Source organism: Ornithorhynchus anatinus, chromosome 8 (genome assembly GCF_004115215.2).
Source record: "Ornithorhynchus anatinus isolate Pmale09 chromosome 8, mOrnAna1.pri.v4, whole genome shotgun sequence".
NCBI classification, from domain to species: Eukaryota; Metazoa; Chordata; class Mammalia; order Monotremata; family Ornithorhynchidae; genus Ornithorhynchus; species Ornithorhynchus anatinus.
In genome coordinates this window covers 4088810-4377167 of record NC_041735.1, presented here as the reverse complement: position 1 = coordinate 4377167, position 288358 = coordinate 4088810, and the positions used below count along the sequence as shown (strand labels likewise).

The 288358-nt window shown below is 43.2% G+C and overlaps 2 protein-coding genes and 1 non-coding gene across 7 annotated transcripts in view; 1 reads left to right on the top strand and 2 right to left on the bottom strand.

Annotated features, from left to right (window-relative positions):
• Positions 1-113947, bottom strand: part of PRTG (protogenin) — a 116838-nt gene extending 2891 nt beyond the window's left edge. Inside the window, exons 1-18 of the mRNA XM_029070155.2 lie at positions 113840-113947; positions 108398-108700; positions 66971-67115; positions 64995-65128; positions 64317-64454; positions 62954-63112; positions 61785-61944; positions 61010-61257; positions 58447-58611; positions 56246-56551; positions 53716-53904; positions 14742-14837; positions 14125-14311; positions 13230-13357; positions 11655-11825; positions 5603-5785; positions 3996-4116; positions 971-1136 (exon numbers count right to left, since the gene is read on the bottom strand). Coding sequence (XP_028925988.1) covers positions 971-1136; positions 3996-4116; positions 5603-5785; positions 11655-11825; positions 13230-13357; positions 14125-14311; positions 14742-14837; positions 53716-53904; positions 56246-56551; positions 58447-58611; positions 61010-61257; positions 61785-61944; positions 62954-63112; positions 64317-64454; positions 64995-65128; positions 66971-67115; positions 108398-108700; positions 113840-113882 — 3042 coding nt within the window. The 5' untranslated portion in view covers positions 113883-113947. The remainder of the gene's footprint in view (positions 1-970; positions 1137-3995; positions 4117-5602; positions 5786-11654; positions 11826-13229; positions 13358-14124; positions 14312-14741; positions 14838-53715; positions 53905-56245; positions 56552-58446; positions 58612-61009; positions 61258-61784; positions 61945-62953; positions 63113-64316; positions 64455-64994; positions 65129-66970; positions 67116-108397; positions 108701-113839) is intronic.
• Positions 113948-150153: 36206 nt separating this feature from the next.
• On the bottom strand, positions 150154-268854 carry NEDD4 (NEDD4 E3 ubiquitin protein ligase). Of its 5 annotated transcripts, XM_029070543.2 has the most exons (29): positions 268670-268854; positions 256414-256487; positions 251698-251776; positions 251568-251606; positions 236314-236367; positions 200378-200428; positions 197073-197134; positions 189582-189684; positions 183752-183918; positions 181889-182006; positions 181524-181691; positions 180235-180300; positions 179194-179313; positions 172193-172399; positions 170805-170882; positions 170523-170577; positions 170369-170427; positions 168875-168940; positions 164165-164394; positions 163786-163907; positions 163613-163683; positions 159249-159344; positions 158735-158808; positions 157289-157349; positions 154307-154366; positions 154115-154222; positions 153488-153584; positions 152116-152188; positions 150154-152022 (listed from the first exon to the last, which is right to left on the bottom strand). In XM_029070543.2, the coding sequence occupies exons 1-29, from the start codon at positions 268712-268714 to the stop codon at positions 151920-151922; spliced, it is 2706 nt and encodes a 901-aa protein (XP_028926376.1). In that variant the 5' UTR covers positions 268715-268854; the 3' UTR covers positions 150154-151919. The 5 variants fall into 5 exon arrangements, with proteins under 5 accessions (XP_028926376.1, XP_007667436.1, XP_028926378.1 ...); XM_007669246.3 differs by lacking the exons at positions 236314-236367; positions 251568-251606; positions 251698-251776; positions 256414-256487; positions 268670-268854 and adding an exon at positions 222056-223924; XM_029070545.1 differs by lacking the exons at positions 236314-236367; positions 251568-251606; positions 251698-251776; positions 256414-256487; positions 268670-268854 and adding an exon at positions 204255-204273.
• Positions 218596-218732, top strand: LOC114814055. Its single transcript, XR_003761797.1, has one exon. It is a non-coding gene; the product is annotated as a small nucleolar RNA SNORA7 (small nucleolar RNA).
• Positions 268855-288358: the final 19504 nt, after the last annotated feature.

The following is a 288358-nucleotide window of genomic DNA, read 5'->3' as shown; positions in this document are numbered from 1 at the left end:
TTCTGCATGGTTTCTGCTAGGGGCAAGCCAGAAATACCATCCACTTTCCTCCCTTTTACTTCTCTGGGTCACCTAGGCCATCAGGTCAATGTCCAAATGGTCGCTGGGGTAGTCTGACCCTGTAAGGCTGTACATTTTCAACCACTCATTCCCAATTTCCAGGAGGGCATAAGAGGGCGGAGCCCAGTCAGTTGGGATTGGAGGTTTAAAGAATGGAAGTTTCCTCTTTCAATCTTTCTCCCTGGCCTTCCGGTCAGGACTCCATACAGTCCTTTGCCTTAAGGGGCCATGCAGCTTCTGGGGAGCAGGGCCCTGGAGAATTGTCATTGTTGGGATGTCGGGGGAGGGGGTCTGGTGGGCCCGTCGGGCTCAGGCATGCGACTTGGGATGGTGCAAAGGGCGGGATGGTGCAAAAGGCTGGAGTCCCACTGGTCCCCGGGGCCTGGAACTCTGGACAAATGTCCCCATTGCCTCACCCCTCACGCCAGCCCCCAGGAAAGAGATGCTGACCCCCTACACCAGTCCCCAGGAAGGAGATGCTCACCTCCTATGCCAGTCCTCAGGAAGGTGACCTTCCTTTTCTAACAAAGGCCTTTTTTCACTCCTGAGAATCAGTCCCTTAGAGGGATTCGCATCTGGGGAATGCCTGTCTCTTTATTCATTCATTCAATCATATTTATTGAGCGCTTACTGTGTGCAGAGCATTATACTAAGCGCTTGGAAAGTACAATTCAGCAGTAGAGACAATCCTTGCCCACTGTAAGGCCTGGAGGGCGTGGGGAGACAGTCATCAAAACAAGTAAACAGGCATTGATATAAACAGAATTATACATATATACACATCAAAACAAGTAAACAGGCATCAATATAAATAAATAGAATTATATATATAGACACATTTAATATGTAAGCAGAAAGGGAAGCAATATGTGCTTGCAACACAGCCAACTGAACTCTACGCTCACAGTACCTTTGTGTCAACAAAGCTGTTTTGCACAATCATTGGAATTAAGGACTCTTCATTCTCTGCGATCCCTTCCAGGCTCTTTCCCAACTCGTTCCCACTGGTCAGTGAGGAACTGGTGTGAGATAACTGGTCAGTCACTGGCTGCGCAGTTTTAGAAGCAGATGCTTTCCTAAGAAATGCATAAATCAAAGAGAGAAGCCTTTATCACTGCGTGGAAGAAAAATGCAAACTCTCCAAGTGCTTTATTTTCATTCCTGAAGTCGGTTTCTCTAGCAACTCCAGCGTGTTGTGCAAATGGCAGTGAGTTATGAGGCCCGGCTGCTGAGCCACTATCGATTGCCAATTCTCAGGAAGCCACTTAGCCTCTCTACGGACTCGTGTTTGACCTCTACCTGTCTCCCAGGGATGTCGGGGACATTAACTTAATTTTAGGAGCTCCTGAGAAAGGCATTCTCATTCTATCCATCCGATTTTGTAATTTGTGCAGAAACATCTGTTCTCCTGTATTCAAGCCTGTTTCTCCCATCACTGTGTTTCAGTGTCTTCAGAACCTTTCTTCTTACTTCTAAAGCCATTTGATTCAGCTGCTCGGTTTAAATGATGGTAGCTGTCTAAAACAGTCCATGATTATTCACCTTGCACAAGATTCAGGCGGCACTATCACCCCATGCATGATTAATAAATTTGGGGATATATTTGATTTGTGAATTCACAGTCAGAGAGCTTCCATCACCAAATCTTAGAGAAGGAGAGCAAAAAAGGGAAAAAAAACCACATCCTCAAAATGAATAGCTAAGAGGATGTCTCACGCACACAAATTTGCTTTCCAGGCAGCTCTGCACAGCTTGTATATCAAAAGCTTAGACAAACTGCTAAAGTCTCAAATCTTAATAGAATGTCTCTCAACTTAAAATACATCTATAATTCTTATTCTGTTTGTTTGACTAGAACAGGCCTGGAATGTTGGTGGTACGGTATATAATCTTTGCAATCATTAGAGAAGTTTAGATTCAATCTTGGAAAGATGAAAGACCATCTCGCAAACTAAGCAGACTCCAGATTTCCCCTGTGCTTCAGGCTCACGTTTCAAGTTGCGCCGCCTCAGCCGAATGAGATGCCAGAAGATGGCCGCATGCTTTCACAACCATTTTGCCTTAAAAGCAGCAGAATCATTCATTTAGTACTGTCAGCTCCACTCTAAAGGGGGTCTCTTCACATCCCCGGCATTGATGTTTGCACATCAAATCCCCAAATATTTGCACCCAAATGTCCAAACACCCTGGACTGAACAAGTTGGAACCCCTCTGTACGCTGGCAGTTAGTTTTGGGTAGCTGCAGCAGCTGGCATCTTCCCGCTCTGCCCCACGGGCTGAAATGTTTCCGGAAATTAGCCCAATCACCAGAACATCAAGGAAATCCCGAAGAGGCATTTAGTGTGGCCCCCTCAAAGAACAGGTTAGGGCATGGTGAGATCGGATTACACACTCTGCACAGATGGCCCTCGCTGTGCCAACTCAGCCACCTTGGGCAAGTCAATTAACTTCTCTATGCCTCAGTTACCTCATCTAGAAAATGGGGATTAAGACTGTGAACCCTACATGGAACGTGGACTGTGTCCAACCTGATTAGCCTGCCTCTACCCCAGCGCTTAGTACAGTGCCTGGCACATAGTAAGCACTTGACAGATGTCATTTAAAAACAAAAAAGTGCCCTTCTGGCATCTCAGAAAAGGAAGGAAACTGAAGGAAACAGGAGATCCTTAAAGGGGGAACAGAATTGTAATTCAAAATAATTACTTCTAACACAATACTTATAAACATAATTTATATGTTTATATTAATGTCTGACTCCCCCTCTAGACTGTAAACTTCTTGTGGTCAAAGGAACATGTCTATGAACTCTGCTGTATTATATTCTGCCAAGCGCTTAGTACAGTGCTCTGTACACAATAAGTAATAATAATAATAATAACGATATCTGTTAAGTGCTTTCTACTTGCCAAGCACTGTTCTATGCCCTGGGATTGACACAAGGTAATCAGGTTGTGCCACTTGGGGCTCACAATCTTAATCCCCATTTTACAGATGAGGTAACTGAGGCACAGAGAAGTTAAGTGACTTGCCCAAAGTCACACAGCTGACAAGTAGCAGAGCAGGGATTCGAACCCACGACCTCTGACTCCCAAGCCCCTGCTCTTTCCACCGAGCCACGCTGCTTCTCAATAAATACCACTGATTGACTGAATGAAACATCTCCCATAGAAGGTGAATGCACTGGCAATTAACTCATTAAGCTTTCCGGGGAAACTCCATAAAGAAATAGAGTTTATGTAATCCCGCTTGCTGTACAAGAAAGAGAAGTAGTGTGGCCTAGTGGACAGAGCACGGGCCTGGGAGTCAGAGGACCTGGGTTCTACTTCCAACTTTACCAGTTGCCTATGTGACCTTAGTAAAGTCACTTCACTTCTCTGTGCCTCAGTTACCTCATCTGGCAAATGGGGATTAAGACTGAGGGCCCTATGTGGGACTGGGATTGTGTCTAACCCAATTATGTTGTATCTACCCCAGCGCTTGGCACATAGTAAGGCTTAAAAGGATGATCTAGATTCCCTCAAACTCATCAGTCGGATGAGGGTAACACTCTTATCATAAAATGGGGCCTTGGTCTGTTTTTTGGTTATTTTAAATGGTATTTGTCAAGCACTTACCAGGTACTGTACTAAGCACTGGGCTAGATACAAGCTAATCAGGTTGGACACAGTCCATGTCCCACATGAGGCTCACAGTCTTAATCCCCATTTTCCAGATGAGGTCACTGAGGCCCAGAGAAGTGAAATGACTTGCCTAAGGTCACACGGCAGACAAGTGGCGGAGGCGACATTAAAACCCAGGTTCTTCTTACTCCCAGGCCCTTGCCCTATCCACTAGGCTACGTTGCTGTTTTCCAAAAGAAGCTGGTTCTTTCTTGACTGTGACAACTCTGTTGTGTACTAACCCTTTCAAGACACCTGGGGATCTTGAAAACTTACCTGGCTTTGCTGCGGTAAATCAAGATGAGGATGCAGATCAGTATACAAGTCAAGGCTATGCATACGCCGACAATAATGCCGGTCATCGATTTCTGGTCCAGATGGTAATATCCCGAATAAGCTGCAGGGGAAAAGCACACGTTACACACAGCTTTCCTGGAATTCAGATGGGAATTAACAGTGGATAATAACAATAATAATTTGTTAAGCACTTATTATATGCTAGGCACTGTATTAAGCCCTGGCGTGGATACAAGCAAATTAGGTTGGATAAAGTCCCTGTCCCACGTGGGACTCACAGTTTCAAGCCCCATTTTACAGATGAGGTATCTGAGGCCAGAAGTAAAGTGACTTGCCCAGGATCACACAGCAGTCAAGTGGAAGAGCCAGCATTAGAACCCTTGACCTTCTGACTCCCAAGCCCAAGCTCTACCCACTTCACCATGCTGCTTCTCTAACATCAGTATAGCAAATAATTCCACCTGACCTTTTATCTTTTTTTTTGTTATACAAACCCTTGTACATTTCCTGATTAAAAAGGCCTTGGCGATTACTTGGCTCAAATTAAGAAAAAAAAATATGTTCAGGTGAGGCAGGGTGGCCTAGAGGACAGAGCCCAAAATTGAGAGTCGGAAAACTCAGGTTCAAATTCCCATTCAGCCACTGATCTGCTGTGTGACCCTGGATAAGGCACATAACCTCTCTGAACCTAAGTTCCTTTACCTAGACAATGTGACTGAGATAGCTGCATTCCCCACCTTCGAAATTGTGTGCACTAGTACTTCAGTGCTTTGGCATATATAAATTATTTAATATAATAATAGCAATGATGGTAATAATGATAATAATAGTCATAACAATTCCTATCAACAAGTACATCTGCTGATATAACAACCCTATTATCCTATTACATTCAGTAATTATTGAAAACATTTGTGCCTCTCTGGAATAAACCACCAATTTCCTAGAGATTCCTGTTGTCAAGTTTTACCCAATTTAGCACATTGAAATCCCACACGATGTGAAAGCCTCTCACACATATCTGAGGTAAAGAACCACTTTTCTTGGCCTTTACAAACATTGGCTATGGCTTGATTTGAAGGTGGAATATTGTACAAAAAGACCCCCTTTGAAACACCGCAGGACTGAACTCTCCGAGCGCAAGAATTTGGTCATTTTGATCCAGGATTCCATTTCAGGGGTAAAATCCTCTCCTTTGGTCCGTTCTCTTGTTCCGAGCCGACTGATCTCAGACACCGAGATGTGTTGTCTACTCTAGCCCAGGCTCTGGTGCTACTCTGGGCTGAGGATAGCAAGCAACATAGGAAGGAACCCCAGACCTGGTTGCATTGACTTGTTGGAGAGGAGGCAGTGTAAAGCCCAGTGAGCAGTGTGGCCTCACGGATCGGGAGGCAAAATTTCATTCGTTCAATCGTATTTATTGAGCACCTACTGTGTGCATAAGACTGTACTAAGTGCTTGGGGGAGTACAATTTAAAAACACAGACACATTCCCTGCCCACAACCAGCTTACGGTCTAGAGGGGGAGTCAGACATTAATATAAATAAATTACAAATCCTACAGAAGTGAACTACATGGTACTGACCTTTGGCATCTGCAGAATCTAAGCGCTTAGGCCTCTGATTTGACTCAGAAGTTTCCTTGGGAAGAACTGCCAGCTCCATAGCATTGGAAAAGGGTCCTTCTCCCACTTCATTGGAGGCAGAGATCTTGATAATGTAGACGTTTCCCGCCACCAGGTTTTCCAGCAAAGCCATTGTTATTGCACCTACAAACACATCAATAACCAGGTAAGCAAACACCTGTTTTTGTATTAGTTCTGAATTTTGGGGCACCCCCATCTGCTTTCTAAATCTCAGGAATAGAAGAGCACATTTTGTTATCCTCTCCTTTATCAACTAGGTATTTCTTATTCTTTAGGAGAGATGATGTCACATAGATGTAGGATACCCAAAGCCTTGGAGGTAGGCTCAAAATGGATGCCTAAGACATCACAGCGACACAGAAACTTCAAGCATTCATTGAGAGCACAGAACAACTCTTCGCTGCCATTCTCATTACGCCTGTTGGCCCGGCTGTTATGGAGACCACCACTGAACCTCCAGTTTGGTTTCTTTAATGGTACTTGTTAAGCACTTACTAGGTACCACACACTGTACTAAGCACTGGGGTAGATACAAGATAATCGGGTTGGATACAGTCTCACCCAGGGCTCACAGTCTTAATCCCCATTCTACAGATGAGGTAACTGAGGCACAGACAAGTGAAGTGACTTGCCCAAGGTCACCCAGCAGACAAGGGGTAGAGCCAGGGTTAGAAGCCAGGTCCTTCTGACTCCCAGGCCCAGGTTGTATCCACTAGGCCATGCTGCTTGGCACATAGTAAGCACAGAAAGCACATAGTAAGCAAACACCACCATCATCAAGAATTCCTCTGACTTAACCAGGAGGAATGTTTTCATTTATTCAATCGTATTTATTGAGGGCTTACTGTGTACAGAGCACTGTACTAAGCACTTGGGAAAGTACAACAGTAAACAGTGACATTCTCTGCCCACAACGAGTTTACAATCTAGACGGGAGGAGACAGATATCAATACAAAGACATAAAATACCTAAGTGTTGTGGGGCTGGGAGGGGGAAGAGCAAAGGAAGCAAGTCAGAGTGATGGAGAAGGGAGTGGGAGATGAGGAAAAGTAGGGCTTAGTCCGGGAAAGCCTTTGGGAGGAGATGGGCCTTCAATAAGGCTTTGAAGCGGGGAGAGTCATTGTCTGGCAGATTTGAGAAGGGAGGGCGTTGCAGGCCAGAGGCAGGACGTGGGCTAGGTGTCGGTGGCAAGACAGGCGATATGGAGGCATAGTGAGAAGACTAGCACTAGAGGAGAAAAGTGTGCGGGCTAGGGTGTAAAAGGAGAGAAGAAGGTGAGGTAGGAAGGGGCAATCTGGGCAGCCACACAGCAGCATTTTAACAGCTAAAAAGAGTAGGCACTTAGGGAGCTCACTTCAAGGACACAGCAGGTTTAGCTGCCTTTGTTGTGAAAGGGGGGCGTTTAAAGGAGTCAGTCAATTGTATTTGTGGAGCGCTTACTGTGTGCAGAGCACTGTACTAAGCACTTGGGAGAATACAATATAATAATGAACAGACATTCCCTGTCCACAACGAGTTTACAGTCTGTGGGGGCAGGAGGGAGATTGGAGAGGTGATGGGAAGATAGGGAGAAGGGGGAGGAATCAACCTGGAGAGGTTACAGAGATGCGCATGGCATGACTTGAAGTTCCAGGGGACAAAGACATGGAACTTGGGGTGGCAAATACATAGGTTTGTTCACTACACTAAAACAGAGGGTTTCTGTTTTGACTTTTTGATGTTTTAGCCTTTAGATAGAGTGACCTATTTGAGAAAGCATCTCACCCTCATTTTCAAACAGCCAGGTTTCTTCTGGAGTCCCACTTAAAGGAGTCCCACTTAAAGAGCACAGGCTCTTTCCACTATTCATTCATTCATTCAATAGTATTTATTGAGCGCTTACTATGTGCAGAGCACTGTACTAAGCGCTTGGGATGAACAGGTCGGCAACAGATAGAGACAGTCCCTGCCGTTTGACGGGCTTACGGTCTAATCGGGGGAGACGGACAGACGAGAACAATGGCACTAAACAGCGTCAAGGGGAAGAACATCTCGTAAAAACCGATGGCAACTAAATAGAATCAAGACGATGTACAATTCATTAACAAAATAAATAGGGTAACGAAAATATATACAGTTGAGCGGACGAGTACAGTGCTGTGGGGAGGGGAAGGGAGAGGTGGAGGAGCAGAGGGAAAAGGGGAAAGTGAGGCTTTAGCTGCGGAGAGGTAAAGGGGGGATGGCAGAGGGAGTAGAGGGGGAAGAGGAGCTCAGTCTGGGAAGGCCTCTTGGAGGAGGTGATTTTTAAGTAAGGTTTTGAAGAGGGAAAGAGAATCAGTTTGGCGGAGGTGAGGAGGGAGGGCGTTCCGGGACCGCGGGAGGACGTGACCCAGGGGTCGACGGCGGGATAGGCGAGACCGAGGGACGGTGAGGAGGTGGGCGGCAGAGGAGCGGAGCGTGTGGGGTGGGCGGTAGAAAGAGAGAAGGGAGGAGAGGTAGGAAGGGGCAAGGTGATGGAGAGCCTCGAAGCCTAGAGTGAGGAGTTTTTGTTTGGAGCGGAGGTCGATAGGCAACCACTGGAGTTGTTTAAGAAGGGGAGTGACATGCCCGGATCGTTTCTGCAGGAAGATGAGCCGGGCAGCGGAGTGAAGAATAGACCGGAGCGGGGCGAGAGAGGAGGAAGGGAGGTCAGAGAGAAGGCTGACACAGTAGTCTAGCCGGGATATAACGAGAGCCCGTAACAGTAAGGTAGCCCTCTGGGTGGAGAGGAAAGGGCGGATCTTGGCGATATTGTAGAGGTGAAACCGGCAGGTCTTGGTAACGGATAGGATGTGTGGGGTGAACGAGAGGGACGAGTCAAGGATGACACCGAGATTGCGGGCCTGCGGGACGGGAAGGATGGTCGTGCCATCCACGGTGACGGAGAAGTCTGGGAGCGGACCGGGCTTGGGAGGGAAGATGAGGAGCTCAGTCTTGCTCATGTTGAGTTTTAGGTGGCGGGCCGACATCCAGGTGGAGACGTCCCGGAGGCAGGAGGAGATGCGAGCCTGAAGGGAGGGGGAGAGGACAGGGGCGGAGATGTAGATCTGCGTGTCATCTGCGTAGAGATGGTAGTCAAAGCCGTGAGAGCGGATGAGTTCACCGAGGGAGTGAGTGTAAATGGAGAACAGAAGAGGGCCAAGAACTGACCCTTGAGGAACTCCAACAGTTAAAGGATGGGAGGGGGAGGAGGCTCCAGCGTAGCCTAAGCCATGTGAAGGGGAAACTAAAGTAACTGCGAAGGTAAATTACTTTTAGCTGGCGGTAAACCATTACTAAAATATTGCTTTGCCACACAACAGCATACTTCAATGTCCTGGCAGAGATCTGGCTGACTACCGTTGCCCTTTCCTGAAAATGTCTGACTTGCTACCCTCTCCTTTTCCAAGGTTTTAAAGCACAGCTTTCAGCAGGTGCAGGAGAATAGGCAAATCAAGATTCTGACTTGGAATTACAGGAAAAGTGTGGTCAGCCAAAGGTAAATGACTTTCAAAGCTATCACAGTTATTCCATTATCACACATCGAGCCATAAATTTCAAGTGAAATGTGAGGACTCTGTGAGCAAAGGAGCTGTCATATTTCACACCATTAAGGGCGAAAGGTCAGGTTTCAATTTTAAAGATTCCTTCCCACCGGTGCCTCTCAAATCAGTGCCTGAACACTGAACAGTTTGCGCTGATTTACTGCATTGTAGAGAGGGAAAAAGCTGTTACTGCTGATCCACTTGAAGGGAGCCAAGAGGGAGGAAAAAAAGATTCTTCAGATGCGGCATCAATGGTAATTCACAATCATGTTTCTCCAGCACAATTTTACTGTTAAAAACCATCATTATTTAAGGCATCAAAGCAATAGAAACTCAACAAAACAATAGATGCAAAAGTCTTACGTGTTTTTTTATGGTATTTGATAAGTGATAGGTGCCAAGCACTTGAGTAGATACAAGCAAATCAGGTTGGAAACAGTCCCTGTTCCAAACTGGGCTCAGAGTCTTAACCCCCATTTTTACAGATGAGGTAACAGAGGCACAGAGAAGTTAAGTGACTTGTCCAAGGTCACACAGAAGACAAAGGGCGGGGCTGGGATTAGAACTCGGACCCTTCTGACTCTCGAGCCCGTGCTTATTATCATCCAAGTCTGAACCGGGAGCTCTTTTCAAACTTGAAACCGGAGCTTTTTCGACGGTGCAAATGTAGCCGGGTATAAATTAGCAGTGTGTGCTTGCACAGTGAGTGAAAAATTATGTCTAAAATGTTGTTGTTTTACTGTTGCAAGCTCCTTCTCATTATTATCGTTTAATATGCCAATGGTCAACAATAGATAGTCTTTTTCTCTGGAACCCATCTGACTGAGATAATATCTTACAGGACATAAATGCTTATCACGGCTCCAGAAATTCTTCAACGGATGAATTGAATAAAATAGAGGCATTTGTCCTGAAACCCAGCAGTTAGATTCTTGCAAACCCCCGTGTCACCCCAAAATTGTGTTGTTTCAAAAACGGTTTCAATGTCAAATGAAGGGATTAGAGGGAACAGGGTTCTAAAATTACTGAAATGGTACATGACGTCTGTAACACCAAGTGAAATTCAAGTAGGTTGTGGAAGATGAAAGCCTGAAGTGAACTACTGTACTTCACTTATTTCTCTGACATTTCTCTGACACAGCCCAAAGAACCACTATTTTTAAATCTCAAGTCATATTTGAAGGTTAGTAAGTGTATCTTTTCAGATGGATAAAAGAGAAAAAGACATCTTACTAATTAGTGTCTTTACAACACTGATAATGATGATGAGCTGAACTGTTACATGAAAGGTGACCTCTACCAGACCCTTCCATTCACTCTAGCTTCATTGTGATATTGCCACTAGAACAATCAACTTGCCCTGCCTAATTAAAGCCTCTTTTCCCCACCTTGCTCTCCCTTCTGTATCACTCCTGCTCTTGGATCTGTGGCATTTAGGCATTTATGCCTATGCCTTTAGGCATTTGATATTCACTTCACTCCCTACCCCACAGCAGCTCGGCTTAGTGGCAAGAGCCCGGGCTTGGGAGTCAGAGGACATGGGTTCTAATCCCGGCTCCGCCACTTGTCTGCTGTGTGACCATGGGCAAGTCACTTCACTTCTCTGGGCCTCAGTTACCTCCTCTGTAAAATGGGGATTAGACTGTGAGCTCCCATGTGGGACAAACTGATTAACTTGTATCTACCCCAGTGCTTAGAATAGTGCTTGGCACATAGTAAGCCCTTAAATACCACCATCATCATCACTTGAATACATATCTTTAAATTATAGGTTACAAATTAAGTTTCATCCAGCGTGGCCTAGTGGATAGAACCTGGGCCTGGAGTCAGAAGGACCTGAGTTCTAATCCCAGTTCCTCCACATGTCTGCTGTGTGACTCTGGGGAAGTCACTTCACTTCTTTGGGCCTCGGTTACCTCATCTGTAAAATACAGATTAGGGATGTGAGCCTCATGGGAGACAAAGGCTGTGTCCAACTTGATGGGCTTCCATCTTCCCCAGTGCTTAGAACAGTACCTAGCACATAGTAAAAGCTTAACAAATACCACAATTATTATTATTCATATTAATGTCAGTCTCTCCAACTACATTGTAAACTCGTTATGGGCAGGGAATGTATCTGCAAATTCTGCTGTATTGTACTCTCTCAAGCACTCAGTACAGTGTCCTACAAATAGTCCTCAAAAAATACCATTGATTGATTTAATTAATTATGGTATTTGTTAAGCACTTACTATGTGCAGGAACTGTACTCAGCGCTGGGGTTTGGCACAAGCAAATTGGGATGGACCCAGTCCCTGTTCCACGTAGGGCTCACAGTCTCAATCCCCATTTTCCAGATGAGTGAACTGAAGCCCAGAGAAGTGAAGTGACTTGACCAAGGTCACACAACAGACGAGTGGCGGAGCCAGGATTAGAACCCATGACCTTTCTGCCATCTGTGTTTTACCTTCTCGATGAAGGACTTGCCACTCGCCAGCAATCCAAGCCTTCCGAGATGCATACAGAATCGTGTACCGCGTCACGACTGTTTCGGGGCCATCGGGTGGCTTCCAAGACACCAAGGCAGTGTCCTCCTCTATCAAAGTCACCTTCACTCCCACTGGTGGACCTGCAGGGGCTATGAGTACACAGACAAAATACATTGATATTACTAGGTTAAACAAAATCATATGTGTACATAAATTACCGTGGGGGAACTTGAAATAGGTTGGAGAGAAGTTAAATAACTGGCAAATATGATTAAGTGCTTATTTTAACAAATGTCACAATGAACTTTTCATTTCAGTGACATTTAAGGGGGCTCTCGAGAATTCCCATCGGCATCATCAGAATTGGAGTACCTAGAGAGTGTAAATTGATCAATCAATGGTATTTACTTAGTGCTTACTATGTGCAGAGCACTCAATGGAAAGAGCGCGGGCTTGGGAGTCAGAGGCCACGGGTTCTAATCCTGGCTCTGCTGCTAGTCAGCTGTGTGACCTTGGGCAAGTCACTTAACTTCTCTGTGCCTCAGTTACCTCATCTGTCAAATGGGGATTAAAACTGTGAGCCCCACATGGGACAATCTGATTACCTTGTATCCCCCAGCGCTTAGAACAGTGCTTTGCACATAGTAAGCGCTTAATAAATACCACAATTTATTTATTTTATTTTACTAAGGATTTGGGAGAGTACTATACAATAACGCTGACACTCCCTGCTAACGTAGTGCCTTGTCGGTAAATTTTAGTATTTATTTGCATGTTTAAATGTAGCAGTAAACCTCCCATAATTCTAAGATAAATTGAACCTCCCATTACAATAAACTTTCAACCTTTAATACATTAAAAACAAAATCTAGCCCTTGCTCTCAGAATTTCATTAAAACAAGAGTTTGTTTTACAAGCTTCTGAGGGCAACTAGGTTCACCATCTCTATTCCATACGTTTTTCCTCCTCTCCAAACAAAAGCACATACACACTTCTGCCAAGCAGAGATTGTCTGATGTAATTCATTTCCCCACTGAAAGAGGCACATACAAAGGAAACGGAAGGAAAAAACCGGAGAGAAATCCTAAATTCCATATGTGTAGAAAGAGGCCTCATAAAAAGGAATCCTCCCAATAATTTTGACATTTAAGATTCTAGCAGTGGGGCAGGGAGGGGACTGAAGAACAATCGCTGGGCTGGCAGAAGCCTGAACTCCTCAAATCATTTGTTCATTCAGTCATATTTATCGAGCACTTACTGTGTGCAGAGCACTGTACTCAGCGCTTGGGAGAATACAATAAATACACACATTCCCTGCCCACAACAAGTTTCCAGTCTAGAGAGGGGAAGTCAGACATTAATATAAATAATCTAAAGAACCAAACTACGTCTTCCCAGACCAATTTCTGAGAGGAATCGTGGTACTTTGACTTGACTTCCAGAAGTCAGGGAGGTCAGTCCAAAAAAATAAAATCATTTAAATCAAAAAATAGATAGGCAGGTGGCTGATTCAAATGTGGCTGGGAAACAGTGCCCGAGATGGGCTTACTTACCTTCTGGCAGCGTGGAATGATAAACTACAGGACTCCAGGGGCTGGATAGTCGATCCACATGCAGACGCACTGCAAACTCATACTTGGTGTTTGGTTCTAGGCTTTGGACCAACATGTGAGTGTCTGACCTACATGATGGAATAATAAAACTAGTTATTGCTGAGAGGCAGACTTACCAAGTTCAGATAGGCATCATCCTTAACTGATAGGTAAGAAAAGCTAGAGGCTTAGAATCGTGGTTTTCGTTACAACAAGTTCGTTTAAAAAAGGTTACATGAATATAAGTATAAATATAAATAGGTCAGTCTTAAATGGGACACAATAAAGCTGGAGGTTTTAGCTGTTCTGTTCCCAAATGTGAGACTGAAAAATTAATAATTTTCTCCTTTCAGTAACATATTAGGTTAATCTACTTTTTTGACATTTTGTTTTTGTTGAGTACTGTTGGCAAAATAAAAGTGCTACATAGTTCTAAGGAAAGAACTAAAAGTCAAGCAAAAAACCTTTGCTTTACACTAGAACACTCTCTTAGATCTAATATTCCTCCTCCACTTGGGGGAGAAAAAAGAACCAAACCAAAAAAAGAACAAAACAAAGGCAGGACACTGAGTGACTCAAAAATATAACAGGCCAAAGCCAGGTCCTAAAAAGCATCAGAGCAGGGGGAATGGAATGTAGCAAGGAGAGAGGAGACTCCTCCACTCCAGAAAAGGACTATATTCTTGCCCCAACCTAAAGAGAAGATGTGATTCTGGGATGGGCGAGCTTTCGATGAAGAGAACGCATTGCAAGTAAGGGCTCATGAAAGATGGCAGGAAGAGGAAGGGAGGAAGGAAGAAAGGAGGTGGCGGGGGAAAGAAAAAGAAAAACACAACGATTAATTGAAGCTACATACGTTTGAAGGTAGAGAACCAAAGAAGCATTCTGCAGGCCCACGGGATTACAGCGGATGGTGTAGTTAATTATTTGCGCAGAGGTGAATGCAGGCCGCCCCCAGTGCAGGTAGATAGAAGAGGAGGTGTTTGCCTTCGCATAGAGATGGTGTGGAGGTGGTGGTGGAGGGACCATACGATCCCGAACAGCTATTTAAAAAGACAATGAACATTCATACCATCACCATCTCCATAAAGTAGTCTGCCCTTCAACGCTCGTAAAGCCACAAATCCAGGAGCTACGTAATTCGTCACCTATGCCACAGAGAAGTTGAGCACCATGGCTCGAGGTGGGGACGGAACTGGGCCTGGAGCTCAAGTCCCCTGAATGCCAGCCCGATCCGGTGGCAACTCGACCTCGCCAGACACAAGCCCGTGGGAAATCAGTGATTCGCCCCGTCACCTCCGCTGTGGAGCAAAACTGCTCACCCGGTTTCTTTTTTCGGTTACGTGAGGCAACAGCGAGGCTCGAAAAACCTTCCGTAGTTATCAGAGCTTCAGAGAACATTTTTCAGTCAAGAAGAAATCCTTTTAAGATCAGAGATTCTTAGCTGGACCGGTGACTGCCTTAAGTACTTACACACGCATCCTGGAGTACTGACTGTTTGATCAGCTTGGTAACCATCTTCCATGCTGTTGTAGGCCAGCAGCCTCACATGGTACTTCCTTCGGGGATCTAAACCAGAGAGCAACAGTAATAATTAGGGTCCAGGAAAGAGCACCTACAGAAACCTCCAGCGCTTTCAGAATTCTTTAAAGGAGTTGAGCTCTCACACTGGTTTCGATTGAATCCTGGAGTCTGACAGAATTTTTACCGACTCCAGTCCTCATACGCCCTGCCACATTACAGTACTGATTTTTTTTTTTTAATAAACCTATCACTGTCAAACAAAGAAAAAGAGAGAACGGTGAGATGAACAGGAAAGAACTCAGTGATAATTTTCTTTGGAGAAATACGAGCCACTCAGAGACAACGGCGAGGTGAAATACCTGCAAAACAGGCATGTGGAGTTGCCTGGTTGGACAGTTTCCTCAGGCTTTTATGTCTCAGATCATACGATTTAGAACGGTCTGGCTTACAATGGAAGGTTTTTGATCCTGCATAGATCAAATTGAGATCTTAGTCTTTTTTGCAGCGAGCAGCTAGCCAACCATTTATTTCCTTTGTCTTCTGCATTTCTGTAAACCGTATGCTTCTTGAGGGCTGGGATCACATCTACCATGCGCTCGGTACAGTGCTCTGCACATAGTAAACTTTCAATAAATACCACTGTGATTGATAGGCAAGTCTTCATGCTGACAACTGATTAACGAATCAATCGTACTGTGTGCAGAGCACTGTAGAAAAGGCTTAGGTAAATACAATATATCAGAATTCATTTATTCATTCATTCAATCATATTTACTGAGCCCTTACTCTACGCAAAGCACTGTACTAAGCGCTTGGGAGAGTACAATATAACAATAAAGGGACACATTCCTTGCCCACAACGAGCTTACAGAGTTAATAATGATGATGATGGTGATGATAATAATAATAGTATTTAAGCACTTACTATGTGCCAGGCACTGTACTAAACGCTGGGATAGATGCAAGCAAACTGGGTTGGACACAGTCCCTTTGTCCCACGTGGGACTCACAGTCTCAATCCCCATTTTACAGATGAGGTTACTGAGTCACAGAAAAGTTATATGACTTGCTCAAGGTCATACAGCAGACAAGTGGCGGAGCCGGGATTAGAACCCATGACCTTCCTACTCTCAGGCCCCGGCTCTAGAGTTGGTAGACATGTTCCCTGCCCACAGCGAGCTTACAGACTACCACAAATGCCTCTCTGCTGATCTCCCCACCTCTGGTTTCTCCCCTCCGCATCCTTCCGACAAACACGAGTTCAAAGCATTTTTACTGAGAAGCGGCATGGCCTCGTGGACAGGGCACAGGCCTAGGAATCAGAAGGTCGTGGGTTCCAATTCCGGCTCCATCACTTGTGTACTGCGTGACCTTGGGCATGTCACACCACTTCTCTGGGCCTCGGTTATCTCCCCTGTAAAATGGGGATTGAGACGGTGAACCCTGCGTGGGACACAGACTGGATCCATCCCCATTTGCTTGTGTCCAACCCCGGGGCTGAGTACAGGGCCTGCACATAGTAAGCGCTTAACGAATATCATTATTATTATTGTTTTCTAAAGTGTTAAGTGGATCACACCACTCACTTCTTCATGGGGCTTTTAGGAGCTACCCTTAGTGTCTAAAGCTGCCGATCAGCAGGCTCGAAACCTACCACCAGATGGTTCCCTCATACCACGCTGACCCCTTTTGACCCACCAGCTTCTGCTCTACCCCCACACTAAACTCCTGTCTTGCCTCTGGACCTTTCATTCATTCATCCATTCAATCGCCTTTACTGAGCGCTTACTGTGCGTAAAACACTGCACTAAGCCCTTGGGAGAGCTCATTACAACAGAAGTCCCAGCTCACAACCAGCTCAGAGTCTAGAGCATCTATGTACAACTTTCCCCATTTTGGAATAACCCACCCACTCTGGTGTACCTAAGCTAACTCTTCCCTTCCTTCTAATATCCATAATAATTAGTGCTTACTATGTGCCAAGCACTGTTCTAAGCACTGCGGTAGATACAAGATAATCAGGTTGGCTTTAATCCCTGTCCCACATTGGGCTCATAGTCTTAATCCCCATTTTACAGATGAGGTAACTGCGATCCAGAAAAGTGAAGTGAGTTGCCCAAGGTCACACATCAGACAGGTGGCAGGGCCTGGATTAGAACCCAAGTCCTTCTGAGTCCCAAGCCTATACTCTATCCACTAGGAGCTTCTCTACTCTTCCTACGTGAGATCTTCCTTAACTACCCCTCTGCTATCTTGGTCACGCTCTCAACTTGTGTCCTTGGAGCTTGAATCCAGTCAGTCAATCAATGGTACTTATCGAGCACTTACTGTGTGTAGAGTATTGTACTAAGCGCTTGGGAGAGTACAATGTAACACAGTTGGTAGACACATTCCCTGCTCACAAAGAACTCCATTTGCAGTTAAGCCCCGTGGAACCAGATCCAGAGGCCAAGTTGTGGATGTAAGCGTTCAGAGTAAGGTTCTGGGTTTGGTAAAATAAATAGTGCACTGAACAAAATAGACACTAATAAACACTACTATGACTCTGGCTACTCACCCTGCCAAATTTCATTTTGCTTCCCTAACCATATTCCTTCAAGTTTCCCACATTATGACATGCTAATAAAAGCAATAGACATTTTAGCTGGAAGCATGCATCTCACATGTTCACTGTGTTACTTTAGGCAAGTCACTTCTCTGTGCCTCAGTTATCTTATCTGTAAATTGGGGATGAATGTGAGTTCCATATGGGACAGGGACTCTGTCCACCCCAGCTCTTCGAACAGTCCTTGGCATATACCCAGTGTTTAACAAGAACCGTAATAATAATAATTTTTAATGCATATTTATAGTACGATGCCGCCATTTAAGTCCTTGGTTCAATTTAATATTCAAGTGGATGTGTAATATATTATTCCACTGAAATGCATTTTTAAACACATTAACTGGGGTGGAGGGGTTCTTGTCCCCAATAATTACAGATTAATTAGAATATTATACTTTGTTACTTCTAAACAATTCTCCTTATTTTAACCCCCAAATTCTGGCCCTGGAATAAACCTATCATAATAAGGATTATTTAATCTGACTGAAACCCATCAATTTAAGTGAAGGGGCCCTAAGTACAGAGAGTTAAAGAAGTTTGAAAGACAGAAACCTTTGTGTTGTCTTATAATTTCCCTCCAACGCATCTCACAAAGTAGGACTTAATAAATGCCACTGTTACCACTACGTTTTGTGCAGTGTGAAAGGGACTGATGATTAGACACTGAATTTGCCATCCCCATTTGCAGCACGTGAAAACAATTTCACCTACATCTTCCAACAGCTGCATCACTTTAGAAAATGAGGGAATGAAATACATGTGTGCATATACATGCAAAGGTCAATCTGGTCTAAAATTCTGAACACATGCAAAACTATGAAGTGTCCAGCTACATAGATCAAAATTATGAAGAAAATAGATTGTCTTTGTTGATCTGTTTGAGTCATATTTTTTTTGCCCACATTAGCCCACGTGAACACACGTACTAAGGCCTTTAAGTGAGTGTCAGTTCCCTCTGCTGGATTGCATTAAGCATCACAATACAAAAACATTTTTAAACCATTTCAAATCAAGGTTTAGTACTGTATGTTTGAGGTTCTTTTGAAAAAAAAAAACCCAATTACATTGCATCTTCAAATGACACCCAAGAATGAAATGATGATACATATCTTTAAACTGGACAGCATTATAGTAATAATTATATTATTTGGTAAGTGCTCACTATGTGTTAGGCACTGTACTACGTGCTGGGGTGGAGATCTAAGCAAATCGAGTTGGACACAGTCCCGGTCCAGAAAAGGGCTCTTTGTCTTCATTCCCTAGGATGAGGGAACTGGGCACCCAGAAAAGTGACTTGCCTAAGGTCACACAGCAGACAATTGGCAGAGCCAGGATAAGAAGCCAGGTCCTTCAGACTCCCAGGGCCATGCTCTTCCCACTAGACCACGGGGAATGTGATTTCCAAGGGCTTTGAAGGTGACAAGAGTTGTGAACTGTTGGAGATGAAGGGGGAGGAAGCTCCAGGCCAGAAGGAGGAAGTGGGCAAGGGGTCGGAGATGAGACTGAGGTTCATTGAGTAGATTAGTTTTAGAGGTGTGAAGTGTCTGCTTTGAATTGGAGATAAGTTTCAGGGGGTGAGCTGACTGGATGCCTTAAACCCCTTGTTAAGGAGTTTCTGTTTGATGTGGAGGTGGATATTTTCACTGAACATATCTAACATTGAATTTATCTTCCCTCCTAAACAAACCTAGTCCTCTTTTTAAGGTTCCCATCTCTGTCAACCAAACCAGCATCCACCCTTGTCCCAGAAACCCACGACCTTGGCGTCCATCTTTCCTATTTCTGTCAACCAAATCACCATCTTCCCCTCTTCCCAGAAACCCAAAATCCTGGTGTCATCCTCAAATCCTTACTGTCTTTCAACATGCCCAGTCAACCAACTGCTAAATCCTGCTAGTTCTCCATAAATCCCAGATTCATCCCTTGCTCTCTTCCCCACCACCACCACCCTGGTTCAAGCTTTCAGCATCTCATGTTTAGAGTGCTCTATCATCCTCCCTCTAGACTGTGAGCTCCTTGAGGGAAAATATCTACCAACTCAGTTGTACTGTCCTCTTCCAAATGTTCTGTACACACTAAGCACTCAATAAACACGATTGATTGCGTGATCTCAATGCCTCCAGCTTCTTTCCTCTTTCAATTTACAGTACATGTCATCGCCCGGATCAAAGTCCTACTACGTTGCCTGGCATCTCTCTCCAATCCTTAAAAATCTCCAATTATTCCCCATTTCCTCTCTTCACTAAGCAAACACCCCTTACCACTGGCTTCAAGACTCTCAGCGTCTTACATATTGGCTCTCTTTCCCTACTACTCCCCAGCTCACTCCTTCTGAGCTCATCTTCTAATTGTATCTTTCTCTTTATTTTCCTGCTTTCAACCACTTACTCTAGCAGTTCTCCCTGCTTGGAATTATTTCCCCCATTACCAGCCCCTACCTCCACTAAATCTAAGTGACCACATCTCTCCTTTCTTGAAGCCCTCTTAAAGTTCCATCTCTTCCAGGAAACATTCCTTGAATAATCCCAAACACCCCAAATTACGTCAGCCACTCTTAATATAATGTATAGACAGTATGTCTTGAACGCTTACACATATAATAATAATAATGGCATTTGTTAAGCGCTTACTATGTGCAAATCACTGTTGTGCTGGAGAGGATACAAACCCATGACCTCTGACTCCCAAGCCCATGCTCTTTCCACTGAGCCACACTGCTTCTCTAATAATAATGATGGCATTTATTAAGTGCTTATTATGTGCAAAGCACTGTTCTAAGCACGGGGGTAGATACAGGGTAATCAGGTTGTCCCATGTAAGGCTCACAGTATTTATCCCCATTTTACAGATGAGGTAACTGAGGCACAGAGAAGTCAAGTGACTTGCCCAAAGTCACACAGCTGACAAGCGGCTGAGCTGGGACTTGAACTCATGACCTCTGACTGCCAAGCCCATGCTCCTTCCACTGAACCATGCTGCTTCTCTAATAATGATGCCATTTATTAAGCGCTTACTATGTGCAAAGCATTGTTCTAAGCACTGGGGAGGATACAAGGTGATCAGGTTGTCCCATGTGGAGCTCACAGTGTTAATCCCCATTTTACAGATGAGGTAACTGAGGCCCAGAGAAGTGAAGTGACTTACCCAAAGGTACACAGCCGACAAGCGGCTGAGCCGGGATTTGAACCCATGACCTCGGACTCCCAAGACCGGGCTCTTTCCACTGAGCCACGCTGCTTCCCATTTCATCCTATCATTTGAACTATTACATGTTATGTCCTTGTTCTAACCTCTGTTCCATAATACATGTAAATAATTTATGATTGTCTCTCCCCCCAGACTTTGCATTTTGCTTCTGGGGGCTCTTAGTATGGGGGCTCTGAACTCAGGTGGGGCTCAATAAGCTGATCAATTGATGGAAACCTGGAGGAAGGCTTTTATGATCTAGAGATTTGCCATTCTCTCGCTCCAGTATATGTATATTGTTTGATATATATATATCAAAAACCTTAGAGGCCTTTGCAAATTACAAGATTTCCATGGCTTCCTAATTATTTTTTTATGATCCTATACGATTCCTTTGACAAAGCACCTGAAGCATATTTATATTTACATGTATTTTTTTAACTGACAAAAGATAGAAAAAAGCAACTACATTCATCTAAATTTTAGATCTCATAAAAGAATTTGCTTGTGTCATCTTTACTCAGGCAGTGCTTTAATTGAATATTTTGTTTGAACTCTTTTTTCCACTCCTTTTTCAAAAGACTCTAGAAGGTTTTGTTTTTGGGGGGGTTTTTTGAGTCGAAGTCCTAACTACCTGCCCTAAATAGGCACTACAGAAGCAATTGAAATTCAACTAGAAATTTCACATACTATTTATTTCTTGATAAATTCCTCCAGTGAAGAGCAGTAATCCCATTCTCTTAGGAACAGAATGATAGATTAGACCCATTTATCTTCCTGCCAAGCACCTTACAAAAATCTCATGGCACTTGTAAGTAGGTCACCAAAATTGGCCATCTTCTCTGTGAAATAAAAAATAGCAGAGGTCTAATGCCTTGCCAAAATGAACAAAACTTGTTTGATGTACTGGTAATCACTACTCAATCTATACAGTTAAATTACCCTTTTCAAAAATATGTTAGTGTTGCCTCATCAAAAATGTTGACATTAATCTTGAACGCTGGCAGTAAAATCCTGCTATTGCATAAGCCGAATAAATACCATTTGGGGAAACGTCCAAAAATCTATTATGAAAATACCACAATATTTAAAATTCAGTACTTGTTTGCACTTGCTATAAAGAAACCAGCTTAAAAGTAATCTTCAATCAATGAAAACTAATTTTTTTATATATAGATGAGAAGCAGCACAGCCTACTGGATAGAGCATGGGCCTGGGAGTCAGAAAGTCATGGATTCTAATCCTAGCTCTGCTGTGTGACCTTGGGCAAGTCACTTCACTTTTCTGTGTATCAGTTCCCTCAACTGCAAAATAGGGATTAAGACTGTGAGCCCAATGTGGGACAGGGACTGTGTCCAGCCTGATTAACTTGTATCTACCCTAGTGCTTAGAACAGTGCCTGGCACACAGAAAGTGCTTAACAAATACCATAATTATTATGATTATTATATGATTAGCCTGAGACTGAATTTGAGTGGCTCTGAGCCATTAGTTTCTTCTGTCACGGCAGCTTCTCCTTCACTCTATTTTAGCCATGGTGCAGAACTTTGCAGAACACCATGAACATTAGAACAGCAGTGTAGGTGGGTTACTGAATTTGTCCTCTACTGGCAGGTCACCAGGAGCGTACCTGTACATGACTGAAACCTCCAACCCCATCTTTCAATTTCCAGCTGCTCTCAACCACTGGATTATATAGCTCCTGAGGTAAATGATCCCAAACCAAAATTACTGCCCATCCTGTCATCTACCAGGTAAGCAGCTCGCTCTGGAATGCTTTAGGTGTTAACATATTGTACTTTCCCTAGTGCTTAGTAGAGTGTTCTGTTTACAGTAAGCGTTCAATAAATACGATTGACTGAACTGAATGAATAAATGGGCTAGATGCCCCTCAAGGGCGCTTCCAATCATGGGACACTATGCTACCCCCTCTCTAATAATAATGTTGGTATTTGTTAAGTGCTTACTACGTGCAGAGCACTGTTCTAAGCGCTGGGGTAGATACAGGGGAATGAGGTTGTCCCACGTGAAGCTCACAGTCTTCACCCCCATTTTACAGATGAGGGAACTGAGGGACAGAGAAGTGAAGTGACTTGCCCACAGTCACATTCCCTCTTTTATGTTACCTAAGCACCTGGATCCGTATCCCCTCCCAACCTCCACAGAATTTACATACATATCCTCCAGTGCTTAGAACAGTGCTTTGCACATAGTAAGCGCTTAACAAATACCATTATTGTTCTACCATATTGCTTCCCCTACCTTTAATTTATTTTGATGTCTATCCAAATACTCTCCCGAGCACATAGTAGAGTGTTCTGCACACAGTCAGCGCTCAACAACTATGACTGAATGAACGACTGAATGCATCGCCTAGAATTCAAGTCGTTAGCTGTCCCGTCTTCCCTGAGGTGGCTTTGCCTCCCAAGGTGGCCTTTCCACTTGGGAATAAATCCTGCCCCCTAGACACTAACTCCCATGCCTGGCATAACCCTACGACATTATCCCAGAAGGGTCTCTTATTATTCAAAGAAACTTACCAAGAGATTGAATCCACTTCCTTCCTAAAATGCCCAAGCATATTTTACAGACGTACACTTTTTTCTGGTATAGGTGGAGTTGTTGGCTATGGCAAATAGGAGAATTTTTGATCAGGAAACATCCTCATTTTTTTTTGCTTTGCTTTGCCTTTGGATGAGCATTCCCCCCCACCCTCATTAAAGCACATATTATCCAATGGAACTCTTGCTCACAGTAATGACATCCATTTCTCTGGCAACAAGCAGCAGAGGCCCCCCACAGAAGCAGGATAATGTAGAAGGAAAAAAAAAGCCGATAATAAGCTCTGAGGTTTTTATATCGTTCTACTCACCAGTAGAGTACATCGGTAAGAGAGAACTGTTTCAACTAAAGCTACCTAAACTGAGCTTCAGAGATAAAGGAGAGAGGGGAAAGGAGGGACGATGGGGGGAGAGAAAGAGAGAGAAAGGGATCATGTCTATCTACTCTGTCGTATTGTATTCTTCCAAGTGTTTAGTTCAGTGCTCTGCACACAGTGACAGATCAATAAATACCACTGATCGATTAGGGAGCAAGGAAAAAAGGGAGGAGGTATCCATATGCAAGCAAGCAGCTGAACAAGTGGAATGGCATCTATCTGGTAGCTGTACCTTTTCCAACCAGGTGATGTCATCACGCACCTTCAACTACAACTCAGACTCAGCAGAAAGGTGGGGAAAACCAGCAGACTAACGAAAAATTAACAAAACTATGATCCCTCTTATTTTCTCATGAAAAATGACAAATTCAGCACTACTATAACACATTTAGAGACAATTTTTAACATAGCCCCTCAAGTGCCCTATCAAGAACTCTGGTTGATTGATATTTTCTCACAGTAAAATTTTTTTTAAAGTATTTTCAGTATTCTTATCCATAAAGGTTGAACCAATTTTGCTCAAAAGGGAAAAAGTATTTAAGAAATCTGTTTCCTCGTACTTTGATTTTTGCCTGTGAGGTTAAAATACCGATCATTAAATATTGGGGGTCGGTATATTTAAAAGGAACTCTCTAGACCACTCTTTTGCTAGAGTGTAATTCAGGGTTAAACCTCCTCAGACTTGGTGGCAAAACATTACCAGTAAAACAGACAGATGAGAACTTGAATTTTACAGACTTCCAGGTAGTGATCCGAACACAACCAACAGTTTCCTGGTGAAGACATCGTATTTACAAAAAAACCTTGCCAGGGCAAAAACAAGGGGGGACTGCAGGTTCTAAAACCTGCCATTGTTTCTTTCAGCTGCTGCATGTTTGTGAAGCTCCAAAGGTCTTGAAAGGAGCCAGACCTAGAGCTAACAGGTCAGGGCTAGATAAAATTAAGAAAGAATCTGAGGTCAGGACCATGAAAGAAATTTTTCCTCGCACAGTGAGTTTACCTCCATCGACCTTTCATTCAGTACTGATAAAGGTTTGAGGATTGCCCCTCCACCCCACTGCAAGCTGACTTGAAAATTATTTTTTTAAATGCTCCTCAAGACTACCAGATAATACTCGACCAAATGCATTTCAATACAGTTTTGATGCTATTGATGCCTATCTACTTATTTTGTTGCCTGTTTCCCCCTTCTAGACTGTAAGCCCGTTGTTGGGTAGGGATTGTCTCTATCTGTTACCTAATTGTGCTTTCCAAGCACTTCGCACAGTGCTCTGCACACAGTAAGCGCTCAATAAATACAACTGAATGAGTGAATTAATTAATTTACCGTCAATGTGGAAATCTTTAGGAAGGACAAGCACTTGGCCCTAACAACAACAAAGCAACAACAAAAATACCCGCCACTAACATGTTGCCTACAGATTAAGCAACTAATTGAAACCGTTTTATAAATCACGAGGACTTCAAAAAGTAGATGTGCGAGACTCTCCGTTACAACTAAAACACGATTTAAGGTTGGCATGCGAATGCGGTTTGTTCTCCCCTCTCTAAGAAACTGAAGCTACTGCTCCCCTCTTACTGAGAAAAGAGCTGTTCATAATTAGAAGAATAAGTTTGAAGGGTAAAACTTAGTGCCCGGCCAAATGTCCATTTGTAATTTCCATCTTTTGTGCTGCAGGGTTTTGTATAACCCACAGGTCCATTGTTCGGCAGCAGACGGCGGAGGTCTCATTGGCCCACCTTTCCAGGGTGACCGCACAGCTCCCATGCCCGCCCCTTCGACACAATAAGCCCAATATAATTATTCGGAGAAGGGGCTGGCTCTGACATCTGGGTCACGGCCTTTGACATAGAATCGGGGGATAGCCGGAGTCTGCTCCAAGCAACAGAGGTCCTGGGGAATTGCTAAAGGGGGATGGGTGGGAAAAGGAAAGCGGGCTGAAATACTATCCTTAAAAATGTCATTTTAAAGCACAGCAATGTAAATAAATACACTTCACAAAGATAGTAGATTTCAAACGTCCTAGGTGAAAACCATACAAGAAACCAAAACACACTCACCTCTCTTCTCAGAAAACTTGTTAGAATTTGGGTTTTTCTTCCCATGGCCCTTTTTGTTATATTTAAAGTTGAAAGGGGCTTAGTGAAAACTCAGTTTCCAAATGATTTTGATAGGACACTCTTCACTTCACAACTACATTCTTCTTCTTAAACTGTTTTTGTTACAACTTGAAAATAATTGGGAGCAAAATTGATTTTCCTTTTCTCTCACCAACAGCAAGTCTATATTAGACATTACCTTTCATATTTTTGTCGAGGTGCTTGTTTGGGTAAAAAGGACATGTATGACAAATGTGAGGCATCCCACTAAACATTCTGTGGCTTTCAGTGGTTTCTGAGGTTTCCCGCTTATTTGCCTAAACCTGACAAAACTTCAGTGTCTTTTGTTCTAACTCCTCCAAAGCCCTGGGGACAAATAACACCTTATACCTCCTTCCAGTAAAAACATCGCCTTCCATTCTTGCCATAGTCTGCACTTAGGTACAACTAAAAAGGAAAATTCCTCATCTTCATTTCCCATAGAAATAGGCAAACATTTAAAAGGTTAGCCTTGAAAACCACTATTAAAAAAAAATAACAGAGGACAAAAGTGCATTAGGAATACAGCTACTAAAATTAGCACGAGAAAGCAATAACTTTTCAGTGCTTTTCCAATCACATTGCATCCAATGAGTGGGTGGCAGAAAAAAATGTTATCACATCTAATACATCCCCGATATTTAAAAGAGTATTTATTTGCAATACTTGTTGAAAATAGGTCCTCAGGATATCTTCAGGCAGTAGAAATGATAACTTCTATTTATTTATTAATATTAATGTCTTCCCCTCTAGACTGTAAGCTCGTTGTGGGCAGGGAATTTGTCTGCTGATTGTTCTATCACACTCTCCCAAGCGCTTCGTACAGTGCTGTGCCCACAGTTAGTGCTCAATAAATACAACTGAATGAATGAATGAATGAATAACTTTCCAGGGGTGGTGAAATGTCCAACTCCAGTCTGGGTTCTGGGGTGATTTAATTTACAAACTACTGGAAAGCTGTTGTGAAAGTGATTCCAGAGGCCTGGAAATAAAGTATTTTTGATCTTTTGTACTCCTCTTTCCTTATGGGAGAACTTTGCTTTTGCTGCTTATCAGTGGAAAGAACATATCTCATTGGTCCTGCTTTGTAAGATGAGCACTGCTCCTAAATCCAACCCCCATAATACAATTACTTTAATGGAATCATGCAGAGAGGGGCCATATTTGGGTACAGAGGATCAAGAGGACAATCCCTTGAACTTTTCAGCTTAATATTAGTGAGAAATCTGTGTGCACGTGTTTTGTAGCTTTGATTTAATTTACAGATCCATATAACATTCACAAATAACTCTAGCACAGAGAAGCTTGTGGCCTAGAGGATAGAGCAGGAACCTGGGAGTCAAGAGAACCTGGTTCTAAGCCCTGCTCTGCCACTTGTCTGCTGTGTGACCTTGGGCAAGTCACTTCACTCCCACTTCCTTCTGCAAAACCCCATCTTGCTCTCTTTATTCATCCCCCCTCCTGGCCCCACAGCACTTAGGTCCATATCTGTTATTTTTAAATTTATATTAACGTCTCCCGCTCTACACTGTAGGCTCGCTGTGGGCAGGGAATGTGTCTGTTTATTGTAATATTGTAATAATAAAAATTATAATGATGGTATTTGTTAAGTGCTTACTATGTGCCAAGCACTGAGAGTGCTGAGGGAGAGACAAGGTAATGAATGAGGTTGTCCCTCATGGGGCTCACAGTCTTCATCCCCATTTTACAAAAGAGGTAACTGAGGCACACACAAGTTAGCTGACTTGTGCGAAGTCATACAGCTGACAAGTAAAAGAGCTGGGTTTAGAACCCACAACCTCTGACTCCAAAGCCCATGCTCTTCCACTGAGTCAAGCCGCTTCTCTATTTTTTCAAACGCTTAGTACAGTGCTCCGCACATAGTAAGCACTCAATACCACTGAATGAATGCACTTCTCTGTGCCTCAGTTATCTTATCTGTAAAATGGGGATGAAGACTGTGAGCCCCACATGAGGCAAGGACTGTGTCCAACTTGATTACCTTGTATCTACTCCAGTGCTTAGAACAGCGCCGGACACATAGTAAGCACTTAACAAATGCCATAAAAAAATGGCTTCTTTCAGAGGCCGCTTCAGCCTGGCTCAAGTGCTGCTCTGACATGTGGAAGGTGGGGAGAAGTTGCAGAGATTCAATCAGGGAGCTGTGAGGCTGCCCTGGGACCAGACCAATAATATTAATGTTGGTATTTATTAATCACTTCCTATGTGCTGAGCACTGTTCTAAGCGCTGGGGTAGATACAGGGTAATCAGGTTGTCCCATGTGAGGCTCATAGTTAATCCCCATTTTACAGATGAGGTAACTGAGGCACAGAGAAGTGAAGTGACTTGCCCACAGTCACACAGCTGACAAGTGGCAGAGGTGGGATTCGAACCCATGACCTCTGACTCCCAAGCCCGGGCTCTTTCCACTAGCCACGCTGCTTCTGTAACAATCTCTCCTAGCAGATACCAGAGATGGGGGTGGAGCCAGAAAGCAGCATAGCCTAATGATAGAGCATGGGCCTGGACAAGTCATTTGGCTTCTCTGTACCTCAGTTCCCTCGTCTGTAAAATGGGGATTAAGACTGTGAGCCCCATGTGGGAGAGGGACCGTGTCCAACCTCATTAGCGTGTACCTACCCCAGTGCCTAGCACAGAGTAAGTGCTTAATAAATACCATAAAAAAAGGAGTGGATTTCCTCTTGGGGATGGAGGACTCTTTGAGCTGCCTTGGTCTCTTCAGTTAGCCCAGGGTTCCCTTGAGCAGGGGGCCCAGGCAGAATCCCAATTTGTCATACTATTTATCCAAATGTCGCTCGCTGGAGGTTGCTAGCATCTGCCTGGCAACATCCTTAAAATAGCCTCAAGAATTGTGGTAAGCGCTTACTATGTGCACTGTTCTAAGCGCTGGGGTAGATACAAGGTAATCAGGTTGTCTCACGTAGGGCTCACAGTCTTCATCCCCATTTTACAGAAGATGTAACTGAGGCACAGAGAAGTTAAGTGATTTGCCCAAAGTCACACAGCTGACAAGTGGCAGAGGCAGGATTAGAACCCATGACCTCTGACTCCCAAGCCCGAGCTCTTTCCACTGAGCCCCACTGCTTCTTCAAGTAGATGTTATAAACCACAAACCGACACACATACACATACCCACATAAACCAATTTACTGTGTAATTACATTACATTACTGACTAAATAGCAAGCTTTCTTGTCCAGATCCCCAGAGTCAACTACAGAATTAACAGGTAGAATTCCCATTCACCCCAACATCATGACAGTAGAAGATAAATGATATGTCTACCAACTCTGTTATACTGTTACACTGAACTCTCCCAAACACTTATTCCAGTGCTCTGCACACAGTCAGTGCTCCAAAATAAGATTGATTGACTGATAAATGGCCCCAAGGTATATTTTCCAAAATGAAGGTTTACTTTCTGGAGAAAATGAAAATCTTTAGACTCTAGATTGTAATTCCATTGTGAATGGGGAATAGGACTACCAACTCTGTCCTTTCCCAAGTACTTTGTACAGTGCTTCTCGCACAGTGAATGCTCAATAAATATGATTGATTGATCTTTCCACCTGGGGAAATTCTTTCACCTCCAGCCTCCAGCCAAATAATGAGGAACTCTTGACTTTTGCTTCAGAGCTTGACCAACATCTGTTTAAGAAGATGCCCCATCTCAACACACACATATATTGAAGGCCCAACATTCAACATCATCTTACAAACAATATGTTTTTACACACTGACAGAGAGAATCTATTCATGACACCCAAACTTCCCCTAAAGCTATGAAATAAATTTCCTTTCGGGACTAACGTTTCTCTGTTGGATTGCCATGATCTTTCCTTGCCATTTTGACCTTTTTGTGAAGCAAAATGAAAACATCATCTATCATCTCCTGTACTGCTGGGACTTTTAAGGAGGTGCACAGTTTCATTACAAAAACATCTGTGGTTTGGTGACCCTCAACCCAAATCCCAACCTTTAGGATTTTTGCTGTTACAAGCATGCTTACAAGATGCAGGTAGACTGCTCAAAAACCTTATGCTTTCTTGGAAAGTAGAAAGTGTGAACTAGTAAATTGGATTGTTAGGTATCAGTTGAATTAATTATAGCAAAATAAGCAATTAATGAGCACACAATATCATAAAACTCCTTTGAACTCTTATTTTAATCACTGTTTATTGCACTGACAAAGATTTTTAATGTTACTGGATTCCAGCTAATGTACTGTACACTATTAAGTGTGCAAAATAAATAGTTATTCATAGCAGATTAGCAACCAACTAAACAGGCTAAATCCAACCTCTATATAAACTTTAAATAATCCAGTTCTTAAACGCAAATTCAAAGTCCATAAAAATAGTTTTAATGCATTTCCTTTTACTTGAACTACAGATATATTGAAATTTCAACCTGTAATGTATACCCCAGCCAAAAGTCACCATAAAGTGCTTTCTGATTACAAAAAAAAAAAATGATGTGCAATAAGAAAGTGTGAAAAACGATGAATTTCAGAAGTTTCTTATTTGGAAAAAACTAGCAGTTTGACTTTAGATAGAATACTGGGAGAATTTGTTGTAAAACAGCATAATAATTCACGGTATCCAGTTCTTGACCTTAGCTGTCCAAAGTGAGGTTAAGCCAAATCCAAAGAAAATTATGAAAGAGACACTAAACTTCTCTGTGCCTCAGTTTACTAATCTTAGATAACCAATATACAAACTGAGACTCACTCTAGGATCTCATATTCATGATTTTCAGTACTGTTAAGTATGAGAAAGCACCACTTTGGCTCATCAATTTTTTTTATGTTTGAGGAGTAATTTTACCTAACAATACCACAACTTACTTGAAACCGGTGCCACCCAAAGATGAACACGATACATAGCAATTGCCCTATTTTTTTTTAAAAAAAGTGATCATCACCCCCGATTTTGTGGATTAAAGTAGGATTCTTAGTATTTCCTGAGCAATTTCCACAATTATTCGACACTTAGTTTCCCGGTCCCTTTTCAGAACATCGCAAATGCTCTTTTCATTCCCCAGTGCCAGTTTAATTTTCTAAAGCGGTCAGTTTTTCGCTCAACGTATTGATGTCTTTTCCAAAATGCTGGTTATTGATTTACTGCCTTTTCAACACAGCAGCCCAAAGAAGAGTAGTTTGACAGGTTTTTAAGGCTTCCTGTAAGCCTCTAGAAATCTTCTCCTCCTTTGATTAACAGTGCAGACTCTGCTTTCTTTACCCCTCACGTGTCATAAGGGGCAAAGACACAGCAGGCCAGCCTTTGAAAGGCAAGGAGTCTGTATGGAAATGGATGTACTGCACATGGAGTCGGGGCCATACAAATATGACTTTAAAGGAAATATGGGCTACAGACATAATACAATTTAAAAGCGTTAAAATATCCCGTGGAGGGGAGAAACATGCTTCAAGGGAAATGCAGCAGCTTCGTAAGCCTGTGTGTCCGTACTCCCGGAAGGCTGCAAAGGTTTGAAATGTGCTTTTCATAGTTGTGGGTCAGAACCCGCATCTGCCACAATTCTTCCTTTGAGACACCAAGGTCAATTTATGAAAGGAATGGGGATAGAGGTTGCTATGAGACAAAAGAAAACCTGCTAAAAATGGTCAAGTCCGGCAATCCAGATGGGAAAAGGTGAAAGTTCAAAAAAGTCACGTTGATTGCTTTTTTCCAAATAGCCTTAGGCCATCTAAGAATTTAGGAATTTCTAAATAATCCCCCAAATCACATGCCTGTCCTTTCCTAATTATCTTGGTGCAACCAAATTCTCTCAGTCTGGAAGTAAGCCATGGACTGTAACACTTCTGGTTCTGTTCTGATTCTGCTAATTCTGTTGTATTGTACTTGTAATTGTGGTACTTATTAAGTACTATGTGCCAGGCTGGAGGGATGCGAGCAAATCAGGTTGGACACGGTCCCTGACCTACATGGGGCTCAGAGTCTTAATCCTCATTTTTCAGATAAGGTAACTGAGGCCCAGAGAAGTGAAGTGACTTGCCTAAGGTCACACATCAGACAAGTGGTAGAGCTGGGACTAGAACCAGGTTCTCTGACTCCCAGGCCCTGGGGCTTTCCATTAAGCTACGCTGCTTTTCTTATGCTTCTCTAATCGTTCCTTACTGGGGAGTTATGTGCAAACTGGGAAAAACTGGTACCATTTGGCTGTGTCCCCACCTCTATAATGAGGTTGGATTTTATGCATTTCCTCAGAGGTACTATACTGAGGGGATTTGGGGTTCTCTAGAGTATCTCAACATTCTACTGAGTTAAATAATGTTGGTATTTGTTAAGTGCTTACTCTGTGCTGAGCACTGTTCTAAGAGCTGGGGTAGATACATGGTCATCAGGTTGTCCTACATGAGGCTCACAGTCTTCATCCCCATTTTACAGATGAGGGAACTGAGGCACAGACAAGTAAAGTGACTTGCCCACAGTCGCACAGTTGACAGGTGGCAGAGCTGGGATTCGAACTCATGACCTCTGGCTCCCAAGCCCGTGCCTTTTCCACTGAGCCAAGTTAAAGCAGCTAAGGTGAGTTTACAGGAAGATTGGAGGAGCAACGTGGCCTAGCTGAAAGAGCATGGGCCTGGCTGACAGAGGACATGGGTTCTAATCCCAGTTTTGCCATGTATCTGCTGTGTGACCTTGGGCAAGTCACAACTTCTCTGTGCCTCAGTTACCTCATCTGTAAAATGGGGATTAAGACTCTGAGCCCCATGTGGGACAGGGACTGTGTCTGACTTGATTACCATGTATCTACCCCAGTGCTTAGAACAGTGCTTGGCACAAAATAATTATTATCATTATTTTGAAGTCCCCTGCAGGTTCTGGAACTACAAAATCTCAAAATATTTTTATATTTATCTATTTTGATGCTATTGATGCCTGTTGATTTGTTTTGTACCATAATAGTAATTATCATTATTTTGAAGTCCCCTGCAGGTTCTGGAACTACAAAATCTTGAAGGATTTTTATATTTATCTATTTTGATGCTACTGATGCCCGTTAATTTGTTTTGCTGTCTGTCTCCCCCTTCTAGACTGTGAGCCCGTTGCTGGGTAGTGATTGTCTCTATCTGTTTCCAAATTGTACTTTCCAAGTGTTTAGTATTGTGGTCTGCACACAGTAAGCACTCAAATATGCCTGAATGAATGAATATCCAGCCTCTGAAGGCCAAAGAAAAATGATTTTCCCGTACCTTGGCCGGCAACAAAGGTTGTGGTGAAGGTGAGCAGAACCAATCTGTGACATTCCCCAACTCGATGCCAATTTCACAGATAAGTGGGCAGTATAGACTTGGGTTTTGTACTCTTTGGGAGTGGGAGTACCACTCTATCAATAGGTACGGGTTCCTAATCATTCTCTCGAGGCCTCTGAATGTCTCAGACACCCCAAGAGATGTGTATGCGAGTTAGGTTGGGGAGGTCAAAACCACTTGTGGAGGTGAAGGGAGGTTGGCATTTCTTGAGGTATCTCATCTAGTATAGGCGCTCTTCAATTATGGAGGCAGCCAGTCCTCTAACTACAAGTGATTCATAGTCAACTACAAGAATATCATACCCAATTAACTAAATGTCACAGGCTCTCTTTTAGCACAGCTGTGTGAACTATAGGTTTGGAGTTGTCTTTTTGAGTGCAGGGGCAAGCTAGGGAACAGTGTTTCCAGAAGTATGAGGGTGGGGAGGAGAGAAGAAAGAGAGAGTGGGGGGAGAGAAAGGAAAGAATGGTCCCAAGCAGAGAAAGGGGAGGAGGGAGGTGGAGGAAGGAGGAGAAAGGGAGAGAGAAAAGGGCAGTGGAAAGAGGAGAGAGGGACAGGAAGATAGAGGAATGATAAAAGATGAAGATAAAAACCAAGAGAATCAAGATAACGAATCTGTTCCATCCCCCTCAGATCCAAGGATGGAGGCAGAGGTGGCCACCTTGGGTCTGGCATATCCCCAGTGAACTGTTCAAATATAGGGTGAAACCTGACAATTTCTAATGGGTGAAGACAAAAAAAAATGCAATTTTTGGAAACATGGAGGAGTAACAAGAATTAATTGCCTGAAAAATATAAAATTAGGGATAGGAGTGAAGGCAAAGGGAGGGTGGGAGGGCCTGCTTCTGTGAAACCAATAATACAAAAGCTTCAAATAAAAATTAAGTCTAGGGAAAAACAAATGTTTAGTGGAAAAATTTCTGTGGTTAATAGGTGAAAATGATAAAATGAAAATATTTTTGAGACTATAAAACTCAAGAAATGTGTGCCTTATCAGTCAAAATACAATTACCGCTCCTCAAAAACAAGATTTCTTGAAAACGAAAGGCACTGGTTTTTCCAGGCAAAGACTTGATTATGTTATCACACTGGTAAAATACTAAATCAAAATTCCTGAAATCCAGAAAAATTACACCACACCTTTAGCGCAAAACTTCCCTTTCCATAACATCTGGCTTTGTGCTAGATAACTGCTTAAAAATAAACTAAAAACAAAATCTTTGGTGCCACTACTCCGAAACTGCAAATGTTTTCTTCTGTCCAGCCAGAAGCCTCTTTCATGTGCTAATGGTGGCCTTTTTTAAACTCTTCCCCTTTGACTTACTTAGACCTTTAAGGACCTCACACATCTAATGGTTCCTCACATTCACCAAGAACAATCAAGAAAGGTCTGGGGGTTGACATGCAGTATGATTAATGGACAATGTTGATTTAATTTCCTATAACAGGAGTTTTCTCTAAGCCTTCTCCAAGGAGATGCTGTTTACAATTCATTCCTTAACTATTTTACTAACGAATTCCCATAAATAATGTCGTGCATAGGTAGTCCATCTTTTTTTTTTTTTTTTTTTTAAAAAAGGCATTTAAGGCTTTAGTCCAAAAAGAAAAAAAACAGGTCTGATAGTCTCTTTTTGAGACAGGTGAAGGGAAAATACCTTCATTTGTTGCTCTCCTAATGTGCTTCTTTTAAGAAATGTACTGGAAGAGCTAACAACAGCTAAATAGTCAAGATGAACAATGAATACACCAGGCTCATAATAACTGACACTCAAACATTCTGTGAATCAATGTTTGATTTTAAAATTAGATAGGAAAAGTAATTTTCACAAAATAATTCTGGAGTTACAGACTATGTAGAGTTTTTATCCCTATGGGGGGGGGGGGGGGGACGCGGGTAATGCAGGTTGACTGATAAGATGCCTATGCCAGAGATTTACAAATAGAATAGACAAACATGAAACCCTACCTTTAGGAAATTGAGACTTCTTTTTCGAACTATGAAATGATTTGGAGAAAGTACATTTGCCTAAGAGATAACTGGAATAATTATATTTTCAAATTCTTAGATTATTTTACATTCTTAGAGATGGCATTACATTATTTTTTAGAGAAATACAAATGATGCTCTTTGGTTCTCCTTATTTTCCAGATGTCAGACTAATCATATATCGACACTGAATTTCATATTCTGCTTCTTTGCTTTTTCTACATGAAAAATTGCATCAGATTTTTCAGCTAGGGGTTTGGCAAGGGAAAGAAATACACCAAAATTGGGATTCAGTCGAATTCTGTTTCACACCAGTTATAGGGCCCTGTTTTTTTTTTTTTTTTTAACTCACATGGGGTGGTATCTCCATTGTTGAAATACCAGTGGTATTCTTTTTCATTTTATGGAATGGTAAAAGGCATTGTCAATTGAAATAATAGAACTTCCTCCTTCCTATTTCTTCCCTCTATCCACACAGGGGGCTTTACTTAACTGCATTTTAGTTTGCCTTTTTAGTTTGGTATCTGAAGGGAATCTGTACTAACAGAGTAATCTTTACCTAGAGCCTAAGTTCACAGGGTTATCTGTTCTCTACAGTGAAATAGAAAATAGATTTTCATTTCTCTTTTTAAAAACAAAGCTAAAAATGGAACCCAGCATTACAGAAAGAGGCCCAGCACACTTGGACATTAGCAAACAAAGGTATTTGTTTTCAGGTAGATGGTTCAACTGGAAAACCCCACACAGCTAGTTTGGAGTCATGATGCCTCTCGACTTGTTTTGCTGTCTGTCTCTCCCTTTCTAAACTGTGAACCTGTTGTTGGGCAGGGATTGTCTCTATCTGTTGCCAGATTGTACTTTCCAAGAGGCTTAGTACAGTGCTCTGTACACAGTAAGCACTCAAAAAATGCTATTGAAAGAATGAATATGAAAACCGACAGGATACCAAAAAAAAAAAAAAGAGTCACCATTCTACTGGGGAGAGAATTATTGCATGGCTGCTAAGGCACTAAAGAACTTCAAAACCCCCAAAATGATGATCATTAAGTTTGAATTTTAGCCAGTTCTCTAACTTTTATTTAAATCTGGGACTTTCTCCACTTTTAAAGGTTACGCATCATTTGTTAAAACAACAAATACCAAACCTGATATGTTGATCGTGGTGATCTTTGATATTGATGATCTTAACAACTTTCAGGATTTTAGAGTTTATTACATGACGCTGCTCAAGGCAGTAAACTGAGAGCCCAGAGAACTTAATCTAAAATGGATAAGAACACTAAACTCTTCCACTGAGAATGAAAACAAGATTTTTGAAGCAGAAACCTGTGTGCAATATTAAACACTGACATTCCCATGTTCAAAGAACCGATGAAATTAAATATGACATCACTAAAGAATACAACAAAGAATTTGTCTTTGAAAGATCTTCTGATATTAAAGAAGTGATAAAAGTAGGGCTTTCAGTTTTACAGAGCAGCGACTGCATAAAAAAACTCAAAAAGTTTTTCTTCTTGGATCATCTGTAAAAATTAGCTATTTCTTTTTACCTAAATTAGAATTATATTACCTCCACCCTTGCTTTTCAGTAGAAACTGGTGTGGAGAAATGACCCATTGCTTGAACATATCTAGGGCTGCAATATTGACATTTACACACTTTTATAATCTTAGATCCCATCCCTCGTGAAAAAAAAAAAAGAAACAAAAAACTCATCCTGGATCTAGGGTTGCCAAACATTCTACCAGCTTTTACAGGTCAAGAACTGACCTGAAGCAGAACTGGTAGCAACACTGAAGCAGTGGTCATCCAAACAGCTTAGTTTTGTGGGATGCAATACCCCAGTAGCTGTTGATAGGTGAGCCGATCTGTTGCTGAATTGTACATTCCAAGCGCTTAGTACAGTGCTCTGCACATAGTAAGCGCTCAATAAATACTATTGAATGAATGGAGAGAGAGAGAATGTGTGTGTGTAGAGGAGGGCCAGAAATAGTGGACAGGTCAAGCAGAGAACATTAAGCAAGGTGAGCAGCATTGTCAGTATCAACTGGATTTATTGCATCCTACTCTGTGCAGAACACTATGCTAGTTCCTTTGAGGGTATATACAAGAAGTAAAAGATGCATCTCCACTCTTTGAGAAGTCCAGTGGAATGTGTTTGTGCAGAGTCAGGTAATGGCTCATAGTGAAGTTTCAAAGAAGCATCACTGCAGGCGATGAGCACATAATCAGGGGTATCTAGGAAACAACAGTGACTGACAAACCAGTCTGGCCCATGGGTTTCAGGAATGGAGCGGTTCTTTTAAAGCAAGTGTTTCATAATAACAGTGGACTCCGAAATCAGAATTGAAAATGCCATGAGGCTAAAGTATCATCCAATGCATTGTTTAGGTGAGACAGGGGAAGAGGGGTTCGTCACATCCCAATTTATTCAAACTCCCCCTCAGTCATGGACAAAGTTAGTTGAATTATCTTTACACTCGAAGGATAGAAAATCAATCAGTAGCATTTACTGAATGCTTACAATACTTTACTAAGGGCTTCTGAGACACAGTAGAGTCAGTAGACATGATCCTTACCCTTAAGGTCCTTATTCATTCATTAGTATAATCTATCTGAGCAAAAATAAATTACAGGTAGGAGGAAGCAAAGGTTTTAAAAATATGCACATAAGTTCTATATATCCTGCATGTACATTTCAGTTTAACCTAAAGGTGGAATAGAAATTTCTGGGAAGTATACGTTTCAATCAATCATATTTATTGAGCACTTCACTTAAGTACTTGGGAAGAGTCCTTGGGAGTCAGAAGATGTGGGTTCTAATTCTGGCTCTGCCACTTGTCTGCTGTGTGACCGTGGGCCAGTCACTTAACTTTTAATCACCTCATCTAGGAAGTGAGCCCCACGTGGGACAACTTGATTACCTTGTATCTACCCCAGAGCTTAGAACAGTACTTGGCAAATAATGACCGCTTAACAAATGCCATTTAAAAAAAAAAAGTAAAAGAGAGAGGGTAGACGCAATCCCTGATCTCAAGAAACTTACAGTTAAGCAGACACAGGTGATTTTTTTTAATGGTACTTGTTCAGGACTTCCTCTGTGCCAAGCACTGTACTAAGCACTGGAGTAGATAACAAGATAATCAGGTTGGACAACAGAGTCCCTGTCCCACATGGGGTTCACAGTCAAAGTAGCAGAGAGAACAGGTATTGAATCTTGATTTTACTGATGCCCAGAAGTCAAGTTGCTTGCCGAAGGTCACACAGCAAAGTAGCAGATCCTGGAATAGAACTTGGGTCCTCTGACTCCTAGGTCCATGCTCTTTCCACTAAGCCATGCTGCTTCTCATTAAATTCAATTTTGTTAATTTAAGGTAAATTAATGAAATAATTTAATTTGTATTGATATAAATTTCAGGGAGGAGGAAGAGTGGTCTGGGGGGTGAGGTGAGTATTCATTCATTCATTCATTCAATAGTATTTATTGAGCGCTTACTATGTGCAGAGCACTGTACTAAGCGCTTGGGATGAACAAGTCGACAACAGATAGAGACAGTCCCTGCCATTTGACGGGCTTACAGTCTAATCGGGGGAGACGGACAGATAAGTACCCTAGTGTCAACTTCTCTGAGCTAGATTATAAACTCCTTAAGGGTAAGGAGCACGTCCTAAGCCCTCAGTAGAGTGCTCTGCACAGAGTAAGAGTTCAATTCCCTCATCTGTAAAATGGGGATTATGTCCCTATGTCCAACCTATTTGCTTGTATCCACCCCAATGCTTAGAACAGTGAGTGCCTGGCACATAGTAAGTGCTTAACACCAAAATTGCTATTAGGGGGTCCACAATTAAGTTTCAGTACAAGGGAGAAGTCGTTAACATCATACAGTGTAGAAATTGTAAGCGCTTTGTGGGAGGAAACATGTTTACCAAATTTGTTGTACAGTGCCCTGCACAAAGTAAGCACTCAAATATAATTCCTTATATTCACAGATGATGCTCCTGACTGTGAAGCAGGTGACTGAAAAGTCCAAAATAGAACCATCACCTCCAAACCAAAGTACAAAGATTGTACTTTATGTTGTTGCTTGGCAGTTCCTACCTTAATAGGTGCAATTTATTATCTTACCTTTCAAAAAAAAGACTGGAGGGAGGCCTCCTGTATCTTATCTAGATTTCAAGGTAAGAATCAGGTCTTAAGGGGTGCAGGTTTTGTCTTTCAGATTATTCAATATAAAAATATTCATTTAATGTAACATGAAAGTAACTCCCCAGTCTTGCAAATGAACATTATTTTAGTCTTGAGTTTGATTTTTTTTTTTCCCAAAACAAATGTGAACTAAACTAGTTGGGTCACTGGGATCAAAAGGTTACAAATAGCTGATGGAATGCCCCAAGACCAGAGCTCATGTTTCACTCTACTTCCGGAACCTTTAGTTTTATCACTGGAAGGAAGGTTCATCACTGATAGCTTCTCTTTTCGGCAAATCCCTTCTTTTAACTGATAAGTAATAGCAGCAGGATAGTTACCCAGAGTCAGGAGAATTGATAGATAAGAAGTTTAGTTTAAGGATGCAATCAGGAAAGGTAAACACTAAACTCACCAGCTGCACATAGAGTTTGTCAATGGCTCTATTTGCCTGGGATATACCTACTGAGTAGTCACCTACTTTGCACTATGAAGCAATGTAAATATCTATCTCCAATAACTACAGGGTATAGACTAATGCAAGCTGAATTGCCATGTAATTGTGGTGGCTTTATTTTGGCCTCCCCACTTTTTTTAACAACTAATCTGTGCTTGTTCTTCAAGGAGTTGGAGTTGTCAGTTTTTCAACAAATGCTTTAAAGCTTTAATATGAAAACTACTGAAAAAGCACAGTAGTCAAATGATGAAAAAAATGAAAACTATCCCAGAAGTGGAGAAATAATGATTTTAAGAGGTCTGCAAAAGGAAAGGGCAATCCATGGCTAATTCCCAAGTGACTTTCTGTCCTCCTGGACTGGTAGCCTGAACCCCAAGAACAGGTCTAGATTCCTGGTCGCATTGGAAGGAAGCTGGGCAGTGGTGTTCGAAGTACGTATCCTGGCCCTGGCCGGAGCCTGAGAAGATTTATATTAATGTTTGTTTCCCCTTCTAAACTGTAAGCTTGTTGTGGGCAGGTAATTTGTCTGTTTACTCCTATATTGCACTCTCCCAAGAACTTAGTGCAGCGCTCTGCACAAAATAAGAGCCCAATAAATACCACTGAATGAAACAACGAGACGGGGCTTGGGTATTTCACCATCACCACCCTCATCAGTGGTATTTATAGAGCACTTACAGTGTGCAGAGCACTTTACTGAATTTGGGAGAGAATAATACAACAGAGTTGGCAGAAACGTCCCCTGCCCACAACCAACGGCTCCTCATTGAGCACCTAAATAAACGGCTCCTCATTGAGCACCTATTGGGTGCAGAGAACTCTACTCGGCACTTGGGAAACATACAACAAATAAAAGCCCATTAGACGGTAAGCTTCTTGTAGGCAGCAAGCATTTTTTGGACTTCTTTTGAATCTCCCAAGAGCTTAGGATAGTTCATTACGTTCAGAAATACCATTATTACTATTATTGACAATCACAGTCCACTCCTGAAAGTGCCAACAGGGAAAAGAAGAGAAGTAAGGGAATCAGGTGAAATAGCCTGGTCATAAGGAGACAGAGATGGAGGGAAGTAGATAGAATGATGCCCTCAGCTTCCCTTGCATAAAGTTTAAACCCAGTAATTGCTCTAATACTTGTCCCAAGGTATTTTGGATTTGCTCTCTTGGTTCACCCCTCCCTCAGCTCCACAGCACTTAGGTGTAGACCTGAAATGTATTAATTTATATTAACGTCTATCCTCCACTCTAGACCATAAACTCGTCGTGGGCAGGGATTGGATCTACTCTGTTCCCAAGTACTTAGTACACGGTAAGGGCTCGTTAGATATGACTGCTTGATTGATGTTGAAAATGAAATATTAAAACCACATGAACCTGATTATTTCCTATAGATATGCTTCAAAGGAGGCAACAGCAGATATGGCATTTTCCAAAGACACAACAGTAGTATGTGAAATTTGAAGGTATAGCAAATTCAGTTCAATTAATGCGCTCTGAGCTTTGAAAAATTTCCTCTTAGCACAGTGTATAGCTTTGATTTTATTAGCTGACCTACCTGCTCGTTAGCAGTTCACATCTTGCACTTCTATTTCTTTGGAGGAAATGCTGTATATAAATTATTATTACTTTAAAAACTGTACTCTGACTTCTGTTACGAAAGTATAAAACTCACCAACAAAGAATCAGTTTTATGTGAAAGGTAGTCACATTCCTCATCTATGGGGAGTTCTAAATTGGTTCACGAATGACTACAGAAGCACTCTGAGCTCCTTGTAGAAATGTGCTATCAGAAAAAGTTGCAATATTTTCAGCCACGACCCGGAAAGATCTCCAATCTTAGGGCTGCGCCTGAATCTGTCCCATCTCAAATATAATTATTAGCCACGATATTGGCTAATTGAGTCTCATTAAAAAGTATAGCCTACTGGAAAGAGTATGGACCTGGGATTCTAATCCCAGCCCAACCACTTACCTATTGTGGAGCCCTAGGTAAGCCACAACTTCTCTGTGTCTACGTTTCCTCATCAGTGAATCAGAGATTCACAGTCTTTTCTCCCTCTTCCTTAGAATGTGAGTCCTGTATGGAACATGGACTGTGTCCAACCTGATTAGCTTCTACCCCAGTGCTTAGTACAGTGCTTGCCCATAATAAACACTTGATAAATGTAATGATAATAATCATTAATATATTGAACCCTAAATTTCACAGCAGCTAAAAAAAATACAAAAAATGAATATCCAAACCCAGCATACCTCAAATGGAAGAAAGCAACAGACACTAAAAGAACACAAAAACATCAACAGCCTAGGTTAAGACTTGGAGACATTTTCTTTCACTTAAGTGCTCAACTAACAGGTAGTGATCACTCTTCACTTTCTGCTTTGGGTGAACATTTGAACCTTGAGTTATCCGCAGAGGAGGATGTTTGTAGAAGGAAGGTTGAGACCTGAAAGCTTATCTCTCAGTAACAATAAAGCAAAACAAAACCCCAAGATAAGAAATAAATTGGCAATTCACATTTATAGAGTTCACGGGACAGTATTTAATTTCCTGTTTGTTAAGTATTTCAGCTTGTAGATAACTGCTCAAACTTTTTATTGGACTACCCTCCACAGTTTTTTGTTGTTGTTGGTTTTTTGACAATAGCTTTTGTTAGGTGTTTACTATGGGCTGGAATAGATACCAGCTAATCAGGTGGGACACAAAAATCCTACCGAGTTAGGGCCCAGTTAATTAAAATAAATGCTCTCCATCACCCAGCTGCATTTGTTACATATCTCTCTCCACTCAGTTTTTCAGCTGACCCATTTCTAGAGCCAGTGTAAAATTCCATTAGCATTATTACTTCAATTTACCACAGGGCAAGATCTTGGGGTGCATACCATACATTTTTTAACCCCTTTATCTAATTCTTCGGGTGCCTTTCTGCAGAGGGTTTTCAAAATTAACAGAAACACTCTTGGGTGTTCACACTTTCTGACTGCATTCTTTCTTTTTTGGGTTTTAGAAGGTCTTAAGTTCATTTCAGATCTAGAAAATGAACAACAATGATCTTTTTTGTTAAAGAGATTGTTTTGAAAACCACCTACTTTGCAGCCCCAAGAAAATAATTAGCAAAATATAGAAGCAATCTAAAATTAAAGGAAACCTTATTTTCTCCACTATTTCTCCAAACTCCCAGCCAGTAGATAACCTGGGTAGATGGCAAAATCCCCCTAGCCATATAAAATTGGCTCTTCTGAATCTTTGAATCAACCATGGCCTTTGTCTTATCCAGAGAACACCCAGTCAGGATCCTATTGACCTTTTGTCTCAGGGACTTCAAAGACACAATTTTGTAACACTATAAAATCTGGTGTTTTATTGTAGTCTGCGCACACAAAATTTCAAGTGAAACTTGAGAAATGCTGTGCCTTGCTTTTAATCTGGGTTAAGAATCCCGACCTGGCAAACGGGCATGGGACTGTGACAGAATAGTGGTAATCGTTATTTCCCCTGCCCGGCATGGTGCAATTCACAGTACTAAGGGCTCGGGAAGTACAAAACAAAGAATGACATTACCTGCTTGCAAGGAGCTTCTACTCAAATGGGGGAAGACAGACAGAAAAGTATTAACTGTACAGTCCCATTTTAAACTTTGCATAGTCGCGAGAGACGTCCTACAACAACTGATGGTTTTGACTGACTGCCATACATTGGCTCAGCTAGATCCCATCAGCAGCTTGACTCTTCTAAACCATGAGGGCATGGGGCATTTCTCAAGCCTGGCAACTCCTTCAGTCTTCTTTTGTTCCTACCGTGGCACTTTCTACAGTGGCTAGAATTAGCCTGGGAGGGTGGCTGTCTCCTTCACACTGAGGTGGGGCAAGTCCACATCCTCACACTGAAATTTTCAGGGTAGTGTTAACTCCAGAAGAGAATATGAACACAGTAGCATTGGCAGAGGCAAAACAATTACAGGAATGGGATATTTGAAGGTTCCCTCTCCCCTAGAATCCTGCCTGATCTTAAGCCCAGGTGTTCTTTTCAGCTTGTTCAGTCCCATTCCAAAAAAAAAAAAATCCAGGAAAAACAATAGGTAAAGTCTGTCATGCTTCCTCTCCTCCCATCCTACAGCTCTCCCTTTCTCTTGCCTGGCTTCTTGAACATTCACAAAGCACACGACAACTGGGCTCCACCATGCATCTACTGTGTGACCTTGGGCAAGTCACTTCACTTTGCCTCAGTTACCTCATCTGTAAAATGGGGATTAAGACTGTGAGCCCCACTTGGGACAACCCGATTACCTAACTGGTTAGCATATTTAATGATACCTTCATCATTACTTGTAGGTTAAATAACTTTTGAAAAGTAAAAGGGCTTCCCTGACTAAGCTTTCTTTATCGCTCTCCTGTTTTGCTTCCTTTCCTCTCTCTCCCTTCTGCGTCGCCCTTACTTGCTCCCTTTATCCATGCCTCGCCAGTCCCACAGCACGTATTTACATACTGCAATTTATTTATATTAATGTCTGTCTCCCCCTCTAGACCTTAAGCTCATTGTGGGAAAGGAATGTGTCTTCTGTATGGGATTGTACTCTCCCAAGAGCTTAGTACTGTTCTATGTACTCGGTAAGCGCTCAAATATGACTGACTGAAAAAAGCAGAATCCAGGTAAATTGACCTGAACAATGAGATATGAACTGGCAGGGAGCAAAGGAGATAGTTAACTAATACTGTAATCACTAAGTGCTAAACGCTGAGATAGAGAAGCAGCGTAGCTCAGTGGAAAGAGCCTGGGCTTTGGAGTCAGAGGTCATGGGTTTGAATGCCGGCTCTGCCACTTGTCAGCTGTGTGACTGTGGGCAAGTCACTTCACTTCTCTGTGCCTCAGTTACCTCATCTGTAAAATGGGGATTAACTGTGAGCCTCATGAGGGACAATCTGATTACCCTGTATCTCCCCCAGTGCTTAGAACAGTGCTCTGCACATAGTAAGTGCTTAACAAATACCAACATTATTATTATAATGTTATCGGATCAGGTACAGTCCCTGTCCTTGAAGCATCTCAAAGTCAATTTTATCCTCCTTTTGTAGATAAGGTAACTGAAGCCCAGGGGCGTTAAGTGATTCGCCCAAGATCACACAGCAAGTCAATAGCAGAGCTGGGACTAGAATGTGATACTACTGACTCCCCATTCCATACTCTTTGCTCTAGATTATGCGGCCTCCCCAAAGAAAACTAAATTACAGAGAAGTCAATTCCAAAAACATACTTTCCTTTCTTAGTTGACATTAAGAAGAGTACACCCGGTTTTCCTACACCCTGGGGTTTGCAGTCTTACAAAATCCCACATGGAGAAGCAGCAAGGCCTAGTGTAAAGAACACAGGCCTGGCTGTCAGAGGACCTGAGTTCTAATCCAGTCACTCATTCATTCACATTTATTGAGTGCTTACTGTGTGCAAAGCACTGTACTAAGCGCTTGGGAGAGTACAATACAACGACAGACACATTCCCCGCCCACAATGAGCTCACAGTCTAGAAGATTCTTCTACTTGTCAGGCCTGGGTGTCAGAGGATCTGAGTTCTAAACCAGGCTCCGCTACTTGTCTGTTGCATGAACTCGGGGCAAGTCATTTAACTTCTCTGTGCCTCAGTTATCTCATCTGTAAAATGGAGATTAAGACTGTGAGCCCCATGTGGGACTGTGTTCAATCTTATGAACTTGTATGTAGCCCAGCACTTAGTAGATAATTTGGCATACAAGTGCTTAACAAATTCCATTAAAAAGAAAAAGACACATACTCCAACCCCCACTGTATAACAGTAACCAAAGAACTTAGCATTTTTGGAGAAACATTTCCTAATTCCTCAACAATATTCCAGGTAAAATCATGTCGTAAAAAGTCACTTTTTGGCAGAACAGAACATACATCCATGAGGCACTTATAATTATGACCCTCTTACTCACACCCTACCCCTCCATATCAAGCAGACCAAATTTTTCCCCATCTCCAAAGCCCTTCAGAAAACACAGCTCCTCCAGGAGGCAAACTTAATCTCCTTACTTTATTACTTTATATTTCCTACCCACCACTTCAGTCCTTCCACGCTTGAGCAATCACATAATCTCCAATAGCTCGGACATATTAGATGATGACAATGATGGTATTTGTTAAGCGCTTACTATGGGCCAAGCACAGTTCTTATCTCATACACTCTGTTGGTTCCTCCCATTTGTAATTACAAAAAGTTGGTATTTGTGAAGCGCTTATTATGGGCAGAGCACTGTTCTTAGTGCTGGGGTAGATACAGGGTAATCAGGTTGTCCCATGTGAGGCTCACAGTCTTAATCCACATTTTAGAGATGAGGTAACTGAGGCACAGAGAAGTTGTGACTTGCCCACAGACACATAGTTGACAAGTGGCAGAGCAGGGATTCGAATCACTCACTCCCTTGGTGAACTCATTCGCTCTCACGGCTTTGACTACCATCTCTACGCAGATGACACGCAGATCTACATCTCCACCCCGTCCTCTCCCCCTCCCTTCGGGCTCGCATCTCCTCCTGCCTCCGGGACGTCTCCACCTGGATGTCGGCCCGCCACCTAAAACTCAACATGAGCGAGACTGAGCTCCTCATCTTCCCTCCCAAACCCGGTCCTCTCCCAGACTTCTCTATCACCGTGGATGACACGACCATCCTTCCCATCTCTCGGGCCCATGATCTCGGTGTCATCCTTGACTCGTCTCTCTCGTTCACCCCACGCATCCTATCCATTACCGAGACCTGCCGGTTTCACTTCTACGATATCGCCAAGATCCGCCCTTTCCTCTCCACCCAGACAGCTACCTTACTGCTGCGGGCTCTCGTTATATCCCGGCTAGACTACCGTGTCAGCCTTCTCTCTGACCTCCCTTCCTCCTCTCTCGCCCCGCTCCGGTCTATTCTTCACTCCGCTGCCCGGCTCATCTTCCCGCAGAAACGATCTGGGCATGTCACTCCCCTTCTTAAACAACTCCAGTGGTTGCCTATCGACCTCCGCTCCAAACAAAAACTCCTCACTCTAGGCTTCGAGGCTCTCCATCACCTTGCCCCTTCCTACCTCTCCTCCCTTCTCTCTTTCTACCACCCAGCCCGCACGCTCCGCTCCTCCGCCGCCCACCTCCTCACCGTCCCTTGGTCTCGCCCATCCCGCCGTCGACCCCCGGGCCACGTCCTCCCGCGGTCCCGGAACGCCCTCCCTCCTCACCTCCGCCAAACTGATTCTCTTCCCCTCTTCAAAACCCTACTTAAAACTCACCTCCTCCAAGAGGCCTTCCCAGACTGAGCTCCTCTTCTCCCTCTACTCCCTCTGCCACCCCCCCTTTACCTCTCCGCAGCTAAACCCTCTTTTTCCCCTTTTCCCTCTGCTCCTCCACCTCTCCCTTCCCATCCCCACAGCACTGTACTCGTCTGCTCAACTGTATATATTTCCATTATCCTATTTATTTTGTTAATGAATTGTACATCACCTCGATTCTATTTAGTTGCCATTGTTTTTACGAGATGTTCTTCCCCTCGACTCTATTTATCGCCATTGTTCTCGTCTGTCCGTCTCCCCCGATTAGACCGTAAGCCCGTCAAACGGCAGGGACTGTCTCTATCTGTTGCCGACTTGTTCATCCCAAGCGCTTAGTACAGTGCTCTGCACATAGTAAGCGCTCAATAAATACTATTGAATGAATGAATGAATGACCTCTGACTCCCAAGCCCGTGCTCTTTCCATTGAGCTTGCTTCCCCTGCTAAATTGTAAACCTCTCGATGACAGGGATCATGAACACCAGTTCTATTATACTCTCAAGTGATCCATTCATTCAAACGTATTTATTGAACGCTTACTGTGTGCAGAGCACTGTACTAAGCGCTTGGGAGAATACAATATAACAGCAAATTCCCTTCCCACAACACGGTGCTCTGCATGCAGCCACCGTTAAGTAAATGATATTGACTGATTGATACTATTATTCGGCATGGATCTTCCTTGTTCTTTTGGAAAGCGGTACCTGTACTTCTCAGGTCTGATTTTAAAGTTCTTGCCAGTCATTGATTATCCACATCAGGATTCTCAGTTCTTAGAGGCTTGATGACGTTCCATCATTCAGTTTCACAATGTCTCTCTTCCCTGGGAATATTTCCCTTGCTCGGCTAGGAAGCTGAACTTTGAAAATCTTCCACCCGTGTAATAGATGGAATACAAAAATTATTCTGAGTTTAATTCATTCTTCTAATTATTATTTGGTTACATAACATTTGTGTGTGCTCCAAAGCAGAGCCCAATTTTCACTCTCTTTTGGTAAATGTGTCGCCTCTAAGACACCCTTGCGCCCTGCGTTCCATTAGAGCTACAAATATTTCGCAGAATTTTAACTCGAGTTAGCCATTTGCAGGAGGCCATAATGGTACCTAATTAAGCCTAAACCCTTTTAAACTAACCAAGTCAAGTATGGCAATGCCACAAACATACATGTAAACCAGGGACTAGTTTTTCTTTTAAGTTTAAACTCCCTTATTTTCAGTAAGCACTTAAAGATCTCTGAAAAAAAACAAAACAGAAGTTACAACAGATTTTCCTTTTCGAGACCTGTATTAAAGAAGGGCCAAATTCTTAAAAGGAGAAACTTCATCTAAAGCATTCCTTTTCCCCAATGGTTGTATTCAATCTCAACAATCCTACAAATTGTTGCTACAATCAGCTTGTACAAACAGACTCAGTACTGCTTGTGGCATTAAAGAACTTTAAATTCAGGACTGAAAACCTTAATGTCTTAGACTAATGTAAATAAAGAGAAAGGGGAGCGAGAGGATACTTGACTCAATTATTTCAATCTTAATAGCCTTTTTTACCTGTGAATTAAAGGGTACTACTCTCTGAGTTTGAATGTGGAGTAATGGGGAAAAGTACCATGTCTGAGAAAGGGCTAAGCATAAGTGAATGTAGAGAAAAAAACTTAACGTCCTACTAAAAATATTTAAAGCACACATTAATATACTTTAGAGCATAAAACCGCTAAATCCTTCTGGTAATTGACTGTTGATTGGTCAGAAACTCCTGATTCATGCATAGGTATTTTTGATATCACCCTTTATTGTTACATTATCAATGGAATTTACTAAGCATTTACTGTGTGCAGAGCACTCATTCATTCATTCTTCTTTATTGAGTGCTTACTGTATGCAAAGCACTATACTATGCGCTTGGAAGAGTAATACAACAGAGTTGTTAGACGCGTCCCCTCCCCTCTACAAGCTTACAGTCTATTATAGTAGATTTGTTGAACACAAACTTCCCCTCTTACCCCACCCCAGGCCATATTGTTATGATTATGGGCTAATATCTGGAATTTCAAAATGACTAAATAAAAAATTAGACTGGACAAAGCATAAGGGTATTTGGGTTATTGCTGCTTTCACATTTCCTGCAACTTGTATCACCATGAATTAACAATTCGGGTCCACTCTCCCATAATGTGTGTTTCCATTACCTGTTAACGGTTTTGTGCATGTGAGCAACATCTGTGAAGGTGTGAATAATGGAACACAAGGTTTGCAAGAACACAACCCCCGTGTTGTAAAACTGACTGTGCTTCTTAGGTCCTCGCAGCAATATGACATTGGCATTATGTGAAACGTCTTCAAATAAACTTGACAGTATCACTGTGGGGGGCTCTACTATATTTTGGAAGTTTTCCATTCAGACATTTTAAGTTTGCCACAAAAATTTCAAACTCTACACCTTATGCTGAGCTTCCAATCTTCTGTCAATACCTAAATTTTATTATGAAAAAAGTAACTACATTTCCACCACTGAAACTTCATTCTCTCATGGGATTAAGAAGAGGGTTGGGTCTAGGAGGGCTTATGTGGTGTTTGGTAAAAGACAATCTCTCTCTCATTACTAACAGTTGTCGTTCTGAAAGTATAATTCCAATTACTCTATACAACTTGATAGTTTGTCAGTCTAGTCCTACAATTACCGTACGTTGATGGAAATGGGGCTTCCCCTTTTTTCTCTTTTCATGATAGCACACTCAAGATGTTGAAAAACTAAACACTGCAAACCTCTGGTACTCTCCCCCTGCTTGTGCCATTGCCCCAGGTGTCATGGGAATTTAAGAGGAATAGTGAGGAGAGTGCTGGTGGAAGCAGGTTGGCATAGTGGATAGAGCACAGGCCTGGGAGTCAGCCAGTCATGGGTTTTAATCCCGCCTCTGACACTTGTATGTTGTGTGACCTCGGACAAGTCACTTCACTTCTTATCTCATCTTCCCTCATCTGATGAGTCCCAAGTGGGACAGGGACTGTGTCCAACCCGATTTGCTCGTGGCTATCCAGCATTTAGAACACTGTCTGGCACAGAGTAAGCCCTTAGCAAGTACCATAATTATTATTACTACTATTCTCCCAATTTGTGGTATGGTTTCTCAGTTCTTGAACCACATCTGTTGTCCCCAATGGGGTTGGTCTGCCATTTGCCTGCTGCGCAATCTTGGGTGTGCCATTGAATTTCTCTGGGCCTCAGTTTCCTCACCTGAAAAATGGGGATTAAATACTCTTCTCCCTCCGTCTTGGACTGTGAGACCCATGATTCCTACGTATCTACCCCAAACCTTAAATATGGTGCTTGGGACAAATACCCCAATTACAATTATTAGTTTTGTTTTTAATGTTTTCTGGGGTGCCATACAATGCCATGGACCTAGGGGTTACAGATCTAGTGGACCACCCCCACCACGCTCGCCCAAAAACTTCAAGTACTCTCTATGCTGCAGAATCATCCAAACAAGTGACACAGGTCCCCAAAGCATTTATTTACATATCCTACATAGCCTTTTACTTAAACATTAACCTGTGTACATAGCTCCTTTCTCCGATTTCATTGGCCTATAAATTATATTTTTGTGTTTGTCTCCCCAGCTAGACTGTCAGCTCCCTGTGGGTAGAGATAACAACTACTAACTACTGAACCCTCCCAAGTGCTCACTACAGTGCTCTGTTCCAAGTAGGCCTTTAATAAGCACGAAGAATTAAGCTCTTACTGCCTCGTTTCTAGTTTATGAATAGATCTGAGGTGACACGTGATGCCCTGGAAACTGGTACTATGGAGATAACAGGGAAGTTCACTGTGGGATAGGAAGAGGGAGGGCGATCCAGGCCAGGGGCAGGACTTGGGCGAGACCCTTTGCCTTCTTTGTGACAACAGCAGCAGGAGAGCAGGCGACAACTCTCCCTACTCTCAGAACCTTATTAAAAGCACATCTCCTGCAAAAGGCCTTCCCCGACTAAGTCCTAACTCTTTTCCTCTTCTCCCATTCCCTTCTATATCACCCGTGCATGTGAATTTGCACCCTTTCTCCACCTCAGTCCCACGACACTTATGTACCTATCCGTAATTTATTTATATTAATGTCTCTCACCCCCTCTGGACTATAAGCTCAGTGTGGGCAGGCAAGATGTCTACCAATGCTGTTAGATCCCAGGCACTTAGTACAGTGCTCTGCACAGAGTAGGCACTCAATAAATACTATTGATTGATTGAAAGGCTAAGAGGGAAGTCTAGGTCCACAGTGCTTCAGAGATTGTGTCTACTCTCCCCATGTAAATCTACTTTGGGTACCAGGAGGCCATCCTCCTTTCATTTATTCATTCATTTGTACTTATTGAGTGCTTACTGTGTGCAAAGTACTAAGCACTTGGGAGAGTACAGAATAACAATAAACAGACACATTACCTGCCCCAAGGAGCTTACAGTCCATAGGGGGAAGACAGACATTAGTATAAATGAATAAGAAATAACAATTGAATTTAATTTAATAATTTAGCAATAATCATAGATAACAAATAAGATAATGAGGGGCTCCCACCCTTTATGGAATACAAAAGCACTGTATTGTACTGTAGCAATATTGCCAAAATGTGACTGACACAGGATGAGGAATCTCCTTTAAATATTCTAGTTGCAAGGATTCATTTGTAGCTCTTTGGACACTTCTACTGTGAAACCATAGTAAGCAAAATAGGAGAATTTTTTTCATAAAAGCAATAGTAATTTCATAAATCACCAAGCATGAACCTACGCATTGGTTTCCGTGTTACTCATTATCTTCTGGGTCTTTTTGGATTCTTGTCTTTCTGTTAGAGTTAAAAAAAAAAAACAAAAAACGCCCTCTACTATCCCAGATGGCTATAACAAATACTTGAGATTATAAATTAGTATTTAGTTTTCCCAATAAGGGATACCTTTTCAGATTTACCAGCCATTCTGGCCATACCCACCCCCCACCACTGTTGACAACAACTGAATTGGCCAGTTTTATCAACTCTGTCATCTTCATTATCATCAAAACCACTTATTAAACATCCACGTGCACTTTTTTCTCTGTTGGACACTGAATAAAGCAAGTTAACCAGACATGGATCCTGCTCTCATGCTATCAGATCAAAGGTGAGATTTAGAAAACTCTCAGCAGGGGGGAGAGCGATGGGCTGATTAGAGTTAGATTTAAGGCAATGTCTCTGGGAGATACAAATAGAGTAGATTACATTAGTCTTCTAAACTCCCATCTGGACTGCTCTTGTCAGTACAGAATGTAGAGCTGAGTGCATACTAGAATAACTTTTTTTTCCTTAAGTTTTCCTAAATCACTGAAACGGCATTTCCACACCAAAGAATCCAGGTGGAATTAATACCTTTAGTGGTGCTATTCATTCAGGTGTTTCTCACAAATGTTAACAGTTCACTTTGGCCAAATAGACAAAAACACAACCTGATGGCATTTTTCAGGTGTTATTCACACTTCCTAATAAATAACCCCTTTTGGCTTTGAAGACAGCAGAGCCAAACAAGTGGCTAAAGGGACTCAGAGTGAGTTATTAGCTTAGTCCGACCCGATCTTAAAAGAAGGGTTACTGATTGCTGCAATGTTCCCATCCGAGATAGAACTGCCAGAGTCACTACTCCGTTGACTTTCGTCATCATGTACCAATTCCTCTTTAGAAGCTTCACATGGAAAATACGACAAAACGATGCACCCTCTATAACTAAACCAAGATACAGAACTTCACTATGCATGTTATTCTGAAGTTATCATAAGAAAGAAGAGATTTAGAAGGCTCTCAACAGGGAAAGCCATTTTAAAAGGTTTTGTGCTTTTTTTTTTTGTATGTGGCATCAAGATCATTTATTTCATAGACAAAGTAGCACAAGGAAATGTAAAATCTAATCATGTCGCACTCGGCACACAGGCTGACCTTCTAGTTTTTTTTTCATTTCTTTGTATATTATCAAACCTATTCAGAAGTATTTTTCCACCCCTGAAAAAAAGAGATCAGCAAAAGCCCTGAGAAAACTAATTAAGAATGCATAGTCAAGAGGTTTGGATGTGCTGGAGTATTTTCCTATGTGTAAAAACAAAAGGGAAAGCAACTATTCACTACTCAACAGCCAGAATTTCTCTAACCTGCTGCCCCTTTGTTTCATTGCTTTCTATTAAACAAGCAGCACTGCCAGATGCTATGACTAGAAATGGTCACAGATGGTCATCTGTCCAGTTAACAGAACAGACTGCTTTTTCAATATCTTTCTCAAATTGTGCCTGGAATACATGCAGTAGAGAGGGAAACCTGGCTGTGGTCAAGGGGCCATCTGACCCAGTTAAAATCCTGGGTCAATTTTCATAACTTGGTCACAATTAAATCCCTTTGGAAAATAAAAGGTTCAAACAACGACAACAAAAAAAAAGGTTGGTCTCCCATCATCTAAGTAAGCACGTTAGTTATTATAGCTATAAATCATTCCTCCGTGCTAGTTTGCAAAAGGCATTAAAAAATAAAAATAAGGACTATAGATGCAATTAAGCCTAACAATAGAGAAGGTCCAAGAAGAAATAACCCAGAGTTGAATGACAGGTTCTGGGCAAATACTGGAGGAAAAAAAATCTAGATATTAACATGAACCACAGACTGAATCTGAGTCAGCAGTGAAGCAGTGCCGCCAAGACAAAAGTTTGATGGCTATGGTGGGAATTTGTCAGAGTGCCTCTTTCTCAGTGTTACAGTTTGTTCTTTTTCTGTGACTAGACAGAAAGGAGAATGAAGATATACACTCACCTAAACCACTAACAGTATAAAGAAGGTCACTGGCATCAAGTAAAATTGGTCCATTTTCCTGCTGCCCTTCTTCTTTGTAGAATAATTTATAGCCATGAATAGCTGCTTTGTCCTCCGACTCTTGCTGCCACCTAACTGTAATCGTTGTACAGTTGAGTGGTTCCAGGTGTAACTCTGGAGATTTGGGGGCTTAAAAAAAATTGGAACACAAAAATACGTTAAGAAATCACAGTTCCAACACAAGAACCTCACTTTCATTGAGCAAAGGTGTCTTACTATTCAATATCCACGTTAAAGGGAATGAAGGGGTTGTTCAGTTGACACTATAAAGTTGGGAAAAGTAACTTTCCCAAAGTGGAGTGAGTAGAAGTTAACACTTCTATCCTTGTGAACATAAAGTGGGAGATTTTTTTTGATTTTTTTAAAAAACAAATTCAAATAGGCAGAGTTAATCAAGTTTGTGTGATGATCAAAAGATAGTATAGTTGAGCAACAACGGTTCCCTCGTCAAATCCTAGAAATTTCTTCAATGCTCTTTAGGACAATCACTGACAGAACCAATACTGCCATTGGTTGATGATGATGATGATGGTATTTGTTAAGCACTTACTATGTGCTAAGCATTGTTCTAAGCGCTGGGGTAGATACAAGGTAATGAGGTTGTCCCACGTGGGGCTCACAGTCTTAATTCCCATTTTACAAATGAGGTAACTGAGGCACAGGGAAGTTACGTGACTTGCCCAAAGTCACACAGCTGATAAGTGGCGGAGCCAGGATTAGAACCCACCGCCTCTGACACCCAAGCCTGTGCTCTTTCCACTAAGGCATGCTGCTTCTCTGACCAGCATCTATTTGGCCACAACTCTGCTTAGTTTGAGGGTTTTTTGTTTTGTCACCAAGCAGCACATAGTGAGGTATTAAGCCTCTTTTACAGATGGGCAAACCAAGGCCCAAAGGTGGGCAAAACTAAAGGTGAAGGATTCTCCTATTCAGAATAGCACCCTCCAAACCATTAAGAACCTAATCAAAACACTGAGTGCATACGTTACAGAAAAGAGACAGGTTCCCTTCAAATTCTTGAGACCTTCTATTTTGAAGCCTATTTTCATGATATTTGCCCAAGACTAAAACCTGAGTTTGTTTCAGAAGTTAACACAAAGAATTTAGGGTTGCAGATTTTCCAAGAGCAGGAAAAACACAAATCAATTTTTTTTAAAAAAGAAACCCAACTTTACAGTTTCAGAGTACTGCTCTTGAAAGCATTCTGAGCTGCTCTAATGAATCAGGCAGTACCTTAACTTCTCGCTTTCAAATAACAGTCAAAACCAACATCAGCAGCATCTTCCCCTTCTGCCTCCTCACTACCCCTTCCTTCCACAAAGTTTTAGTTATTCCACAAAAAAACAGTAGGAAGAGAAGGACACTGTAGGCAACCTGATGGTAATTTTTAAAAATAGTGTTGGGTAAGAACATGAATACGAGAGTGTGAGTGAGCATTTAGTAGAATAAGCAAGAGAAAGAAAGAAAGAGAAAGAAATGGAATTAACATTATTATTGCTGTTGTTACTAAATGGAAGAAGGGAATACAATCATGGAGAATGAAGATTTGCAAGGAGAAAAGAAGGGAAAAGGAAGGCAGGACGGGTTGCAAATAGTAAAACGGGAATCAATCAATGGAATTTATTAAGCGCTTACTATGTGCAGAGCACTGTCCTAAGGACTTGGGAAAGTACAATACAGCAGAGTTAGCAGACATGTTCCCTGCCCATAACAAGCTTTTGGTTTAGAGGAAGAAAACTGTAAGCTTCTTGTGGGCAAGAGATGGGTCTACCAACTCTGTTGATTTGTATTCTCCCAAATGCTTAGTGCAGTGCTCTGCATCCAGTAAGCGCTCAATAAGCCTTCCCTGACTAAACCTTCCTTTCCTCTTCCCCCACTCTCTTCTGCGTCACCCTGACTTGCTCCCCTTTTTCATTCCCCCTCCCAACCCCACAACACTTATGTACATGTCATTTATTCATTTACATTAATATCTGTCTCCTCCTTTAGACTGTAAGCTCACTGTGGGCAGGGAATGTGTCCGTTTATTGTCATCCTGTACTCCTCTAAGCACTTAGTATGGTGCTCTGCACACAGTAAGCGCTCAATAAATTCAACTGAATGAATGAATTAATAAATAAATGCCATTGATGATGATGAAGAGGAAAAGGACAGAGGTGCTCTACTGGCAAATTCTCACAATTACTTTGGTAAATTCCATTGAAAGTGAAGCAGATGTTTCCAACAGAATGCACCTAATTTCAAAATCCCCAAATCAGCAGGCCCAAGGATAATGGAGAAATATTCTAAGCTGTGAGCTCATTGTGGGCAGGGACTGTCGCTGTTTTTTATTGAACTGTGCTTTCCCAAGCCCTTAGTATGAGTGCTCTGCACACAGTTTGTGCTTACTACATACGCCTGAATGAATGAATGAACGATTAGTTGGAAAGAACAACTATTCTTCCTCCCCAAGGCACTTTGAGAAGTTTACCTTTCACACTTGTAGCTTTCGGCGTCCTGTGTGAGGTCCACACAGAAGCTTCTCCCAATCCCACTTGGGTTGCAGCAGTGATGCGGACCAGGTAAATGCTATCGGGTTTCAGGCCTTCCAAGAGGTACTCGTGTGTGCTGCCCGGGACTTCCAAAACTTGGATGGAGTTTTCCGTGCTGATGCGGAAGGACAACCGGTATAGCACAACTTGACCACGACGGTATTTGGCAGGGATTGGAAGCCAAGAGATGAGAATATCTGTGGGACTTCGACTCGTCAAACTAATTTCAGGAGGCCTCAGGGGAACTGAAATACGAAAGTACACGCTAAATGGTCCTCAGGAGCAGGTACGTTAACCAAAAGTAAGTATTTCAGCCCAAAATTAGACATTGCATGGCAGTCGATGGGGGTTTAATACATACGTTGCTACTATGAATACATTTCGATTTACAATTATTTAAAATTCTTCCAAGTGCTTTTATTACGTGGTAATTCAAAATTCCAAGGACTAGATACCCTTTCCCTGTCCCAAACCACATCCCCTGATGGATCAGATAACTTGCCTAACTATGGACTGAGCACTATGAACATCTTGGAAGGAAAGTACTGCATATGTTTCTGATGAAGTCAGGATCATCTTAGCACTTTTATTACTCACATTTCTTTCTCCAGATAATCTCGGAGAAGCAGGTGGCCTTGTGAAAAGAGCACGGGCCAGGGAGTCAGAGGACCTGGGTTCTAATCCCAGCTGTGCCATATGTCTGCAGTGTCACCTTGGGTAAGTCACTTACCTTCTCTGTGCCTCAGTTACATCATCTATAAAATGGGGATTAAAGCTAGGAGCCCCATATAGGACAGGGACTGTGCCCAACCTGATGATCTTGCATCTACCCCAGTGCTTAGAACAGTGCCTGGCACACAGTAAGTGCTTAATAAATGCTATATATAAAAAAATCTGACCTCCGCAAACAATTACAAATATGGGTTTTGGCTAATTAAACAGTGGGTTGACTCGGAGATGAGGAAGCATTCCCCCTGTGCCTACATAGCATCTGCATAAATCTGTGTGTGTGCTGTGTGCCCTTGGGTAATTCACTTAACTTCTCTGGGCCTCAGCTCCTTCATCTGTAAAAGGGGGATTAAGAGTGTGAGTCCCATGTGCGACAGGGACTGTTGTCCAACCTAACTTATAAATATCTCAGTGCTTAGAACTGAGCTTGGCACATAGTAAATGCTTAACAAGTACCATTATTATCATCATCTGTGTATCTGAAGAAGAGGTGGCATGCTCATGACAGCAAATCACTGATGCTTGGCTCGATTGCTCCCTCACAACACGGCTATTTCAGGCATATTGCCAAACTGGAACAAAGTGAGCTGGGAGCACAACCTATAGCAATCCAGTCGCAATTCTCAAGTAAAGAAGCAGAAAGAGGTCAGTGGAGGTTGGCTCTTTCCCCTTTGGGAAGCCTTTGGGAGCTGCAGATTTGAGAATCTGGCTCAGAAAAATAATTCACTGCAGACATAAAAATTATGATGACATTTGCTAAGTACTTAGTACTTGTCAAGCGCTGTTCTGGGATAGATACACATCCCATATGGGGCTCACAGCTTAAATAGGAGGCAGTAGAATTTAATCCTCATATTACAGATGAAGAAACAGAGGCAAAGAGAAGTCATATAGTTCCTTCCCTCAGGAATCTTATACTTAAAAATAATTATTATTATTATGGTATTCGTTAAGCACCTACTATGTGACCGGCACTGTAATAACTGCTGGGATGGCTCCAAGAAAATCAGGCTGGACAGAGTCCCTGTTCCACATGGGCCTCACAGTCTCAATCCTCATTTTACAGGTGAGGTAACTGAGGGCCAGAGAAGTAAAGTGGCTTGACCAAGGTCACACAGCAGACAAATGGTGGAGCCAGTATTAGAACCCATGTCCTTCTGACTCCTAGGCCCATGCTCTATCCGCTACGCCATGCTACTTCTTTGATTATACTTTAATCATGTTTCTTACAAAAAAATGACAAATATATTTATAGCTGTAATCACTTCACAGCAGATTATCCTTTAGCCCCCACTATTTGGCACAATCATTAGAATAGAGTTATATTTGCTCAATTATGGTGTCATTCTGTTTTTCTGAGAGCTTTTAATCTAAACGATTTGTGTAAAACTTTAAATTTTCACTGGCTTACCATCTTCAAGTGTATTCTGAGTTACATGATCAGACATTTGACTGGCTCCCATTGGCATGTATGCTACAATATAAAAGGTGTAGTTGCTGGCAGGCTCTAAATCATCGATAATATAATGAGTTGTGTCATTTCCAATTACGATTTGATACTCTTCATTATTTAAACCTGAATTAAAGCAAGAATTAGGGAAAAAAAAAATCAAACAATTATTTCTCTCAGTTTAGTAAAATAAACTGGTCTTTGCCAGGGGTTTTTCCTTACCCACTTTCTCCCCCACCTTTGGAAAAAAAAAGGCAAAAGCAAACAAAGTTCTTTAGTCTCTATAAGTAACTGTGTCTTGCTACAAATGACTGCAGTTTGGATTTTTGCTGGATAAAATAAACCTGAACACATTCAATCTTATCTAAAACCCATTCAAGATCTAGTCACAACATATAGTGGACAATGTACAGTAACACAACAGACGAGCCTGCTAATAGTCTTATTATTCACGGCAATCTTAAATCTGCTTAAACTCACTATTTTTTCAAACCTAATTACAAGGACTTCTTATTAACCTCTGGGGAATGCGACGGTTCTACTCTATTTAAAAAACAAAACAAGCAAAAAAAAGTTGTCTTGCCAAAGATCTCATTTTGCCCAAGGATTCTATTAAATTTGACTGACATGGGTTTTTCTTTCACTTGTATAAAAGAAAAAGGATTGGCAGAGAATGTACTTCAAAAATGTTTTGTCCCATAATGAGCTTTTTTTAAAAAAAAAATCTTCAGCAATTCTTATTAGAATATGCAAGGCAAGGTATAGAACTAGGGAGTCTTTGTTAGGCTTAATTCCTATAGAGCAAATCTGTAAAGTGGAACAAGTGTACTGAAAGCTACTATGCTTCCCAAACAATTCACAGTAAATGCATGTCAACTTAATCAAAGCTCCCTAAGCACCGAACCCCTCCTCTCCACCGCTGAATTTATAAACAAAACAGAAGGCAAATTCCACTATTAAGTTTTCCCACATTTCTGAATTAACTTGATAGCATTTTAATTAGACAAGATTACGGGCATTTCACAACAGACTAGTTAATGGCTTGTTAATTAGGAATGGCATAGCACGATTTCTGACCTGCTAAACAAGATCCTTGAGCTCAAATTAAAAGGCCTTGTTCTGCTCTTCAATAGGCTGCTAGGCTTCATGTGGAGGCCCTAATGAAACATCCACAATTGAGAGCAAGACTGCCCTTCCACCACAATCAGTATCCCTTTTGTACCATTTCTAAATCACTAACAAGGAATTAACACACTCCAACATGCACTCTCATCAGACCCTCATTCTTCTTGCTAACCTGACCCTTGATTTAAATGTAAAATATTCCTCTTCAGAACACAAAAAAAACACCTGTTAGTTTCTTCAGACAACTTTACCAAATACTGTCTTCTGAGAGGGATTTTATAGCAAGTTTCAGACTGTAATATATAAATGCTGGGTTCACTGCAGAAATCAAACCAGGAATAAGTGCATTCTTTGTTTTTATTTACTCTATCCAATATATTGTGGAAGACAGAGAAATCCTGAGAATTTCTAACTTGTATTTTATTGCTTTATTCCCCTTCAAACATTTCTGACTCTTTCCCCACACTAGAATTTAGAAATGGAAAGAACTATGCTTGTGCAAAGGTGGGCTAGAAGAACATCTAAATTGAATATTTCAGAATATCCTCTACTTAACTTTCTCTTGATTCCACTTCAGAGCTTAGTACTGTACTTGGCACTTAGAGTGAGCACTCAAATAACCACAACTGTTATTACTTTTACAGGCTTAAAATACTTATCAGTTCAGCTCCCAATTTTTTTAGGGAACACAAAAAGCAAATCTATCCTTAATTTTAAAAGTATACAGGAACAAAATCCACAAGAATTTTAAAATGCACATTTTACTAATGTATTCATGAAGATGCTAAAGAGGCTGCATGATCTATCTTACAGCTTGTCATTCTACTATTTTCTTTAAGGAGAATGCTGCTTTTTTTTTTCCTTGGCAACCCAACATTAATTCTCTCAACAATAGTTTGTTATGCAGATAAAGCTGTAACTACATTGGCAAAGTGAAGTGGACTAGTGAGTCATTATCCAGTTAGTTAGATCAATATAGGCAACGAAGCTGGATAATTCCAGAAAACTAGCTGATTTCTTGGTCTAGATTACCTGGATAATTGCCTCTCTTCATAGTTCCATTTCACTTTATTCTTGCGGTGAGTCTAAACCTCAAGCTGAATAAATTCCCTACCTGCTTTAATTGGGAAGCCTCACAAGGCACATGATGATCTGCAGGGATTAAGAAAACTATACTAAACTATACTAATCTCCTAAAGCCATCACATAATGTACAAAGAAAAATATTAATATTTTTGTCATCAGATCAAAGCCACCAGCACATTTTTGAAGACTAACAAGAAATCATAATTAACTTCCAAACTCCTTTCCTTGGGGACCACTCATGTAAAAATGCAATCATTTACCATAAAAGTAAACCATGAGCCTTTAAAGACGATCGTTTGTTCTTTCTGCTCACCTTCTGCCTTCATGTAATGCACCGAATACGCGATGACTTTGTCAGAATTGTAAAGTGGTCGCTCCCAAGCTAAAAGGATGGCCGAACTTGACATAGTTTCAGCATGAACATTACAAGGAGCACTGGGTCTGTCTTCTGACATAACTACAGTCAGCCGGGCTCTGGATAATATAGATCCTTGGCTATTCTCAGCCATACACTGATAAATAGCATCATCTTCAGGAATAATCTGGTTAATCACCAATTTGCTGAGAGACAAAAAATAAAAGATAAGTGAAATGTCGATTCCACGAAGCTTTAGCTAATCGAGGTTTGCTACTAATCAATTCACTTAATCTAAAGGACAAATTTTTATGCGCAAAATTCTGGATCAGTGATTAGCTGTATAAATCAATCACACGTAGATTATTATATCCAACAACAGCCATGATTATTAATCAGAAAGCAACTGCAAGAGTCATGTGATATACAGTTAAAAATTATATCATCTTTTTCAAAATAGGACTAAGATTTCCTCATTCCATTGGAAACGTCTTCAATCAGGAAATCTTTTATACCAGGGTCTGAAATTGATAATTATTTCTAGGTTACTAAAAGTTAAGATAGGTAGTTTGTTTTATTTAAAAGCACTGTAATGTAGCATTAACACCATACACTTGCTTATCTATATTTTATCTTTTTGGGCACTCTTTTCCTGATCTATTCATCCAAACCTAGAAGTATATGATCTGAAGGATAAATATGACATTCATAAAGTAGTAAGAACACATTTTACCTGTTATACATTTTAATTCTCCCATTGGAATGTATCCTCCTCCCATTTTTCAGCCAAGACATTTTAGGAGAGGGAATTCCTTCTGCTTGGCACACAAAGCGGGCAGTGCCGGCCCGAGGCCTTGTTAAACTTTCTGGCCATTCCACAAATGAAGGTGGAGCTAGAAAGATATATAAAAAGAAAAAGAGAGGAAAAAGAGGTAAAATCCAAGGTATTTTCCACAAAGGTTTCTGTGAATTCCTGAATGTGGGATATAAAGTATGACTGAAAGAACGGATTTCACAGTTAGGGGTCTTTGAGAATTCATTTTAGTACTGTTTAATAGTTTATTTCATAGTTTTGAAAAATACATTGTTTTAACTAATGTATTTTAATGTTAAACAAACAGTCATTGCCTGATCTGGTGGGCCTTTTGCAGGGAGACTGTAGTGATTGTGTGAATGACATAGGATCAAGTCCTGAAAAATAAAATCCCCACTGGGAAAGGGACACATTTTTATGACCATCAAGAAAACAAAGCAAAATACGAATTTCTCAAATCACACAACAGGCATAACTAAGAAGCAGCGTGGCTCAGTGGAAAGAGAGCAGGCTTGGGAGACAGAGGTCACGGGTTCTAATCCCAGCTCCACCACTAGTCAGCTGTGTGACCTTGGTCAAGCTGCTTAACTTCTCTGTGCCTCAGTCCCCTCATCAGTCAAATGGGGATTAAAACTGTGAGCCCCACATGGGACAACCTGATCACCTTGTATCCCCCAGCGCTTTGAACAGTGCTTTGCACATAGTAAGCGCTTAACAAAAATAGATAACTATATAACAGCAAATACTAACTTTCAACATTATTTCTGCCCATTCCATTTGCACAGCATTTTATTCCCTCCACTAGAAGGGAATAATAGGCTCACTTTTGGGAAATGTTCTGAGGCTATGATGGTATAATTTAAATTACTACTGCTTAGCCTGCTAGGCCATGCTGCCTATAATTAGATTTTAGCTGAATCCATTAAAGCCCACTTAACAAAATCCATTAGTGGGCGAAGAAGCATTACAGTATTCTATACCAACCAAGTTAAGTGACTCAGTCGAATCAGAAATTCCAGCTGTTGAAACACAAACACGCATGCACGAGGGAAAGATTTTAAATTATTCTAAATGAAAAGGAATCATACCTAGCACAGTTAGGGTTGCCATGGCAACAGTGAAGTTTCTCGTGCCTGGGGTAGTCGCACGACAGACATAAACCCCAGCGTGTTGCATCTTAACATCAGATATCATGAGATTGCCATTTCCAAGAACTCGAGTATTGAAGACATCGATGGATTTGTGATCTATATGAAAGAGCCGATTCAAAGTATAATGAGGTAAAACGGTACAGTAGAGTGATAGTCCAAGGCAGGCTATTAATTAAAATTGCTTTAGCAAAGTACTAAATTCTCTCTCTCAAACTAAACACAAATGAAGGGAAAATTAAACAGTTATTATACTGATGGGTGAGCTGGAAAGATTGATATTATTATTATAAAGGATTTATAACAATATATCTTGGGATATTGATATCAAACAGAAATGGGTTCAGAGCTGACATTTCTTTTCCTCATTTACTACGTATCATATTGATTATTTTCTAGTTGGCTCATGGCGTCTATCAGCCTCCTCACTCCATCAGCCACAGTTTAAAAACAAAGACTTGAACAGAATTATCCCTCTCTTTTATTTTATGGACAAAGGTTGTTGGCTCAGTGGCCTGTCATTCATTCAATTCATTCATTCGATCGATATTTACAGAGCACTTATTGGGTGCAAAGCACAGTACTAAGCACTTGGGAGAGTGCAATATACCCATTAGCATGGATACTGCAATATTTTAAAATTTTTCTTCATGGAATTCTCCAATATTTTAGCAGCCTTCACACACTCTTCTAAATTCATACAGAATGAGAAAGCTCAACTCAGGGACATTGGAGCATTGAGTGGATTAATCTGCTTTCTCACCTCCAGATTGCTATAAAATCCTAACAGACCAACATGGGTCAACTCAATTCTGCATAGTTTAACCACTCAGTTTGGCTGGAACACTGCTAGGGAATTAGGGAACATACTGCTGACAACACAAGCCTGTTTGCATATGGCATAATGCTGTGTTAGAGAAAAGAATTGTTCCCAAACATATGAGTGCATAGTTGGACACAAGTGAATACCAGGGCACAAGTCCTTCCTTAATCAGAACTGCGCAAGAATGTAAGCTTTATGTTACAAGAGAACTGGGCACACTTTAATAGGATAGAAATAAAAATGGCAGACTCTACAAACTCTGACAATAAAATAAAAGATGCCAAACGGGTAGAAGGACCACAGAAATGTTATAAGTGCTAGAAGTAAGCCAAAGTATCTTCTCTACAAATTACAGATGTTTGGGGAACAGAAATACAAACCACACTTTTTTTTATGGAATTAGTGTAACAATAATTTTATAAAATGAGCAAGGACAAATCCTACAAGTAGAAACCGTGTATTGATTTGGGGTAGACCTACCAAGCCGACTCCAAGAAATGATTGGTTTAGGATTTCCCGAGGCCACACACTCCAAAATAACAGTCTGGTGCAGAGAGGTTGTAATATTCTGTGGTCCTGCTATTATGGCTGGTTTGTGGTACGATGGGGACTCCACAGCTTTCAAATCAAAAGGAAGCATGGTTGAAATTTAATAGGTTAAATGTCAAACATCACTACAAGAACACTGCTGAGTCAATTTCAAATATAGCTCAAAAACAAAATGAAAAAAATCAGCTTAGACTGCTTAATTTTCTTAAGAATGTATCCGCCACTTTTAACATGTTGAATAAAGATGTGACACAACTTATGAAGTCCTGGTAGTGCTAAGGAGGAAAAAAAAAGCAAAAAAAAACCAAAAACCTCAAGGCGATATATGCCTCAGCCTAGAAGCAGCATGCCATAGTGGAGAGAGCACAGGCCTGGGAGTCAGGAGGACCTGGGGTCTAATCCCAGCCCCACCACTTGTCAATTGTGTGACCTTGGGCAAGTCACTTCACTTCTCTGTGCCTTAGTTGCCTCATCTCTAAAATGGGGAGCCCCATGTGGGACAGGGACTAGGTCCAACCCAATTTATTTGTATCCATTCCCACACTTAGTGCAGTGCCTGGCACATAGTAAGCGCTTAACAAATACCATAATAATAATAATTATTATTACCTGGAATCACAGTTAGAGTAGCCTCCACACTTTTACGCCTATTGGCTACAGTAGTGGCCACACAGCGATACTTCCCAGCATCCCTCTGGCCTACCCCATAGATCTGCAGGACTCCCGTCGGTAAGGCAGTTACCCTGTAGGGGGAACGAAACAGCTTGTGATCAACTTTTCTCTATTAAAGCCTTCTCACTTTTTTAAAATTTCAAAAGAAAAATCAATTTGAACAGCCAATCCATGGAATGAGAGACTCCAATACGGATTCACATGTTTATCATCTTTGGGACAACTTCAACTCTCTAAAGAGAGCAGAGAATTTTGCAACAATCAGCTCTGAAAGTGCTCTGGATATTAACAACACTGTCGCTAAAAAAACATTCAGTCCACACCCCCCCCACTCCTTAAGAACCTCCGGGGGTTGCCCATCCACCTCTGCATCAAACAGAAACTCTTTACCGTTGGCTTTAAAGCACTCAATCACCTTGGCCCTGCCTACCTCACCTCACTGATCTTTTATGAAAGCCCAGCCTGCACACTTCGCTCCTCTAGCGCCAACTTGCTCACTGTGCCCATGCCTTCTTTGTGGCCTGAAACTCCCTCCTCCTCCATATTCACCAGACCACCCCTCTCTCCCCACCTTTAAAGCCTTATTAAGGTCACATCTCTTTCAAGAGTTCTCCCCCACTTAAACCCTCTATTCCCCAACTCCCTCCCCCCCTTCACCTGGGCATTTGGGCACTTGGTATTCACCCCATCCTCACTACCACATCATTTATGTACATAGCTACAATTTATTTCTATTAATGTCTGTTCCCCCATCCAGACTGTAAACTCTTTAGTTGTAGGGAAGGTAACCCCCAGCTCTGCTGTACTGTACACTTCCAAGCACAATGGTCTGCCCACAGCAAGCACTCAGTAAATATCACTGACTGATCATCGGCTGTTCACTGAAAATTTCCCTAACGAAAAGTCCTATTACAAAAGGTAATAGGCAATTAGATCTTTTTATTGAGCAAGGAACAGGTAACACCCCGGATTAGACATGACCAAGTAGAAGGCCAGGGATCCATTCATTTGATCGTATTTATTGAGCACTTAACTGTGTGGAGAGCACTGTGCTAAGCACATGGGAGAATACAATATAACACTAAACAGACACATTCCCTGCCCATAACAAGCGTGCAGTCTAAGGGGTAGACAGACATTAATACTGCTATCCCTACATTTACATATTCATTCATTCATTAAATTACATTTATTGAGTGCTTAACTGTGTGCAAAGCACTATATTAAGTGCTTGGGAGAGTACAACAATAAACAGACACATTGACTGCCCACAGTGAGCTTACAGTTTAGAGGGAGCCTAAATATGAAATTTTAACCCACTCGGAGGACTCTAGAGTAGCTTTTCTGCCTTACTTAGGCACCTGTCCAGCAGTTCCTTTCTCATTGAATCCTACTGTTACCCTAATACACAGTTCTAGCCTCTTTGGAACAGTTGCTCTTCAGAAACAACATGGCCTAATGACAAGAGCCAGGGCCTGGGAGTCAGAGGACCTGGGTTCTAATCCCAGCTCTGCCCTTTGCCCACTGGGTAACCTTAGTCAAGGCACTTTGCTTTTCTGAGCCTCAGTTTCCTCATCTGTAAAATGGGGATTAAATCCCACTCCCTCCTGGGTCTGAGAGCCCCATATGGGACAAGGACTGTGTTTAACCTGATTATCTTCTGTCTACCCCGGCCCTCAGTACAGTACATGGCACATAAGTGTTTAACAAGTTCCATTAAAAAAAAAATTCCCCAGGCAGCTGGAGGCTAAAGTGTTTGGTCCTAATTGTCTGGAGAATTTGGAGGTTTCCATTGTAGATGGGAAAGTAGCTGTAATCTGTAATAAAATCTTCTTCCTGAACCAAATCTGCTAATTGTTTCATCCAAAGAAATTCCTATTCAATACCAACTTTAAAGAAAAAAGACTCTTTACCTGTCCATAGCCAGGGGTAATGACGTTCGATTCAATTCCCACGTAATGATGGCAGGAGGGTTTGAAGTTATTTTACAAGCGAGTCTGGCAACTCCACCTTCCTGAACTTCAACTGACAGAGGCTGAACTTCAAATGCAGAGAGGGCTGAAACACAAAAGTGAGAAGGATAGGCAAGCTAGCACTTGTAATGGTTATTTGTTAAGCGCTTACTATGTGCCAGGCACTGTACCTGCCAGGTTCTACAACTAATCTACATTAAAAGAGACTCAAAAAACATTAGCAATCAAATCATGAGCCTACTTACCGACTGTTCTTTCTTCCATCCCTTAATAATAATTATTATGGTAGTTCTTAAGCCTTGTGTGCCCGGCACTGTACTAAGACCTCCCCATTTCTGGACTAACACAGGTGGGTTTTCAGAGGCTGGTGTTTCTCCACCTCTAAGGCAGTGACATGACAGTTCCAAACCATGTCCTATTTATATAGACCATTTGTGCCCAATGGAGGCTTTTATTTATTACAGTGAAGTTAGTCCTCTTGTCAAAGACAGGAACTCTAAGTTGGTTATCAGTGCCTTTTGAACATGGAAAAATCAAGTCTACTGCTTTGAATCTTGGAATAGAAAGTGTTTGGGGAAGTTGGGTAGAGGAAGGAAGAGAAAGAGGGAAGGTAGGAAGGAAAAAAAGGAAAGGAGCAGAAGAGGATTGGGAGAAAGAGGAACTAGATGGAATCTCATAAACACAGCTTAACTGAATTAATAATAATAATAATGTTGGTATTTGTTAAGTGCTTACTATGTGCCAAGCACTGTTCTAAGCACTGGGGTAGACACAGGGGAATCAGGTTGTCCCATGTGGGGCTCACAGTCTTACAGTCTCACAGTCCCATTTTACAGATGAGGTAACTGAGGCACAGAGAAGTTAAGTGACTTGCCCAAAGTCACACAGCTGACAAGTGGCCGAGCCGGGATTTGAACCCATGAACTTTGACTCCAAAGCCCGTGCTCTTTCCACTGAGCCACGCTGAATTCTAAACTGGCACAGAACACTCCAAAACTGCAGCTAAAATAAACTTTTTTTCAGGTTTACAAGTTTCCAAAGCAGACAATTTAAAGTGAAATGGTCTGCATATACTGAGAAAAGCCATCTCCTTCGCATCTCCAACCAAGAAGAACCAGTCTTCAATATCCATATTAGACATTGGCCATGTTTTTAGCTTCCTATTAATTTAAGGGAGGGAAGAAGGGAAGGAGACTGTGCGGGAATTGAATGGGGCATCACACCAAATTCCTGGTTGGAATCAAAGCGATGATTTAGTCGCTGTCCTTCAGTCTCAGGGTCGAGCTGCCATTCCCAAATTTCATACTTCTATCCCAGCACGTTCCCTAGCAGAAGCTACATTGGGGTTGGATAGAGGAAAGGGGAAGAGGAGGAAGAAGAGTGAAAGGATAACAGGACAGAATTCTGAGATAACCCCGTATGGTAACTGGGAACCTGAATTGGTGGCAGATGAACTGGAAGAGGTAGCAGAAGGTACCTAAGCTATTTTTACCAACTTTTAACCAGTTAAGATGATTCGTAGGGTATGCCACTCTCAGTTTGCACTGTGAGAAATAATTTACCATTTTACGTGATACAGTTTGTTTTATACTGATTGTACTGGGAATACAGAGGCGCACCCACCATCCATCTACCTCACCCCCAGCATGTAATCTCCCAAGCGCTTAGTACAGTGCTCTGCACACACTAAGGGGCTCAACAGCACTGATGATGACCTATCTCAGTCCCGAGACAGGCTGCCAAAAAACCATTCAGTCAACCAATCGTATGTATTGAGCGCTTACTCTTTGCAGAGCACTATACTAAGTGATGGGAGAGTGTGATTCGACAGTATAAAAGACACGTTCGGCTCCAGAATATTAGGTTTACTACAGATCCTAAAAAATAACTTACAATTGGAGGCATGGCATGATGAAATAAGATAAGGTTGTCCATGGAGTTAACTGAGAAAACTGAGGACCAAAGTACTTAATTGCAGTTAGATTATCCAGTAATTTAGATAAGGAGCCTGAGGCCCAGAGCTATTAAATAGGATAATAAAATGGAATCTAAGACTCCAATTTCCCCATAACAGCCTGTCCTAAAGATCATGCACTTTATACTTTAACTTTACCTCCAAAATAGCATCTTCAACACATCCATATATGTCAAAGAAACTCTATAATCTTAGAACAATTTCAGAAATACATTAGGATCATAAGCTTTAGTCCTTCTTTTATAATTGAACTTAGCTCATGCACCCGAGTTATTCAAAGGCAGAAGGTAAAATAAAGTTGATTTTTGCATTTTAACACTGTCTGAATTAAATATAAAAATATACAATCCAAAAAATCAATTTTTCTCCTCTTCATAAGAGAGGGGCAGAATCTATCCACTTCAAAATTAGAATTATTATACATAATTTCTTCAGGGAAGAAAAATAATTATAGATATTAGCTTTATAAAATTATTGAAATTCAGAGTACAAAATTTCTAATAGCGTATATCATTGTTAAATAGTCTAACAAAAATGGGAACTGAATTATTAACTTTCATTTCTCAGCATATGTTTTATTACTATTTTAAAGATATTCAAGGTAAGTACATTATCCTTCTTTCCCTTCTCCCCCCCCCACCTTTGGGAAATAGCAATTCAAGAGAAGGAGCACTAATATAAAATCAAAATGCTCTTTTCAGGAATAGCTCATTCTGTTACATGACAATTTTTGTAACAATATTGCTAAAGGTCACTGGTCTGTTTCATCTGAAACCAGCTCAGTTTATAAGCTGATTCAGTATTGTCAAATATTTGTCTGCATGTTGTATTTAAATAGCTTAATTTAAATTGCTTCCTTATGCAAATCTTTGCTTTCTTCATAATGCTGATTTTATTTGTGCTAATAAAATGTGATTTTACAAGCTTATTGCTGTCTTGTGAAACCTGACCTCTTTGTAACTTACTTTTTTCCTTCAGCCAGTGCTAATATAAACCTAGGAACCTAAGAAGAAGTCATTAAAGTAGTGCTGTTAAGAGCCAAGAGCTCTATAAAATGGACAGGGAACAAAGTCTCAAGAGACCTGCGTTGTTCTCAAAAACAACCTTGCCGAATGCAATAAACCCAAGTGCTTTTTTTTATTTGAGGCTTCCTCCTCTTCTCTCATTTAATCATTTTGCTCCCACATTTACACTCCAAGGAAAACTATTAACAATTCCAACATGATGGCATAACCCAAATCTTTGCTCTAACCTCTAAAATAAACCTATTAACTTGCATTAATTTACATGTAAGTCTCCTGTAGGAAGGAAGGATGAGGCATCAGGGCCACTGGAGATTATCTGCCTGAAGTGATTGATTAGAGTTCTAGGCCCCGCCTGGTGGATTTCTGTGGGGCACATGGGGTGCAGTGATCTAATAAACAGGTGAAGTGAGGCACATCACAAAGTAATTTTTTTGTTTTTAAATACAGGCATAACCCTTTCAAAATTTAAGTGATTACAGCTGAGTTCCCTAACCATAACCCAGCAGGTGTGGCTCTGCCACTTGTCTGCTGTGTGACCTTGGGTAAGTCACTTCACTTCTCTGAATATGTTACCTCATCTGTAAATTGGAGATTAAGACTGTGAGCCCCATGTGGGACAAGGATTGTGTCCAAACTGATTAGCTTGTATCAAGCCCAGTGCTCACAACAGTGCTTGACAAATATAAGCGCTTAACAAGTACCATCATTATTACCGGTCGCATTTATTGCCGGCTGCTGTTGTGTCTCTGGCGCCCAGGGTAGCCAGCTATTTTTCGGGGTGCCAACTGGGGCTGGCCACCTGGCAATTGCCCTAGTTGTAGTCAAAAACCTTCTTTGCTGAGGGTTGAACCTCAGCAGACCTTCCCCCTATTTGCAGAGCAATGGAGATGTGTTCTTTCCACTGAACTGATAGGTGGGTTCCCTATCTGTGGAATAATAACAACTGTGGTATTTGTTAAGTGCTTACTATGTGCCAAGCACTGTTCTAAGCAACTGCTATTTGAGCATATAATTAAGCATACAGGGTTTCCTATCACTTTTCAAATAGATTCATATTATTTGGGTCAGTGTTTAAGATCTTGAGAATGCATTTTGACCCCTTACATTATTTCCTATGGGAAGTTATACTTTGTTTAATAATTGTGGCATTTGCCAGGCACTGTAATAATGTTGGTATTTGTTAAGCGCTTACTATGTGCCGAGCACTGTTCTAAGCACTGGGGTAGACATAGGGGAATCAGGTTGTCCCACGTGGGGCTCACAGTCTTCATTCTCATTTTACAGATGAGGGAACTGAGGCACAGAGAAGTTAAGTGACTTGCCCACAGTCACACAGCCGACAAGTGGCAGAGCTGGGATTCGAACTCATGAGCCCTGACTCCAAAGCCCGTGCTCTTTCCACTGAGCCACGCTGCTTCTCTACTGTACTAAGCACTTGGGTAGATACAAGGTAATTGGGTTGGAAACAGTCCCTGTCCCACATAGGGCTCACAGTCTTAATCCTCATTTTCTAGATGAGGTAACTGAGGCCCGGTGAAGTTAATAATAATAATGTTGGCATTTGTTAAGTGCCTACTATGTGCAGGGCATTGTTCTAAGTGCTGGGGTAGAGACAGGGTAATCAGGTTGTCCCACATGAGGCTCACAATCTTAATCCCCATTTTACAGATGAGGGAACTGAGGCAGAGAGAAGTTAAGTGACTTGCCCACAGTCACACAGCTGACAAGTGGCAGAGCTGGCATTAGAATCCATGACCTCTGACTCCAAAGCCGGCGCTCTTTCGACTGAGCCAAGGTCATCCAGCAGACAAAGTGTCCGTCAGTATTAGAACCTAGGTCCTTCTGACTCCCAGGCCCATGCTCTATCCACTAAGTCATGTGGCTTCTTTAGTCTAGTGCTCTTTCGCTTAATTCATTCAATAGTATTTATTGAGTGCTTACTATGTGCAGAGCACTGTACTACGCGCTTGGAATGTACAAATCGGCAACAGATAGAGACAGACCCTGCCCAATGACGGGTTTACAGTCTAATCATACCACATTCATGGTAAACTGGGGTGTAAATGAAAATAGTTCTCAATGACAAAGGGAATGAATTACATATTTCTCCATCAAAACATTCCAGATTTATAATCAAAGTTATTGGGGTAGGGGGGAAAAGCTATAAATCTTCCTTAAGCAGCCAAGTAGGATAGAGGGTCAGGTCAGAACCACATTGTTGGGCTCTGCTTAGATAAAAAGACTCCCTACCTAGCAGGAAACCCCGCTCCCATTGACAAGCTGGAATCCTGCCAACAAATGTCAGTAGTTCCCTCTCTATCTGATGGTAAGCATTTTGATAGATATCATTTCTAGGACACCGGCCCTTCAATCAACGTATCAATCCACGCTGTGGTTTACAAACCAAAACAGTTTAAACACAGTTGTTACTTCCTCCAACTGTCAGAAGCCATTACCGGCCTATTGGTTTGGTGTTTACAAGAGCTCTCAGATTGTTGGGCACGGGAGAATGCAACCCAGCATGAAATGAAATGGAGTCACATCTGATTTTGTTGCTTAATCGGTATACCAGTGCATAACCACAAAGGCTAAACAGGTTCCAAGGCCCAAGGTCTCCATAAAACCTGGGACACACAACTCTGCCGGGTAATCAGGGGCCCCTTAAGTACTCGAAGTTATATGTACAATAATAATAATGGTATTTGATAAGCGTTTACTATGTGCCAGGCTCTGTACTAAGTGCTGGGGTAGATAAAAGCTAATCAGTTTGGTCACAGTCCCTGTCCCACACAGGGCTCACAATCTTAATCCCTGTTTTACAGATGAGGTAACGTATTTATTAAGGGCCCACTGTGTGTGAAGCAGTACACTATGAACTGGGGGGGAAAAGTATTTGGGAGAGATATACACACAAGGTCAAAGGCTCACAACCTCGGAATAACAGAGGTCAGTGACAAAAATATCAATCAGTGGTATTTACTGAGTCCTTACTATGTGCAGAACACTGTACTAAGAGCTTGGGAGAGTCGAATACAACAGATTTAGCAGACCTGTTCCTTGCCCATAACGAGTTTACCATCTAGAGTCATTCAATCGTATTTATTGAGCACTTACTATGTGCAGAGCACTGTACTAAGCACTTGGAATGTACAATTCGGCAACAGATAGAGAGAATCCCTGAGAGAAGCAGTGTGGCTCAGGGGAAAGAGACCGGGCTTGGGAACCGGAGGTCGTGGGTTCTAATCGCGGCTCTGCCACTTGCCAGCCATATAACTTTGGGCAAGTCACTTAACTTTTCTGTGCCTCAGTACCCTCATCTGTAAAATGGGGATTAAAGCTGTGCGCCCCACAAGGGACAACCTGATCACCTTGTATCCCCACATAGTAAGTGCTTAAATACCACCATTATTATTATCAAATATAAAAGGCAAGGATGACAACAAATACAATAGCAGCAGGTTTTCAGGCTTCTCAAGGCTCAGATCAATAGTTCCATAAATCACAGGTAAGTCCCAATTACAGTCAATGCTTAGTCCCTGTCTCACATGGGGCTCAGCCTCAATCCCCATTTTATGGATGAGGTAACTGAGGCACAAATAAGCAAAGTGACTGGCCCAATGTCACACAGCAGACAAGTGATGGAGCTGGGATTAGAACCCACTCCTAGGCCCGTGCTCTATCCACTACGCCATGTTGCTTCTACATTCTTATCTTGGATAATAGTTCTAGTGATAGTATATATTAAGAGTTTACTGTATGCAGAGCACTGTACTAAGCATTGGGAAAGAGCACACAAATGGGACTTAGATATGCAACCTAGCCCTAGAAGTATAAACTTTCCACTACTGGTAAATATATTAGAAAACATGAAGCACGTTAAGCACAACCCATAGTCACTTCAGTCATCATCTGCGGTACTTATTGAATGCTTACTGTTTGCAGAGCTCTGTGCTAAGCACTTGGGAGAATACAAGCACTTGGGAAGCAGCATGGCTTAGTGGACAGAGTACGGGTCTGGGAGTCAGAAGGTCATGTGTTTTAATCCCGGCTCTGCCACTTGTCAGTTTTATGGCCTTGGGCAAGTCACTTCACTCCTCTGTGCATCAGTGACCTCATCTATAAAACGGGAACAGAGACTATGGGCCCAACGTGGGTCAGGGACTGCGTCCAACCCGATTTGCTTGTATCTACCCCAGCACTTTGTAGAGTGCCTGGCACATAATGCGTGCTTAACAAAAACCATAATTATTACTATCATTATTATTACAAAAGATTTAGTGTATATGCTCCCTCAGTCAATGGTATTTATTTAGCACTTACTGTGTGCACAGCACTATATTAAGGGCTTTAGAGAGTTGGTAGTTTCCTGCTCACAAGGAGCTTGCAGTTTAGAGAGGGAGACAGACATTAAAATAAATTATGGGTGTGGAGTTGAAGGTGGGGTGGGTATCAAGTGCTCAAAGGGTAGAGTTCCAAATGCATAAACGATGCAGAAGGGAGAGGGAGTAGGGGAAATGAGGGCTTATTTGTGGAAGAGATGTGAATTTAATAAGGCTTTGAAGGTGGGGAAAGTGGTGGTCTGTAATATGAGGAGGAGGGAGGCCCAGACCAGAGGGAGGATACGAGCAAGGGGTCAGTGGCAAGATGGATGAGATCAAGGCAGAGTGAGCAGGTTGGCATTAGGAGTGAAGCAAAGCACACGGGTTAGGTTGTAGAAGGAAATTCACGAGGTAAAATAGGAGGGGGTAAGATGATTAAGTGCTTCAAAGCTGATGGTAAGGAATTTGTTTGATGTGGAAGTGGATGGAGGTTCCTGAGGAGTGGGGAAATGTGATCTGATTTTTTTTTTTTTAGTAAAATGATTCAGTCAACGGGGTGAATTATGGAGTGGAGTGGATAGAGACAGGATGCACGAAGTTCATTGCGGAGGCCGAGGTAGCAGGCGGTGAAATAGTATGAGTGCTTGAATCAGCATAGTAGCAGTTTGGATGGAAAAGGAAGGGTGGATTTTAGCAATGTTGTGAAGTAGAACTGACAGGATTTGGTGACAGACTGAATATGTGGGTTGAAAGAGAGTGGAATCGAGGATAATGTCATGGCTATGGGCTTGTATGACAGGGAGGAGAGTATTGTTGTCTATAGTGCTGGAAAAGATAGGGGAGGGCAAGGTTTGGGTGGGAACATGAGGAGTTCTGTTTTGGACATGTAAGCTTGAGGTTCTGGGGTGGGGAGCATCTTTTACAGGGCACACAACTAGTAACTTCAGTATATTCTAGATAATGATTCCTTTTGATGGGTTTCCATTTTTTCTTTTCTAAAATACATCAAAGTTCAAGGGGTTAATTTTCCCATTTAATAACTTTCCCGTATGGCAAGGGTTTGCATTAATCTTTCTTTAAATAGCATAATGTAAATAGTACTGAATTCAGACTAACTAGGCAGTTAACTAAATCTAAAGTTAATCATTTGCAGCTTAGTGGATACAAGTGAGCAACTGAGTCCCAAGCAAGGCAAGCAAGCGAGCAAATTTCTAAAGAGAAAAAGTACATGGAAGCCAGAGCCAGCATGAAAAACAATACACAGGAAAGGCAGAAATGACATACCAAACATGAAGGTCGGGTAGTCTGAGGGAGTGAATAGATAGATGCAGAGGGGTACAGAAGGATATTGGACAAGGTAACAGATAACAAGTGGGATAGAGGATGAAAGAGGAGAGAGAAAAAGGGAGAGAGAGAGAAAGAGAAAGAGGGAGGGAGAGAAACAGAGGAGGGAGAGACAGCATGGCCTAATGGATAGTGCTCAGGCCTGGGAGCCAAAAGGACTTGGGTTCTAATTCTGATCTGCCACTTGTCTATGTGATCTTGGGCAAATCACATCACTTCTCTGTGCCTCAATTACCTCATCTGCAAAATGTGAGCCCCATGTGGAACATGGACTGTGTCCAACCTGATTAGCTTGTATTTACCACAGTCAAGTACAGTTCCAAGCACAGTCAGCCCATAAAAGATAACATTAAAAAAAAAAAATAAGTCAAAGGGAGGAACAACCCCTGCAGCTTCTACATCTCATTTCAACTGTTCAGAGCCTAGTGTTGGACTTAAAGTATGGACTGTGATTCTCCACCTCCAAAACTGCCTTGAGAGAATCGCTCAACCCTGGCCATGTGGTAAGCTGAGTGGGCAGGAGAGTGGTGGAAGGGACTGTGGTAAGATGGCAGGAAGAAGCAAAACAGAGAAGAACCTAAGAGATGTATGCATAGGAAATGAGTGAGGAAATCTAACGCAAGGACAGATGGAAATAATTGTGGTATTTGTTAAGTGCTTACTATGTGCCAAACACTGTACTAGCGGTCCAATTACCCTCATAAAATTACCACCAGGAGACCCAACCCTCACAGACACCAAGTCAGGCTACTGTAATTTCACAATGTTGCCCGGAAATCTCTACCATCGGCTTCCGAATCTTCCGCTCCCTCCGTTCGGCGGTTAGCTCCCTATGCTGCTAACACTGTCTAAAGAATCATGCTAGTCTGGAAGTGAGATCTGATCATCTCACTTTTTAAAGGCAACTCCAGCTGAGATTTTTTCCTTTTCTCAGCTTATCTATCATCCAGGCAGCAGTGTGTGGTCACAGAAGTGTACAACAAATGCTAATGCATTTATCCAGCAGTTCCCCTTGGCCCCTCCGCTGGCAAAAAAAAGCAGGAAATAGTACAGAAAAGGCCACCAGCAAGCCACATTAACCAGCTTCAAAGCTTTTCAACTTGTGTGGCTCCTATGAATTCAAGGGGGAAAGAAAACGTGTGGCTTTGTCTTTGCCAGGGCTCCTTTCCCTTCAGCAATTTGCCAAGTGATTGCCTTATAGTGTTGGTGCCTAATCCTGCAGATGCCTTTCTTACGGCTTGTTGTCATTCCATAAAGAATTTGTTCTGCTTAATAGCTCAACTGTGCAGCAAGAACATTCTTTGCGATTTTACACTCTGTAGTATTAAGAGAAACAGAAGGAGCAAAACAATAGCTGGAAGAGTAGGATTTTCCCCATCAAGAAGCTACTGTGTCAACTGGAGAGCATCGAAAGTGAAAGTATTTAAACCAAATCACAGCTGTTTTTATTTTCCCATTGGGCTTGTTTTGGATTTTCCAGAATCCTGATACAAGTAGACTTTTAAGAAAGTCCAATCAAATGATGCCCTAACCTCCATTAGGTTCTAAGCAATAGCTAGTTGTTACCGTAATGTGGTGACTGCATCACAGAATTGGAAATTAGTAGTAAAAATGATATTACTTTGTTCCTACTCCCCACTAGATTATGCGGCAGGCTAAGTGCAAGACTACAGGACTGGGAGTTGAAAGAACTGGTTCTAAGCCTCGGTTTCTTCATCGGTAAAATGGGGATGAGACCCGTTCTCCCTCCCTCTTACAAGACTTATGGTATTGGTTAAAAATTATGGTATTTGTTAAGTGCTTACTATGGCTCAGTGGCAAGAGCACAGGCTTAGGAGTCAGAGGTCACAGGTTCTAATCCCAACTGCGCCACCTGTCAGCTGTGTGACTTTAGGCAAGTCACTTAACTTCTCAGTGCCTCAGTTACCTCGTCTGTTAAATGGGAATTAAGGCTATGAGCCTCACGTGGGACAACCTGAAATTCCCTGTATCTATCCCAGCACTTAGAGCAGTATTTAGCACAAAGTAAGCTTTTAAACACCTATATTGTTATAAAAGTAAATCATGTTGGACACAGTCCAACGTGGGGCTCACAGTTTCAGACCCCATTTTTCAGATGAGGTAACTGAGACACAGAGAATTGAAGTGACTTGTCCACGGTCACACAGCAGACAAGTGGCAGGGGAGGGATTAGAACCCATGACCTAACTCCCAGGCCCATGCTCTATCCACTATGCCATGCTGCTCTGAGGATAAGTCCGCTAGGAGACGGGGGTTATGTTCAATCTGATTATTCTGCTTCTTCCCTAGTACTTAGCACAGAGCAAGTGCTTAATATGTACCATCATTATGATGTAATGCACTGAACTAAAAATGTGGAAAAAAAGCAGCTGAAGCACAAACCACATTCCCTGCCCCAAAGTAGTTTATAGTCTAAACAGGGGAAGCAGGAATATTCACAAGCAGTGGAATAAAAAAACAAAAAACTAAACTAAAAGCAAATGTTCAATCAAATATTCATTTTTTCCCCCTTGGGGATCCCATAGGACAGCTGAATGCCTTTGGAAGTTTCTGGATACTTGTGAATGCTTCTCTCCAATGCTCTGCAACTGAAGATCTTCAGGGAGAAGATGAAGGCTTTATCCTACCCAGGTCTTTTCCCTTGGGAGAATACTGCATTCTCCCACGAGTTTAGTACAGTGCTGTGCACCCAGTAAGTGCCCATATCTACCCCAGCACTCAGTACAGTCCCTGGCACATAGTAAGCCCTTAACAAATTAAAAGAGTGCTCAAAATATACCATTGATTGACTGACTTATAGGAAACAGAGAATGGGAATGTTTCCAGAGTTTCCCCCAACCCTTTGCCCCACACAAAGCAGTATTTTGGGAGTCCAGAGTTCAAGAACATGGACACTTTAAATGCCATTCCTTCTCCTCCCTTTAATGTACATATCTCTAAATTACATATTATAAATTATTTATTTATATTAATGTCTGTCTCCCCTTCTAGACTGTAAGCTCCTTGTGGGCAGGGAACCTATCTACCACCTCCGCTGTGTTGTCCTCTGCCAAGCGTTTAGTGTGGTGCTCTGCAGATGGTAAGCACTCAATCAATGCCGCTAATCGATTGATTGATTGATATCTGACCTACCCTCTTTCACTTATCTCCCCTCTCTAGAGGCTTTTTCTGGGAGCTTGTCGGCAAGAGATTTTTGGAGCCATCTGTCTCGGTGTATAGAGCAACTTGGTCAGACTTGTTGCCAGTCACTAGAGAGCTAATAGAAGCTTTGCCTTGAGTGGAAGAAAACAGCATGGAGTAGCAGATAGAGCCCAGACCTGAGAATCAGAAGTTCATGGGTTCTAATCCCGGCTCCGCCACTCATCTGCTGCGTGACCCTGGAGAAGTCACTTCACTTCTCTGTGCCTCAGTTACCTCATCTGTAAAATGGGAATTGAGACTGAGCCCCATGTGGGACTGGAAATGTGTCCAACCCGATTTGCTTGGAGCTACCCCAGCACTTAGAGCTTGGCACAAAGTAAGCCCTTAACAAATACCATAATTATTATTTCTATTCTCCAGATTTGTGGTACAATGCCTGGCATATAGTAAACCTTTAATAAATACCATAATAATAATTATTATTAAGACTGGCCAAGCAGCTGCTACAGAACAAAGCAGGCGCTGTCCCCTTGGGGTCTTTCAGTGAATGGACAGGTGGCTCATTTCAAATCAGGGCAGAGTCCACCCATCATCTTCAACCAACAGTTGGAGCAACTTTATTATACACTGTAGGGGACGGGGGTTTGTGCACAGCATTTTCAGTTTAAATAAATAACAGATATATACATAAGTGCTGTGGGGCTGGGTGCGGGGGAAGAGCAAAGGGAGCAAGCCAGAGCGAAGCAGAAGGGAGTGGAGATGAGAAGTGGGGCTTAGTCTTGAAAGGTCTCTTGTATTCAGAACACACATTTTAAAAAGCGGCAAATCATTAGGGAAGGGAATGTGTCTTTTTTGTTATCTTGCACTCTCCCAAGTACTTCGGACAGTGCTCTGCACACAGTAAGTGCTCTTTGAATGAATGAATAAATGAACTTGGAGCAGGAACTGAACTACCAAAGGCTGGGACTGGTACTTAACCCTCTTCCTCCACTTGCTGCCCTCATGCAGTCAGCTGTCTTTAGTCACTCAGATCCTCACAAGGGTTGTTCATTTGACATGCCCACCCTACAGTAGTTTATTAAATAACACTCTAGTGGGTGTTTCCCTTTAGACTCTAAAAGAAGTTTCAGTAATGATTTAATGAAGCTAAAGGATCACTTTTAAGTTTAGCAGCTTTACTAAACCAGAAAATAAAAAGCAAAGGATTAGCTTACCTCTAGTTATTTAATAGTCAGTGTATGAACTTTTCAGATGTGATTTGATCAGTGAATCATGTAACAGGATAGGGTGGTAGAAAGAAGCTTTCTTGAAATTGGTTACTAAATAAAACTCTCCCTAATCACTAAAATGTAAGAGCTCAAGATATACAGAAGTTGAATATCATAAACCTTCCCAAAAAGAGAGCTGCTAGCTTATCACATAACTCTGAAAGTCAAGGTGGGACAAGAGTTAAAGGCTCTGTGGTAAAGAATGAAGAACGCAATCCCCAAGTGTTAAATTATGATGAAGAATATTAACAAAGACCATTTAACGTGGATAAATCCCAAAGTAAAAGCACATATGTCAATGTTCAATCTGTATAACAACTCCTAAGAGCACTTGAAATGAGATTTATGCAGCCTATTGTTCATGTTCTCCTGGGATTCCTGAGTCTACTGCATTGTCTTCATCTCCGAATAGATCTTTGACTGCGGAAGGCTGACTTTATTGACAATTACAACAAAATATATCCCCTCACCATAAACATTTTCACCTATTCAGATCTAAGTGTGGGCAGGATTACATATTTGTATTTTGATGTCATACCATTTCAGATTTCACTTAATGTAAAGAAACGAAAATAGAACCCACTCTGGGTGTCAGTAACATAAGCTATAGTCAGGCAAAAAAAAATAGCACAAAAAACCCTCTGATATTCTAACCATATGCTGTGTTTCTGGAGAATATAAACACAAGAAGTTAGAGAAAGTCACCGGAGATTTTTCCCTAGAGGATTCTTTATTTATTTTAAACACATGATAACCTTTCAGTCTTATGCTTTTCCACTATCATGTCCTTGGAATTCTTGAATAACCCCCCTAAAACAGGGAAGATCTTAGAAGAGAAAAGCTTTTGGGATTGAAAAAAAAACCCTCAGACCTTTAAATTACTACAATATTATGCCCCTGATAAATATTATTACTGTCAGTTGTCTCCAATGATTGAAAATTAATTCTAGAATGAAACCACTTTCAGTCCACCCTCCCACGATACCAAGTGGCCGCCTCGTACCAGTTCCAGTTCCTCGCCAACCTCAAACTGCTGGAGGAGATGGATGGGTCACGCTCTGGGGCAGTGAAGGACGTTGAAAGTGGCCAGCGGAAAGCAGGCTTTCCAGCTAATTCAACAGGTAGTTGTCAGGGATGTGGTGAAATAAGATTTATCTGTTATCCTGTTTTGGGGTGCTGCCAGCTAATTAAAGCAAAGTGTACTAACCCTCAGAACAAAGGCAAACTTACGCACCCATATACCATGGTTTTATTTGCAGCCTGCTCAGCTAACAGGCCTTTCTTCTGAGGGTGCCTCATCAAAGATTCATTTGTTCACTCATTCAGTCATATTTATTGAGTGCTTACTGTGTGCAGAGCACTGTACTAACCACTTGGGAGAGTATAATACAACAATAAACAGATACAATCCCTGCCTACAACGAGCTTACAGATTGCAGCTCTCACTGGCTCCAGAGCTGAATGTTAATTATATTATAGCACTTGTTATGCACTTATGTTCCAACTACTGTACTAAGCACTGGGATAAATATGAGACCATCGGATTTCGACACAGTCTCAATCCCTCACAGGACAGAGTGTAAGTGGGAGGGAGTAGAATTTAATCCCCATTTAACATGTGAGAACTGAGGCACAGAGAAGTTAAATGACCTTCCCGGGGTCACACATAGCAGACAAGTGACAGAGAGGAGATTAGAATCCAGGTCCTGTAAATCGCAGCCTTATGCTCTTTCCACTGGGCCACACCACTTCTCTGATGAGAGGAAATCTCTACTGTTCAGCAGCATTTGTTGGAGGTTGGACTATCGGCATCCTCCATTCATTTGAGAAGCAGCATGGCGTAGTGGATAAAGCAAGGGCCTGGGAGGCAGAAGGTCATGGGTTCTAATCCCAGCTCCACCACTTAACTGTGTGTGGCCTTGGGCAAGTCACTTCACTTCTCTATGCCTCAGATACCTCATCTATAAAATGGGAAACGAGACTGTGAGCCCTATGCGGGATAGGGACTATGTCCACCCCGATTTGCTTGTATCCATCCTAGTGCTTAGTACATTCCCTGGCATACAGAAAGCACTTAGTAAATACCATAATTATTATTAGTCATTCATTCAATCATATTTAATGAGCATTTGCTGTGTGCAGAGAACTCTACTAAGCATTTGGGCGAGTACAATAAACAGACACATTCTCTGCCCACAACAAGCTTACAGTCTAGAGGAGTCTTGATGGCTTCAAGTGGCCCCTTGATTCTGCTTATAACACCTCGAGGCTTCATCTTGGCAATTTACCTGGGCATTAACAGGACCTAGACTGAATGCATTATGCTAGTTTCAGGACCGCCCAACTTCCCCGTCTCCCCACGGGTGTACATGCAGGTACACACACATCCTCAGTCAAAGTTACATACAAGCAACCTCTAGGGAGGGGAGGCTGAAGGGCTCACTTTAGATCACAGATGTCACCGAAGATCCACTGTGAGCTGGGCCACTCTTGTCTCTCTGAAACACTCCCAAGTTATCTGGAACTCTTGAGAAAATTTTAGAATCTCCCCCACTACCCCAAGTCCTAGGAAGGGGTGTGGGGGACTCAACTAGGAGCTAGGAATCATGGCAGATCCTAGAGACCTCCTTTTGGAGTTGGACTCCTGGGCAACTGCAAACTTGCTGCTGGTGGCTTCCTAGAAACTCTAATTTCCCAGTGCTTGAAGGGAATCAGTGCTTCACTTTGGGCACTTTTGTGCAATGCCCAGATGCCTTAACCCATGCACATATACACGCGTTTAAGAAAATCTATCAGCATGAGATCAGTAGACTACCTTCTTCCTGCTTCCAAACCTAATTTCATTTCTTAAAGGCAAGTCATTTAACTTCTCTGTGCCTCAGTTCCCTCATCTGTAAAATGGGGATTAAGATTGTGAGCCCCACGTGGGACAACCTGATTCCCCTATGTCTACCCCAGCGCTTAGAACAGTGCTCGGCACATAGTAAGCGCTTAACAAATACCAACATTATTATTATTATTAAAGTCATTTAACTTCTCAGGGCCTCAGTTACTCATCTGTGGAAAAAAAAAATGGAGTTTAAATCCTACTCCCTTCTACTTGGGCTATGAGCCCCATCCCATGTGGGACAAGGACTATGTTAAATCTGAATAACTTATATCTACCCAGCTTGGCAAAGGAAGGGCTTAATAAGTACTGTAATTATTTTTACCACTTCCTGCACCCAGTGGGTGACTATTGTTGCTACTGAACCCAATTCTTTCCTTTTTCCCTTATCTCAAGAAATACTGTTTATGAACACCCAAATCTTTCCGGCAACCCCAAGTCCCCAAACTCAAAGGGACCTGATGTGTGGGTCTCCACACTTGGTAATTCTCCTCTCAAATCAGATTTGTACATCCCTTCAGAAAAGAATCTCCACAGACCGTGAAGGAGAAACAACTTGCTCGTACTGAGGCAATGGGAAACTGGCCATGTGCATTTTTTTTTGCATGATCCTAAGGTACTATTAGAGCTTATGGGAGAATTGCCTTCACTAGTAGGGCACGTGGTCCTGTTTGAGCCAACAATATTCCCTATTTGCACTGAACAATCTCTTTTGGTCTTGGTCCACTCAAAAACACTCCTTGACCTGACAACCCAAAAGAGAAAGATATACTTTTCCTGCCAAAATCAAACAGCATATATGGCTGTTTCTGGGCACTCCTTATAATAATAATTATGGTATTTGTTAAGCACTTACTATGTGCCAGGTACTGTACTAAATGCTGGGGTGGATACAAGCAAATCAGGTTGGACACAGTCCTTGTCCTGCATAGGGCTCACAGTCTTATTCCCCATTTTACAGGTGAGGTAGCTGAGGCACAGAGAAGTGAAGTGACTTGCCTAAGGTCACACGGCAGACAAGCAGCAGAGTCGGGATTAGAATCCATGATCTTCTGACTCACAGGCCCGTGCTCTATCCACTATGCCATGCTGCTTCCCTGATAATCTTCTTGGGCAAGCCCTAGATGAATCTGGAGATATGGGATGTGAGGGAGAGGCTGAAAAATAAAAGTTCAACAGCTACTGCGCTTACTACCACAAATTCAAGCCTCCTCTTTATCATGGTGTGACAAGGAAAAAAAACCACACCTAATGCCTAATGGACTAGCTTCATATCCTCTTAAGAGTTTTCTCTGAATTACATGCAGTCTTTTCCTCAGAAAAATAAAAGCAAAAGGGCTTGGACCAAAGCCAGTCAGAAATCCCTCATAATACATTCAATAAGCCAAATCAAAACAATACATAGTTTATAGGAATGAGGTAAAAGAAACTTGTAGGTCATATTTCATCTGCTGCAGAGTGTCATATTCATTCAAACAGAAGAAGGTTAACTGGCGGGATTGGCTTTTTTAATGCCTATTATGTCCAGTGGAGAGAGTCAAACAGCATGATTCTTTCCTTGACAGTTTATAATGAACGTCACTATAGAGATCTGCAGTTAAAAGAAACACGGCATAGCTGAAAAGGTTAGAGGTAAAAACCACTAATACTTTCTTACTCTACACCAAAGGGGAATGTATTTCTTATATGCCCTATCAAGTGAAAATTCAGCATTATTGCATTTGATTCAAGATTTATACTTCAAGGCAATATTCCATTCTATTGTTACCTATTTTTAAGTTTGAGCTTTCCTTAAATTATTCAGTTAGCTTCTAAAAGTAATTTGAAATGACAAAGACATACAAAGTTTTGTAAATCACAACAAAGCTTTAAATAGGTGAGAAGCACAGTGATCTAGTGAATAGTGCCCTGGCCTGGGAGTCAGAAGGACCTGAGTTCTAATCCCAGTTCCACCACCTGTCTGCTGTGGGACTGTGGACTGTGGGCATGTCACTTCACTTCTCTGTGACTCAGTTACCTCGTCGGTAAAATGGGGATTAAGACTGGGAGCCCCACGTGGGACACAGATTGTGTCCAATCTGATTCCCTCTATCTACCCCAATGCTTACAACAGTGCCTGGCACATACTAAACACTTAAATACAATTTTTTTAAAAAAAGGTGGGCCCAATCTTCAGGTCCCAAGCTTTTAGGTCACATTGGAAAGCACAAAGCCAACCTGACCAGGCTAAGAAAGCACTGCACCTCCAGAGAAAATGCAGCCCAGTGTGATTGGGCTTTCTCATATATACAAAGATGTGAGTATGGACTTTGTCCAGGAAGAGGATTACCATTTCAAACCTAAATGCCACAGTTTTATTCAGAAGTGAATGACACCTTTTTGCTAATAAGACTAGAAGCCAATATCCGTAAAACTCAAGACTTCAGAGGTTCATGGGGTGACAAAGTGGGAGTTACAAAATTTTCCTTCAGGAGGGTGCTTAAACCCTCCTTATATCATTTTCCTGGTGCCTTCCAGACACAGCAAGGTAATACTGAATTAAATTAGTAATCCATTACATAGTACAGCACTCTGCATACAGGAAGCGCTCAGTAAATACACTGATTGATTACATATTCTTTGAAGCTCAGTAACTCCAACACCATCAAGCTTCTAAGATGCCCCTAAATAGCAGGATCCTAAATTTAAGGATCACTGGGGCCCCTAAAACACTCCAGGGATTTTCTGGGCCAGGAAGGAACAGAATTATATTTTTAAACATTGACAAAACACAGAATAAAACAGTTCCTTACCCGGTGACATTTCAATCTAAATAGAGAGGTGATGCAGTACAAACAGAAGGATGAGAATTCTTTCTAAAGCGTATAAGGTAGTAATAAAATGAAAACACAGAGAGCATACTTCAAGAAAAATGATTTCACACCTACTGCGATGGTCTCAAAGAGTCATAACGTGATGAAAAGCCACAATTTTCTTCAATAATAAATAAAATGTTTCCTAAATGGGATAGCAATCAAAAGTCAACAAACCTGGAAATCTCAGCTTTAAAGGGGGAGCAATACTCAAGCCCTAAAAAGATTTAGATGTGAGGCTTCCAACAACAGCATTTACTGGGACCATACTGTATAATGGGCACTGTACCAAGTTCTTGGAAACATAATAAAAATAAGGCATCCTCAACAAATTTACAATCTACTCCAATAGTAGAAGTAAAATTATTAGCATTAGGTGTATACACCATGAGCCCAGACAATTTTACTGTCATTATAAATTAATCAAATAATGTCCTCATTTCTCAGCTGCCCAACAGACTGGTGGCTATTCACAAAATCCTCTAACATGGCTGCTAAAAAAGTATACATTTTATAATTACTTCAAAAACATGCTGCTTTCCTCTTTCTGTGCAGAAACAGCCGAAAGAGAAAAATGATAGTCTCTACATGTTTTAATATAGGTTTACATGAAGGAACTATAGGACATGATTGAAATGGTGTATTTTTTATAACATTTGTTCAGCTCCTCCAAAGTGTCAAGCACTGTTCTAAGCGTTTGGGTAGATACAATTTAACATAATTTATCCCATCAAACCCCCTATATTGATAAAATCCCAAATCTCTCTTTAAAGATATGCTGTAAAGAAAAAGATGCAATAGGAGAATTCATCTGAACCAAAAGTAATCCCTTCATCATGTAATGCATCCTTTCCCTTTTAGTAAATGAATAGATATCTAATGCTGATTTCTTCCCTGTCAAGTCCTTGACAGAAGACTGCAAACCTGGACTGTTAATGAATCAATCACCAGCTGCTAGGCCATGGCTCAAATGGTGAGAAGAATGCCTGACCAGAGTTCACTGACCACTGGTCAAGGGAGGACAAAGACCCTGCCTCGAAGAATCACCTCATCTGGGAAACTAGAAGTTGGTTAGTTCCACCAGGAAAGGTTTTGCTAAGGTAAAGTTTTTGAGAGGTCATTTCAGGGGGTTGGCATCTTCCTTTTTTGTGAATTGTACAGTATGAAATAAATCCTAAAGTGGTAAAAGTCAAAAAGGACTGGTTATCAAATATATAATAAAATCTAATTTCCATGCCCAACCATAGGTGTCTTTAGACCCTGGTATTTAACGTAACCTATTTAGCAGTGGAGAGAATACATCCAATTTTAGAAAAAGGACAAAAAAGGAAGGTACTGATGTTCTCTTCTTGTCACTGCACATTTTGTTGGATAGTCGAAATACTCGAATAACTATTTCAGCTCTTTGATCTAAGAGCTATGAGTTTTCCAACTACTTGAACATTTTGAAAAACAAAGAATCCTTTTTTAATAAAGCATGGAAATGAGGCTCCCTTAGCACCAAATATGTGTGCTCTCCATCATGAAAAATGACAGTGCTTTTTTAAAGCCTTTTAATGAAGCTAAAGAAGATTTTAACAATTGTTACTAATTCTTAAAATCTCCAATTTTGGGGTATTCAAATGGCCAGTTACACTACCCTACCTTACTGCTCTAGCAGAAGGGCCAATTTAAGGCATTATGTTGGTTTTCACTCTTGACATGCTGTGGAATTTAATGGTAAATGGAAAATTATAATGCATCTACAATGCACAAACAAGTTATAACTAATCAATGAAATGTTACTTGAAGTTTAGATTATTTCTTATCTGTAAATAATGAAAAATGCTTGCTATACCACAATGTCCATCTGCTAAAATGACAGGTGCCTTACTTACATCTAAATCTTTAAATACTTGAAGATAACTGATTATTAACATATTAGACACTTATTTTATCCAAAGTACAGTCCTACAGCTCTTGGAGTGAATGCTTTCAGGATAGAGGTTTCCTAGATACTAAATTTATTTCAAATATCTCCCTGAAAGAACGCTATCTAGTTCACTAGAGTTTTGTTTAAAGGACTCGAAAGATCTTATTTAAACAGGGATTATAATGAAACAAGTTACAAAATCAACAAAGAGCTGATTCAATAAACCTGATGGTGGAAGTTACATACCATCGGACACCTGCAAATGCCTACATATAGTCAAGAGAGTTTTCTTCAGCAATACGGAGCTGAATAAATGAATCCTGTCACTGCAGTCTTCAAATGAGCTACCACAATGCTCCAGGATGCAAATATAAACAAATGAGAAAACTAAATCAAGAGGCTTGGCACCTCCTTTGAGCAAATTGATCAGATTTAGGATAATTTCAGATAAGGTAGCAGAAAATTTCTACACTCTTACTCAAATCATCCTCTGACTGTGAGCTCCTTGTGGGCAGGAAATGTGTCTTCCAACTCTATTGTAGTGTATCAAACAATGGTATTTATTGAGCACTTCCTGTGTGCAGAGCACTTTACTAAGCACTTGGGAGCATACAACAGAACTCATAGACATGTTTCCGGCCCCCAATGAGCTTACAGTCTAGAGGGGCAAGACACTGATATAAATAATTTATAGATACATACATGAGTGTTGTGGGACAAATACCAAGTGCATTGCTCTCCACATAGTAAGTGCTCAGTAAATACCCGATGGATTGTCTCACACACACTGCTAAATACCTTCAACCTCACACTCCCAGCTGCACCACCACCTCTTCTCCTTCCAGCATCAATCAATTTTATTATGTACTACTGTGTTCGGAGCACCATGCTAAGGTCACAGGAGAGTATGCTAGAAGGCAAGATCCCTGGCCACAAAGATATTTCAGTCTATCTGTACATGGGAAGAAGTGGTCAAATAGTCAATTATGTAAGTGGAGCCTGCTGCCAAGTGGGTGGAGAGAGCACGCACTTGGGAGTCAGAAGGTCACGGGTTCTGATCCCAGCTCCACCACTTGTCTGCTGTGTGGCCTTGGGCAAGTGACCTCTCTTGTCTGTGCCTCAGTTACCTCATTTGTAAAATGGGGATTCAGACTGTGAGCCCCATGTGGGACAATCTGATTACCTTGTATCTACCCCAGTGCTTAGAACAATGCTTGGCACATCCTAAGTGCTTAACAAATACCATAATAATAATAATTGAAGAACCTTATGATATAGAAACCACATAAGGTTAAACATTGCAATTCAATGGGAATTACTGGGTATGAATAGCTCAAAGATACCACCATGAATAACATTTTGATATAAATTCCTATATTATTGTTAGATCCACAACTAGCAAAATGTATTAGCGTCTTGCCACTTACTGTTATTTTATTGCACTACCTGCTGTAAAGTTGCAAAAACAAAGAAACAAAATACAAAATGGTATAATGCAACAAACAGCACAATGCACTGGACACAGTAAGGGCTCAATAAATACCATAAATTAAAGCCTAGGCAGAAGCTGGAAAGCATATTAGCATCACTTCTTCTTGACTGACACCTCATATATTTGCCCTTGAGCATTTCTTCCTAAATCAAATCTTTTTTTTTTAATGGTATTTGTTCATCGCTTCCTATGTGCCAGACACTGTACTAAGCATTGGAGTAGATACAAGCTAATCAGGTTGGATATCGTCCACATCCCCCATGGGGCTCACAGTTTTAATCCCCATTTCACAGATGAGGTCACCGAGGCCCAGAGAAGTGAAGTGACTTGCCCAAGATCACCCAGCAGGTAAGTGGCAGAACTGGGATTAGAACCCAGTTCCTTCTGTGCTCTATCCCAGGTCTGTGCTGTATCCACTACACCACGCTGCTTCTCACGGCCTAGGTTATGTCAACTTGCGGACCTGCATTATAGTAGAATAGACTTCCGCGGAAGAGCCTATTCCTCGTTTCTCCATCGTACTTTATCCAAATGGTGTTTAGTTGGAGCAGACACGGTGTCTGTCTCCCAAAAAATACCTTCCGATTTGCAAAAGGTTGGGGAGATCAATTTATACACTACAATAACAAAAATGAATAAACACTGTGGTAGGAATCGGAAGAATTCATTCCTTATTCTCATAAGGATGGATTCATTTCTAGTAGCCCATTATGGTACAAGGTGGGTTATGCCCTGAAGGAGCCTGAGTTAAGCAGAAACTGCCTTTGCTGTTTAGAAAACTGGGCCAACTGTGGAAGCTTCTCACTGGAGACTATTTCCTTAGAACATTGAAGTATTTGAGGTAATTTCCAGATTTTACCGTTGATATTACTCATCGCTGAATTTTAACATGTTTTTAATTATTTTGATGATTAAATATGTCTATCTTCCCCCTCGCTGATGGAGTCTCTTATGGACCTTTTAATTGATTTTTCATGTAATTGCCCCAGTGCTTACTTCAGTGCTTTACAGATTGTAAACATTGAACAAATGTTAGCTAGAATATTGATGGGAGCCATGACAGACTTTTTCTATGCTGTGTTTTCAAATATAGAGGCAAGAAAACACCACGGGAATTGCCATGGCAAGTCATATATTTAACAATTTTCTACTCGAAAACAGGATGACGTAATGTTGTATTCTGTAATGGGATCCATTTTGTATTAATTGTCCCTCACCCAGAATAGAGGTAAAATTCCCTCCTGTTAATTTATGAGAGGGTTTTTTTTTCCCTCCTACTATGCCTTTCCAGTAATCTTATGCAAGGAAGAAAAAGCAAAAGGTCGCCGTGTGGATTTCGAGGATTCACCATCTGAAAGCTTTTATTCTTCCACAGAGAAAGAAAGTTCTGACCTCTGACACTGGGCTATGGTGCCAAAGAAACCTCTCATAAATGTGTGTCAGTAATGAAGCAGAAATCAATAAATTCATTTAATCCGGTGAACTATTATGTAGTGAAACAATATATTTTAGAGAACCAAATCCTCTTCTATTATTTAAAATCGTTCGTGTTTCTTTGGCATATATACTAATTTTTCTTTTATTGAATAGTTTCAATAAAATTTGAAAGTTGAAAAAATTATTTGATGCAGATCTTTCATACTATAAATACTTCCTCATATTTTCCTTCTTTATAAACATCAATCTATTTAAATCAAAGTATTGTCTGTAAAATCAACTGGAGAACTGAGTTGCTTGGCCCAGATTAATTCTAAAGTGGAAAAAAAAAACACAGGACATGTTTTTATGCACTGAACGGATGGACTAATGGTGTCCATTTTCAACCTTCATTGAAGATCAATGAGAAATCTATCTGTCTGCCATGCACCACTAAGTTGTGTGGATAAACCAATCCGCTTAAAGTAAAAATATCATCTCCATGGGTACTGAAAAATAGGGATGCATCATCTCGGGTTAGTTACAGTATTTATGAAGTGCTTAATTTGTGCCAAAAATTGCACTAAGTGCTGGGGGTGAATACAAGAATACAGTTCAGAAACCATTCCTGTCCCACCAGGGGGCTCATGACATGTGGGAGAGAACAAATAGAAAAAAGTAAAATAACTTGCAGACAGTTAAAATTACAAATATAAAAGATATGGGGAAAAAAAGATAGATGAACACCAGTGTAACTGGGAAAATACTTTATAATTAACTTTCTGTCCTCAGGCAAACTGATTTGTGCTAGAAACAACTCTTCTCCCTCCATCTTAGACTCTGAGCCCCATGTGGGAAAGGGACTGCGTCCCATCTGCTTACACTGAAACAACCCCAGCACTTAGTACAGTGTTTGGCACTGAGTGCTTAACAAATGCTACAATTATTATTGTTATTATTGTTAGTAATTAGAATAATAAAAACTAAAGAACATGCCTAGTTAACAGCAATTTATTGGATGTCACCCATCAGTTTAATGAACAAAATGATGAATGCCAGCCAATAGCTTCATAAGTTCAATATATTCTATTCATAGAGACCATACATAATGCATGGCTCTGCCTCAGGCATGTGTTACTGTTATCATTAAAAGATTTTCCTGAGGTCCCAATGCTTACACTACAATACTAATTTAACCATTTACACTGGTTTAAGTAAATAAATTTGCTCTTAATTACCTCAACACATATCACTAAGACTAACTATAACTAGGTTATTCTTTGTGGGGGCGTTTTGTCTGCCCTCTCCTCTTCATCCAAACTACCACATTGATCCAAACCCTTATCTTGACTACTGCATCAGGCTCCATGTTGACCTCCATGCCTGCTGTCTCTCCCCACTCCAGTCCAAAATTCACCCTGCTGCCCAGATCGTTTGAAACAAAACAGTATTCAGTACATGTCCCCCTAGTCTTCAAGTACTTCCAGTGGTGCCCATCAACTTTCACAACAAATGGAAACTCCTTACCCTTGGTTTCAACGCACTCAGCTTGCCCCCTACTATCTTTCCTGATGTCATACTATAATGTCACAAGCTCACTTTGCTCCACGAATGCCAACCCACTCGCTGCATCTCCATCTCATCTATCCCACCGCCGACCCCTCGCACATGGCCTGCCTCCGATCTGGAACTCCCACTTCCCCTTTCCTATCCGACAGACCTCCCTCTCTCTACCTTCAAAGCCTTGCTGAAATCACATCTCCTCTGAGAGGCTTTCCCAGACTAAGCCCTCTCCCTCTGTGTTACCCTTGCACTTGAGTTTGTACCCTTCTCTTGACTTCCACGACAACCATTTGTAAACTAGAGCCAAGCCCTCACACTCTACTCCTCTGCCGCTAACCTCCTTGCTGTGCCTCGTTCTCTCCTGTCCCGCTGTCGACCCCTGGCCTGGAAAGTCCTCCCTTCTCAGATCCATCAAACTAGCTCTCTTCCCCTCTTCAAAGCCCTGAGAGTTCATCTCCACCAGGAGGCCTTCCCAACTGAGACCTCCCTTTTCCTCTGCTCCTCCTCCCCATCGCTCCAACTCACTCCCTCCCTCTGCTCTACCCCCTTCCCGGACCCACAGAGCTTGTGTATATTTGTACACATTCATTATTTTATTTATTTTATTAATGATGCACATATACCTATAATTCTATTTATCTATTTTGATGCTATTGATGTCTACCTACCTGTTTTGTTGTCTGTCTCCCCCTTCTAGACTGTGAGCCCATTGTTGGGTAGGGGTCGTCTCTATGCACTTGTACTTTGCAAGCACTTCGTACAGTGCTCTGCACCCAGTAAGTGTTCAATAAATATGACTGAACGAACGAATGAATAAACTAGACTTTTCCTCAAGTAGCGAAGCCTTGATCCCCACCCTGGCATCCCGGGAAGATACTAAACTGATATCCTCCGGGCCTGAACACCACTATCAGACAGGCTATGACCCTTCTGTCCGCAAGACGTTTCTATCTCCAGCCTCTCCATAATGAGTGAAACCGCTTCCATGCTGACATTCCAGAGTTCAGCTCTTCTTTTGTCACCGGTCACAGCAATTACTGCCCTAGACAGAGGAGATGGCTTTGAAGAGTAGAAGCTCTGTAAAGCTTAGGTGCAGCAGCCCAGAGCCGACCGGAGAGGACTAAGTTGGACTTTTATACCCAGAGAATAACCGCTGCATCATGGACTATCAATAGCCTTCATGACAACGGGCCTGTTAATTCTGTTCTACTGTCCTCTCCCAAGTGCTCTGCACATACTAAGGTCTCAATAATTGGTGACAATGAAAACAATCATCTGTCTAAGAATAGCACTGATAGAATATGAGATGGTCAGGGACAGAATCAATATTGCAGCAAAAAGTGAAACCGGGCTCTTGGATTAAAGATGGTTCAGAAATAGGCACTGAATTCACCCCACCTTCCAAAGAGGCCTTCCCTCTTCAGAATAATGGCTATCATGACTTGGATTTGCAGTCAATCACAAAATTCAGGCTTCACAAATCTGCCAAGAGGTAGAAATGTCTGATAACAGTAAGATCACCCACACCAACTTGACCAACTCTGTTATACTGTCCTCCCAAAGCACTTAGTAGTGTTCTGCACACAGTAAGTGCCCAATAAAGAGCAGTGCTGTCTAGTGGAAAGTGCACATGCCTAGGAGTCAGAAAACCTGGATTCTAATCCCAGTTCCTCCACTTCTTGACTGGGTGACCTAGGGCAAGTCACTTCACTTGTCTGTGCTTCAGTGTACTCATCTGTAAAATTGGGGTTAAGGCTGTGAGCCCCACAAGGAATACGGACTGTGTCCAACCTGATTGTCTCCTATCTACCCCAGACAGCACTTAGTACAGTGCCTGGCACATAGTAGTGCTTAACAAATATTAAAATGAAACAAAGATAAATACAATTGATTAATTACACCTGAAACATTTTACCATCAGTATGCCGCCCTCCCTACAACAAAGACATATGTGATGAAGGAAAAGAAAAACTGCAATAATGCCAACACAAAATAACCTAATGACAGCTGATGGAATGCTGTAGTTCTTAGCAATGCCCAAACATCAAAGAAAGTCATCAGGTTTCCACAGTATTGGCAAACCTCAATTGAGTGCATTTTGATCAATATGCCAAACACCATTTCATGATCACCAATACCATCTTTCACCTGCCCAACAAAAGAAAACATCCTGCATGCATCCACAATCAAAACAAGGGCAACTCATCCAACTTTGTTATATTGTCCTCTTCCAAGTGCTTAGTACAGTGCTCTGCACACAATACTCAATAGATAGGACTGATTGATCGTAGACCAACAGGGTGGTTCTCAGGAACTCCACCCACTTGCAGAGCATAAGCAGTTCTGAGAGGAATATGTGTTATGTTCCACGTTTACACTGACTACACAACCAATCCTTGAAAAATGACCTCAGAACCACTATGGCAGCTAAGCGTTACATTCCTAGAAAACAGAAACATTCCCAAAGTACTCTCTAGTGATATTACAACAATCCTCTTGGAATTGGAAACTCCAAACACAATCTTCACAAGAGGCATTGGGCTGTAAGTTTGTTATGGGCAGGGAACATGCCTGCTAATTCTGTTGTCTTGTTCTTTCCGATTTGCTTAGTACAATCCTCTAGATGTGAACTCGCTGTGGGCAGGGAATGTGTCTGTTTATTGTTATATTGTATTCTCCCAAGTGCTTAGTGCAGTGCTCTGCATACAGTAATTGCTGGATAAATACAATTGATTGACTGCACATAGTAAGCATTCAATAAATACTGATTGATTGGGCATGGCCAGGCCAAGTCTCCCAGAGTGGCTTGATGCAAATGACTCAGACATTAAAAAAAAAGTCTACTTGCAGCAAAACAAGTCCTGCACCACAATCTCTTGTAGCCCCAGAGTGACTCTTGGCCCAAGTGAGACTTACAGAAACCTACGTGGTGGCAAGCAGATCAAATTAAGGAATGGGCACAACATGTTATTACTATGGTATTTGTTAAGCATTTACTGTGTGCCAGGCACTGTACTAAGCACTGGGGTGGATGCAAGCAACACAGGTTGGACACAGTCCCTGTCCCATATGGGGCTCACAGTCTCAATCCCCATTTTAAGGATGAGAGAACTGGGGCCAAGAGAAGTGAAGTAACTTGCCCAAGGTCACACAGCAGACCAGTGGCGGAGGCAGGATTAGAACTCATGACCTTCTGACTCCCAGGACCATGCTCTAATAATAATGTTGGTATTTGTTAAGCGCTTACTATGTGCAGAGCACTATTCTAAGCGCTGGGGTAGATTCAGGGTCATCAGGTTGTCCCACGTGAGGCTCACAGTTAATCCCCATTTTACAGATGAGGGAACTGAGGCACAGAGAAGTTAAGTGACTTGCCCACAGTCACACAGATGACAAGTGGCAGAGCCGAGAGTCGAACTCATGACCTCTGACTCCAAAGCCCAGGCTCTTTCCACTGAGCCACGCTGCTTCATGCCCACTGAAGAGATGCTACGCAGACCACCATGCTACAAGTGTTATATGGCTGTACTCATTGTAGCGTGGCCTAGCGGAAAGAGCATGAGCCTGGGAGTCAAAAGAACCTGGGTTCTAATCTGCCACGTGCCTGCTGTGTGACCTTGTCACTTCACTTCTCTGTGCCTCAGTTCCCTCATCTGTGAAATGGGGATTAAGACTCTGAGCCCTACATGGGACAGGGACTGTGTCCAACCCGATTACCTCTTATCTACCTCAGCACTTAGTAGAGTGCTTGCCACATAGTAAGCACTCAAATACCACAACTGATTATTATTATTATTAGTGGCTCTGGGTATGCTATCACAGCACCCCTGAAAACTGAACCTGGCTCCTGCCTTGTCACAAAAAATTAAGTCATTCAGAAGTGATCAATCAATAATATTTATTGAGTGCTTAGTATGTGCAGAGCACTGTACTAAGTGCTTGGGAAAGTACAACATGACAAAATTAGCAGATGTGTTCCCTGCCCGTAACGAGCTTACAATCTAGAGGCCAGCACATTTTGATCAATCTTATTTCAAGCTGATGGTATTTATTAATAATAAGAAGAACAGTATTTGTAAAAGTGCCAGGCACTGTACTTACTGAGCACTTCTGTTCCTATTGCCATATGCGCTTCTGTTCATATTATCTTTATTTTCCTGAAGTCAAAGGCTTTCAAAGCATTGACAATCTTCCCAACAGGCAAATAAATGTCACTCGGCCCAACTAATCGAGGAAACTATCTCTGTAATCCCCTTCAATTTTCACATTCAGGCCTTACTAAATATGTTTATGCTTCAGTTCTGCCACCCTCCAGCTAGATTTTGAAAGACACAAGATGCCACGTTCTGTGCTTGTAGTTACCTTTTTTGGACTCCTTCCCTCTGGCTAATCACAGCCTGATTATTTCACTGAAACTGGACCCTCAAACACAGTCACTTTGAAAAACTCACTACCTCAGAGAAATGCCATTCTGTCTTGTGGCAGCTCGGCTATCATTAAGATAAAATCGGAATTCCGGCAATCAGTGCAGTGATGTGAGCAGTGACTTTTAACTCTGAGGTACAGCTAAGAGTCTCTACTTCTTCCAACATTAAATTGGTAATTATAGTGTGCTTTTACATTTGCATCCATTAGACCATCACTAGAAGGAGTTAGTATTCCTTTAATCAGAAGGAATGAGTCTAATTAGGCTGGATATTTTCAGTTTAAAAGTTTAGGAAAAGTAAACAATACCCTTTTCTTTCTGTTAACAATAGCTCCTGAGGAGTTGAGATGATAGTAAACTAAGTTTCATAGTCATAGTCAAACATCCTTGCAGTTCAGGAGCAACTTTTCAGAAAGAGCTGTGGAAGACAGGTCCAAGGAGCACTTTTGTCAGCAAACACATTGATGTAAGATTCTGGACTTTTATTAGATAAGGAGGAAACCACAATCAGTTCAGAATCGGCTCTTAATCAGACTCACCACCCCTGTAGGGCACCCGCGTCAGCTGGGTTCCCTGAACACGGGACAAGGGGTCTTGCTGGGCCATCCGGGGAGAGGCCTCGGCAACAGAACCGGACTGAGCTGGAGAAGCATCCTTGGAAATACAGAAGCAGTGTGGCCTCGTGGATAGAGCATGGGCCGGGGAGTCAGAAGGTTTTGGGATCTAATCCCAGCTCCGCCACTTGTCTGCCATGTGACCCTGGGCAAGTTGCTTCACTTCTCTGGGCCTCAGTTACCTCATCTGGAAAATGGGGGCTAAGAGTGTGAGCCCCATATGGGACACAGACTGTGTCCAACCTGATTAGCTTGTATCTAGAGCATTGAACAATGCCCGGCACACAGTAAGCACTTAACGCACACCATGAAAAACAAAAAATAAAAAATATTTGGAGGTCTTCGAATACCTGAAATTAGAAATACAGCACCATTTTATGTGGCACTTTACCATAGAGAAAATCGACTGAGCAACAAAATTAAACATTATTAAACATGAAAATTCAGAAGAGACTAGCTTCTATTAATCCTTTTCCATTCACCAAACATAAGCTCAACACAAAAAGGTTATGCTTTGATTATTTAAGCCAAGAGCTTCTTTAGTAAAATTATGCTCAGTTTGTCATTCCATAGTTAGAGCAAACTGATTCAGTCCTTCTCTATCAAGTGTCCTAATCCTTCCATGATAACAACCATTAAGTTGGACATATGACACAAATTTCCAGCCATCCCACCCCAACACCAGGGCCACCTGCTTTGAAGACAATTCTTGAGCCCTTCCTCCTCCATCAAGGATGATTAGCCACTTGAATGCAGAAAATAAGTAGCTAATAGCACCCTGCAAATGGATAACGACAAGTAGCTATGATGTTAGCTCGGCTGCTACAATCAACTTCAGGCATAAAACACTCCTATAAAGGCAGTTGTCCTGGACAAAGCAACTGGTCCATGATACCTATAAACCCTGCTAGTTAGCATTTACCTCATATACTTTCATCACTACTACCTAAAAAAAACTTCTATAGTAAATGGGGAAACATTATTGCATTATTCGTTCTTTTTGATGCACTCCACTGACTCAATATTCATAAGCATTGTAAATTGCCCTTAGAAGAGTAAGAGTCAAGGGCATTACCAGCATAAATTGCACTTTTAAGTACCTACTTATCTTAACACACACACACTATGGGCAGCTTCTCTACCTCTGTTTCTCCCACTATGCTCAACTACACAAAAAAAAAAATATGGTCTTAACACACGTGCCCAAAGTTTTGATAGCATGCAGCATTTTCTAACCTCGGGAAATACATTTCTCTTCAAAAATACAGCATTAGAATACAAATAATTTGTATCCCTGGAGATCCTCCACCACTGACTGCATTCAAACAATGAGATCCCATTTGCTCTGGTATTACATCCAGAGAAATACAATGGAAATTTGTTGAATGGTCCAAGTCAAAGGGAGATCCATTCAATGGCATTTTAAGGACATTTATAAAAATGGAGTAAGAAAAGAAATGAAATATAGTGCTATAATTAAAATTTTTGTACGTGAATAACTGACTTTCTCTGTTTCAGTGAAATAGAATTGCACTTACTGTTTCATCTGTAAATAAGATGACATAAAATTAAGTACTGGAATCTACACTTAGATCCATGGGCATTAAGAACTGTATTTACGGTGGTGTTTCATTTTACATCACCACTGAACTCTGGAGCATAATACATTACTCCATTCTGCCTTAGCGTCTCTCTAGCATTTCACTGTCACATATCCCTCACTATGTCTATTGTTCCCATAATTTTTACATGCAATTGTAATTTAAACAAAATTATGGTATTATTGGAGGCAAGTCCAGATAGCTTGACAAAGTCTGGATAACTGAATTTTATGGGCACATGATCTCTGGATCACTAAAGTTTTTACTGATCTGTACTTTATTGGCATCAGTCATAGATATCAAATGTACAGCAAAGGCTCTTAACCGCCAAATGACCTGTACAAATAATTACTATCGATAAGACTTTATTTATATTTGACATTTTAATAATATTTAAAATTAGCCTTTTTTCATTAAAAACAAAACATCTTCCCTATGCAGTTTGAATAACTAAGTGTAAAATCTCACAAGTATTCATTCGTTCAATAGTATTTATTAAGCGCTATGTGCAGAGCACTGTACTAAGCGCTTGGAATGTACAATTCGGCAACAGATAGAGACAAGTACTGAAACTGAATTTTACCTCTTTTCTCTATCAAAATAAAATGAGGTTATCTAGTCAACAGCTGACGATACTCAAAACAAGGGTGCTGAAGTAATAATAAAAATAGCTAGAAGCTCATAATTTCGCTTAATATGATGGGTTTTTAATTACTTTAGGTACCAAATTTATTTATAAAATCACCTTAAGTTTTTGTCCTAAAATTGCATGGTTCAACAAACAAAAGTCAAAAAACAGAGTAAATAGGAGCCTAGCTAAAAAAAAAAAACACAACACACCCCACACTTCAAATGGGCCTGGCTTTTTTAAATGACCTTCTTATAATTTACGCTCTGGGGAACTTGCCACAAAGAGAAATGCTCCGTATGTATTATAGCATATTTTTATGTTACTTCAGCATATGGATAATCCCTGCATCTAAAACCTGAGAGCTACAGACAACACATTCCTAGTTGTAAAACGCCTGGGTCTGATTCAAGGAGATCCAAGTGATGTCTTGAATAATTTTAGGAGCTGAACTATATTCTGCATCAAATTCTTCAACGTGTCTGTTCCGCCGATGTTCCCAAACCTCCCTTTTAGCAAGACCTGAGGAGAAAGCCATGGAAGAATACAAGTTTTTGGCCATGGCCCTGCACAATGATTGAATGATCCAGATGTCACTTCATTAATCTTGCCACTACAAATGCTCCGGCAGTAAAAGTACAAACACGAGGAACGGATAAGCCCTCCAGAAACTGAAACACAAACATTTTAAATTCATTCCTTCTGCTGAAGGAACAATATTTTGGCCTTTAAAGGCTCACCAAAAGTGGTTCCTGAGAACTGGAAGTAGAAGAAGAATGTAAAAAGACAAGGAAGTATTCCGTGGATTACTGTTTGATACTTTTGTTGGGCTGAATCTTTTATTCTTCATAATCTAGGGGACAAGACATCCCAGAGAGAGCTGCATTTGGCTTTAGAACTACAGATGATTGAGTTAATAATTCGGAATAAATATTTTTTCCATCTCCTGCAGCAATTTCAACCACATCTCCTCATCGATTTATCAAGATTTAAACAATGTGTCAACTGTGATTAAAAGAAAAACCATAGTTTTCTTCTAGGATAGCCTCCAGATTTTGTAAAACAACCAAGATGCTACCAGTTCTCAGTAAATATTAAATAGTCTTAATAGGGCAATTAAATGCTTAATTTTGCACATGGTTTCTACATTTCCTACATCTTCATACTGGTAGCCACCTTTTTTCCAACAGTTTTTTGAGCAACAAAATGCCAGAAGTTGTTGATTACTTTTTCACATAGGTGGTGATTACTAGTTATAAAGCCTGGAAGTAATCAATCCCAATTTAACAGCTGGGTTTACTGTTGGAACATAAACACAATGCCAAATAGAAACAAGACCCACTCTAGAAATTTGAAAGGGAGAGAGCAAAGATGAAAAGTTTCCCTATTTCAAAAACTAGAAGAAGAAGAAGAAAAAAATCTGTTATTTCTTTGGCAAAACCTGAACTTAAAACCTTACTTCAAAGATTGACTTTTGCTACTCTTTTAAATTGTTCTGCCTCCCTTCAATAGACCCAGCTGTTAAATTCTGAAGACGTGACAACAAATCTCTGAGCAAACAACTGCAGGGAGTGAGACTTTTCTTTAGAATAATTAGAGCTGCCTGACAAAAGGGGGCCATCACAAATGCCCTCTCAGCAATTCCTCCATGAAGCTGTTCAGAGAACATAAATAAATAAATAACACCAGCATATATGCCTTAAAAGACAGGACCATTCTCTCCTTTAGTGAGCATTGCTAAGAAAAAGCAAAACAAAACAAAAAAGCACCTTTGAAATGCAGAAGGACAGTCTCCAAAAGATTCTACAGGTGAGAGCCAATATATCACCCACCAATTGCAGGAGGAAAAATTTTCCCAGCTCTCAGGAGCTGAAATGTTTTTTGCTTCTAGCGAAGCTTGTAAGACAAGCTTTGCACTAAAGAAGTGCTTAAAACCTTTATTTGCTATTCCATTTACCTGAAGGCCCAGAGTTTAATTTTCAAGTAAAAAGCCAACATCTCTATAAAATAAACTCTTCAATATTTCGTTTAAGCTAAAAACCACTAGAAAAGGAAAAATTTGCTCGCTAGCACACCAAGTGTGCTTGCAGCCCTAAATAATTCCGCAGAACACAAAGCCTTATTTTTCCAAAATTAAGTCTCTTTTTTCAGGATAGCTATTAACAAATTAGTGAAACTGATCTTCCACTAATGCCTGGACCTCACACACTCATTTAAGGGGTCTTGTTGATGTTGGAGTACTGTCAGGAATACTTCGGATTTTCAGGTCGACAATCTGTGTGAAGGAATTGATTATAGTGCTAGTGGTTTGTAACCTGTTCTTGTCTGTGACATAATAATTGTAACAATGATAATGATGCTAACTGTTAAATGCCTACGTGCCAAGAACGACCTAAGTGTTGAGGTATATACAAGATGATCAGATCGATATAGTTCCTGTCCCACATGGTAATCAACTAACAAGGGAGAGGGAGAAAGGGCATCTAATTCCCATTTTAAAGACAAGGAAACTGAGGCATTGAAAAGTTGGATGACTTGCCCAAGATCACATAGCCAGCAAGGAGCAGAGCCAGAATTTGAATCCAGACCTCCTGACTACCAGACCTGGGCTCTTTCCACTAGGCCACACAGTTTCTTGTGCCAGGCAAGTCATCTTCCCAGTGGGCATATTTCCCGGCATCTACAAGCCAATAAACGTCTCCATTGGGATCATCCCAGAATCTTGCCCTATTGCCATGGTGCTATCTTGGAAAGCTACTCAGCGTAAATATTTACCACCCTCGAGTGATTTACTTGTATATCCAATTGAGGTCAGTCAGAGTAGACTTTCCACATCTTTTCAGATCTTACCTAGAAACACCATTTATCCCTCAGCACATCAGGCCTACAGCCAACTCTATTAATGATGAACCTAATTCCACCCTCCTTGGCATTCATGGGCAGCTGTATACTCAGTTAAGCTGGAACACTCTAGTTTTGAATATTTTTTTTTTATCAATCTCCTGTCAGAGTATAAATTTCTTTGGACAAGGGATGATGACAATAATGTGTCACTTCTTTATTCTGCATTTCCCAAGTACATTTCCCAAAGTACTCAGTAAATGATGCTACTGCTTAATACATTTAATTTAAACAGCGGGCTTCATTTTTAAGTTGATCAAAGATATACTTTAAAATAAATCACACAAAAAAGACTATAATGCCTGTCACTGAAACATAGAGAATAACAGCATTCTAAAGGGGAACCTCAGTGCTGAAATCTACTTCCCAATAGTAAATCCAACACTTTAGGAAGAGTATTTACTTGCTTAGTACAGTGTTCTGCAAACAGTATGCGCTCAGTAAATACCACTGAGAGACCGATTTACTGCACTTAAGCAGTATATTAACCAAATTGGCAGCAAAGCCCTAAACATTCTCTTACACCCGCCCAAGGACCTACCTTTCTGCCTGGGTATAATTAGGTAATTAGAAGAATCATCATCAATATTTTTCAATTAATGGTACTTATTGAGGGCTTACTGTGTGCAGAGCACCGTACCAAACGCTTGGGAGAGTATACTATAACAGTAGACACATTCCCTGCCCACAAGGAGCTTTCAGTCTAGAGAAATTTACTGGAATGGAATAGTATTCATTGGGTGCCAATTGAGGGCAAAGCACTAATACTAAATGTTTGTCAAGACACAGTGGGCACATGTTCCCTCCACACAAGCAGCACAATAAGCAACAAGAGCTATGTGCACCTTAAAAACTTGTGATGTTTTACCCCGTTTTAAATAACTTATCGACCCATTTTTAAGAAAAAGATGATGCCTTTTGCCACTGTAAATTTAAAAACCATAAGCTCATGGAATGTGTCACTCATGGTTATACTGTACTCTCCCAAGTGCTTAGTACAGTGCTCTGCACATAGTAAGTGCTCAATAAATCCCACTGATTTAAGCTCTTACTTTTTACCAAGGACTGTACTAAGTGAGCAATGAGGCGGATACAAAGCCATCAGTCAATTGTACTTACTGAGTGCTTATTGTGCCATCGGGTTGGACCCAGTCCCTGTCCCACGTGGGGCTCACAGTCTAAGTGGGTGGGGAAAGAGGTATTTCATCCCCATGTTACAGATGAAGAAACTGAGGCACAGTGAAGTGACTTGTCCGAGGTCACACAGCAGGCAAGTGTCAGGGCCAGAATTCGAACCCAGATCCTCTGACTCTCAGGCCTGCACTCTTTCGATTAAATCACAACAGCTTGTAATTTCATTGCCACCAAATGTGCTGTTCTCTAATAGCGGTAGTAAGTATTGATTGAATGCTCCCTGGGTGCAGTGTATTCGGGAAGAACAATACAAAGACGAGGCAAGAGGATCAGAAAGACAAAGCATAATACTACAAGCTGGCCAAAAACACTTCATTTCATTAAATGTATTTTTTTTCCATCCACTGGAAAAATGTTACTACTTCTCATCAGCAATGTTCAAGCCGGCTCTAAGTCTTCCCCTCCTTCCAACTCAAGACCTCAGTGTCCACCTTTCCGGGCCCTCAATCAGCTTCCTAGTCAATCCCTCTCATTCCCATTTTTGCCGATTACGGAATACTATCTTCCTCCTCTATCTTTACCTAACCTTGTGTATCACTCTAGCTTTGTTGGAAGATGAGAGGTGCTACATCAGCACTTCTATGCAACTTGTATTTTGACTCAAACTTTTTCACCTAACTTTAAAAAGGAAAAAAAAAGCTTCATTCATTCAATCGTATTTACTGAGCGCTTGCTGTTGGCAAAGCACTGTACTGAGCAGTTGATGCATTATTTTTAGTTCTCAGAAAACCCTGAAAGTATTCACACAGTGCTGTCTTACTGCTCGGCCTAAATTTATAACCATTAAAAATCCTCTATTCTTGACATTTTACCTTCACGTGGGGCCTCACAAAGAACACTGCGGTGGAGCGGGGGAAGGACAGGCAACTTTTCCTCCTTCTTTCAGCTCTCCTTACAAGAAAATACCAATTGGGAAAAAAGTTTTTTTTTTCTTTAATTTGGTCAAATGTTACTTTAACCCTATAGTTTCCCCTAAAAGGGGGTGGGGGGGAGATGTCCCTGGGCAAACTAAGTTAGTTGAATTCTTTTGTGCACGGCTGCACAAGAGGAAAGCAAAGCCTGAGGGCCTTTGGGGAGGAGTGAACCCGGTCCTAGCTGCCCTGCTCTGTCTGATGTGCTCATGAGATAAGGCTCCATAGTGACACTTAAGGAAAGGCCTGCTCACATTTGAATTTCTGCATTCCTCAAGAACAATTCATGGCAATCACTAACTTTGCTGAAGAGCTACATGAAAGCTTTGGCCAATGAATGAGGGTCATCTGCTCTTTATCACAAGGGTAAACCTCATCCTGGCCGGTTTCTAACCTTTTAACCCTGTGAATTCTTAATTTGCACATGAATAATGGAATTTTTGCCTAGAGTGCAACCTTCAGCATCTAGTTCCTAAGTTTAGAAACCACGACCCCATCTCCTTGGGCCTTCAAAACCTTAAACTCTTGGGCAGATTAAAGTTTTAGGTTTCCTAAATGCATCCCGAAGCATTTCGCTTCTGAAGGGAAAGATAAGCTTACTGGTGAAAGCTTTGACCAGCCAAAGAAAAAGAACATACTTGCACCCTGCTGCTATCGGTGACTAAGACAGCATTGGCTTCTTTCAAGGAAAGAATGCCCATTTAATGCCTATTCTCTCCCCCATTTAATTTGGATAGCTTCTTCTTCACCCTGACGACAACATAAAGTTATTTGATTTTACAGCAACTGACACCACAACCGGCTAATGAAAGGGGGACCCCATTGAAGTAACTTCAAAAATGGTGACAACTCTACCAAACCTTTGCCTGGTCAATAATCTTTTTTACATAATAGATCACATCGATTTCTGGATTATTCTGATTTCTAATCCTGGATGAATTTGTTGAATAATTCAGTTTAGTCCAGGTTTCAAACGTGATCCAAATGTTCATGTTAAAAGGGCTGGACTATGAGATCAAACAACGGTTGTTGTTTTTCTGCTTTATTACTTAATTGGGTACAACTGCCCCTAATAAAATGATTAAAAGTTTGTGCTTCAGCTCAATATAAGGACATAACTTTCATCGAAAGATCCCAAAGCATTTGCAGGGTGATTACGCCACTTGGCTAGTCGGGCCTCAAAAAAAGTAATCTTTTCACCTTGTTTAATCATCACAAATGAGGAGGGCTTTTTTTTTTTTTAATACCAAGAAAAAATGGGAACATTACAAATAGGCTTACTAAATTATTTCTGTTGAACATCAGGATATTAGAGGACCATTCCAAAATTGCATAACCTCCCCTTCCCCTCAGTCACAGAGAGGGGCCAGGAACCTCATGACCTCACCAATCAATCTTGAGCATTTATTGAATGCAGAGCACTGTACTAAGCACTTGGGAGAGTATATATCCCTGCCCACTACGAGCTTACAGTACAACTCCAGTGAATGGCCACCCAAACCTAATGCCAGATTGACCCACTCCATTAGCCACACTTGATTTAGCCACCTAGTAGGAAATAAAAAAAAGATTCTGGATTACTATCTCTTATTCTAGCCACTAAACACCATTCCCTGGGTGTGGAGAGAGGGATGAGAGGAAGAATGTGATTAGTATCCCCCAGACTTTTTTGGAACCAAAATTAAGAATATACTGATAGAGAAGCAGTATGAGCCCAGGGAAAGAGCCTGGGCCTAGGAATCAGAGGACCGGGGTTCTGATCTCAGCTTTGATACTTGCCTTTGTGACCTTGGGCAAATCACTTTACTTCTGGGTCCCTCAAGCTTGCTCACCTGCAAAATGGAGATTCATACCTGTTCCCCCTCCTCCTTAGACTGAGCCTCATGGGGGACCTGATTGTCTTGTATCTATTCCAGCACTTACAGTGCTTGGCACATAGTAAATGCTTAACCAATACCATATTTAGTTTCACTGTAACACTATGCTCTGGCCAGCTTGTGGAAGTCTAAGCAATTAAAGTGAGCAAGTGGTGTAAAATAGGCTGAGCAGTTTAAATCTGGGCAGTCCCAATTCTAATCCATTTGCCTGTTTTCCTAAAAGCCTACAAAACTCTTGGCTCCTCTCAGTTGAATGGCAATTAATGGTCAGCCTGAGTCTGAAATTAGCAGTTCCTGACTCTCAACACACAAAAGACTCCTCTAGTCCTCACCCGGACGATTGTTCAAGAAATTGCTGTAGTGTACTGAAAGAGTACAATTGAAGGGGATAGAACCTAAAAATTATAACATATTTATACCAAAATTAAATCTGCAGTCTAGGTTCTTAAACCTCTTCCAAAGAAAGCTGTCGGCTATTCAGGGAAGGGTAAACAGGGAAGCAGCGTGGCCTGATGGATAGACCACGGGCCTGGGAGTCAGAAGGACCTGAGTTCTTTATTCAGGTTCCATCCACCTGTCTGCTGTGTGACCATGGGCATACCACTTTACAACTCTGTGCCTCAGATTATCTCATCTGTAAAATGGGGATTAAGACTGTGAGCCCATGTGGGAAAGGGACTGTGTCCAAACCTATTAGCTTCTATCTACCCCAGCGCTTACTACAGTGCCTGACACATAGTAAGTGCTTAACAAGTAGCACAATTATTAAGATTATTAGGGGTTAAAGAGCTAGCGATCCAGCATCTGCTCCCTCCTAGGAGGCTAAGTAAGGTGGTCGTTCTTGAGGATATTCCAGAAATGAAGTCATGGCCCCAACTGCCAATGCTTTAATCAGTCCATCTGATTTAGTGAGTGCTTACCACGTGCAGAGCTTTGAGGAAGATAACCCAGGTTTTCCACATTTTCCATTTGGCTATGTTTATTCATTATCACAAGCAACCCTTAAATAATATGGGTACTAACCTACCAAAGAAAAGTTTTTTAAAATAAAATCACTTCTATCTCCCCTCTCTTATTTCCACAACCACTTAGCTGGGACCTGGAATATGGTGCCTAGAAGTAATCATGGTGCTACACCTAAGCATTATCCTCTTCCCATCTCTGCTCAGGTGGTGAGAGAGTCCTGGTCTCCAAGTTTCTTCTTCATAGTGGTCTAACAAATCCTAAATTAGTTGAACTCCAAAATACAGCACAAAACTCACCATTAAGCAAACAGAAGCATGGAAGCTGCCCAACTTGTGACTCTTAAGAGTGTATGAGTGATTTTTTTTTAAGTGCTTCAGCTGTTATGTTAGTACCCAGATGGTTTAGGGATCAACTGTTATAATGTATAACAATGACCAAATGGCAAATGAGGAAAAATCCGGGTTTTCCAAAGCCTCCAAGGGCTCCTTCCCACCCAGCAGAAAGAGACTAGGAATATTTCAAGGATTCCGCTAGTTTTGCTGATCAAGAATGCCTATCACTAAGAATCTAAATTAAACAATGCTCCCTATTTCAAAGACAGGAGAAATAGGTAAGGCACAAGGATTTAATACTCAGGGATACTCCAGACAACCAAAAATACAATGGGGATGCTCCATTTTATTTGTGAACAGTCACCTTCTTAGTGTTTTCAAGGGGCATGAGATTTTAAACTGTGTTTTATCAAGTTAGCCATACTTTTCAATTCCACCAAAATGTTCATTAAACCATTTGGGGCACTATAAAGTTGCCAACACATCAGAGCATCAATCTTAAAAAGGATCAATCTTAAATCTACATCTTTTCTCATAACTAACCACCATTGAATAAAACAAACATTACATAAAGGGTTTAATATATACTTTTTCCTCTAGAACAGAAAATGATTTTTAGGGTTGAACTGTCAAGAGTGCCCAACATAATATAATGTCGATCAACAGTCATGCACATCTGCAGTAAGCCACTGAGTTACTTACTTGCTAATGTAAGATGAGCTTTTTGACTCAAAATTGCTCCATATTTGTTCAGAGCCAAACACTGGTAAAATCCTTCATCGGACGGTTCTCCCCGTTTTCCTTCCACCTCACTGATGTATAAAGAGCCATTAGATAAAGTGTGGATCCGTTTATTTTCTGAAACTTTTGCTCCATTTTTCAGCCACGTGATTGTAATAGGGACGTCTCCATGTGCCTGGCAGTCTAAAACCACCGGGTCCTTTCTTGTGACAGTTATATCCTGTGGCTCTTTAACAAAGAACAGTTCGCTAAAGCTCCACACTCCTGAAAGGGAAACAAACAAAAAAAGAGTTTGCCAGAGGTATAAGTATGAAATCACTGATTAAAGGTCTGTCAGTTGTGAATATGAGCTTGTAAAGAATATGTCACAGAAATGTAACTGAAACTGAGGTTAAGTAAAACACGAAGTTCTATTTTTCCCCCGCCTCCAGGCGTATCTTAAGAAAAATTAGTCTTAGGCAGTTAACTTTTCCTCATAAGGACGCACACACACAAAAAAAAAACAAGTATTACTTGGGGGTGTAGCCTGAGCGCTCATTCATTTACATTTCTTCTACCCGAAGTAATTCTAATCTGAAGTCTCTGTTGGAAGTGTTTTAGCATCATCAGGAAAACCCCTGAGCACAAGCTGTTTGTTACTTTTACTAGCTTGTCAAAAAGATCTTGAACAGGGTAAGTCGTAAAAGTCTAATTTTACAAGAAATCATTAGCAAAACCCTGACTCTGTGAACAAGGAAGTTTATTTCCCTGTCCCTTGAAGTGTTTTGGAACCCCCTGCATCTATTCCTTTGTGAAGAACATCTATCTTTTGTGACAAATTACACGTTGAGATTTTAATATTTGTTCTTTTAGGGCAACTTTGGCTCTTCAAGACTAGATCGATGAGAGTCATTTCTGCAGTTTGGCGTGGGTATTTAGAAAACCAACAATGCATTCCCAAAAGTTGCTCACTCTGGCTGCCGGTACTCAGTGGGAATGAGGATTCGCAAGCCTTTATTTCAATTTTTCACTACTGCCAACTGTTTCAGAAATGCATCACGAACTGGTAATCTACTAATAGGAGTAAGAGTAATCAACCCATACATGCTTTATTTCAAAATTGGAAGATTATACCCCATAAGCAGCGGGAAAAGGTGGAAAAAAACCAATAAATGCTTAACAAAATCCCGGGGCCTCCATCATTCAGCTCAAATACATCCCAATCCCTGGTTATTGATTAGGACACTTTTTTTTTTAATTTTTTAAATCTGTTTTCCTCTCTGCCCCTCCGATGTGACACTTATAGATCGGCCTCCTCTCCCCACTGCAGGAGCAGCTCATAATTGGGGCCTAAATTCCTCTCAATTGATTTCTTAGTTTCTCATCAATTCAGGTCTCCAGAAACCCCAAATGTAATTCTCCATCCCATGCTCAGGATCTCCCTTAATTTATTCCACCAGCATCCTTAAAAGAGCCCTTAATAACCCCGCGCTATGCAGATGACTCCGGAAGGCTCCCATTGTGTTTCCGATCACACATCTGACTTTGATCCCTTTCTAATGCTAACAGGAATCTGATTGCTTCACCGGAAAAATGAAAGTCAGGCATTTGCAACTTCACACACAAAAAAAGAGATTTTTTTTCCCTCCTTCTCCTCCCTCTCTCCCTCGGAGATTTTGGCTTCTAAGACGTAGGCGGGGGAATGAATGAAGTCTCACCCTTAGGCCAAGTTTTAGCGCTGTAAAAAATTGAATTTCGAGGCATCCTCGCCCCCTGCAAACTCCATCCCGCTTCCAAGTCTGCAAACTGGTCAACCCTTACTAACTGAAACCAATCGAAATCCTCCTCCTCGAAATCAATAGATCCCCTAATGGTATTTACTGAGCTCTTTGGATGGGCAGAGCAGTGTACTGGACGCTTGGGAGATTACGATAGAGTCAGGGGGCATTCTCCTTGCCCTCGAAGCGGTGACGATCGAGAGGATCGGGCTGAGACTTATTCATTCGTATTTATTGAGCGCTTACGGTGTGCGCAGCACTGTACTGGGCGCTTGGGAGAGTCCAAGACAACGATAAACCGACACATGCTCTGCCCACAACGAGCTTAAATCTCCCTGCCCGAGCTTTTAGCAACCAGTCCATCACCCAATCGTATTTACTGAGCACTTACTGCGTGCAGAGCACTGTACTGAGCGCTTAGGAGAGTCCAATACCACAATACACAGACACATGGCCTGCCCACAACGAGTTTAAGTCTCCCTGCCTGAGCTTTTAGCAAACAGTCCATCACCCAACCGTATTTATTGAGCACTAACTCTGTGCGACTGTACTGAGCGCTGGGGAGGGTCCATTACAACAATAAACAGACACATTCCCTGCCCACAACGAGTTTACACCTCCCTGCCCGAGCTTTTAGCAAACCGTCCATCACTTAATGGTATTTACTGAGCACTTACTGCGGGCAGAGCACTGAACTAAACGCTAGGGAGAGTCCACTACAACAATACAGACGCTTCCCCTGCCCACAACGACCTTACACCTTCCTGCCCGAGCTCTGAGCAACCGGTCAGTCCATCACCTAAACGTATTTGCGTGAGGAACACTGTACTAAACGCTTGGGAGAGGACAACGGAACAGAGTGGGCAGACACACGTTCCCTGCCCACAACGAGTTTACAGACCAGAGGGGGGGGGGCAGCCTTTAATCTAAATGATAAGTGGTTTTTAAGCGCTTACAAAGTGCCAGGCACTGTACTAAACGCTGGGTTGGATACCAGCAAATCGAGCTGCCCACGTAGATAAAGCGACTCTACACTGTGAGGTCGTTGTGGGCAGGGACCGTCCCTCCTTATGGCTGTACCCTTCATTCAGTCGGATTTACTGAGCGCTTCCTGGGTGCAGAACACTGTACTAAGCGCTTTGAAAGTCCAATTGGGCCTCAGAGGGAGACAATCCCTCCCCAACGACGGGCTCCCAGCCTAGAAAGGGGGAGACGGACGACAAAACAAGGAGACAGGCATCACTTCAGCGCTTAGAGCAGTGCTGGGCACACAGTAAGAACTTCAACACCAACTTTATTAGGGTTATTACCATCCTCTCCCAGCGTTTAAGTCCAGAGCTCTGCACACAGCCAGCGCTCAGCTTGAAGACGAGGAGCTGGGAGGCCACGAATGATGCCTGTCTCTGCGGCCTAAGTGTAGATCCCGAGCGCTTAGTGCAGTGCTCTGCACCCAGTCGGCCCTCCATTCATCCCATCGGATTGATGGGGCGCTTACTACGTGCAGAGCCCTGTGCTAAGCGCTTGGAAAGCCCCATCGGGCCGCAGAGGGAGACCATCCCTCCCCAACGACGGGCTCCAGGCCTGGAGAGGGGAGACAGGCATCACCCAGCGTTTAGGACAGTGTTGGGCGCCTAATAAGCGCTTAAAATTGCCGACTTGTTCATTCCAAGCGCTTAGTCCAGTGCTCTGCACATAGTAAGCGCTCAATAAATACTATTGAATGAATTAAAAAATACCCTCATCATCCTCCTCATCATCATGGGGGAATGGTCTCTCCATTCCGAGCGCTTAGTCCAGTGCTTCGCACACAGCCAGCGCTCCAACAATAGGAGGGAGAGAAGAAGAGAGGCCGCCGAGGGCGCGGGATAAATAAAACCACGTGCGGCCGACAATGGGCAGCCTGGCTCAGGGAGGAGAGCCCGGGCTGGGCAGTCAGAGGTCATGGGTTCGAATCCCCACCCTGCCCCTTGTCAGCTGTGTGACTGTGGGCAAGTCGCTTCACTTCTCTGGGCCTCAAGTTCCCTCGTCTGGAAAATGGGGGTGAAGACTGGGAGCCTCACGTGGGGCCACCTGATGACCCTGTATCTCCCTCAGCGCTTAGAACAGTGCTCGGGACCTAGTAAGCGCTTAACAAATACCCACATTATTATTCTCGGTCAAATGGCAATGAAGACTGTGAGCCTCAAGTGCGACCACCTGATGACCCTCTATCTCTCCCAACGCTTAGATCAGTGCTTGGCACCTAGTAAGCGCTTAAAATACCCACATTATTATTCTCTGTCAAGACTGTGAGCCTCAAGTGGGACCACCTGATGACCCTGTCTCTCCCCCAGCGCTTAGAACAGTACTCTGCACATACTAAGCGCTTAAATACCCACATTATTACTCAAGTGGGGCCACCCGATGACCCTCTATCTCTCCCAGCGCTTAGACCAGTGCTGGGCCCCTAGTAAGCGTTTAACAAATACCCACATTATTATTGTCTATCAAGACTATGAGCCTCAAGTGGAACCACCTGATGACCCTCTCTCTCTCCCAGAGCTTAGACCAGTGCTGGGCCCCTAGTAAGCGCTTAACAAATACCCACATTATTATTGTCTATCAAGACTATGAGCCTCAAGTGGGACCACCTGATGACCCTGTATCTCCCCCAGCGCTTAGAACAGTGCTCTACACATAGTAAGCGCTGCACAAATACCCACATCATTATTCTCTGTCAAGACTATGATCCTCAAGGGGGACCGCGTGGCTCAGTGGAAAGAGCCCGGGCTTGGGAGTCAGAGGTCATGGGTTCGAATCCCAGCTCGGCCCCTTGTCAGCTGTGTGACGGTGGGCAAGTCACTTCACTTCTCGGTGCCTCAGTGACCTCATCTGGAAAATGGGGATGAAGACTGTGAGCCCCACGTGGGACAACCTGATTCTCCCGTGTCTACCCCGGCGCTTAGAACAGTGCTCGGCACATAGTAAGCGCTTAACAAACACCAACATTATTATCTCCCCCAGCGCTTAGACCAGTGCTGTGCACGTAGTAAGCGCTTAAATACCCACATTATTATTCTCTATCAAGACTGTGAGCCTCAAGTGGCACCACCTGATGACCCTCTCTCTCCCCCAACGCTTAGACCAGTGCTGGGCACGTAGTAAGCGCTTAAATACCCACATTATTATTCTCTATCAAGACTGTGAGCCTCAAGTGGCATCACCTGATGACCCTCTCTCTCCCCCAACGCTTAGACCAGTGCTGGGCACGTAGTAAGCGCTTAAATACCCACATTATTATTCTCTATCAAGACTGTGAGCCTCAAGTGGCACCACCTGATGACCCTCTCTCTCTCTCCCGGCGCTTAGACCAGTGCTGGGCACGTAGTAAGCGCTTCACAAATACCCACATTATTATTCTCTATCAAAACCGTGAGCCTCAAGTGGCCCTCCATCTCTCCCAGCGCTTAGACCAGTGCTCTGCACTTAGTAAGCGCTTAACAAATACCCACATTATTATTCCCTGTGAAGACTACGAGCCTCGAGTGGGACACCTGAGGACCCTCTCTCTCTCTCTCTCCCGGCGCTTAGACCAGGGCTGGGCACCTAGGAAACGCTTCACAAATACCCACATTATGAACGGGGCGGGGGCGGGGGCGGCACCCACCTGGGACAAGGAGGAGGAGATGGAGGAGCGGGGCGGGCGCCATTCAGCGGGTGTGGGGTGTCATGCTCCCCTCCCGTCCCTGCTTCTGCTTCTTCTTCTTCTTCTTCTTCTTCTTCTTCTTCTCCTTCTGCTCCTGCTGCTCGGGGGCCGCTGGATGCTTGCTTGCTTGCTTGCTTGCTTGCTCGCTTGCTTTCCTTCCTTCCCTCCCTCCGTCCGGTCCTTTTTCCGCCCGCCTTCGCCTCCCGCTCGGCTCCGCCCGGGGACGCGCGTGCACGCGGGGGGGGACGCGCGTGCACGCGGGGGAGGCGGGGCCGCGCCGGCGCGTGCACGCGGGGGGGACCCGGTAGGGGGCGCGCGCCCCCGAGGCCGGGGGGGGAGGGGGTCCTACGCTCCCTTTCCCTCCGCTCCCCTCCTCCCGCCCCGGGCCTCATTTGCATATAGTATTCACCGACTTCATTTGCATATATTAATTATCCCCCTATTTGTTTTGCCGATGAGGTGCCCAGCCCCTTCGTGAGAAGCAGCGTGGCTTTGGAGTCATAATAATAATGTTGGCATAATAATAATGTTGGTATTTGTTGAGCGCTTACTATGTGCCAAGCACTGTTCTAAGCGCTGGGGTAGACACAGGGGAATCAGGATGTCCCACGTGGGGCTCACAGTCTTAGTCCCCATCTTACAGATAAGGGAACTGAGGCCCAGAGAAGTGAAGTGACTTGCCCACAGTCACACAGCTGACAAGTGGCAGAGCTGGGATTCGAACTCCTGACCTCTGACTCCAAAGCCCGTGCTTTTTCCACTGAGCCACGCTGCTTCTACTGTTGTTATTTATTGAGCACTTACTATGGGCAGACCACTATGGGCAGGAAAGAGCCCGGGCTTTGGAGTCATAATAATGTTGGTATTTATTGAGCGCTTACTATGGGCAGACCGCTGTTCTAAGCGCGGGGGTATTCAAGGTGATCAGGTTGTCCCCTATGAGGCTCACAGGCTGAATCCCCATTTTACAGATGAGGTCACTGAGGCCCAGTGAAGTGACTTGCCCACAGTCACACGGCTGACAAGTGGCGGTGCCGGGATTCGAACCCATGACCTCTGACTCCCAATCCCGTGCTCTTTCCACTGAGCCACTCTGCTTCATAGGTCATGGGTTCGAATCCCGGCTCTGCCACTTGTCAGCTGTGTGACTCTGGGCAAGTCGCTTCACTTCTCTGGGCCTCAGTTACCTCATCTGTAAAATGGGGATTAAAACTGTGAGCCCCACGTCGGACAACCTGATTCCCCTGTGTCTACCCCAGCGTTTAAAACGGTGCTCTGCACATAGTAAGCACTTAACAAATACCAACATCATTATTATTATTATTATTATTATGGCCTCTCCCCTGATTAGACCGGGAGCCCGTCACTGGGCAGGGACTGTCTCTAGCTGTTGCCCGATTGTCCAGTCCCAGTGCTTAGTACAGGGCTCTGCACATAGGAAGCGCTCCATAAATACTATGGAAGCGCTCCATAAATACTATGGAATGAATGCAGAGGTCATGAGTTGGACTCCCGGCTCTGCCACTTGTCAGCTGTGTGACTGTGGGCAAGTCACTTCACTTCTCTGGGCCTCAGTTCCCTCATCTGTAAAATGGGGATTAACTGGGAGCCTCATGTGGGACAACCTGATGACCCTGTATCTAACCCAGTGCTTAAAACAGTGCTCTGCACATAGTAAGCGCTTAACAAATACCAACATTATTATTATTATTATGAATAAATATATAATCTATGGTTCTATTGATCTTGATTGTATTGATGACTATTTGTTTAGTTCTGCTGTCCCTCCCGCCCTTCTAGATGTGAGCCCGTTGTTGGGCAGGGACTGCCTCTCTCTGTTGCCAAATTGTCCATTCCCAGTGCTTAGTATAGGTCTCTGCACGTAGGAAGCGCTCAATAAATACTATTGAATGAATTAATTAATGAATATATAATCTATAGTTCTCTTTATCTTCATAGTATTAATGACTACTTGTTTTGTTTTGCTGTCTCTCTCTCCCCCCCTTCTAGATGTGAGCCCATTGTTGGGCAGGGACTGTCTCTCGGTTGCCGAATTGTCCATTCCAACCACTTAGTACAGTGCTCTGCACATAGTAAGCACTCAATAAATGCGATTGAATGAATGAATGAATGAATGAATATATAATCTATGGTTCTATTTATCTTGATAGTATTAATGACTCCTTGTTTTGCTGTCTCCCTCCCCCCCTTCTAGACTGTGAGCCCGTCGTTGGGCAGGGATGGTCTCTGTTGCTGAATTGCATTTTGTAGGCACTTAGTACAATGCTCTGCCCACAGGAAGTGCTCAATAAATACGATTGATTGAATGAATGAATGGTCTTAGAAGGGGGCATGGCCATGTGTCTGGGACCGTGGCCTGGAGTCATCTCCCTCCTCTGGTTTGCTGCGGCTAGCCTGGCACTACCAACGGCTGTTTTCAAAATCTGCATATAAGAATAACAATAATAACAATAATTAGGATATTTGTTAAGTGTTTACTATGTGCCAAGCACTGTTCTAAGCGCTGGGGGAGATACAAGGTCATCAGGTTGTCCCACGTGGGGCTCTCGCAGTCTTCATCCCCATTTTACAGATGAGGTCCCTGAGGCCCAGAGAAGTGAAGTGACTCTTCCAAGGTCACACAGCAGACAAACGGTGAAGCCGGGATTAATAATAATAATAATGTTGGTATTTGTTAAGCGCTTACTATGTGCAGAGCACTGTTCTAAGCGCTGGGGTAAACACAGGGGAATCAGGTTGTCCCACGTGGGGCTCACAGTCTTAATCCCCATTTTACAGATGAGGGAACTGAGGCACAGAGAAGTGAAGTGACTTGCCCACAGTCACACAGCTGCCAAGTGGCAGAGCTGGGTTTCGAACTCATGAGCCCTGACTCCAAAGCCCGTGCTGTTTCCACTGCGCCACGCTGATTAGAACCCACATCCTCTGACTCCCAAGCCCGGGCTCTTGCCACTAGGTCACGCAGCTTCTTTTTGGATATCCCAAAGTGAGCAGAATTGCGGGGAGGGGAAAAGACCTACACACTTTCCTCTCTGTTAGGTCATAATCTTCTTGAATTTTAATAATAATAATAATGTTGGTATTTGTTAAGCGCTTACTATGTGCCGAGCACTGTTCTAAGCGCTGGGGTAGATACAGGGTAATCGGGTCGTCCCACGTGGGGCTCACAGTTAATCCCCATTTGACAGATGAGGTGACTGAGGCACCGAGAAGTGAAGTGACTTGCCCACAGTCACACAGCTGACGAGTGGCAGAGCCGGGATTCGAACTCATGACCTCTGACTCCCAAGCCCGTGCTCTTTCCACTGAGCCACGCTGCTTCTCTAATTTTAAAATCTCTCCACTAGGGAAGTCCCTTTCGTAAAAGGGAAGGTGGACCAGATGCCTGGGGGTGACTAGACTGTAAGCTTATTGTGGGCAGGGAATGAGTCTGTTTATTGTTGTATCGTCCTCTCAAGTGCAGAGTACAGTGCTCTGCACACAGTCAGCACTCAATACAATCGAATGAATGATTCTGGTGCCCCCCCCACCCCACCCCCAACCCCCTTTTAGACTGCGAGCCCATTGTGGGCAGGGATTGTCTCTATGTTGCTGAATTGCACTGCCCAAGTGCTTCGTACGGTGCTCTGCACACAGTTTGCGCTCAATATATAAGATTGAATGAGTGAATGAATAAATGGTGACTAGGCTCACAAGATATCACTCAAGGTCACTGCTGGAAACTTCCTTCTATGGGATGCTGCCGGTTCACTTATTACAAAGACAGCCTCCCACCTCAATAGCTCATAACCTTGCCGTCGTCTTTGACTTGTCTCTGACTCTCACAACCCCCACTTACAGTACTAAGCGCTGGGATAGATACAAGTTAATCAGGTTAGGCACAGTCCCTGTCCCCCGTGGGGCTCACAGTCTAAATCCCCATTTTACAGATGAGGTAACTGAGGCCCAGAAAAGTGAAGTGACTTGCCAGGGTCTCACAGCAGACAAGTGGCGGTGCAGGATTAGAACCTGGGTCCTTCTGACTCCCAGGTCCGGGATCTGTCCACTTGGTCAAGCTCCTTCTCAACCAAAAGCTCTTTTTACTATTGTTTTTGTTGACTGTGTCCTGTTCTTCTTTCTCACTGTTCTTTTTACCTCCTCTATATTGAGAGACCCCTGTGGGCCTGGGAGTGTCTAAATCAGTAATATCCTTCACCTTGAGCGATTAATAAATGTCATTACTATTTCTAAGGAGGCAGAGCAGAATGAGTGTTGAACAATTGGAAACTAACGATGTCCACGTAAAACCAACCGGCATTCTCACTGGGTTAATATAAGAAATGAGTCCATACAGTAGCTGGACCTTGCTTTGTAAGGTAGAAAAAGAAAAAAAACACCTTCAAAGAAAATGAATATTAGCTTATTTTCATTAGAGAATAAACTGGGCAGTTGCCAAAATGCCTTACGTACGTCATAAAGTTCTAGAAAGCTCTAGAGCAGAGATCACTTTGTTTCATTTAAGTCTCAATTCTATCGCAGCCTGTAAAACGGGGATGAACTCTCTGAATTGAAAGGGCATTTGAGCCATAGGTTGGCTTTTTAATTTTAAGGGCAAAAAAAGCATTGTGTTCTTGCCTTGGCTGTCTCAAAAATCTCACCTACAACTAGTGACTATTTCTAGAGGGTGGCAAAAAGAAACACAATTCCAAGGAAGTTTTAAATCTCTCTGGTAATAATTCATACTTACAAGAAACAATATTACTTTTTACTATGGTGTCCAGCTGAATTAAAAATCTCTCTGAGTGACTTCCCTAAACCCCCTTTCAATTGACCTTAAGTGCTCCTATCTCCTGGATAAGAATTGCTAATAAGATGCTTTTATGTTCTCTTTCTTGAATAAATCAGAAAGATAAAGACTGGGGAGGGTTGAGCTGAAAGGTGAGGGAAGAATTTTTTTTTTTTTGCTGCCACTTTACTCAGCCTTTTCTTCAAGGTTTCAATTAATCAGGGAAGACTTTGGTTCCCGAAAGATGTTGTGAGCCTTGAATTGTAAATGACCGTAATTTCTCTTCTCATACATTACTACATAGCATGTGAGCTTTTTCTTAAGCAGATGCTTATTACTATGGTTATAGTTTTATAGTCTCGATTCAAAATTAAAAGGAGAACTCTTCATACCTCCCACATTTTACTCTTGTGAGGCGCTGGCATTAAAAATGGTCCCTGTCCTACATGGGTCTCATTGTCTCAATCCCCATTTTCCAGATGAGGTAACTGAGGCCCAGAGAAGTGAAGCGACTTGCCCAAGGTCCCACAGCAGACGAGTGGCAGAGCTGGGATAAGAACCCAGGTCCTGCTTCCCCTTCTTCTCAATGAACCATCACCACGGCCTCCCTCTGTATTCCTCAAGGTTTCGTATCCCTCTCCGTGTTGAATGAAGACTGAGGACTGAGTGGCCATCATAAATGGCGGACCATCTTTAACCCCAAGGTGAAGACTTGACGACTTAGAACCTCCAGGAAGGAAGTGATGAGAGCCTGAGTGGTTTGCAGAGGGTCAAGCACTGGCAAGCTCTCATCTCTGCCCACCAGATTCTCTCCGGGGTAACAGGTGCAATGAGCAAATATTTATGTCTAATAATAATAATAATGCTGGTATTTGTTAAGCGCCTACTATGTGCAGAGCACTGTTCTAAGCGCTGGGGTAGACACAGGGGAATCAGGTTGTCCCACGTGAGGCTCACAATCTTAATCCCCATTTTACAGATGAGGTCACTGAGGCACCGAGAAGTGAAGTGACTTGCCCACAGTCACACAGTTGACAAGTGGCAGAGCCGGGATTCGAACTCATGACCTGTGACTCCAAAGCCCGTGCTCTTTCCACTGAGCCATGCTGCTTCTCTGTCTATGAATGTCCACCTCCCCTTCTAGACTGTAAGCTCCTTGTGGGCAGAGAATGTGACTGTTTATTGTTGTATCGTACTCTCCCAAGCGCTTAATACAGTCCTCTACACACAGTGCTCAATAAATATGATAGAGTGAATAAATGAGTAGATAATGTCATTCATATGCTCTCGTTCCTGCTGGCCATGTTCCCTCTGGAAGCAAGGAGCAAATAGGTGATCATTTGATATTTGTCTTACGCCCGGCCCCCCCGAACTTATGTGTGTAGCTTTAAATAATAATAACAATGTTGGTATTTGTTAAGCGCTTACTATGTGCCGAGCACTGTTCTAAGCGCTGGGGTAGATACAGGGTAATCAGGTTGGTCCATGGGGGGGCTCACACTTTTAATCCCCATTTTACAGATGAGGTAACTGAGGCACCGAGAAATTAAGTGACTTGCCCAAAGTCACAGAGCTGACAGGTGGCGGGGCTGGGATTAGAACCCATGACCTCTGACTCCTAAGCCTGGCCTCTTTCCACTGAGCCAAGATGCTTCTCTAATTGTACATTATAAATTATTTATTCATATTAATGTCTGTCTCCTCTTCTCTGCCCAGTCACTAGACTTTAAATTCATTATGGGCAGGGAATCCATCCGCTAATTTGGTTGTATGGTACTCTTCCAAGCGCTCTGTGCACGATAAGTGCTCAATAAATACCGTGGATGGCTAGTAAAGTGCACATGAGAATGTTAATAATAATAATAATAATGTTGGTATTTGTTAAGCGCTTACTATGTGCCGAGCACTGTTCTAAGCGCTGGGGTAGACACAGGGGAATCAGGATGTCCCACGTGGGGCTCACAGTCTTAATCCCCATTTTACAGATGAGGTCACTGAGGCACCGAGAAGTGAAGTGACTTGCCCACAGTCACACAGCTGACAAGTGGCAGAACCGGGATTTGAACTCATGACCTCTGACTCCAAAGCCCGTGCTCTTTCCACTGAGCCACGCTACTTCTCTGTTACATGTAAAACCCATTTGCAGGCCAAGAAACTATCAGCATAATGCTTAGCTGTCCAAGTCAGCCGCTTATTTTCCTCCTGAGCCTGCCCACCAAGCCGGGAGAAGTCTGAGGTGGTCTTTCAAACCTGCAACACTGATAGCATAGCCCCAGCAGGTATCGCTCTCTTCCTCCTGCTATGCTCTCCACCTCAACTACACCTCAGCCCTTCCATTTCAATCATCCAATCAGTCTATCGGTGGTATTTATTCAATTCTATATATTGAGCGCTTACTGAGTGCAAAGCACTCTACTAAGCACTTGGGAGAGTGCAGTCCAAAAGGGACACATTCCCTGCCCACAATGAGCTGAGCGCTAACTATGTGCTTGGGGGAGTGTAATACATCAGAATTAGCAGTTCCCCACTCATAAGGAGTTTACAGTCTATGAGAAGCAGCATGGCCTAATGGATACAACCCGGACCTGGGAATCAGAAGGACCTGGGTTCTAATCCCTGCTCTTCCACTTGTCTGCCGTGTGAGCTTGAGCAAGGCGCTTCACTTCACTGGGCCTCACTTACCTCATCTGTAAAATGGGGATTAAGACTGTGACTTTTCAGTTGCCTCCTAAAACCCCCAGGTGATGGGGTACCCTCCCAAATCCCCAAATCCCCATTTCTTTCATCATCCCTCTGTTTTGACTTTCTATTCTCTTTTCATTTTTTTTAAAGAGGTATTTGCTAAGCGCTTACACTGTGCCAGGCACAGTACTAATCGCTAGGGTGGATACAAGCCAATCGGGTTGGACGCAGTCCCTGTCCCACATGGGACTATCGGTCTTAATTCCCATTTTACAGATGTGAGGCCCAGAGAAGTGAAGCGACTTGGCCAAGATCACACAGCAGACAAGTGGTGGAGCCAGCCGGGATTAAAACCCAGATCCTCTGTTTCCCAGCCCCGTGTTCCTTCCACTAGGCCACACAACTTCTCAGTCCACGTCCTCTTCCCTTCCTCTCCGTGTGAAATGCCTCAACTAAAGCTGGCTCTGGCAATTCCATCTCCAAGGAGCGGGAAGGTCCATAAGAGAGAATCACCACCAGCAGCTGATCTGCCTTCTCTGAGGGCTAGATCGAGAGGAAGAGTATTTCAGCACTGGGATGAAGCATTCAGGTTCAGAATCAGGATTCAGAATTCAGAAGGATTCAGGATAATTTCACCACCCCTGCAGTTGGCTAAGCACTAGCACAGAGAGGGAGCTTGTGGAACTTTTTCAGAGATAATAAAAATCCCTGTGGTCTTTGTTAAGCACGTACTATGTGCCAGACACTAAACTAAGCATGGGGGTGGACACAAGCAAATCAGGCTGGATTCAGTCCCTGTCCCACATGGGGTTCACAGTCTTAACCCCCTTTTACAGCTGAGGTAACTGAGGCACAGAGAAGTTAAGTGACTTGCCCAAAGTCACCGAGCAGACAAGTGGCAGAGCTAGATTAGAAACCTGGTCCTTCTGCCTCCCAGGCCCGTGTTCTATCCACTACACCATGCTGGAGTCTCTTCTCTACGGAATTATTATTATTGTACTTGTTAAGTGCTTATTCATTCATTCTTTCAATAGTATTTATTGAGCGGTTTCTATGTGCAGAGCACTGTACTAAGCGCTTGGAATGAACAAGTCGGCAACAGATAGAGACAGTCCCTGCCGTTTGACGGCCTTACAGTCTAATCGGGGGAGACGGGCAGACAAGAACAATGGCAAGAAATAGAGTCAAGGGGAAGAACATCTGGTAAAAACAATGGCAACTAAATAGAATCAAGGCGATGTACATTTCATTAACAAAATAAATAGGCTAATGAAAATATATACAGTTGAGCAGACGAGTACAGTGCTGAGGCTTATAAGCACCAGGGTGGTTTAAATTCATTCAATTGTATTTATTGAGCACTTAACTGTGTACAGAGTACTGTACTAAGCACTTAACCTGAGGCTGCCTGAAGTCAATCTTCACTTGAGCTTACAACTATCTGCTTTTGTGCTTTCCAATCAATTGGTTGTATTTATTGAGCACTTATTGTGTGCCGAGCACTGTACTAAGCGCTTGGGAAAGTGCAGTGACATTTGGATTCAGTCTCAGGCTGTCTGCTTGCTTGAAAAACCCTCCCCCTCCCAGAATGTGGACCAAGGAAACCTCAGGTCACCGCAAGAAGACAGTTTTGAACCCCCGCTCAAATGATGCAGGAGATCCTGGGTTGGGATTTGGTCGGAGCTAATCACCCGGGAAGGCAGGATGTAGTGAGTTCCTGATTTAGCTTCAGCTCGGTTGCAGACAGATGCATCCAGAGTGTCCTCACCCATGCGCGACTGGTGATGTCTGCACTGGTGGACCCCAGGTGCATTTTGCGCAGGGGAGGGGTCGGCCAGGGAGAGCTGAGCAGGTTAACATGTTTTCAATCAATCCGTGGTATTTACTAAGCACATCTTGAATGCGAAGCTCTGCTCTAAACTGCATATTATCAATTTAAAATAGTACAAACATAGCATAATACTATTATATAATCATCATAGTCATTTATTATATTATATCATATAATATAATCATTATATGATATATTATATCAAATAATCATTATGTTATAAATTAAATTCTATGCTATAAATTCTTTGCTTCAATGATTAATGTCTGTCTCCCCCTCTAGACCTAAGCTCCTTATGGACATAGAATGTGTCCACTAATCCTGTTGTAGTGTACTCTCCCAAGCGCTTAGCAAAGTTCTGGGCACATATAGTAAGCACTCAATAAATACCACTGATTGATACTAAGAGCTTGGGAGAATTTGGCAGAAGCAACATATACTTTCTCTGCTGCAATGGGGGAGGCCGTCAGACAAAAATGATTTACCAACAGTGGGAGTTCGAGAAAGAAAATCAATCAATTGTATTTACTGAGCACTTACTGTGTGCAAAGGACTACTAAGTGCTTGGAAAGAAAAGTGATGCGTTTCAACCTATCCACTCCCCGCTCCCACTCTGCCCCAGATCACACTCTTCCTCCCTCTCAAGCTCAACTATCTCTGCATCCCTGTAGACTGAAAGCTCCTGGTGGACAGGGATCTCATCTTCTCTGTTGCACTGTGTTTTCTGAAGTGCTTAGTACAGCACTCTGCACACAGTAAGCACTCAATTAATACCACTGTTCGATTCTGCCCTGTTCTTGTTTCTCCCATTCCTAATCTTTCATTCATTCATACCTTTGATCGAATTTACTGAGCACTTGCTGTCTGCAGAGCACTGTACTAAGTGCTCGGGAGAGTACAAAACAACAATAAACACATTCCCTGTCCACGATGAACTTCCAGATTTGCTCACACCCTCTCCCCCGGGTCTAAAACTCCCTTTATCCAGGGGAATGAGAATAGTCTGGGCGTTAGGAAATCTGGATTCCAACTCCATCTCTGCCAGTGCCTGCTGTGTGACCTTGGACAAGTCACTTAACCTCTCTCTGCCTCAGTTTACTCATCTGTGAAATGGAGTTAAAAGATGCTTCTTATCTCTTCCTCCCTCTTTGACTCAGGACACACAGGACAGGGTCTCTGTTCATTCAGATTATCTGGCACTTACCCATTGCTTAGCCTGGTGCTCGACACCTAAAAAGCATTTGAAAAATACCGAGATATCAACAGTGATTACTAGTATTCTCCCACGGAGGAAATCTGAGGGTTCTCTGTAGGTTAAGATACAACAAGGAGAAGTGGGCTCCAGGATTGTAAGGGAAAGATTATTTCAAATGTTGAAGTTTGACTCTTTTTGGAAAGAGAACTGCTTGGCTTTCTCAGCTGGCTAGTTTTCTCTTAGGGGCTAAACAGTTGGGGAAAAAAACCAGGCAAGAGCCTAAGAAATCAGTGTTTAGGTGGCTTTTTTTTCTTTCTGAACACTGAAACAGCCCCCACCCCCATCCTGCCTGCTCACGTCCTGAACCTTCTGTGGCCTGCACCTCCAGGGTGAAGAGTCAAATCAAATCCTCATGGCCCCCACGGCCGGAGAGAATGCCGCCTTTATGCCGCTTAGAGATTCGGCCAATACATCCTGAATAATGAAAAATAAACCCAGATAATGCGCTCATTTGGGAAACACTCCTCACCCCTAATGAAAATGAGGTTTAAAAAAATCATTCGTATTAATTATTTGGGTCCTCTAATTCAATCTTTGCTTTTATTTTAGGGGATGGATTTTTAGTCTCAAATCGTTTTTCTTCAGTCCCTTTCATCTTGTAGTTTGTTTTGAACTGTGTTTATGCATTGCAGATTTTTTTCCCCCTTCATTTCCTTCACTTCCACAGTTCCTGACCTCTTAGTCTTCCCATACATATGGAAACTCAATAATTCAGAAAGCCTGCTCTAGACCTCACAGGCTGCTGTGTCCTGAAAAATAACTGTGCTTCCAATTCTAAAAACAATCACACTGATTGGCTTGAAAAGTTTGGAAAAACTTTTATTTAGTAAGTAGGTGAATTTTACATCCTTGTATCTTTCTCAGCTTTGCAAAATGTCAAATATATTGATGGCAGGACACCTACAGTTCCTTTTCCTGTGCTTTTAAACTGCATCTATTCATTAAATAATCAAACAGTGATAATACCATGGTGATGAGCCAACGTTCTTTGCATTCTACACTACGGTTTATGCCTTCGAGAAGTTGCTATCACTTCTCCAATATGCAGGTAGGATAGATATAAATCAATATACTAATACTGCAAAATTACTTAATGGTCACTTTTTAACAGTTCTTTCTTTTGCTGATTTTTTTCCACCCCTGTTTGGTAGATGAAGTGACTTCTGAGAGAAGAAATTACCCGGAGAAAGGTTTAGGGGAAGTGAGAATTAGTAGGAAATTTTACTGGAGATGTGTTCAAAATACTTAAAATTTACACCTAGAGAGTTTTCTCTTCATCTTTGGATCACTGCAAAGGGTTTCCTAGCTCTCCCCGGGTGTGGGGCTGGGGGAGGGAGGGCACAGAGTTGGAGAGGAGGAGATGATAGATGTGGAGAAATTTACAGCCATTCACTCGCAGCACATTTTTACTACTCCGGCTAATGGTGGTCGGAAAGTTACAGCCTGAAAATATTGACATTTCACCCTCTTAAAAAGGCTGATAACAGGATTATAATTGCTCTCTATGCGGCTAACTATGCCTACGGTAATTGAATCAAATAAGGCTCTTTTCTCTCTCTCCCCTTTCCAGTAGTTTCTCTCAGAAGCAGCGAAAATCACCCACTCCTCCGTGCATGTTTTTCAGGACTGCGGCTCCGAGAGCCCCATTTTTGTTTGAAAGTACATTTCTCCAATGCCAGGGGAGTCAGAGCACATTGGGGGTGGAGGGTGGGGAGGGGGGGCACAATGTGGATTTGCTATCAGTTCAAAGACCTCACACAGGCCTAGGAGTGTTAATTTCTTCAAAGGCTTCCTAGTGCCTTGGGAGGGGGGATAGGACTCCTTCCCAGAGGTTCACATTGCAGTAATTCCCTTTCTCCCCCTTTAGAGAGAGTGTTCCACTATATCATCTTGAGAGTAGCCAGTGGGGGGGAGGGGAAGGGGAGAATAGGTGGGGAGGGGAGAAAGGAGTGGGGGCTGGGGGTCTTTGAAGAATCATACATAGAGAAGGGGGTGGGGGAAGGGTCTCCACACCCAAATCTCCACCACAGGCCCCCCACAATTTTCCCTTTGTCAGGAAGGGGAGGAAAAGAGAACCAGTAGGAAGCCCAGATTTTTATAGTGTGGGTTAAAGAGGCTCCACCGCTTGTCTGCTGTGTGACCTTGGGCAAGTCACTTAACTTCTCTGGGCCTCGGTGACCTCATCTGTAAATGGGGATTAAAACTGGGAGCCCCATGTGAGGCATGGACCGTGTCCAACCTGATCAGCTTGAATCTAACCCAGAGTTTAGCACAGTGCCTGGAAAATAGTAAGCGCTGAACAAATACCTTTTAAAAAAAAAAAACGGGGGTTGAGGTTTTGGGGACGCTAACTGAAGAGGTGGAATCGATCAGTCAGTGGTATTTTTGAGTGCTTACGAGTGTAGAGGCTCTTGGGAGAGAACAGTACAGAAATACAGTCGATAAACAGTAAAGATGAAGTCTTTAGAAACAGCATGGCCTAATGGATAGAGCAGGGGCCTGGGAGTCAGAAGGACCTGCGTTCTATTCCCGGCTCCTCCACCTGTCAGTTGTGTGACCTTGGGCAAGTCACTTCACTTCACTGTGCCTCAGAGACCTCATCTGTAGAGTGGGGATAAAGACTGTGAACCCCATGTGGGACAAGGACTGTGTCCAATGCAATTAGCTTGTATCTACTCCAGCATTTAAAACAGTGCTTGACGCATAGTAAGCCCTTACAAATACTATTACTATCATTTTCTCACAGACTGGTCTCAAAAAGCTCTTAGGTGCAAGGAACCCAAAGTTGGGTTTTTGCAGCCTCATTCATAAATCTTTAGCTTTTTTCCACTTTGCTGAGAAACTCTCAGGGCTTGCTCGAGACCTGGAATGAGAGAAGTATTAGCTACAGACGATTGAAAATAATGTTGAAACAAAGAGAGGTACGAGCATGTGGAGAGGCAGTATGGCCTAGGGGCTAGAGCCCCGACCTAGGAGTCAGAAGGACCTGGTTCTAATCCCGACTCTCATCTGCTGTGTGGCCTTGGGCAAGTCACTTCAATTCTCTGCACTTTAGTCCCCTCATCTGTAAAATGGGGATTAAGACTGTGAGACATCTGCTCTCTCTCTCTTCTTAATAATAATGTTGGTATTTGTTAAGCGCTTACTATGTGCAGAGCACTATTCTAAGCGCTGGGGTAGATACAGGGTAATCAGGTTGTCCCACGTGAGGCTCACAGTTAATCCCCATTTTACAGATGAGGTAATTTAGGCACAGAGAAGTTAAGTGACTTGCCCACAGTCACACAGCTGACAAGTGGCAGAGCCGGGAGTCGAACCTATGGCCTCTGACTCCGAAGCCCAGGCTCTTTCCACTGAGCCACGCTGTGAGCCCCATGTGGACCAAGAACTGTGTCTCTTGTGATTATGTTGGATCTATCCCAGTGCTGAGCACTGGACTTGACCTTTGAGAAGCATTGCTATCACTTAGGATTACTGCAACCTAAAGGGTTTTTGTTTGTTTGTTTTTTAAATGGTATTTGTTAAATGCTTACTATGTTCCAGGCATTGTTCTAGGAGCTGGGATAGATACAAGCGAATCGGTTTGGACACAGTTCATGTCCCACACGGGGCTTACAGTCTTAATCCCCATTTTATAGATGAGATAACTGAGGCATAGAGGAATGAAGTGACTTGCCCAAGATCACACAGCAGGCAAGTGGCAGAGCCAGCATTAGAACCCAGGTCCTTCTGACTTCCAGGCCCATGCTCTATTCTCTAGGCCAGTGCTACTTCTCTAAAGTATTATTGCCACTAAATAAATAAATAGATAAAGTATTTATTGCCACTGTTCTTGTCTGTCTGTCTCCCCCGATTAGACTGTAAACCCATCGAAGGGCAGGGACTATCTCTATCTGTTACCGATTTGTCCATTCCAAGCGCTTAGTACAGTGCTCTGCACATAGTAAGCGCTCAATAAATACTATTGAATGAATGAATGAAAGTGGACCGGAGGCCCCCAAGCCAGCTCTGCAATCTGCCTGGCCTTCCTGGGTTCCTTCAGACCAGGCTGACCCATATTTGCTTAGAGCAGCATCACCTCCTGGAAAGAGCACAGGCCTGAGAATCAGATTCTAATCTAATTCGATTAGAATTCAATTAGATTCTAATCCCCACTCCACCACTTGCCCGCTGTGCGACCTTGGGTAAGTCGCTTAGCTTCTCTGGGCCTCAGTTTCCTCACCTGTAAAATGGGGATTCGATACCTGTTCTCCCTCTTACTTAGCCTGTAGCCCCAAGAATGATAGGGACAGTGTCCAACCTGATTAGTAATAATAATGTTGGTATTTGTTAAGCGCTTACTATGTGCAGAGCACTGTTTTAAGCGCTCGGGGAGATACAGGGTCATCAGGTTGCCCCAAGTGGGGCTCACAGTCTTCATCCCCATTTTACACATGAGGTAACTGAGGCACAGAGAAGTTAAGTGACTTGTCCACAGTCACACAGCTGACAAGAGGCGGAGCCTGGATTTGAACCCATGACCTCTGACTCCCAAGCCCAGGCTAGTATATAGACACTAAGTTTGTCTCTAGACTGTAAGCTTGTTGTGGGCAGGGAATGTGTCTGTTTCTTGTTGTATGGTACTCTCCCAAGTGCTTAGTACAGTGCTCTGTGTACAGTAAGTGCTCAATAAATATGATTGACTGACTGACTGATCCCTGTGCTTGAACAGTGGGACCATGAGCCCTATATGGGACACAGTCTGTGCCCAACCTGATTATTTTGAATCTCTCCCAGACCTTAGAACCATGTTTGACGCGTAGCTAATGCTTTAAAAACACAAAAGCAAAGTAAGCACTAAACTTCTAGACTGTGAGCCCACTGTAGGCAAGGATTGTCTCTATTTGTTGCTGAATTGTACGTCCCAAACACTTAATACTTGAGAATGCTTAATGCTTGAGAACACCTTGTCTCAGTGGAAAGAGCCTGGGCTTGGGAGTCCGCGGTCATGGGTTCGAATCCCGGATCTGCCACTTGTCAGCTGTGTGACTGTGGGCAAGTCACTTCACTTCTCTGTGCCTCAGTTACCTTATCTGTAAAATGGGGATTAACTGTGAGCCTCACGTGGGACAACCTGATTACCCTGTATCTATCCCAGGGCTTAGAACAGTGCTCTGCACATAGTAAGCGCTTAACAAATACCAACATTATTATCATTATTAATACAGTGCTCTGCACGCAGCAAACGCTCAGTAAATACGATTGAATGAATGAATGAACAAATACCACAGTAAGAATTAGTGATTATCATTATGGGAGAATCATTTTCAAACTGAGGGGCGAATCTGCCAGGGGCAACAATAATAACAAGAATCGTGGTATCTGTTGAACGTTTACTATGTACAAAGCATTCTACTAAGCACAGGGGTAGAAACAAGATAATGGGATCAGACACAGATCCGGTCCCACAGTGGGGCTCACTGTCTAAGCAGTTTAAGAAGTCACAATGCAAGGACTCTGGCAATCTTATCGGTAGCATCAGGTCCGTGGTGTGGATAGTGTGCCCTGGGAATTAGGAGCAATAACAAAAAAACTCACTCCTAAATGGTTTCAGGGGGCAACAACCTCACGCTTTGGAGCGGAGACAAGAAACACTGATCTTCGTAGTTCAGGCTACAAACGCCCAATGTCACAGATGCTTCTATCAATGTAAAATTACCCTCCAAAGTCATTTAAATTGTTTATTTTGCTTTTCAATAATGTATTTCTGTCACCCGCCATTGATTAGACCCGTTCTGACTTATGGGCTCCCTTAGGCATAACTGGTGCAGTTTCAGTACTGAATCCAGGAATAGGAAAGCTTTAGCCGATAGGACCGATTAAGTTCAAATCGGCTAGAGAGCGGCCGCCTGCGCTTTCGGCATTCCTGCTCTGCCTCGGGAAGCCCCATGAGGGACGGGCATTGTGTCCGACACGCTTATCCTTTAGAAGCAGTGGGGCCTCTTGGAAAGAGCGCGGCCCCCGGAGACAGAGGATCTGAGTTCTAATCCCAGTTCTGTCTTTTGCCTGCTGTGTGAACTTGGGCAAGTTACTTCACTTCTCTATGCCTCAGTTTTCTCAACTGTAAAATGGGAATTCAAAACCTCTTCTCCTTCCACTTCCATGTGGCACAAGGGCTCTCATTAACTTGTACCTACCCCAGCACTTAGAACAGTGCTTGACACATATAATAATAATAATGATTATGGTACTGTGTGCCAGGCACTGTTCTAAATGCTGGGGTAGAAACAAGATAATCGGGTTGGACACAGTCCCTGTCCTGCAAAGTGCTCACAGTCTTAATTCCCATTTTCCAAATGAGGCACAGAGAAGCGAAGTGATTTGCCCAAGTTCCCACAGCAGACAAGTGGTGGAGCCTGGATTAGAACCCATGACCTTCTGAATCCCAGGCCTGTGCACTATCCACTAGACCATGCTGCTTCTCTGTTAAGCACATAGTAAGTGCTTAACAAATACAATAATAATAATATTATTATTGGAATCAGAGCATCTGGCTTCTAATTCCGTCTCTGACAATTGCTGGCTGTTTGACCTGGGGCATGTCATTTAACTTCTCTGTGTCTCAGTTTTCTCAACTTTATAATGGAGAGTATATCTTATTCCCTCCTACTTGGACTGTGCGACTTGTGTGGGACAGGGACTGCATCCAATCTAATATACTTGCATCTACCCCAGTGCTTAGAAATGCGCTGGATGATTAGTAAACACTTACCAAGTGCCAGAAAAACAAAAAGTGCTGGGGAAAAATTACTTTGGTGAAAATTATACATATCCCCGGACCTCAAGGGGATCACGATCGAGAACAGTGGAGGGAGAAGGGATGGGCAGCAGACATTCAAGAAAGGATGCACCAGTAAAAGCACAAAATGGTATATAAGATGAGGACGACGATATATACGAGAGGAAGCCAGAGAGGGAGAGGACAGCGTAGCTAGGGAGGAGAGTTTCAGACCTCTCAAGGCTCAGAATCCAACGATTCCAGCCACGGCCACAGTCCCAGCCCTCCAAACTCTCCGAAAGTCAAGATGGGAATGCTGTCGTTGCCTGCTCACATTCCCAGCTTAATTAATTGACTAGCTTTCTCCCTCTTGTTTTTGGGTTTTTTTGGATAAGACAACCAGGTGACAAATTCATTCATTCATTCATAGTCATTCAGTCAGATTTATTGAGCACTTACTGTATGCAAAGCCCAGCACTTTGTACTTGAGAGGGAACAAAACAGCAATAAACAGACACATTCCCTGCCCACAGTGAGCACACAGTCTAGAGAGACAGACGTCAATATAAATAAATGACAGATGTGTACATAAGTGCCATAGATATGTACACAAGTGATGTATTTAAGAACCTGGGTTCTGATCCTGGCTCTGCCAATTGCTTGCTGTGTGACTTTGGACAATCTGTTTCACTTCTCTGTGCCTCAGTTTCCTCAACTGTAAAATGGGGGTAAAATACCTGTTCTCCCTCCTACTTAGACTGTGAGCCCCATATGGGACAGAGACTGTGTCTGACCTAATTAACATGTACCGCCCCAGTGCCTAGAATTTGACACAGTGAGCATTTCACAAAAACCATCAAAAATAGATGAGAGAGGGAGAAGGAGGAGAGGAGGAGATGGAGGGAGGCAGAGAAAGAGAGCTTTTTTCTTCCTCTCAGAAACCCCACTCGCTGAGGAGAAGATGGAGCGAATTAGGAGGTGCAGAGACAAGTAGGATTGGAATTTGCCACTTATTTGACTTGTATGGACCATATAATAATAATAATAACTGTGGTATTCATTAAGCGCTTACTATGTGTCAGACACCGTTCTAAGCGCCGGGGTAGATACGAGGTAATGGGTCAGTCACAGTTCCTAATCCGCTTGGGGCTCAGAGTCTAAATAGGAGGGAGAACAGAGAACTGAGCCACAGAGAAGTTAAATCACTTGCCCAAGGTCACACAGTGAGAATTTGGCAGAGCTGGGACTCGAACCCAGGTCCTCTGTCTCTCTTTCCACTAGGCCTTGCTGTTTCTCTGTTAAATTCTATCTCAGAACAGGTGAAGTTGGGACTATAAGGGAGACATTGAAAAATATCCTCAGCAATGAAAAGGTGCATTAAATCAGCCTCCGTCTCTTTCCTGTGGCAGAAATCCCTGCTTGGGAAGCTTTGGTGATTGCTACTCACAAGGTGAGAGAGTGTGGATGGCTCAGCGCAAACCAACCCCACTGCTGCAAAAAAAACTCAAGAGCAAATAATAATAATGATGGTATTTGGTAAAAGGTCACTATGTGCCAAGCACTATTCTAAGCCCTGGGGGAGATACAAGGTTATCAGATTGTCCCAGGTGGAGGTCACAGTCTTAATCCCCATTTTACAGATGAGGTTAAATGAGGCCCAGAGAAGGTAAGTGACTTGCCCAAAGTCACACAGCCGACAAGTGGCGGAGCCGGGGTAGAATGTTCCTTTCCCTTCTTAACCATCGGTATCCTAGTAATCGTTCTCCAAAGAGATGGGGACCATAAACGGTGTGGCTCAGTGGAAAAAGCACGGCCTTGGGAGTCAGAAGTCAAGGGTTCGTATCCCGGCTCTGCCGCTAGTCAGCTGTGTGGCTGTGGGCAAGTCACTTCACTTCTCTGTGCCTCGGTTACCTCATCTGTAAAATGGGGATTAAGACTGTGAGCCTCATGTGGGACAACCTGATCACCCTGTATCTCCCCCAGCAGAAAAGTGCTCTGCACATAGTAAGCACTTAAATACCATTATTATTATTACTACAGCCAATCCAAGTATTCCAGAATTGACCATCCACTTAGTTTTCCCCTCTGCCCTATAACTGCCTATCCTAGGGCCAGCACTTAGAACAGTGCTCTGCACAGAGTAAGTGTTTAACATATGCCAACATTATTATTATAAACGTATTAATAATGATATTAATTGAACACCTATTGAGTCCAGCACACTGGACTGAGTATTTGGGAAAGAGCAAGGAGTCCTGTATTTTCATGGGTGGAGTAAGTGGGCAAAAGGGCAAGAGATTCTCTCCCAAAGGCAAACTCAGGGAAACAATCTCGCTGTCATCTTGGAACAGAAGAACAACTCGACTTCTCGAACCTGGTGCAGTGATTTTGGGGGGAAAGGTCACTGTACGGGTCAGTAGTTCTGTTCCTGAACCCCCCCTTTTCCCCAGAGCCAAAGCTGGAAACAGGGTCCCCACTCTACTCGATCAATCCCTGGCTGAGGTTTGGGGCCGGGGGCTGGGACGTGGAACACATGTGGCTCAGCGGAAAGAGCCCAGGCTTGGGAGTCAGAGGCCATGGGTTCTAATCCCGGTTCCACCACATGTCAGCTGGGTGACTTTGGGCAAGTCACTTAACTTCTCTGAGCTTCAGTTCCCTCATCTGTAAAATGGGGATGAAGACCGTGAGCCCCACGTGGGACAACCTGATCCCCCCAGCGCTTAGAACAGTGCTTTGCACATAGTGAATGCTTAACAAATGCCATCATTATTATAAAAGTGCTCCAGCACCATATTGGTGGAACCAGATGGGAGGCAGGTTACCTGAAATCTGGACTGTCCCATATACAAGTAATGAATAGTAACTATGGTACTCATTAAGCGCTTACTCTAGGCCAAGCACTGTTCTAATGTTCTGGGATGGTTAGAGAAGCAGCGTGGCTCAGTGGAAAGAGCATGGGCTTTGGAGTCAGAGGGCATGGGTTCGAGGCCCGGCTCTGCCACTTGTCAGCCGTGTGACTGTGGGCAAGTCACTTCATTTCTCTGTGCCTCAGTTCCCTCATCTGTAAAATGGGGATTAAGACTGTGAGCCCCATGTGGGACAACTTGATTCCCCTGTGTCTACCTCAGTGCTTAGAACAGTGCTCTGCACATAGTAAGCGCTTAACAAATACCAACATTATTCTAAGCAGTGGGGTAGATACAGGTTAATCAGCTGGACACAGTACCTGTTCCACATGGGGCTCACAATCTTAATCTTCCTTTTACAGATGAGGTAACTGAGGCACAGAGTAGTGAAGTGACTTGTCCAAGGTCACGCAGCAGAAATGTGGCAGAGCCAGAATTAGCAGCCAGGTCCTTGATTCTATCCACTAAGCCACCCTGCTTCTCCATAACCTCTGCCCATCCTACCGTGTACTTTGGGTTCAGGATCCAGCAGCAGCCTAGTAGAAAGAGCCAGGACTGGGAGTCAGAGGAGCTGGGGTCTAATATAGGCAAGGACACTAATAATAATTATAATAATAAAAATGTTGGTATTTGTTAAGCGCTTACTATGTGCAGAGCACTGTTCTAAGCGCTGGGGGAGACACAGGGTCATCAGATTGTCCCATGCGAGGCTCACAGTCTTCATCTCCATTTTACAGATGAGACACTAGCCCCTGGGTGACCTCGGGCAAGTCACTTTGCATCTCCGGGCCTCAATTTCTTCATCTGTAAAATGGGGATAAAATGACCTGTTCTCCCTTCTACTTAGATGATGATGATCGTGATATTTATTAAGCGCTTACTATGTGCAAAGCACTGTTCTCAGCGCTGGGGGGGATACAAGGTGATCAGGTGGTCCCACATGGGGCTCACAGTTTTAATCCCCATTTTACAGATGAGGTAACTGAGGCACAGAGAAGTTAAGTGACTTGCCCAAAGTCACACAGCGGGCAAGTGGCAGAGCCGGGATTCGAACGTATGACTGCAAGAGTCATGCGGGACAGGGACTGTGTCCAACCCGGAATATCTTGGATCTATCACAGGTCTTAGTACAGTGCTAGGCACATAGTAGGCCCCTTATAGCATGGCGTAGTGGATAGAGCGCAGACCTGGGAGTCAGAAGGTCATGGTTTCTAATCCTGACTCTCTCGCTTGTCTGCTGTGGGTGACCTTGGGAAAATCGCTTGACTTCTCTGTGCCTCAGTTCCTTCATCTGTAATATAATAATGGCGATATTTGTTAAGCGCTTACTATGTGCAAAGCACTGTTCTAAGCGCTGGGGGGATACAAGATGATCAGGATATTCCACGTGGGGCTCACAGTTGTCATCCCATTTTACAGATGAGGTAACTGAGACACAGAGAAGTTAGGTGACTTGCCCAAAGTCACCCAGCTGGCAAGCGGCGGAGCCGGGATTAGAACCCATGACCTCTGACTCCCAAGCCCGGGCTCTTTCCACTGAGCCACGCTGCTTTGAGAGCCTGAGTCCCACATGGGACAGGGATTGTGTCCAACCTGATTTGCTTGTGTCCTCCCCAGCGCTTAGTACAGTGCCTGGCACATAGTAAGAGCTTAACAAATACCATTCTTCTTCTTCTTACTAATGATAACAAAATGCCATTAAAAAAACAACACAAATCCAATAGCTCCTTGTCATCCCACATCATTAGGCATTATATTATTGGGGAAGTAGCGTGGCTCAGTGGAAAGAGCCCGGGCGTGGGAGTCAGAGGTGATGGGTTTGAATCCCGGATCTGCCACTTGTCATCTGTGTGACTGTGGGCAAGTCACTTCACTTCTCTGTGCCTCAGTTCCCTCATCTGTAAAATGGGGATTAACTGTGAGCCTCACGTGGGACAACCTGATTACCCTGTATCTCCCCCGGCGCTTAGAACAGTGCTCTGCACATAGTAAGCGCTTAACAAATACCGACATTATTATTTAGGGGATATCACCCAACGCCAGAGTTGTACCGGTTTGTATTTAGAGGCGAGTGTGGTCCTCTTCCTTTACAGGGAAGCCATCTTGAGAGCTCTGGGAGTGTTCAGGGCTTGACAGCTCGAGACTCTACAGGCCCTGGGTGCTGCCTAAACTCAGACAAATGTAAACAAATACCAAATACCCGCCCCCACGGGGACTGTTCTTTAAAGTCCCGGCTCCCCTTTGATCCCAGTTTCTTCTGAAGAGGGGGTCTGAGGCAAGATCCTTCCTGCTGCTCTTGATCCATTTTATCTCCTTCGGACACAAGGGACTGTGGATCCGCCACAGGCCACTTTGGCCCCCAGAAGAGCCCAGCCCCATGATAATAAGGATAATAATCATAATTATAATAATGTTGGTATTTATTAAGCGCTTACTATGTGCAGAGCACTGTTCTAAGCACTGGGATATACAGGGTAATCAGATTGTCCCACGTGAGGCTCACAGTTAATCCCCATGTTACAGATGCGGTAACTGAGGCACAGAGAAGTGAAGTGACTTGCCCACAGTCACAAGGCTGATAAGTGGCAGAATGGGGATTCGAACACATGACCTCTGACTTCCAAGCCCCGGCTCTTTCCACTGAGCCACGCTGCTTCTCTAATTATGGAATTTGGTAAGCGCTTTACTACGTGCCAGACACCGTACTAAGCGCTGGGGTGGATACAAGCAAATCGAGTTGGATAGAGTCCCTGTCCCACGTGGGGCTCACAGTCTCTGCCCCCATTTTACAGATGAGGTAACCGTGGCACAGAGAAGTGAAGTTAGTTGCCCAAGGTCACACAGCAGACAAGAGGGGGAGCCAGGATTAGAACCCAGGGTCTTCTGGCTCCCAGGCCCCTGCTTCCCTCTGAAATTTGCCTCCACCTCTCTGCTCCCTGGATGTCCGGAACCTGGCACACTTCCAGCACCAGGAGACCGACGGCCTCTCCGGAGTGTGAGGAATAAACAGATTCTTTATCTGAAGAATAAGAAGCAGCGTGGCTCAGTGGAAGGAGCCTGGGCTTCGGAGTCAGAGGTCATGAGTTCGAGTCCCGGCTCTGCCACTCGTCAGCTGTGTGATTGTGGGCAAGTCACTTCACTTCTCTGTGCCTCAGTTACCTCATCTGTAAAATGGGGATTAACTGTAAGCCTCACATGGGACAATCTGATTACCCTGTATCTACCCCAGTGCTTAGAAAGTGCTCTGCACATAGTAAGCGCTTAACAAATACCAACATTATTATTATTATTATTATTCTTGGCCTGTTGTGGCTGGTTCTCAGCCTCCGGCCTCCACCTCAATCAACTAATCGATCAATCATATTTATGGAGCACTTACAGAATATACTTGGGAGAGTACAGGATAAGAGAGTTGGAAGACAAGTTCCCTGCCCACAACGAGCTTACAGTCTAAAAGCAGCACGGCCTAGCAGCAAGAGCACGGGCCGAGGAGGTCATGGGTTCTAGTCCCGGCTCCACCACTTGTCTGCTCTGTGATCTTGCGCAAATCACTTCACTTCTCTGTGCCTCAGTTCCCTCATCTGTAAAACGGAGATGAAGACTGTGAAACTGATTACATTATCTCTACCCCAGCGCTTAGAAGCACATAGTAAATGCTTAACAACTATTGTAATTATTATTAGAGGACGACCTTAGACATTTAGCCTCATCCTGCCTTACAGACCAAAAAATCAAGACCTCAGATGGACATGGTGGGGAATTTAGGGGAGGCGGGGGGAGAGTTGAGTGGAAAGAGCCCGGGCGTGGGAGTCAGAGGTCATGGGTTCGAATTCTGGCTCTGCCACTTGTCAGCTGTGTGACTGTGGGCAAGTCACTTAACTTCTCTATGCCTCAGTTGCCTCATCTGTAAAAGACTGTGAGCCCCACGTGGGACAGCCTGATGACCCTGTATCTCCCCCAGCGCTTAGAACAGTGCTCTTCACATAGTAAGCACTTCACAAATACCAACATTATTATTGATCTCCTGCCTGCCACGTCCTGGAAGGCGGCAGGAGAATCCTCTTAGATTATAAATTCCTTGTGGCCAGGGATCGTGTCTACCAACCCTGCAATATTGTACTCTCCCAGGCCCTTAGTAGAGGCTTAGTACAGTCCTATGAGAAGCAGATGGGCAAGGCCACAGGGGAATCCATCTTGTTGCAGCTAAAGGAATTCCCGTCTTTGCTTGAAAACAGCAGCGTTTCACGTGAGGGCGGAGGGTATGTTGAGTTTTGTTTTTTTTTTTAGAGGTTGGAAAACTGTTTTCTTAAGCAGAGCCGTGCTAGATCGTACAAACATTTCTCACAGGGTGCTCTCCAGCCTGGTTTCTTAAAACAAATCTATCAGAAAGCCCCACAGCTGTGACACTAAGAGAAACAAGCGGACGGGAAGTGGAAGGAGGGTTTGATCACTGGCAAGCTGAGTGATGGTTCTCTCTGGAAAAATGATAACAGTAATTATGGAATAAGTGTTTACTATGTGCCGGGCACTGTATTAAATGCTGGGGTAGATAATCGGGTTAGATACGGTTCCTGTTCACTCATTCATTCAATCATATTTATTGAGTGCTTACTTTGTGCAGCGCACTGTACTCAGTGCTTGGAAAGTACAATTAGACAACAAATAGAGGCAATCCCTACCCAAAGGGGTCACAGTCTAAAATGGGGGAGAAAATGGTATTTGTTAAGCGCTTACTATGTGCCAAGCACTGTTCTAAGCGCTGGGGTAGATACAAGGTAATTGGGTTGTCGCACGTGGGGCTCACGGTCTTAATCCCCATTTTACAGATGAGGTAAGTGAGGCCCAGAGAAATGAAGTGACTTGCCTAAGGTCACACAGTAGCGAAGCCGGGATTAGAACCCATGATCTTCTGCCTCCCAGGCCCGTGCTCTATCCACTAGACCACGCTGAGGGGTTACAGTCCGAGGGGGAGGGAGAAAAAGTTTTGAATTCCCATTTTACAGCTGAGGAGATGGAGGCACAGAGAAGTTAGGGAAGTGAGAGGGTCATGTCAGGTTCCAAATGAAGTCCACACTCCTCATTATCAATCAACCAGTCAGTGGTATTTGATGAGCACTTACCTTGTGCAGAGCACTGTAGTAAGCACTTGGAAGAGTACAATACAACAGACGCATTTCCTGCCCAAAATGAATTTATAGTCTAGAGGGGGAGACAGCCATTAATAAAAATGAATAATTTATAAAATAAATTTAAAGTTGTAAATGTCGTGGGGTTGGAGGTGGGGTGACTATCAAGTGTCCAAAGGCCAAAGATCCAAGTGAATGGATGACGCAGAAGGGGGAGCGATTAGAATATAAGCCCCTTGAGGACAGGGAATGTGTGCCCTGCTCCTGTTTTCTTCCAAGAGTTCTTAGTGCTGTGCTTCTCACCTAGACTGTAAGCTCACCGTGGGTAGGGACTGTGTCTATCGTTATATTTTACTCTCCCACATATTTAGTACAGCTCTCTGCACATAGAAAGCGCTCAATAAACATGATTGACTGACTGACCGCCTGCCTATAAGTCAAGTTAAAACAGGCAATGAAAAGCCAGGTCATCGCCACCAAAATCAAATGGCAAACTGAGCTTCCAGAGGTGGGGCCAGAACCTAGAAGGGCATCTTGGCTCTATTTCCACCTTTCATCAATCTCCATTCAATTAAAAAATGAAACACTTTCCGAAGTATCTGGCAGGCAGCTATAGTAACACTTAGAGAAGGCATAACTTTAGGAGAGTGCTACTGAAATTTTTTTTCCCCAGTAAAAGTGTCCTTAAGAGTCCTTTTAGATTTTCTCGTAGGCTTCAAAATGATTCATTCATTCGATCGCATTTATTGAGCGTTTACTGTGTGCAGAGCACTGTACTAAGCGCTTGGGAAAATGCAATACAACAATAAACGATGACATTCCCCGCCCTCGATGAGCTTACAGTCTAGATGGGACAATCCTCCCAAGTTAGCGCTACAGCTAAGGTGCCTCTATTTTAGCCCGTAGCTATGCTCGCTGGACCAAGATGTGCTTTTAATTAGTTTGTACAGACTTTTTTTAATCAATCAGATCAATCGATCAATTGCATTTAGGGAGCGCTTCCCCTGTGCACCGTACTAAGCGCTTAGGAAAATACAACATAACAAGATGCGTTCCCTGTCCACAACGAGCTTACAATCTAGAGGGTGAAGCGGACGATATGGAAAAATAAATTACTATATGTACATAAGTGCTTTGGGGCTGAGGGTGGGGTGAATAAAAGGTGAAAATCCAAATCCAAGGATGACTTGAAGCTACGCTTTATCCACCTAGACATCTCTTTGGAGAGAGCAGCATATAATCTCTTTTATTGTCCACTTCCAGATCAGGGCACATCCCAATCACCTCTCCCCACTCCACTTTCCTCCTTTCTGTCCATCTCCTTCCTGCCCAAATCACTCCATTTTCTAACTAGAAAGTGTCAACACAGGTGATAGGTTCAGGCCACCGAGGGTGATAGAAGCTTACCCAGCTATCACTTTAGTGGCTGATTTTGCATCACCACTTATCTCTCCCCAAAATATACGATCAATTATAAGAGAAAAACCTAAAGTGACAAGTCTGCCAAATAAAATAATGACTTTGGTTTTGTCTTTATAGGGTGGACCATCTCTCTTCCTCTCGCTCATTCATACATTCAATTGTATTTATTGAGTGCTTACTAAGCACTTGGGAAGTACAATTCAGCAACAAATAGAGACAATCCCTACCCACAGCGGGCTCACAGTCTAGAAGGGGGGAGACAGAGCTCAAAACGTGTAAACAGGCAGCAGTAGCATCATTATAAATAAATAGAATTATAGATATATAATCTATACTGTAATGATTATAGACTATACTATAATCTAATCTATAATGATTAATATACATCATTCATGAAAATATATAGAATTATAATTATAAATACACACATATATACACAAGTGCTGTGGGGCGGGGAAGGGGGTAGAGCAAAGGGAGAGAGTCGGGGCGATGGGAAGGGGAGCAGAGGAAAAAGGGGGGCTTAGTCTGGGAAGGCCTCCTGGAGGAGGCGAGCTTTCAACAGGGTTTTGAAGTTACCTCATCTGTAAAATGGGGATACGTGGAACAACACGATTACCTTGTATCTACTCCAGCGCTTAGAACCATGCTTGACACACATTACGTGCTTAACAAATACCATTATTATTATTATTATTAATAGTATCATTATTATTCTTATCATTGAGGAAATTGAATGTTACATGCACTGGCATGTCTGGACAAGATCTCTGGCAGCAACTCTACAGGGCCCGCGGCACAATCTATGCTTATAATTATCGTTCATTCCACTGTATTTATTGAGCACTTACTGTGTGCAGAGCACTGTACTAAGCGCTTGGAGAGTACAGTTCAGCAATAAAGAGAGACGATCTCTGCCCAGACGGGGGTTATTGAGTACCTACTGTGAGCAGAGCTCTGGGGAGAGTTGTAAAATTGTTCTTCGGTCAGAGTACATTAGAAATAAAAGAGCACCGTCCCTGTCCTCAAAGAGTTCATCATCTAATGGGGGAAACAGGCAGACATGATTTACCCATAAATGAGAAAAGTCTTTGAGTTCGGCCCTCAGGGGAATATGCAAGCAGATCTTGTGTCTACCCCAGTGCTTAGAACAGTGTTCTGCACATAGTAAGCGCTTAACAAATACCAACATTATTATTATTAATATGGAAGTATTACCGTATTCATTTGAAATCAATCTCCCAGCTCAAGCAGGAGGAGAACGAACGCGACTGCCATGTTTTTAGGCGGATGGTGCCTGAACCCATGGGACGGTCCATCTGGAGTTGGACTGTGATGAGTCCAACTGGCCCTTCGTGCCCACAGAATGGGTGCAAATACTGGTGGAAGTGCAGTTCTGTAGCCCTGTGCCCTTTCATAATTTCAACTTTGGCTTGGAGCCAGTAGGGAGCATTCCCGGACCACAACGAGCTTACAGTCTAGAGATAATTGTATTTATTGAGCGCGTACTGTGTGCGGAGCACTGTACTAAGTGCTTAGTACTTAAGAGCGCTTGGAGTTCAGCAGGCCTGGGCTCTAATCCCAGCTATGCCACTGACTTGCTGGATGATTTTGGGCGAGTCGCTTGGCCTCAGTTTCCTCATCTGTAAATCAGGGTAAGCATCCTGTTCTCTTTATCTCTAAGACTGAGGGTCCTGTGTAGGACAGAGATTGGGTCAGTCACTCATTCGGTAATATTTATTGAGCGCTTACTGTGTGCAAAGCACTGTACTAAGCACTTGGAAGAGTAAACAATAGAACAACAGACACATTCCCTGCCCACAGTGAGCTCAAAATCTAGAAAGGGAGACAGGAGTTTATATACATATATAAAGAAATTACAGATAAATACAATACATATATGCTGTGGGGATGGGAGGGATGAGAGAGCAAGTCAGGGCGAAGCAGAAGGGAAAGAGAGAGGGGAAAGGAGGGCTTAGTCAGGGAAGGCTTCTTGGAGGAGATGGGCCTTCAGTAAGGTTTTGAAGTGGGGGAGAGCAATTATCTGTCTGATAGGAAGAGGGAGGGTGTCCCAGGCCAGAGGTAGGATGTGGGCGAGAGGTTGGTGGCGAGATAGACGAGATCACGGTCCCATCTGAGTATCCTCTATCTACCCTCCCTCTTAGCACAGCATTTTAACACTTAGTAAGGACTTAATCAATACCAAAATGATTTTATCAGTCTGTACCTTCAATCAGCCTTGGCCAAAAACTTCACTCTCCCCAAAGTTGGCTTCAGTGAAGAAGCAGCAAACAAAACTTGGTAACTCAAGGGGGTCTTCTTTAGCAACATCAGCATGCTACTCAAAAAAAAAAAAAAAGGCAAAACAGTGCATACATGGTTGCTAAAGAGTCATTAGCCCCTCCACCGGTTTTCAGATTGATGAGGTCCTTTTAGGGGTTTGTTTAACAAATGGCCCTTTTGTCAGGGCTGGAAGGCAGTTGGAGCCGCCCCCTCCCCTAGAGAAAAATGAATCAGTGATGCCCCCTCCCGGAGGGTAGCGGGCAGAGCACCCGGGGTGGGGGGTCGGGGTAATAAAGATAAGGATGGTATTTGTTAATAACAATAATAATAATAATAATAATAGTGGCATTTGTTAAGGGCTTACCACTGCCCCACTGCCTGCCCTGCCTCAAGAATGACCAGAGAGAGGGAGGCCAGGCTGAAAGGAAACTGTCCCACCCAGAGGACCAGGCCGTGTGAGTAGAGATAATAATGATAATAATAATAATAATAATGGTATTTGTTAAGTGCTTATTTTATGCCGAGCACCGTTCTAAGCACTGGGGGAGATACAAGATAATCAGGTCGTCCCACATGGGGCTCACAGTCTTGATCCCCCTTCTAAAGATGAGGTCACTGAGGCACAGAGAGGTGAAGTGACTTGCCCAAAGTCACCCAGCTGGCAAGCGGCCGAGCCGGGATTAGAACCCATGACCTCTGACTCCCAAGCCCGGGCTCTTGCCACTGAGCCACGCTGCTTCTTAAGTGCTTAACTATAATAATAGTGGTGGTATTTAAGCGCCCACTATGTGCCAAGCACTGTTCTAAGCGCTGGGGTAGATACAAGGTAATCAGGATGTCCCACGTGGGGCTCACAGTCATCATCCCCATTTTACAGATGAGGGAACTGAGGCATAGAGACGTTGTGACATGCCCAAAGTCACCCAGCTGGCAAGTGGCACAGTTGGGATTAGAACCCATGACCTCTGACTCCCAAGTCCGGGCTCTTTCCACTGGGCCACACCGCTTCTTAAGTTAAGCGCTTAACTCTGTGTCAGGCACTGTACTAGGCACTGAAAGATGATTTCAGAAGTCCAGTTAGTGCTACGCTCCACCACTCCTGGAGGCCAATTGCAACCCACCTCAGTCCTATGTGTGTATGTGTGTGTGTGTGTGTCCCCTGATGCCTAGAGTACACTGCTCTGCACATAGTAAGCGCTCAATAAATACTATTGAATTGAATTGAATAGAGTGAACCCCTCCCAAAAGGCCAGAGCCTCCCTCTAGCCCACAGCAAGGAAGCTTGAGTTGGCTTCTCTCTAGATTATAAGCTCACTGTGGACAGGGAATGTGTCTATTATTATATTGTAGTAGTATTTAGTATTTATTGAACACTTACTCTGTGCAGAGCACTGTACTAAGCGCTTGGAATGTACAAATCGGCAACAGATACAGTCCCTGCCCATTGATGGGCTTACAGTCTAATCGGTACCCTCCCAACCTCTCAGTACAGTTCTCTGCCCACAGTAAGCGCTCAATAAATAGGACGAACTGACTGATTGGCTCAGGCTGCTCTACAGTATTCGGAAAAACTCCTGAGAGTTTGGGAAATGCTCCACGGGACCTGGAAAGGGAGGAGAACCAGAATGGGAGTGCCACAGTATTCGGAAAAACTCCTGAGAGTTTGGGAAATGCTCCACGGGACCTGGAAAGGGAGGAGAACCAGAATGGGAGTGCCACAGTATTCGGAAAAACTCCTGAGAGTTTGGGAAATATTCCACGGGACCTGGAAAGGGAGGAGGACCGGAATGGGAGTGCGACGGGACGCTGCCTACCAATAGCCGGGAACCATGACACACTGTGACCGGGCCCCCTTTTCATTCCGTTGCATCGCTTGAGTGTCCGGATCCTTGTAGCAGCAAATCTTCCCTTCCAGAGACTTCCCTGGATCCCCCCGATATCGGTCTGTGTCTGGGGGAACTCACCTGTACCCCATGAACCGCCTCCCTCAGCCACAGACTTAGAAACCCCAGGGTGGAGAGGTTGGGGGAAAGCTGGGGGAGAGGCTGGGGGTTGCTGGGCGCCTCTGGGCAGGCCTGGTCTCTGTTAATGATTGATAAGCAGTTCCCTGAAGAAAAGACAGGTTATTAAAGTTCTAACAAAGCCACGGCGTTTCTCAACAGCCCTAGGGTCTCGAATGAATAGTGCCAGGAAGATATGGGGGAGCAGCCTTAGATTAGGGTGGGGAAGTGGGAGGAGGGGAAGGGCTGCAGGTTGGGGCTTTCAAAATGTTTTAAGGGAATCTGAGCCTTAGAGACTGGAAGCCCAGCTAGCCTCAGGACTTAGTGTCACTAACCAGCTGGGGAAGAGGCTGCCCCTGGCTTTGATGGAGTTTGGGTGGGACTGGCTGCAGAGCCAGAGAGGGCCAGGTGACTTGAGCAATTCATTCATTCAATCGCATTTATTGAGCGCTTACTATATGCAGAGCACGGTACTAAGCGCTTGGAAAGTACAATTGGGCAACGGAGACAATCCCTACCCAACGACGGGCTCACAGTCTAGAAGGGGGGAGACAGCAGGTTGGGCCTGAATGAGGAAGAGGGGAAAGGAAAGAAGGAAGTTAGTAAGAAGGAAGGAAAAGTGGAGGAAAGAGGAGAGGAGGAAAAGAGGAGGGAGGAGGGAGGAGAGAGGAGGAAGAGGGAGGGGAGATAAAAGAGCAAGGAGGAGAAGAAAAAATGAGGAAGGGAAAGGAGAGGAAGTGAATTATTAAGAGGAGGAAGGAGAAGAGGAGGTGGGTTAAGTGTGCCTGAGCTGGGAGCAGGGGGAAGGAGTAACTGGGCTGAGAAGGGGCCATATGGATAACTTTGTGTTTGCTTGTTTAATTGTTGGTAATATATGTTTGTGGTGAACTAAATAGGTGTTTGAGTCTGCAATTGTGTGGGTTGGCTGATGTGGTGAGTATGTGGGGAGGGCTGTAGGGGATAAGAAGGTGGGGGTCGTAAGGGATAGGGGACACTCTCTCTCTCTCTACTCCATCCTGCCCCAGGTTCAGGAATATATTGGCCCACCTTCTGTTTCAACACAGGCATACTGTTGCCTAGCCCAGTGGGAATCTTCCCAAAGCCAACTAAGAACTAAGAGAGAAAGGTTTCACTCTCCTCCAGGTCCTGGTTCCCAATGAATGCTCCAAGATTCCCAAGCACACAATATATTGGAGAGAGGGGAGGAGGAACCCAGGGCCACACCTCACGCTGACCATCATAAAAACAAAGAAAACAGAAAATACTTCAAATATTTTGGAACAGGCTCCCCAGTCTGCTGAGAAATTCAGTGATCTAACTACTGTCCCTTAAAAAAACAAAACAGGGGAATCTGTTGCGCCTGCATTTTCGAAGTGGGGAATAGGGAAGGGAGGGCTTAGTTCCCAACTACTTTAAAGCCAACCCTTTGAAAAAGAGTGTTACTCAAGGATTTATAATGCCAAGGTCCACAGGGCTCAGACTTCTATCTGACCTCTCTGAACACGGGGCCTTTTCCTTTCACAAAGAAAACTCTTTAGTTTGTGCATTCCTGACGCTCAGGACAGGGTGGGGGTCTTGCGGTGATGGGGAAGGCCAGGACAGACTTCAAGAGTAGGGGAGGGGGAGCAAAAGCCCGGCTGGAGGTCACATCTTCGGCTCCCCCCTTTCTTTCAACCTCGGCCTAGCTTGGCGGTACTCAGATCGGACCCTAGACTTGGAACTGAAGTGAGAAACCAAAGCCAATAAATTAAACCAATCCAAGTGAAAGCCCTTGAAATAATCAAAAAGCCTGAAGATCTTTCAACTTTTAACAATAACAACAATAGTGGTATTTGTTGAGAGCACTATGCTAAACACTGGGTAGATACAATCCAATCAGGTAAAATTCAGTCCCCAGCCAACGTGGGGCTCACACTCCAGGGGGAAAGGAAAACAGATATTGAATCGTAATTTTACAGATGAGGAAATTGAAGTCCAGAGAAAGGATCTTACCCAAGGTCACATAGCAGGTAGGTGGAAGAGCTTGGATTAGAACCCAGGTCTCCTGATTCCCCTTTCTGTGTCCTTTGCACTAGGCCACACAGCTTCTATTAGTACTTTTAATAGACACGGTAAACTATCTAAAATGACTCTTCAATTGGCCACCTCTAGCACATATGTACTTATTTATACTCAACTCACCGTCAGCCCTCACAAATACATGTATATTCAATTATTTAACTTGACCAAATATTTTTGTCTGTCTCCCGCTTTAGAGTGTAAGTTCCTTATGAGCAGAGAATGTGTCTTTGATCATTGCTATTAACTTCTCTGTGCCTCAGTTCCCTCATCTGTAAAATGGGGATTAGCTGTGAGCCTTATGTGGGACAACCTGATTACCCTGTATCTACCCCAGTGCTCTGCACATAGTAAGCGCTTAACCAGTACCAACATTATTATAACGCATGCAATCCGTATATTCTAAAGGGGCCTGTGGATGGGTGATCTCCACTTAACTTCTTTTGAAAATCAAATCTTTCAGAAAACTAAAGAAGAAAATGATTTTAGCTTCCAGATGATCTCCTGCACTGCATTCTTATGGAAGAGGCAGTTATTCTTGGGATAGAAAAGTCTTTGATCCATGATCTTCCATACAAGGATGTTTGGAGATATATTTTAAGTGCTGTTAAGACCATTTGTATTTGGACTTTTCAGTCCTCCCTCTGCAAGGAGTAATGGAAAGATTATTTCTTGTCAGGTCTCGCTCTTTAACAATGCTTTCTGGATCTATCCTTGGTGTGAAAGTGAAAAAAGTGTTCTGACCTTTTTTTAAAATAAATGGCATTTGTTAGGCACTTACTAATTGCCGGGCCCTGTATTAAGGGTGGGGACAGATACAAGCTGAGAAGCAGCGTGGCTCAGTGGAAAGAGCACGGGCTTTGGAGTCAGAGTTCATGGGTTCGAATCCCGGCTTGGCCACTTGTCAGCTGGGTGACTTTGGGCAAGTCACTTAACTTCTCTGTGCCTCAGTTACCTCATCTGTAAAATGGGGATTAAGACTGTGAGCCCCACATGGGACAACCTGATTCCCCTGTGTCTACCCCAGCGCTTAGAACAGTGCTCGGCATATAGTAAGCGCTTAACAAATACCAACATTATTAACATTATTATTACAAGCTGATCAGGTTGGATCCACTCCATGTCCCACATGGGTTCTCAGTCTTAATCCCCATTTTACATGAGAGAACTGAGGTAGAGAAGTTTAGTGACTTGCCCTAGGTCACACAGTAAAAGTGGCAAAGCTGGGGTGAGAATTCAGGTCCTTCTCACTCCCTGGTCCATGCTCTATCCACTAGACCACACTGTTTCTCTCATGGTACAGTTTATATTGTTTCTCTCACAAGTTGTGTCAGAATTCCCAATCTTCAAATTTCAGACTGTACAAGTGTAGGCAACTGTATGGTTGGGCACTGCCTTCACAGAGAATATATTTTAAAGAGAAAGACAACAGAAGTTGCAGAGTCAATGCAAAACTGATTCATAAGGATTTTTGAAAGACAAAACCAAACCCCAAGTTTCCCCAAACCGGCCATCGGAATTGGCAGTCAGAAAGCGACCGAATGCATAAAGGACCTATGTTCCATGTGAAATTTTTTTTACCCCAGGATGCTCACAATTGCACAGTCAAAATTGCTCAGAAAATAAGTGAAATGAATTGACTGGAAAGCATTGGGCTTCAGAACAAGACAGATAAATTTCAGGTAGGGTACAGCAACAGAGTAGAGAGATGTGTGTGTGTGTGTCTCTCACAGGTTGTGTCAGAATTCCCAATCTTCAAATTTCAGACTGTACAAGTGTAGGCAACTGTACCATTCTGTATGGTTGGGCACTGCCTTCACAGAGAATATATTTTAAAGAGAAAGACAACAGAAGTTGCAGAGTCAATGCAAAACCGATTCATAAGGATTTCTGAAAGATAAAACAAAACCCCAAGTTTCCCCAAACCGGCCATCGGAATTAATGTTGGTATTTGTTAAGCGCTTACTATGTGCCGAGCACTGTTCTAAGCGCTGGGGTAGACACAGGGGAATCAGGTTGCCCCACGTGGGGCTCACAGTCTTAATCCTCATTTTACAGATGAGGTAACTGAGGCACCGAGAAGCTAAGTGACTTGCCCAAAGTCCCACAGCTGACAAGTGGCCGAGCCGGGGTTCGAACCCATGACCTCTGACTCCAAAGCCCGTGCTCTTTCCACTGAGCCACGGCAGTCAGAAAGCGACCGAATGCGTAAAGGACCTATGTTCCATGTGAAATTTTTTTTTACCCCAGGATGCTCACGATTGCACAGTCAATTGCTCAGAAAATAAATGAAATGAATTGACCGGAGAGCATCGGGCTTCAGAACAAGACACACATAAATTACAAGTAGGGTACAGCAACAGAGTAGAGAGATGTGTGGGTGTATATACATGTGTGTGAATACCCAAGGCTTGGGTGACATGGAAGTACTAAAGTGGCAGTGGAGTGAGGGGAGGAGGGAATGGGATGGAGAGATGAGAGTGTAATCGGGGAAGGCTTCTGGGAGGAGACGATTCCAGAAGTTCCTCGAAGATGGGGAGAGCAAGGGTTCGTGGATGTGAAGGTTCGTTTTCATGACTGGAATGAGGCTTACCTGTCATTTACGACGGGCCACTCCACCATCCACTGTCCATCATTCTGCGGGCACGATCTTGAGTGGCACAAGCAGCCTGATGTTCACACCCTCGATCTTTTAACTCAGTGCAGTATTGGATGCCTGGGTCCTCGGGAGAGGGAGGTATTTAGCGTTCTTTCAGCATCTTCGTAAGAGATGAAGTCCATGGAGATTAACTAGCAGACGATCTCCTGCACTGCCTGGTTCTAGCTTCTCTTGGCTCCAGAGACTCTTCCCCCTCTCCTGAACCTCCCCAGGGCTTTGCGGGGATTTTGCTGGATGTGCGGTGTTGGGCGTCAGGGTTTTTAGTCGGCATAGGTGATACATCATTATCCATCTTTTTACTGTCCTCTGAAACCAAGGGCCGTCTACGGACACACCACCCTCCCACACCTCAGCTTTCTTCAATCAACAAATGGTAATCATGGAGCACTCAAACTGTGCAGAGTGTTGTACCACGCTAGGAAGAGTGTGCCTGAATAGGACAGGATCCTTGCCATCTAGCAGATATCTCCAAATCTTAGCTTCCATATTCTCTTAATCAAATATGAACCACAATTTCGTTATTAGAATAAATCTTTATTCATGGCTTCGGGATTTAAAAAAATGGTGAAAATTTTATTCTTCTTTAAAGTATGCAACAAACTGTGCTACACTCAATTTTATACAGATTTGCCATAATTCCAAGGGTTTTTTCTTTTTTACAAAGCTTATGTCAAAATGGCACATAGATAATCAGAATTGTATTGTCTGTATAAATATCTTGGTACTATTTACATGAAATACTTCAGCATTACAGACTTATTCAAAGAACAAAGGCTATTTAAAATCCAAGTTAAGACCCATTACACTGTAATACAATTTATATGGCATCCTAGTAATGTGAGAACTTCGGCATTGCAAAATGTATAACTGCAGAGGAATTGGGAGGCCAAAATTATGGGATTTAATTTCTTAAAATATGTGGCTAGAAAAGCTCCAAGAAATCAGTTGAGTACTATATAAACTTTGCTTTTTCCCAAATCCACATTTGCTCAGCCTAATTCCCAGAACATAATTTGAATACAGACCATGATGATTTCAAATAGGACTGCCCGAAGGGTTTGTCTCTTTCACACCAAACAGCAACATTTTCTACTAAACAGAAATCACACACACAAAAAAAACAAACACAGGCAACATCAATGTAAAAAGCAATCTAATCTATCAACTGCACATTATTGGCTATGACTTTGGTTATATAGTATTGGATTTTTAAGATTTATTTGGTATCTAGGCTAGAGTGAATAAAAATGGAAAATGCAACTTTAGAAATCAGCTGAACCTGTAAACATAAGAAACCCTGTAAACATGAATTTACTGCATCGCTGTGCAACACTGCTAGAAGGAATATAAAGGCAAAGCACTAGACATTTTCACCTGGATGCTCTGTGGTTCATAAAGACTCTGCTTCGTTAGACTTTTTGCTCTTAGTTTTGAAAAGTGTGGATTTTCCAATCTTAACCATGATTATAAAATTATACAAAGGAGAGGAATCCCCAAGTGAAGCAAACGGGTAAATGCAAAGAGGAGGATTTTATATATTTCACCCATTTCCACTTTAAATCTTAGAAAACTGTTCTGCAAAAATGTTTAACATATGTTACAAACAGAATTCCCTAAAAATAAAAATCCCATAAATCGAATAAATCACAATTCTACAAGCAAACTAGTTGAATACAAAAAATACATATAATACTTTCCAATGTTTTCCAAATATGTTGAGTAGTAAGGTGCATTGGGCAGATCCATTATAATAAATAGCATCATCAAGCAGCAGTGAATAAGATATTGCATTATATTGAATATTCTCTAGGTTATCTCTTCAGTTCAGTTATTCTCTTCAGTTATTCTTCTTGAAAATAATTCCATTTTTCATATTTGACATTTTACAAATGTTTTCACAGTTATAATTTCAGTAGTTTACTGTAGAACTGTCTGGCAAATACTGACACAGAGGTAATTGTTGAAAAAATTCATTATTTTAAGCAGAAAGGGACTTTAAATACTGTACTTGCTGTAATTAAAAAGATAAAATTAAGAATTCTTGGTAAGTGGCAACATGTTACCCAAAAAGGTGATTTCGTTCATTGTAAAAAAAAATTCGGTCTTTGTTTGAACAACTGTTTTCTTGATGTCCTCATATAAAAATCTTCGGTACTTAAGGAAGACTAGACGGTCGACTGAAATGACTGCAGCAGTCCTTCCCGGGAGAATGACTCGGATTTTGTAAACGCTCTGTGACATGGCAGCGCTCAGACCAAATCAGCTCCATCAGCGGTCACCTAATCAACTCCGTCAAAGCCCTGAGTGTTTTCGATTGCTACGTGAAGTTTATCCCATAAATCTTCAAATGATTCGTAGGGAGGCAAGTCCAAGCGATTAAAGCTGGAAGGGAAAAAAAAAAAACGGGAAAATTCTAATAACGGCAGTGTGGGACCAGCGAGTCAAAGAACAGGGGACGGGTGCCTGGGTACTTACCAGGTGTGAGCCCGAGGCAGTTTATCCGGGCTCCCCCACTGTTCAACTGTAAAAAATTGGGGTCCGTTGGAACCTGTGAGGAATAATAATAATAATTTGGTACTTGTTAAGCGCTTACTATGTGCAGAGCACTGTTCTAAGCGCTGGGGTAGACACAGGGGAATCAGGTTGTCCCACGTGAGGCTCACAGTTAATCCCCATTTGACAGATGAGGTAACTGAGGCACAGAGAAGTGACTTGCCCACAGTCACAAGCTGACAAGTGGCAGAGCTGGGATTTGAACTCATGACCTCTGACTCCCAAGTCCGTGCTCTTTCCACTGAGCCACGCTGCTTCTCCTTTTCAGTTTCGTTGTGGAGGCGGTCTGGCCTGATGGGGCTGGGAGTTTGAAGTCCCAGCTCTGTCCCTGGCCTACTGTGTGATGCTGGGCAAGTCGCGACTTCTCTGGGCCTCAGATTCCTCTTCTTTAAAATAGACTGTGATGAGCCCCGTCGAGGACGGAGGCTGTGTTTAGCCTCAGAACCCTGTATCAGCCCCATTAATAATAATTATGGTATTTGTTAGGCGCTTACTATGTGCCGAGCACTGTTCTAAGCGCTGGGGTAGATACAAGTTAGGTTGGACCCAGTCCCCGTCCCACGGAGGGCTCACACTCTTAATCCCCATTTTACAGATGAGGTAACTGAGGCCCAGAGAAGCGAAGTGACTTGCCCAAGGTCCCACAGCAGATATGTGGCGGAATCCAGAGAGAAATAGATAGTAAGGGCCTAATCAATGCCTCTCCCAACTGCTTACTACAGTGCTCCGCGCATTCCTTCATTCAATAGCATTCATTGAGCGCTTACTATGTGCAGAGCACTGTACTAAATGCTTGGAATGGACAAATCGGTAACAGATAGAGACAGTCCCTGCCCTTTGACTGGCTTACAGTCTAATCCCATAATAAGCTCTCCATAAATACGATTGAATCAATGAATGAATAATTTTCATTCAAATCTGTTCTTATTTCCTGACAACCTATTTTAGGCACGCTGTCATCCCAGCAGCCTATAGAATGAATACTTGGACGTGGTGGTTAAATACTGACGTTCCCATCATTTCTTCTTTGATTTCCAAGCAAAATGGAGCAGAACAACCCAAGTTGCTCTGACCTCACCTACCCGAATGTGTTTGGAAGGATTTACGTTCCACCAAATGAAATACCAAACGCACTGTGGGAATTCAGCTTTTACGTTCAGGTTTGAGGACTAATTCAAGCAACTCAAATCTGAAACTCTCAGAAAGGATGCTCAGCACTGACAAAGTTAAAGAGTAACCTTTTCTGCAGGTCTTGTAAAATGAAACAAAATGAATAAAATGAAACTCTATTTACCATAGAGTTCAGCAAATCCGTTCATAGGCACCCGGGATGTGCCGGTGACAAACTGGAGGAGTCGTATTCGTTTTTCGGAATCCATCATTAACACGGCCTTTTCAGATTAAAAAAACACGTTATACAAAAATCAGTCAAAAACACATCAAACACAAAACCATTAGAGCTTTCCAAAATGGTCATGCATAAATTTTTCTACGTTTCCCAGGAAATTCAGACATATCTACAAAAATTATGGCTTAGGGATGATGGTATTCTTTTTTTTTTTTTTTTAACTGAGTCTCAATTTTCTGGAGGAAACTCTGTCTGGGGAAGAACCTAAGGCAGCTAACGCTTTTCTCCCAGATTTGGCCCCTTCGTTCTCCAAAGTCTGTGGACTTTACTAAAAAGCAGCCAGATTCCCACATCTCAAATGAAAAAGTTTAACGCCTCAGAGTCCCGCAGGCATCAGCCTCAGTGAGCCTCTCCCGGCTTTTTAGGCTGTACAGTTGTCTACGTGGAAAGATGTGGCAAGTTGGATGTTAGGCTTGCCCTACATTCCTTATTATCCAACCTTTCAGGGATCGGGTGGTGGTGGGGGGATTTTTTAATGTATTTTTCGAGAAATCAGACCTTTTGTTTGCTTACCTTCCAAAACCACTGTATAACTTGATGATTGACATTGTAGCCGTTTTTATATTTGGTATGTTCCCTCCAGTCATTCACGTCTACATCTCCCAGCCCACACATGAGTAACTACAAAAATGAGAAATACAAAACTAGAAACCGAGATGAAAATACAGCCAGAACTTTTGTTTAAAGATAACAAAAGAGTCCTACCTCCAGTTCATTTTCATCAAAAATTTTGATGAGGTCTTGGGGTATAAGCTCAAAAAAACCCTAGCAAATAAGAAGTCGAGAAAACACAAGTTAGAGAATGCGTAGTCATTATGCCACCAAATAGGTGGAGAGCTCAAACAGTACCACTCTTTCCTGGTGGGCACGGACAACCCTAAGTCTCTAGGATGTAAAACCCAGAATCTATTCAAGTGCTAATGATCCCTCAGTCCTGGTTTTCCCTGTTGTATAGGCACCTTGATTTTCCAAGTCCAGAATAACCCTGATGCCAATTTCCTCACCAGGGCAGAGATGTGCTTTGATCGCTCTAGTTATTGGCCTGTTGCAAACTGAAGGCACTTTTGCCCTTCTTTCCCCTCCATCCCTACAACCATTTCTCATTTTCCACTTCCCATTGTTCTCCTCTTATTCCTCCCTTCCTCTTTTTAACTGCTAAAATCCGCCGGGAACCTTCAAAAGCATCTTGACTTTTTTGGAGGAGAGTGAGCTATACAAGTCAAATAATCATTGATAGTGATTCCGACTCTCATTCAACCCCCGCATCCAGGCATCCTCAAATCCTCCAATTCCGACTCTTATCTGCTCTAAATATGGCAGAAAGAATCATCTTTCTTTAAAGGTTCTTCTGGCACAACACTGCACCTCACTGTCAAGTGCATCGGATGAAAATTCCTGACAGTGGGCTCAGAGGAACTCTTTAAATGTACCCCTTCCGTGAGATAAAGACCTGGCATATTTCAATCAGTTACATTTATTGAATGCTTACTGTGTGCAGAGCACTTTACTAAGCACTAGGAAGAGTACAATAAAACAGAGTTGGGATACTTTCCCTTCCTACAATAGGCTCAGTCTAGAAGGTGAGACAGACATTAATATAAATACAACACAGATTTGTAGGTAAGCACTGTGGAGCTCAGGGAGGGGTGGAAAAAAAGGAAGTGAATCCAAATGCAGTTTTAACCCAAACCTCATTTTCTAAGTGTTCACACACCCTCTGACCCGATCCGCATTTCATGAGTAGGGACCCATCCCAAAATAAATAAAATACCCCTGGCTCACTGATAACCTAACCCCAAATTTAATCAATTTTTAAAAATTAAAAACCAATGGGTTGTAGATCCATCTATGTACTTATTAACCCCCTTTAATTATCTGACCTCTTCTCCATACGCTCTTTTTCTCTTAAGGTGAGGGGGAAGCGAAGTTCTAATCTTGTTCTGTTGACTTTCTTTCAAAAGAAGGTGAGAAAACCCAGAGATAAATCAGCACCTCCGGATCAGTGACCGGCTGAACATTGTCCCAGGTGGGAATGGAAGGTCTGGGGGAGTGGGGGGTGGCGAAGAGACAGCTATCCCTCCAAGGCAGTGCCATTATGCTGCTCTCCCCAACCCCCAGCTCTGCCTTGCCCCCTCCCAAACTTCAGGAAGGCAGAGTCCCCTCCTCAATGTCTGCAGAGTCTCAGGGACAATATTCCAAGGATGGTTGAGCCCTGAACTAGTTAGAAGCAAGGGCCTATTCACACGGGTGAAAATCAATCAGTGGTATTTATTACTGCATGCAGAACACTGTAGTAAGTGCTTGGGAGAGTACAATAAAACAGAATTGGCAGACACGTCCCCTAACCACAACAAGCTTACAGTCTAGAGCTCACTAGTCTACGATCTGGTGGGGAGGGAGTAACTGCTTTCATTTGAGATGCATTCACTTAATTTGATCCCGAGGGTCCATTTGAAATTTCTGGTGCCTTCACTGGAGCGTAAAACTGGTAGGGTATGGCAGAACAAGTCACAGAACACTATTCTGGCAAACCCTAGCTTATTTCAGTTCCTGAAGGTGAAGGAGAAGCCTCGGCTTCCCTTGGTCGGGCACAGGCTGGGGGAAAGGAGGCTGTGTTTGTGAGCTGTGGGCAGAAACGAAGGTAGACCGGGGGGTCTGGTCTGGCCCAGGACAGCCCGGGATATCTGTGGGCAGGGAATGTGTCTGTCTGATATTCTGTACTCTCCCCAGCGCTTAGAACAGTGCTCTGCACACAGTAAGCACTCAAATACAACTGAATGAATCAATGGTCTTGTATTTATTCTGGTCTGGACAACATCTGGAAGGTCATGTTTAGGTCCACCACACGCTGGGACCCAGGAGTTCTGATAATAATGATGGCATTTGTTAAGTGCTTAACAATAATAATAATAATAATAATGTTGGTGTTTGTTAAGCGCTTACTATGTGCAGAGCACTGTTCTAAGCGCTGGGGTAGACACAAGGGAATCAGCTTGTCCCATGTGGGGCTCACAGTCTTAATCCCCATTTTACAGATGAGGTAACTGAGGCCCAGAGAAGTGAAGTGACTTGCCCACAGTCACACAGCTGACAAGTGGCAGAGTGGGATTCGAACCCATGACCTCTGACTCCAAAGCCCGTGCTGTTTCCACTGAGCCACGCTGCTTCTCATAGTAAGCTTCTCACACTTACTATGTGTCAAGCACTGTTCTCAGTGTCCAGTTCTTTTGTAGATTGGAACTAGCTTCCCTTAGGTTCATCAGGCCTAGCTGGGTGGCTCCTTGAGGCTGCCCTGCTCTGGATCCACTCCCCCATCATGGCTTCCGGGGGCGAGGGCTGTGGGCTGTTTATTCACTTGGTTATTTTAGAACCCAGGCTGGCATCTTTTACAGTAGGTACTTATTATTTCAATTTTTTTTTTGTCACCTCTAAGTGTTGCTTTTTTCTCCATTTTGGTTTTTCACTTAATGGAGCGTCTGATCGTAGCGAAGGGTAAGATAAATCTAAATGTTCCTCTTAAACAACAACTGAAAAGTTAAAACACTGTTCTAGTTCCTGAAAAGATAAAGCATCTCTCAAAAGGAAGCATATTACTTTCCTCTCGCTGCTATAAATCAGCACCAAAATGTCTAAAAACTAAAATGCATTTGGAAATTTTAAAAGGGCAAATGACAGATAAATTAATACCTCCTTAAAAGCAGCCATTTGCTTCTGGACTCGATTCACAAATCGCCACTGGATGACAAGACTAAAATAAAAAATAAAAAAAATTTACAGGGTGGAGAAAAGAATATGCTTAATGAAATTAGCAGCATACGTGTATGCTTCCTTGCACTGACTTCAAAAGCAGTAGGAAAATAGGTCAGAGCAGTAGCAGAAAACAGACTCTGCATGACTGTGGCCCGAAAACTGAATTGAGAGACCAAAGTCCTGCTGGATTGAAAAAAGCCAATGGAGTTCCGCACGTGCTGACAAGAAGATGATACTCAGCTCATTCTTCTGCTTTACTCAATATTGGCCGTCATCTTATCGGAGAAGTACGGCCAGTTTTAGTCTCCTCATTTGAGGAAAGATATAATGAAACCGAGGGAGCAGAAGAGCACCAAAAATGATTAGAGGGATGGAAAACAAGAAGCTGGGAAGAAAACTCAAAGGAAATGAATTGTCTAGTCTAGAAAGGGAAAGCTAAGGGGTGAGTTTAAAAACATAAGTATCATTATTACTGGGGCAGATCAAGGGCCTATCTAAGGTAGTATTTAATCTCTGCCAATAGTCCAGAGTGTTTGGAGGAGCCATGATATAGATGCTTTCCTGATCATCTTCACTATTAGGGATGAATCAACTTAGATCTCTATAATAGTTTTCCACTCCAAGTCCCCCCGTTATGCACTGCTCTCTTCATCCAAAACATATCTGAGTCCTTTAGAATTGTAAAGGGTTCTATCAAGATTACTGACTGGGGTCTATTACGAACAGAACAGATCCAGAAGAAATGGGATTAAATTGCAGCTTCAGAGTGTTTAGTTAGGGGTAAGAACTTCTTTAGAGAGGATTAAATACTGAATATTGAACAGGGTATCGACGAAGCCTGTTCCACGATCTCTGCACGTGGGAAATTTAAAAGCAATGTTAACAGTCTTAGATGGTTTAGGCATTCATTTATTCAGTACTACTTACTGAGAGTCTACGGTGTAAAGAGATCTCAATAGAAGAGACTCGGTTCCTGACCTCAAGAAGCTCAAAAACTTATGACCTGACTGGAGGCAGAAGGTTGGACAAGAGGATCTCTCGAGTTCCTCTGCAGTTCCATGAGGAACTTCACGAAGAGAGGAAGCGAAGCAACACTGAAGAAGCAGATCACAACTAAGTGCACCCAAAGAGAAACGAAATAGTTGAAAGACTTCCCTTGCAGGGTTTGAGCAGACTGTGGTGGGATGAGAAAATGAATCAGAAAACTGAGCAAATGATAGCGGGTTTATTTACGCCGCAAGTCCGAAAGGATGAAACAGAGGGCGAGTATAGATTGGGATAAGGAGTCTAAGAATCCCATACTTGAGGAAAGAAAAAGAGGATAAACCTTGGGTATTTAAAACAGGGCATTTATCGCAAAAATACAGTGGATCAAATACTTACTGAATATATTCCTTTTTGTTTTTATTGGTGACAACTATTTCTGATCCATCAGCTTTTAATTCATGTTGATGGGTCTACAAATGAAACACAATTTTAATGGTCTTTTAAAGACGAATGAGGAAAATATATTCAATAGCCACTTCAAAAATGATATTTCAAGCTTAAAACTTTTCAAAGCTGAAGCAACTGTAGCCAAGTTTCTGGACCATTTTGGATGGGGATCTAAATAGACATGAGGTTAAATGCCAAGGAAGCCTCAAATATATTCTGAGACGCTCCTTCCTTCCCCTTGAAGAGGGGAAGGCTTCAGGCTGCTGAAATGCCATTATCATAATTCATTTATTCATTCAATCATATTTATTGAGCGCTTACTTTGTGCAGAGCACTGTCCTAAGCGTTTGGGAAAGTACAACACAGCAATAGAGAGAGATAATGTCATCATTACCTTTAGCATACGCCTCGAAAAATATTCAGTTCACATTTTCATATTCAATTTGAGTTAATATTTACTAACCTGTCCAAAAAGCTCTTCGTCGACTGTAAACCTGAGATCCAATTCAGTTGGGTCATTCTCAATTATCCATTGTAATGAATTATAATATTCGCTGTCCTAAATGAGAAATGATTTCAAATTAACTTTTGCAACTAAGGACACCTTAAAGAGAGACAGTTTGCCTACAGCTGAAAAGGACACCTGCTAAAAAGGCTGTTCTACGTAGCAGGATCAGGATTGGAAGATTAAGGGTGAAGTGGGTGGACTGTTGCATTTTTCTCTCTTTGTACCCACCTAGTTTCAAGGTAAATGGATCCTTAACGTACCACGTTTGATTCTCTCTCACCCATACACACATAAACTAGATTCACCTATACGTTGTGCACTTTGTGTCTAAAAGAGGCTTCTGTGTCTCAAATACAGCTGTATCTTGGAGTTGTCACTGTTCTCCTAAAGGATAACAACGCAGTACGGGGCCTTCAGAAGGGCTAGTAATAATAATAATAATAGATTGTTAAGCACGTACTATATGTCAAGCACCGTTCTAAGCACTGGGGTAGATACAAGTTCATCAGGCCGGACATAGACCCTGTTCCATATGGGGCTCACAGAAGTAGAAGGGAGAAGAGGTATCGAACCGCCGTTTTACAGATGAGGAAACGGAGGCATAGAGAAGTGACTTGCCTAAGGTCTCACAGCAGGCAAGCGGTAGAGCTGGAATTAGAACCCAGGTCCTTTGACTCCCAGGCTCGTGAACTTTCCACTAGGCTACACTGTTCCACTATGCCACATGGCTTTTGGCAGCATTAGGCCTCCCTAAAACCCTCTCATCCAGTGGTAGAAGACAGCACTGTTCAGACATAAATACTCTCCGGGACTGACTGCCTGGTTCTAATGCTTGCTCAAGGAATTCTCACGCTTTCTCTCTACTACAGCTCCCAGCCAAAGTCAGGCTGCCATGGGTTTCCATATTTTAAGATCCTGCCTCAAGCCATATAGATGTAGATAATAATAATAATTTTGGTATCTGTTAAGCACTTACTATGTGCCAGGCACTGTACTAAGCGCTGGGGCAGATACAAGCAAATTGGGTTGGACACAGTCCCTGTCCCACGTGGGGCTCACAGTCTCGATCCCCATTTTACAGATGGGGTAACTGAGGCCCAGAGAAGTAAAGTGACTTGCCCAAGGTCACAGAGCAGACAAGTGGCGGAGCTGGGATCATAACCCATGACTGACTCACAGGCCTATGCTCTATCCACTAAGCCATGCTGCTTCTGTAGTCTACAGACACATTTGAGTCACACAATCTTTCAATCTGGAGTTAAACCTATCTCCGTTTATTAAATATCAGTTCTGGGGTAGTACAGTTTGTCAAGTAGAGAGAGCCATGAGGGTTGAATTTTAATATTGAGCAAGGAGGGTAAGTGGCAAGCTCAAATAGGGTGGGGGTGAAGGGACGCTCAATTCTTCCATAACTTGTGATTTAACTAAGCGTTTTGGATAGAATTCTAGGAAACTAGGGAATGTTCTGCCGACAGCACACATCTGCCTGGAGAGAACACATGGCTGTGACCGGAGCCCAAGTTTTCCTTGATGTGGGGTTCATTAGGAACACAACCCTGACATTTTAGGAGAACTCAGTGTACTGACAAAGGACTCTGGCTTTACCCCAGACAATCACTGGAGTCATCTCTCTTTCTGAGCCAAGGTGGAAACCACCTATAGGAAAGTAGCACGGTCTAGTTAGAGGAGTACCGGACTGAGAGGCAGGAGATATGGGTTCTAGTCTCAGCTCTGCCACCGGCTTGCTGTGTGACCTTCAGCAAGTCACTTTCCTTTTCTGTGTCTCAGTTTTCTCAACTGTAAAATGGAGATTATGATTGTGAGCCCTATGTGGGAGAAGGACCGTGTCCAACCTATCTGGTATCTACCCCAGTGCTCAGTACAGTGCCCGGCACCTGGTAAGCACTTAGATACCATTTTTTAAAATTCTACAATTATTATTATTATTATTATTACAACGTGGAAAGCCAGGTTTTCTCCATGTCCACAAGACAGTGGGACCCCTCGGGGAACAGAGACTTAACTTCTTAACTTCTTTCTTCCTACCTATAATTTATTTTAGTGCCAATTTTCTCTACTAGACGGTATGCTTCCTGAGGGCAGGGATCATGTCCACTAATTTTATTATACAGTCCCAAGCACACAGAGGGTGTGCAATAAATCCTTCTGATTGATTGGTGAGGAACACTGAGGAAGAAAAGGAGGCAGGGAATGTGTCTATTATTATCAACAATAATAATAACGACAATGGTATTTGTTAAAAGCTTACTCTGTACCAGGGACTGTTCTAAGCACTGGGGTAGATACACAGTAATTGGGTGGGACACAGTCCCTGTCCCACGTGGGGCTCACAGACTTAATCCCTATTTTATAGATGAGGTAACGGAGGCCCAGGCAGGTTAAGTGACTTGCCCGAGGTCACACAGCAGACACGTGGCGGACCCAGGACTAGAACCCGTGACCTTCTGACTCCCAGGCCCTTGCTCCATCCTTTGGGCCACGCTGCTTCTGTTCTTCTGTTCTCTCCCAAGCACTGTCAGTAAGCACTCAATAAATACGACTGAATGAACTGGATGAATGAATGAAGAAAAGCAGAGGCATCCTGGACTCTCCTGGGTCCTCAGAGGGTTCTACCCACCTTTGAAAAAACATTAGCGGGTGTTTTTTGTTTCCCTGGGAAAACAGGACCTCATTGATCAGAGACAAGGCACACAACTTTGCTGGGGATCACGGGCAGATCCATAAACTGGCTCTTTCTTCGAGCTGCCTCAGGTAGAGAGTTCTTGCAGGGAGAGCCAGACAACGGCAGTTCAGAAACGCACACAGGACAACAAAATCCTCGCATAGTGGTCCACGAGGAGCCGGCACGCCTGTAGATGAGCCGCTCTGGCTTAGTCTTGGGGGCGAGCAGGCATCTGTATGCAGACTAGGATTATTAAATACATGGGCCCTTCTCAAAAGTCAGATAATTAAGAGAATATTTTCCGTAATTTGTCATCTGGCTCTCCAAACAGGGGACCTCTTTCCCTCACTCGTTCCCAATCCCCCAGATGAATATTGGTCTGGGACAGAAATCAAAATTTCTCCTTGGCAAGACTAACACCGCTCCCCCTCATTTTACACTGGGGCTGTGATCTGAGAAAGGGCAGGGTAAAGTGAAGCCAATAAAAGAGGGAGCTAGGTTCCAGATGCTTTTGGGCCGTACAAACATGACTCTTAGAGTTATTTCAATAACAATTGCCAGCCACATCCTCGGGCACACTGCGGTGCCTAGAGTTCTGGCAGGCACCCGAGGAGTTCTGGTCCAAGGGCTTTTCTGGAAAATTGGGTCAGTGAAACTCTAAACTGCTTCTGGGCTGAGGAACTCCTGCACTTCAAAAGTCCCTTTCGGAGAGCCTCACACAGAAAGCCTAGTCCTGCCGTCTGACCTAAAGGAACAGAGAGGGGAAGATCTTGTTGTGACTTCTTTTCTGGTTGCGGGGCGGGAAGGGGGGGGGGCGTCTAGATAAGAAATAGAATTGTCTCCGGCGCCGCCCAATAGAGCAGGGTGGGTGAACGTGGACAGACCCCGGGTCTGGGAGTCAGAAGGTCACGGGTTCTAATTCCGGCTCGGCCACACATCTGCTGTGTGACCTCGGGCAAGTCACTTGACTTCTCGGTGCTTCAGTTACCTCATCTGTAAAATTACGAATGTGAGCCCCATGTGGGACGACCGGGTCTGTGTCCAACCTGATTAGCACAGTGCTTGGCATATAGTAAGTACTTAACAAGCATGATATTATTATTATTAATGGGGTCAGGGGAGGGGGAATAGGTGTGGACTGTAACTGTTTCCCAGTTATGTTCCCTAAGTGCCTTGGACAAGTACCCTTCAGGAGAAGAACCCTGAAGAAAGAAGTAGAACTCTGACCATTTTCCCTTCCTCTCTCATAAGCAAGCGTTTCTACTCCAAAAACACAACTCAAACTGGGCTGTCTCTGGTGTGTGGAGATCTGAGGGAGTTTCGAAAACAAAGTCATATTACAAACACCCGGGGAGAATGTGATTTTCTGCCAGAACGTAAAGGGACACCTGTTCCCATTGAGCTTGAATCTCCTCCAGGTGGAAGGTTGTGAAAACTCAAATACGTGGGCTTGGGAGGAATAAAGTGGTTGGGAGCTAGAGAAGAGGGAGATAACTTAGGGTTCACTGTATCTCTGCTTCACACAACCTCAAAATTGAATGTATGCCTCCTTCAAAAGCCCACACTTCTCATTCACTCCGTTGGCAAAATCCGATTTCCGAATAAAAACTCAAATTTCTAACTGAAATAGACGTACCACAGATTCCATATCGTGAAGTGTTATTGGTTTGTGGAGCATCATCTTGTAAAACGGCCGAATGAAAAATCCTTTGAAAGCAGAAGGGATTTAAAGTAAGTTAGTGACACAGAGTTGAGTCACTTTGCGCTCTTTCAATTTACTCTATTTCTTATACTACACTGAATACTCACCGTCTAACAGTTTGCCATGATAAACTGCCATTCCAGCTACCCGGCCTATAAACTTGAAATAAGAGAGGTGATCTTCATTGCACAAGCCAGAATTTGGATTTATCTGTAAGGTGTAATTATCCCTGGAAAGAAAACAATGTTTAAACGTAATGTTTCAACAGTCACTAGCATATCTGGGTAAAATTGACAAATCTATCACTCCAAATGGATAAAGGCTTTTAAAATTCTGGGGTCACAGAAATTTATGGCTGGGACCCCTATATTATATTAATAAACCCACAGGCTGTGTCAAAATAATACCAGTTTGGAGATTACGAAATATACAATATTTTCTCATAGGGTGTCTTTCCCTGTATTATGTCGTAGCAACAACACTTACGTGGCAGAATATTCAAACAACCCATAATAAGGGTTAAACATCTCCTTGGATATTAGGAAGAACCATTCCCTTGCCACTCCTCCATAATCTAATCCTTTTTCACCATCAAATTCAATCCACAGTCTAGCTTTGAGGAAGTCTGCTCTTTTGACGGCTATAATTCTTCTATAAGAATCCTCAAGGATCGCTGTGCGCCGTAGTTTCATTTCAAATCTGTTTGGGATATCGCTCTGAGAAACAAAAGATAAGAGTCCATGATTTTTGTCGAACCTAAGAGCAAATACGATAGTAAATCGCAACCAATTCTGAGGCATTTATGAACCGGAGCTCGTAACCATTGAAACGTGTCAACAGTCGGGGTCGCTAACCGTTAGGATTTTAGGGTGCACGAGATAAGTGAGTCTTGCAAATTTTTACCATTTGTCTGTTTTATTGACAGTGAAACATCATCTCACGGACTACCAATGCCCATCAGCATCTAAGGGTAACCACGTACTCCCTGTGGTTGCTGGACAAAGGAAGCATATGGGAAAAATTCTCTTTGGCAATTTCCTGTTTTCCTCCCTTCTTTCCCTGACTCACGGAACACTCTGTGTGTGTGTTTATTTCTGGGGCTTAAAGAAGAAAACTAAAGGAAAATCCCATCTGGTCTGTCAGAGCGGGCTAGACACTCCAGCGATGTCCACCTTAGGGTGGAGAACACAGATTGCCTTCAGATCAACTAAAGGCAAATTGTAGACGAATGTTAATTATCGATCCATATTGCCTCCCCTCCCAATTGTCCAAAAAGCTAAAGTGGGTGAAGTCACTAGGCTAGCTTCAGTAGAGATCGCACGGCTCTACCTTTTCTCATGTGGATAGTTGGCTCCATTGACATTAGGGCCGTGTGCGACTTAGGCGGAGTTGGGCTGCTGTCTGATTTTATGGGACTCCTCGTGGAGCCCATTTTAAACCAAGAGGTGGGTTACAGAGGGTCACGCCTCTAGTTCATTCATTCAATCGTATTTACTGAGCGCTTCCTGTGTGCAGAGCACTGAACTAAGCGCTTGGAAAGTACAATTCGGCGACAGAGACAATCCCTACCCAACAACGGGATCACAGTCTGCTCCAGCCCCTAACCTCGGGCCTAAAGTTAACCCTAGTCCTCTATCCTGCTTTGGGAGTCAATCTCTGAGTTTCATTTTCTTCTCCTGTAAAATGGAGATACACTTATTCTCCACACATGTTGGACCGTGATCCCTGGGTGGGACAGGGACTATATCTGATCTGACTGTATTTATCGTAGGACTCAGCACAGTGCAAACACTTAATACCATAATAATTAAAAACAATCTCTCTTTCACTCTTCTGCATCTCTCCCTCCCTGTCAATCGTATTTATTCAGTGCTTACTATGTGCAGAGCACTGTACTAAGTGCTTGGGAGAGTACAACAATAAACAGACCCATTCCCTGCCCACAACGGGATTCCAGTCTGGGGGGGGGGGACAGACATTAATATAAATTACAGGTATGTACGCAAGTGTTCTCTCCCCACCTGCCTCACCACATACATATGCATTACCGAGAGTGCTGAGATTTTGTGAATACACCACCGGTCCTATTAACGGTTATATTCATGTGACAGTGGCTTTCAGCAATTTCCAAGTGGGTACAGAATGTAAAAACCTACACTCATAATTAATTCAATCGCCTAAATGAGAAAGGCCAGTTTTACTCTTCAAATGCATAATAAATGGTAGAGAATATTTCAGAGAGATCCAACGCAAGTATCCTTATCACTTGTGTACTGGAATATTAGAGAAGCGGCGTGGCTTAGGGGCAAGAGCCCGGTTTTAGGAGGCAGAGGACGTGGGTTCCAATCCCGTCTCCGCCACCTGTCTGCTGTGTGACCTTGGGCAAGCCGCTTAACTTCTCTGGGCCTCAGTTTCCTCATCTGGAAAATGGGGATCCGGTAAGCCCCACGTGGGGCGACCTGATGACCTTGTATCTACCCCGGTGCTTAGAACAGTGCTTGGCACATAGTAGGTGCTTAACAAGTACCATTAATATTATTATTATTATTTAACAGGCATGAAATCTGCAAGAAATAAAAGGCCAAGGAGAAGAATTGCATGTAAACATCTTGAACACCAGGGGGCAAAATGGGATTAATATTCCAAGTTTTCGTTGTTTTTTGTTTTTTTTTTTAACTCACCGCGTCCTATCGCCGGATGTGGGGTAAGGGAAACACTACTATGATCTCCAACTTATGTATATTAGGGGAAAGCCACCCACTAAAATACTACAATACTGCGACTAAGAGAAACTATAAAATGGCCAGCTAGACAAAGTATCACCGACAGGGATTAGGGTACAGTGGGAGGGCCTGTGGGAGGATTGTTGTACGCTTGCCCACCCTATTTTTGGCTCTGGCGGGGATTACTGGCCGTGTACTTTCATAAGTACTAACTATAACAGCTCACTCTCCTGAATATCCTCAGTGTCCCCTCCACGGTGGATACAGCCTGACTCTTCAGAAATTCCGGAGTTACACTAAAGGAATACATACCCCGCTCCGATTTTCTGGGTCAGTTTAAAGTTCTCCGTGCTCTGAAATTTATCCAAAACATTCCTTTTCTCTTTGCCTGCCCCAGCCAGAGAAGAATCATTTGAGGATGGAGCATTCTGAATAATGTGGTTAACTCTCAAAAGAATTAATGATAATATTTTGCAGCAAAAAGGGTTAGGAAACAGTCTATGGAGATGCTGGAATACTTGGCTTCATGCTAAAGGCTTTTTACATGGGAAAAAATAAAGGGTTGATATGTTTACAAATAAGGATTCAGGGAAGATATACCACCTTGTTTCTTATTTACTAAAGTCTGCATGGCGATTAATGGATTAAACCCTCCAGACCGTAAGCTCCCTGTGGGTAGGGAATATGTCTGTTGCATTATTGTGTGGTACTCTTCCAAGCGCTTAGTTCAGTGCTCTGCACACAGTAGGCACTTAATAAATACAACTGATTGACTGAGTGAATTCACCAGACTTCCTAAACCCCATTTGGTCAGTGGAGTGTTTGGGTAAATGAGGGATGGGATGGAGTTGTTTGGGTAAACGAGGAATGGGATGGGATGGAGTTGCTTGGGTAAATGAGGAATGGGATGGGATGGAGTTGTTTAGGTAAACGAGGAATGGGATGGGATGGAGTTGTTTGGGTAAACGAGGAATGGGATGGAGTTGTTTGGGTAAATGAGGAATGGGATGGGATGGAGTTGTTTGGGTAAACTAGGAATGGGATGGGATGGAGTGAAGAACAGATACTCTTGGGGCAACCAAAAGGCATCTCTCACCTACTTCTGTAGGGAAAAAAAATGGGGGGGGGGGGGGGGGGCCTTGGACCCTCAATATCTCCCACTGCTGGCTGCCACCTGTCACCTGGTGAACAGGGTGGACACTTTCTGTGAAGCAGGAAGGTGTGGAAGTGCTTACAAGAACACGAGAGGCAGCGGGGCTCAGTGGAAAGAGCCCGGGTTTAGGAGTCAGAGGTCACGGGTTCTAATCCCGGTTTCGCCACCTGTCAGCTGGGTGACTTTGGGCAAATCACTTCACTTCTCGGTGCCTCAGTTACCTCATCTGGAAAATGGGGATGAGAACTGGGAGCCTCACGTGGGACAACCCGATTACCCTGTATCTACCCCAGCGCTTAGAACAGTGCTCGGCACATAGTAAGCACTTGAAAAAAATACCAACATCATTATTATTATTACAAGAAGGAGGGAAGAGTGCACCCACAAGAAGAGAGGAGCCCACCCGACGAATCTGAGCTTTCCGGTCGGAAGGGCCCAAGTCATTTTCTCAATTAGTATCTCCTCTTCCATTGGACCAGTCCAATTATAGTCGAGTGGCGGAGCCGGGCTTAGAACCCACGACCTTCTGACTCCCAGGCCCGTGCTCTACCCACTACGCCTTGCCGCTTTTCTATTTGGAGACACTGATAGTGGAAAAATAGACAGTGGAGCTGTCATTTGGAAATAATTCGGGCCACAGCAGGTGGGAATTATGAAGACTGGGGAAAGGAAATAAGCCAAGCCCCAGATGCCCAAGACGTCTTGGCCTAGTCACTGGGCTTTCCCGCTCTCCTGGACAGTCCCCTTGATTTATCTTTGTTTTAAGTCCCCTGTGATGGCTATTACTGCCTTGCCTGGTAAATACAGAATCGGACCATTTTATCTTCAGAATTATTTCCAAATGACAGCTCCACTGTCTATTTTTCCAATATCAGTGTCTCCAAATAGAGAAACGGCAAGGCGTAGTGGATGGAGCGCGGGCCTGGGAGTCAGAAGGTCGTGGGTTCTAAGCCCGGCTCTGCCACTCGCGGGCAAGTCACTCCATTTCTCTGGGCCTCAGTTACCTCATCTGTAAAATGGAGATTGAGACTTGGGAGACCCACAGGGGACCGGGACTGTGTCCAAACCAATTTGCTTGTAGCCACCCCAGCGCTTAGTACAGTGCCTGGCACATAGTAAGCGCTTAAAAAAATACTACAATTATTAATATAAAATAACTCCAGATCTCTACTGCTTAAAATACTCTGTACTGATTTATTATTCATTTCCATTTTTTCCCTATGCGTTATTCATGAATACTAGTCCTTTAATAGAATCAGTAGGAATGCCACAGAATTTTTTTTTAATCACGACTATATTATTTTTGCATGAATTACCAACCTGCTTTTTCATCTTCTTTCTGAAGAATTCATACTTTCGTTTATAATCCCTGGAGTACGGCACAGCCTTGGTTTAAAAAGTTTGGGAATTAAGAAGATTTAGTAATATTATGAACCGAGGGGTTTTTTTCCAATTACTAGGCAAGAATTTCATTGTACATAAATCCAAGACAACAAAGAGAATACTTGGAAAGAAAAGTTTAGTTTAAGAATACAAAAAAAGACACCAACATTTAAAAAAATCTAATTTTCCTGATTAAGAGACAAAAAGGCATCCAGTGATTCTTATTGCTTCCTGAAATGCAACATACCAGATCTAGGAAATTTCTTCCAAGTGGAAGGAATCTTAGACATGACATTTTCCATTTCTAAACAGATGTCCAAAGCTTCTTCCCCAATAGAGGAACGATTCTTAAAATGCAATTTACTCGGAATTCCGAGCAAAATGCATTCCTTTAATATAATTCCTGAATGTAAACATTTGAAATAAGTAAAAACTAAACTGGAAAATATGCAACAAAGCACAGTCTGGTGGAAAGGGCGTGAGCCTGGCAGTCAGCGGACCTGGGTTCTAATCCCGGCCCAGCCGCTATTTGACCTTGGGCAAGCCGTTTCACTTCTTTGAGCCTCAGCTTCCTCAGTCGTTAAATGGGGATTCAAAATCTGATCTCCCACCTTTTTAGAATGTGAGCCCTGTGTGGGATGGACTGTGTCCAACCTACCTAATTTGCAAAAAAATTATTACAGTGCTCGACAGAGTAAGTGCTTAAATGCCACTGTCACTATTACTGTTATTAAGTAGCTTGACCAGATGAAGACAGCATAGGCCTGAGGTTTCTATTAGGATCTGGTTTCTAATCCTGCCTGTACCACTTGCCTAATGGAAGTGGGCAAGACGCTTAATTTCTCTGTGCCTTAGTTTTCTCATCTGTAAAATGGGGATTAAATACCGGTTCTCCCTCCACCTTAGACTGTGAGCCCCACGTGGAACTGGGCTGTGCCCAACTTGATTATCTTGCATCTACCCCAGTGTTCAGTACCGTGCTCGGCACATACGTGCTTAAATACTATCATTTAAAATGATTAGAAAATGATAGTTTTGGGTATTAAGAATTAAAAGTAGGAAGAACCACTTGGAAAAACTTTACTTATAGCTACACAGAGCTAATGTTTCTATTTGTCGAAAGATAATTCAATACCTGTTTTCCTTCCTACTTAGATTTGTGAGCCCTGTGTGGGACAGGAACTGGGTCTGACCTGATTATCTTGCATCTTCTCCGGCACTTAGAACAGTGCTTCAATCCATCAAAGGTATTTATTGAGCGCTTACTATGTGCAGAGTACTGTGCTAAGCCCTTGGGAGAGTACACTATAACAGAATTAGCAGACATGTTCCCTGATCACAACGAGCTTACAATGTGGAGGGACAGTACTTGCCACAGAGTAAGCGCTTAATAAATACTACAGTTATTAACTGGTGTAAAGAGTCACTTACCGGTCCCGTTATTGCTACGTTTTGCAATCGAGGATCTTCCCATTGTGTTCTCTTGATATCTGGGGGGGAAAAAAATGTACGCTCTTTCCTTTCCTTGCCAAAATTCAATATTACAAGACGTATAGTAAGGAATCGAAGGTCGCATTGCACGTACTGTGATTTATGTAGAAGAGTCTTCCGTCGGTATGAGTCCTTTCTTCCCAACCTGGCTGTAAAACAGAGTGTAATTTCATTAACGGTTTGGGCTCCAGCGTGAAAAAATGAATTTCAATCTTTATTTAACTCATCCGAGTTGAGAAGGTACATTTTTAGATCAGGAAGTAGGAATCAAATTCGATGTTGATTAAAAAACACCTGCAAGCTATTAAGGTGCTGTCTCCAAAACCTAAAATGTTTTCTACACTAGGTTAAATCTCCAACTCCCACGGAAACTTACAGGTAAAGGTCCTAAATCAATAGGATCGAGTGATGTCTTTCTTCTCAGGTGAGCTGGAATTTTCAATCTTGGATCTTCCTTTTATGTGTAGTCATCCAGTAGCAAAACAAAACAAAAGAACATACTTAAACACAATGAGAACCATGCTTAGTGCTATATAAGAGTCCCTCCTTTCATGTCTGCACATCTACAAAACAAGAGTGAAGAACACCAAATTCTTTAGAAAGAGATCTGTTTTACTGCCACATACAACTCACATACTCTCTGGAGGCTTTGGCTTTTCTTCTCAGGGAAAGGCTACACTGTCTAAAAGAATTTTCTTCTACAAGTAAATGTCTGGGAGGAAGGGGAATCTTCTGAGAAGGGGCCAAAAATAGAAGCCAGCCATTTCTCCCGGGTCTTGAACCGACACTAACGCCTCATTTGGACTTTGCTAATTCAGAATTCCCAATCATTCAGGGTGGTATGTGATTTTCATCGCTAAAATGTTTAAAATACAGTCATTTCTTCTGCAAATGGTTGTGATACATTGCTACATAATGTAGGTCTAGGGTGCGCTGCCATTTTCTTCCTTGACTGTCCCTCATTTTACACATTCTCTACATTTGCACAGTCCTCTAGGCTGTAAGCTCACTGTGGGCAAAAAATATGTCTCTGTATTGTTATATTGTCCTCTCCTAAGTGCTTAGTACAGTGCTCTGCACACATCTAGAGGAGATTATTAGCTGTTAAAATTTAGGGGGTCGACGGCGAGATATTCAGGCTGTGCACTTGTTTCTTTTTTTAATGGTATTTATTAAGCATTTACTGTGTGTCAAGCACTGTTCTAAGCACTGGACTAGATAAAAGGTAATTAGGTCAGACAGTCCCTGTCCCACACGGGGCTCACAGTTTAAGTCGGAGGGAGAACAGATATCGAATCCCCACTTTACAAATGAGGAAACAGGCACAGAGAAGCGACTTGCCCAAGGTCACACAGCAGGCAAGTGGTGGAGCTGGGAAACAGGCTCAAGTCACACAGCACGGTGTAGTGGGTAGAGCCCGGGCCTAGGAGTCGCAAAGCCATGGGTTCTAATCCTAGCTCCACCACTTGTCTGCTGCGTGACCTTGGGCAAGTCACGTAACGTCTCTCTGCCTCAGGTACTTCTTCTGTAAAAAATAGGGATTAAGAGTGTGAGCCCGATGTGGGACAGGGACTGTGTCCAACTTGATTAACTTCTATCTACCTCACTGCTTGGCACTTAGTAAGCGCTTAACAAGTACCATAATTTTTTAACCCGAGAAGTAGACCTTTAAAATATAATCGCTATTCAGCATTTAAGAAAACTGGCTTAAAAATAAACCTGGGAGAAAACAGGCACCTGACCGATGGAAAGAATTAAAATTACCCAGGTGGTCGTTTTGGTGTTGTGATCAATAAAGAAAGGCCTGCCATTTGGAGCATGTCGAACTTCCCAGCCTTTGGGAAGAAATCCCTGTTGGAGTTCCGGCTGCTGATGTAAGGAGTGTTGGGATGGATCGGTAGCTGCGGTTTGAGGTTGATGGCTCAAGGAAGAGCTTTGGCTTGAAGACGGCTGACCCGCCTCCAAAGTGGCCTATAGGGCATTAAATTGGAAAAAGTCAGCGACGTTTGTCAATTCGCAAGAAATAACAAAACCGCCCCATTTTTCATATGAAATGTTGAGAGATTCTATACCACCATTCGAGATATAGAAGTCAAGAGAAGGCTACATACATATGTAACCTATTTTAAGAACAGCATGCCCAGGTAGTTAAAGTAGGAACATTCATTTGCTCTTTTGCTGACATTTTTCTCTGGCTGTGTTTTTTCTGCACCTCATTTTCCTTTTCTCTTCATCCTCCTCAATGACTTCTAGTTTCATAACCATTTCTCAAGGTAGCAAAGACTGAAGACTCTATACGGGATCCGTCGGAAGGAAAGTTTCTTAATTTAAAAGCTACCACGCGTAATTAAATGACTCTGGCAAGGAACTGACATCTTGAGGAAGGTCACGCGATCCTGCAGTTTTGTATTACCTGGGACGCTGGACATCCTCAGATAACCTAGAGCCATAAATTTCCATTACATAGAATTTGTTACAGATTATGATTAAAAATACCTACATAATCATTTGTAACGACAGCATAAGGGGTCTGTTGCATAATGGTTTCTACAGAAAATTGCACACCATGTTGATTCTTCTCAGAACACAAATATGGATTCAGTAATAGGAGAGCCTACTAACTAATTAGGTCATAAGCAAAAGGCCTCCCCTACATTAAGTCCATTAAAGACTCTCCGGGGCATACTTATCTGAACCATTATTTACACTTCTTGGGTAGTAAAGGCATCAGGCCAATAGCCTTGTGCTTCGCAATATGACTGGGGAGAGCGGGCACGACTAATAAAAATAATCCCTGCAGCCGAGCCAGAACGTTCTCAGATTCCTCCCGCGATGAAATAAACGCTAAGACAATAAAATCTACTAAAAATATGCTCAGAATTCCACACAACTGTCTTGCGATTCTCAAAAACAACTAACCTAAGCATGCTACCCCACTGCTGTATAATCTGTTCTTTTCTTAGGAAACTTTAAAGAAAGACTTCACAGGTATATGGACCCTTTTGCTTTTAGGTCACTGACTTGAATCTAATCCAGACTGGTAGTGATCAAAATAATTATTTTATGTTGGTTCAGTGCCCTCTATGAAAGTTTATATACTTATTCTGGCCTCAGAAAAAGAAACCTACCCACCCACACGCTGGCTTATTTGCACCACCCGTGTCCAAAATGGAAGCAGGCAGTGTGGAGACATACAGAAGTAGCCAACGAACAAGTACCCGGGTTCATTCAATCGTATTTATTGAGCGCTTCCCGTGTGCAGAGCACTGTACTAAGCACTTGAGAGAGTACAATACAGCAATAAACAGACACATTCCCTGTTCACAACGAGCTCACAGTCTAGAGCAAGGGGAGACAGACATTAATACAAATAAATAAAAGAAGTGCTGTGGGGCTGGGATTGAGGGGCGGGGAAAGAGCAAAGGGAGCAAGTCAAGGCGAAGTAGAAGGAAGCGGGAGATGAGGAAAGATGGGGCTTAGTCTGGGAAGGCCTCTTGGAGGCCTTCGTATCACTTCACTTCACTAGAGAAGCAGCGTGGCTCAGTGGAAAGAGCCCGGGCTTGGGAGTCAGAGGTCATGGGCTTGAATCCCGACTCTGCCCCTTGTCAGCTGTGTGACTTTGGGCATGTCACTTAACTTCTCTGTGCCTCAGTGACCTCATCTGTAAAATGGGGATGAAGACTGTGAGCCTCACGTGGGATAACCTCATTCCCCTGTATCTACCCCAGCGCTTAGAACAGTGCTCTGCACGTAGCAAGCGCTTAACAAATAGCAACATTATTATTATTATTACTAAATACTATTGAATGAATGAATGAATGATCTATCAACCATACTTATCGTAAGTGCTTGGGGGAAGTACAAAACAACAGTATTAGCCGGCACATTCCCCGCCCATGACAAGCTTACAGCCTAGAGGGGGTCAGACATTTAAAAATAAACAAAAAAAAAAAAAACAACCACCCACCCCGCACCCAAAACAAAACGAGTTTCATCAGGCGACTGCAGACGATGAACTTAAAAAGAACAGGCTTTACAACATGTGAACCAGCCAGATTTGGGGTGGATATTGCAACATTTGTTGAAATTGGAGAACTGATGAAGATTAGCTCCTGGTCGCCGGGCACAACCTCTTTTGGAGAGCTTCCTGGTTAGCAGGGGTTGGTCTTAGGAGTCAATGGGTAGTTTCTGAGCCTTCCAAACCTGCCCAGGCGTAAACAGGACCGTCTAATGATAGTATCTCCACTACTGGAATAAAAGCACCTTGGAACCATCATAAATGTGCCAAGCTTGCTTCAGATAGAGAAGCAGCGTGGCTTAGTGGAAAAAGCCCGGGTTTGGGAGTCGGAGGTCGTGGGTTCTAATCCCGGCTCCGCCGCTTGTCTGCTGTGTGACGTTGGGCAACTCACTTAACTTCTCTGTGCCTCGGTTACCTCATCTGTAAAAATGGGGATTAAAAAATGTGAGCCCCACGTGGGACAATCTGATTACCCTGTATCTACCCCAGCGCTCATTCATTCATTCAACAGTATTTATTGAACACCTACTATGTGCCGAACACTGTATTAAGCGCTTGGAATGGACAAATCGGTAACAGATAGAGACAGTCCCTGCCCTTTGACGGGTTTACAGTCTAATCGGGGGAAATGGACAGACAAGAACAATAGCAATGCTCTGCACATAGTAAGCGCTTAAACAAATACCATAATTATTATTACTATATACCCGCTGTTTTACAGATCCGTTTCATCCAGCTCATTTTTTTTTTATGGTATTTGTTAAGCGCTTGCTATGTGGCAGGCATTTTTCTGAGGGCCGGGGTAGATTCAAGCTAATCAGCCTGGACAGAGTCCACATCCTATCTGGGGCTCTCACGGTCTTAATCCCCATTTTACAGTTGAGGTAACTGAGGCACAGAGAAGTTAAGTGACTTGACCAAAGGCACACAGCAGACAGGCAGTTGTTATTCATTGCTTTAGATTGTGAGAGGGTTTTGTTACTTATTCCTCCGAGGGGCAGGGTCTCCCTACTCCACATGAGGTAAGTAAAACAACTGGTCAGTGTAGTGACTGGCCCACATTAAAAAATAAATAAAAATAAAATAACAATAAAACAAACTCTACTAAAAATGGGAAGATGCAAACTATTTCCCCTATCCTTAATATATTTTAATGAGCCTCTCCACCTCTAGACTGTAAGCTTTTTGTGGGTAAGAATTGCATCTACCAACTCTGATGTATTGTACTTTCCCAAGCACTTAGTACATGCTTGGCACCCAGTAATAATACTAATAATTAATATTAATAATGGTATTTATTAAGCACTTACTATGTGCCAGGCAATGTACTAAATCCTGGGGTGGATATAAGCAAATTAGGTTGGATACAATCCCTGTCCCGCGTGGGGCTCAGAGTCTTAATCCCCACTTTAAAGATGAGGTAACTGAGGCACAGAGAAGTGAAATGACTTGCTCAAGGTCACACAGCGGACAAGGGGCAGGATTAGAACCCATGACTTTCTGACTTCTATGCCCATGCTCTGAGTTCAATAAATACCAGTGATTGATTTCTTCCCCCTGGTTTTCATCATCCTTATTAAAACCCGAACTAGAACCATCCTCAGTGCTCTATTGGGCAGTGGCTTATGAAATGTGGGAGGGCACACAGATTTCTGTTGCAGAATGTTCAGACATATTCTGCTCCATGACTAGACAGCACCCTTCTGTCCTTGCCACCCTCTCAATCTGCACTCTGCCAGTCACTGAGACTGGCAAGAGACTGTTGAGAGTTCAGAACACACCATCACTGCAAAAATAACACCTGTCCGCCCGTCCCTAAAATCCGATCAAGTACAGGAGGCCACAGACCAATCGATTGCTGGGGGGAGAAAACGGCAGTTCCCTTTGACAGTGCTCCTGGTGTGCTCGAAAATGCTCCACCCAGATGGCAGGGGCCAGAAAATACACCCTACCAACACTCTACCATATTCTCATGGGCAAGGTGTTGGAATTGTACAACATTTACACTCACGGATTCGTTCATTCATTTATTTAATCATTTTCCTGCAGTCACAATTAGATCTCCTATTCTTCGTACTTAATAGGTTCCCAGTGACATCCTGATTGTTACAGAAACTAACCAACCTGCTTCTAAACTGGGAAATTACGTGCCAATGAGAGAGAGAGAGAGACTGAAAGAGAGATGTGGTGTCTTGCCCTTGTTTCGAAATTGAACATCTACATTTTCTGAGATCTCAATAGATCTCATCTGAGATCTAACCTCATCTGATTAGACTGTAAGCCCATCAGTGGGCAGGGACTGTATCTGTGGCTGATTTGTACATTCCAAGCGCTTAGTACAGTGCTCTGCACATAGTAAGCGCTCAATAAATACTATTGAATGAATGAATGAATCTTCTTGCTCTCTCTTTATTTTCCTCTATCTCCCAACACCTCTTCTTCTCCATTCCTTTTCCTTCCAATCTCTAGCTACACTAATAGAAGGACGACATAAAATGAAATTGCACTTGAGTTCAAAATAAGTGAAACTGAACCAGTCCCCGGTACCGACGGCGACACTGCGCTAAGTTGGAGCCCAAGGGAAGAGCAGCTCTGACTTTGAGAACTCGGGACTCTAATGGAGAATCACAGCAGTTTATCAATAGGCATAAAAACAAAGCACTAGAGTATAAAATGATACTAATATTTAAGACTGTCAATACATGTTAAGAATATCTATAGGACATATAAAATACTCAGAATAAGTATTTAATAATTGTCCTTATCATACGAGCTAAATTATCTACCTCTATATTACATTTACGTCCTCGATTCCATGCACATCTAGGTCAGCGTGTCTTTTTTATAATAGCAGAAAGACCCAGGCTGTGCCAAGGCATTGTTACCCTTGTGATCTCCGTTTCTCCTGATCTTCTCTCACTAGTTGAGCTGTAATTCTCATAACACGCCCTTCCCCGACATTTGAGTGCTTATGGTGTGAAGTGCTTCTCTAGACGGAAAGCTCGTTGTGGGCAGGGAATGCGTCTGTTATACTACTGTGTTGTACTCTCTCAAGTGCTCTGCACATAGTAAGCGTGCTCTGCACAAAAATACCACTGATTGATTCGCCAGGGACCGGCTCTGCTGCTTTTTTTTCTCTACGTTTCCTGAGGGATTCAGGCTCTCAGCCCCAGTCCCTCCTGCCTCCCTCTTTTTCCCGATGCTATTTCCCCATTTTTTCCCACCTCTCCCTTGATTCCAGGTCCTGTTTTTGTTCCTGACCGACTGAGGACTCAGTCCTCCCAGCAAATTGCAAGCTGGGCGTCGTCTGTGAACCAAAAGGGCACTCGACCAAGCCCAAATGCTGACAATTTATCCTTTTTAGCTAAATGCAAGCTTTTAAGGGGCAGGGCAAGTCTGTGTCTATTTTATGAAACTGTGAAAGTGCCAGGCCTAGTTTCACATAAATAAGGGCATATCACTTACTGATTTTTGTTTGATTTTAGAGGGTTGTTTTCAGTCTCACTACTTTGCCTTCTAATAGGGAAAGCAACCTCCCTGGACTAGTGTTGCAAGGAATTAGGTGCATAACCATCAAATTACAGAACTTTTCCAGGGCTAGGTACAGTCCTGTGTCTAGGCCTGAAAAACTATTTGGTTAGGAATATCAGAAATAAGGATTTCCAAAAAACAGAAGATTAAAAATACTATGGGGATATCCTCCAATTTTCCTCTTTGTACACTTTTTCCAATTTTCTGGATCAGCCTGATCACTCATGAAGAGTTCCAAATTCTGAATCCTGTATTGAAGACTCATTCTCAAATGAGCTGGAACAATTTTTAAATGGCATTACCAGTATCCAAGTGCAACCCATAGCACTTCACTTTGCCAGATATCATTTTACCATCGACATATCCTGTACACTTAGATAGAGCAACAGACAGGAAGTGCCCAAGTATTTCAAGCTCAGAAACAGAATGTACAAACGTGTAAACAAACAGAAAAAGAGCCTCAAATCATTTCAGGGGCCCTTCAGGAATATGAAAACATATTTAATCAAACATTTTTATTTCATAATCATTAAATTTTTAACAAGAATGCCGATCCTGAATCACGTGGACAATTGCCTCGATTTTTAATAAATTATATTATGGGCTAAATCCAGTAGCCATCCCTTCTTCAAATTACACACAAAGGAAATATTTCTTCAGTTTAGAGTCAAAACCAAAATTTGTTCTGGACAGTACAACTATCCTAGGAAAGACAATTATTGAGATTTCAATCATCTCAGCCAAAAAAAAAAAAAAAAAAGTCAAAGATCTGAAAAACAGACTTTTATTAATACATTCAGAAGAATTGTTAGGAGCCAATGGTAATGCTTTAGTGTTTAGAAACGTATCAAAATAAAAAAGGTAAACTTTTGCTCACTCAAATATATGGACCGTGTAAATGTATGCATTCCTAAGACTTAGACTATATATATAGCAGATCTCCATTCACCTTTCTAGTTTGAAAAAACAACTTTTATTTTCTCCAAGTTCACACTGCTTTTACGAGTAATAATAATAATGTTATTTGTTAAGCGCTTACTATGTGCCAAGCACACGTTCTAAGTAGACTACAGATTTGGACATTTGTGCCTTTTCATAGAAGAACTGAGGCGCTACTTCAGTTCCAAAGTCAAACAATTAAAAATAGGAAAAGCGATTTTGCTTGTGCCGCTCTACTTAGGTTATTTAATTTCATACAAAAAGGGTTATAAAATACCTGGATAGCAGGCTTCATCCAAGTAGTAGTTCTGGAATTGTGATCGATATAGTACGACCTCCCTTTATCATCTTGCTTTTCTTCCCAACCTGGTGGTAATCCAGATGAAGTAGGCAAAAGCTAAAGTAAAATAGTAAAGGGAGAAAATATATAGACTACAAAATATCAAACAGTGGCTTTCACAGTAGTAACATTCTAATGTGTAATGGTGATCTTAATGAAAAAAGTGAAATTCTAAACTTCTCAAAATAACAATAATAATAATAACAACACTTAACAAATGGGCTTACTATGTGCCAGGTACTCTACTACGTGCTAGGGTAGATACTAGATATTCGGGCTGGACACAGTCCCTGCCCAACATGGGGTTCACAGTCTTAATCCACATTTTACAGATGAGGTAACTGAGGCTCAGAGAAGTGAAGTGACTTGCTGAAGGTTACACAGTGAACAAGTGGTGAAGTCGGCATTAGAACACAGGTCCTCTGCCTCCTAGGCCTGTGCTCTTTCCACTAGGCAACGGGCCTGAGAGCCAGCGGGTAAGGGGTTCTAAATGGATTCTAATCCCAGCTCCCCCACTTATCTGTTGTGTGGCCTTGAGCAAGTCATTTCACTTCTCTGGGCCTCAGTTACCTCATCTGTAAAATGGAGAATGAGCCTGGGAGCCCCATGTAGGACAGGGACTGTATCCAACCCAATTTGCTTGGATCTGCCCGCCCCCAGTGCTTACTACAGTACCTGGAACATGTAAGCACTTAAATACCATTATTATTATTCATAATAATTTTACTTATTTTGATTCAATTGTTCATGAATATTTCTCTGGTTCTCCCCTGAATGAATACTCCTTGTGGGCAAGGGATATATATGGTGCTTCTGCTCAACTTTCCACAACTGAATGAATTCATTAGGTGCTCAATAAATACTACAACAACAATCTAGTAAAAAGCACAGAACCTCAGGACTCTGGTAATAAGCAAAATGAAAAATAGGGATTTTTAGGGTTTTAAACCGTGTTTGAGGGGAGAGGCTGAAACTTACCACAGGAAGGGCAGGCTGTTCTTCAACTGTATAGGTTTGTACGTTGTCCCTTCTGCTGGAATGATGCTTGAAATAAAACAGAAAAAAAAATAAGATGGTAATTTTGAAAGTTTATAAATCAATAATCTTCCTCATGAAAAAAAATTATGGCTTGGTTTTACTCATTTTGTGAAAGGTTCAGGATTAAATCATGACCTATGGTACATGTCCAAATACACCCAAAATTCAACTCTGTGACAAAGCAAAACAAAGAAAAGCCATTTCCTAAGTAGTTTTTGTGTAATCTCATAAGAACGAAGGAGTTGGGCTTCCTTTCTTGTTATGACATTTCCTCTGTAGAATCTATCCTTTCTATTGTTTCTAAAACATGCTGACTCAAATTCAAATAAGATGGTATCTCCCTTCCTCACTGAGATGCTGTGAGGAAAGGAATCAGATAAGGAGAAAACACTCTGGAAAAAAAACAAAAAAACACTCTACAAAAAGCAATTATTACTTACTGAATGGATCAATTAGAAAAACCATCATCGTCTCAGTGTGCAGTAATGGCCAAAAAGGTTAGGAAAATGCCAGGCATCATTCAGAGGCCTGTTGAAAGCTAAAGGCCCGGATTTACCCCTCTATAAATAACATGTGCAGTTGTGATCACTATCCACAGTCTATAAAGATGGAAGCGGACGGGAGGGGTATTTGAAGTCTAAAAAATGTTGAAGAAATGGGAACTGCTGTTCACCAAATCCAACGATGCCCAGAACCACAGGTCACTTGGTGAAGGCCGATAAAAGGAGGTACCTCTGCACAATGGATAAGCAAATGGACTTGAATCCAACAAGAAGTCATTCAGGCCCAAAATACCCAAAGATCCATCCTGGATTATAAGGTGCCAAATCTAATCTAAACCACACAGGGCAAATACTTTCCTCCAAACATACTTAGGAACTTCTTTTGGAGACAGAGTAATAAAGAGAACGGACCAGCAGTAAGATTCAATCGGATATTACTTCTGTTCTTGTGGAAAAACTAAGTTGAGTTTATGTTGGTTACATAGAAACTTTTATAAAAGGGAAAATAAAAAAATGGAAACTGAAAAGGGGGGTGTGCGTGAGAGCAAATAAAAGACTCAAACAATACGTATATCAGACTACTGCTTCTAAAGCAGCAGTGGAGAAGTTTCACGGCGGTTCTCCCATGCCGTTAAATCAAAGATAACTGCAAAAAAAAACTGAATCTAAATGGATATACTCTTCATTTTTGCAAAACTGTTTTAAAGCAGTCTAAGGCTATCTTACAGAACTGGATGCTTGCCGGCTCGTGGCTGTATTTCCAACGGTAGTGAGTCGGGCATTCAACTCTTCTGCAAGGTGACTCTGAATATCAAAGTTACTTGGGGTTGGAGGTGACTGAATATTCTGGTGGCTGTACATTGTAGCTTCATCTTCTGTTATAATATCCCAGCTCTAAAACAAACAGAATGTCTTAAGCTAAAAATATTCTAATCCACTTACCTAACGGACAGATTACTTCAGATAGCATGAAAACTGTTCCTACCAAAACTTAGATTTTTTTCTTTTTACATTCACACACATACACACACACACACACACACACACAAATATTATATATATTTAGAGAGAGAGAGAGAAAAACACACTACCTCTGGAGACTCTCTATTTTCTAAAATTTCTGTTTCGTCAGATATCTGACGCCGGGTGGTGAATGCATGCTGTGCTTGAAGCTGAATGTTACCACTCTCTGCTTCGGTAATGCTATCCCTGAAAAGAAAATATAAGTGTCACCTCCTGCATGTTCCAATAGAAAAGATGGTCAACAACGTTTCACTGAAAATTCTAGATAAATAGACTCATAGGTTCTGGCCAACGGAAGGGAAAAAAATGTCAAAATCCAAAGTTGGGATGGTGAGGGTATAGAGTTGTGTTGAATCCCCACGTGTAACATTTATTTATATTAGTGTCTGTCCCACTCTCTAGTCTGTACGCTCATTATGGTCAGGGAACGTGTCTGTTTATTGTTGTATTGTACTCTCCCAAGCTCTTCCTACAGTGTTCTGTGCGCATTAAGCGCTCACTAAATTCGACTGAATGAAGGAAGGAGTAGCAGCTGCCTAAAAGGCCTGTCTGTAACTTGTTATAGTAATGGGGTCATTTGGAGTAACACTGCACCGCAGCAGCTCGATAAGGGAAAAGAATATGTCCACCAAGAAAGGGCTTAGTATGATGCTCTGCATGTTCTAGGTGCTCAATAAATACCATTGATAATAAAAGTGGAATTGATAATAAATTGATAATTGATAATAAAGGTGGAATTGATAATAAAGGTGGTTTTTCCCACTTCTTACGGCCACCTCGCTGGCCTTCCACAACTCCCACTGACACCCCGTCCAATCCCAGCCTGTCCATCCTCCCACCCTCCCCCCTCGCAATTGCCTTCACCGCTGCAGACTGAACCTGCTGATCTCACACCAAACAGTTGCTTGAAGATTCTACTGGGGTAGGACGGGACTGTGAAATGTCCCACGTGATATTTTTAAAAATCAATACGAATAATGGGATGACCACGTATGACCCTGGGAACCACAAGGAACACTTGTAGTTAGAGGCAAAGGGTATTAGTAACAGAAAAAACTCTCATCGATGGGGAGAGGCTAATGAGTTTCAGAGTTCACTCAATTCCTGACCTCTTTGTTCAGCCAGACAAAGGTTATGTTCAGAGAGGCAGCGTGGCTCAGTGGAAAGAGCACGGGCTTGGGAGTAAGCGATCACGGGTTCGAATCCCGGCCCTGCCACTTGTCAGCTGTGTGACTGTGGGCAAGTCACTTAACTTCTCTGTGTCTCAGTGACCTTATCTGTAAAATGGGGATTAAGACTGTGAGCCTCACGTGGGACAACCTGATTACCCTGTATCTACCCCAGCGCTTAGAACAGTGCTCTGCACATAGTAAGCGCTTAATAAATACCAATGTCATTATTATTATTATTATTATGTTTAGGTTGATCAGAAAGTCCAGGGTCTAAAAATGATATTCATTAAGGGTAGCTGTCGACTCACATCATTTGATTTTTATTAGAATTTTAAAATATGGCCTAGAAATACAAAGGCATGCACATTTGAACTGTTAACTCAAAAACCTCGGAGCAGTAGAGATGCATTTTTTTTTTTGCACTGAAGTATTTAAAAGACAACAGCTACAAACTGAGAGGGGCTTCTTTGAGAGTCGGTTTTAGGATTCAAAGAATCACAGTGTAAACTAATGCAGTAGTAATAACCTAGTCAATAAAACAATAAACAGATGGAGAAACCAACTGGGTCGCATCCAAGGAACGCTTGTAGAAATTTAGCCATTACTAACCTCCACAATAAAAAAACCAACAACTCTAAAAGTGAAGATCTCAAGCCCTGGCAGACTATTTACATCTTGGTGGTAAACAACCCGCCTTAACCCCCCATTCTCATTCAATTAGATTGAGTGTTTGACGACAAAATTTCAAACAGCACATACTGGGGTGTTGGTCTTTTCCACTGAGTTCTTCTAGACTCATGATTTACGTAATAGGTCCTTCCCAGAACGTCTTGTCTTTCTTCCCAGCCTGGAGGTAGAGGAGAAGATTCCTGTTGTTGCTGCAAATGGCAAGCCGCATCAGGTTGGTCCAATATAATCCAGCCAGGCTGAAAACCACAGTAATTTAAATGGTTAAAGAGTGAAGCTTTATTTGTTTTACAGACTTTACCTCTTAAATGTTTAGGTGAAATATAAAAATAGGTGTTGTGGGTTTTATTAATGGTATTTAAGCACTTATTATATATGACAGGCCCTGCTAATAAGCACTTGGTAATCAGTTTGGACACGGTCCACGTTCCGCACTGGGCTCAGAGACTTAATCCCGACTCTGCCACTTGTCAGCTGTGCGACTTTGGCCAAGTCACTTACCTTCTCTGTGCCTCAGCTACCTCATCTGTAAAATGGGGATTAAGACCGTGAGCCCCATGTGGGACAACCTGATTACCATGTATCTATCCCAGTGCTTGGCACATGGTAAGCGCTTATCAAATACATTATTATTATTATTATTAATCCCCATTTTAAAGATGAGGTAACTGAGGCACAGAGAAGGTCACAAACCCAAGGTCACACAGCAGATCAGTTGTTGAGCCAGGATTAGAACCTAGATCTTCCCGACTCCCAGGCCCGCGTTCTATCCCTGAGGCCATGCTTCTTCTTCTTAAGCTTATTCAGCCCCAGGAATCACTCACTGAATCAGGTAGTTCACTGGTAAGCCCTAGAAGATTTCTAGATCAGTAATTTGCCAATATTAAGAATTACTGTACAAATTATCAGTAGTTTGGATTGGCATGTATTGATACCAAATTTCGGAGCACTTCAAGTTTCTAAAAACCAACTCCTAAAATTACTAAGAGTGTCTAAGGCTGTTGGCCTTGATTCATTGAGATGGCAGAATCCAATGGAATTAAAAAAAAAAACAAATCAAAAAAGAGTTCAGCTACATTGCAGTTTTCAGAAGGAGAAAATAGAATGCAAGCAAGACCTCTGACAGGTAAAGACTGCTTAACGGTGAGCCCGATCAGCCTCTCCCAATTCCCTCCACTCGGGAGGGGGAGAATTGGTCTTGTAAGCCTATGGAGACAATCCAGGAAGCTTGCAGTATTAAAGGAAAAAGTTTCCATGCTTCTCGGCGCTATAAAACATGCGTTCTTAAGCAAAAGCCATGCTATGTATCCATTTGGGAGTCAACACATGCCACTGAAGATTCTTTTGGGAAGGGACAAGGGAGAAATAGAGGGGAGAGGGGAAAGAGAGGGCTACTGAAATACTCCCAAGTATTAATATTAATCAGGTTATAAAAATGAACTGGATTCAAAACCAGTTTATTAAGCCTGGGTTTGGGGTGCTTTTTCTTTCAAACTGATAGTGCTGGTTCATTAATTCCTACTTTAAAGAGGCCATTAATGCCTCTAAGTGCTGACCTTTTAAAATAAAACAGACTCACTATGGTGAACAGTTTAAGCAGACAGCAAATGTTATTCTGCACATATTTGACAGAATGGAACGGAACAAAAAGTCACTTTCCAATCTTTTGAGTGACTCAAGGAAATCAGTTATAAAAGGAGAAAGAAATTATAGTAAAGTACATCAGGCAACTGCAAGTTATAATAAAAGATGGAAAGAAAAAAAAATCCCGGGGAACTGGAATGACTGAATTCAAAGCAAACTCCATTTCTCTCTGCGGCTTTTCTGCGAAGAATATAGGGTAATGTGTATCTTGGCATAAAAACTGGTCTGAATTTACAATTCCTGGTTCAAATGGTAGAAATGAATTTATAAAAACATTTAAGTAGCTTTTCAACTACAACACACACCACATGAAGTATTTTTAAACCATAACAACTCAACAAAAGCAAAAACTCGGCTCTGAAGAGACTTGATTCCCACTGTACCGCCACACTCTCCGTACATTTAAGTTTATTGACCACAGGGACAAATTGAGTGCCTGCTTTTACTAGAAATAATAACGATACTAATGATGGCAATAACTGTGGCGATAATAATGATGGTATTTGTTAAGCGCTTACTATGTGCCAAGCGCTGTTTTAAGGGCTGGGGTAGATGCAAGGTAATCAGGTTGATCTCCGAATGAATCCCCATTTTCCAGACGAGGTAACTGAGGCACAGAGAAGCTAAGTGACTTGCCCAAGATCACAAAGCAGACAAGTGGAAGAGCGGGGATTAGAACCCACATCCTCTGACTCCCAAGCCCGCGCTCTTGCCACTAGGCCACGCTGCTTCTCGCTGCTTCCTACTGTTTCCGTATCAGTTAAAACATAACAAAGCCGCGTTACCCTCTGAATCATAAAAAATGGAAACAACCCCCACCTCCCCATGCTTATAGCACAATGGGTGGCATATATCTGCTCCTGCTCCTGGCAATTTCACACCAACCCTTTGCCTCTGTGCACTGAAGAAACCTTTACTCAACCTCTAGCACGGCTCTGGCATTGGATTACTGATAGACTGCTCTGCTCCGAGAGATGGACTGAGTCGCAGGGCTATTCAATTGCCGTTCTTGTCTCCTTGTCAGTTGGTTTCCGTGTCCCGTAATCCCACCGCCACTCATCTTACTTCGCCGTGGCTCTGGTCAGGAAGTTGGGCTCGTATCTATTTTGATTCGGTGAATGGTACTGACGCAATATAAAATGCTTCAGGCCTAACTTCTTTTTTGAAGGTGTATTTTTGAAGTGTTTGATGGCTTTAACAGATGAAGATAGAAAAGGGCATGATTTTTTGGAAGGAACTGTATTTTTGGTCTTTCTACCAAGTCCAAAGCAGCAGAGTTGATACATTTACAGTTCGGGACTATTATAATCTTCACTTTTAGTTAAGAATTCTTTTCAAAAAAAAATAAAAATGAAAAGCTAAATGGTATTTCCTAGAAATTCAGATGTATTATATAAATTTTAACTGCGTGTTCCCCCACCATTTCAACGCACTGATTCTAATTTAACCGCTGGTTAAGAGTGCTACCGAAAAGAGCCTTACAAATGATTACGATACTACAGAGTTTGGTGCGGATCTTGCAGTCCTCAACTAACCGTAAACATATGAGTTTTGTAAAGCTCAAAACTACCATGACTGGTCTTCTTGAAAACAAACTCGATTTGCTCTTGAGGGGAATGTAAAATTACACAGTACTACTTTCTAATCTTTTAAAAACTGCAAGTACTTTGCTTTTCTGCAGCGTAGCACTGCGTAAGCAGCTGCAAACCAGAGGCAAAGGAACTGGCTAAAAGCCGTTACGGTCGCTAGCCGCAGAGGGGATGAAGGAGCGGCACATGTTTGTGCTACGCTTCGGAGGGCTTTTCATAACTACATACACTTCTTTATGGTTTCATCCACTGAAATGACAACGTGCCTTCTGAGGGATGTCAGACCACAGAATGAAGTAAAGTGGTTCTACCCCCGATGAATGAACTATGAATAAGGTACCTGTGACAAAATGTCTGTGGAGGAGAACCTGGGAGCAGGTTATAAGTTAATTAAGTCCTCTGAGAAGTAACTTTAAAAGTTAGCTAAACAGTCCTCTTTCTTCACAGTAGAGCTTCTGGGAGCTTTGCGTTCTACAAGGCCTCCTTTGCTCAAAATTACAGGATACCAAAAGTGCTGGGGAGTGAGGCATTTAATTCCCTTAATATTTGGTTGGCTTTTTAAGTGATCTTTATGGGACCTGACAAGTGGAAGAGAACACGGGGAAAAGGGGGCAAGATGGACTGTGGAGAAAGAAGAGGTCCACACAGAGCCCTGCAGCAGTGAATGGGGAGTACCTAAAGAGCTTGAATAGGGCAGCTTTCATCTGCCCAGGTTCTCTCTGTAAAGGAAAGCTGGAGAATTGATCCATCCACCGCCGGGATGCCCCTCAAATGGCTCTACAGCAGGTGGATGGAGACCAGACCAAGTCTAGGACTCCTATAGCTTTTTTAATGGGAACCACCACGGGATTCTCTACGTCTGGCAGTTGTCCCTCAGTCTCCAATTCCTAGTGGATAGATCACGGGCCTGGGGGTCAGAAGGACCTGGGTTCTAATCCCAGCTCTGCCACTTATCTGCTTTGTGACCTTGGTTAGTCACTTAACTTCTCTATGCTTCAGTTCCCTCATCTGTAAAATGGGGATTAAGACGGTGAGCCCTATGTGGGACAGAGACTATGTGTCCAACCTGATTAGCTTGTATCTACTGTGAGCCTGTCATTAGGCAGGGATTATCTCTATCTATTGCCGAATTGTACATTCCAATAGTAAGTACATTCCTTAGTGCAGTGCTTTGCACATAGTAAAGGCTCAGTTAATACAACTGAATGAATACCCCAGTGCTTAGTACAGAGCCTGGCACAGAGGAAGCACTTACATACCTTCTTTCTCTACCAGAAAACACCTTCAGAGATAAGAGTTCTCCAGGAAGAGCTTGAGGATAGATATTAGTATTTGGCCTGCGAAGGAAAGGTCTCCGCTCTCAGGGTCAGAGGTCAGGCATTCTAAATGCTGGAATGTGATCTTCACTTTGTGATGCAGCTCAGAGGAAGGAATGACCTGTCCACTGTGAATAACATTCAGTTCTACTACAACATTGTTAGGAAATTAAGGGACGTTCTTTCAAAACGATGAGCCTGTGGGGGCTCAGTTCCCCAAATAATGGAAGAAACTGCTTATGCATGAGGTATAGGAACAGGTGAAAACTACCTACAGCATGACTTTTCATTAATATGAGGTTTCACAAGGACACAACTCATTATAGGAGAAGGGGTTATACCATAAAATACTAAGCTAAGTACCATAAAATACTAATACTAAGTAGATAAGTACAACAAGGCAAAGAAAGAAATGGTTTGGTCTCTCAATCTGTTACATGTGAAACTAGCCATCACTGAGTAAAAGGCATTGGAAAAATTAAAAGCAGGGTTTCCAGGAGACTGACAGTTCTTTGCTCAACTATTTTCTTACTTAGATTATTTCCAACGAATACAGTTGAAGGACTAAAATAACAGTTCCTTGAGGTTAGGGTTAACCAGTCAATTTTTAGTCATCACCTGAAGGATAAAAGTAGAACCCCCAAATCTTAATACAGAGGAGAGAGGGGCCATGTGGCATTTCTTGCATATGAAATTAAGTTTTGTATAAATGCCTGTGGTGTAGTTTCACGTACTTGGATATGTACAGCTACACCCAATCTATTAACCAACTTTCCTCTTTGTCTGCTGCCAAAATAAACACGCCACTGAACAGGAACAAAATTACTTTGGCACTGGTTAAATGCAGTTTTACATATTTTACATCAGATCACTGAGAGTCAGAGAAAACAAGATTTTTTTTTAAATACATATTTTTTTAACTCTCCCAGAAGTCTGGAAAGGTGGAAGACAGGGAATGATAAGCCTTTCAAACAGTGCACAATTTTGCAAAAGCCACTCAACTCACATTAGAAAACTGATTCTCAGAGATGTGAAATTTTACTCTTTGCTTAATTTAATGAAAAGCTAGGAGCAGTTTCAGATTTTTTTAATTGAGAACAGCAGATAGCTTCATTTCATAACTCTTTCCTCTAACCATTAGCATTCCTTCATCCCGATTTTTAAAAATTTATTTTGTAGCACAGAACTCTACCTTAAAGTGAAAACTGCATCTGCTTGGGGTAAACATGTTAATCTTTCAGTTTATTTCTATTACAAACATTAAAAAGCATTTACTAGAGTTATTTTTGCATTAAATTTCAGAGGAAGAGCAAAAACTACATTCATCAATTTGAAATATTTAAAACTTCTCACCTCTAACTCTTCAGCCTGTTCTGTATTTTCTTCTTCAGATCCATTGGTTTTAGGCAAATAAGTCATTTTCAATCTAAGGTAACCTTTAACTCTTGATTTGTGACTGAAAGAGAAAACCGATATTTTTAAACATTCTAGAGGAAAAAAATTTGGTTAGACCTAAAAACTCTGTAGGACAAACCTCAGGAGGTGAGAGATTTGATTAATTTAGCTAAAAGCATGTGACTTGATTTGAACTGAAATGTTATTTTTTAAATTCCTAGAAAATAGTTTAGAGCAATGTCTTTTTACTTTGCCAAAATTAAGAAAATAGATATCCAAAGTTGGAAAAGCTCAACTTCTCAATCTCTTCTTACCAAAAAAAATAATAATAATAGCCAACTGGTATACTAAGAGGTGGAGGTCTTTTACTGCTCTTATTACTCAGTAAAAAAAAGTCACAATTAGTTATTATATAAAGTCTGTCATACTAGGGACATGTCTCTCCCAGGAGAGGAAGCAGAGAACTGCGGCAATTATTTGGATAACTAAAGCAACAATTTTTTTTTTGTGGGCAAGAGCTTTTTTGTCTTTCTCCTTTTTAATTCCCCAAAGCAATCATTTCGAGTGTCTGCTCAAAGCAGGTGATCAATAAACATTGCTGAAAAAAAAAAACCATAACATGATTCCTACAGTCAATATATGTAAATACTAAATTTTTATTAGCTGTAACTGGCCAGTAACAGGTTGACACCAACTAGATATATATGAAATGTTGTATATTAAAGAACCAGTAGCTGCTTTTATTTTGGTAAAAGTAGACCTTTAAAGCAATGACTACAAATAAAATTATGAACATCTTAACAGGGATTGAATTTTGTATTTTAGGTTTCAACAATCCACGTGAGATGATCTATTAACCAGCTGATTATGAATAATCACCCAAATAAAAACCTCGAATCACCATCCCACTCCTCTTGATCCCCTTTAATCAAAATATCACCTATTTCACTCTGAATGCTACGAAGACCTACTTTTGGCTAAATGTAATGGATTCTATTCTAACCTAATTCCCCTTAACCTCTAAAAGGTCTGACACTGTTGCCAACTTCTTCCTCCAGAAACTCTCACTGGCCTTGGTTTTACTAACACTCTTTTGGTTCTCTTCCTACCCTCTCAGATCCTTCTGAGATTGCTTGACTAGGTATTTCACTTCTTCTCCCCATATTTTTATGGTGGTTGTCCAGCAAGGCTCTGTCTGGATTCTTATCCCACGTGGAATGTTGTTTTAGCAGGCTCATTCGCTCCCAGCTTCCACCACCATCTCTATGAGAATGACTCTCAAATTTAACTCCCCAATCCTGTCTCTCACCTGCTTTACACTTTTCTATTTCCTCAAGCCTTCACAGCACAGATGACCCACCCACACTGCAATTTAAACATGTCATAAAAAACCACTAACACCTGAACTCCTCATCTTCCTTCAAATCCCTTCCTCCTAATTTTTCCCATCAATGTCACCAACACCGCTGTCTTCAAATTCAGCAGCTCACAATCTTGTGACTCCTCTCTACCTTTTACCTCTCATACTTGGTTGGTCTCTACATCCTACCAGTTCTTCCTCTACCATATTTCAGAATTGGTCCCCTTCCTCTCCATCTTCAGAGCCACCATCTTGGAAATAGCCCCAGAGCCTCCCAGCTGGATTATTAATGACAACCTTCTAATTTATTTCCTCATCTCTAGCCTCTACCTCCTTCAGAATAGCCTAAATAGAGCTGCTAAATCATCTATAAGGTAACACATCCCTGAAAAGGACTTCGCTGATTAAGCCCGCTTTTTCCCGGCTCACTCTCCCTTCTGTGTCATTTATGCACTTGGATCTGTGACCTTTCCAACCCCATTCTTTCACACCTTATCAGAACTCTCACCCCCCCCTTCTTTCTTTCCTAACAGCCATCTTCAACTGTTCACTCTCCAATGACTTCTTCCCCACTGCTTTCAAACACACCCATGACTCCCCTATTTTAAAAAAACCCTCCCTTGACCCCATGGCTCCCTCCAGTTATCACCCCACCTCCCTTCTACCATTCTTCTCCAAACTCCTTGAGCTAGTTGTCTACACCCACTGACTCAAATTCCTCCCTTCCAATTCTCTCTTTGACCCGCTCCAATCTGGCTTCCAACCCCTTCACTCCACAGAAACCGCCCTCTCAAAAGTCACCAATGATCTCCTTCTTGCAAATCCAACGGCCTCTACTCCACCCTACTCCTCCTTGACCTCTGAGCTGCCTTCGACACTGTGGACCCCCCCTTTCCTCTGGAAATGATATCCAACCATGGCTTCACTGACTCTGTCCTCTCCTGGTTCTCCCCTTATCTCTCTGGCTGTTCATTCTCAGTTTCCTTCGTGAGCTCTTCCTCTGCCTCCCACCCCCTAACTGTGGGGGTCCTTCAGGGTTCAGTTCTGGGCCCCCTTCTATTCTCCATCTACACCCACTTCTTGGGAGTACTCATTCGTTCCCATAGTTTCAACTACCACCCCTATGCGGATGATACCCAAATCTCCCTCTCTCTGGTCTGGCATCTCCTCCTGCCTTCAAAACATCTCAAATTGGATGTCTTCCCATCACCTCGAACTTAACATGTCCAAAAACAGAACTCCTTATCTTCCCATCCAAATCCTGTCCTCTCTGTTACTTGCCCACCACTGTAAACAGCATCACCATCCTTGCTGTCTCATAAGCACATAAACTTGGTGTTATCTTTGACTCCTATCATTCAAACCCACACATTCAATCTGTCACCAAATCCTGTCGGTCCCCCCTTCACAACAGAGCTAAAATCTGCCGTTTCCTCTCCATCCAAACTGATACCATGTTAAGACAATCGCTCATCCTACCCCATGTGGATTACTACATCAGTTTCCTTGCTGACCTCCCAGCTTCCTGTCTCTCCCCCCTTCCAGGCCATTCTTCACTCCGTTGCCCGGATCATTTTCCTACAAAAACGTTCAGGACACGTCACCTCACGCCTCAAAAAAACTCCCACGGTTGCCCAGCCCCCTCCATATCGAACAAAGACTTCTCACCATTGGCTTTAAAGAACTCCTTCACCTTGCCCCTCTCCTACCTCACCTCTTTCCTTCTACAACCCACCTTGCATACATCACTCCTCCAGTGCTAACCTTCTCATGCTAACCTTCTCACTGTGCCTTGATTTCACCTGTCTTACCGCCAACCCCTAACCCGCGTCCTGCCTCTGGCCTGGAATGCCCTCGCTCCTCAAATCTGACAATTACTCCCTCCTCGCCCCCTTCATCACTTTATTGAAGGCATATGTCCTTCAAGAGGCCTTCCCAGACTAAGTTCCATTTTTCCTCATCTCTCACTCCCTTGCTCTTCCTCCATCCCAGCCCCACAGCACGTATGTACAGCGCCAGAGCTTCGTACGGTGTTCTTCACACAGTAAGTGCTCAATAAATATGACTGAATGACTATCAGTAATTTTATTTATTTGAATTGCTGTCTGTCAGAGTCCCATATAGGATGTGATTATCTTCTATCTACTGAAGAGGTTTTGTACAGTGCTTGGCACAAAGTACTTAAATATCGCCATTACTATTATTATTATTAACGACTTTGAATTTAATCCATTGTTTAGGTGTTCTTCCCCAAGTGGAATTCTCTGTCCAGTCAAGTTTCCAAACAATGTGCTCAATCCTTCCCTATAAAACACTGCTTAGTCCACACCTTTCTAAGCATGCCATTTCAGGCACAAATAACATTGTACATCTTGGGCTGATGTACGGCAATCGGGAGAGAGGTTTCCTTGAACTTTGGAAAGACTGGGATACCATGTGGGGCATTTTGAAAAGCAGCAAAAAGCACTGCAAAAGGCAAACAATAGCAGAGCAAAGGATGATCTTGATATGTAAGCATGAAACAGCTTTTTCAGTTGCACATAGATTTTTCAGTAACACCCACAAAATGGTCAGTTTCTGGTTTTAATGCTTTCAATGATGATGAAAGGCAGCGACATCTTTGCACGCCACACGAACAAGTTTCTTTGAACTCCATAAACGACAAGAGTTTACGCTTAGGCTGAAAGAAAACTGCACTTGTACTGCCATCTAAGAAACAATCGCTCGCTCAAAGCAGGTAGCCATTTATGTTGGTCAAGAAGAAACTTCTGATTTTCTCGATTTTCTATTAGTGTATTTTCTTGTGAGTAGGCAAACAAGCACAAGTGAATGTGGACTCAACATTCTGTACTTATTTTTATGCTTCTTTATATTTTGAATCTCCATTTTTGACGCCTACTTGAAACATGAACACTATCTCAATCGCTTCTGAACTCTAAAATTTACATTTAAACCAAGTTTTACCTAAGGTTCCCAAGTATCATGGAAAAAAATCAGTCTCCCCAACAACTCCCATTAAGTTGCACTTGAATTTTGTATTGGTCAAATAACACCAATTTCCCTGCAGCCCCAAATACTTTGGAAATCCTGAATGTGTTGTGAAACAAAAGGGAGGCCAGCAACATAAGAATTCTGTTTGGGACACAAGAGTTAAATCACAGAGCCTGCAACTGGATCAGGAAAGGAGATCCAGGCTTTCAAGCTCTCACCAATGGCTTTGGATTCAGGGCAGGGAATGGAGAATTTATGTCCAGACCTCTTGGCAAAAAGGGTCCCTTTTGTGATAAAATTATCTCTCACGTTTGTCAAGAAATATTGCTTCTTTGCCCATTTCAGTGGTAATAAGTCTTGATAAAGTCTCAGAAAAAAGGAGCTTAGAGTTCTAATTAGAATAACAAAATCCTCTAAATGGGGAATGATGAACGATTTCATTTGGAAATTGAAATGTTTTGTTGACAAGAATGAAAGTCAACCCAGGTTTTCTCTCCCCAGTATAGGATTTGTACCCTTACTCAGCCCTCCCTCAGCTCTATAGCATTTACATATATATTCATAATTTATTCATATTAACATCTGTAACCTCCTCTAGATTGAAAGCTCGTTGTGGGCAGGGCACGTGTCTACCAACTCTGTTATACTGTACTTTCCCTAGTGTTAAGTAAAGCGCTCTGCACTCAGTAAGCACTTAAAAAATACAACTGATTGAACTGGAAATGGTCAGTTATGCAACCACTGGCTTACTGCTTCCCCCTCTAAAGTTCCAAGGTTGGTCTGCTGACGAACGAATCCTAAATTTAGGTTAGGTTGTTCCTAGACTTCCTGCAGGTCTCTTCCCACTGGCAGAGTCGCCCGAGGCTGAGGCTCTGATTGAGTTTGGGTTACCTGGGCGATTGAGACCGTGAGCCCCCCATGGGACGGGGACTGTGTCTAACCTGATTATCTTGTATCCACCCCAGCGCTTAGTACAGTGCTTGGCACATAATAAGCACTTAACAAACCACAACTATTATCATTATTATTATTATTTTGCAACTGCACGTGAGTACCTAAATGTATGACTGTGGGCGTCACTTAACTTCTCAGTGCCTCAGTTACCTCATCTGTAAAATGGGGATTAAGACTGTGAGCCTCATGTGGGACAGCCTGATTACCCTGTACCTACCCCAGCACTTAGAACAGTGCTCGGCACATAGTAGCGCTTAACAAATACCAACATTATTAAATGGAGTGGGGTGTGAGGGATTTGTCTTCCTGAGGTCCTTGGCTCCAGGAATAACCTGGGAGGGTCAAGATGAGTCCTGTCCTAATGCAAGCAAGCCTCTACAGGACCAAATGAAGGCGTTTAGAAAGGAGTAGACTGTGTTTAGTGACAGATTATCATTTAGATTATTTCTAAATAATGGGGATTTAGAGAAAAGCCTTATAACCAGAAGCAGACCAGTTCTTATTCACAGCATCACTAAGAATTTGCCGGAGGGAAGGGGACTGGAGAAACGGCTGCGGGCATTTGGATTGGGACTTGTGAAAAAAGGGATTATGACTATTCACACAAATCATCTGAATCGTGCAGGCCCCTAAAAATCACTTTGATGGGAAATTTCTGGATCCTTCTGCCCAACTTATATTTTTCAGCCTAAATTAGCAAGTTAAATTTGCTTGCGTTGACCGGGGCCATCAGAAGTCTACGGAATCAGAAAGAGGGTCAGGGCCAATTTAAAAGCATAGTATAAGAAACCATTGTTCAATAACCGCGTTCAATTTAAGGGATCGGCTTGGGTCGGAGTCATGTCCCAAACTTATCTGGACAATTCAATAACTTAGGCTCAATTGAGTGCCCAGCGAGGCCTTGTAAAAGTCTGGGAATGTGGCGTGGTGAGAGTTTTTGCTGCCATTGCATTCCCAGATTTTTCAGGCTGTCTGAATCTAAATACTACAGCTGCCTGCGAAGTGGCTACTGGCCAACCTGCTACCACCAGTGCTAGCAGTACCAGGAGCTCCAGCGTTTTTTGGTTTATGACAAACCAAAAAGAAATTTCGGCAAACCTCAGGACAAACTCAGGAATTACTGTCATCGTGATTAGTAGTCCTTGGCTGTTACTCTCCAAATGCTGACATTAAAGGAGGAAGAGAGATTTAAAAATTAGATTTCTGCCAAAATTAAATCTGGTTCTTCTTAAAAGGGCAGGAAGATAAACACACATATTAATTTTCTCTTTTTTGCTTTCTTGGTAAATATACAAAATCATTTGAATTAAATGAGGACGACAATAAATTCCACTCTTCCCTACAGTTCATATTTAAATGGAAAAAAAGTCTACTAGGTTCCTCCGTGGCACATATATTTTTCTAGTTTATTATAAAATGCAAAGACCCCACCAGTTGGAAAAGTCTCTTTCTCTGTCATCCTCTCTCTACTATACTCTATAACAATTTCAGCAGTAAGTCTACATACATATCTTGGCAACAGTTTATTTGCCCACCTGTTTAAAAGAACTGGAACAGTACCTCATTACGGGCTAACATTTTGACTGCACGATGAAAATCAAATGATTTGGTTCAGGGATACAGTCTTATTGGTTGATTCTGGAGGTTATAAATTCCTTCTTTTGCTCACACTGGCTTCTGTAAAAATATCAGCTTTCCAAATGAATTTTTTTAAGTGTTTAAAATGTAGTCAGGTGAAACCATATACATACACAAACTCAGTCTTCCAGAACAGTACCGTCAGACAGTGATTCCCACAAGGTCTGGTGCCGTATGATTTTTGAAATATGGTATAAGTTAACATTAGATCCTATTTTTTCTTTTTTATTGAGCTAGAGTAATAGATGGTGACTTTCTAGTGAGACTTGAGAAGCTGACTTCCGTCACTAACCCTCGGAAAGAAGGAACCAAACCACAAAAGAGAACCGCCGCCCTCCCCGGCCCCCCGCAAAAAAAAAATCCCCAAACGCTTCTTCCCAAAATTTAATCCTTAAAACATTAAATCTTCAGGAACAGTTCAGCCAAATGGCTATACAAGCTGAATTAATAAATCTAAAAACTACAACTGACAGGATTTTTTTAAACTAAATGTGCTATTTACTAACCTTCTTGGATGAAGAACGAAATCCTTAAATGTGTATGGTCTCTCCAAATTTGGATTTTCTGTCTGGAATGAAACAGTGGATTTTCAAGACAAATCTTTAGGACAAACATTTATACTCTTAAAGGACATCTGTAAACTACAACCACCTGATAAGTTAGAACACTGTTTTCTATAAGGATCCCCAAACTAATTACTACCAGTGAGAGGAGGTCTCAAAATGAAAGTAGGCAACTAATTTATGGCACCAACAAAAACTAGCTCTTAAAGCTCCCTAAAAGGTTGAAATGATGCATTACCTCAAGTAATTACTATTATATTTAAGTTTAACATAAGAACTGCTTACCAAACTTTATCATTAACAAATCTCTGACCTCAAAACAAAGTTTTTCCCCCCTCCTTGGTTTTTAACACTGGACACCATTTCTTCGACTAATGTTATAAAGTTGGAAGTTCATAACAATCCACACATTTTTTTCATCCAATAATAAATGTGTGGTGAGTTTCTTCTGTAAACCACCAAAATGTAAATGGATAGTCCTCAGCCACCACACCCAGCTGACTAATATGGGTAATGAGTATAAAAGAACTGTTTTATAAAACTATAAAAACTGCATTTATGTAAAAAGTTCAGATTCTCTAACTAAAGTTTCCCTGCAGTGTCTGAAGCTCCCTAGTCTAGCTTTGTCTGAATGCCCAGATAGTACGGGCCGCCCGATATCCAACAGTTAGTGGCAGCTCTAAGATCCTAGTGTTCTAGAAGCTCAATCGATGGCATTTATTGAGTACTTACTGGGTGCAGAGCACTGTACTGAGCACTTGAGAGAATGCAATACAATGGAGTTGGTAGACACGATCGCTTCCCACAAGGAGCTTGCAGTTTAAATGGGGAAGACAGACATTAAGGTGCAGAGAAAGGATATTGCAGAATATAGGCTACGTAAGTACCGTGGAACGGGGGGGTGGCATGAGTATCAATAATAATAACAATAATGTTGGTATTTGTCAAGCGCTTACTATGTGCCGAGCACTGTATAAGCACTGGGAGAGATACAGGGTAATCAGATTGTCCCCCGCGAGGCTCACAGTCTTCATCCCCATTTTACAGACGAGGGAACCGAGGCACAGAGAAGTGAAGTGACTTGCCCACAGTCACACAGCTGACAAGTGTCAAATAAATACTATTGAATGAAAGTGGCAGAGCCGGGGTTTGAACCCATGACCTCTGACTCCCAAGCCCGTGCGATTTCCACTGAGCCACGCCACTTCCCATAAGGATTTTGAAGGGGGTGGGGAGAGGAGTGGTGTCTTTAGGAAACGCAGGGGGAAGGATTTTGAGGCCAGAAGGAGGACTGGGGAAAGGGGTCGGAAGCAAGATCGAGGTACAGTGAGTAGGTTGGTCCAACCAGACTCGGAATGAGTCCAGGAGCTTGCGAATCACGGGGCAAATAACCTCAGGGAGCCCCAGATTTCTTCAGGGGGAACTGAGGGGGAGGGTGGGGAAAGGCGAGGGAGAGGGAGGAGATGGGGATACAGGAATGGAAGGATATAGTGGGGAAGAGGTAAGGGATGAGGCTCAGTCACCCCTAAACCTCTCTTCAGAGATGATTCCTGCTTCCTATCACTTTCCAGAGGGGGAACTGACTGACACACGGGTGGTTCTCCCTTTTTTCCAGCCAACAGTTTCCGGGCCCCTGGAGCAATGCAAGATCCTACATTTGGGAAGTCAGAAGGTGGCAAGCCTTCTAGGCAGTCCTGCCAGTCATCTGGAATGAGATCTTGGATTCCACTTAGGACCTTGCTAACCTCTTCTTAGCAGGACATACTCTCTTTCACTCCCCTCAAACCATCGACATTCCTAAGATTCTCTTCTAGGGGCTCCAAATACAGGTGTGAAATCCTGCACGGGGAAAAATGCAACTTCATTATCTAAGTTTGTATATTGGCAATGAAAGGCATTTCAGAGCACATAAACAACTGAAAAAGGATAGGGCCTGATTTAAAAATAAAACATGGAAAAGAAGCTTAGTCAGTCAGCGGCACTTACAACAAACATTAGAGGTGGAATTATTATGATTTGAATCGCCATCTAATTTTCATTCTGAATTCTATGAACGTTTCCTGTTTGTGAAAGTCTTACGACACAACAGATATCAATATAATATCAATATAATATATATAATATCAATATATTATGCTAGAGAAGCAGCGTGGCTCAGTGGAAAGGGCCCGGGCTTGGGAGTCAGAGGTCATGGGTTCAAATCCCAGCTCAGCCACTTGTCAGCTGTGTGACTTTGGGAAAGTCACTTAACTTCTCTGGGCCTCAGTTACCCCATCTGTAAAATGGGGATTGAGACCGTGAGCCCATGTGGGACAACCTGATCACCTGGCATCCTCCCTAGCGCTTAGAACTGTACTTTGCACATAGTAAGCGCTTAACAAATGCCATCATTATTAATATAATACCCTTCGGAATCAGTGTTGAGCAAGTGATCCCTCATCACATGTGATTTCCCCCCACCCTTAAGCCCCACGGTATCTACAGACATATTCTTAAACTCTGCCATTTTCTCTGTCATTTATTTTAATGTCTGTCTCCCCGTTTAGCTATTAATTTCCTTGTGGGCAGGGATCATGCCCACCGACTCGACCAGACTTTCTCCAACATTTAACATAGCGCTCACCACAGAGTAAGCACTCAATAAACACCACCGGTTGGTATAAAACATAGGAGCTCCATACTTCCCTTGCAGGAGCAGGTGACACAAAGTCATGCTCACTAGAACGGAGACAGGAAAAAATGATCCCGATGCCCCCCCCCCTTTTTTTTTTATATTCACTGCTCTACCTGGGATGATGCTTGGTTGAAAGAGAACTGTTCATTCATTCAGTAGTATTTATTGCGCGCTTACTATGTGCAGAGCACTGTACTTCCTGGCTGTACTCCACTGGGGCTGCTCCCATGAGACTTTTTTTTCTGGGGCATAAGGCCTACGTGAGCAGTACGAATGCTAATACTCTCGGCAAAAACTGCCATGAGAGTAGGCCCAGCTACGTCCCCATTTACGGCTTCTGTGTACTCTCTTGTACTCTGCAAGGGAGAGGCAGAGATGGTCACTCTATGGATCGCGAACAACCCGTTCTCGCCCTGTGCATCAAGAGCAACGGAGCTCTTTACGGATCAGAGTCGGCAAATACTGAACAAACCAAATATTTCTGGAGGAGTATGAGTATACAGATCTATTAAAGAAAAAAAAACCAACACCACACACAATCATCCAAAGCAAGACAGTGCAAGTCCATACAAACCGGTAATTGGTAAAGAGGCACATCCACTTGACCCAGGAAATCATCTCTTGTCTGAAAAGAAAAAAAACAAAAATAAAAACGAAAGCAAAACCAGAGATAATTCGCTCAAATCCTCAGGGGATGTCAACCAGTCGGTGAAGTGCTCTCTTTCACAGAAAGGCCTAATCCCACGGAGCAACAAGGAGAAAAATAAATGAAAAGAGCCGTTACCTAATCAATATCCTTAGCCCCGTTTTCTCCCTCCCTGTGTCTCCAATGCCGATTCCGAACAGTAATTTGGGGGAAGTAAGGAACTGAACCGTAGCATTCTATTAATTGTTTCTTTATTGGGTAGCTACTGTACATAAGTCGCTTTTCCAGGAACTAAAGCTTAGAAATTAGAAGCCTCAGAGAAATGAGAGAAAATATTTCAAACCTCCTATAAGCTTAGTGACTACTGTTTACTTGCCGACAAGTTTAGAAGCCCACTTACATAAGGGCACGTGAAAACGATACTGGGGAAATGCAGAGTTGGAAGTCCGAGCTATGAACCAGAGGTATGACTATTAATTTTCAAACACAGATAGATACCAGATTGGGCAATAAAACAGCTGCCTGCAGTGAAGACATAGCAGAAGAGAGGTCAGTCCTAGTTCTCCTACCCACCCAAGATATTTGGGGTTTTTTAGCAAGTCTGGCTCTGTCTAGGACCACCCCCGCCGAACCCCAAGATGTAGATCCATCCTCCGAGGAGCCCCGGGGCACCCCCAGAGCTTCGGGAACCAGAGTGCCCAGGGAAACCACTTAGTCCAAGCCCCTCACTCCTCAAGAGCTCCAGAAGGTGTCCATCCACCTCCACATCAAGCAGAAACTCCTTAACATTGGTTTTAAAGCAATCAGTTCTCCCCCTCCAACCTTACCTCACTGATTTCCTACTACAACCCAACCCTCATACATCGTTCCTATAATGCCAACACGTTCACTGGACCTCGACCTCGTATATCTCACCCCCAAAGTCTCTCTGCCCCCATCCTGCAACTCCCTCCTCTTTTACACATGACAGACCATCATTCTCCCAAGCTTCAAAAACCCCCTGAAATCACATCTCCTCTAAGAGGCCTTCCCTGACTAAGCCTCAATACCCCTAATCCCGCTCCCTTCTGGTTTGTTCATGCCTTGGATCGGTATCCTTTAAGCACTTGCCGTTCACCCCACTCTAAGCCCCACGGCATTTAGACATCAAAATAAGTTACAGATAGGTACCTGTCACCTCTTCTAGACTGCAAGCTCCTTGTGGACAGTGCTACCAGCTTTGTATAGTACTTTGCCAAGTGCTTAGTACAGCGCTCTGCACACTGCAAGTGCTCACTAAGTGATTCCATTTACAGATGAATTATAACAGTTTTGAATTCACTTCTAACCTTGGAGGCGAATCAGTCTGTGATGTTCATTTACAGCTTCTCTAGCCAATATCGAATGTTTCAAATTCAGTATATCAAGCAGTTGAGAGCAAGAGTTATTTCTTCAAAATGGACCACCCTTGAGGTCAGTAAAGCAAAGCCAACTCCGAACAATAATTTGGGGGTCGAGTAAAGGAACTGAACCATAGTGTTCTGCTAACTATTTCTTTATTGGACAGCTACTGTATGTAAGTCCAATACATGAGAACACTTCCTGAATTTTTCAAGTCTAAACACAGAGTGATTCTAAAAGAGATGTTGCTTATCTACAGCTCACCTGGGCAGCAGGTAACATTTCTAATATCTTCCAGAAGTAGACCAATTACAGTTAGTTTGGGATTCTGAACATATAATCGATCTTCATGTTAGAATCAATCCAGGATATTTATTGACTGCTTAACGGGTGCTTGGGAAAGCAAAATACAATAGATTTGGAAGACAAGATCTCTGCCCACAAGGAGCTTTCAGTTGACAAGAGGAAGACAGAGAAGTTCATCTCGGAATGCTTGCGGGGTCAAAAAGGCCAATGGAGGATAGATACCAAAGCACGGCCACATTGGGCAAACAAAAAGATTATCTCATGTTGTGTTGCATTCAATATTTGTAGAATTTGATGCTCTTTTCTCTTTTGCCTCCTTGTGTCTCTGTCCATATTGAGAATTTGCTCAAGGGGAGTAATGCCCATCTTGATGGCTTTCACCATCTGCCCAATTCTTTTCTCTTCTCACCTAGTTGCATTCCATTTGATTTGTTCATTCAGTAACCACATGGGTTGATTTGGCCTAGAAACACAATTCGAAGACCTTAATGGCGAACCATGACGTGAAAAACTGAAGGATTTCCCACATTAGGCAAAAGCATTGAAAAATTATTCATCTTTTCATAATCATAATGAAAGGCACTCTGTGACTGCATCTGAACTGGCGTCCGAACGGATCTGTAAACCACTAGTAAATTCTTCACGCCCACATGCCTGTAACTATATTCTGAATGTTGAAGACCCCGTTGATTCATCTGTCCCAAATGCATACTTTGAAAGAGAACAGGCTGTCCTGCAGCCTCCTTTCTCATGGGCATTCTGCAGTTATGCATGTCGTAGGTGGAGGGGAAAGAGAGGGGATGGAAGAAGCCGAAGAATATATGAATACTTTCACTACCGATGATAAGAATGCCATTTGGATTAAGTTAGCCTATACCCGCATTTCAGATATTCCGGGGGTTATTTGAGTTGAAGACCTAAGTATAGTTAACTATGTTGACCAGTCCCCAGATACAGAATCCGAGGCATTCCAAGAGAAGCTCTGTAAAAAAGTGCCTTCGTTAGGGTGAGATTTAAGATGTCACTTGCCGAACTATTTTATAAGCAAATAGTTTAATGTACTCCAGAATTTGGAACATGAGAATTTTATATTTGTTACATTTTGGCCTGTTGAATAGGGTAGATTATGCTAGCACATCTGACTCTGCTTCAGGGAAGTATGCAGAACTCTTAATTGTGTAACCATCCTTTGATTTGAACGAAACCGTTACAGTACTTTTTAGAGAACATTTCTGCTCATAAGGGGATTTAGAAAGACTCACTTTCAAAAAACATACAACCCTTCAAAACCCATTTCTAATTTTTTTATATAACATACTTTCTATTACATCGGAAAAGATTTCAATTTTAAATAATAATGCTGGCAATGAACATATTTTTTTTTTTAGAGTCAACTTTTAACATTTAGATTCATTATCAAGATTGTACTCAGATTCAGGCTCTGCGATCGATTAAACTCACAGTGCCTCATAAATCAAGCGCAACTTCTCTGGGCCTCAGTTTCCTTACTTGTAAAATAGCAGTTTAATACCTGCTCTCCCTCCTCCTCAAAAGTGTGAGCTCCAAGAGGGACAGGTACCGTTCCCGACCTGACTTTCATACAGAAAGCACTTAAAATACAATTCTTATAAGCCAGAGTTCCTTTCCTTTTCTTCCCTCTCTCTCCTTCTTTCCTTCACCCTCTGCTCTTTCTTCTCTCCTACTTTCTCTATTCATTCCTACTTTCTTTCTCATATTCACTCGGGCTTCCCACCCACTTTGTCCCTCTCTCTATTTCATCTTTTGGGATCTCTGTTTCTCCCCGAGGCCCGAGGATTCTGATGCCCTTATGGCAGGGGCACAGGAGGAGCAGTTTCTGATTGGCAATAGCCGTTCCCTCACATGACACTGTGTCCCATCAGAGGTGTGTCCTGGGCATGGATATTGGGAAGATCCATCCAAGGGGATCAAAGAGTGCTGAATTCAAAACCAAGTGTCTCTTCTTCCCTCTAGATTGTAAACTCACTGCGGGCAGGGAATGGGTCTACCAACTCTATTATAATGTACTCTCCCAAGTGCTTAAAATAGTGCTCTGCACACAGTACGTGCTCAATAAATATATTTCAGTGATTGAATTTACCCTTCCGTGTAAATCTGCAGAAGTGCTCCTCCGTGGATTTAAGCAGGGTCCTTCCCTCCTCCCTATGTGTGGGGGGAAAATAGACTTAGCAATTGTAATTTTTGTTACGGATGGAAAAAACAGACCTGCAACCTCCACATGAAGTTGCCTAGGCATCGCTTTACTTTTTCCCACTTCGAGAAGTGGGAGAGAGAGTAAATCCTGAAACTATAAACCCCCAGCAATAAACAAAAGTGCATTTTATTATCTGAGCTAGAGAAGTCTTTGCCAAAATCAGCAATCTCAATTGCAACCTTCCTGCGATTTCTTTGGCACAAAACCCAAATTATTCTGTTAGTGAGATGTCAATCTCAAATTATTAGTTCATTAGTGACCTCATATTTAGATGCAATATAAGCGAATGAAATCATTTGACCTTCTTTTTCTTTAGGTTCTAAATGAACTATTTTTAATAGCGACAGTCTTGAATCAGTGCAACTGTCAAAATTTGGGTCACGAGATAGCAAGCTAACCAACATGCCATCTTTATTCAGCACGGCTGTAAACAGACTTTCGTCCACCAAAATAAATTGAATTCATGTAGCTCAGAGTGCCATAACTCAAACAGAGTAAAAACAAGGTTAGGTAAATTCAGGTGCCCTTTCTTTAAAAAAAAATAAACACGGACAGACAAGCCAACCTCCAGGTAATATTAGGTTCTCTCACCTGCCAATGAAAAGGGCTAACTGGAGGATCCATATGAAGATTCATCTGCTTAAACATACCTTCCAAAACAATCAAAATGAGATCCATTGAAAGATAAACTGCTGTTTAATAAAGACGTCCCACTCAAAAAGAACTAGGACCATTAGGTGGGCTTTCTTCCTGCCATCAATCGTATTTATTGAGCGCTTGCTGTGTGCAGAGCACTGTACTAAGCAATTGGGAGAGTACGATAGAAGGGACACATTCCCTGTCCATAACTCTCAGTCATGTTTACAGGTAGATTAACCTGGGCCCTGGTTCCATCCCTAGCTATACTGAATTTCCCGATTTGTACATTCCAAGCGCTTAGTACAGTGCTCTGCACATAGTAAGCACTCAATAAATACTATTGAATGAATGAATTTATGCTCTAGCCTGCTATCAAGCTTTGCTGCTTCTTGGGTCTAAAGGCCTTTTGTCATGTTCTGTGTTCTGAAAGGATTTACCCACCCACGCACCAGGCCTCTCCCTCTTGTCTCTGCTCCTACCCCCTTAGGCCTTCCCTGATCAAACCCTCTTTTCCTCTTCCCCCACTCCCTTCTGCATCACCCTGACTTGTTCCCTTTAGTCCTACCCCTCTCCCAGCCCTCTATAACTTAGGTACATATCTTCAATTTATTTATACTAATGTCTGTGTCTCCTGCTAGACTGTAAGCTTGCCGTGGGCAGGGAATGTGTCTGCTGTATTGTACTCTCCTAAGCACTGTGTACCAAGCAAGTGCTCAATAAATACAACTGATTACACCAGATCCTTGTTGGCTCCCAAATTTCCATGGTAGATCCAGAGCATGGCTCCAACTATCGTTTTTCTACACCTGATGATCAAATGTCTCATTAAATAATTGTGCGGAGAAGGGTACGTACAGGATATAGTCACGAGTTTCTTTTTTCCAACACTTAGAAGAGGGGCCACAGGATCTCAACAGTAACACCATCTCTGGAAAAGAAGGTGAAAGACTGGACAGCAGCGACCATCATGGCATCCCGCTGCTCTCCAGAGCGGACCATATTTGAGTCAAGGTCCTTTCATTCAGTAGTTTTTACTGAGTGCTTACTATGCGCAGGGCACTGTACTAAGCGCTTGGAATGTACAATTCGGCAACAGATAGAGACAATCCCTGCCCACTGACGGGCTTACAGTCTAATGGGGAGAGACAGACAAAAACAATAGCAATAAATACAATCAAGGGGATGTATATCTCATTAACAAAATAAATAGGGTAATAAAAATATATACAAATGAGCAGATGAGCACACTGCTGAGGGGAGGGGAAGGGAGAGGGGGAGGAGCAGAGGGAAGGGTTGGGGGGGTCCTTCTGGACTAGCTCCTGCTTCAGATCACGGCAAGGCATATCTGATAATAATAATAATGTTGGTATTTGTTAAGCGCTTACTATGTGCCAAGCACTGTTCTAAGCGCTGGGGTAGATACAAGGCAATTAGGATGTCCCCCACGGGGCTCACAGTCTTAATCCCCATTTAATAGATGCGGTAACTGAGGCACAGAGAAGGGAAGTGACTTGCCCAAAGTCACACAGCTGACAAGTGGAGGAGTCGGGATTAGAACCTACGACCTCTGATCTTTTTGGTATGTCAAATTTAAAAGAAGTGCAGTGAACAGCACTGATACTTCTATTCAGTTTCCCTAGAGGTTTCTTGAGCATGCACTAGAATCACGCTCCAAATGGTTGTCGACCATCCCGACACTATGGGCTGACAATACGTTTGAATAATTTGAGGTAACCAGCCTGATTCATGGGCACCCCTTGGACACAACCAAAGATCTTCTTTGGCAACATGAAACTAACTGCGGTCACGGAATTGTGTTTCCCACGCTGTACTATGTCCACTGAATCACTACTGGACAAGGAAGAAGAAAATCTAAATCAGCAAAGCTGGCACACCCCAGGGAGACCATCAGAGAGAACGTCGTGGCCAGTTTGGCTTCCGGCTTCCTACCAAACTGAAGGTCCCCAGAACTTTCCCCTCCCAAACACCTCACATCCAATTCTTTGAGTATCCCTTAAGGGCCATTTACAAAATCAAGTGGCAAAATCGAATCGCACACAACCAAATCCTGGATGAAATCCACATTACTAGCCTAACTGATTGATTCGTTAATTGAAGCAATGCTCACTTCAAACCTGCTTCACTAACTGCGGCTCGAAGAAAACGGATGACTAGAATACTCCAAGAGTTGCGGTACGGTGAGCTGGAAAGGGGGTGACAGAGGAAACATTTTCAGGAGGAGAAAAGTGTATCAATACCTTCTCCCACACATCTCACAAAATGGTTTAAATGTGAAAGAGGAATTGTCCGGTTCTTAGCACTTTCAACCGCCACCTTTCCCACGCCACAGACCCAGAATATCTTTTCCCCCCATTGCTTTCATTTCTCCAAACATTCCTCGTCCACCCCACTCTCTTCCCCGCCATCTGCACCGTACTCCCACAAGACATTTGATCTGCCTCTTCAGGGGCCCATTTGGGTCCAAATATGGCCACTGCTAAAGACATAGGCATTGTCTGCAGGGTATCATCCTCGCATTTTTGGGGGAGAAAATACCTGTGAGTTGATTTCTATTGTAAGTCAAGGCCTGACATGAGAATGAAAACATTAGGCATGAACTCCTATTGCAATTTAAATTTGAGGAGTTAGGGGGAGAGGTAGTCAAGAGGTTGGGGAGAGGGGAGGAGGGGGGAAGAAATCCATCCAACACCTGCAGCTGCTAATTACCAAATCATTCACAATACGGCTTTCTGAAAACTTCAATACAGGACCAAATTGTTGATGCAGAAAAATATTTTCTCTAACAACTTTCCCTAATGAAATGAATAACATTCTTTCAGTGGTTTTAATACTACATAAAGGAGAGAGTGAAACATGCTTACAATTTGCTGGCCTGGATGTGACCAGATGCAGGTTCAGCTGGCCCCCATATACAAGTCTACAGTTGATCCAGGAGATGAGAAGGTGTGTAATTTTTATTGGAGGGCATATAAAGTATCAACTCAAACAGAAAAAAATAAACACTGATCTGGGCTATTTGCTGCTTAAGAAAACAAGAGCTCAATGGATCCCTTATAAAACCAACATTCTTCTTGTTTAAACACCCAGAAACCTCCATTCCTTATAAGCCTAACATAATGAAGGACTTTTCATAAGCTATATAAATGATCCCGAGTAATTTCCATTTCAAAATAGAATACCTTTTGCTTACTTGATTTGCATTTTACCAATGAAATATGATTATTTCATTTGTTAAATAACCATAAAAACATATTTGTCACTTGTAACTTTTTATTCACATAGGAAATATTTAAGCTGGTTTGGAAGCATACTGTTTTTAACTAGAGTTTAACCGAACCGATGGCCTAACCTGTAAGTTAAGTTCATCCTTGATGCCAATTCAAGTAAAACCCTTTAAGGAAAATTTCCACCTAATGGCTTTTTCATCCGTAGGTTTTCATTACCACAGCAGGGCTTAGTTTCCTGGAAAAACACCCATGGTGGGTAAAAACGCAGTTGATAAGACCAGAAGAATAAAAAGGGGTGAGGACTGCCCAACTCTCGGAACAACAGCTGAAAATCAAGGTCTTTTAAAAAGATGGGAAAAAAAATCCTAAATCCATTTGCTAGTTCTATGCTCTTCAAATTGCTAGGAAAATCAGTTGTAATAACAGTTTAAAATGGGGATTGAGACTGTGAGCCCATGTGGGCCAGGAACTTGTTTGTATTCACCTCAGTGCTTAGTACAGTGCCTGGCACACAGTAAGAGCTTAACCAATACTACATTATTACTATTATTCTTCTCTGTAATAACAGTGCTCTGTTTCCACCACTCAGACCCATCCTTGAACCAGTGATTGATTATCCAGGAATTTTGTTGTTGCTTTTGAACGTCGAGGAGTCAGAAATGTTGCACTGCTATATTCTCATGCAAAAGGTGTGCAAGTGTCTAAGAGATGATCTCAAAAAAACAAAAAAACTAAACCACACACACTCATGGACAAAGACTCTCACTGTTGACAGCGTCACTGTCATAGCAAAGTACATCACCATCCCACACATCCCAGATGTTACCCCCAGTGCTGTAATGAGAATGGGAAATGGCTTGTGTAACCATAACCATGAAATACTATGGTTCCTTAAAACTGCAAACTGCGGTAGCCGAAATAGTATATAGAAAAATGAATGTGGAGACTCAAAACAGGGTTGGAAAAGAAAACCTGCATGTTCAAATTATTAAAAAAAAAACCTCACTTCTGAAACATGTTTCAAAAATGTGAGGACAATCAACGAAGTCTGCCTTGAACCTGGCAATATTTTCAGTGTGCCCAACTTTCATTCATTCATTCAGTAGTATTTATTGAGTGCTTACTATGTGCAGAGCACTGAACTAATTGCTTGAAATGTACAATTAGGCAACAGAGAGAGACAATCCCTGCCCAATGATGGGCTCACAGTCTAAACGGGGAGACAGATAGCAAAGCAAAGCAAAGCAAAACAGAAAACAAAACGAGACACAACATCAAGATAAGTAGAATCAAGGGGATGTACACCTCATTAACAAAATAAACAGGATAATAAATAATATATATAAATGAGCACAGTGCGGAGGGGAGGGCAGGGGGAGCATAGGGAAAGGGGGGCTCAGTCAGGGAAGGCCTCCTGGAGGAGGTGAGCTCTCAGGGCTTTGAAGAGGGGAAGAGAGTTAGTTTGGCAGATGCCTGGTGGCCTTGGGCAAATCACTTCATTTCTCTGAGCCTCAGTTACCTCGTTACTTCCTGGGATAACAAATTCCATGTGTTTACCAACTGACCCTCTCCTTTGTGGACTCTGTCCCTCCCTTTTTCTGCCAGTTTTCTATCATACTCCATTCTGTTTACCCATTCCTTCCCCTTCCGTCCCTGATGTCAATTCTGACAAAGAATGCACTGTTTCCCTTCCCATTATCCACTCACCAACCCCGCGGCATGGTACTCTCCCAAGTGCTTAGCACCCACAAAGTGCTCACTACCACTGACTGATTCCCTTCCTCCATACCTGTCACTCTCTTCTTCCTCTTCCTCCCCCTCACCTATTTCCAAGATGATGCTAACGACAATGACAAGTTACCTGGGCTTCTTTTCGCGTGGCTGAGAAGACCAATGGTATTTAAGCAGATATTATGAATCCTACCCCAACAAGACGTATTCATATCCCTTAAACTCCCATTTCCCTCCCCAATCTCGCCCCGGCCCCCATCGGTAATTTATTTTAATGTCTGTCATTCCATCTAGACTGTAAATTCCTTCTGAGCAGGGACCATGGCTATCAACGCTATATTGTTCTCACCCCCGTGCTGAGTAGAGCGCACCGCAAATACCATTTATTGATTTCGCACACATACGGGGAGTTCCTTGCTCTAATATATTTAGTTCACATAGTGCCCGCCTCTGGTTTTAAGCCCGTATCACCAAATCTTTGTTTAAGGAGAGCTACCCGTCTTCGGAGGACGGCAGCAGACATTCCAGCCTGACGGGGGGAGCCCCCCCCAAAGTCCAGTGCTAAATCACATTATTTGAGGGTGCATAATCTCAGCTTGGGAGTCCCCCTTTTCCAGGTCTCCAAAGAGCAGCTGCTTGGACACCATGCTGTTATTTATTCTCCAGACAGGCCCCATCTAGAAAGCTGTGTTCCTTCTAAGCACTGCTTCACTGCTGGTGAGTTTAAAGCTGATCAGGGCCTTGCCGTTACCGGTCTCAGCCAGTGAGTTGGTTCTGGTTCTTCGGGGTACTGGCAAAACTACACAAAGGAAGCATATGTGTGTTCTGTATTAATCGGGCTGAGGGTGAAGCTACCATGTGAGACCCAGTGACTCTCTTTACCATCAGCCTGCCGCCCTTTTGATCAAGTCTAATTCTCCCCCGTCTCCCATGTTTTGCACAATGTAGTTGCTCAAATACCACTGAATAAATGAATAGGTCTGAAAGCCACGTTAAAAGTTGGCTGTCTCGACAGCTCTCTAAACCTTCGAGGTGTTAATGGAATCCGATGCCTGTTACTGTCATTCCGGTATTCCTTCTCTTTCTCCATCTCTTCTGTCTGACCTAGGAAACTGGGTGAGGAAGAGGGTAAGGAAGTGATTAAACTGGTCACGGGGGAGAAGGAAGAACTGGGGCAGGCTCAACGCAGGCTGGGAATGCTGGTGCCGAAGAGGGAGTGGTAAGATGCCGCTCCACTTTCCGTGGGCTAGAACTGAACCCGAGGAGTCATAACAGGCAATATCCAGTGCTGCCAATGGATGTTCGGGAAGCAGCGTGGCTCAGTGGAAAGAGCCCGGGCTTCGGGGTCAGAGGTCATGGGTTCGAATTCCGGCTCCGCCACTTCTCAGTGGTGTGACTGTGGGCAAGTCACTTAACTTCTCTGTGCCTCAGTTCCCTCATCTGTAAAATGGGGATTAAGACGGGGAGCCTCACGTGGGACAACCTGATTACCCTGTATCTCCCCCAGCACTTAGAACAGTGCTCTGCACATAGTAAGCACTTAACAAATACCAACATTATTATTATTATTGTGATCCAGGAGAGACAGGCCCCTGGCAAATCCTGCTGAAAGCTCCAAGAGAAGATGGACAGTGGAGGATCTGGGGGAGTTAACTTGGAGGTGGATGCAGCATCTTAGTGTGAAAAAGAAAAAGGGAAGGGGTGAGGGACAATAGCGGGATCTGAAAATCAGACGCCTGAAAATCAGAAATTTAGCAGGAATGATGATCTGTCTTTAAAAGACATTCACAGCTGCCCTTAGAGAAGTGAAAAAAAAACCCCTACAGATTAAAATGATCTGGAGTAACAAGTGGCTACACCTTTGGTAATAACATAATCCAGAATTACTCTTCAGTTACATAAAGTAATTATGCCCATCCCAGAATTTCCTTTGGATTCCTCAGAGGCTTTATACTGTTCCACTTTTTAAACAACCTCAAAAGCGCAATCCCGCCTTTAGCTTATTCAACACCTTGAGGAGCTGTGAATCATGTGGATAATTAATGCTGAACTTCAATTCTCTTCAGATCAGTTTTTAAGCCACAATAACGAAACTGACCAAAGCACTGAAAAGATAGTTAACCAGCTGTTCTAAAACAGTTGTGCGTGGAACAGTGATATTAAAAGTTAGAAGCTTCTTTGAAAAATGCACCCACAGTAAAACAGCAAGAACGGAGGCCAAATGTTATTTGCCCAAGCTCTACACAACAATCTGATAGACTTGTGGATCTCAAATTAGTTAACACACGCACTCCCGCACACAAAAAAGATCAAGATTAACAGGGATTGCTTTTATTTCCTTTCCACCAGAAGGATTATCTTTTGTCTCACTGCTTCAATCTCCAGCCCCAAACATAACTGGAGCAGGGTGGAGCGTATTTCAAAGAGCAATTATGTAAAGGACTCAATCTGTCTCCAGGGTCTGCTTACACAATTACTAATTGTGGATTTAGGTGGAATTGTACACACTTTAAGGGTTTAACAGAAGACATGTTGCTACAACAGACTAAGTTTGAAGTCAGCAAGCTGGAGGTAATTCGAGTGAATCAATGAAAGGTACCCGGTGTGTTTGGAAAACAAAAAATCCCGGATCCTAGCACCCTGGAATCTAGGATCAGAGCACATCTTTTCCCATATAGCATGAGCAGAGGTCCCTTTCGCTCCGCTGGTCCTGTTCTTTAACTAGCCCCCCCAACTTCAGATTAGATCTGGTTGCCATCGGTTCCCCAGGATTCAGTTCTAGGATGAGGCACGGTAGTTATTTCTGCTTTTCCTCCCCCCTTCCTTTTTCTCTTCCCCGTACACTGTCATCTCTAGCCATGACCAAAAACTGTGAGCCTGTCCAACACTCACAGCATTCAGGCGAGGAAGAAACTACAGAGAAGCAGTGTGGCTCAGGGGAAAGAGCCTGGGCTTGGGAGTCAGAGGTCATGGGTTCGTAGCCCAGTTCTGCCGCTTGTCAGCCGTGTGACTTTGGGCAAGTCACTTAGCTTCTCTGTGCCTCAGTTACCTCATCTGTAAAATGGAGATGAAGACTGTGAGCCTCATGTGGAACAACCTGATTACCCTGTTTACCCCAGCGCTTAGAACAGTGCTCTGCACATAGTAAGCGCTTAACAAATACCAACATTTTAACTAGCATACTTGGATTTGCACACATACGAACACACAACTTGTGTTGAGCCTCTGACACCAATTTTTCATTGTACCCCGCTCCTTTGCCCACTTCTTCCTCCCTCTTCATATGATAGTTCACCAATCTCCCCACCGTCAAAATCATCCAGAAAATAAAAAATCAGAACTCCTCCAGAGGCCTTCCCTGACTAGGCCCTCATTTTCCCTTATCCTCCTCCCTTCTGTGCTCCCCCATGCATGTGGATCGATAAGCAACAGTGTGGCTTAGCGGAAAGAGCCCGGGCTTGGGAGTCAGAGGTTGTGGGTTCTAATCCCGGCTCCGCCACTTGTCAGCTGTGTGACTTTGGGCAAGTCACTTCACTTCTCTGTGCCTCAATTATTTCATCTGTAAAATGGGGATTAAGACGGGGAGCCTCACGTGGGACAACCTGATTACCCTATATCTCCCCCAGCGCTTAGAGCAGTGCTTGGCACAGAGTAAGCGCTTAACAAATACCAGCTTTATTATTATACAATTCTCACCACACATGTGAGACGCAGCATGGCCTAGTGGACAGAACACAGGCTTGGGAGTCAGAAGGTCATGGGTTCTAATTCCGGCTCTGCCACTTGTCTGCTGTGTGACCTTGGGCAAGTGATTTCACTTCCTCTGGGTCTCAGTTACCTCATCTGTAAAATGGAGATTGAGACTGGGAGGCCCTTTGGGACTGGGACTGTGTCCAGCCCCGATTTGCTTGCATTCACCCCAGCGCTTAGTATTGTGCTTGGCACATAGTAAATGCTTAAACACCACATGTATAATCACTGTTATTTAAATGCTTGTCACCCAACCCTCTGCGCCACAAAACTTATGTATATATCCTCATACCATGACATTTCCTCTATCTGTAATGGGATCGTGTCTACCAACTCAACTGTGTTTGCTACAGTGCTCTGCACACATTAAGTGCTCAATAAATACCCCTGATGGCTAGGAATAACTCCTCAAGATCTCTGACTTCAGGGGTCTTCCGGTTATAGGGAAGGGACAAATCCCCCCAGACAGTGGCCCCAAGTGACTGCTTCATTTCCTGTCTAGTTTGCCAGCTTCTAAAAACTAGCTCTGGATGGTAGAAAGGTTGCCAGATCTAGTTCTATAGTTCCAGTCGGGATAGGACAGAAAAAGATGAGTAGAGAGAGAGTAGGGTTTTACAGGTTACCAATCATTATATTTCCACATTCAATCATAATGCCTTCAAACATGCTGTGGGCAGACCGGCTCTATTTGTTGCTGAACTGTACTTCCCAAGCACTTATACAGTAAGCGCTCAATAAATACGATTGAATAAATAATCAGGGGGCAGCAGGGGGGAGAATGGGAATTCCCTGAACCCTTTTTAAAGGTTTGAAATGGGCCCAAGATGGTCCAGAATGCCTGTTGCTCCAAATTCAGGGAGGAGGGTGGGCAGGCAAGCTATTTTTAAGGTTCAAAATCCTCTCACATATATGCAGTTCAGGGCTGACCTTGGATCCAACCGTGACCCACTTAAAACTCTCGGGTGGGCTTGAGGGGATAGGCACGCACCTTGATTTTTTAAACTGTAAAGATAATTCCTTTTTGAGTGGTAAAAATGTGGGTGCACAGCCTACTCACAGGGGAGCCAACGGGAGAAGTACAAAAACAACCAGTGACCGTCCACCCAGCAACAGTTTAAACTGGTTATTGAAAATGTCTGCATAAGCATGAACAGCTATCCTTTTGCCTCTCCTGAGCATCAGCCAAAGGACTGGGCTATCTGAGTCTCTCCTTGACCCTCCTGCTTCTCTTTTCTCCCAGCTCTCCTGGGAATTGAGCCCCCTCAACCTGCAAATAAAAAAAAACACAATGGAATTTATTCAAGTTTACACTCCTAGTCTCTTAACAATATTGGGAATACTAATAATAATTTTAGTTTACCTAAGCCTTCCCTTCCAAGAATGTCAAACACTGGACTTTACTGTCCCTAGTTTCTAGACAAGTTGGGGATTTATGGCAGTAGATGAACTTTCAGACCATTTGGTCACGGTAGAAGCCTACTAAATCACAGACTATTAGTCCTAGAAGGGGTCTTTAAAAAAAAAAGTCCCACCAAGTCCTCGGCTTCCAGATGATGAAACTATCTGGGACCAGGAGATGCCTTATTTCTTTTTTCTTAAATAGCTGGCAAGTCCATAAACTCTTTTGTAAGGCTTTCCAGTGCTCAACTGCCCTAACAGTCGATAAAGTCTTCCTTAAATCCAACCGCAATATTTCCTACTCAAACACACTTTCAAGCCAACTGGTCTGTATTCAGGTTTGGGGAACATGGAGAACCAGTGGTAAGCAATCCTTGGAAAAAAAACAAAAAACAAAGGAACACCTCTCCCCGCAAGCCCCCCTTCATCTACCCTAGAATCAGTAGTTTCCGATTTCTTTCACTTTTCTTGATAGGACCTATTCTTTATTCCTTTCTTGAATTTTGTCACTCTTCCCTGGACTCTACTCCAGCTCTACATCCTTTTTAAAGTCTAGTGACCAAAGTAAATGTCAACTTGGATGAAGAGCTGAACAGTGCAGCATAGAGAGGGAGGATTACTTGACAATTCAAGTAGGTCATTCTCTTGTAGATATCTCTCAGGGCCAAGTTGACTTTTTAAATAACAGCACTACATTGCTGACTCACACTTCGCTATATTCAACTATGAAGCCGAGTTCCGTTACACTCGCGCTTAGTCAGCCTTTTCCGTCTTGCATTTGGGTTTTTGAAAAATCCATGAGAGTTCTGGTTTTCATTTCTCTCTTTTCACTGCATTCTCCTTTAGGGAGGCCCATTTTCCCCATCGAACCGCGTTTCACTTCTATTCCTGCCTTCCAGCATGTCGGAGACGTCACCCAATTAAGTATTGACTGCAAACGCAGGAGTATGGCCTAGTGGATACGGCACAGGCCTGGCAGACAGGAGCATTTCAGCCCTGAACTGCATATATGTGAAATGATTTTGAACCTTAAACACCACACGTATAATTACTATTATTTAAATGCTTGAGAGTCACCCAACCCTCTGCCCCACAGAACTTATGTATATATCCTCACACCATGACATTTCCTCTACCTGTGATGGGATCGTGTCTACCAACTCAACTGTATTGTACTCTTCTAAGTGTTTAGTACAGTGCTCCGTACACAGTAAGTGCTCAATAAATACCACTGATGGCTAGGAATATCTCCTCAGGATCTCTGACTTCAGGGCTCTTGGGAGGACCTGGGTTCTAATGCTGGCTCCACTACTTGTCTGCTGTGGGACCTTGGGCAAATGGCTTCACTTCTCTGTGCCTCAGTTACCTTATCTGTAAAATGGGGATTAAGATGGTGAGCCCCATGTGGTACACGGACTGCGTACAGCATGGTTAGCTTATACCTACCCCAGAGCTCAGTATAATGCCTGGCACATGGTAAGCGTTTAATACCATAAAAAAATTAGTGTGTTCTGAATCTTTTAAACCAGGCCATCAACGAAGATCTTATATAGAAACGTTTCAGGACCAATCCCCTTGGGATATTACTTGAAACTCCACCCACTCCCAGATTAGCAGCAAAAGGCCGATGATGGTCTTAGGTGTTGTCTTCAAGTCATCTAGGCTTCCTAAAGTTCCACTGGGGAGGTTGGTCACGGTGCATTTTACCAGAACCGACTAGGTGGAAAGAATCAATGCATTTTCTTCACTAAAACAGAACCACCTTGGCACTGGGACAATCTGGCTCCAACATCCCTGCAGAGAAGGAATATACTTAACTGGCCATTATTAGTGTTTTACTGATAGAGGAAAATGGAGACACAAAGATTTCTTCACCCTACAATCTACTGCAGAGTTAAAGCTAAAACCAGGGCTCCTGATTCCAAAGTCGACACTCTGAGGACTTGTAAAGAAGGACTCCCTCACAGTCTTAGGACCTCCTCCCTGGGACATCTTTAGACCTTGGAGACAACCATATATCACGGCAGACTGAGATGCTGTCTACTCTTTATTCAAAGTGCTAAACCGGATGGTCTCTCGAGGTCCATCCCAGTTGTATAAATCACAGGGAAAATCTGTTAGGTAGGGTTTTTGGCGGGGAGGGGGGCGCGAGGGCAGCGAAATATGATGATCAAAAAACAGAGGATAGAAGAAATGGGAACAAAGCAAAGGGGAATTAGAGGAAGGCAAAAAGGAGGAGACTCCTGACATCTCCACTCACACGTTAAGAGAATGTAAAAATTCATGTGAAATATTTGAAGAGCAAGGTAGTCCTGTGTAACTAATCTATTGATGAGAAAATACTGTAAAATGGAAACACACTGTCAGGGTGTGGAGTCTGCTGGGGGGAAAAATATGAATACTTGCAAATGTCTTCCTTAAAACTAGTGATTGAATGTCTTGGTTTCTAAAAATGTAGAGTCTATCACAGCCACCAGCAACGCGGGCTGGGCATGGCCCAGATTCCCAGTGAGAGTCATGACCCAGCTGCTGCAGCTGCTTTCAAGGAAGCATGCCAACACCCCGGATCACCCAACAATGCCCCTGCTGCTCAAGTTGGGGTGGAGACGGTTGGGGTGGAGATTCTCCCAGTGCCAAGGTGGTTCTATTTTAGTGAAGAAAATGCATTGATTCTTTCCATCTAGTAGGTTCTGGTAAAATGCACCGTGACCAACCTCCCCATTGGAACTTTTGGAAGCCTAGATGACTTGAAGACAACACCTAAGACCATCATTGGCCTTTTGCTGCTAATCTGGGAGTGGATGGAATTTCAAGTAATATCCCAATGGGATTGGTCCTGAAACAGTTCTCTATCAGCATGCCAACACCCCGGATCACCCAACAATGCCCTTGCTGCTTAAGTTGGGGTGGAGATGGTCAAAGGAGGGAGGAAATGGAAGAAACGGAGCTATGAATAGGCCACGGGGACTTCGGAATAAACCCAGGAGCAGGGGTGCAACTGGCCCGGCAAGTGGCATGGACAGTGGCAACCAAGCCACAGGCGAATAGGTTGGGCAGATTGGCCTGGCCTGATAACCTAAGGGCTGATGGGAGGTAGAGTGGTCTACTGGAGAGGCCAGGATTCTGGGAACGAGGAGACCCAAGTTCTAGTCCCAGCGCTGTGACTGGTCTGCGGAAAGATCCTAAGCAAGTCACTCAACTTCTCTGGGCCTCAGTTTCCTCTTCTGCAAAATGGGGATAAAATGTCTGCTCTTCCTAGCTCTTAGAATGTGAGCCCATGTAAGATAGACTGATCAGCTATATCTGATTATCTTGAATCCCCCCCTTCATACTTAGCAGCTGGTAAAGCATTTCATAGGCCAGCACCTGGCTTACCTGAGTTTCCAAGAGTTTTCTTTAGATTGGAGTCAAAAGAAAATCGAAGAAACGATACAAATATTTGAAAAAGGTATACTTCTATACTCCTCTCAGGGTCGACCTGGAGAGTTTCCAGTCCTCTACCAGGCTCGACTACGGGAGGGACAGTAAGGCAGTGGCTTACCCGTTCCATTCCTAGCTTGGGCAGTGGCTAGAGAGTGGAAGGCCATCTGCTACAAGTCAAAACTCTCCCGTGCTGCGGAGCGGCACGGGAGAGAATTGAGGGCGGGGAATCAAGTTTACGGCACAGAAGGAGGCAATGGTAAACCACTTCTGTATTTTTACTACGAAAACTCTTTGTATACACTATGAGAACGATGGCAGATGGAAGTGGGGCATCCTGGGAGAGCTGTCATGGTATCGCTACGGGTCGGAGACATCTTGACAGCATAAGACAATATTTCTATGTTTCATGAAATGGGAATTAAACGACTGACAAAAATAAAAAAAAAATCACCCACAAACTACCTATGCATTTGAAAAAATTTGGTATTTGAATACAGATAAGAACATAAATGTTGATATTTTTAAAATAAAAGCAATTACATCTCTGAGAAACCATCAATTAAATATCACAGATGCAAGCAACATACCACAGCAGAAGACACAGAAACAAGTGGTGAGGAGCAAGTCAGGGAAAAGGGGGAAAACTGCATTGGGAGAGACAAATACCCATGCAAAAATCTGGAAGATGGCAACTCAGAACTGGTTTGAAGTTTTGCTTCCCCAAAAAACAATTAGCAAGAAGTACAATCCTCGATTATACGGTGGCTTATTAAAAGCACATCTCCTCCAAGAGGTCTTCTCCGACTAAACCCTCATTTCCTCTTCTCCCACTCCCTTCTGCATCACGCTGGCACTCGGGTTTGCGCCATCTATTCACCTTTCCCTAGGCCCCACGGCCATTATATGCACATCCATTGATTATTCTACTGCCTGAAACCTCCTCTAATCTGTAAACTCACTGCGGGCAGGGAACATATCTACCAATTCTGTTACACTCTACCCTCCCAAGAACTTAATACAGAGGTCTGCGTACAATAAATACAACTGAGATCGAAAGGGAGGCCGCAACGTTAGAACACCTACTGACTAGTGTGACGCTGGAACGTCCTATGCTGCATACAATTTTTTCAAAAGAAGATAAGGGACTGAACCCATGCATGACAAAGTGTCAAGGCTACTTATGCAAGTTTGGTTCGCTATCACTCGGAGGTGCACAGTCCAACGAAACGCAATCTGACCATTCTCTCTTCGATCCACTTAAATGTGGCCTAGGATCTGCTGTCAGAGAGAAACGACTTTTCTCACCAAATTTTTTAAATCAGTCTTTAACAAGCTGCTGATTATGGAGGGCATGAAACAGGATACTGTGCTGCTGGAAGCTGGTAGCTAGACACGTAAGAAAAGATCGCATAGACCTTTCACTGCTTTAGACACTGGGGTCTCTGACAGGGCACTGATTTAATTTCATGACTGCCCTGTGCAGATAGTTGACATTACTAAATGCTACTCTAATATCAACTTGTTAAATTTGAACCCGCACTCGGCGTATCAGTATACTAGGCCAGACTAACTGGAGTCAAGAGAAATATTTCGGGAGCTATTTATTTTTAAATGAGTTACGACATACCACTATAATTAGACGGATTCGTGTGTGATTATTGACAAACAAAGGATTAGAGTACAAATCTTATTTTTACCACAACTAAGCCCGTTACATAAAAACTGATATTAATGCTTTCTTCAATAGCAAGATCTGACTTCCTGCAAGCAAGTCTAAGAGAAGATGCATTTAGCTGTTCTACAAATCCTACTTTTGGAGCTTGATAGCTTGATATGGACAAGAAAGGATGCAAAAAATAATTTAAAAAGGAGAGCCAGCTTAAGGCTCCGATGAACTTCGGGTTTTGGTACTCTGAAATTAAATACTCTAAAAATGAAAGTGACAGTCACAAAGGCCCAGGTTCTTTGACCAAGTTTGGAGCGTTGAATTGAAAACCACAGTTTAACCCACGTGAAACATCACTTATAGTATCTTCTATACTTTCCTCTATCGTAACTTTTAAATGATTTTCTAGGATGGGTGTCCCATCAGAAAAGTATATCCACAAATTGAAGTTCCAAAATGAGCCATGTCTTGGGATTCTTCCTAGAAATTATTCGAGGCAAAAATTTTCCACTATGTAGTATTCTGACCACAAGGTAACTGTATAAAAGCAAAGAAACAAACTTTACATCAAGCTGATTTCACTAGGATTGGGGTTTTTTTTTAGGATACAGGAAATAAAAAAACCAACACTACAACTTCAATAGAAAGCCTAAAGGTCTCAAAGGTCAAAATCATTTCTTTAACAGAATTCTTATTCTCAAGCCAGAGTTCTGACAATGATCTTTTCTACCCACATATGATCTTCTGTGCTGTCAATGACTTAATAAATTTTGATCTGTGACGATGTGACTGGGGAAATTATGTTTGCCTATGAACAACAGAGTTAATACAGATCACTCAATAACAAAAGAGCAAAGCTTTATTAAAACTCCTCTGCCTTGTTATCCAAGATTGTTAGACTTCACATGAATTTCCAGGGATCACCAAAGCTTTCTATGAAAAAAATATTTCTTAGTTTGCTCCTTATATTTCAGGAAACTAAATCAGTTTTAAATGTTAAAATTTCACACTATTGGAGAAAGAGCATTAATAGTAGAACAAAACGGTGTTTATTAATGATTACCTAGATCAAGAAGACAGCCTTAGGATCCAAACCCCCCCCCAAACTTAAAGGGCTGTAATTTCGAGGGCAATGCCGTTAAAAGATTAAGTTACAGTGTACAAGCAAGGCCAAATTGCTGGTTTATGAAAAATAGGGTGGAAACTTTAAATTCCTGTGGTTCAGGGTGTATGCAAATGCAAATGTCATTTTCTTAGTACTCCCTTTAAACTAAGAGTACAGTACCTATCATTCAAGCTGGTACCCAATAAAGTCGTAGTTATGAAAGAATTAATTCCTTTAATTTCAGGTTGAAACAAGGTCGGCATTTTTCGGCCCCAATTTAATTTTCCCCGATCAAAAGGAACGAAAAAGTTGGAGCTATTTTGTTTCCCAATATAATTTTAAATGATGAATTAGAATTATTTTAACATTTCTTAGAAAAATTCAGCATATACTGATGTAAAATAATCACATCGGTTAGACTGAAGGCTATTTTTCAGCTACTAAAATGCTTTAAAGCTGAAATCATTCACTAGTGTCTTCTTTAATACATGTGGAAAACATATCAAACACCGTGGAAAACTATTTGGAGTCGGTCAGGCTTATGAATATAAATTTGACTACTACAGATTTGTTTTCCAAGTATAAGAGCATGAAAACTGGTCTGGACTCCCAACACCCTGCTCTGGCTACGACTACTTTAGAGTCAAGTATGTCCTACGGTATTTCACTTTAGGATATACTCCGGCAGTCAACGTTTCTTTATCTCGGGTGACCAAAACAGACTTACCCTTTGAGATCGTCTTGAATTATTGCACAGCTCCCGTTTGCAATATCTCTTGCTTTCTTTCTGAAGGTTACTGACCTTGCCTTCATTTCCACGGGCGAACTGAATGTGTAACTGGGACGTCCCTACTTTGGAACAATTGTACTTGAGACTGGACAGGCAGCAAGGAACATTCTGATAAGATCCTTCCAAGGAAATGCTTCTCTGTAAAAGATGGTGATTCTGGCTGGCCTGTGAATTCGGTTTGCCCAATTCGCCATTAGCGTCTGGCCGACAGTCCGCATCTTGGGAGGCCGGCAGACAAGCGGACGTGCTACGGATCAGTTTTAGGTGTGGATGTTTTCCACCAGAATTAAGTTTCAACTCCTCCAAGGGCTTCTCTAGCCTGCAATGGCCATTCGTTGCTTCGCTCCTCGAGGCGTACGTTCTTCGCTGCGTGAAACGCACCGAGATGGAAGAGCGTCCTTCGGGAGACTTTTCCCGCACCGTCTTCTTTGGAGTCTTGACCGAAGAGAGATTCTTTTCCCGGGGAGAACTTCTGACGTAAAGGGGCCGGATATCTCTGACTTCCCCGGGAAGACACACGGTTCTAGACAACCGGAGCCCGTTGACTGCCGTCGAAAGAAATCCCCTGGGAGGAGTGGGGTCTTGGCTCTGCGCGAGCTCGCCGGGAGAGACGAGGAACTGGTGTGATGTCTGATAGGGTCCTCTGCTTGGGAGGGGACTTAGGCTCGTCGGAGAGGTCGGCGGGGTGGTAGAAGGACTCCTAGGGAAAATGACCAGCGACGAACAGCGTCTTAACGGAATTTTCGATTTGGTTCTCGCTGGTGATTTTGCATTCTCTATTGCCTGTTCCAGTCCTTCCTCGAAGGAAATGGAACTGTCGCTTCTCAGCGTTTCACAGGGGGTAGCGCACCTGTTCGGCACACGTTTATAAGCGTCGGCGTAGGAGGGACTCCCGCAGACGATGCCGTTAGCAAGGGAACCGTCACCTCGAGGAAGAGTACGGCCGCCACTGTCACTGCTGATACTGATACTGCACGAGACACCGTCACTTGCGGTGCTTGTACCTGACCCGTAATCGCTCCCATTGCTACTGTAAGATCCGCTGTCGCTGGCTCCAAAACTGGACAGGCTTCCGTGACACGAGGCAGGGCTGCCCAGAAGGCCGTTGTCATTTATCACGTTCAGTCCGTTATCGACCACGGTCCCGTCGCAGTTTGCTTCCTCGATGACCCCACTGAATGACGCCTCTTCGCCAGCGGCGACAACGGTGCCGGCCCGAAGGTATCCATCCGACCTCGTCGGCCGGAGGGAAATCTGCAGGAAGGTGCTCTTTTTGTGCCTGCTCTGAGACGAAGGAGCAGCCGAACCCTCCTGAGACCGAACGATTTCCCGTGCTCCCGGAGGCAGGACAGTCTGCCTCGGAGTCAGCTTCATCTGCACGGTGTTAGACGCGGGAGCCGGGGACGGTCTTCTGAAGCACATGGGAGGATTATCATCCAGGTCATCTCCGGAGCTTTCCGACAGTGGATCGGTGTTCCTTCTTCTGGCTGCAAAATGCAATCTTAACCTCCGTGCCATCTGTTCTCGTTTCCATACATGTTAGAGACTCAAAGTCAAAACGGAGCTCTCCGTCTCAAGCAGCTGGACCGAATCCGGAAAACAAAATCGTTTGTCGGCTACCTGCAAGAGCTACTAAATCCAAGCCTTCGTCCTAATCCAAATATTAGGGACTAGCCACCGTTACGAGCAAGCCTGCCAACCGACCATTCCCGAGACTGGAGTTTCTGAAATGTCTTGAATCGCTAGTAGTCGAAATGCATTCACTTACAAAGCACTTGATTTCCAACGACCTTTAAGCCGAGCTCAGCTGCAGCACACTGACTGAAACACTGCCAACCTTGTTTCAATTATACCTTCTCCAATTTGCATGAATGAGTAACACAAGATCAACAATCTTCTACCATTTAAAGTTTAAACAGTATATTTTGCTCCAGCTCTACTCGTTAAACATTTTAACGTCTTGGATCAACGTGCCTAAACTTTCTCCGGCACAGTTTGACCACTAATATTTTTACCCGGAGGTATAGAATTACAGGAAGTTGGTAGGAACGAAGCCCCATATAATTGAGTATCAAATCAAGGATTGGATTTCCAAATAGTAACCATACTAAAAATCCAGGGAAGCTATGCAGACAGCCGTTAATAATGATGATCACAATCAGAAGTCAATTACTTCGAGTATCTCAGAAGTATTAAACCTTGGGGGGGGGACGGGACACAGTTTTACGCCGGAAAGGCTCTAAAAATCGTTGGAGGCCAACAGTCCAATCGTGGGATAAATTCTGGATTTCTCCCACTCGGGAAAATGAATCTCGGTGATCAAGGGGGTAGAAAACTCTTTTTACACACGATCCCTTTCAGTTTGGGGGCCCGTTCGAATTAGCTGGTGGGGTTCGAATGCCCCATCTCGTGGGTGTGAGGACTCCGGAAAGTTACATATAGAGATGAGAACAGCTACTCAGAAACCCAGCACGCTGGAGCTCATCCTACGGTTCCCATACACCTCGCAGACGAAAAGTATTGTGAAAAATTAGAGTCTGAAAACGATTCGCACATCCAACACATACCTCCCGGTGCCAATTCAGTTCTGCCAGAATACCTGCCAAAGCTCTTGTCTGGCCCCTAGTGGTTCTTCAATTGCCCGGGCAGATTATCGATACAAAACTACTCATTATCCTGCAGATATTTATTTTTATAAACTGAAAGTACACAGCTGTTTACATTCCAGCCCCAAATACGACCACACTGACATGGAATTGCTTAGCGCCACAGCCCGAAGGACAGAGAACACTAGATCCCCTGTCTGTTTACGGGTTGTGCTGGTGGATATTTTCGGCGCTCTGTTTGTTTAACCTTTTCTGCCTTTTCGGTTTAGTAGGCAATAAAAGTGCGAGGCTTTACTCAGTGTCTCAAAAGTCGCGGACCAAATTTGGTATTTGATTTGAAAGCAACGGATTTGTTTTTTCAAGAATACCGTAGGGTGTATTTAACCCCCGTTACCTGAATTTCACAGTCAGAATTGCAGCCATAAATACATACTGGCTTATTCATAGAAAAACCAAGTAAAATGGCTCAGTTATTTACATCAATAAGCTCTGCACCCAAGGTGTGTTTTTTTAATAAGAAGCAAAGGTAAAATATACATTTTTGCTCCGGCTTATAAAAGACCAAGACTTTTGTCTTATTCATTTTCCTCATTAAGTGGCTTCGACTATAAGGAGACATCCTAATATTTGTCAAGTGTGCCTTCCATAAACATGTAAAATAATGTCATCTTAAAATGTCTATCTTTTAGACACCAAGTTTTAATAATAATAATAATAGTATTTGTTAAGCACTTACGATGTGCCAGGCACTGTCCTAAGCGCTGGGTGGATACGAGCCAATCGGGTCGGACACAATCCTTGTCCCACATGGGGCTCACAGTCTCACTCCCCATTTCTGAGGTGGGAAATGAAGCACGGAGAAGTGAGGTGACTTGCCCAAGTTTGGCAGGTCCCTTCACGGGAGGGAGTGGGATTAAAGGTGCCTGATCCAGAGGGCGCTGGGGGCTTTGTGTTTCCCATCTTACCCTTTACAGGATGAAGGACGGTAGCAATTACCACCCCGTGAAATCCTTCCTCTCCTTATGATCCCTTTCTTCTTATCTTTCCTCCTGTCTTCATTACCTTGGTAGTTCACCTCCCTAAAACCTCCTCTCTTCACTGGCCACTTTCTAACCACTGAGAAAGAAGCAACGCTAAACCCAGATGGGTCAGAGGCCTAGCACACGGAAGATTCCGTCCCCATTCCCAAACTTTACATTAAAGTCTTTTTATCGTCACGAGTTTTATCTATATTCCCGAGCTACCAGCGTCAATAAGCCAAATTGTCTTTCAATTACAAGATTACAAAAGACACTTCAAATATGGTTTGGTACCCTGCTGATGAAAAATGAATGGGCGCCACTTTACCCACCCAGGGTATTAAAACAGAACCCCATTATGAACACGTGCTCCAAATATAAAGCTCATTCAGAAGCTAAAGGGAAGGAATTGGAATCCCCAGTACCATACGACAGAGAATAGTTTGGGTCCTTTTTTAAAAAAGGTTTTTGCTAAAATGGGAAGAGAGCAAATTAAAATACTGAAATCACTTTTTACTGGTAATTAAGCGCTTGCTACGTGCCAGGCCCTGTCCTGAGCACTGAGGTAGATTCAAGCTAATCGGGTTGGACCCCGACCATATCCCAAGCGGGGCTTACAATCTTAATCCCCATTTTACAGATGAAGCAACTGAGACACAAAGAAGTGAAGCAACTTGCCCGAGGTCACACAGCAGACAAGTGGTGGAGCCAGAAGTAGAACCCAGGTCCTTCTGACTCCCAGGCCCGAGCTCTATCTACTACACCATCCTGCTTCTCAAGTTTCTCTAGTTTGCAGGGTCATCTTGATTCTCACCATTCTCTTGCTTACTCACCACCACCTTGGGCTTGTGCCCTTTCTGGACCACGGACGGACCCATGTACTTTTTTTTAATCGATCATTCGGTGGATTTAATGCACGTTTACTGTGTGCAGAGCACTGTATTTAAATGCTTAGGAGAATACACCGAAGCAGCGTGGCTCAGTGGAAAGAGGCCGGGCTTGGGAGCCAGAGGTTTGGGTTTGAATCCCGCTTCTGCCACTTATCAGCTGTGTGACTGTGGGCAAGTCACTTAACTTCTCCGTGCCTCAGTTCCCTCATCTGTAAAATGGGGATTAACTGTGAGCCTCATGTGGGACAACCTGATGACCCTGTATCTATCCCAGCGCTTAGAACAGTGCTCTGCACATAGTAAGCGCTTAACCCTCTGGAGGGGGGTGCAACATACGCCATCACCAATCTTTAGCCTACTCCCCTACCCACTTCAGCCCGGCCCTTCACCATGCCAAGATTTCCCCAAAGACTCTCCTCACCCCTAAAAGGACTATATGGATCAAAATACACTGCCTAAAATTGACTTGTTTTCAAAGTTGATGCTACCGGCAGTGAGAGTCTACCCTTCCACATGGGGCCCTCTTGACTGTAAGCTCGCTGTGGGCAGGGAACGTGTCTGTTATACTGTACAATCCCAAGAGCTTAGTACATCGCTCTGAAGACAGTAAGCGCTCAATACGACTGTGTAGCTACAGACTAAACCCACACCCTGTGGGCAAGCCGCCTAACTTCTCTGTGCCTCAGCTGCCTCACCTGTAAAATGGGGATTAAGACTGTGAGCCCCACGTGGGACAACCTGATTATCTTGTATCTACCCAGGGGCTTAGAACAGTGCTTGGCACATAGTAAGCGCTTAACAGATGCCGTAATTATTACCCCACAATGATGCATATCCCTGAATCTGTCATTTGGTCTCAGATCTACCTAAAAAATCTCTGCCCAAGGTAAAACTACCCGCCTCCTGACAGCTGCTATTATTCCCCCAGGAGTCTTCTGCATTTCCATACTGAAAATGTTAACTACCTCAGGACCGCTAATACGTTTTGATGGCTCCAACCATCTAACAGTTATGGGAGGGTTCACAACCCTTCAACTGTCATCGAGCATAAAGTCCTATCAAGAACCTGCGTGGCTCAGTGGAAAGAGCCCGGGCTTGGGAGTCAGAGGTCATGGGTTCAGATGCCGACTCTGCCACTTGTCAGCTGTGTGACTGTGGGCAAGTCACTTTACTTCTCTGGGCCTCAGTTCCCTCATCTGTAAAATGGAGGTGAAGACTGAGCCTCACGTGGGACAACCTGATTCTCCTGTATCCACCCCAGTGCTTAGAACAGTGCTCTGCACATAGTAAGCGCTTAACAAATACCAACATTATTATTAACCTGCCAAAATCTAAGCAGCAGCTTTTATTTCAATTTTTTTTAAATGATATTTGTTAAGTACTGCCGGGCAATATACTAAACACTGGGGTAGATACCAGCTAATCGGCTTGGACACAGCCCATATCCCCCATGGGACTCGTTCTTAATTCCCATTTTACAGATGAGGGAACTGAGGAACGGCGAAGTGAACTGATATGCCCGAGGTCACACAGCAGACAAGTGACAGAGCAGGGATTAGAACTCTGGTCCTCTGCCTCCCAGGCCTATGCTCTACCCACCTGCTTCCCACGCTGTGTAACTTTTCAGACGTTACACGGTTAAAGTCTTGAAGATTGGTTACGACCCTGAATGGAACGGCATCAATGGATAGAAGCAATAATAATTACAGCATTTAGTACGTCCTTATAGTGTGTCGAGCACAGATCTAAGTGCCGGAACAGATTCAAAGTTCATCAGGTCAGAGAGAGTCCCTGTCCCAGAGGGGGTTCACAGCCTAAGTATGAGGGAGAACAGGTATTGGGTCCCAGTTTTATAAATGAAAAAGCGGAGGCATGGCAAAGTAAACTTGCCACGCAGTAGGCAAGTGGCGTAGCTGGGTTTAGAACCCGCGTCCTCTGACTCCCAAGCCAGTGCTCTTTCAGACTTTTGGACGACTGCTGCAGGCCGGTGGTGCAGTTAGAGGGACTGCGAGGGGGTTGGCCGCTCGTTCCCCTGGATCTGATGAAACACAAAAGCTCGTTTTTATTATACCCCATTAATTTCTGAATCTGCTCTGTGTCTGGATGCAAGGGTGATGATATCCTTTAATAGCCAGTCCAGGAATACTTTGACAAGGTGCTGACAGTAGTAAACATCGAGCTGCCAGAGAGTTTCCAGAGGCCACTTTCTTGCTCTTGCTGAAAACGGGAATCAACGTTTGGTAGCATTCTTAAAACCCCGGGCGTTCTTTTGGTGTTCCTGAAGCTGTGGAAAAGCCTTTCCCCATCCCTGAGCAGTACATCGCCTCCTTGCAGCGGGATATATAGCGGGAAGAGCTTGAGACTGGGAGTCCGAGGACCCGGGTTCTAATCCCAACCCTCGGGCGAGTCATTTCACTTCTCTGGGCCTCATTTACCTCATCTGTAAAATGGGGATTAAGACTGTGAGCCCCACGTGGGGCAGGGCCGTGTCCAACCTGATTATCTTGTATCTACAGTGTTGGTACAGCGGTTGGCACATAGTAAGCATTTAAACACTTAAAGACACACACACATATCTTTGGCGTCTGTTTTTTCCACCTTGAATGGGAACATCCCGACTCAGTTTACCATTACACAGTACTTGAGGGCATTCTCCTTTCATAACCTACTCTGAGAAGCTTTGTGGTGACCAACACTGTCCCGGCTACATCCTAGGATCCCCCCGGCTTTAATCCCGTTCTCCTACCAGCAGGTGAAGCCGAGGAAACTGCTCAAGAAGTTTATCCACTGTGGTCCCGTGGATAAACGGACATCACCTCAGCTTTTAGACCTTCAAACAGGAACGACGCTCTGTGTCCTGCTGGGATCTTTACCGTTTGGCATCGAAAGCCACGCTGGACTTAGAGATTCCAATTTCTATCTGTTGTTGGTCTACCCTGGATTACCGTACTGGCTGCGTGAACGGAATTCATTGGCGACATTAAATTCCGTGTTGCTGCTGAAAGCTGGTGGGTGTGCACAGTTTTCCGGGTGAGGGTTGGACCACGGGCCAAGTCTTCCCCACACTCACTTGGCCTCGTTGAAAGAGCATGGGCCTGGGTGTCAGAGGACTTGAGTCTCTGCCACGGGTCTGCTGTGTGACCTTAGGCAGATCACTTCACTTCTCTGGGCCTGTCACCTCGTCTGTCAAATGGAGATCAAGACTGTGAGCCCTGTCTATCCCAACTACCTTGTACCAACCCCAGCACTTCGACCAGTGCTTGACATAGAGTAAGCACTTAAATACCCCAGTTATTATTTTTCCTACTCTTAGCTCACAGTGTTCGCTGAATCTGCAAAGTGGCTCGCCTAATTCAATAGCTTTGTGTATTCAAATGCCTGGTCCAGGGATCTGCATACGGCAAGGGCTTAATAAATATAATTGATGGACTGATCACGTATGTACCTCCAGGGCACAGTTCTCTAGTATACAGTGGTTCTTGGGTGACTATTTTAAAGATTTTTGATCCTGCTGGAAGTCTTTGGTTTTTAGTTGGAAGAATTTCCAAGAGATCAAAAGTGGATTCTGACGCCAGCTTTCAGGTTGTTGTATCCTCAAATACGGAACATATCGGAGTCAGTAGCGGACCTACTATAAGATGCATCTATCTTGCCCGTTCTCCCTAGACTGTAAGCTCATTGTGGGCAGGGAATGTGTCTGTTTACTCCTGTACTCTCCCAAACGCTTAGTGCAGTGCTCTGCACACAGTAAGTGCTCAATAAATACAAACGAATGAATGAATCCCTAGCTTATTCTTATGATCATAAGGAAAGACTCGGAAAGGTTGAGACAGGAGCACCTCAAACTCCGCCTCACCCGACCACACAGAAGAAATAACGGTAAACCAGTTAGTTTGGGCTATTTAAAATGATTTACGCCTAGAATAGAAAGCTGTGAAACGAGTCTATGAGACTGAATGAATCGATTAAATGATAGGAGGCAAAAACAGGTCAGGTTTGAAGAACAGGAAGAAAGAACAAATCTCACCCGACACGTCAAAGACGTCTTGAGTGGATGGGAGCCTTCACTGAAAGAGTGAAAGAGGAAAAATAAGTGTGGAATCAAAACTGAACATCTAAAGGTTGCTGGATCATTCCCGGGTTTCTCAAGCTCTCGATAAATATGATTGACTGACAAAACAGAATTTAAGAAAAAATGTAAAGCTGAAAAGGAGAACTCGCTGAAGGGGTAGGAGACGGAAAAAGAAAAACCTAAGAAAAAAGAGTCCTAAAAACCAAGGGACAGAAAAGTTCACAAAGCATAATGATTTCTGATGTCAAGAAAAATACGGGTGGAGAAGAAACCCTTAGACATGGCTAGAAATCAGTCAATTTTGGCATCAGTAAATGTAATTTAAGATTAGGGTAAAAGCGGAATTTTAAAGTAGTCAAAGAAAGTGTTTCATATGGTTGAACGGAAAGGAAGGGAGCCAGCTACTGTATTCCTTTCAGCTTGGCTTGGAAATTTCCCTTCCCCAGAAACCATGGCACAGTCCGTACTTTCAAGGCTGGTAGGTATTATCTGCAGAGTGCATGATTTTCCTTGTTTCAGAACTATGCAGTTGAAAACCATTGTGAAGGTCTCAGGCTTTCCGCAAGTCTGGCTTAGAGCCCCGTGGAAAACCATTTCCCTGCTCTGCCCAGGAATATTTCTATCAGTTTCCCATCCTGGAGTTACAGCAACAACTCCACAGTTAGGGTTGACAGACTGTTTTGGTTTAAGCTCCATTTCTCCGTAATAACCAAAAAATAACACCCCCCTGCAAAAAAAAACAAAAAAACCTGGCCTAGAAAGCTTCTCTGGCCAGAGCACAACTTCTACTCCTCACTTTCCCACCGGACCCAAAGAAAAAAAAAAATCAAGGTTTTGGCTCACATGGATTTGAAACACGCAACCTTTCTGGTGTTTGAAAGGCCTGCAAAAACTTTGCTTTTTTCTCCTATTCCAAATAGTTTAAGGTTCATTTTGTCCTGCTACAGATGTAGGGTGCCCACCAACGAGGTTTTCTTTGTTGTTGCTAAGTGCTGACTATGTGCCAAGCACTGTATTGAGCACTGGGATAGATACCAGATAATCAGGCCCCAGACGGGGTTCTCGGTCAGAGTAGGAAGAACAGGTAGCGAATCCCCATTCTGCAGGTGAAGAAACTGAGGCACAGAAGTTAGATGACTTGCCTAGGGACCCACAGCAGACAAGTGGATTAGGATCCAGGTCCTCTGACTCCCAGCCCCGCGCTGTCCGCACTAGGCCATGCTCAATGTTCCACCTTGCAAACTTCTCGGCCTCCGACCTCAATGCCGTAGGGCCGGGGCAGGTGCCAGTTATTTTTGCAGACACTTCCAGTATTACTCCTGTCACTTCCCCACCGCCTAAACCGTCACCCAGCTTCTCTGAATCTACCAGCCAATCCCCCCCCTCCCGTCTTAACGCTACAGCAACGTTAAATTCAGGAGTGGTGGCCCCTCGCTGCTAGAGCTCGGAAGTGATGGAGGCTTCCTCTGTCGGCCTGGCGCGCGCTCCAGTCCTAATCCCTTTGCTCCTCAAAAGAACATGAAGAGGTAAGTGATAACTGCCCTCCTGTGGTGCTAACTCATTCATTCATTCAATAGTATTTATTGAGTGCTTACTATGTGCACAGCACTGTACCAAGCGCTTAACTCATTAGGCCTCTGGAGAAAATAGGAGTCACTGGGGTAAAACGGTTGCTGTTCTCTTGCACAACTGAATCTAGGCAGCCGTTGATCCCAGAGCAGGAGTTAAGCTCAGGGGCCTATATAGGAAAGTGGAACATTTTGCTTTTATGATATTTGTTACGCACTTACTATATGTCCAACTCTGTTCTAAGCGCTGGGATAGGTAGAGATTAATTAGGTCAGATACAGTCCCTGTCCCGCATGGGGCGCACAGTCTAAGTAGGAAGGAGAACAGGTACTCCTATTTTAAGGGTGAGAAAACTGAGGCGGAGAAGTGAAGCGACTTGCCCAAGGTCACACGGCGGGCGCTCAGCAGAGCTGGGATTAGAACCCAGGTCCCTCTGACTTCCAGGCCTGTGCTCTCGCCACCAGGCTCCTCTGCTTCCGGTCGCCATTTGGTTTGGGATATGACATCTCGTGAAAGTGCAGCTTAGAGTCCCCAGATGCTCAGAGTTAAGAGGTTTAGCGATCCCACGTGGCTCAGTGGAAAGAGCCCAGGCTTGGGAGTCAGAGGTCACGGCTTCTAATCCCGGCTCCGCCACTTGTCAGCTGTGTGACTTTGGGCAGGTCACTTAACTTCTCTGGGACTCAGTTCCCTCATCTGTAAAATGGGGATTAAGACCGTGAGCCCCACGTGGGACAAGTTGATCACCTTGTATCTCCCCCAGCGCTTAGAACAGTGCTTTGCACATAGTAAGCACTTAAATACAAATACCACCATTATTATACACATATACACACACAAACTCACGAAGCCACCAGGAGGCTTCCATCACAGCTAAGCGAACCGTGTCTTGCACAGTCTGGGCCCTCCCACCACAGCTCAGGAACTGACTGGCTGCTCTCAGAATGCTCCACTCTGCTCCGGACCCGAGCCGCTGCCGTGCCTCCTTGGCCCCTTTGCCCCCGGAGACGAAGGAAAAGTCCGGCATTTGCCGCCTCGCCTCCCTGGCAGAGCCAACTGCCTTCCCTCCCCGCCTCCCGGGGCCGGCACTAGTTGCCTTCCGTGCCACTGAGGAGACCCCATCCCTTCCCGCTTTCCGCCACCTGCAGCGGGAGGCCTTATATAACTAACTTGGAGAAAGTCAGTGACTGCGCAGCCCTTACTGTCTATTGCGAATGGCGAAGAGAAGTTCCGCTCCTCTAACCACAGCTCCATATTCAATTTTGTCTAAACTGTAAAGCCCCCGCCCTTTATGCCGCTTGGACGTTTCAGTGTCTCATCGCTTCTCATGTGTCCGTCTCCAGTCTTTCCCAAGGGATTCACATTATGATTAGAAGGTGACGAGACAGGGTCCGTGTCTAAGCTCCACCTGTATACTCTTTCCCGGCGCTCAGTACAACGCTCTGCACAAAGTAAGCACTGAATATACACCATTACTACTTCTGGGCAAGATTTTATTGGTGGAGTACCGTTCTCTCGCTTCAGAACTACTCTGGGTGCCCGGCTAATTAAGTGGAAGCGTAAGAAAATGGTTGAATAGGAATAAGCAGCAGCGTGGCCTGGTGAAAAGAGCAGGGCTCGGAGTCAGGAAATCTGAATTCCTGCGCAATTCCGGATGGGCGGAGGAGCCCTAAGATGGGATCTCTCTTTCCAGAAATTTCCCTCTAAGGCCAAGAGAGCAGGTCCCGACTTGCCCGCGGTAAATACCCGTGACGGCGACAGGATCTCAAATTCTCTAAGGATCGCTTCCAATGACGGTGACCCTCAAGGTTTTTAGGATGCTTAAGTATCTGGAGCTGCACCTTTAAAAACAACTACGGGCTGGGGATAAGTACAGCTCCAAAAACAGGTATAAATGAATCAAGCATTTTTAAACAACTCAATCTGATCACATTTTTACCAGGTTTAACTAGGTCCTCAGGGTCCACCCTGCTCTTAACCCCAAACCCCAGGATAGACCAATGGTGGAGGGGGAGTTAGCACTGCTCTGGAAGCCCCTAAATTAACAACCTTGCTACAGACGCAGGTGGCAAACTTCGCCACTACAGTTCATCGTGGCTTGCACTAATAAAAACAGCAGTGGGTAGGAAAAACCCCTTAGAACTTGCCATTATGTTGTTTCTCTCAACAGGACATTTTAGTAGCTGCCTCTCTACGAGTGTGAGACCCAGGGCAGCTACCCCGATGAGGCCTTGCGATGAGGCAGGGGAGGGGGAAGGGGAGGTTTAAAAGGGCAGATATCCCCCACTGAGTCTTTTCCTCCCATTTTGCAGAACTCCAGATCATTTTTATTGCATGTACGTGTAGCTGCCCCTTTGTGTTCAAAGGGACTGCTCGCTAGTGGAGGCAATCACTTGCCTAGCGGCTTGTGGATTTGGTGACACAGTTTAGGACTAAATGTCCCCTCTTTCAGGAGAGGAAAGATTCCATCCTTGGATTTGGGACCGAAGCCATTACAGACCTGGGAGCTCTTCTGTCCCGGCTCTGCCACTTGTCAGCTGTGTGACTGTGGGCAAGTCCCTTCACTTCTCTGTGCCTCAGTTACCTCATCTGTAAAATGGGCATTAAGATTGTAAGCCTCACGTGGGACAACCCGATGACCCTGGATCTACCCCAGCGCTTAGAACAGTGCTTCGCACATAGTAAGCGCTTCACAAATACCAACATTTTTTTTTTTCTGTGTCCCTTTAGTCTTCTCCACACCGATCTAATAGCACAGTGGTGAACCTGATAGGAAAACCACCACTGCTCAAGCTCAAGCTGCTCGGCTGCCCTATTTTCCCCACTTCCTCTGGAAGTTCATGGGATCAAGGCTTGTCCGAGAAGCCGGTGGGACTCGCAACTCTGGATAGTGGCCACTGGGTAAGAAGGCACAGAAGAGGGGTAACAGCTGACTCCCGTCCTGCCTCTGCCATCCACGAAACATTGGGTTTGTTGGGAATGATCACTGTGGTATGTGTTAAGCGCTTGCTATGTGCAAAGCACTGTTCTAAGCGCTGGGGGGATACAAGGTGATCAGGTTATCCCATGTGGGGCTCACAGTTTGAATCCCCATTTTCCAGATGAGGTCACTGAGGCACAGAGAAGTGAAGTGACTTGCCCAAAGTCATACAGTTGGCAAGCGGCGGAGCCGGGATTAGAACCCATTACCTCTGACTCTTTCCACTGAGCCATGCTCCTTCTCTAAGTGCTGAGAACAATGCTTTGCACACAGTAAGTGCTCGATAAATACGACTGAATGAATGGGAAGTCCTTAAGGAAAGAAGCCCGTGGCAATTACAACGGCTGGCCCCGTCACAGAGTACTCTCCCAAACGCTTAGTACTGTGTTCTGCACACAGTAAGTGCTCAATAAATACAGTTGACTGACTGCCTATCAGCGGGACAGCCCTACAAGTGGGTCATATGGCAGGGTGAGCCGAAGAACTGTTTTCAGGGTATTCTGACGTCTATCACCGGATTAGGCAGCACAGTTAAGAAATGCTGTGCAGAAAAGGGGACCCTTAGGGAAATGGGGTGGCACTTTTTTGAGAAAAGGTACGTGGAAGAAAGGGACACAACAAAGAGCTCCCAGTTCTGTAATGGCCTCGGTCCCGAATCCAAGGACGGAATTTTCCTCTCTTGGAAGAGGGGACATTTAGTCCTAAACGGCATCACCAAATCCACATGCCGCTAGGAAAGTGATTGCCTCCACTAACGAGCAGTCCCTTTGAACACAAAGGGCAGCTACAAGTACACGCAATAAAAATGATTTGGAGTTCCGCAAAATGTGAACAAGCAAGACAACTAAGGTTAAACTCTTAAGGATGCAAAAGGAAAGTCCATGAAGCGGACATCACGACAGTCAGGGGAACTTAGGGAAGATATAGGACCACAGCCCAAGTTTCATCTCAAGGAATTAAAACCTGTCTTTGCTTTTCCAAATTTTCATTTTTTTTCCTTTCCGCTCTACAATTTCACCCAATTTTTTCATGCTTCAATTGGTTAATAGAATTGTAACATACCAAACGGTTTTCATCAAACACTTCAAAGAGAAGCCGATGTTGCTGCGGATGCACCTAGGAAAAAAAGGATACTTTTTCACTATTTTCAGATTAATTTAAGATCTATAAAAAAAAATCAAAGAGTAGAAACCATGAAAACAAAGACAGTGTGTTTTCAAGCCTAAAATCAGATTGTAAGAGTCCCGTGACTACACCAAAGTGCATATTTTTGGTTTGTTTCTTCAGTGTGCATATGGTGAACAAGCAAATTATCTCATAATCAAAGCCAGCCTAGTAGAGTTAGGTTTCCTCCATTTCCCAATCTTCCCCTTTTCTTTGCTCGGATGGAAGCAAAAAATCTCAAAGTACCTGTAAGTTTTAGGAAAGCAGGTCATTTGGGATCCTTGTTATTTCCACGGAGTGATAAGCAGGAGTAACTTATTTTGGAGCCCAACATGACCAGAAATCCGGAGGCTGGTCCAATTTTCTGCAACCCTCTCACTCTGTGCCTCCACTACCCAACCACGATACTGAGAAGCCACCCAGTGGGAAATAAACCAGGCCAGTTTATTTCTGAAAGTGCCGGGGAGAAATGAGGCACTTTTCGGGGCTCCTTCCCCCGGACCCCCACAAGAAGCGGGTCCTGGGGCGTTATCCAATTCGTTAGCTTTCTAGCCGACAAGTCACAGTCCATGCCGGGGGCAGAAACTGGAGGCTGTGGGTAGAGGGTCATCTGAATCCAGTCAAAACCCAGTCAGGTGGCTTTTTGCCCATCTAACCTTGTGTCTTTGGCTCGGTCCCATAGGATCCCAATCCCGCAAAGTACTCTAACATCCTGAATTTGTTTTGCTGGAAGAGAAGGAAGTTATGTGCTGAGTTAACACATCTCACTGCCTGCAATTGGCAGCACCCATGGAATTTCAGGACTCCTCGTCTTGAGCTGGAAATTTAGGGGTTTTTTGGGACAGATTTGCTTATTTCAGATGGAAATTAAGAATCCAACTAGGCTTTAGGATTTATGAAGAAAATGCTAAAATACTTATTGCTGGATGCCCTCTAGCGGTTACTTTGTGGGACGGAAGCTTTTGGGTTGTAACTTTGTTGGAGAAGGCAGGTCTAAACTATAATAATAACAATAATAATAATAATAATTTGTTATAACAATAACGGTATTTGTTAAGCGCTTACTATGTACAAAGCACCAAAGAGACTGTCGTGTTAAAAAAAAGATTTAAAAAACGTATATAATAATAATAATAATGTTGGTATTTGTTAAGCGCTTACTATGTGCCGAGCACTGTTCTAAGAGCTGGGGTAGATACAGGGTAATCAGGTCGTCGCACGCGAGGCTCACAGTTAATCCCCATTTTACAGATGAGGGAACTGAGGCACCAAGAAGTTAAATGACTTGCCCACAGTCACACAGCTGACAAGTGGCAGAGCTGGGATTTGAACCCATGACCCCTGACTCCAAAGCCCGTGCTCTTTCCACTGAGCCACGCTGAATTGTAACACTGAAATTATGTGTGTCATTTAAAATTCCAAAATAAATGTGAGACTTGATGAGAATATTTAACCTCAAAATATCCACTATATCAAATACTGAATGTCTAAATGCCGCTCTTCTGCCATCCCATAACGGGGAGGGTCGGGGCTATTACTGAGGAATTAAATACTGCACACAGAAGAGGGGAGAAAAAAGGAAGAAGAAATAAAAGGAGAGGAGAAGGAAAAGAGAGGGATGAGAGCACTCTGGATTTAATAGTCTCTAACGACCTGCACTCTCTCAAGAGCTGCATAGGGTAATCCCTCCCTCCCTTCTCCTCTCCCTACCCCAAAAGTACACCCATTTCCTCTTTAGCATTATCTAGTTTTGACTCTTCTTCCTACCCTGGTGTGCAGCACTATTACATTTTATAGTTACCAATATGTGACACAGAGAGAGAGATACACAGGTAGATATAAATCGAGTTTCCTCTTCAAAAATGACATTGTTGGGGAGAATTATGAGGTAAGAACAATTATCTAAGTAAATATAATACTCAACTTCTCCAACAAAGCTCACATTCACTTAAATGCCCAGTCAAATACCAAGGAACAACCATAAAAGGAAGTTTCATTTAAGATAAAGGCAATTAGGCTACTGCAGAATATGATGATGCTGTCACAGCTCTGCTTTCCCATCCTCTTTCCCGGGATCCTCCGAGATGGATTCTGAAGTCCGTGAAGGGAAGGGGAAATGAAATTCCTTGCCGCCAACTACTTCCCTGAATGTTCACAAACTCAAACAATCAATGCATTTACTGAGCACTTACCGTATGCAGATTATTGTACTAAGCGCTTGGGAGAATACATTACAACTGAATTGGTAGATATGTTCCCCGCCCAGAAGGAAGCAAGCATGGCCTAGTGGAAAGAGCATGGGCTTGGGAGTCAGAGGACCTGGGTTCTAATCCAGACTGTCACTTCTTTGCTGTGTAGCCTTAGACAAGGCACTTCTCTGAGCCTCAGTTACCTCACCTGTAAAAGGGGGATTAGGACTGTGAGCCCCACACGCGACAGGCTGTGAACAACCTGATTATCTTGTATTTACCCCAGTACTTAGTACAGTGCCTGGCACATAAGCCCTTAAGTACCATTTATTTAAAGTTTAAAAAAAAAGAGTTTACAGTCTAGAAGCAGATAATGAAATAAATTAGATACACATAAATGTCCCGAGGTGAAAATCGGGTGCTTAAAGGGGATAGATTCAAGTGATGTAAAAGGGAGAGGGAGTTGGGGGAATGAGGGTTTAGTCAGGGAAGGTCTCTTGGAAGAGATGTGATGTTAATAAGACTTGGCAAGTGGGAAGTGTGATGTTGTGTGGTATATGAAGGGGGAGGGAGTTCCAGGCCAGAGGGAGGACCTGGGGCACGAGGAGGTTCAATCAGGGCAGTCAGGATTTTCCTGCAGCTCCCACTGGTGCTCTTAATGTCCAGGGATCTCAGTGGCATCATCTGAGGTCCCGTGAGGCATGGGGATGAGAGGTTAAGGGGGGAAAAAAAAAGAGCCGCAGGCAAAGTCATGTAACGCCCTCCTCAGCAGCTGGAGGGAATCCTACCACAGCCAGCCAAAGGGGAGAGTCCTTCTAGAGGGGTGATGTAGCCAGCCAAAGGGGAGAGTCCTTCTAGAGGGCTGATGTTTACAAGTAGCTCAGTTTCTACTCACCCCCATACCCTCAGAGGATATCCCTGAGGTGACGAATACAGAAAAAAAAACAAGAAGAGGAAAAGCAATAAGCAAATGCCTATAGTCCCAACTGAACCCTACTTCCTTCAGTGGCTGAAAGCAGTCCTCTATAGCTAATGGAATGGGGAGTGATGGGTTGTAATTTGGAGTTTCCCTGAGTTTGCACATAGTTTTGTTCCTCCTGTCCATCTCTAAAGGACCTAAAAGCACATCATCTTAGCACTGTCCTTGACTTCTCTCTGTCATTCAACCCACATATTCAATCCATCACTAAATCCTGTCAGTCCCACATTGATAGCATTGCTAAAATGCCTGGAACAAAGTAAGCGCTTAAATACTATAATTATTATTACTAAAATCCTCCCTTTCCTCTCCATCCAAACTGCTATCACGTTAACACAATCACTCATCCTATCCCGCCTAGATTACCACAGCTGCCTCCTTATTGAGTGTTTACCGTGTGCAAAGCACTGTACTAAACCATCTGCCTCCTTAATAATAATGTTGGTATTTGTTAAGCACTTAATATGTGCCGAGCACTGTTCTAAGCGCTGGGGGAGATACAGGGTAATCAGGTTGTCCCACGTGAGGCTCACTGTCTTCATCCCCATTTTACAGATGAGGTAACTGAGGCAACGAGAAGTCAACTGACTTGCCCAAAGTCACACAGCTGACAGGTGGCGGAGCCGGGATTAGAACCCAAGACCTCTGACTCCTAAGCCCGGGCTCTTTCCACTGAGCCACACTGCTTCTCTATTGAGTGCTTCCTTATTGAGTGCTTACTGTGTACAAAGCACTGAACTAAGCGCTTGGGAGAGTACGATGCAACAATAAACAGACATTCCCTGCCCACAACAAACTTTTGATAAAGAGGATAATTCTGGTGTTTGTTAAGCGCTTACTACATGCCAGGCACTGAACTGAGCAGTGGGAGTGGATACCAGCAAATCAGATTGGACACATCCCTTGTTCCACGTGAGGTTCACAGTCTCAATCTCCACTTTACAGATGAGGTAACTGAGAAATAGACAAGTGAAGTGACTTGTCTGCTGTGTGACCCTGGATTTGAATCCATGACCTTCTGACTCCCAGGCCAATGCTTTATCCACTAGGCCATGCTATTTTTCCTAGACAACATTATCCCTGTAACAATGCTGGCTTATCTTTGATCAGCTAATTCGACCAAACTTATTTAAATCCTTGCATTCTGAGTTTATCCTATAGCCTACACTATTACCGTTCACCTGATGGTTTCCCCACCGCCTGGACGGTGCAGCCCAGGTGGGTCAGGGACTGTGTCCAATTTGCTTATCTTGGATCTGCCCCAGCGCTTAATACAGTGTTTGCCATTTGCTCATCACCAAGCATTATTATTTCATTTGAAAATGTTAGGGGAAAAAAAAAACCAGATCAAATCCAAATAAATTCTCTCTCTGAGTTGACTGGCTTCACATTTCAATTCCCCATCATCATATGCTTATTAATGGAGTTGGGGAAGGCGCAGGTCCATTTCACCTCTGTCTTTTTGGCGCGTAACACCTAAGCTGCTTCCATGTACTGAGAAGCCCGTCGCTGGGCGGAGATTATCTCCATCTGTTGCCGAATTGTATATTCCAAGCGCTTACTACAGTGCTCTGCACATAGTAAGCGCTCAATAAATACTACTGGATGAATGAATGAATGAAATGGAAAGGAGTTGAAAAAGGAAGGCAGGAGTCCTGCAGCTGCGGGGAGTCTAAAAGGACACTGCACGTGGGTAACTACAGCCATAGCATGAAATGTCTACTGTGGGCAGAGAGCATGTCTACCAACTCTGTCGTACTCACAAGTGCTTAGGACATTGTACTGCACAGAGTTAGTGCTCAAAAAATACCAATGATGAAATACTAAGTGCCTTTCTTTCAGCTCATCACTGATGGATAAGAATTAAAGAGAAATTGCCAGGAGGTGGAGCCCTTTAACAGATGAAACCAGGAGCAGCTCTACATTTCTGCTTAAATCTGGGTCCTATGAATTCTAAAAAGAAGTGCCGTAATAAGGATTAACGTGGCACCTAGGGAACACCACAAGCTTTTTTTGTTCTCAAAGCCCTGCCTCACTTTGGCACGCTTTTTTGTGGAGAGTAATTCAGTATGGTAAATTTAAAGGTTTTTATATAGTGAGAACCAAAGAACCCCCAAGTGTTAACAGTAGAAGCTACCGGGGAAGATTTAAATGTCAGAGAATACGTACGGACTTTTGCAAATAGCTAAATTTTAGCAAAACTCAAGAATTCTTCCTCTAATGACGACGACCCGACGAGATCACTTAAAGTTGTCTACCATTTAAACTGCGTTACGCTGTACGCGATCTTTATTCAAGAGTGGGTGGAAGCATCTGTGATTTGGAAGCCATTTGGTTTTATAATAATAGTGAGGGAATCTTATTATGCATTTACTACATGTCAAGTACTACGGTGAGTGCAGGGGTAGATAGAAGATAATCAGATTGGCCACATTATCTGTTCCATGCAAATGAGCCTCACAGTAGAAGAGGGAGACCGGTTTTACTTCCATTTTACAGGTGACGAAATTGAGGTGCAAAACCCAAGGTCACACTGCAGGTAGAACTGGAATTAGAAGCCCAAACTGGACGTCCTGTCGGTTAATCGTATTTACTGAGCGCTTACTTTATGCAAAGCACTCCTGACTTTTGGTTCTAGGCTCTTTCCACTGTGTAATGCCCCTGCGACAGCCACTAAATTAATAGAATATTAATGTAGCAGTCTGTTTTACAACCAAAGGTGCTTCAATTCCTTAACACTGGAAGCTGATGAGACTCCAGCCCAGCCCTGGGAGTCTTCCAGTCCAGAGGCAAACAGCCCTTTCAGGGATGGGATATATGGTATACTGAGGTCATTTTTAGGAGGAACTCCTCATATGAGTTAAAACAGCGATGGTTCTCATTATTATCAGAGGATCTAGAAAGTCCTTTCTGCTAAATCAGCATGCCCAAAATGTCACAGAATAGTCAAAACCATCAGAGGACACTCAGAATGCAGTCCACTTCCCATATGACTGCTGAACTTCAATCTTTTTTTTATCCCTGGCAACTTCTCTAAATTCTCATGGTCATTTGGAAAGCAGAACCTATGAAGAAGATTAGAATAATGTGAATATAGAGAACCGACCTAATGTACATTCATATTTTAAAATCAGCTATTCTCCATCTCAACTATAAGCAGTTCAAGAGGAAATGAGTCCAAATGGTCGTGAGAAACCTACGTGAGTCATAAGGATGAACTCTGACTATAAGAGTCAGGCCGTGAGACGATGAGTGACCACAGTGGTACGTGCAGGGTTATTCCTGTGACAACCTATATTACCCCTCTCCCTGCCAATTATTAAAAAAATAAACATTCACTGCTATCCAACTGAGTTGGGGGGTGGAGGGGACTGATTCTAGTGAGTGATGATCCCCACCCATACTCCTAACACCCCTTTTCCTCCCAGCCACTGCTTCCACAGTTCTCAGATGAACAGAAGCATCAGCGTGGCTTAGTGGAAAGAGCCCGGGCTTGGGAGTCGGAGGTCATGGGTTCTAATCCTGACTCTGCCACTTGTCAGATGTGTGACTTCGGGTAAGTCACTTCTCTGTGCCTCGGTTACCTCATCTGGAAAATGGGGATTAAGACTGTGAACATGCAGAACACTCTACTAATCGCTCGGGAGAATATAACAATATAAGACACATTCCCTGCCCAGATTCAGTTGCTACACCTCAGTGCAGCCAGGGGAGTCTGGAGTGAATCCCCAAAGGGCACAGTCTTTATTCCTATCAATAATTTAAAGACAGATGGAATAAGGATGACTATTTATAGTCCACAATCCAAACATTATCTTCATATCCTTGTTTGTTATTATTAGACATAATAATAATGTCTAATAATAATAATTATGGCATTTGTTAAGCACTTACTATGTGCCAAGCACAGCTTTAAGTGCAGGGGTAGATACAAGGTAATCAGGTTGGACACGGCCCCTGTCCCACACGGGGCTCCCAGTCTTAATCCCCATTTTACAGATGAAGTAACTGAGGCACTGAGAAGTTAAGTGACTTGCCCAAGGTAACACAGCAGACAAGTGGCAGAGCTGGGATTAGAACCCACATCCTCTGACTCCCAAGCCTGTGTTCTTGCCACAAGGCCATCCTGTTTAAACTACAGAAGTAGTTCTTAGAGTATTTTCGCCCAGCCCCTCTATGATGAGGATCCAAACATTTCTCTGGGGCTTCTGCAAGGGGATCTACCTGACACTCAGGTTTACTCTCTCTGCTTTGTCATGGAATGTTCCTTCAGTAAACCGGCCCATCTCATCTATAATAATCCAGCCCCTCTAGTTACCCTAAAAAGACTCAGCCAAGTTGCTACTGTTCAATAGTCCCCTGACCTTACTGCGTGGAATTTCCCTAGCACGGAAGGAAGTTCTCCCATTTAAACGATGACTACTCTCAGTGCCTATCGTATTGTGTGAAAAGCATGTTGCATTCTTGCATTCTTGCATTTTTCCCAGCCTGGACTGGCACGATTTATCAGCCAGAAACTCCTGACCAGGCTGGGGGGGGGGGGGGGGGGGGATGTTGGTTGGATAATATAAATGATTGTGAGGGACAGTAATTTCCTTTTCCTTTGAAGCTCATTCAATAGAAGTTTGCATGTTGATCAGGCAATCACAATGGAAAAGCTGGATAAGACAAGCCCGGAGGAAACAAAGTTCCCTTAGGAGAAGCTGATAGGGGAAACAGACAACAGTTGGTTCCCTGGGGAGCATGGGTTGATCCTTGCAGATATTCAATTGGGAAGTAGGACAAGGGAAATAGGAGAAAGATATGATTACAGGACAGCGTAATTATACAAGGAGAAGAATTAAATCTCAGCGGATGCACAGCTCAAAGTAAGTTCCAGCTAATGTAGGGAGGTCTTGTCAGGAAAAATATAGAATCCCAAAGGAGGGCCCATACAGGACGTAGTTTTATTGAGTCGATGAGAGCTACTAAACAAGGAAGGAAGGAGACTACCTAGATCCGAAATTCAAGAATTCAACACCGTTTGCCCACAAAGGCCAGGGGGCTTCACGTAATTATCTACCTAACAGGGATGCTGTAATGCCCAAAATGGTATAAAAAATGTGGAAGTGCTTTGGGGGAAAAAAGTGTTATTTTAATAAAAGGCATTATTAAAGAGAAGGCCTAACACCTAAGACTGTCACTTAGAAGCAGCATGGCTTACTGGACAGAGCACCAGCCTGAGAGTCAGGAGAGTATGGGTTCTAATCCTGGCTCTGCCACTTGCCTGCTGTGTGACCTTAGGGCAAGTCACTTCACTTCTCTGGAACTCAGTTACCCCAACTGTAAAATGGATAATGTGAGCCCCACATGGGACAGGGACTGTGTCCAACCCAATTTGCTTGTATCCACCCCAGCACTTATTATCGTATGTCCCTGGCACACAGTTAGCTCCTACCAAATACCATCATTACTATTACTTATCCTGGTTTGGAATCAGATAACAAAAATTCAGTTGTCTGGTCAGCACTAAATAAATACAATGGAAGGAATGAATGGTCCCTGTACCTTAATGTTCAAGAACCTCGGGCAGTACTATCGTTACCAGATTTTTCTTGCCTATCCGGATGAATACGTATTAGTGACTGTGGGGCCCCCACGCATTAATATCCGATTCTGTTTAGGAGCAATAATGTCACCTCCTGAGTGTCGTGCACTGTGCTGAACACTTGAGAGATATAATAAAAGCTCACTACAGTCCCTGACCACAAGGAGCTGGTACTCTAACTGGGAAGACACACATTATAAAATAAAGAGAATGCATAAATGCCACAGGCCTGAAAGATTACAATAAAGGTACTGATAATTGTGTGGGTGTGGTGGGACTTGTTGTAAGAGAAGGGATTTGAGGAAAATTTTGAAGGTTGGGAGGCCTGATATTCAATCATATTTATTGAATGCTGATTGAGGAGCACTGTATTAATTGCCAGGGGAGGGAATAATATCACAGAGTTGGTAAACACATTCTCTCCATCTGGTCGATAGTGGGAGAAGGGAGTTCTAGGCCCTGGGGGACAATATGAGCAAGACAAGGGAGGTGGACAAAACAAGAGCAAGATACAATCAGGGTGAAAGACTGGGAGGGTGTTGAAGCCTTCCCTGGTTTTGTTTTTTTGTTTGGTTGTTTTTTTTGGGGGGGGGGGAGTATATTTGTCAAGCACTCTTCTAAACACTAGAGGAGATACAAAGATACAAGCATCTACTACAGATACAGGCCTGTCCCACGTGCAGGGTTCACAGTCAAGGAGAAGGGAGAATAGGTATTGAGTCCCCATTTTATACAGCTGAGGAAACTGAGGCACAAAGAAATGAAATGACTTGTGCAAGGTCATACAGCAGGCAGGCGATGGAGGTAGCTGAGATTTGTACACAGGTTCTCTGACTCCCAGGCCCATACTTGATCCACTAGGCCACGACTATCTTCTCATCTCCCCACTATATTCCCCTTCCCTTCTAGACTTGAACTTGGGTCTGTATCCTATAAGCCCTCCGAGACTCACACCACCCCCTCACCATTTATGTTTATACCTTTATATTCTGTTGCTTCCCCTCTTTGTATTTTTAGTATCTTCTCTCTAGCCTGTAAGCACCTTGAGGGCAGGCTACCCACTTCATTCTATTATACTATCCCAACTCTCCCTTAAAAAATTGTTATTTGTTAAGATTTACTGTGTGGCAAGCACTGTTTTAAGCACTGAGGTAGATCCAAGTTACAGGTGGAACACAGTGCCTGGCCCACGTGAGGTTCGCAGTCAAGAAGGAGGGAGAAAAGGTACTGAATTCCCATTTTACAGATTAAGAAACTGAGGCCCAGAGAAGTGAAGTGACTTGCCCAAGGTCACACAGCAGGGAAGTGTCGGAGCCAGGATTAGAGTCCAGGATGAATCTGCATTGTGTTTTTTCTTAAAAAAACAAACCTTTCCAAAGTGCTTTTTTTCACGTCCTCACAACATCCCTGAGATGTAGGGAGCGTTCAATGTTGTCCTTATTTAAAATTGAAGAAAAAGAGACAAAAGAGATGCTAAGAAACTCCCCCACGATCAGAGCAGGCCAGTGGCAGAGCTGGGACTGGAACTCAGGTTTCCTGGATTTCCTTAACTGGGCAACAATACAAGCTTATTAGTGCAGCCAGGTAAGTGAAGGTAATAGTTGGTTATCTCAACTGTAGATTTATAACAAGGGAATAATAATCTCTCTGGGGAGTAATGTTGCCAGTGGTTCCCGTGAGCAACATTGTTTCCCCTACCTTAAGCACTTATCTGGCTGTTACTTGGCCCCCAAACCAAGTAATTACAGTCCTCTGCATAGATGATAAAGTGCTCTCTAACCACCCCCAAGCATCTACTACAATAAAAGCATTGTTAACCAAAGCCTGGGGAATGGGAGATGCCAGTTAGTCAAGAGTTCAGCAGGTGGTTTTGCACTTAGCACTGATCCGAGTGGAACTAATTTGAATTAGATAAGCGGAAAAGGTATGGAGACAGAAGCCAGGCTAAAAGCACTCTCAGCAGGAGGTAGTGTAAACAGCTCCATAAAGGGATCGATAGCCTAACTTTGGCTAATAATAACAGCAGTATGTGTTAAACACTTACTATATGCCAAACCTGGGATAAAATACAAAGGTAATCAGATCAGACATGGCTCCTGCCTCACAAGCCTAAAAGGGAGGGAGAATACGAATTTTACAGATGAGGAAACTGAGGCACAGGGACTTGCCCGAGGCCAAACAGCAGGCAAGGGATGGAGCCGAGATTATAACCCAGGTTTGCAGACTCCCAGCCCTGTGCTTCTGAGATGTGGGTTGATTTTAAAGGTCCTCTGGGGCTCCTCTATTTACTAACTTTATTGAATTCTCCCTTAGCACTTAGAGGGCTTGGCACCTATTGGACACTCAAGCATTATTTATTGATTATAGGTTATTTTAAGGATATGAGGTGGAAAGATGTTGGACAGCAAAGGTTTTACTACAAAATGCTCTGCAGTCAAATTCACTTCATGGTGACGATTTTTTCCAAGCAAACTCCCCCTAATTACCATAGTTCATTAACATTTTGAACTGGTCAGGGAAAAAAAAAAGCACTTACCATGTGCAGAGCACTTTACTAAGCCCTTGGGAGAATACAAAAGAGATCTCGATGAAAAGTTAAGTCCCTTAGAAATATTAACACACAATTCCATCACATGCTCGGCACAGAGTAAGGGCTCAAATACAACTGACTGATAACAGGTGAGACAGAATTTTCTTCATTGGAGATTTTTAAGAATAATGAATTCAGATTCTTCACCTCTACAAAACAGAAGCTTTAATTGTCAAACACAGTAAGACTCCTTTTACAAAGGTTAGGAGCAATGGTTCTTCAGATGTACTGAGCACACTGCCAAGGGAATTGGGAGGGGGTGAGGCTTGGTGGAAAAATGACAGGTTCCACCCTTAGCCCGTTAGGACCTTGAGCAACTCACTTAAGGTACCTGTGCCTCTGTTTCCTCCTCTGTAAAATGGGGATAAAATACCTGTTCTTCCTCCCTCAGACTGTGAAGGACAGGGAATGTGTCCGATCTGATCATCTTATCTATCCCAATGCTTAGAATTAAGTGCTTAAATATCATTATTGCCTTTCTAATATTGGGGACTCCAGTAAAGTATTTTTTCCTTGGGGGGGCTGTACATATTAGAATGGGTTACTTGGTGAGGTACCTGTTCCTCTGAGGTTCCCCCCGCCCGTGAAAAAAAACCCCAAAACAGGTGTGATAATCATCTGTATAAAATGATGTAGGTGTTGCCTGAAGGAAACCTTTCATGATGTCACTGTGCCATTACAAGGTATGTTCCACCTATGAGTTATTGTTAGCCAACCCTCACCAATTCAAGATTAGAGCTCAGGAGGGCAGGGCTATTTAGATGGCAGGTAGATTTACTTGATTTGTAGTGAATGGCATCAGGATCAATTTGTTCTGGTAGTCCTATCACCTCCACAGGACACTTTAGAGAAGCAGCGTGGCTCAGTGGAAAGAGCACGGGCTTGGGAGTCAGAGGTCATGAGTTCGAATCCCAGCTCTGCCACTTGTCAGCTGTGTGACTGTGGGCAAGTCACTTAACTTCTCTGGGCCTCAGTTACCTCATCTGTAAAATGGGGATGAAGACTGTGAGCCCCACGTGGGACATCCTGATTCCCCTGTGTCTACCCCAGCGCTTAGAACAGTGCTCGGCACATAGTAAGCGCTTAACAAATACCAACATTATTATTATTACTTCTCCACTGGAGCTGCAGAACGCTGGCAAAAATCTAGACACCCAAATGACTTCATCCACCTTAAATTTGTCCTCTCCTGTTTTAACTCTGCCCTCTCCTCCACCCAAAAACAATACTTCTCCATCCTTACTGACTCCTATACCCATTGCCCATGCCAGCTGTTCTAAGTGTTTAACTCTCTCCTCAAACTCCATTCTCACCATCTCTTGCCCCCGTGATCTAGCCACATACTTTACAGACAAAAATCGAAACCATCAGGTGTGATCTCCCTAAAATCTTCCCTGCTACTCTCCAGTCTCTCCCTCAACTCTCATCTTTCCCAGCAATGTCTCAAGAGGTGATGTTTGAGCCCCTCAAAAAAAAAAAGGAAAATCCATCCCCTCCATCTGCATCCCCTCCATCTGCACCTCATCTAAACACTTGCTCCCTCCCTTTTTCCCCTAACTGATCACCATCTTCAACCATTTATTTTCCAATGGCTTCTTCCCCACTCCTTTCAAATATGCTCATGGATCCTCTTTCCTAACAAACAAAAAATCTCTCTGTTGATCCCACAGCTTCCTCTAGTTACCACCCCATCTCCCCCCTACCATTTCTCTGCTTCATTTTTTGAGAGATCTACACTTGCTGCCTCTCCTCGACTCCTCCAATTTGGCTTCTACTCCCTTCTCTCCACGGAAGTTGTCCTCTCTAAAGTCAAAGACCTTCTTCTTGTCAAACCTGACCACCTACTCCATCCTTGACCTCTCAGCTGCCTTTGACACTGTGCACCACCCCTTTCTCTTGGAAACGATATCCAACCTTTGTTTCACTGACAATGTCCTCATCTCTCTGAATGCTCTTTCTCAAACTCTTTCACAAACTCCTCCTTTATCGCCCACCTCTGACGCCAGGAGTCCTTCAAGCCTCAGTTCTGACTCCCCTTCTAGTCTCCCACTCCCTTGGAAAACTCACTCACTTCCACAGCTTCAACTACTATCTCTAAAAAAATCTACCTCTCCAGTCCTGACCTCTCTCCTCCTCTGCTGCCTCTTCTCCAAGCTGCTACTATGCTGATTATTATTATCAGGGCTTGACACATAGTAAGCACTTAAATACAATAATGATAATAATTATAACTGGGCTGTTACTGGGGTAGTTACAATTTAATCAGGCTGCAAACAGTCCCTGACACTCCAAGGGCTCACACTCTAAGTATTCAATATGGCCTGGTGGAAAACGCACAGGCCTGCAAATCAGAAGAGATGGGTTCTAACACCAGCTCTGCCAATTGCTTGTTGTGTGACCTTGGGCAAGTCACTTAAACTTCTCTGTAAAACAGTTTCCTCATCTAAAACAGTTTCCTCATCTGTAATATGGGAATTAAATCCTACTCGGACTGTGAGCCTCGTTTGGGACAGGGACCCCCCATTTGGGTCCAACCTGAATAACTTATCTACCCCAGGGCTTAGAACAGTTATTGACACAGTAAGCACATAATAATAATAATGATGATAATACCTGCTCTCCCTCCTAACTGTAAGCCCCATGTGAGACCTGATTATATCTACCCCAGCGCTTAGTACAATGCTTGGCACAAAGTAAGCACTTAAATCCTACAAGCAGGAGGGGAGCGGGTATTTAAATATCAATTTTACAGATGAGGAAATTAAGGCACAGAAATGTTAAGTGACATGCCCAAGGTCATAAAGCAGACAAGTGGCAAAGCTAGGATTACAAGCCAGATCTTCTGACTTCCAGGCCCATGCTTTACTGGGTCACACTGTTCCTCAAGCACTTATATCCTGCCTTGACTACTGCATCAGTCTCCTCTCTAATCTCCTTCTCTCCACACTCCAGTCCATACTTCACTCTACTGCGCAGATCATGTTTCCTTAAAAAACAAAAACAAAAAAACCCATTCAGTCCACATCTCCCCACTCCTCACGAACTTCAAGTGACTGCCCCTCCACCTCTGCATCCAATTCCTTACCATTACCTTTAAAGCACTCAATCACCTTGTCCCCTTCTACCTTACCTCCCTGATTCCCTACTACAACCCAGCCCACACACTTCCCTCCTCTAATGCCAACCTACTCACACTACCTTGATCTCATCTATTTTGCCACTGACTCCTTGCCCACGTTCTCCTTCAGGCCTGGAATCCCTCCCCTTCCATATATGACAGACCACCACTCTCCCCACCTTTTGAGCCTTAGTTGAAAAAACAAATCAAAAAAACATCTCCTGGAGGGCTTCCCCAATTAAATCTTCTCTTCCCTTATGCAGTTGAATCTGTATCCTTTAAGCACTTGATATTCACCTCACCCACAACCCTACATACCTATAAATACCTATAATTTATATTAGTGTCTAACTCACCTTGTAAACGGTAAGCTCCTTTTGCGCAAGGAATGTGCCTATCAACTCTGCTGTACTATACTCTCCCAAGAATTTAATTCAATGCTCTGCACACACTAAGTGCTCAATAAATAGCACTGATTCTGGGGTGAGATAAATCCATTCACTTTGAAATATTCAACACAACAGAGCCAAATGAGTCATCTTGGGGGGCCATAAAATGTTAAGATCATTTAAAATAAAAATCCAGGGAAATTCCTATTAGTCACGCTTAAAGAACATCAACCTAAAAAGGAAAGATTAGATTTCTATAAAATACTTTCTACCTTTAATGTAATAAAAAGTCATACTTACTCTGAAAAAAATCTCTTCGTTCCACTTTGGATTCAATGTCTAAAAGATAATGAACATGGTTTGACTAAGGTTTTTGTATTTTATCACAAAGACAGATTTCAAAATTCATTAAAAGACTGTGAGGGCTAACCTTTTTTACAGTTTTGGTTTGAATACTGGTAAGGCATCCTCTTACTGGGTCATACATCGTCACTTTCACGTAAGGATCACTGTTAAAAAATATTAAAGAATCACATTATGTTCTTTGTACCCTGAGAGTTATAGTTTTCCTTTTTTTTTTTACCACAAAAAAAGAGTTATCATTCAAAATAACCTGCCCTAAATTTCAGGTCAACTCTTCTGCTGAAAAAACACTTTGCAAAAGAATTTAGGTCCAAACTGGAGGTATTTCTCAAAATTTCCAGCCACTTATCAGATGAATTCTTATTCTAACTTGCAACTCAAAAATAAATAAATCACAATTTATTCAGATGGCGTGATTCTCGGTTTTTGGTATTTCATGATACTCCTTGACACTGCTAAATGCAATGGTCTCCACTCTATCCTAATCTTCCTCGGCTTCTCAGCGGCCTTTGACACTGTGGGCCATCTCCTCCTTAAAATATTATCTAACCTTGGCTTCATACTGGTTCTCCTCCTGCCTCTCATTCTCAATCTTTTGCCAGATCCTTCTCTCCCTCCAACTCCTTAACTGTGGGAGTCCCTCAAGGCTCAGTTCTGGGTCCCTTTCTATTCTCCATCTATACCCTTCACCCTTGAAGAACTCATTTCAGAATGGCTCAGTGGAAAGAGCACAGGCTTTGGAGTCAGGGGTCATGAGTTCAAATCCCAGCTCTGCCACTTGTCAGCTGTGTGACTGTGGACAAGTCACTTAACTTCTCTGTGCCTCAGTTACCTCATCTGTAAAATGGGGATGAAGACTGTGAGCCCCACGTGGGACAACCTGATTCCTCTGTGTCTACCCCAGTGCTTAGAACAGTGCTCTGCACCTAGTAAGCGCTTAACAAATACCAACATTATTATTATTATTATTATTATTTGATCTCCTGGTTTCAAACTACCACTTCTGAGTGGATAATACCCAGATTCTACCTCTCTCCTCTGAAGCCCCGCATCACCTCTCAATAATAATGAAAGATGCAGTAAATGAGGCACAGAGAATTTAAGTGACTTGTCCAAAGTCACACAGCTGACAAGTGGTGGAGGAGGGATTAGAACTCACAACCTCTTGCCTTTAGGACATCTCTCTTTTCATGTCCCACCAACACCTCACACTTAACATGTCCAAAACAGAACTCACCTTCCCACCCAAACTCTATCCTCTCCCTACTTTTCCTATCACTGTTGAAAACACCAGCATCCTCCCTGCTTCACAACCCCACAAACTGGGCATTCTCATTAACTCATCCCTCTTATTCAACTGCATATTCAATCTGTCATGAATCCTGTTGCTTCTTCCTTCACAACATCTCTAGAATCTGCCCTTTCCTCTCCTTCCACACTTCTAGCACACTGACCCAAGCTCTCTTATCCCAACCTTGACTTCTGCAACAGTCTCCTTTGCTGACCTCTCTGCTTCTCCAGTCCATATTTCACTCTGCTGTCCAGATTATTTTCCTAAAAAGTTATTCAGTTCCCATCTCCCCTAGGTCTCCAAGGGTTGCCAATCCACATCAAGCAGAACTTCTTATCATCAATTTTAAAGCAGTCAGCTTTCCCCCCTATTTTACCTCACTTTCTACTCACTACAGCCCAATCTGCACACTTCACTCCTCTGCTTACTACACCTCAATCCCGCATGTCTCACCTCCAACCCCTTGCTCCAAACAAAAACTCCTCACTCTAGGCTTCAAGGCTCTCCATCACCTTGCCCCTTCCTACCTCTCCTCCCTTCTCTCTTTCTACCGCCCACCTCGCACGCTCCGCTCCTCTGCCGCCCACCTCCTCGCCGTCCCTCGGTCTCGCCTATCCCGCCGTCGACCCCAGGGTCACGTCCTCCCGCGGTCCTGGAACGCCCTCCCTCCTCACCTCCGCCAAACTGATTCTCTTTCCCTCTTCAAAACCTTACTTAAAAATCACCTCCTCCAAGAGGCGTTCCCAGACTGAGCTCCTCTTCCCCCTCTACTCCGTCATCCCCCCTTTACGTCTCCGCAGCTAAAGCCTCATTTTCCCCTTTTCCCTCTGCTCCTCCACCTCTCCCTTCCCATCCCCACAGCACTGTACCCGTCCGCTCAACTGTATATATTTTCGTTACCCTATTTATTTTGTTAATGAATTGTACATCGCCTTGATTCTATTTAGTTGCCATTGTTTTTATGAGATGTTCTTCCCCTTGACGCTGTTTAGTGCCATTGTTCTCGTCTGTCCGTCTCCCCCGATTAGACCGTAAGCCCGTCAAACGGCAGGGACTGTCTCTATCTGTTGCCGACTTGTTCATCCCAAGCGCTTAGTACAGTGCTCTGCACATAGTAGGCGCTCAATAAATACTATTGAATTGAACTCATATCTGATAGACTCCTTCTCTTCCAACTTTGGTACCCCACTAAAAGTGACACCTCTTCCAAGACACCTGCACTGACTAGGCCCTCCTTCCTCCCATTTGTCCTCCCTTCTACACTGCCTAGTCACCTGGATCTGAACCCCTAAAGAACTTGATATTCACTTCCACACCAGTATTTGAGCACTTACTGTGTGCACGGCACTGAACTAAGTATATATCCCTCTGATCTTCCATTCCCCACTTCCACAAGTCAGTAAATATTTTACTGTCCTTCTACCAGTTCTTTCCTTAGACCGAACAAGAAGAGGGAATTTTGACCTCGTAGATAACACAGCACTTAGCCCATTATAAGTGCTTGATCATCAACCATAGTCGATACTTATCATAATAATGCTTCCATATACTTATGCTCATTTTTACTCACTGCCTTGTTTGGTTTTAGTTAAGTAATATTTGATGGGCTTAAGTGGTTTCCAAGATGAACAGGAAACCTAACTTTTTTTGAATTAAGCATATTAAAACTGAGGTACATGTTATGGTAAGCAGAGCTACTGATTTTAGTATTTTACATTACTAAATGGCCTCTTTCGGAGTCTTCAAATGGAAAAACGCCAAGAAATACATAGTTTCCAGGATCGGCTCTGAAATCCCATCAACTGCAATTTTATGCCTCTCAAATAGCACAGTCACATAATTGAACCCAAAATATGTATGTGTGTATATATATATATATCACTGGAGAGTTCAGTGATACGTGTTTTGCAAAAATTTAGGATAAATATAAGGCGGAATCCAAGAGGCACATGTTAAAACACTTTTTTAAAAAACAGACTTGGCACCACAAGAAGGCTAACAGTTTTATCACCTTTCTAAAGAAGGGATTTGGACAGTCTCAACAGCCTGGGTGTGAATCATCAAGGAAGTACGAAACATCAACAAGTACAAATCACCAGGAATGCAACAAAGCTTCCCAAGGAAAAAAGTTTAGGATACCCAGATCTAGAAAGAAACTGGGGAAATTCCTCATGTACAGAGTTAATGAAGAATCCCAATGCTTTCCCTAGTTTTCCCCTTTGTCTACAAATGGAAAGAGGAGTTTTTGTTTATTCCCTTTGTCTACCAACTCAGGTCCCCTAGACAAAGGGTGTAACAGTGTGAAGGAGATTCAGATCAGGCCAGCGGCAGTCTTAGAGGTAAAGCCACACCAAAGGAAACCAAAGTTTTAAAAATTCAGCAAAACCACCTTTAGTACTTGCTGGTGCACCTAAGCAATCTCACAACAAGCACAAGAATCTCATGCATCTGTAATGCACAAGTGAAGAAAAAGCACCATCATTAAAGACCCAGATGATCTGACAAACTTTCTACCTTAATCTGAATAAGTTTCTACTAATCTACAAATTGCTCCCCAGTAAGGCCCTCTGTATATAATGGCCTTGTCTAAATTGAACAGTTAAGTAGCTTTAAAATAAATTTTAAAAAAATATTTATTTCAAGATGGTTCCTCCTCCCAACCAAACCAATTTAAATGAGCAGTAATTTACAAATGCGTAACTAGTCTGGCACAAGAACAACCGGGAGGGTGAAAGACAGAAGGAATGTTTAACTGCGATAAGGAAATGGAAATACCAATCTAGGAGGTGCCAACTATGTATATTTAAGTGTGAAAGTGTTTGTTATCAAATAGCACTTACCACATACCCATATGACTGGATTGCCTAGTCTACAGAGTAACAAAGAAAAAGAGCATCCATCCAAGAACAACGAGCAACTTCTGACACATAAGGTGAAGAATGTGGCAGTTTGGTTTTTGTTTAAATACCGTGCTAAAAGACGGCCAACAAAGAGACTTAAATATTTTAATTTAGAAACTCAAGAATTAATGTGGCAATTCCAAGATCCTCCCCACTCTCCACCTAGCAGATCTGAACATCGGGGACCACCCCAGCTGCCTCCATCTGGGTGGAAGTAGCATCAGCTGCCAACGCCGTGCCACCCGTTCTTGGTGAGCTGCTGAAGCTGCTGGAAACTCTTCCTTCTAGCTGCACCGGGAACTCCCAGAAAACCCCTTCAGAAAGGGCCAGTTCAGGGGGCAGCGGCAAGTACAGGTTGTTGACATGCCTTTCCCACCAGGACTTCCTTCCACTTCACCAGCTCAGTGGGTCCCCGAGAGGACAAGGCATTCAGATGGCAGGTCACTAATAGTGTGACCTATAGTGTGACTGTCCCAACTAATGACAGCTCTACTGACAGATGGTGTGGGGCGAGGGGGAATGAGAAGGTAGTTTCATTTATTAAAAAACTTAATTACAATTCTTTAAGTTCTTTGACTTGCCAAATACTTACCAAGCTCCTAAGAGATCTTTTTTAGCTAGGCCAATTCCGGCTATAACCTTCACCCGCACAATTCTTGAATTTTCCTAAAATAAAAAGGGAATAAGTTTTAATTTTCTATTTGTCTTTCCCACAGTTCAGTGGAAAAAGATGAACATACTACCTAAGCTGGTTCATTCATTCACTCATTCAACGTATTTATTGAGCGCTTACTGTTCATTCACTTTGAATAAAAACAATCGTGGCACTATTTAATTGGTCCTATTGATTGCACACTTACTGTGTGCAGAGCACTACACTAAGCACTTGGGAGAGTACAATACAACAAAATAACAGACACTTCCTGCCCACATAGAGTTTACAGTCGAGAGGGGGAGAGAGGCATTACTATAAGTTAATTACAGTTATATACATGAATGCTATGGGGTGAGTAAAGTGAGCAAGTCAGGGAGATCCAGAAGGGAGTGGGGAAAAAGAGCTTAAAACAGGGAAGGCCTCTTGGAGGCAACGTGCCTTCAATATGGATTTGAAGGTGACGAGATTAATTGTGATATGAAAAGGGAGGGATGGTGAGATAGAGATACAGAGGTGAGGAGGTTGGCATTCAAGGAGCGAAGTGTGGGGACTGAGTTGTGGTAGGAGAGTAGTGAGGTGAGGTAGGAGAGGGGAAGGTGACTGACTGCTTTAAAGTTGATGGTAAGCAGTTTCTGTTTGATGTGGAGGTGGATGGACAACTCCTGGAGGTTCTTGAGGAGTGGGAAATATCGACTGAACATTTTGGTAGAAAAATGATCTGGGCAGCCGAGTGAAGTATGGACTGGAGTGAGGAAGAGATAGGAGGTTGGAAGGTCAGCAAGGAGGCTGATATAGTAATCAAGGTGGGACAGGGTAAGTGCTTGGATTAACGTGGTTACAGTTTGGGCGGAGAGGAAAGGACGATGTCGGGAAGGTTGAACCGACAGGATTAAGTGATAGACTGAATATGTGGGTTGAAAGAGAGAGGAGTCAAGGAGTCAAGTCTCTATGGGCTTGAGAGACAGGAGGGATGGTGGTGCTGTTTACAGCGATGGAAAAGTAACGGGGAAGACAGGGTTTGGGTGGAAAGATAATTAAGTTTGAGATGATGGAGAGCATGGGCCTGGGAGACAGCAGGGCACAGGTTCTCATCCCAGCTCTCCCACTTGCCTGTGGTGACTCTGGGCAAGTCATTTCACTTCTTTGGGCCTCAGTTACCTCATTTGTAAAATGGGGACTGAGAATGTGAGCCCCATGTGGGACAAGAAGTGTGTCCAACGTGATTTGCTTTTATCCACCCCAATGCTTAGGACAGTGTCTGGCACACAGTAAGCACTTAAATACCACAATTATATTTATCATCACCCAAGTAGAGATGCCTTGAAGGCAGGAGGATATGTGAAACTGTAGAGAGGAAGGGAGATCAGGGTTGGGAGAGGTAAATTTGGGAATCATCCGCATGGAGGTGGTAGATGAAGCCACGGGAGCGAATGAGTTCTCCAAGGGATGGAGATCTGAAGGGGACCCAGAACTGAACCTTAAGAGACACCCGTAGTTAAGGGGTGGAAGACATTCAAACAGATCTCTATGGGACCTCATTTAACATTCTCAGTTACTTTGAATAAAATGCTAGTCTTCCTCTTTTCCCTTGAAATGGTGGAAGATCAATAACAGTACCATGGAGAGCAGATAAAGCAGGGCAGCTCACAGAACTGTACCCTAAAAGAAATAAACCTGATGGACTCATGGTCTCAAAACAACTATATTTAAAATGCTTCAATGATTATACTTAAAAAAAAAACACCATAAGGCTTCTGGGTTTCCACAGTTAGCATCTCTTTCAAATATGAAAAAACCTGCATCTTTATATGGAAGATATGAGGGGTCTCTGCACGAAGTAAGTGCCCAAACCAGCAGCCTGCAAACAACAGAAGTTCAAGTACCTTTCAGTATAGTGTTATGCACACAGCAAATGCTCACCATCACAGGTTGTGTCACTCCATAATCACTTTTAGTGCTTTAGGTATACACAGTCACTCTGCTTTCTTGCATATAATGTTGGTATTTGTTAAGCGCTTACTATGTGCACATATTTTAGCGGTAAATGAATGACTTACTATGTGGGTGCAATTAGATGGGATTAGACTAAACCAAAGAAACTCTTTGAATAATACAGATCAGGTAGGATTTGGGATTTGCCTACACAGGTAAGGAGAAAGTCACCTGAATCATAAAAACATCTCTTCAAGCCTAAGGGAAACCAGAGCACATGCAATTCTTATGAAATTGGCCTGAGAATTAAAAAGTGAAAACGGTCACAAAAACCTAAAGGACCCTGACTTTTGGGTGAGGGAAAAAGATCCCTATTACTATGTGCAGAGCACTGTTCTAAGCGCTGGGGTAGACATAGGGGAATCAGGTTGTCCCACATGGGGCTCACAGTCTTAATCCCCATTTTACAGATGAGGTAACTGAGGCCCAGAGAAGTTAAGTGACTTGCCCACAGTCACACAGCTGACAAGTGGCAGAGCCGGGATTCGAACTCATGACCTCCGACTCCAAAGCCCATGCTCTTTCCACTGAGCCACGCTGCTTCTCAAGATTAAGATAATATAAGATTAAGCTCACTTTTCTGACTCCCTCTCCCTTCTGCGTCTACACACTTGGATCTGTACCCTTTTAGCACTTGATATGTAGTCCCCCGCACCTATGTACATATTCATAATTCGTTTATGTCTGCCTCTCTCTTTAGACAAAATTTTGGAGGGTTTGGTGAGCAACTCTGTTGCACTGTACACTTCCAAATGCTTAGTACAGTGCTCTGCACACAGTGAGTTCCCAATAAATAACAATGAGATTATATATATATATATATATATATATATATATATATATATATACACAACCATATATAGAGAAAGAGACAGAAAAAGAGGAGAAAGACATATTCTCCATTACTCATTACAACAATAATAATACATTGTGGTACTTGTTAAGCCTATGTGCCAAGTGCTGGAATAGATACAGATTAATCAGGTTGAACCAAGTGGGACTCACAGTCTTAATCCCCATTTTACAAATGAGGTAGCTGAGGCACAGATAAACTAAGTGATTGCCCAAAGTACGCAGCAGACAAGTGGCTGAGGCGGGATTAGAACCCACGTCCTCTGCCTCCCAAGCCCGGGCTCTTGCCACTAAGCCACGCTGCTTCCCTAACCTTGATATTACAATATCTATGGATTTATTCCTCCTCACACTGTTTTTGCTTCCTTGTCTCCCGCTTTAGACCGAAAGGGTAGGGTCTTCTACTTACTTCTACTGCACCTTAACTGCTCTGTACAGTACTCTGCCTAGAGTAGACGCTCAATAAATACAACTGACTGATTTCAACGATGAGATATGTAAGAAAGATCAAACTGTGCGCAGAAGCTGGGGTCACCATTCTGACTGGATCAATGATAGCTTCCAGACAGCAACTGGCTGGGAAGACTGGTTCGTGTGAGGGTAATGAACTTGGACTGGAGGGGAGGGGAAAGAGACAGAAAAAAGAAAGGAAAAAGAGGAGACATCTGGGGAGGCAGGACAGCTGAGGGGATGCTGAGAGTCTGACACCTTAGAACAGCTGCAGGGGAGAAACTGACAGAGTCAGCCCAGCTGTGAAAAGTGCACAAGTCCCAACAGGGAAAGGAGCAGGGTCACCAACTAAGTACTTCTGCTAGTCATGGAATCAAAACCAAAATCTATCTGAGATCCCAAAGAGATTCATTTGGCAACTGTAATTAAATCAGGAAGCCAAATTGGGCTTTGTTCTTGTTATCAAGTTTACTAAAAGGGGAAGCTTGTAAAGTCATTGGAAGATGAACTCAAATTCACTCGATTAATAATCACTGATATTAGGGTAGTATTTGGGGCCAGGCTGTATTATGGGGACAACTACCCCATAACAACTAAATATACGCATTTATAGACTGTAAGTCCGTCATAGGGCTGGGACTGTCTTTATCTGAAACTTGTTTGTTCATTCCAAGCGCTTAGTACAGTGCTCTGCACATAGTAAGCACTCAATAAATACTATTGAATGAATGATTGTCTCTATCGGTGGCTCCCATATCAGCCCTTTCAGCCACACATACATAGATTTATTTCACCAGGGATATTTTCTCCAGTTCAAAGTTCTGATTCCCAGTTTAAAACTCTATTCACTAGATTACGGGTTATATCAGCTATAATTTCCAGGGACCCCAAGTAGTACTGACAAAGTCCATCATTGATCTTTAGGTCTGAGACTGGCCTAAAGAGTGAGGTGACCATTTGAGGGTTAGGGGGCTACTTGTTTTGGGTATTACATGTTGCTAAAGTGTGCCCTATATCATGTTAATTTCCTTAATATTCAATTCTTTACATGGGCTTTCTTTCAATCTATTCTTTCTCCTGAATACCCTTTGAAAATTGTTCTTCCAAAAAGCTTTTAGATGTGTACGAAGGGTAGGCCAGCACAATATAGGCACATTTAAATGACCTATCATTTCATTTGCAATATGAACATACTGAGTTTTTAATCCACTTAAACCATCATTCTCAAATTTTAATGGGCAGGGTCAGAATATAATTGGGGTAGAGTAGGAATTTAATCCAAGCAATCTATAATTTATGGAATCATTTGGAAAGAGTATACAAGTAAAAAGTGATTGACATTAACTGTGATGCATAATTTCCTTCAATGCCATTTGATAATAACAATGCTATTTGTTAAGTACGTACTAGATACCAAACACTATGCTCAAGTGTTGGGATCATTTCAAGATGCCAGATCAGATGCCACCCCATCTTCTGAACGGCTCACAATCCAAGAGACAAAAGTCCCTTCCTAACCAAGGTCAGCCCGATTCAAAACTCCAAAATTGCTTACACTCCCAGTGTGGAAAAGCAGTGTGGTCCAGTGCATAGGGTGCAGGTCTGCGAGTCAGAAGGATAATGTTGGTATTTGTTAAGCGCTTACTATGTGCAGAGCACTGTTCTAAGCGCTGGGGTAGACACAGGGGAATCAGGTTGTCCCACGTGGGGCTCACAGTCTTAATCCCCATTTTACAGATGAGGGAACTGAGGCACAGAGAAGTTAAGTAACTTGCCCACAGTCACACAGCTGACAAGTGGCAGAGCTGGGATTCGAACTCATGAGCCCTGACTCCAAAGCCCATGCTCTTTCCACTGCGCCACGCTGCTTCTCTGAGGATCTGGGTTCTCAGCCCGACTCCACCACGTGTCTGCTATATGACATTGGGCGAGGTGGCTCACTTCTGTGCCTCAGTTCCCTCATCTGTAAAATGGGGATTAAGAGTGTGAGGCCCGAGTGGGTCAGGGACTGAGCCAACCTGATTACCTTATATCTACCCAACCAAGTGCTTAGAACAGTGACTGGCACATAGTATGCACTTACATACCATAAAAAGGTGGCAACTGCACATATTTTAGCAGTAAATGAATGACTTACTACGTGGGTGCAATTAGATGGGATTAGACTAAACCAAAGAAACTCTTTGAATAATACAGATCAGGTAGGATTTGGGATTTGCCTACACAGGTAAAGAGAAAGTCACCTGAATCATAAAAACATCTCTTCAAGCCTAAGGGAAACCAGAGCACATGCAATTCTTATGAAATTGGCCTGAGAATTAAAAAGTGAAAACGGTCACAAAAACCTAAAGGACCCTGACTTTTGGGTGAGGGAAAAAGATCCCTATGATTCGCAGGAAACACGTTTATATGAAAACCTCCTTCTGGGGCATTTCTTACTTGGACATTTATTGAAATAATGGTGAGTTTGGATGCTAGGAATCACTACCCCAAATGGGCACTAAATTGGCCAATCTTTTATTTAAGAGGCCATTCCTCTTGCCTGCGGAGGAAATCAGGATGAAAAGGTAATATACACAGACCCCTCTTGCCAGGTTTCTCAAAGCTTTAGTTCATGAAGCACCTCTTTAAGAGGGGATGAAATTTTGCTCAAGAGCACTCATAGACGAAGCCTGAAGGATGACTTTGTGGTTACTGTGCTCAATGGAACAAAATGCACCTGGTAAAGGTACAGTTGAGAAAGTGAGATCATTCCAGGTGGGATAGGTTTAGTGAAGCAGAAACTCCTTTAGAGTTTATTCTCTTGTCTGAAAAGAGCAAAGCCCTGAGGCAGTAGAAATGTTTCAAGGCAGTTAAGCCATCAGGTAAAAGAGGCAAGAAATTGGATGGATATGCCATTTAAACTGTTTTCTTTGGAGTCGGAGACCCTTCTGAAAAATGTTTTGACATGTATCCAGTTCAGCAAGGTGATTCAGTAAAACAATGTAGTTTTTTGCATAAGAAGTTGTGCTTTATGAACCACCGTATTAAAGGATAATTGGAGGTTAGGTTTTTGAGTCCTGTCTTTCCCAATAACTCAACGATTCAAAAGACGATTTCATAAGGATGGAGCCTAATCAGGAACAAAGGATAAGCTCAGGCTTAAAACTTCAGGACCAAGAACCTGTGCAGAGGAGATGTCCATCACCAAATCACTGTTATTTACTGAGCTGTCACCCTCTCATCCCTGCCTGTTGTAGACCCACTCAGGCTCGTGGTTCCATGAGCAAGGATGCAGCATGGTCTTTGCCCCTGTGGGAGGATTAAAACCCAGGGCTTCTGATTCCTAGAGCAGTGCTCTTTCTACGAGACCAACAGGAGGGGTAAAGACCGATCCTGGCTTCCCTGCAAATCCAGTTAAGGATGCCAAATGGATTATATCCTGCCTCATCTTAGCACCTGGTGGGGAGTCAAGTATCTTACTTTTGGAGTGCTCCAAGAACGCTTGACCTACTGAAGCGGGGCTTCAGGGTTATCTGGAGTCACAAAGGCAATTTATGCAACCAAGACTGAAAGAGTGGAGATAGCTTATTTCCTGTGCCTTACTATTGCTGATGCAGTGTGACTGTAAATTGCACAAGCCATCCTCGGAAGGAATTTGACAGATTAGGCCATCCAGTTGGATACTGATTTTTTTCCTGATGGTATTTATTAAGTGCTTATTAGGTGTCAAGAACTGGAGTAAATACAAGTTAATCAGGTGGGACACAGTCCCTGTCCCACAAGGGGGCTCCCACTCAAGTAGGAGGGAGAATGGATATTCCATCTCCATTTTAGAGTTGAGGAAACTGAGGCACTGAGAAGTTAAGTGATTTGCCCAAGGTCACATAGCAGGCAGTAGAGCTCAGGTGTTCTGGCTCCCAGGCCTGGGCTTTATCCATTAGACCACGCTGTTTCCCTGACTGAGGGAAAAAGATTTCGGCTAAGCACAACCTGTACTAAGTCTGGAATCTAGGGAACAGGGAAAAAGGTAGAGGAAAAAGAAATGGAGTCAAGGAATCCATCTTTGTTCCTATGGATCAGTCAATTCTGATATGTGGAAAGCATACTGGGGAAGAAAGAATGTTGGGGGAATGAAAGAAGGAATTTAAAAGGTACAGAAGTAACTTTTAAAAAGATGGTGAGTTACTACTTCTGGGAACAATGTTTGCATTTGCAAATTAGCAAAGCAAATCCTCACTTGGATTTCTCAAACCTAAATTTGGGGGAAAAAATTAGTCATTCAACCTCGAGGAGCTGTGTTTTCCCCTGCGAAGAGCCACTAGATAATGGTTCAATTCTTACCTTCTTAGGAGGAAAAGTGCTACAAGGCCAGGGAATTATAATGTAAAATTATACTATCCCCCAGAATGTAATAACAATTCTCTCTCTGTTTTAGTTGCTTTTATTGAAAGAGGGAAAATACTTCAGACAGTGAATATGAGTTGTTATTACACAAGACTTAGAAGTAGTTTAATATGTCAACAAAACAGTGGCAAAACACTTCAACTAAAATGCCCCATCTTATTTACTGATACTAGACTTCAAAAACAGGACCTCGTCTGCTATTTCTGATGAGCAAAGATTTTGCTCTCCACTTAAAAAAGTCTATATTTTCACAGTGTTTTTGCACCCAAACTTTCTTTCATTCAGGATATAAGACACCCAGAAAGATTCTAAGAGTTTCCTAGGTAGTCTGCTGCAGGGCCAGTTAAGCAGGATGGAAAAAGATGTGGTTCCAGTGCCTTGCCCCTGGGGTATATTAAAAACTTAAACTATGGCCTGTCTAAGGGAAATAGGAAACAGGCTTCATGAGCCTCTCTTTGATGATTTATTAATCACTTGCACAACATAGGAAGGTAAAACTCTATCTTCCAAAACTTGACAGTATGGAAAGTTTTCAGACATGAATCCATTGCTTTTTCTTCAAGCTTCCATTTATTGAAACTAACACCACAAATCGACGCCTCACCTGTGTTTAAAGTTCAAGAACATTAACAGAACAAGTGAGAAAGACAATGCTAGATCATCCAGCTCTCAATACCACTTTTAGGGGACAGGTTTATTCAGTCCAACATTTTTGACCTTTAAATTCTGGTTTTAGATCATTTTTCCAGAAGTCACCTATGCTATATTTCAATCCGGTAGCTCATGATAAATTTCAGATTCAGTAGAACACCAAAAGTGGTTAGTCCTGCATGTGAACGTGAAACAAGCAGCCTTTAGAAATAAATTTTCTTTTTAAAATGTTATGACCCAGCATCTACGTGGACACATCTAATGCTAAGCACCAATCATCTGTAACTCCAGAGGCAAGTATACAAGAAAATAAAGTATTAATCTGGTCTTTGAGTCCACTCTAAAGCCCCTGACAATGGCAGGAGGATCTGAGTGATGCTGGATTTATAATTCCCACAATCTAAACCCCTTAGTGGAGCTAGGCCTTGACTCATGTGGACAAAAGTTATGTTGATCATTCTTTGTAAACATCATTTTATTAAGAACTTTGTGACTTGACCCATTAGAAAATTAAACCATCAGAACAGCGCACTAACAGTATGTGGATTCAAATAAAGATTTAATGAATTTGTTCATTCAACTGTATTTTCTGAGCACGTACTTGGTGCAGAGCACTGTACTAAGCGCTTGGAAAGTATACAATACAGCAATAAGGAGAGACAATCCCTGCCCACAATGGCTCACAGTCTAGAGGCGGGGAGATAAATGTCAATACAAGTCAACAGTAAATAGAATTGTAAATATATCTGTTGCCGAATTGTACTTTCCAAGTGGTTAGTGCAGTGCTCTGCACACAGCGCTCAATAAATACAACTGGATGAATAAATGAATAAATATAGACCTTCACAAAGGGCTGTGGGGCGGGGATAATTATTCACTGAAAAATTCACATTGAATCAACAAGGAAATAAGTCTGTATACTGGCCAGTTTCTCAATCCAACTCTGGCAGTCAGCAACAGTTTTAGATGTTTCAATAAATTAATCTACTACTAGGGGAATTGTCTCCACACTAGATCTATCTGTGGCCTTTGAGCTGAGCCTGAAATACTATTCTACCCCTGACTATGGGCATGACAAAGCAATTAATAGATTCCCCGTTTCATTAAAGAGTACCTATTAAATTCTGCAAAATAATCCAGAATTTGATCAAGTCCCACTCCTAAGGGAATGGAAAAAAAAAAGATGTTTTCAATCATCCTGTTAACTCCAGCTGGCAGGACTAGGTTGTGCAATCTGTTTTATAGAGTGATTGGCAGGGGTATTTGGAGTACATGTGAGAATAATTCCTAAAAGAAGGAATGTCTGCTTGGTCAGGTTTAAGCCTCTACTGGGAAAAAAAAAAAGAGAGAGAGAGAGTGAGATACCTTACAAAAAGACTCCCTAAACTAATAGGTGTCAAACCACAGTAATAGAAGCTTCCCCTCCCTTCCACATCATCATCTCTAGTTCCCTTTGCTCTTCCCCCTCTCCCTGCCCCACAGCACTTATCTGTATATCCATAACGCTATTTATTTCTATTGATGCCTCTTCACTTGTATTGATGTCTGTCTTTCCCCTCCCCAGACTGTGAGCCGGTTGTGCGCGGGAATTGTCTCCCTATTGCTGTATTGTACTTTCCAAGCGCTTAGTACAGTGTTCTGCACATGATAAGCACTCAATAAATGCAAGTGAATGAATGAATCATCGATTTTCAGTAGCTATAGTCTGGGCCAAATCTGTTATTCCAAGAGAGCCTATTTTCTTAGGTTTAATGAACCACCCATTCATCAGTGAGATTAAATAGCAAAGAGTGCTTGAATACCACATCCTTGAAAAAAAAGCAGGCCTGGGAGTCACAAGGTCATGGGTTCTAATCCCAAGTCCTCCACGTGTCTGCTGTGTGACTTGGGCAAGTCACTTCACTTCTCTGTAAACTGGGGATTAAGCATGTGAGCCTTACGTAGGACTGTGTAAAACCTTGTAATAATAATAATAATGTTGGTATTTGTTAAGCGCTTAACATGTGCCAAGCACTGTTCTAAACCCTGGGGTAGATACAGGGTAATCAGGTTGTCCCACGTGAGGCTCACAGTTAATCCCCATTTTACAGATGAGGTAACTGAGGCACAGAGAATTTAAGTGACTTGTCCACAGTCACACAGCTGACAAGTGGCCGAGCTGGGATCTACCCCAGCGCTTAGATTCACATAGTAAGCACCTGACAAGTACTATCATCATCATTATTATTATTAAAAAAGAGAACTGAACAATTCCCCCTCCACCCAGGCTGTAAACTCGTGTCGTTTGGGGAATGCATCTGTTTATTGTTGTACTGTCCTCTCCCAAGCGCTCAGTACAGTGTTCTGCACCCAGGTGCACTCAATACGACTGAATGAACTTTTCACTTAGCTCTATTTTTAACAAAAGTAAACGGAACTTAAAGGACCAGCTCTTACTGGGCGGACGACAATCCTAAAACAGGATTTACTTTTCAACACGAAGTGGGTAATAAACATGTTTACTTGTTTTGATTTGAGCCCGTTGTTGGGGAGGGGCTGCCTCTGTTGCCGAATTGTCATTCGATCGTATTTACTGGGTGCTTACTGGGTGCTGAGCACTGTCCTAAGCGCTTAAATTGTACTATCCAAGCGCTTAGGACAGTGCCCTGCAACACAGTAAGCCCTCAACAGGACTGAATGAATAAACAACTCGAAAGCCAACCAAAACTTTGCAGGATTTCCTTTTTCCAAGTCAAGGGGGCTACACACTCGAAAACAAAACAACAACCACAAAAAGGCGCTGCAGGATTTACTTCTCCTAATGAGGTGGGATGTAAAAACAGACCAAAACATAAAAACAACTTTGCCCAGTCCATTAGTCTGAAAACTTACTCAAAGCCTGCCCCCCAAACTCAGAAAACAAAGCCTTTCCACTTCCTCTGTCGACACCCCAACAACGACTCTCCCCCCCCTAAATCTCCCCATTTCTACAGCCTCCCCGCGAGCATCCGTCGCTCACCACAGTGCTGGGCACATAGTAAGCGCTTACCAAATCCTCCTATCCTTATTCCCCTGCGGGAAAAAGCAACAAGAAGAAGGATGCGCCAACCTCCCCCCAACTCCTCCTGCAGAGCTCCTCCAATTCAAAGTTTAAGGGAGCTCGTCCCTTCCAAGTCCATGAAAAGCAAAAATTAAAATAAAAAAAACCCACCCGGGGCCAAATTCACCGCTTGATTTCACAGGGGGCCGCAGGCCTGTTTAAGTGGGGGGGATTTTCGGGGAAAGTAAATTCTTTTCGCTCCCTTTGGCCCCGTTGTTTCCTCCCCATTAGTTAAAAAAAAACTTCCCGACGAGGGGAAGTTGAGGAAGGGAGGGAAAGCACGGCTCCCTCTGCTCTTCCCCCTCGCCCCTGTGTATTATTTATTCCTCTATTTTCTTAATGATGCGCCTCTCTAATCCTATTTATGGTGATGCTATTGCCTTCTTCTTTCGTTGCCCTCCTCCCCCGTTGAGACGGTGGTTGCCTCCTCGTCCAAGAGCTGGGACCAGTGCTCTGCACCTAGTAGGAGCTCCAGAAATGCGACCGAAGGGATGCAAAGGCCCCCACCGCGACTCTCCAGCAGCAGGCCCCCCCCCCCCAGCCGGGGGAAAAGAGGGGGCAAGAAAGGAGGGTCCCCTGGGGTGCTGGAAAATGGGGGATGCCCGGAGGGTCCCCCCCCCCAAACGGGGAGCGCCCCCTGAGGAGGAAGGACCGGCGGGTTTGGCGGCGGAGGGCCTCCCCCCCCCCCCCGGATGGCCGCCATGAGGGCGGGTGATTGACAGGTCCCCAACGGGGCTCCTTCCCCGCCTCGCGCCCCAACGCCATGGCCCCCGCGCCGCTCACCTCATCGTCCGGGAGCCCCAGGATCTCCGCCGGAGCAGCGGCCATATCCGAGGGAGGGGGGGAAGGGACGGCTTTCCCTCCTTCGTCCCGGCGGCGAGGACCGTTCGCTGTGAGGCGGAGGGGAACCGCGCGCCCTGTCGTCGTCCCCTCCCGGACGGGGAGGGAGGAAGTCCCGCGCGCCCCCGCGCGCGCACGCCCCCCTCCCCTCGCCCGCCAGCGCGCGCCCAACTGCGCATGCGCCGCCTCCGCGCGCGCCGGGCCCCGCCCCCCCCCCCGCGCGCGCGCCAGCCCTGGGCCGCAGTGCGCCTGCGCCGCCGCCCCTCGTTCCTTCAGCAGGGTTTAGTCATTAATAATAATAACGTTGGTATTTGTTAAGCGCTTACTATGTGCCGAGCACTGCTCTAAGCGCTGGGGTAGACAGAGGGGAATCAGGTTGTCCCACGTGGGGCTCACAGTCTTCATCCCCATTTTACAGATGAGGGAACTGAGGCCCAGAGAAGTGAAGGGACTTGCCCACAGTCACCCAGCCGGCAAGTGGCAGAGCTGGGATTCGAACTCATGAGCCCTGACTCCAAAGCCCGGGCTCTTTCCACTGAGCCACGCTGCTTCTCTAATCATTCATTCATTCAGCAGGGGTCATTCATTCATCCACCGGTATTTATGGAGGCCACAAGCCCTGCCCAGGGACGGGTTCATAGTCTCAGCGGGGGAGACGTTTGTAATCATAATGTTGGTGTTTGTTAAGCGCTTACTATAGTAATAATAATAATGTGGGCATTTGCTAAGCGCTTACTATGATAATAATGTGGGCATTTGTTAAGCGCTTACTATAATAATAATGTGGGCATTTGTTAAGCGCTTACTATGATAATAATAATAATATGGGCTTTTATTAAGCGCTTACTATAATAATAATAATGATGTGGGCATTTGTTAAGCGCTTACTATAATAATAATAATGTGGGCATTTGTTAAGGGCTTACTATAATAATAATGTGGGCATTTGTTAAGCGCTTACTATGATAATAATGTGGGCATTTGTTAAGGGCTTACTATGATAATAATGTGGGCATTTGTTAAGGGCTTACTATAATAATAATGTGGGCATTTGTTAAGGGCTTACTATAATAATAATGTGGGCATTTGTTAAGCGCTTACTATAATGATAATAATGTGGGCATTTATTAAGCGCTTACTATAATGATAATAATGTGGGCATTTGTTAAGCGCTTACTATAATAATAATAATAATGTGGGCATTTGTTAAGCGCTCACTATAATAATAATGTGGGCATTTGTTAAGCGCTTACTATAATAAGAATAAGAATAATAATAATGTGGGCATTTGTTAAGCGCTTACTATAAGAATAAGAATAATAATAATGTGGGCATTTGTTAAGCACTCACTATAATAATAATAATAATGTGGGCATTTGTTAAGCGCTTACTATAATAATGATAATAATGTGGGCATTTGTTAAGCACTTACTATGTTCATTCATTCATTCAATAGTATTTATTGAGCGCTTACTATGTGCAGAGCACTGTACTAAGCGCTTGGGATGAACAAGTCGGCAACAGATAGAGGCAGTCCCTGCCGTTTGACGGGCTTACAGTCTAATCGGGGGATACGGACAGACAAGAACAATGGCACTAAACAGCGTCGAGGGGAAGAACATCTCGTAAAAACCGATGGCAACTAAATAGAATCGAGGCGATGTACAATTCATTAACAAAATAAATAGGGTAACGAAAATATATACAGTTGAGCGGACGGGTACAGTGCTGTGGGGATGGGAAGGGAGAGGTGGAGGAGCAGAGGGAAAAGGGGAAAATGAGGGTTTAGCTGCGGAGAGGTAAAGGGGGGATGGCAGAGGGAGTAGAGGGGGAAGAGGAGCTCAGTCTGGGAAGGCCTCTTGGAGGAGGTGATTTTTAAGTAAGGTTTTGAAGAGGGAAAGAGAATCAGTTTGGCGGAGGTGAGGAGGGAGGGCGTTCCGGGACCGCGGGAGGACGTGACCCAGGGGTCGACGGCGGGATAGGCGAGACCGGGGGACGGCGAGGAGGTGGGCGGCAGAGGAGCGGGGTGGGCGGTAGAAAGAGAGAAGGGAGGAGAGGTAGGAAGGGGCAAGGTGATGGAGAGCCTCGAAGCCTAGAGTGAGGAGTTTTTGTTTGGAGCGGAGGTCGATAGGCAACCACTGGAGTTGTTTAAGAAGGGGAGTGACAGGCCCAGATCGTTTCTGCGGGAAGATGAGCCGGGCAGCGGAGTGAAGAATAGACCGGAGCGGGGCGAGAGAGGAGGAAGGGAGGTCAGAGAGAAGGCTGACACGGTAGTCTAGCCGGGATATAACGAGAGCCCGTAATGGTAAGGTAGCCGTTTGGGTGGAGAGGAAAGGGCGGATCTTGGCGATATTGTAGAGGTGAAACCGGCAGGTCTCGGTAACGGATAGGATGTGTGGGGTGAACGAGAGGGACGAGTCAAGGATGACACCGAGATTGCGGGCCTGCGGGACGGGAAGGATGGTCGTGCCATCCACGGTGATGGAGAAGTCTGGGAGCGGACCGGGCTTGGGAGGGAAGATGAGGAGCTCAGTCTCGCTCACGTTGAGTTTTAGGTGGCGGGCCGACATCCAGGCGGAGACGTCCCGGAGGCGGGAGGAGATGCGAGCCCGAAGGGAGGGGGAGAGGACAGGGGCGGAGATGTAGATCTGCGTGTCATCTGCGTAGAGATGGTAGTCAAAGCCGTGAGAGCGGATGAGTTCACCGAGGGAGTGAGTGTAAATGGAGAACAGAAGAGGGCCGAGAACTGACCCTTGAGGAACTCCAACAGTTAAAGGATGGGAGGGGGAGGAGGCTCCAGCGTAGGAGACCGAGAATGATCGGCCAGAGAGGTAAGAGGAGAACCGGGAGAGGACAGAGTCCGTGAAGCCAAGGTGAGATAAGGTATGGAGGAGGAGGGGATGGTCGACAGTGTCAAAGGCAGCAGAGAGGTCAAGGAGGATCAGAATGGAGTAGGAGCCATTGGATTTGGCAAGAAGGAGGTCACGGGTGACCTTAGAGAGAGCAGTCTCGGTAGAGTGGAGGGGACGGAAGCCAGATTGGAGGGGGTCTAGGAGAGAATGGGAGTTAAGGAATTCTAGGCATCGATTGTAGACGACTCGTTCTAAGATTTTGGAAAGGAAGGGTAGTAGGGAGATAGGACGATAACTGGAGGGGGAAGTGGGGTCAAGAGCAGGTTTTTTTAGGATGGGGGAGACGTGGGCATGTTTGAAGGCAGAGGGGAAGGAGCCCTTGGTGCAGAGCACTGTTCTAAGCGCTGGGGCAGGGTGATCAGGTTGTCACATGTGAGGCTCACAGTTAATCCCCATTTTACAGATGAGGTAACTGAGGCACAGAGAAGTGAAGCGACTTGCCCACAGTCACACAGCTGACAAGTGGCAGAGTTGGCATTCGAACCCATGACCTCTGACTCCCAAGCCCGGGCGCTTTCCGTTGAGCCACGCTGCTTATCGAGCACTTACTATAATAATATTAATTATGGTATTTGTTAAGTGCTTACTATGTGCAGAACACTGTTCCAAGAGCTGAAGTAGATACAGGATAATACAGTTGTCCCACGTGGGGCTCACATTTTTTAATCCCCATTTTTGCAGATGAGGTAACTGAGGCCCCGAGAAGTGAAGTGACTTGCCCAAGGTCACACAGCAGACAAGTGGCAGAGTCAGGATTAGAACTCATGCCCTCTGACTCCCAAACCCAGGCTCTTTCCACTATAATAAAAATGTTGGTATTTGTTAAGCCCTTACTATGTGCAGAGCACTGTTCTAAGCGCTGGGGGAGATACAGGGTCATCAGGTTGTCCCACATGAGGCTCACAGTCTTCATCCCCCTTTTACAGATGAGGGAAGTGAAGTGACTTGCCCACAATCACCCAGCTGACAAGTGTCAGGGTGGGGATTCGAACCCATGACCTCTGACTCCCAAGCCCGGGCTCTTTCCACTAAGCCACGTTGCTTCTCTTCTATATCTCTAGAGATCGGTAATTTACCTATTTATTTATTTCTTTATATTATTGTCTGTCTTCCCCCTTTAGAGCGTGAGCTCATTGTGGGCAGGAGTGTGTCGGTGTATTGTTCCAGCGTACTCTCCCAAGTGCTTAGTACTGTGCTTTGAACACAATAAGAGCTGGATAAATACGATCGATTGAATGAATGAATCACAGGCCCCATTCAAGGCGACGGACCGGCGACTCTCCCCGACCTCTTCGGAAAAGGGGCCGCTTTCCTTAGTCCTCAAGGGGGAAAACTCTCTAATGGCCGCACAGAGGAAAGGCAGTGTTGTCTAGTGGATAGAGCCCGGGCCTGGGAGTCAGAAGGGCCTGGGTTCTTATTCCGACTCCACCACTTGTTTGCTGTGGGACCTTGGACAAGTCACTTCACTTCATTTCACATCTTTAAATGGGGATTAAGACTGTGAGCCCCATGTGGGACAGGGACTTGTATCTACCCCAGAGCGGAGAACAGGGCTTGACACATAGTAAGTGCTTAACAAGTGCAATTATTATTATTATTATTAGATGTTTCCTCCAGCAAGCAGCCTGTCCTCTCCAAATCAGTGGGTCCCAGACCTGCTCTCGTTTGCCAGTCGTAGAGGATGTTGAACCCAATGGGAGAAACAGTACGTGCCTTATCCTTTTCCCTTCCTGCACCTGTTGTTTTTTCCTGTCTTCTCGAGTCACAACAGTATTTCCCAGACTTCAGGGTGCATTTGTTGAGTGCCCACGAACTGCAATTCACTGTCCTAAAACGCTTGGGAAATACAAAACAAAGTGACACTTGACTCCCCCAGCCAGCCAGCTCCTTGCCCTTTCCATTCTGAAGACTATACAGTCCATGTTCCTTATTCATGTTCACATCAATCAATCAATTAATCCCATTTATCGAGCACTGGCTGTGTGCAGAGCACTTTACCACGCACTCGGGAGAGTACAATATAGCAATATAACTGAGCGGGTAGATACATTCCCTACCCTACGGTGACCTTAACAGATCTTTAATCCTTCCACTTCTGATACCTTTGGACTCTGAAGCTCTTCAAATGAACCGGGTAAGTGTCACCAGTGTTTGTTTTCATACCCTAACTTAGAAAATACTGCTCTTACGGAGAATCTCCGGCAGGGCCCGAATATGAAATCAGGGGTCCCAGTTCTAAGGACCAGAGACTGGATGAGGACCTGAAAGGTCCCATTTAATAATAATAATACTAATGATGATGCATTTGTTAAGCGCTTGCTATGTGCAAATTTAGGTCCCCTGAAATAAAAGTATTGTCATTTTGTATGATGACTGACTGTCCTACAGAATAGTAATTTCTCCCAGGTCTAGCACTGGAAGCTGCTTTCTGGTAACTATAGTGAAAATAACATGCCTGCCTTTAGGCAGTGTCTGAACAAGAAAAGACAGTGCTGTAACATTTTTTTACTTAGGTTTTCATCCTACTAGTTACTAGAATGATTCCATATGACACATATATCTTTTATATAGCATTTAAAATTGGCCTAGCGGATAGAGCACGAACCTGGAAGTCAGCCGACCTGTGTTCTAATCCCAGCTTTGCGACTCACCTGCAGTGTGACCTTGGACGAGTCACTTAACTTCTCTGTACCTCATCTGTAAAGTGGGGATTCAAAACCTGTTCTCCCTCTTAGACTATGAGCCCCATGTGGGAAAGGGACTGTGTCCTGATAACTTTGTATCTACCCCAGCACTAAGAAAAGTGCTCGACACACAGTATTTGCTTAACAAATAACCTAAAAAAAGCCTATACGATTTGAGCACGGATTGAGGCTACCAAATCTATTGGACCCTACCGAGCGTTTAGTACAGTGCTGTGCACACAGTAAGCACTCAGTAACTTTCATTGATTGACTGATAACAGATGTTGCCCTAAGCAGAGTGTTTGTGGCATTTTTAGTCATTCATACACCCATAGGTGAATTTTGCCACACAAAGGGCAGCTATCTAGGTATATGCCCAGTATACATTCGTACATACACACACATGTATAATTAAGGTCACATCTCCACCAAGAGGCCTTCCCCAATTAAGCCCTCTTTTCCCCTGCTCTTGGATCTGTGATCTTCGGATATTTGATATTCACTTCACCCCCAACCCCATAGCACTTCGTTCATCCCTTCATCCGATCATATTTATTAAGCACTTACTTTGTGCAAAGCACTTTGCTAAGTGCTAGGGAGAGTACAATACAACAACAGACAGACACATTCTCTGCCCACAACGAGCAACAGTTAGGTACATATCTTTAGATTTTATGTTATGAATTGCTTATTTATTCACATTATTGTCTGTCTCCCTCTCTGGACTGTAAACTTGTTATGGGCAGGAAACATGTCTGCTAATTCTGTTTGGTTATCCTCTCCCAAGGGCTTAGTACAGTGCTCTGCACATTGTAAGCACTGAATACCATTGATTGTCATTTGTGCTTGATATATATACTATGTGTATAAATTTAGAAACACATAACAGGAGTATTCATTTGTACTTGATATATATAGTGTGTGTGTGTGTATAAATGCACACACCCACACAATAACAGAACAGGAACAGCCAACCCTCCTTCAGCCCAGATGTCTTGATTAAAATTTCCTTCCCTGATTTTGAATCTAGCTGTTCCAATTCAGATTTATGGAGAAGGGAGATCAGACTTCCTCCGTCTAGCAGCTCCAGATGTCAGGATGCCAGGCCTGTGGGTGGAGCTTCCAGGGGACAAAACTTCTGGGATCAGTGACATCCCGAATAGCATCACTAAAGGGCAGGGCTGGGGAGAAGCTAGAGATGAGGCTGCATCTTCTCACACACCACCCCTCTAGAAAAATGTAAAAAGTATGCCAGATCCTATGAGTCACTGGGCAAACCCCTAAATGTCTTCTGGGGTTATCCAACGCCGTTTCCTGAGCACCGATTTACTATTAATGATTTGTCATCATTCAAGGCATTAACTGCTTCAGTATCATTACATTTCCTTCCCGTCTATCTATCTATCTATCTATCTTGGCACATGCTTTGCCCAGCAATGAGTTTAGGCTAATTTAATCTAACCAGCATCACATAATCCAATGGGCACGAGGCCGAAAGTAAACTCTGTGACTAGTTCAGAGGAAAAAAAGAATCTTGAAATCAACTTTTTTATTACTTAATTGTCTTTAAGAGAAACAGCCAAAATTCCAATTCAAGATCTCTTTTCTAGTGAAATACTTAGTGTTTAGTCCTTGAAACTTCTAATTTTTTTATTGAAAGTTGGGTAATCAGTGACATAATGGGTATCAAACAAAAAAAAAAATCCTATTTTCCTACAGAGAGATGTGAACAAGTGAAATCCAACATAGCATAAGATACTCGTGTAGATTCGGAGAATTAAATCAAGAGTTGAAAAATGTTAGGAGGCCCACCTGAATCAACTGAGCCATGGATGCATAAATTCTGAAAACTTCATGGATTTCTTCTTCTCTTCAGTAGAAAGCAATGAAACAACTTGAGTTTATTTGCAGTAAGGTGTGTCTGAGAGACTGGAATTCCTGTGAGCCTAAATTCATACACTAGCCAATAAAACATGGATGAAAAGCTGGTTTCCCCCGTCAGTACCCTCTCTAACCAAGTGCCAATGAATGAGTCTTCATTATTGCAGAACTGAGTCATAGAGCAAAAATCCACAAATATTGCCTAACAATTTAAAATCAGAGTTGCCTTTTGGCCCCTCTCTACAGGGAAAAAGTAGCAAAGAGCCTCATGCAAATAGACACAAATTGGTTATTCACTGAGCAATGGGTTAGAAATCAAAAGTTGATAAGACAGGCAGGCTGTATTGGCAAACAGGTCATTTTGCCTTTTAAACATAAAAATGGAGAGCTGCCTTCCAAAAACTTCTAGTCCCTCCCCTGCCAAGAAGGGGAAGCTTTTGGCTTAATTTTGCCACGAGAGCTGCAAGTCTCAAGGGCGATAGGAGGGCAAAGTATCGGGAATTTATAGTGCCCTGGAGGTTGAGGGATTGGGAAGGTTTGGGATAATATAGTTCTGGGTCACCAGCTCCCTGGACTCTTTATTATCAACTGCCGTCGTGTCGTTTCGGATGCATAGCGACTCTCTGAATATACTTTCTCCAGAAAGCCCTCTCTTCTGTGATAATCCATGACCTTTCTAACTGCTCTTCCGTTATCGTTGTTATAATAATGATGGTCTCTGTTAAGCGCTCGCCTAGCACTGTTCTAAGTGCTGGGATAGTTACAAGGTAGTCAGTTTGTCCCATTGGGGCTCACAGTCTTAACCCCCGTTTTACAGATGAGGTAATTTAGGCATAGAAAAGTTAAGTGGCTTACCCAAGGTCACCCAGCAGGCAAGTGGAAGAGCCAGGATTAGAACCCATGTCCTCTGACTCCCAAGCCCGGGCTTTTGCCATTAATAATAATAATAATAATAATGTTGGTATTCGTTAAGTGCTTACTATGTGCAGAGCACTGTTCTAAGCGCTGGGGGAGATACAGGGTAATCAGATTGTCCCTTGTGAGGCTCACAGTCTTAATCCCCATTGTACAGATGAGGTAACTGAGGCACAGAGAAGTTAAGTGACTTGCTTACAGCACCCAACTGACAAGTGGCAGAGCTGGGATTCAAACCCATGACCTCTGATTCCCAAGCCCGGGGTGTTTCCACTGAGCCACACTGCTTCTCCCAGCTATCTAGCTGGTGGTCTGCCTCTTCCGTGTTTTCCCTGGACTTTTCCTAGCATTAATGCCTTCTCCAGAGAATTAGTCCTCCTGATCATGAGTCCAAAATATGCTAATCTAAATTGAATCATTTGATCTTCCAAAGACCACTTTGGTTTAATTTGCTCCAAATTAAACTGTTTTTCGGGCAGTCTGGGGTAATCGCTAATGCCTTTTCCAATACCACGTTTCAAAAGAATCGATGCTCTTTCATCCTGTTTTTTCACTGTCCAGCTTTAGGATCCATATATTGTCACTGGAAACACCATAGAATTGACAATTTGAATCAATGCCCGGGCTCTTAGTGGCATCCAAAGTTTGTAGTGTCTCGTTTTTCCAAAAGGATCACCCATGTACCTTATGTAAATGGACTGATGCACCCCAAATTACATGATTTGGGATTAGGTCTCCTATAGTGGGGTTACATGAGCCCATCATTGGGCAGGAATTGTCTCTATCTGTTCCCGAATTGTACATTCCAAGCGTTTACTACAGTGCTCCGCATATAGTAAGCGCTCAGTAAATACTATTGAATGAATGACGAGCCCTGCATTAAAGAAAACTCACGTTTAATGTCGTGCATCTGTTCTTCTGACATCGCATTGCATTTTATCCGGATATATGCACGTTGTCAGAAAAGCTTTCCCTACTTCCTCTAAAGCATTCTACTGAAATAACAGAGTGAAAACACATTATGGGAGAACTGACTGTATCTAGCTTTCAAATTGCTTTGTGGTTCACCCAAGTAAACTGTACTGATTTGAAATGATCTGATTTAGAATGAAATGGCAGAAAGACTCAGATGGAGATCAAGTACTTCTGCTCAGCACAAAAAACGAAAGGCTCAACCTCAACTAGTGGGAGAGGCAATTTAGAGGTAAGGAAGGGCGATAGGAGAGAGGAAAATGGAGACGGAATGAAGTTGGTCAGAGGAAGGGAAAAATAGAAAAGAAAACATTGATAAAGGGAAAATTGGGATAGCCAGACAGGTGAAGGGAGAGGGGAGGGGAAGGTTTGGAGATGAGCTGATAGGGTTCACGTGCAAGAGAGATGACAGAAAGAGAAAATAGTTGCAGGAAATGAGTTGAGCAGGAGGTAGAAGAAAACTGAAAAGCGGAGGGAGATGATTAGTGGAAAGGAATAGGCAGGAAAAGGGTGCTATAAGCAGAAAGGAAGTGGCATTATAGAGGAAAGAGACATGAAAGGATACGATTAAGAAAGGATAGGACGGGAGGGGAGAAAGAAGAGACGTGTGGGAAGTTGAAAAGGGAAATGTAGGAGGAAAACTGGGGACAATAGGAGATGACAAGTAGGCAGGGGGGAGAATCAAGGATATATGGAAGGAAAGGAAAAAATGAATATACCACAGGAGAGAGAGAGTTATATGTTGTAGTTGTCCTTCATATTTCATTCATTCAATAGTATTTATTGAGTGCTTACTATGTGCAGGGCACTGTACTAAGCGCTTGGAATATACAATTTGGCAACAGATAGAGACAATACCTGCCCAATGACGGGCTTACAGTCTAATCGGGGGAGACAGACGGACAAAAACAAAACAACATGAAAGAGATAAATAGAATCAAGGGGCTGGACACCTCATTAACAAAGTAAATAGGGTAATAAAAATATAGACAAATGAGCAGAGTGCTGAGAGGAGGGGAAAGGAGAGGGGGAGGAGCAGAGGGAAAGGGGGCTTAGCTGAGGGGAGGAGAAGGGGGGAAGGGGGAGGGAGCAGAGGGAAAAGGGGAAGCTCAGTGTGGGAAGGCCTCCTGGAGGAGGTGAGCTCTCAGTAGGGCTTTGAAGTGGGGAAGAGAGTGAGTTGGGCGGAGGTGAGGAGGGAGGGCGTTCCGGGACAGCGGGAGGACGTGGGCCAGAGGTCGACGGCGGGATAGGCGTGAACGGGGGACGGTGAGGAGGTGAGCGGCAGAGGAGCGGAGCGTGCGGGGTGGGCAGTAGAAAGGAAGAAGGGAGGTGAGGTAGGTGAAGATGATGCCTTTAGCACTAGAGTTTATGGCTAAAAAAGGCAATGCTGGAAAAACATTTTGTTGCAGGATGGGTCATACTAGATAATATTCCTTGTTGTCGGTAGCCTTTGCAGCGGTTTTGACTTTTGTCCCCTTGTCTCATGATCCATTTGTAAGTTCTCTTTGAAGAGGAACAAAGCTACTCCTTTCGTGCTTGCAGTGTACCAAGCTGGTGAGCTCGCCACTGGCTTCTACCCGCTTTCAGCAGCCAACACTTAGTTCAGAGCACTGCACACAGTAAGCGCTCAATAAATGCGATGGAATGAATGAATCCATTCTCCTCACATGTCCAGTGACATACGGAGGTGGCAGAAGGCCGCCAACCGACCGTGCCTTACGGAAACGGACCGGATGGACATGGTTTGGAATTAGTGGGGCCTCCGAGATTTCCCCGTCTGTAACCCCGCCTTACCGTTTAACGTCAACGATGGGTCATGCGGGATGCTGATGGACTAGGCTATTTATGGTTCGAGGTCATTTGTGCTTTTATTTAGAAGTAATTTCTCATCTTAAAAAAACGGCAACCATCAAAACAAACCGGGGAAGGCGGCTTGCTGGGTGACCCTATAAATATGAATTACATACGCAACGCTCAATCGTGGACAATCCCTAACACTCAAATTTGACGGACAGGTGTTACAGATGGGCTTCGATAAGTATAGTTTTTTTCACTATGGCATTTATTAAGTGCTTACTATGTGCCACTAAGCGCTGGGGTGGATACCAAGAAATCGGGTTGGTCACAGTCCTTGTCCCACGTGTCAACTTCATAAGCCTCAAGATTAGGCTTGTTATACAGAATGGCCCCTTTCAATGGGCAGGGACTGTATCGGTTGCCGATTTGTACATTCCAAGCGCTTAGTACAGTACTCTGCACATAGTAAACGCTCAATAAATACTGTTGAATGAATGGTCAGCCATACTCCTCAGCCAACGCGAGCGGCCCCTCTCTCACAAACACCAGGACTGTTGGCTCACTGTGGGCAGAGAACACGTCTACCAACTCTGTTTTCTTATTCTCTCCCGATCGCTCAGTACAGTGCTCTGCACGCAGCATAAGGACTCGATAAAGACGCTCGATTGATTAAATAAAATCGATTGACTTTAACCCCAGTCTGTCCTTTATCACACTCGCTGTTCCTTTGATCCTTCGGAGACTCTCTGCTGACTGAATCGGGTACCAGACCAGCCCCGATGAAATCTAGATATCCTGGACTTTTTTCCCGGCGTGCTGGGTCTTCATAGGAGGTCCTCTTTGCCTTTCCACTAAGCAGCGTGGCTTAATGGAAAGAGCGCGGGTTTGGGAGTCAGAGATCATGAGTTCTAATCCTGACTCCGCCACTTGTCAGCTGTGTGACTTTGGACAAGTCATTTAACTTCTCTGTGCTGCAGTTACCTCATCTGTAAAATGGGGATTGAGACTGTGAGCCCCACGTGGGACAACCTGATGACCTTATATCTACCCCAGGACTTAAAGCAGTGCTTGGCACATAGTAAGTGCTTAACAAATATCATCATCATCATCATCACCTACCCATCCATCCTCCAACAGAGCAGCCTACACCCATCAAGAAGTTTAGTTTACAATCAACTTGTGGTTCATTCATTCATTCACTAGTATTTATTGAGCGCTTACTATGTGCAGAGCACTGTACTAAGCGCTTGGAATGTGCAAATCGGTAACAGAGACAGTCCCTGCCCTCTGACGGGCTTACGGTCTAATCGGGGGAGTCGGACAGACAAGAACAATAGCAATAAACAGAATCTAGGAGATGAACATCTCATTAAAACAATTGCAAATAAATAGAATCAAGGTTCAAGGTTCAAGGTTATGGAAACTTTTGACAGACGTAATCTCTCATTTAACAAAAATGGGAATGATTGTAGCAAGCGACAGCAGCCTTTACTTAGATATGGCATTAAAGAGTAAAATTTGGAAATTTGCATTTATTCATAAACTCTTTAAGAGAGTTGGGTTAGCTACCCTACAGATGTATGCATATATCTTAGAGGAAATGATAGCTATTTTAATTTTTAAAACATCTTCACAAAGACTGCATGTCGTTTTCAATAAGGTGTTTCTTGGGAATAGTTTAGACATCTGCCAAAGTGTATTTAATGTGTAGGCAAAATAAAATTGTGACTGTTCAGCTAAAATCCTAAACTACGTGGAATTTGTTTTCCGGGTAAGGTTGCTTTTAACCGAAGCTCACTGAAAGCCAGCCTCGCATAAAGAAGGAGTCTTTTCTACACATTACAGGTCTCCCAAGTTTCACTTCTAGGAAAACAAATACGTCACTTTGGAAGACCCACAGCACATTCCGGCCAGGAAATAGGGAAATATGATGACATGAGGAAGGGCTGTACAGGCCCTTTATTTACTTTTGGAATTGTTCTGCCGTACAGATTCCCATCTTCCTATAGCAGCCACAGCTTTGATTTCTCTTCTGCTTCCTTTGTTCCAATAGTTCCTCTGTACAAACAGAAGCCGAAGTTAATTTCTGGGCCGCTTTGTATTAAAGTACCGTCTTGCACAAAGAAGCTGGGCCGAATCTTGCCTTCGGCCTACACCTAAGCTCACTGATGTAAACGGGAGTACTTGAGGAAAGAGACAATTTCAATCGAGACCAGCTACAACATTCCAAATATGTTTTTTGGCCGGGGGGGGGGGTAAGTACTTTACTGAATATCAAATATGTTGAAAAATAAAAACTAAAAGCTACTTTCAATCACTGGGACATTTAACAAACACTTCTACTATTATTATTACTCTACAGATGAATATTATTGTATTATACAATAGTAATAGTAATTGTGGTATTTGTTAAGCGCTTATTATGTGCCAGGCACTGTACTAAGCACTGGGGTGGAAACGAGCAAGTCGGGTTGGACCCATTCCCTGTCCCACTTTTTCATTCATTCATTCATTCATTCATTCATTCGTATTTATTGAGCGCTTACTGGGTGCAGAGCACTGTACTAAGCGCTTGGAATGTACAAATAGGCAACAGATAGAGACAGTCCCTGCCCTCTGACAGGCTTACGGTCTAATCGGGGGAGACGGACAGACAAGAACAATGGCAATAAATAGAATCAAGGGGATGAACATCTCATTAAAACAATAGCAAATAAATAGAATTAAGGCGATGTACATTGGGGTTGACAGTCTTAAACCCCATTTTACAGATGAGGGCACTGAGCCCCATTTTATCCCCCCGCCCCCATCTTATTTTAAAAGCCAAATAAGCGATTTTTCATTAGATGAAGCAAGCGCTTCTAGATCCGTTCCCTTAAAAAGAGCATTGACTACATTTCAAGTAAAACGTATTATTAATACATCCATCTGCTTTTGTTGGGGTGGTCATTTGTGGGGGAGAGGGGTCACATAATAATGTTGGTATTTGTTAAGCGCTTACTATGTGCAGAGCACCGTTCTAAGCGCCGGGGTATACAGGGTAATCAGGTTGTCCTACATGAGGCTCACAGTCTTAATTCCCATTTTACAGATGAGGTAACTGAGGCACAGAGAAGTTAAATGACTTGCCCACAGTCACACAGCTGACAAGTGGCAGAGCCAGGATTTGAACCCATGACCTCCGACTCCCAAGCCCGGGCTCTTTCCACTGAGCCACGCTGCTTACACATTCGGATCTCTTTTGGGTTGAAGCTTGTGGAATGAAGCAGGAAAGGAGTCACACTTCCTCCTCTTTCACGATTTTGGGAAAAGCGGCAACTACCTTGGCTACCATTGGCCACCACAGTTGAACCGACTCTCTCTAGGCTGTTTCTCAGAGTTATGGGCAGGGATTGTCTCTCTTTAGTAGCCGAATTGTATATTCCAAGTGCTTAGTCCAGTGCTCTGCACATAGTAAGCGCTCAATAAATACTATTGAATGAATCGTCCTGGAAGCCTTTGAGAAGCTCGAGTGGCCGTTTGGGCCAATGCCACCTCCTGGGCCATGGTAGCCAGTGATGTCACCAAACGATCAATCATATTTATTGAGTGCTTACTCTGCGCAGAGCACTGCACTGAGCACTTGGGAAAGACACAGTCCGGAGCTTCCTGGGAGAAGCAGCATGGCGTAGTGGATAGAACACGGGCCTGGGAGTCAGAAGGTCATGGGTTCTGATCCCCGCTCTGCTGTCTGCTGTGTGACCTTGGCCAAGTCACTTCACATCTCTGGACCTCAGTGACCTCATCTGTAAAATGGGGATTGAGACTATGAGCCCCATATGGGACGGGGTCGTGTCCAACTCGGTTTACTTGTATCCACCCTAGTACTTAGTACAGTGCCTGGCACATAGTAAGCGCTTGACAAATACCACAGTTATCATTAATATTATTACACAGGACCGTCCAGCAGTGGCTGGGTCTGAGTGTCTCCGATTCTCCTCATTTCCTTCCTTAGTGGAAGGAGCCCAGGCTTGGGAGTCTGAAGACATGGGTTCTAATCCCGGCTCTGCCACTTGTCTGCTTTGTGACCCTGGGCAAGTCATTTGGCTTCTCTGTTCCTCAGTTACCTCATCTGGAAAATGGGGATTAAGATTGTGAGCTCCACGTGGGACAACCTAATTACCCTGTATCTACCCCAGTGCTTAGAACAGTGCTTGGCACACAGTAAGCGCTTAACAAATGCCCTAATTATTATTATTCTCTCATCTCTCGGTCCTTACTCTCTCTTGCCTTTGTCCTTTCTCTTTTATCGTCTCTTTGCAACCTCTCTATCCCTTTCTATTCTCCCTCCCTCTTCTTCTTGCTTCCCCCCCCCCCCGCCTTTTTTAGCCCCACTTCCAGGAGTCCCTACCCCTTTCTACCTTGGCCACCCCCTCCCCACAAAAAAATCCCTGTACTTCATTCACCAGGGGGAGAAATATACTTTTTCCCTCAGATTGGATAACCAACAATTGAGGACCTTTTCCCACTTCACCATTTCTTTTCTCGTCTTCTTTTCGTTGACGCATTTGGGGACAATGTAGAAATCATCATGCATTTCCCCGGTTATAAGTGTGAAGACTCCATGTTGGACTGTTCCCATTCTTACACTGATTCTATTCTTTTTTAATTGTGGAAAATATAATAGAGGTTTCGGCTAATTTAGGAACAAAGCCCTAACCCGAATGTGGAGGTCAGAGGTGAGGGGAACAGGGAGGGCTGCTTCTGAATTTCAATAAACAAGTTTCTTCCATTTGCACAGGTAACTGGAGTTCACATATTTGACTTAACCTAAACTATGAGAACCAAATGCTTTAATGTGATAAGGACATCATATTGTTATCCCGTGCCAAACTACTGTGTCTAGTTGGCTGCCAAAACCTTGGAAACTCCCTGGATGAAACAACATCACTCATTTTCTGTTTTCATCATCCATATCTATTCAATCGTATTTATTGAGCGTTTACTGTGCGCAAAGCACTGTATTAAGCGCTTGGGAGAGTACACTACAACAACAAACAGACACAATCCCTGCCTTCGACAAGCTTTTGTCGACAGGAGGATAAGGCAGCTTTTTACCATCACCAGCTTTGATTTTCCGTATCTTCCTGAGACAGGTAGTTTACAGATTATTCGGATCTTGTTGTTTCCCTGTAACTCCTCCGCGTTATTTAATAGGTTTTAATGAACTAGAGACAATCAATGGTACTTATTGAGTGCCTAATTGTTTAGAACCTCGTATTAAGCACCTGGGAGCTTGCAATAGAGAGAGGAGACAGTCCCGGGAGATAACAAATAGTCGACTACAAACTTGTGCTATAAGAGCCCAGGAAATCCTCAATCATGGCAAATTTCATCAGCTCCCGCAGAAGTCTTGTAAGGGCATTGTTATGAATCTAAGATTCCCAACAAGAGAGGTAGCCCTAAATAAGTATAAAGTGTATAAAGAGGTACAGATAGGATTAAAAAATGTATGCTATCTAAACATTTCTAAATATGCCAGACTTTCTTTTAAATGATTTTCACAAAAGAGTTCCACAGAGGGCAAATTATGCCTTTTAACAAAAATATAAAACCCAGTAAAATCCATTCCCGAGTTAGGATATGAATCCTGAGTAGGTACTGGACACCTAAGGTGTGGAGAGCACTGGATTAAGTTTTTGAGAGAGTACGGCATTATAATTTTGTTGGCTTATTGAGGAAGGATGCTTCCATTTAAAGCAGCACTTAATAAAATGGTAATTTAACCAAGGTTTTTTGGCAAATATTTGGCTCGCTTTCCAAATGACTGCAAGGCTACTATCAGTCAATCAATGGTGATTCTTGAATGCTTTCTCCCAGCTAAGTGCTTGGGAGAGTACAAGAAAATAGAGCTGGTAAACACAATAATCCCTGCCCACACGGAACTGTCAGTCTACTCTCAATCAATCAATGGCATTTATTCAACACTTTCTGTGGGCAGAGCACTGCGCTAAGCGCTTGGGAGAGTACACTATAACAGGGTTGGTACACACACTCCCGGCCCACAAGGAACTCACAGCCCAGAAGGGAAGTTCACAGCATCTAAAACAGTGTCCACTCAATAAAAATAGACTTGTATGCAGAAAGAGCATGATTACATTATTTCCACTCTCTTAGTTTAATGACCCTCCAATTTTTGAAAACATTTCAGATCCAAGGCAAGAAGAGACTTCCACATTTGTCTTTTTTTTAAAGCAAAAATCAATTGCTTTTATTTATTCTAGAATTTATGATCACCTCTCCCTTTAATTCTCCTTAGGTTTCTAGGTAATAAAGGCAATATCGTCATTCATTTTAATATCTAAGATGTACACGGCTCTTAACCTAATAGAGTTCTGTCCGGCAATGATGCAAGTCCATTGCTCTGTACCTAAATTTACAACATAAATTATTTACACACTGATCGAAGATTTGGGAAATGAAATTCAAGAATTTAAAACAAAAGTCAAATGCACCTAGCACTTTAATTCTCATGAACATGTTCCGGATGGTATCCCGAGTTCATTTTTGGTTCAAATAAATAAAATATTTAAAGATTTATCATTTTAATTCAGAATATCGAGACGTATTCCCTGGATGGAAGCTGGAATGAAAAGCATCTGCATCTCCCAAGCTCATCCGCCCTTGACACCAAGCCAGTGGCATGTTGGGGTAGGAAAGCAGCCTGGCCTAGTGGAAAGAGCAGGGACTGGGAGTCAGAGGACCTGGGTTCTAATCTCAGCTATATCGCTTGTCTGCTGTGTGACCTCGGGCAAGACACTTCACTTCTCTGTGCCTCGGTTCCCTCACTTTCAAAATGGGAATTCAGTACCCATTCTCCCTCCTACTTAGACTGGGAGTCTGAGGTGGGACCTGATTATCTTGTATCTACTGCAATACTTAGCATATAGTAACCACTTAACAAATACCATAGTTATTATTAGTAATGATAATATATTCTGAGCACCCAATTGATACAGAATATAATCGGTACCAATTGGTACTAAGCACCCAGGGAAGTGCAAACAAAAACAGGAACTTTTTTTCTGCCCGTAAGGCGTTTACCTTCTAAAGGGGAAGACATTCACCGATATTTACGAATAGCATACGCATGATAAATAAATGAACGCTCAATCGACTAAATGTATATACAGAACTGGTGAGGGCAGACATAAACAAAATTCTTAAGTCCCAGAGATGGCTGATGGGTTTACACAATTTACTGTGCTGGGAATTAATCTGTGGCCGTATTACTGCTCAATATTTTAGTTTTCTTTTTGGGTTCTCCTTCCTCTTGCTGTATTTTTTCATCTGTTTATCTAACAGATATCTTTGGGACCTTACATCTAAACAGATTTAATTCCCTTATTACAGAATGTAGAAAACACGAGGTTACAGCAAAGCACCCCTATTTGGTTAATTCATAAATGGCATCCGCCTCCTTAACAGGAGATCAAAATGGGATTAGGGGGCTGTTCAGGCACCACTGAGCTCCACGGAGCAGTTTCAGCCACTGGCTTGGGTTGAAGGCCAAGCCCACTCTAGCTGAAATATATAGGAAGGTTGGATTGGGGCAGGAATCTTCTCTCCGCCATTCAGAGGAGCTTGTTTTTCTCGCTGAAACTGCAAGGCAGGCCAGAGTTCAGTAATCACATTTAGACTCTAATCTTCCCACTGTCAGCTCGTTGTGGGCAGGGAATGTGTCTAATGTTGTATCGTACTCTCCCAAGCATTTAGTACAGTGCTCTGCACACAGTAAGCGCTCAATAAATACACCTGAATGTTTTACAACCTGCCCCCAATAGGCTAGGGGCTACTGCAGGGAAGCAGGACGGCCTAGGGGGAAAGAGCACGGGCGTGGGAGCCAGAGGACCTGGATTCCAATCCTGGCCCCACCACTTGCCTGCTGTGTGACCTCAGACAAGTCACTTAACTGCTCTGGGCCTCAGTTTCCTCAACTGGAAAATGGGGATTCAATAACTGTTGCCCCTTCCTATTTGACTGTGAGCCCCATGGGGGACGGGGACTGTATCTGGCCCAATTATCTTGTATCTATTCCAACACTTAGAACAGTGCTTGACACATAGTAAGCACTACTTACTACATAGTAACACACACACACACACACAAAACCTACCTTAGAAGGTATCCAAGGGAAATCTGTAGATTCTCAGAATCATCAACTGAGCTATCATTATTATTCCCCCCCAGAAGAAAATTCCCGATATTCTCTGAGGCCCTTCCCTCATTCCAAGATACAATTAACTTTTTAAGGAAGCTCTGAAAATGGCATGGGGGATTTGGGATGACTTGCTTCAGTGTTCTCAAAATCGAGAAATTCAATTTTCTCCAAGCGATATTTTTGTTTCCCCTCTATTGTCCAGCCATGGATTTCAAACTTGTGTCCTTCTCTTAGCAGATTATTACACCAGTTCATGTCCTTTGATAGATGC

Coding starts and splice junctions, on each gene's coding strand:
- NEDD4 (XM_007669246.3), bottom strand. CDS start 223,636: ATGGCACGGAGGTTAAGATTGCATTTTGCAGCCAGAAGAAGGAACACC. Junction 200,429..222,055: donor ATTCAAGACGATCTCAAAGG/GTAAGTCTGTTT, acceptor TTTTCTTTTCAG/ACAAGAGATGATTTCCTGGG. Junction 182,007..183,751: donor TGGAAAAGACCAACACCCCA/GTATGTGCTGTT, acceptor TTTTCTTTTCAG/GGATAGCATTACCGAAGCAG.